Source organism: Leguminivora glycinivorella, chromosome 9 (assembly GCF_023078275.1).
Source record: "Leguminivora glycinivorella isolate SPB_JAAS2020 chromosome 9, LegGlyc_1.1, whole genome shotgun sequence".
Classification (NCBI taxonomy): domain Eukaryota; kingdom Metazoa; phylum Arthropoda; class Insecta; order Lepidoptera; family Tortricidae; genus Leguminivora; species Leguminivora glycinivorella.
This window is the reverse complement of record NC_062979.1, coordinates 14,768,343-15,028,422: the sequence shown is the minus strand read 5'-3', so window position 1 is coordinate 15,028,422 and position 260,080 is coordinate 14,768,343. Positions and strand designations below refer to the sequence as shown.

General features: G+C 38.3%; 12 protein-coding genes, 1 long non-coding RNA gene and 2 other non-coding genes across 21 annotated transcripts in view; 7 read left to right on the top strand and 8 right to left on the bottom strand.

Moving 5' to 3' along the window:
- Positions 1-11,614: 11,614 nt before the first annotated feature.
- Positions 11,615-56,700, bottom strand: LOC125229714 (hexokinase type 2). 4 transcript variants are annotated; one of them, XM_048134634.1, is made up of 9 exons: positions 56,430-56,700; positions 39,797-39,959; positions 39,539-39,720; positions 39,279-39,452; positions 38,224-38,323; positions 34,784-34,973; positions 34,499-34,704; positions 31,962-32,188; positions 11,615-14,537 (listed from the first exon to the last, which is right to left on the bottom strand). In XM_048134634.1, the coding sequence occupies exons 1-9, from the start codon at positions 56,454-56,456 to the stop codon at positions 14,448-14,450; spliced, it is 1,359 nt and encodes a 452-aa protein (XP_047990591.1). In that variant the 5' UTR covers positions 56,457-56,700; the 3' UTR covers positions 11,615-14,447. The 4 variants fall into 4 exon arrangements, with proteins under 4 accessions (XP_047990591.1, XP_047990592.1, XP_047990590.1 ...); XM_048134635.1 differs by lacking the exon at positions 56,430-56,700 and adding an exon at positions 46,350-46,585; XM_048134633.1 differs by lacking the exons at positions 38,224-38,323; positions 56,430-56,700 and adding exons at positions 38,893-38,992; positions 40,855-41,012.
- Positions 56,701-67,463: 10,763 nt separating this feature from the next.
- On the top strand, positions 67,464-123,888 carry LOC125229705 (proto-oncogene tyrosine-protein kinase ROS). Of its 2 annotated transcripts, XM_048134608.1 has the most exons (38): positions 67,464-67,854; positions 74,485-74,544; positions 93,302-93,361; positions 93,670-93,760; positions 94,364-94,584; positions 94,818-95,072; positions 96,144-96,291; positions 96,834-96,959; positions 97,502-97,817; positions 98,028-98,237; positions 98,601-98,996; positions 99,215-99,309; positions 99,421-99,559; positions 99,769-99,970; positions 100,858-101,047; positions 101,503-101,621; positions 102,776-102,971; positions 103,654-103,820; positions 104,546-104,742; positions 105,226-105,412; positions 106,092-106,358; positions 106,873-107,081; positions 107,219-108,045; positions 108,387-108,524; positions 108,907-109,141; positions 109,608-109,810; positions 110,666-110,810; positions 111,921-112,051; positions 112,423-112,638; positions 114,835-114,974; positions 116,694-116,858; positions 118,560-118,754; positions 119,471-119,690; positions 120,384-120,481; positions 120,668-120,777; positions 121,281-121,441; positions 122,782-122,835; positions 123,174-123,888. In XM_048134608.1, exons 1-38 carry the CDS (start codon positions 67,690-67,692, stop codon positions 123,530-123,532), a joined length of 7,413 nt encoding a protein of 2,470 aa, XP_047990565.1. In that variant the 5' UTR covers positions 67,464-67,689; the 3' UTR covers positions 123,533-123,888. The 2 variants fall into 2 exon arrangements, with proteins under 2 accessions (XP_047990565.1, XP_047990566.1); XM_048134609.1 differs by lacking the exon at positions 122,782-122,835 and having other exon boundaries at positions 67,466-67,854.
- On the bottom strand, positions 110,337-110,410 carry Trnat-ugu. Its single transcript has one exon. It is a non-coding gene; the product is annotated as a tRNA-Thr (tRNA).
- Positions 115,709-115,780, top strand: Trnae-cuc. Its single transcript has one exon. It is a non-coding gene; the product is annotated as a tRNA-Glu (tRNA).
- Positions 123,881-128,876, bottom strand: LOC125229863 (smad nuclear interacting protein 1-like). The gene is made up of 5 exons (XM_048134800.1): positions 128,838-128,876; positions 128,135-128,283; positions 126,931-127,125; positions 126,065-126,279; positions 123,881-125,623 (listed from the first exon to the last, which is right to left on the bottom strand). The coding sequence occupies exons 1-5, from the start codon at positions 128,874-128,876 to the stop codon at positions 125,385-125,387; spliced, it is 837 nt and encodes a 278-aa protein (XP_047990757.1). The 3' UTR covers positions 123,881-125,384.
- On the bottom strand, positions 128,213-139,310 carry LOC125229720 (uncharacterized protein DDB_G0283697-like). The gene is made up of 9 exons (XM_048134640.1): positions 138,807-139,310; positions 138,629-138,722; positions 138,328-138,456; positions 135,902-135,993; positions 135,708-135,786; positions 135,537-135,623; positions 133,965-135,326; positions 128,735-128,800; positions 128,213-128,283 (listed from the first exon to the last, which is right to left on the bottom strand). The coding sequence occupies exons 1-7, from the start codon at positions 139,192-139,194 to the stop codon at positions 135,221-135,223; spliced, it is 975 nt and encodes a 324-aa protein (XP_047990597.1). The 5' UTR covers positions 139,195-139,310; the 3' UTR covers positions 128,213-128,283; positions 128,735-128,800; positions 133,965-135,220.
- A 1,137-nt stretch (positions 139,311-140,447) lies between these two features.
- LOC125229708 (armadillo-like helical domain-containing protein 3) lies at positions 140,448-161,553 on the top strand. Its single transcript, XM_048134618.1, is given in 14 exon segments — positions 140,448-140,830; positions 140,832-140,917; positions 141,554-141,711; positions 143,439-143,606; positions 143,903-144,014; positions 156,552-156,719; positions 156,966-157,101; positions 157,416-157,495; positions 157,916-158,048; positions 158,498-158,582; positions 158,677-158,909; positions 159,759-159,885; positions 160,646-160,800; positions 160,940-161,553. Coding segments are annotated over 14 exon segments (2,046 nt in total). The 5' UTR covers positions 140,448-140,638; the 3' UTR covers positions 161,153-161,553.
- Positions 161,554-164,453: 2,900 nt separating this feature from the next.
- On the bottom strand, positions 164,454-172,155 carry LOC125229713 (coiled-coil domain-containing protein 149). 2 transcript variants are annotated; one of them, XM_048134629.1, is made up of 8 exons: positions 171,961-172,155; positions 168,574-168,760; positions 168,248-168,487; positions 167,945-168,124; positions 167,483-167,755; positions 166,848-166,926; positions 166,212-166,350; positions 164,454-164,997 (listed from the first exon to the last, which is right to left on the bottom strand). In XM_048134629.1, the coding sequence occupies exons 2-8, from the start codon at positions 168,640-168,642 to the stop codon at positions 164,595-164,597; spliced, it is 1,383 nt and encodes a 460-aa protein (XP_047990586.1). In that variant the 5' UTR covers positions 168,643-168,760; positions 171,961-172,155; the 3' UTR covers positions 164,454-164,594. The 2 variants fall into 2 exon arrangements, with proteins under 2 accessions (XP_047990586.1, XP_047990588.1); XM_048134631.1 differs by having other exon boundaries at positions 168,736-168,760; positions 171,961-172,154.
- Positions 172,156-172,165: 10 nt separating this feature from the next.
- On the top strand, positions 172,166-184,529 carry LOC125229707 (protein Daple). Its single transcript, XM_048134617.1, has 7 exons — positions 172,166-172,616; positions 174,572-174,988; positions 178,190-178,473; positions 178,960-179,130; positions 179,567-179,783; positions 180,077-182,681; positions 182,971-184,529. Exons 1-7 carry the CDS (start codon positions 172,560-172,562, stop codon positions 183,306-183,308), a joined length of 4,089 nt encoding a protein of 1,362 aa, XP_047990574.1. The 5' UTR covers positions 172,166-172,559; the 3' UTR covers positions 183,309-184,529.
- Positions 184,530-185,999: 1,470 nt separating this feature from the next.
- On the bottom strand, positions 186,000-187,756 carry LOC125229719 (threonine aspartase 1). Its single transcript, XM_048134639.1, has 4 exons — positions 187,540-187,756; positions 187,334-187,462; positions 186,440-187,254; positions 186,000-186,279 (listed from the first exon to the last, which is right to left on the bottom strand). The coding sequence occupies exons 1-4, from the start codon at positions 187,565-187,567 to the stop codon at positions 186,124-186,126; spliced, it is 1,128 nt and encodes a 375-aa protein (XP_047990596.1). The 5' UTR covers positions 187,568-187,756; the 3' UTR covers positions 186,000-186,123.
- Positions 187,757-202,010: 14,254 nt separating this feature from the next.
- LOC125229730 lies at positions 202,011-209,534 on the top strand. The gene is made up of 2 exons (XR_007177442.1): positions 202,011-203,011; positions 209,426-209,534. It is a non-coding gene; the product is annotated as an uncharacterized LOC125229730 (long non-coding RNA).
- A 1,373-nt stretch (positions 209,535-210,907) lies between these two features.
- LOC125229712 (beta-secretase 1-like) lies at positions 210,908-216,945 on the top strand. Of its 2 annotated transcripts, XM_048134627.1 has the most exons (9): positions 210,908-211,227; positions 211,341-211,460; positions 211,600-211,752; positions 212,111-212,285; positions 212,645-212,886; positions 213,086-213,157; positions 213,767-213,874; positions 214,757-214,873; positions 215,169-216,945. In XM_048134627.1, the coding sequence occupies exons 1-9, from the start codon at positions 211,066-211,068 to the stop codon at positions 215,472-215,474; spliced, it is 1,455 nt and encodes a 484-aa protein (XP_047990584.1). In that variant the 5' UTR covers positions 210,908-211,065; the 3' UTR covers positions 215,475-216,945. The 2 variants fall into 2 exon arrangements, with proteins under 2 accessions (XP_047990584.1, XP_047990585.1); XM_048134628.1 differs by lacking the exon at positions 211,341-211,460.
- Positions 216,946-217,790: 845 nt separating this feature from the next.
- On the bottom strand, positions 217,791-219,564 carry LOC125229861. Its single transcript, XM_048134799.1, has 3 exons — positions 219,469-219,564; positions 218,559-219,258; positions 217,791-217,807 (listed from the first exon to the last, which is right to left on the bottom strand). The coding sequence occupies exons 1-3, from the start codon at positions 219,562-219,564 to the stop codon at positions 217,791-217,793; spliced, it is 813 nt and encodes a 270-aa protein (XP_047990756.1).
- A 7,373-nt stretch (positions 219,565-226,937) lies between these two features.
- LOC125229724 (circadian clock-controlled protein daywake-like) lies at positions 226,938-240,166 on the bottom strand. The gene is made up of 5 exons (XM_048134648.1): positions 240,009-240,166; positions 238,106-238,340; positions 230,448-230,578; positions 227,750-227,899; positions 226,938-227,308 (listed from the first exon to the last, which is right to left on the bottom strand). The coding sequence occupies exons 1-5, from the start codon at positions 240,067-240,069 to the stop codon at positions 227,157-227,159; spliced, it is 729 nt and encodes a 242-aa protein (XP_047990605.1). The 5' UTR covers positions 240,070-240,166; the 3' UTR covers positions 226,938-227,156.
- An 18,260-nt stretch (positions 240,167-258,426) lies between these two features.
- LOC125229728 (circadian clock-controlled protein daywake-like) overlaps positions 258,427-260,080 on the top strand; it is an 8,609-nt gene continuing 6,955 nt past the window's right edge. The window contains exon 1 of the mRNA XM_048134653.1: positions 258,427-258,574. The gene's annotated coding sequence lies outside the window, so the exon portion shown is untranslated. The remainder of the gene's footprint in view (positions 258,575-260,080) is intronic.

Here is a 260,080-nt window from a genome sequence, read left to right as displayed (position 1 = left end):
CACATGAGATCTTTTCTTTTACTAATTCTATGTTCTTAGTATATGAGTCATTAGAATTAATTGATGAGACAAAAATTGTAATAGTTATACGAATGAAAAAATACTATGTATTATGCACATAACTGTAAATTAAGTACTCAATCAGAGATAAAGTGATACTTGCATCCAAGCACGTAAGTATATACGTCCCTGCTTGCACCTACCTAATTTTTTTTATACTTAGGAGTTGTGAGCCTAGAGTATTAAATGCAAGGTTGTTAAAACATTTTTACACTCAATCCTATGGCACTGGTCCCAGTGGTCCCACCGCGAGCTAGTAAACTAAGAGCTATTATCATAGTTACTCGCCCAGCGGTGAGCTATCAATATCGCCGTGTCTCTTTTATTTGCACGGGAGTGTTTATTTTTTGTTCGTTTTATAGCCGATAGCTCATTATCTTACTAGCTCGCGGTGGGACCAGTGCCTATAGTTTGTATCTTTAGGTATTTTAATAAATGTAAACAAAATCGCTTTGGTGTCATTCTACCTAAATTGCTTAATGCCTAATTCTCTAATTCGCCAAAATCATTAATGACTTTTTCCCCTCACTAGCTCGGAAACACGTGTTTTGTCCTTTAATACCAGCGGGTAAAAACGAATTTTATCCACTAGTGGGTAAAGTAATTTGACCTTGAATAAAGTCAAATTAACTGCTTTAAAATTGATAAAAGTAGGTGAATCTAGTAATAAAGATGATTTACCACCTGTGGGACTACTGGAAGCAGCGATAAACGCATTTTTTTGCGTTGTAGTTTCCTCGCTATAGTGAGGGGAAAAGTTTTGTGTTACACTCGGGTGCAAATGTATTTTACTTCTCGTGTGTTAAAAAACTCGCAAGTTCAGGATTCTATTCTCAAACCACTCGCTTCGCTCGTGGTTCAACTATAGAATCCTTTCACTTGCTCGTTTCTCAATTCCACACTCGGCGTTAAAATACAACCTTGCCCCCTTGTATAACAAATAACTATTTCGTAAAACCACAATTTCCCGAAATGCCTATAAATGCAAATAACGAATGAGATATTATCTAGGGCTAAATTTTAAAATAGCGTAAGTCTAGAACGAATACCGGAAAAGCAAAATGTCACGGTCTCAAAATGACTAATTTTTTTTCAATACTAGTGGATAGTATCATGATAAGCGATTACAGAGGTTTAAGGTCTGAGCGATGAAACTTTATGAATTATAGGTATTTTGGTACTTGGTTCTTTTGAAAATGGGGAGTTTAGAAATAACGGTAATGTGAAATTTCGTCATTATGTTACGTGGGCATATTAAAATTTCGCCATAATTAATAATAGGGTGTTTTAGGATTCAGGTAATTTGGCACCAAGTCGTTTTGAAACGTAGGCTTTTTAGTAACTGGGTAAATTGAAAATAGGGTCTAATGAAACAAACTCACAAAGTCTACCCTCAAGAGGTTCATTCTGTGGGTTCATTAAACCAGTTGGGGGTTAATGAAACCATAACACAACCAAATAAGGATGTTAAAAACTGATTGCTCAGTGACAGATCCGCTTGGTTTTGTATTTGGTTGGTTAACCAACAAATGTCACTACCCGCAAATGTACAAATTATTTGTTTACGTTTTTTTAGTATTACCTACAAGTACAGAGTATAGATCAGACTTAAGATACCAGCTTATTTGGGTCTATGTCAAGTCAAATATCCTAGGTACTGTATCGAATGCCATAAGGACGATATTTATTTGTTTCTTTATACAAATAATCATTTCAGACAAAGTAGAATTATTTCGGGCAAACGACGCACTTGCACTATATCTGATGAGATTTTGACATGTTCCGTCTCATAGATATATAAGTATTTAGATATACAACACTCCGTATATGTGACCTGAACCTTCTCTTTTTATGGAGTTTGTTAAACTTAAGAGTGTGTTCTTATTTTGGTCACAGAAAGATGCTTTATTTGCTGAATCTACCCTACACGGGTATACAAAATTACTTTTAAGCAAAAGCAACGCGTTAAATGCATATTTATTTGTATATGGACTGATATTTATATTTGATTAGTATGTGACGCGAGTTTGCACAGCTTTGCGAAATTTAATGTGAATTAATTTGTAAAATTAAAACATAATCTATTAAACCGACAGTAAAATGAAATGATTTGTTCATTAACTACATTATAAACTGCACTGTTTAGTTTAAATAAGATAATAAAGTATGATATATCATTGTATGTTGTGTTTGCTTGTAGTTTTAGAGAAATTTTCTCGTTACTTGATACAAATGCTTGGTATGATTAGTAGGTAAGTGTAGGTAGTTGGTTCCTACGGTATTTACCTTTGAAGTTTGTTAGATAGGTTACATTAAACGAAATGAGGATTGAGTATAATGTACGTATAATCGTACAATTTAAAATTAGAAATACGGATGGCGTGTTTTAAATAAATTTAAATGGACATCGGAATGTGGATTAGAATCGTATCGCAACCATACCTGTCGCGCCGAGCGCGATGTAAATTGGTAAGTGGTATTGAATAGGTTACTACTTTGTCATGTGGCAACACGGACAGCTCGAATGACAGCTCCAATGGCGGGACGGAAGCACATTGGCGCCATTGGAAGAAACGCAAGGTACGTGCACGTGGCGTGAGACGGCGCGGGGTGTATGAAATGAGGAGTACATGTAGCGCCTCCACGCCGTTACAGGAGCCTGCCCTGGTGAGTGTTTACACACATATTTATACTTGTATAATCGACAATACTAGCTACATGGGAGTGGAACAAAGGGTTAGCCAACGGCCTTTGGTTAACGTAGTTTCACTAAGTCGTAGTCCTGAGGTGTCTACCTAGACAAATAATACAAGGACATTGGACTGGGGAGCGTAGGGCTCCCCGGAGTGTGTACCGGAAGCACACAGGCAAAGCATGTAGTACGGTCGGTTATGAGTTGGAGTAAGGGTCGGGTCTAGTGGGGGCAGGCTTATGGAGGACCCCGTGGGGCAGCGCCCCCACGTCCAGGTGGTGTGTAGGACACCAGAGTACTATATGTTCAGCTAGTACTTAGTCTGGAGGCGAACCGATCGTACAGGGAGAGTCACTCTGGATAGGCCAGTAGACTTGACTCTCATTAACAGACGTGCGATGCCAACTCTGGAGTAAATATACATATAACAGTGTGGTCGAAAGCGACCCCTTCTCCTACTCTCATGTAGCATGGCGTTATATGTATTACTGATATGATGAACCCTTGTTGCCCACGCGGATCCATACCCAAGTCGGATTCAGGCATGTGTGTTACACAACGTCGGGTATAAAGGGGGCGACAAGAAATGGTGAAGATGATCTGGGATTTGTGATGACGGGAAGCCAAATCAGTTTTGGCTATTCCATCTGTAGATCATTTTAAAACAGGTCCTTGTTGCCAAGATACTCAAATTAATTTTTGAATTGGTTGAGCTCAAGGTACTTGGGTGACGTATTTTATTTCGAAAATATGTCCTATATTAATCATTGCTTATTTCACAGCTTGCGACGAGATCAATAAATAAATGGAAAAGGAGCAAGTTGTTTTAATTTAATAGCATGTTTATTTTAACCTATTTCATTTAGACGGTAAAAGGGTGCACCCTAGGCTAAGCTAGATTAAGTGTAGAATATAATAATTATTATGTAATTATTTTAACGAAACTTAATTATAAATTATTTTTTGTGATGTTGGCCATGTTGTATTTTATACAGTTGTTGCAGGATGGTTGTTTACTTGTGGTTTACTTACTTACTGTGATTTACTTATCTGTGATCTCAAGAGGACGTTCGGATTCGATCATTTATTTGCAGTGACAAATAAATCAACCAGGAAAATTATTTTTATAAGACAAACAACAATTAGTAATTCTTGTTAAGCAGATAATACACATAAATTGTAATAATACAGGTGTATTTCGCGTGTCGATTGGATTTACTATTTTGTGACAGTCAAGGAGTCTTGCGAACGCGATCAGGAATCGGAACGCACCATTGCACTGCTATGCTCTGTGGCGAGGAGTATCATACCAGCGAAGTAGAAAAGAAAAATTTCAGAACTTTCGCGGTATTCGAAGTTGTCGTAAAGCGAGTTTAGTGAGTAAAAGGCGTCTTATTTAGTATATTAAGAGATATCTCAACGCCGTGAGACTTGCGATTCCAGTTTGGCAAAGGGAATTATTCTCAAAGCGAGTTGCAGCAACATTTCAGGTACGGATAAACATGTAAGGTGCTTGGTTCAGCCGCCATAACGCACCCGGCGACCAAGTTTGGCTTTATTTTCTACAATTATTAGAGTTTTAAGTGTAATGAAGTAATTATGGTATTCTATGTACATTGCAGCTGCACCAAAGTAGGGAATATACCCGGCCAAATTGGAAATACTTAGTTCACGATTCGTGGGCATTCTCGGTCCGCCGCCCGGGACAAGGGAGTAAAAAGTTTACTCGTACAACAAAACGACTGACCGGGTGAGTTTGTTGCCGATGATCTATGTATTTTATCGAAAACATTTGACATAAAAACATCAAAGGATTGCGTCGAAGAAAGCAAATGGATGTACGGCAGTGCCTCCGCCAAGAAGTATAACTACCTACTTTTAAAATTTTATTGAAAATATAAACTTGATATAGACTAATAATTATTTATAAATGAAACTGTAGTGTAGTGCAATTAGCCAATTGTTTTAATTATTTTCAGCCGTCACCATGGCAAGCTTATACAGCCGAGTAAAGTTGCGCCATGAGCGACTAACAAAAGTTACTGCGGACTCCGAAGCCCTCTTGCAACAACTTCAGGCTAATGGAGCCGTTAGTGAAGACCAGTTCACAGGACTCCATATAAAATTACGACAGTGCTTGGACAGCTTCGAAAGAGAGATCTTTCAGTACCTAAGGGTTGTACCGGAGGCGGACATAGTTGGCATGACCGAGGACCAGCTCAAGGCCGAAGACATATTGACAGACCTAGAAACGGCATGCCAACTCAACAAAAGGCGAAATGAGTCAGTCAACAAGTCGAAGTTGCCAGAACTGAGCCTGCCTTCCTTCTCCGGTGACCACTTAAAGTGGTGCGAATTTTGGGACCGATTTGTTGCTAACGTGGATCAGAGAAATTTACAGGAATCTGAAAAGCTTATGTACCTCCTGAGCTGCCTGAAAGATTCAGCGTTAGAGACCGTATCCGGATTAGCTGCAACCAACGCAAACTATTCTGTTGCCGTTGAAACCCTAAAGAAACGGTACGGCTCAACACACACCCTCATTGATGCTCATTATTCAGCCCTTAACAGCCTCCGGAAGGCAGATTCTACTAGCGCGAGTTGCCGGAGCGTGCTGGATAATATAGAGCACAACATCCGTGTGTTAGAAAAGCTCGGAGAGCCGATTGGAGGGAACCATCTGAGATCCCTGGTATTATCAAAGTTTCCAGAGAAGGTCATCCACGAACATCATCTGATAGGAGGAGGTACTGATTTGTCAGCCATACGAAGTAGCTTAGACAGGATTATAACAGCTATGGAGAAATCCGCCTCTTCTGTGGGTGACACTGAGTTCATTGCCGTACCAGGTACTACGACTGAAGCACTGCAAGTCCATACTGAAGTCAGACCATCAAGTAGCCGTAAACGAAAACATCCAGGAAACACTGGTGCACAACCTCCGAAGAAGGCACTAAGATCATGCTTGTTCTGCCAGGGGAAAGGACATGCAAGCAGGGACTGCCGTAAATACACCACAGTAGAAGCCAGGCAAAAACAAGTGAAGGGAAGGTGCTTGCACTGCCTCCGACGCAATCATGCAGCATCATCCTGCAAACGCAAGATTGCTTGCTTCCGCTGTAAAGGAGATCACCTGATCTTATTCTGTCCCAACCCAGCTCCCGTTGGTGAGAAAAGTGACATTTTAGATGATGATGCTATTAAATCCTTGTGTGCCACATCTCATAAAAATACCTTTTTACAGACCGCAGTGGCAACCCTTCAAAACCCGCTAACTAGGAAGGCCCTCAGAGGAAGAGTCTTTTTGGATAGTGGAAGCCAACGTAGTTATATTACCCGAGCGACTGCAAAAAGGTTAAACCTGCCAACCAATGAAAAGGATCTTCTGCTCATTTTCACCTTTGGAGCCTCTGAACCTCAGCAGACGTCATCCCCTTCAACTACAGTCAGCATACAGACAAAACGTGATATCACCAAACAGTTTACTGTGAATGTAGTACCCAGAATAACAGACAGAGTACCAGTGACGTCGTTTGAGTATCCTGGTGTTGACATTGTTGCTGATGATGGTACAGTTGGAGAGGGGGTTGATGTACTCATCGGGAACGACTACTTTGGAGCGATCCTCACAGGAGAAAAAATACAGCTTTCAGAAGATTTTTGGTTATTGGATACTGATTTTGGGTGGGTGCCTTCAGGAAAACTTACTATCGAAGAGAAAAGCGAAGCCCTCTCGGTAGTCACATATTGTCAGTGTCATACCCCTAACTGCCCGTATTTCAATGAGCCAGACTTGCCCCTAAGAAACATAGATGTCAGATTCTTATGGTCGTTAGAGAACCTAGGGATTACGGACTCGCCTAAAGCTACGAGGCAAGAAGAAGCAGTCCGTCACTTCAATGAGACTGTCCAATATCAAGAAGGCCGGTACTTAGTCAAGTGGCCCTGGATCGAATACCCACCAGATCTGCCATCAAACTTTGGTTTGGCCTTGGGTCGATTGAAAGGTATCCTGAAAAGGCTGGACTTGCCATTGGTCAATGAGTATGATTCTATACTGAAAGGACAACTTGACCTAGGGATCATTGAGGTTGTAGCGAGAGGACCAGACCTGGACAGAGACCACCCAGTCCACTACCTCGCTCATCATATGGTCAAACAAGATGGCAAGGGTAGAATAGTGTATGACGCTAGTGCCAAAGTTACTGGACAGAAAAGCCTAAATGAGTGCCTTTACAGTGGACCTTCTATGTTGGAAGACCTTACTGCATTACTACTGAAGTTCCGAACAAAGAGGTATGGCATACTGGCTGATGTCGAGAAGGCGTTCCTACAAGTGGCACTTCAAGAGGATGATCGTGATGTTACAAGGTTCCTCTGGTTAAAGGACACAACCAAGGAAGCTACCGAAGATAACCTGCTATATCTGAGGTTCTGCAGGGTACCCTTTGGAGTCGTCGCGAGTCCGTTTTTGCTGACAGCCACGATCCGTCACTACATAAGCACGACAAATAAGGCTTTGCTGGAAAAGGTTGCTGACAAATGCTATGTAGACAATCTAGTGACGGGAGCTGATGACCTGCAGGAGGCTAAGCAGATCTATGAGCAAACTAGAACAACGTTTGAACAACTGTCTATGAATATGAGAGACTGGATCTCAAATAACCGGAGTTTCATGGACATGATACCAGAACATCATAGATCGGTGAAACATGGGCAGGTCAAAGTGCTTGGACTAATGTGGAATGTCAAAGAAGACACACTGAAACTCAATGTAACTGAAGACCATTTCAGCACAGATCCTCCGATAAACACAAAGAGGAAAGTTCTTCGGGCTCTAGCACGTGTGTATGACCCATGCGGTTTTGTATGCCCGCTCATGTTGTCAATGAAGCTGATCTTCCAGAATATCTGTGAAAGGAAATGTAAATGGGACACAGAACTGCCTACAGAGCTGACACAATCAGTGGAGAATGTCATGGAAAGCTTGAAGTCTATAGTGGTTACAGAGATACCTAGGTATGTGGGGACAGATGTCTCGAGGAATGGACTTAAGTACCACCTACACTGCTTCACAGATGCTTCCAAGGACGCGTATGCTGCGGTCATCTACCTCAGAGTGGTTGGCGATGGACAAGGAAAATCAGTCTCCCTTTTGATGGCTAAATCACACGTGTCACAGACCAAAGACAAGGATGAGTTGAAGATTCCCAAATTGGAATTACTAGGATTTCTGATTGGAAGTAGACTCCTGAAATATGTAAGGAACCATCTTGATCTTGACATTGAGAAAGAATATTTGTGGTCAGACAGTTTGGTCGTACTCAGCTGGATGAGGTCGAATAAATTGCTTCCACCCTTTGTTGCTAACAGAGTGAATGAAATAAAGCGTGACCACCCCAACACAGAGATGTTCTACGTCCACACAAAGCAAAACCCTGCTGACATTGCGACACGACCCGAACTGTTTGAAGAGAAAAGACAACTTTGGTTTAACGGACCAGAGTTTCTTGTCAAAGAAGAATCCTGCTGGCCCCAGAATAGACTCTATGAGTCACATCAAAACCTTCTTTCCGTTGGGGAGGTCCTGGGTGACTACCCAGGTGAACCGACACAGGAAGTATCCACTGGTGATAACATTGACCAACGTGAAGCCCTGGAGCAAGAAAGTCCCAGTGATCCCGACGAACCTATGGAGACTCAGGATTTGAACACACACATAGAGAATGGTGAATATCCTACTGATGGAACCATGGAACTTGACAATCCTGAGAATCAGAGTGAAGAGGGTATCCAGCAGCAGACCACTGTTAACAAAAGAGTGTCTGAGATAAAAGATCTACAAAAACGTCACTTTCAAGAAGAACTAAATGGTAAAAGAACACATTTAGCACGAAACTTAGATCTTTTTGTCGATGTAGACGGCCTTCTGAGGTGCCGTGGACGTATGGCGAATACCACTTGGAGCTATGACATGAAGTATCCGATACTACTGCCAAAAAACTCTGAGTTCACCGACAGAGTCATCAAGGAGACCCATGAGAGTAACTACCACGTCGGTGCTCCACACACATTGAGTATCATCAGAGAACGCTATTGGATACCACAGGGGAAAGCCCAGGTGATGAAAGTGTTAAAACGCTGCACCCAGTGTGTCAAACACGGAGGTGGTCCATACCGTTTACCAGCTACGCCGGCACTACCTCCAGAACGAGTGAATTATAACACACCTTTCACTTATACTGGTGTTGACTATCTAGGACCGCTGTTTGTGAGTACCCAGACTGGCAAAGAGAAGCGATGGATAGCTTTATTCACGTGTTTGACGGTAAGAGCCATACATCTTGAGCTTGTAAAGGATCTTTCAGCTGAAGAATGTCTCCTAGCCTTGCGACGGTTTATAGCTGCGAGAAACAAGCCGCAACGGATATACTCAGACAATGCGACTTGCTTCAAGTTAGTTGCTGAAATGGTACAACAGCCATTCTGCGTTAAGAATGACATCCAGTGGAAATTCATATGTCAACTAGCACCGTGGCACGGTGGATTTTATGAGCGGCTGATAGGCATGGTAAAACATTGCCTCAAAAGAACACTGGAAAAACACCTTCTTAACGATACCAGGCTACTAACAGTGGTGAAAGAGGTGGAAAATGTGCTTAATTCGAGACCACTGACAAGAGTCGGCACTGAAGTGGAACATGTTCTCTGTCCAGCAGATTTTTTAAGCCTAGGACAATGTTTAACTATGAGACCGTCCACCGTGGATTCACCGACTTGTAACACGGCTACAAAGAGCGACCTTGTTGAAAGCTGGAAGAGAGGGTATAGCATTCTGGAGGAATTTAAAAGAATGTTCATCCAACAGTATCTGGCTAGTCTCAGAGAGAGATACAACAACTCACCCAAGCAGCCTAGAGTGAAATCTCTTCGATCACCACAAGTAGGCGACCTCGTACAAGTGAAATCGGACCTCAAGAACAGGAACCTCTGGAAAGTGGGGAAGATCCACGAACTGATCAGAGGAAGCGATGGCGAATGTAGAGTAGCGAGGGTCAAGACTGACGATTCTACTTTAACACGTTCTGTTGGCCATCTGTACCCGCTGGAGGTGGAGGACGAGACACCTGACATAGAACCCATGGCGGCAGATTCTGTTGAGGTCGAGGAGGTCACTGGAGAGGTGGAGGTTCCAAGGAGTTTGAACCCTACACCTGCACTCGATGAACAACCCGACATCGAGATTGATTCTACGGGTGACTGTGGAGTATCCAGTCCTGATGAAGTCCCACCATCAGGGGAGCAGCCGGAGGAGAGAGGCGTTGGTCGGAGCAAGCGGAGCGCAGCGATTCGAGCCAGGGATAAGATCCTGGAGTGGACGCGGAGCTTGCTCGCCTTGCTGCAATAACCTTTTTTCGCTGTCGAGAGTGTCGCGCCGAGCGCGATGTAAATTGGTAAGTGGTATTGAATAGGTTACTACTTTGTCATGTGGCAACACGGACAGCTCGAATGACAGCTCCAATGGCGGGACGGAAGCACATTGGCGCCATTGGAAGAAACGCAAGGTACGTGCACGTGGCGTGAGACGGCGCGGGGTGTATGAAATGAGGAGTACATGTAGCGCCTCCACGCCGTTACAGGAGCCTGCCCTGGTGAGTGTTTACACACATATTTATACTTGTATAATCGACAATACTAGCTACATGGGAGTGGAACAAAGGGTTAGCCAACGGCCTTTGGTTAACGTAGTTTCACTAAGTCGTAGTCCTGAGGTGTCTACCTAGACAAATAATACAAGGACATTGGACTGGGGAGCGTAGGGCTCCCCGGAGTGTGTACCGGAAGCACACAGGCAAAGCATGTAGTACGGTCGGTTATGAGTTGGAGTAAGGGTCGGGTCTAGTGGGGGCAGGCTTATGGAGGACCCCGTGGGGGCAGCGCCCCCACGTCCAGGTGGTGTGTAGGACACCAGAGTACTATATGTTCAGCTAGTACTTAGTCTGGAGGCGAACCGATCGTACAGGGAGAGTCACTCTGGATAGGCCAGTAGACTTGACTCTCATTAACAGACGTGCGATGCCAACTCTGGAGTAAATATACATATAACAGTGTGGTCGAAAGCGACCCCTTCTCCTACTCTCATGTAGCATGGCGTTATATGTATTACTGATATGATGAACCCTTGTTGCCCACGCGGATCCATACCCAAGTCGGATTCAGGCATGTGTGTTACACAACGTCGGGTATAAAGGGGGCGACAATACCTACATCCAACCATATATACAATACAGCATGTAATTAAATTATCCGTAGCCCGTAGGTAGGTAGTAGGTACCTGCTTATAACATAACTACGCATCCTACGCTATGTTATTAGTGGTCTTACTCGTGCGACCTTGTCGGTAATTTAGATTCCGCTGGTCTATGGCGAAACGAGCTCTGACCCTCTAGCACAACCTGCCTTGTCGCGCGCGAGTCCATACTTCACACGCGACTTCAAGTATGGACTCGCGCGTGACAAGGCAGGTTATGCTAGAGGGGCCGGTGAAAATTGCGGGAGATTCGTTATTATGCTAAATTATAAAATTTACAATAATGTATGTACTACCTATGTTATGCATTGTTAAAGATTGGATTTTAGGGTTATTCCCAGTAGTTGTTTAGTTGTTACCATTGTTAGGTACTGGGAAATTTCCCACCTTCTAAAGTGGTACCAAACCAAGATTATGGCCAACAAAAAATATTGGTGTGAAACCACCACCAAACTTGTTGAATAACCTAAACTTTAATGGTGAACAGTCGGTAATTGTGTCCGTTTATTAGGTACTCAGAGTGGCGGGAATAAAATAAATCAAAGAAGCAGTAAATTTATATAAATTTATTCTTGAAATAAGTAACATTGCTCACAGCTCTCACACAAAAAAAAGAGCTATCTACATTCATTATCTCTTTCACATAAATTAATTCATGATATTTATTAATACATAGATATCTATTCATATTTATAATTTACATAATGTAATGAAGCAATAACCAAATCGGGCGCCAGGCCATACTAACAAAAACCTAAACCTATTTACATACAACTGATCATGATTATTGTCTCTTAATAACTGATGTGATATGTGTGTACATTTCTGCTGTTTGGGTTAGATTTTTAATGAATTCATACGACTATACTGAACCTAGGAGCATTAAAAGCCCTATGGAATGTAGAACTAGCCGTTTCACGCGGACACTTATGTACCACTTCAGTCGCCTTTAGATATTGATGCGGCCAAGTGCTCCCAAACATCGGAGTACACATATTACGTCAAGGCGTTTTCAGATTGCTCTGATCTTCTGATATTTGTGAGCACCTCAACTACCAATGCTATCTTGACGACTATTGAATGTAGTAGGCAGGTATACCTACATACTATGTACCGGGGTCTTTGTGCGGGAATGAATTCGTGTATTTATTACAAAATATTATATAAAAACTGTTAAAGTTTTTATGTATTTTTTGGTAAGACATTCTCGCCTTCAAAAACGCGGGGTACACTTATGTAGCGATATAACTCATTAAAATATACACAATACTGCTCAATTAGTCATGATTCAGATGAATCGAATGTATAAGATTACACCGGGTTATTTGTGCATTTCTAGGGTTCATACATTCATTTTTAAGGTGTAAATAAGAATTTAAAAACTTAAAACCGTTTTCTTGCTTGAGCTTTGAGCAAATCATATACATGATTAATTTTACAACTTAGCAATTTAAAGAGTGCAGGAATTTCACTCGTTTGAACTTAGTATTTATCATTTTTAGTCTGCTAAATAAGTAGCAGACTTTTACTCTTTATGTATTTATCATGCGCTGCATAGATACTAAATATCTTAAAAAAGAGTAGGTAGAACTTAATTCTAAATAATTTAAAATAAGAACTGTTTTACATATTAGCATGCAACAAATTTATACTGACAATACGCATACGTACTTAAAAATGCACCTATTGAAAACTAAGGAACTACTAATGATGATTATGGATTAAGAGGGCTTACGTGATCGTGAGAAATTAAGTAAATATTTACCAAATTTATATAAAAACAAAACTGACTCAATTTTGACATTTATAATCTTTTAACTATGCTATGTCAATGTGTTTGTAGATATTATTTATTAAGTAACTATGTCAAACATATCACCAAAAATTAAGACGTTTTAGATAACAAAGTCTAACAAAAATCTTTATATCTTTATAACATAATGTCTAGCTCTATCACAGTTAAATATCAATAAACTAAAGTTATATTAATGCAGTTTTTTCTACCTGGGATAAAGGATCATTTTATAAAATCTCCTGAATTTTAAATCAATAATTTACTGATTAATAAACAAATAAAATTGCAAACTACCTTGTGTTGTGATATACTTAGAACCTACCTATGTGGATGCCAGACGGTATACAAATGAAAGTGATTGCTGGTGGTCTCCTATACATGGAATGATCAAAACAATGGCACACTACACTTACAATATCCGCAGAGACGTAACTGAGATTCTCGTGTAATGTTACATACAATGTTATCTATAAAACTCTTCTAAATAATTTCTTATGGCATCACAATGCTTAAGTCTTGGACTTAGGGTAGCTTGTGCTAAATATTCGTTTGTTTTGTATAAAAATACTTAAATAAATAATGGTATCAACAGATAGTTTGCTTTTCGTATGTGATGTTGTGTATAAGACTAATATATTTAACAATATTTTCTTACTCAAACTTGAACAGCATTATAAAATACAAGAGCTTTCTCTCCGTTAAAGTACATTTTTTATCTACTTATTGCTAATAAAAGGAAACACATCGCTGATGATTGGGCCAGGGGCCAGGTCTCTGTATTTCTGGCTATAGAACTGCAATTTGGGAACGCAGAGCAGAGCATGATGCAGACCGACACTAAGATCAAATGTAAAACCAGGACAAGCAGATGGAGTGTTCAGTCTTTTACAAATACTTAACCTCAATGAAGTAAATGGTGAAAGGAAAAAAAAAAATAAGACTGAGGAAGATTTAACAACAGATAACTTAATCCTGGTTTGTGACTAGACTAATTACAAATATAAGTACAATAAAATCTTTTCAACATCGATATAAAACTTTTTAAGTTAGGATCTTAGTGTCCATCTAAAAAGTACTTTTAGGACATACGAATATAGTAGTACACACAAGCTGATGACTTCCCAGAATATCTTCGGAAGCGATCTTTCATCTACTGGCCCATATACATTATACATGTGCTTACATTAAAATGCTCGGACCGCTAGAGGCGATTTCCTAAGATATAATATATTTGAGACCAATAACATGTATTATATCTATCTAAACGTCGCCAGACCGGACAAGCGCAGTCGCGTCTTTGGTGCGCTACTTTAAGGCTATACTCTATATATTATCCTAATTATGTAACCCGAACGTATGGGAGTATAAAGCTGATTTAGGATCGTTACTTCCGTCCCACAAAAAAACTAAGATGTCCAGCATCTAGTCCGGACTGTTTCCATCTGATCGAAATAAATACTTTGGTCACTACTGTTAAAAAGGCCAACATCTTTGGGAAAGCCTCACTCGAGCTACGGCCTAACCTAGGAAACGTGAGATCCCAGCCACGCCGGTGGTGAAGGTACAGTGGGACGGAGAGGGTCAGCGGCTTACGCGGCCTTCTGGATCTCGCGGCACGCCACCGCCGCCACCAGTGCCGCCCCGCGCCCGCTGCCGTCCTCTGACAGCATAAGGTCAAACTGAAACCAAAACAAATCGTTATTGAATAACCGCTAATTAACAAAAATAATTGATATGATAACAATTAACTTTCGCACCGCTTAACTAGCAACTGCCACTTAAGTAGCAACAAATTAAGTAGATATGATAATTATGAGTTGCGCGCACCCCACGTGCACAGTGTAGCGCCAAGCAAATCTCACGAATTCAGCAGATGTCAGTGAGCGTCAGGACCCCTGGACCACTACAGATATTTGATGTTTAGTACATACTAAAATTTAGTACCTATTTGATACTATTTGGTACCTGAGTACATATATTTGGTACCTCCACTGATATCGAAAAATCGAGCGAATTAGGTGGCCAGACATTCTGACGTCAGGATGTCTGGATCATTTTTGGTTTACATAGTTCTAGACAACACTACTAATTGATATCTTAGCCAATATTTACTACCTATTTGGTACCTGTCAATATATTTTTTTCAAATTTTTTTGGCGTACCAGAAAAAAGTTATGACGCAATTTAAAGTTGTGAGCCCAGCCGTGCCGTTGAAGTATGTAGCGCCTGTCAAAAGTATAGAGGCAAATCCGCCTGCCCTCCTGCGCGCGTCAACTTAAATAGGAATTTAGTTTTAGGCACTCGCACATCATCTCTACTACTGACTAGTGGCATTAATATAGTCGAAATATAAAAGTAAGTAGTGTAATTACACTAGGGGATCATCCATAAATTACGTCACACGTTAAGGGGGAGGGAGGGGGTCGACGAAGTGTGACAATGTGTGACAAGGGGGACAGAGGGGTCCTAAATTTCGTGACGTCACATTTCAAAATCTATCATAATCTAAGGGTTAAAACACGAACTATAAACTTTCTTTATGAAAACCTCATAAACATATATATATATATATATATACAAATACAGAATGTTCGGTAACCGGATGAAAAGCCAAAAGTAGGTGATAGTCTAGGCTTATGTCTTGGACAAAATTTGATTCGTCGTTTTTAGAGTTTTTTTTAACTTCTCAGTGAAAACTCCAAAATTTCAGACTAAATCGATAAGCGTACTCTTGTTACTGTAGATAGTTGTTTTGGTTTTATTTCGTATTGTAAAATAGGTATGATGTAATTTATCGTAAAATTTCAACTGACCCCGTGTGGTGACGGGTTAAGAATTTCACCACCCCCTTTCTTCCCGTGGGTGTCGTAGAAGGCGACTGTGGGATATGGGTTAAATTGTGGCGTAGGCGAGAGGCTGGCAACCTGTCACTGCAATGTCACAATTTTCGTTTTCTTTCAACCCCTTTTTGCCAAGAGTGGCACTGAAACGTGAGTAGTTCATGTGCTCTGCCTACCCCTTTATGGGATACAGGCGTGATTGTATGTATGTATGTATGTAAAATGTCTATCGTATACCATAAAATAAATTAAACATATCTGTGTCTAAAGAAAATTAAACTACAGCAATTTGAAAATTGAATAACATAAAAAAATTATTTGAGCAATTACTTAGGTCGAAAAAAGAACTAAAATTTGTCTAAGGCATGTATAGCTAAAAATGTTGTAAATGGCCTAGAATATCACCTATTCTCGACTTTGCATCTGGTTATAAATATAAGATACCAATTGTTTTGTCGACCGATTCAGAATGTGGAATCTTGAGCGTTGCAGGGGTTTCAAGGCACGTAGGTTAAATAAATTTGTCACTCACACACCAACACGTGGAAAATATTAACTGCAAAACATCAAACAATGTAGTTTGATTCATTTTTTTTTTACATTTAAGAGTCAAAATCATCATTTAAACGTTTATTCTACCAGCCACAGCTAGTTGTGGACATCAAGTTAAAATTTCTATGAAATTACTTTGCACTCTTGTAGATAAAATGAAACTTTGTCATTCATTTTTGAAGTATCAAGAGAGCCTTTACCTGTTGGTGGAGTGAAGAATAATCTAAGTACATAAATGGAAATAAGATTGATTTCTACCCGCTGTTTTCATTCAATAATTTCTACGTGTAAATTTGCAAAATATGTGACGTCACACTAGGGAGGGGGGAGTCTAACAAATGTGACCAGCTGTGACAGGGAAGGGGGGAGGGGTCAAAAATCTCGATTTTTAGTGTGACGTAATTTATGGATGATCCCTAAGTTTTCCATTTTCATCCTGAGAGACCTAAACACGTGGCAACAGTTGGGCAAATTCTAGGGGGGAAATAGCATAAACTATTATAATTAACAGCGTCATTGGTAATATTGGTATATAGGATGTATTTTGATGATTGTGGACCAGTCTATGGTCCACGAGCTCCGTTATAGGGGTTTATCATATAAATAAACCACTGCTTTCGGTAACATTTGTTTTTTGCATCGATTAGTGTCAATTATGAATTAAGAATAAATACAAACATCAAATCAATCATCTACTATCAGTAGTCACAATGCCGCCAAATCTGCCATACAGCTCTACAGCTGCTGAACAGTCGCAAAAATGACCGGCTGTCAGGGGTAAACTGATTTACAAATTCGCCCCGAGCCCCCCCCCCCCTTACTTATAGTCTTACGGGTCGCAAGAAAACCCTAACCTAACTTATTTGAAATAGGTACTGAGTTTATCTTTTTGGCGGGGGCCTTCGCCCCCCGAACCCCCCTTTGTTTGTTCCTAAAGGTCGCAGGAAAACCCTAACCCAACTTATTAACCGTCGCCTCATATCTCTCAAGAAGGACGGCTATCAAGTCGTCTGTATGTTTTTTGTTTTATTTTTTTTTTAATGTTTGTTCCTCGATATCTCCGTCGTTACTGGACCGATTTTGAATTTTTTTTTTTTGATTGAAAGTATATGCATACAGATTGGTCCCATTTTTCTCAGAACCCAGTTCTGATGATGGGATCCTGGAGAAATCGAGGGAACTCCTCAAATCTGAAAGGCATACATATAGTGATTTTTGTATTTTTAAAGGAACAGCATGAATTTACGTACGGAACAGTGACATTTGGTGCAGTGGAAGTGCTGATGACGGTCAGAACGGAACTCCTCAAATCTGAACGGCACGCTTATAGTGACTTTGGTATTTTTATAAGAACAGCATGCCCTTACGTCCAGAACAGTGACATTTGGTGCAGTGGAACTCCTGATGATGGTCAGAACGGAACTCCTCAAATCTGAACGGCACGCTTATAGTGACTTTGGTATTTTTATAAGAACAGCATGCACTTACGTCCAGAACAGCGACATTTGGTGCAGTGGAAGTGCTGATGATGGTCAGAACCGAACTCCTCAAATCTAAACGGCACGTTTATAGTGACTTTGGTATTTTTATAAGAACAGCATGCACTTACGTCCAGAATGGTGACATTTGGTGCAGTGGAACTGTTGGTGATGGTCAGAAGTGTCAGAACCGAAATACGTAATCCAACATTCGCAAGTAGCTTTCACCAGAACCCCAAAGGCGGCGGTTTTTTTTTTCTTAAAAATTATTATTTTAAATACTACGTTGGTCTTTCTTTTTTGCGGAGAGCTCCCCTTTTTTACTCTTAAGAGTCACAAGAAAGCCCTAACCCAACTTATTTTAAATACTACGTTGCTCTTTCTTTTATGCGACTTTGATCTTTCTTTTTTACGGGGGGCTTTGCCCCCCGAGCCCCCCTTTATTTGCTGTTAATGGTCACAAAAAAAACCGTAACCCAACTTATTTTAAATACTACGTTTATCTTTATTTCTTGCGGGGCTTCGCCCCCGAGCCCCCTGTATTTGCTCTTAAGGGTCACAGGAAAACCCTAACCCGACATATTTTAAATACTACGTTGATCTTTTTTCTATGCGGGGGGCTTCGCCCCCCGAACCCCCCTCGTTTTTGCTATTAAGGGTCACAAAAAAACCCTAACCCAACTTATTTCAAATACTACTTTGATCTTTCTTTTTAACGGGGGGCTACGCCCCCCGAGCTCCCCTTTATTTGCTGTTAAGGGTCACAGGAAAACCCTAATCCGACTTATTTCAAATACTACTTTGATCTTTCTTTTTACGGGGGCTTCGCCCCCCGAGCCCCCCTGTATTTGCTCTTAAGGGTCACAGGAAAACCCTAACCCGACATATTTTAAATACTACGTTGATCTTTCTTTTATGCGGGGGGCTTGGCCCCCCGAACCCCCCTCGTTTTTGCTCTTAAAGGTCACAAAAAAACCCTAACCCAACTAATTTCAAATACTACTTTGATCTTTCTTTTTACGGGGGCTTCGCCCCCCGAGCCCCTCTTTATTTGCTGTTAAGGGTCACAAAAAAGCCTAACCCAACTTATACTACGTTTATCTTAATTTTTTGCAGGGGCTTCGCCCCCCAGCCCCCCTGTATTTGCTCTTAAAGGTCACAGGAAAACCCTAACCCAACTTATTTCAAATACTACTTTGATCTTTATTTCTTGCGGGGGGCTTTGCCCCCCGAGCCCCCCTGTATTTGCTCTTAAGGGTCACAGGAAAACCCTAACCCGACATATTTTAAATACTTCGTTGATCGTTTTATGCGGGGGGCCTCGCCCCCCGAACCCCCCTCGTTTTTGCTCTTAATGGTCACAAAAAAACCCTAACCCAATTTATTTCAAATACTACTTTGATCTTTCTTGTTACCCCCCTTTATTTGCTGTTAAGGGACACAAAAAAACCCTAGCCTAACTTATTTTAAACACTACGTTGATCTTTCTTTTTTTCGGGGGGCTTCGCCTTAAGAAACCCAAAAATAGGTATGATACGATGTTCCATAACGTAGTTCCAGTTCATATCTTCCGGCTTCATCATCAGACCTTGAAACCTAATCGTCGTCAAGTAGTAGGGTGTTTTTGGGTTTCTTAGAAAAGTCTTGTAATAAACTTCATCATGTAGTTCCAGTTCATATCTTCCGGCTCCATCATCAGACCTTGAAGCCTAATCGTGGTCAAAGTTCATTACAAGACTTTTCTAAGAAACCCAAAAACAGCTATGATACGATGTTGCATCAAGTAGTTCCAGTTCATATCTTCCTGCTCCATCATCAGACCTTGAAACCTAATCGTAGTCAAAGTTCATTACAAGACTTTTCTAAAAAACCCAAAAACAGCTATGATACTATGTTCCATCATGTAGTTCATCAGATCAGTTCAACTGTACCATATTATTGTATTGTCATCAGAACTACATACATCTGTCAATTTTCATTACGCTACGACTCTTGAAAGATGGTTAAATTAGCTGCCTTAGATTCCTTTACATAGTACATACACGACGACCTAATAAAAGCGTGTTAAAAACGCCAGCGTAGCGTGTGTGAAAAATGTTTGTTTGCACCAACGACGTTTGATAAATGTAAAATAACTAAGTCTTATAGACATCCCGCATTTTAGGAATTCATACTGAGAAAGGATGGGCAATTTCTAATATCCTCGCAATATTTTAATGCGAATTGAGACTCATGATTCTTTGTGAACAGTAATAAGCATTTATTTCAGTAGTAACAATAACGACATCTAGGATTTGAGGATTGATACATATCAGGTCATAATAAGTTGTATTAAGTAAAGACTATCAAAATGTCATAACTGAGGTTCTAAATGTTTTAGCCCACTGTCGAGAGATGGCAGTCAATCTTGACTGAAAAAAATTTATTGTATTTTCTAGAGCTCAAATAAATTAATTTATTTACTCAAAAATATCTATTTTTAATACATCTGATTTATTCCCTTACTTTTTGAAGACGTTTACTCATGTCAAAAATGATTCAACTCAAATAGTATGAAATTCAGGCGAACACATGAAAAAACATACCTACATTTTTTTAACCTAAAGGGGATCCGTCTTTTTCCTCTAGCTTAAAGATATGATATTAAAATTCAAAAACAAAAATACAAAAATCAAAAACATACAAAAAGTTATGACACCCAGGAAATTGGAACTCGGAATCTCGTGACTGCAAAGCAAAAGATTTACCACTGCGCCATAGCGAGTCATACGTAGGCTGGCGAAATTATAATACTTATTCTAACGAATAAATTTTACATATTTATATACCGTCTAAACTCGTGTTCCAAAAGGTCTGAATTTTTGAAAAAGGACTATCTACATGTATATAAAAGACAAAACTTTTTTGATATCAATTAGGCTATTAGTTAAGGCGCGAGGCAGCATGACTTTGTCATTTTAAGCAATTTCCAAAATCTGGGACGACAAAAAAAAATTATTGGCTCATAGAATCTGGTCACAATATTTCACGCGAATCAGTTCAAAATTGCGACCTGTAGAGCGAGACATCCGGACATACAAAAGCAAATTGCTCGAGTTAAAACGTAGACCTTGCTATCGCTGCGGTCAATTAGTAGTGTTGTCTAGAACTATGTAAACCAAAAATGGTCCAGACATCCTGACGTCAGAATGTCTGGCCACTTTATTCGCTCGATTTTTCGATATCAGTGGAGGTACCAAATATATGTACTCAGGTACCAAATAGTATCAAATAGGTACTAAATTTTAGTATGTACTAAACATCAAATATCTGTAGTGACACAGATGTCACGGTTTTTGCAACTGACAGCTTTATTTCGGCAGCCATGTAAGATTTAATTTTTGTATAGTTAGTACCTAAACGTATGGAGGACCAATATTAAATTTACGAACTGATAATAATACTTATGAAACTATAATACAGGAACTACAACAGGCAAAAAATAACCTAATCCAACTCAAGACAAAATATTATATATACGTTACATTGATCTTATCTAACCTAAAACCTAACAATATTCAATCTAACCTACATGCCACCAAAATTCTTCGAACTATGCGAAGCGATATGTTACTTGTTCTTGACATACTTAAGTTCGTTAGTGACATTGAAATAGTCTGAGCTGGTTTCGTTGCAAACTTTTAAAAGTACTTGATGTTATTAATAGTTTTCGCTCATTTCGTTTTTAGGAATTCGGTCATTCTCACATATTTGTTTGACTAGGCTGACTTGACCTATATAGTTGGTAGAATAGACTAGATCTAGGCTTAGTAAGTATAGGTAGATTTAATTTGATCCTATTTAGTTTATATAATTTATGTTCTTAGAGATAATATTGCCTTTACGTAATTATTACAGCCCTGAAATGGTTACGAAATCAGTTGAAATTACATACATACATATAATCACGCCTGTGTCCCATAAAGGGGTAAGCAAGCAGAGCTATTAAGTTACAGTGCCACTCTTGGCAAAAAGGGGTTGAAAGAAATCCAAAATTATGACATTGCAGTGACAGGTTGCCAGCCTCTCGCCTACGCCACAATTTAACCCTTATCCCACAGTCGACTTCTACGACACCCACAAGAAGAAAGGGGGTGGTGAAATTCTTAACCCGTCACCACACGGGGTCAGTTGAAATTTTACGATAAATTACATCATACCTATCCTTTAACATTTACCTTACATTTATTATGTAGTTATATAAGCGCGCGGTTGTTTTATGCGGAGATCGCAGCGTCACACGAATGCGATCAACGGATGCGTCTACCGCGTCTGCGTTCCAAAACAAGGCACCCTTTTCTTTACGGCAAACGCATGCGTTAAACGCTGCTGCGAGCACATTGTAATTTTTTTTACGTGGGAGCTACATAGTGCAATATTGTTTTATGCGTTTGACGCTCCGTTCGCAGCGGTATTTTAAAATTGTTTGCGATTACCGCAGCGATTACTTGAGAAGGTATATTTGGAATTTAGTTTTAAAGTGTATTTCAAGCAGGTGAACGTGTTAAGTTAAAAAACCCACCAGACTTCCCGATTATTTCGCCAATTTCCATCCACTTTCGGTTGCGATGTTGGATATTTTTGTAATGTTCGTGTGAAAGATCATAGAAAACCGGTCGATCTCTAATTAAATCAATCAGGAGTTCATAACCCTCCTTTGCAAATGGCATAATTTTACGTTTCTTTAAGTTTGCCATAGTGATGAAATTAATAATTAATTAATGTCACAATACTCACAATTAACCGAGTTGAGATGCAATGCTAATTGCTAAGTGATTTATTCTTCCTCCATCAAATGTGGGTAGACGCACAAAACAACACGAATATGCGCAAGCGCTAACCGCTTGCGTTGAACGGACACGTTTCACGCAATAAACAAGGATGCTCCTTACATACACTATGAAGATAAAATATTTTTATATGTGCGTTTGACGCATTGCGTCTCACGCTGCGCTTGCCGCTGCATCAACCGCGTAAAACAATGGTCTATAATTATATTACCTGACTTGAAATGATCTGCGTCTATCGCACTGCGTGTAACGTAGCGTTTATCGCACAAAACAACCGCGCGCTTGTTTACAAAGCGATTAACGCAGCGATAAACTCCATGAAGGAAATGCAATCAACAGAATTGCAAAAAATTACCTTCTAAATCAGGTAGGTATTGAACTGACCAATCTAATGACCATAAGGGTTGTTTGCACCAAACCGTCTGTCACCGTTAAAGCGTTCGTTAAATTTTATTGTATGGGAAGTTCCATAGTCGTCTGCTGCTGCGTGACGATGATGTGTTTGTCAAATGTGGTTGATGCAACTGGCCCTAAGTATACTGTTCTAAGCGCATAAACGCAGCGGCATTGCTTGATTGCTCGCGTTCAACGCTGCATTGATCGCGTAAAACAAACGATCGCTTTAGTTTTGCAGATTGGTACAATTTTTTTGGTGCTGGTTTGCTGGCACAATTATCCAAACAACTTGAAAAAGCGCGGCTTGTGGCTTGTGGCACTGTTTTTTTTCTACTGGGAACAACTGAGAAAATCAGTTGTTAACTTGTTACTATTGGTAACACTAACAACTTAACAAGTTGGTGGTAATACTGGCAACTAGTGGGAATGGCCCTAAATGTCACAGTAGCCACGACATCGCTCTTATCTAATAGGTATATTACTTAACTGTCGCCAAATGTTTCATGATAGTTGCCGCATCACGATGACGTATCTGACTGATTCATTTCAAATCATAAAAATTTACGTGGGTATATGATTACTTGCTTAGGTATGGACATATTGTAGGGGCACGGCGGTGACGCATGCATTAGAGTCAGCAAATATGAACTTATTACTTTGGAGCTTTAGCTAACAGTCAGTCAGTCACTGAGCGCGAGGCATACAGCGCGCACACAAACTAGTAGTCGTACCGCGGCACCGCCTGGCCCTCACATAGTTTTGTGTACTTATAATTGTAACCTTCTGATCATATAAAGTCGGATTAAATACAGAGTTAATATCGGACATTTAAAGTTTAATTTATCTCCAGTAAAGGTTACCCATAGACTCTTTAAAGTTCGCCACAGTGAATCATTATAGTAACTATTTAACGTTTGGCAATAAACGTTAAAGTGGTGACCCCGACGTGATCTAATTGGTACCCGACGTGATCTTTAAACCGGTGTGGTGAACATCATTTAAGTCAGAGGAGCCAGGCGGGCTGCGAAGTTGTGAGGACTTTTGTGAATGAAAGTGACATTCCGTGCAGTGACAAGTGCGTAAATGTGCGATCGAGGATCCCGACCAGTGGGCGTGCCAGTTCTAGCGGGCGTGCCAGTGCCAGTGACTGTGCAGGTACAGGTACCGCCAGAGCGTCCAGCATCCAGCGCCGAGAGGTTGGAACAGCAGACTACAGGGACAACTGAACAGAAAACAGCGACCATGGAGAGTGAACTAGCCGCGATTACAGTGTCAGCTAGGATATATCCTTTCTGGAAAGATATGCCTAAGCAATGGTTCAACCAGTTCGAGGCGATCGTGGGTCCCCAGAAGATGTCCAAAGAGGCAAAGTTCGACCTGGTAGTGGGCAAATTAGGCCGAGAAGAGCTGACCACGATAGGAGACATATTAGATAATACGGAAAGGAATTACGACACCCTGAAAGCTAGGCTCATCAAGGCGTTTCAGAAGCGCCGACCGGCAGTTTAACAAGCTAGTGAAAGAAATGGACTTAGGGGAACAGAAGCCGTCGCAGCTTTACAGAAGAATGGCTGAAGCGGCCAGAGACGCTAACGTCGCAGAAGAGACTGTCCGGAGGTTATGGTTGCAGAGACTCCCGACAGCATCGAGGGCGCTCCTCGCAATGGTACCAGAGAGCGCAAAGTTGGAGGAGCTGGCAGCGATGGCCGACAAGGTGCAGGAGTCCATGGGCTCGGGGGTGATAGCAGCTGTAGCAACCCCGGAGAGCCAGTTGACCACGGCGATAAATGCTGACCTGATAAGTGGGTTCCGAGATATGGCTTTGGAAATAAGGCAACTTAGGACTGAAGTGAACGAACTCAGGTCAAGGCCTCCGACGAGAGATTTCCGTCGGAACAGGAACCGGTCGCGTTCAAGGTCGCGCGGCACGGACAGGAATCCGAATTGGTTGTGTAGATACCACTTCAAGTTCCGAGAAAATGCACGGAGCTGTACCCAGCCGTGTGCCTGGGGCAGGCAGCAGCCGTCGGCAGGCGTAGCGCCGCCGACAGCATATACCTGGCAGCAGCAGTCGGCAGGCGCGGAGCCGCCGACCGCGTTCAGCTGGCAGCCACCGCAGGGAAACTAGACGCGGTGCACCCTGGAGCGGCTGGGGGGTGCGTGGAGCCGAGATCGGAAAGCCACCGCTTGTGTGTTTTAGACTTCAATAGTGGTATTAATTTTCTCGTAGACACCGGAGCAGACGTATCCATCGTACCAGCTAGTAGATTCAGTGCCACAGTGCGTCGCGAGTGTGGTTTAAAATTGTACGCAGCTAATAACACGGAAATTAAAACTTTCGGTACAGTGTCGCTAGAGCTCAATTTAGGACTGCGGAGAGCGTTTCGGTGGACATTTATATTGTGTGACGTGACTCGAGCCATCATCGGTGCAGATTTCTTAAGGACTCATAAGTTAATGGTAGATTTGGACAGTAGAATATTAGTTGATAAAGTGACAAACTTTAGATGCGTAGGGTCTATTGAGCATTGTGAACATGTGTCCATAAAATGTATTCGGGATGATAACCCATACCGTGACATCTTGATGCGTTACATGGACGTAGCAAACCCCGTATCGTTTAAAGAACCTGCTAAACACAGTGTAAAGCACTGCATAGAGACATCAGGTCCTCCGGTATATGCGCGAGCTAGGCCGTTACCGCGAGATAGATATGAGCAGGCAAAGCAGGAATTTCGTAACATGCAAGCTTTAGGTATTTGCAGGCCGAGTAAGAGTCCTTGGGCCAGCCCTCTACACATAGTTCCGAAGAAGGACGGGCAGATCAGACCGTGCGGAGACTATAGGAGGCTGAACGCTGTCACGAAGCCGGACAGGTACCCGATTCCCAGGTTACAAGACTTCACGTACGGATTATCGGGTAAGTCACTATTTTCCACTTTAGATATCAATCGAGCATATCATGCCATAGAAGTCGCACCTGAAGACATCGAGAAAACGGCAATAATTACGCCTTTCGGATTATTTGAGTTCCCAAGGTTATGTTTTGGATTACGTAACGCAGCACAAACGTTTCAGCGTTTCATGAACGCTGAATTACAGGACATCGAGGCGATCACTGATAACCTAGGCGCAAAGTCTTCATTATTTTGTTACATAGATGATATAATAGTAGCTTCAGAGAACGATAGTGTGCATAGGGAACATCTTGCAAAAATTTTTGAGCGTTTCGAAAAAGTCGGTTTAACGATTAATTTGAGTAAATGTCAGTTTGGATTATCGCAGGTAGATTTTTTAGGTTATACAGTTTCAGAAAACGGATTACGACCACGCGACGACAAAGTAAAGGCTATTATTAACTATCCGAGACCCGAGACCGTTGAGCAACTTAGGCGTTTCTTAGGAATGGTTAACTTTTATAGAGCACATCTAGGTAAAGCCGCGGAGATACAGAATCATTTAAATAAGTTTTTGCACAACTCGAAGAAAAAAGATCAGACGAAAATTGAGTGGGACGCCGAGGCAGAGACCGCGTTCGAGCAGTGTAAGGAAAGCCTTAAAAGCGCCGTTACATTGTCATTTCCGGTACCGGACGTTCCACTAGCTCTTATGACCGACGCGTCTGGAACTTGTGCAGGTGGCGTGCTACAGCAACGCACGAATAACGTTTGGAGACCCCTTGGGTATTTCTCAAAAGCATTTTCAGAGGCTCAGAAAAAGTACAGTACATATGATAGGGAATTGACTGCAATATACATGGCTATAGCACATTTTAGAAACATGGTAGAAGGCCGGAGGTTGATAGTGTATACGGACCATAAGCCCCTCACGGTAGCGTTAACAAAAGTAGGCTCAGCGAAAGAAACACCTAGGCGAGCGAGACAGCTAATGTTTATAAGCGAATTTACGAGCGAAATAGAACACATTAGCGGCTCTCAGAATATAGTTGCTGACGCGCTATCACGTGTAGAAACAATAGCGTGCCCTGTAGCAAGCGATTTCGAAGAAATTGCGCAAGCACAGGAAGCAGATAAGCAGTTCGCGGACCTGTTTACAACAGATAGAACAAAGTATAAATTGTTAGGCATGCCAAATTCAAACGTAAGGTTATATTGTGAAATATCAGGTGACGTGGCTCGACCGTATTTACCAGAACAATTCAGGAAGATAGCGTTCGAGTCAGTACATAATGTTAGTCATCCTGGGATTAGGACCACGCGTAAGATGGTAGCCCAAAGATATTTTTGGCCAGGCATGAATAAAGATGTAGGCACATGGGCAAGGGCGTGCGTACAGTGCCAAAGGGCAAAGGTAAATAGGCACACGATATCGAAGTTAGGTAAATTTCAGGACGCGGAAAGGTTTAAGCATATTCATGTGGACATCGTGGGACCTTTACCCACGACAGCTCAAGGTTTTAGGTACATAGTTACTATGATAGATCGTCGCACTAGATGGCCGGAAGCCATACCAATTGTTGACATGACAGCGGAAACAGTATCTAAAGTTATTTATGAAAATTGGATTTGTAGATTCGGTTGTCCAAGTTTAATTACAACGGATCAAGGTAGACAATTTGAAAGCGATCTATTTAGGGGTTTGATGAAATTTCTAGGCGTTCAGAAGGTACGTACAACGCCTTATCACCCTCAGAGCAACGGGATCGTCGAACGTTGGCATCGGGTAGCTAAAAGTGCTCTAACAGCCAGGTTAGCAGACAACGCATCCTGGACGGACGAGCTTCCAACGGTTCTACTAGGACTCCGAGCAGCGTGCAGGTCAGACAATGAGGTAAGTGCAGCTGAGATGCTATACGGTCATGTATTGAGATTACCGGGTGATTTTTACGTTCAATCACAAAAAGTTCCGACGACCCATTTTCATATGTAGAAAGACTTAGATCTGTAGTTGACAGTCTACGTCCCGCGTCACGAGCGAATAGCGATTCAAGAAAATTATTTGTGCATAAAGAGTTAGAGTCATGTTCTCATGTTTTTGTAAGGAATGATATGGTACGTAAACCGCTTACTCCTAATTATGACGGACCATATTTAGTTTTGAATAGAAGGCCTAAGACTTATAAAATTCAGTTACCTAACAGACAAGTAGAGATATCCATAGATAGGTTAAAACCAGCATTTTTGTTAAATGAACAGCCAGAAGTAGAAAGTTCCTCTGAAAAGACAGGTAATAGTAATACAGGTTTGAGCACAAATGAGCCTAAACAGCCTTTAGTGCAACAAACGCCGACACCTGTGACTCGTACCACGCGGAGCGGGCGAGTTATAAATAGGCCAGTTAGATTTTTGCTTGATGGATAGTTGTCACATACAGGTAGTACCACAGTCAATATATGGGAGTACAATGACTTTAAGAATATCTATGTCGAGAGCTGAGGAGTAAAGTTACTTGCGCGGAGGGTTTCCCGCAAGTGATCATTTCTTAATTCAGGTTTTCCTAAGTGCAGGAAACCCGGGTCCACTACATTTGTCTTTTAACTTAGTATCTCCTGGATGGAGACTGGACCCTGGGGATGGAAATCCCCTAAAGTAGGACGTTAGTCACTCCACCGGGTGGATGGCTACATTCAAACATAATTACTTATTGCTAAAGTTTTTCAGTTTCAAGTCGGGCTCTATATAAGAGTTCCGCAACTTAGTTTAGAGTTAAAGTACGGCAGGTCGCGTAGGTACTGTGACGATGTTTAATTGCTAAGTATGCGTATCAAGGTGGTACGTGATATGTCATAAGTAGTAATATACTGATTCATGATTGTTGTAGCATATTTAAACAGATGTTTTTCTAAATACATGTATTAAATCCAAATTCATCTCGAAACGTATTAGACGTTAGAGTATCACATAGTGTCAGAACATCTTGATTGTGTAACAATGGGATTATCTCAAGGAAAGCAGGACGATAGTAACTCTCACAGTGCTATAGCTATAGCAAAAGTAGAAAATTTGTCTAATCAAGTGGAGTCAAAACTAAATTATGTCGGAATTGGACTCATCGTTTTGGGAATAATTTTGTTTTTGGCAATGTGTTACATTGTAAGAACGAAATGTAAGCAATGTGCAAGATCGTGGGTACAGAGAACTGTGGAGAACATACCACCCACAGCGATCAAAGTTCATACTGTTCCTGCTAACCCACAACAAGTGTATTAACAATAAGTGTCATTATGTGAAGAAACATGTTTAGCTTGTGTTATTAAGTTTTAAGTTCTCAGAACTAGATGTATGTTATTATAAATGAAACAGTGTTTGTGTAATGTAATGTAATGTAACTAGAGCGGATATGATTTCGCAACTCTTGTTTACCATATGAACGTTAGCTTGGTAAGCGTTCCTTGAACCTTTAGCACTGTAAGGTTTGTGTTACATTGTTAGCAAATACTTGGCTATTATTAGCTTTGATTATTTTTTGTATGATGTTGTATTAATTTGGACCTTTTCTTTTCTTTTTGAAAAAAAGAAAAGGGGGGAATGATGTAGGGGCACGGCGGTGACGCATGCATTAGAGTCAGCAAATATGAACTTATTACTTTGGAGCTTTAGCTAACAGTCAGTCAGTCACTGAGCGCGAGGCATACAGCGCGCACACAAACTAGTAGTCGTACCGCGGCACCGCCTGGCCCTCACATAGTTTTGTGTACTTATAATTGTAACCTTCTGATCATATAAAGTCGGATTAAATACAGAGTTAATATCGGACATTTAAAGTTTAATTTATCTCCAGTAAAGGTTACCCATAGACTCTTTAAAGTTCGCCACAGTGAATCATTATAGTAACTATTTAACGTTTGGCAATAAACGTTAAACTAATTGATAACATAATCCAACATTTGAAAGTATTTATCACCAGAACCCCAAAGGAAGGCGGTTTTTTTTTCTTAAAAATTATTAATTCAAAAGTGTAACATTGCTCATAGCTCTCGACGAAATTTCTATCAAGAGAATCACTCGAATGTAACATTACTTAGGCTACTTGCCTCCTAATCCTGGTCAAATCAGCTTCTTTTTAAGAACTGTCAAAACGAATTTCAACGTCTTGCTAATATGGAATTAATATGAAATCGAATTGAGTGACGTCACGGCCAACTTAGTTACTTTATATGTTTCTACCTGCCTTATTAAATAGAAATTGAATTTAAAAATAACTTCTATCCATGTTTTTCTTATATTTATCTGATGCTGTATTTCGTGCATGGTATAAAATATTTGAAGTACAGTCAAGTTCCCTATTTATTATGCGCCTCTCAAAATCTTATTTTGTTAAAATTACATTTGATTAATCCAGCGTTAGTTTTTGGATTTTGTAGAAATAATATTCGGATATATCGTATAGTCTCTGCGGAAAGAGAACGGACATGTAAGTCATGTAATGTATTCCGCGATTCTTCTCTTTTCTAATCAATTTCAAACAGACTTAGGGCCGGTTGCATCAAACCGTCTGTCACCGTTAAAGCGTTCGTTAAATTTTATTGTATGGGAAGTTCCATAGAAGTCTGCTACGTGACGATGATGTATCTGTCAAATGTGGTTGATGCAACTGGCCCTTAAACTTTAAAGTTTGAAATTTCGTCAGCTCACTTCGCGTCACAGAGGTCGAGCGGTCAAAGCAACGCCTTCTTTTGCCGATAAAAAATGTTTGCGATATAGCCACTATTTGTCGGCCATAGTCCGCCTTCAGAACGGGTTTATCGTAATTCGATAAACTTGTTATTGACGAGGGGGCTCGTCTTGGGCACTTCGGACAAGTGATATCGAGGAGGGTACAAAGGCCGGCGTCGTGTGATTGCGCGGATTTATTCGTTCTAATGCGTGGGTGGTATAGATTGCGGATTGCGTTGTGTTTACTAATGGGATAACGCAATTAAATACATACTTATATATTGATTTAAACTAACACGATCTTCACTCATATTATTAAATTAAAACGGGACTTAAGTCCCGTTTTAATTTAATAATACATACTTATACTTGTGAAATACGTATAATGAAGCTGCATAAAAAATTACTTCGTTCCTGATTACTAAGCTACGAAGGATAAAATTTACTTCCGTCATCCGTATTCTCCGATGACTCTTGATCAATTCAGTTTGAGTTTCTCTAGGACGTGGGTTTTAGTTACCGTCTCTTTCAATTAAACGTGACTAGAATTAATTAATGCTCAAATAGTGATGTTAAATAAGTAGTTAAATATACTAGATTCCACTGGATCAATATTTTTGTAAGAATCGGTTTTTTCCACGCTATGTTGTTATTTTCTTGATATACATATTACCTACTACTAGCTTTATATTACGCATTGGCACATACAACCGATTATAGGGTTGCTTCTAAGGTTATCGATTAATTGGCCCATTGGTTTATCATTTGCAGATATCTTCATTATATTTTAAACTGATATTACATAGAAGGCTAAGGAATGTTATTGTTATGATTTGATAGCTGTACGAAGGGCGCGATTGAAACGACAACTCTTAGCAAATAATCGTAATTACACATAAATACTCGTATATCATACTTGTGTAAAGGCCGATAGGGAAAGTACACAGATAGTAAAGTAGGTAACGGCAGGATTGTACTATTAGTACGAGCACGAAATGTCGTCACCGAACAGGCCGCGTCGCTACGCTTCTTAGCGAAGGAAACTCAACTGTCATCGTCACACTAAGTACAATGTAAGAGTGATAGAGAAACACAAAGCCATTCGCTCTCGTAGTGCAAGCGATTGCCGGTAGCTTGGCCTAGCTAAGACAGGAAATGTTTCGTGACACTTCCAAGGCAACCGCGTGAAAAATAAAACCAGACCGCAGAGTACGGGCTGACAGAGGCTGACCAAGACTTCGGTCGAATGGAGCTCACTTATAAAAGGTTGTCGCGTAGTGGCAAATGAGAATTCTAAAGGCCTTGAGGTCAGCAGAGATTTTCAACCACGCCTGTCACGTTCGAGCCATGCTGATTCCGCAGGGTAAACTAACAGTAATGATAGGTTCTCACCTGTAACCCGGGCCGGACGAGCTGAGCGATCTTCTCGCACATGAGCGCGTGGAAGTGCGGGTGGAACCTGTAGACGGAGCCGTCGATGCCGACGGTGACGCGGGGCTCTCCCATCTTGTTGATGAGGACCGCGAGCCCGGCCGACACGAGGTGGGCCGCCCGCCGCGAGACGCACTCGCACACATGTCGCACTGCCGCCATGTCGGCCTCTGTCGCATGGGACAAGCCTGGAAGTAGGCCACATGACGTTAAAGTACAGGGTTTTTTTATCATATGACGTGTAATTAGAACCGTCAGGTCAGAAGACCGTAGAGAAAAATACTTCCTACAAAACTGAACGGTTTAATAAACCAATGCTGTCTGGTCTTGGATCGATGAAAGAATCGCACACTGCACAAGTGCACAGAATACGGTTTTCCTATTTGAAAGGAGCTCACATCTCACGATGAATTTTTAGATTCGTCAATCAATTAAAATAGTTATTTGTTTTACAAGGGGCAAAGTGGTTGTTTAACCACACGTGTCAATATTGATACCCGAGCAAGCGAAAGATTCCAATATTGAACCGCGAGCGCAGCGAGTGGTTCAAAAAGTGGAATCTTGAGCGTTGCGAGGGTTTCAAGGCACGAAGGTTAAACAAACTTTGCCACCGAGTGAAACACAAAATTTTTCACCACACCAACACGAACAAAATACTGACTCTTAAACATCAAATTAAATCAAATTCATCAATTTATTAGATTTTTATGATTCAAAATCATCATTTATAGGTAAATTCTACAAGTCAGCTTAAGACATCAAGTTAAAATTTGTATGCAATTACTTTGCACTCTTGTGAATAAAATGCAATTTTGCTATCTGTTTTCGAATAGCAAAGTAAGCCTTTATTAGTTGGTGTGGTGAAAAATAATTAATTATGATATTTTTTAATACCTACACATTTAATGATAAGTGATGATGATGAATTTATGATGATTGAAGATAAGTAATACAAGTATGATATCACTGATAAGACTGATGATATCAATGAATTACTGCGACAGTTTCAAAAACAAGACAGGGGTATCGATATCGATCAATACATTATTGTAGGTGGTACTGGAAGTCTAGACAATATAAATTGTATACCCGTTTCAATTAGGTTCCCTTTAAAAAAACTCCAGTCTTTACTGTCATCATCATACAAACTTAAAACAATGGAGAGCGGTTTTGTAGTTTTGGTTTGGTTACTTGAAAAATATAAAGTCTATTTTTATGCACAAACAGTCTTAGTTTATAAGAGCACAAATACTTTTTTGCGATTAACTGAGGTATATATTAAGTATAATAAAAATTAATTGCGTGCGATTTTATCAACTTATTAACTGCCTACAGTTATTATGAGTAGGCAATAAAGATTCGTTGTTTTAGAGAGATAAGCGCTGGTTATTTTATTATCAGCCATAGTGTCATCGGTCAGCGGAGTTTTAATTAACCCCAAACTCAATTATTTGATTTTTTAAACAAGCTTTATTTCTTTTAAAACCTATAACTTTTAACCTAAATCTTCCACATGACGCTTATATATTTTATAGTTTGCCATAAAATAGTAAAATAATTATACATTTTATTCGTATACATTCAAAAAGTTTGCGCGTCGTGTTTTATCCGCCGGGTTTAACTTTTACTGAAATATTATTATAAAAAGGCAAAGGCAAGACTTGTTGTTGTTTATGTTCTACATCCATATTGATTTTGTCGAGTCACTTTCACTGAATGATATGGTACGTAATAGTCCAATGCGAAGTCAACCAATAGGCAGACCGGTTATCACGAAGTTTTTGTTCGTAGATACTGTAAACGAATTTTGTAAAAAAAAAACTATTGACGTCACTGAGTACGGGGACAATAACCTTTACTTTAGCTGTTATCGTGGAATATTTTAGTTAAAACATTTTTTTCTGTGCTTTATAGTATACTTAATATTCGCGTGTTTCGTTCGTTTTATGTATTGCCTTCGGTCTTACTATAATGTGATGCAACGCATAGTCCCCAGCTTGCGCGCAATATTCATTAGACAGATCATTAAATCAATATATTTCATTAGACAGCTTATGTAACCCTACAACATGTGTACTATGCCTAGCAATTTTTATCTTCTATCGTTTCAACACTATAAAAAGACCGGTCATCCATCACAACCACTTGCCGCTGACTATCTGACGATACAAAATGATTCGCCATAAAATAAATCAAAGACAATGATATGATATTAAGTTCCTTGTGTTGTAATTTTTCTAGCCTGTATAAATATACGACCGAACTCAAGTGCCTCATATTAATAGCGGCTATTAAACGAAAACAGATCAATTGTATCGAGATTGGCTCTGATAGATGTGATGTCGTAGTATGTATCATTGGACTATCGGTAAAATTAGTCAAGTATGAGTCGTTTAGTATGTATGTAATTATGGTTTACTTTCAATACTTTCATTTTAATTTGTGACAACATTTCAATTCAAGTCCTTTTGCAAAAGTTTCAGTTGGTCATAACTTACCCAATTCCTCAAGCACCTCCATACAGCTTGTGAAGTCTCCGGGTTTGTCAGACTCAATTTCCGAAACGTATTTAGTGTAGAAACTGCCTCGTTGGAAGAAAAGATCCGACCCACGACCGCCAAAGAGTAGACCCATCCGCGTGAACTTCACGAGCGCAAGACGAACTAATTCTCCGAGATACATGCCAGATATCATTTTCTCCTGACTGAAACGAAACATTTGATAAATCAGTAAACAAAACAGGGATGGGTTTTTGTTTAAAACTATTTGTGTTACCGACTCACATTTGTTTGCCTGGGTTAACGGAATGTTGGTCAATTTCGCGGTCGAACTCTGTGCGTAGGAACTCAAGTGCTCCATCATCTCCAAATGCTCCCCACTCTGTGTTTACAACCATGTCTTGTTTGCTCAATCCTCCTTCAAATGTTTCACAGGCTTCCGTCTTCTCAACATAACACGCGTTGCTGCCGGTTCCTAATTAATTTATTTTAGACATTATAACATTTGAATACGAGTGAGATTATCCATTAATAAAAAGCGTTAATAACACAGTGGCAAACATATATCGTCTAAAAAAATGCAAAATCATGCCAGTCTGATGTACTTTGATCGTTGTTAAGTCTTACAAATAACATAGACCCATTTTACCGCACACATGTCATTAGTGTCATTACCTCATTATCACTAAAGAACTGATGTTTAAATAGGTACACTTACAGTAAGTAGTATTATTTCAGTTATGAAAATACTGGCCTGTTTTACGCTCGATTATGAACTCACTGCCATTCATAATTTTATTATATTGCTCACTGGCCTTATATTTAGAATTAGTTTTAATTTAACATGCTCAGTTATTCCTTATAGGCCAGGCTATTAGCTGGGACGCTATTGCACAACACCCTGCATTTTATGATTAAGCACTGAGACTTAGCACAGGTTGTTCCTTGGGTGGCCCTGAGTAGATAAAGATCGGGAGGCATCGAGAGCCCCCCTTAATTTAGGAGGGAGGAGGGGGGGAAGGCTAACGCCTCCGCGCTTCCTTTGAAACCATATTTCTCTAAAACTATACAAAATAGGGCATGCGATATATCATTTTCGGATAAATGAAGGACGAGGAATTCATTTTTGGAACAAAACAAATGTACTTTAGAACAAAAATACAAAAAAAATGGAAAAATCTTAAAACGACATTTTTTTTTAATACATATTATTGCACGTTTTATAAAAACCGTAATAGTTATTTTAAAATAAAAAATACTTTTTAATAGCTACATTTATTTAGTTTTAGAAAATGTATAATTTGTTATAGAAATATATTATAGGACGAGTGATAAAAATTAATTTACATCGCCCGATAGGGTGATTTGAATGCTCATTTCAATAAGTTTTGTCAATGATTTCAGGTATGATCACTATTTTTAACACACGAAAGCCGTAATCATTATAGTTTATGGCTATTTTAGTGATTAAAAAAATAAAAATAAAAATTAATGTACTTAAAATTAAAAAAAATACAAAAATTAAAAAAAATATTAAAAATGTGATTTTTTTTTTAACATTATCCTATTTTGTTCTTTCTACACAATATATATCTAAAAGCAATAAATATCAATAAAAAGCCACATTTATGCAGTTTATAAAAATATATAGTTTTATATTTATATATAATACAAAACGCGAGATAAAAAATAATGAAAATGAAAATTTTAATGTACGGGTAAGCTTGCATTATTCGATGAGGTGAGGTAAAGGTACTACCCGCTGTGCAGTGGAGTTCGTCTAGTAATACAGAAATATACTTATTCTAATAACGTTTACACATGTAGGTATATCACGACCCAGTACAGAAAATTGTAAAAGTCCTATGATATAGTTTATTTTGATTGTAAAATAAAATTGCATGTGACTTATAATGTAAAAGAAAAATTGTCTTAATCACGTTCTCCTCTCCTAAAGCAGTTCTGCATGCATAGGCTTGAAGATTTTTTAGTTAACTAGCAGAACTTAGTTACTTCCTTTGGGCCCCTTAAATCGGTTTTACCCATCCATAAAAGATAAAATAAAAATCGTCATATTCTTCCTTTCAGTATCAATGATAGTTAGTTATTGCGCAATAGTGCCATAAAAAATAAACTAGATTCGTATTAGCATTAAACATTAATGATTTTTGAACTAAGACATTGCTTTTGTACAAAGGAGAACCTCAAAAAATGGTCTAACTAGACGAAAACATGTGTATCGGGGCTAGTACTCAAGGCTCTCAAAAAGTGTAGCTATTTTGAGTTATTCAAATAAAACAACATGAATAGTCTGAATTTAATTATGTATATATCACAACACCCACTGCATAAGCACATCAGCTCCGAACATTTAATTTAAAACGTCTTTTCTCGCACATGCAATGAAATATTGTCTTTACGTTCCTTAAAATGGGCTGGGAAGTATCGCTTTTTGGGCGCAACAACTCGAGAGGACTGTAAAGGGATTTCATATTATTTTTCAGGCCTAGACCTGCAAAGTAACTTTTTTTTATAAAATATTGTCCTTTAGAGCATTTTTTTTTTATTTCATTGTATGTTTGAGAAAAGCACTATACATGCCTCGGCGTGAAAACGGATTCCCGGCCTCGTATCCCTATCCGGCCTCGCTCGTTCACTTTCATTATTTTTTATCTCGCGTTTCGTAATATATTTATATAACATACTATATATTTTTATAAACTGCATAAATGTAGCTTTTTATTGATATTTATTGCTTTTAGATATATATTGTGTAGAAAGAACAAAATAGGATAATGTTAAAAAAAATTATCACATTTTTAATATTTTTTTAAATTTTTGTATTTTTTTTAATTTTAAGTACATTAATCACTAAAATAGCCATAAACTACAATGATTACGGCTTTCGTGTGTTAAAAATAGTGATTATACCTGAAATCATTGACAAAACTTATTGAAATGAGCATTCAAATCACCCTATCGGGCGATGTAAATTATTTTTTATCACTCGTCCTATAATATATTTCTATAACAAATTATACATTTTCTAAAACTAGATAAATGTAGCTATTAAATAATATTTTTTATTTAAAAAAAACCATTACAGTTTTCATAAAGTGTGCAATTATATGTATAAAAAAAAATCTCGTTTTTAAATTTTCCCATTTTATTTTGTATTTTTGTTCTAAAATACATTTTTTTTGTTCCAAACATGAATTCCTCGTCCTTAATTTATCCGAAAATGATATATCGCATGCCCTATTTTGTATAGTTTTAGAGAAATATGGTTTCAAAGGAAGCGCGGAGGCGCCAGCCTTCCCCCCCTCCTCCCTCCTAAATTAAGGGGGGCTCTCGATGCCTCCCGATCTTTATCTACTCAGGGCCACCCAATGAACAACTGTGCCAAGTCTCAGTGCTTAATCATAAAATGCAGGGTTCCCATACAAGCCATAGCAATAGCGTCCCCAGTATATGTGCATGCTTTTAAAATATTAATAATGTCATGTAAGTTATGAGAGTTAGTTTGAAGTATGTAGATACTTAGATAGCTATAAGAATCTTAACTAAACACACGTCGTCAGTTGATTATGATTGAACATGACGGTGAACTGACGTCAGTCTCTTGATTATTCCCGCCGTGTGTAAAGTTGTAGACTCAAGCTCATCAGACACATAAAACAACAGGAAAGCACACCACCACACGCCAATAAACAAGGTAAACCTACCAACGATGAGTCCTATTTTGCAGTTGTGGTTTTTCCACGCGCAAGACATCAATGTACCCGTGGTGTCATTCAGAATAGCGCATATGTCAATCTGTACGTCCTACAAGAGTGAGAATTCATGCGTTTAGGAATAGATATGAAAAATTATTCCAGTTTGTGTTGAGTTGGATGCAGAGTTGTGGATCGACCTCATGTTGAAGATGATTTTAGAGGCTTTCAAGTTTGTTTATAGCAACTCAGTCGTCAGTTCGATCACTAAAGGACAGTTTATTAATTGTATCTTTAATATTCTTTTATAAGGTGATTCCAACAATTAACTAAGTGACATTTATTTATTATTTGGACTTCAACAATTGGTGAAACCGAATATATAAAAAGCTGCAATCTAATTGGAACAAAAGAAGCTGTGTGTATGAAACTAAAACGGTAAAATTACACGGTAAGGAGGATCTCTTCTGTAATATCAAGAAAAGGTCGAACAAATATCTTGTTTTTCTTATGTGCAGTCCTTCGATAATATTTAACTACAGCATTAAACAGAAACAAATGATCGACCATAGATACTGAGTTGTCATAAGTTGTCTAGAAAGCCTCTACAGGGCTCTCATTTCGATTGCCATATTCATGCGTTACATCGAAGATAGAGAGCTGGTATCATCGTCAACTCACCGATTATTAAGCCTATCTTGCAATGGCGTTCCTTATGTGCACATGACAAAAGAGTGCCGGTAGCATCGTTAAGGATGCCCATCACAGATAATGAAAGGTCCTGTAAAATTACTTCTTATATACATTTCATCGCAACGATATGTGCTAGGAAAATTGCAATTTGGAAGACCATGTCAAGTTACTAAAACAGCCTCTGAAGGTTTTTTTGGAGGGCACAGAAAACTTTAAAATTTCTGAAGAAAAAGGTCATTCATCATTCAGTATGTCATGCCATTGCATCAATTAGAAAAACTGCACGGGATTGTTTCTCATACTGAGGGTTTTTTCTATTCATTTACACTAAAAGGAGTGATATCAGTGATATGATTTAGATAAATGACACTTACCCCACGTCTCGCGATGGCGTCTTTTAATCCCTGGACGACATCTGTGCCGACAACGCCAGAGCAAGAGAATCCTTTGGTCCAACGTTGTAAAATGCCTTTCGTGAGACCAAGTTGTTTTAGCGGAAAACTAAATGTGAATCCGAGCGCCAAACGTTCTTCATACACTCCATGTTCCTAGCAACAAAACAGCATTTAAATTAGGAAATGTTTTTTAACTGCACAATAAATTTGTATGTCTATGGAAATGTGTTATGTTATACCTTCATAAAATTGGCTAAGCACTCAGCTATGTGATCGAACAGAGCTATTCCAGTACCAGTCATGATGTTTTGAGGTATGGCATAAATTTTGGACTGCATGTCGAAGTGATTATCACCTAAATTTATTATTAATACTCTGAAGTTGGTTCCGCCCAAATCTAACGCCAAAAATTTACCGCGTTCTGAAAATAAAGAAATATAAGTCGGTTGTCTTCGGGCCTGAGAAAATACGATTATTTTAATCGGAAGTAAGTTTACCTTTTCCATTGGGCAAGTCTTGTATGTAAGTGATCCAGCACTTTACGATGGATGATTCATGAGTGTCTCTGCCGAGACCATTCTCAATGGCGCCATGGAGGCGCACCATGACCTCCCGTAGCTGCTTGTCGGACCACTGGAATATCTCGCATTCCTCGCGGATCTGCAAAGAAGAGAAAATCTTGTTAGGAACTTGCACAGGTCCCTGGGATGATAAATACACCCCATATTGACTAGATATCTGTGGAATACCCCAGTTGGTTCAGAGCTGTTTGGCGTTAAACTTAGTTACAATTCCTAAGTGATCTGTATGATGTTATCTCTTCAGTGGAAAGTTTAATTAAATCCTGAAAAGTTATTGGTCGTAAGTTATAATGTATAAGACAGACTTAATCACGACCTCCGATTTTGAAAGTCAATCACAGTATAAATATTTACAATGTTGAAATATCATGTGGAGAACGTAACATGAACTTGGACTTGAGATTGCCGCGTTTAATACGCCCTAAGCGGCTGCACGTGCAATTTGCACGATCGAGCTGGAGCTCGAGTAGTACACACTATTACTTATTTTTTATGATAATAAATTCAGCCATCGCATTCTTATGTTAATGGTTATGTCGGTAATAGTTATCATGTAAAAGTATTATGATTTTTCTTTAGTACGAAAAGGAAAAAAGTAATTTCCTTGTTTTTTATGCAACAGTCAAAAGCACTCACGCGTCTGTAGATTAGGTAACGAGTTGGTAATTGTTCATGAAAATATAATACGTTAAAGCACAATATGTTTTTAAGTTTCACTGAAAATATTCATAACTTTATTTGCTTGCGATATTGTAGAGATTTGTTTAGTTTTACATAATCCTTCGCTGGATTTCATTACGCGCGGATGCAAAACGAACGAGCAAGATAGGAGACTCGTTCTTTATCGTGAACAAGTTCCACAAGGTCAAAGCGGTCATTACAACTACTGTTACTTTCCAATTCAAACCAAAGTTGTCGGCTAGTAAAATTAATTCTAAAATCAATATACATATTATAAAACAAAGGCCACTCACCTGGGGTAGATTATTGATAGCCATACCCATTTTGATTAGTTATGTAGTATTTCTATTCTTATATTAAATACACTGCGAGTGTTTGTGTTCTGTATATAAGCTGGCACAACACACACTGCGCACGACACGTCCGACTACGCGCGCAAAGAATTGAGGAATACGGCTGGTGGCCGTCGAACGCGATCTATTCAATAGCGCGCTCTTTTCATTCATACGTAAGTCATGACGAATTACTGTGTTCTCACTCTACTATGCCAAAACTGCGCGCAAATGAGCAGCTCAACCTGATTTTACAAACTATGCCGGCGAATCCAATTCAAATTGAAATGATTTTAGATGATTTTGCGACCAGCACTTGTCTTTCAGAGACGATGTGACTATACTTTTATCAGAATTTGCATTTTTATTTTTTGTGTAACGGATATGTTTATCGTATGAACCCAGACGAGCCTCCCTGTGTTTGTTTCTGATTGGTCGGCGCGTGGGCTCGCTCAGGACGTCATACACATTCCTCGACCTCTATTTATAATTGCGTTAGTATGGGTGCAGTTATCGCTAAAACTTCAACATGCGAGCCCGTTGTAGTCGATGGTATACAGTTCTTTTATAGTTTTGCAATTTGTATATTATCGGAATGTCGAATTACTACTTGTATAATGGTTTACATCAGAAGTGGCAGGTCTTTTATGTGCTCGAGTGTCTAAGATTTTAAATTGAATTCATTAGCATACGAAGCAAATCGAGTTTTGCGTGAAGAAACACGTTAATTTACATTTTGGCTGTCGGTTTTGCATCTATATTTATTTAAGCTTCCATTTAAAGTTAAACTGTTATTGTAAGCAGAATATTGAATGACATTCTAACTGGATCTTTCAAATTCTTATAGTGTAAATAAAATTAACTTTCACCAACCGAATTAAATACTCCCTTCTGCACATCAATCAGGCCAAACAAACGACAAGAATATAAATTCCTCATTGCATCAATAGAGACTGCTAATAGCGTACCTAAATGATTGTTAAAAATAATGGAATAAGGTGAATAAACTATAATTTTAAAAGGTCGAAGAACAATACCTATTTGGCGTGTTTCTAATGGAGAAAAATCTAATAATAAACGTATGTTTGCTTTGCTCGGACGTCAGGATGAACGCACGCTGAACCGTTTCTTGGCATAGTCCGTTGTTTATTTTAGATACCCTCGTGACGACGCCGCCCTTTTGACAATGCATGCAACTGAATACACACTCAATGGTAGCATATAATGGTCAGCCATTAGTTACGTCTTATTCAATTTTATGCTATCAGTGAAACTGTAATTACTCGTTTATGCTCAAGATGAACGCAATGTACCTGCTTAATTTATCATTTAGCTCGTTGATGAGATGTTAACAAAAAGAGAAGCAATACAGTAAACTTTTTAGGTCATATTGTTAAAAAAAGTTGCGCATTTCAGGGGGTAAACACGTTAACAGTGTTAATTAACACCTTCTTTTTACAAACTAGTTACATAATTAATGGATTTAAAAACAAAACGAAATGAAATGATGTAAAGTGAATATGAATAACTGTCTAGCTAGGATAAGCCTAGTTGTATCTGCCCGTTAACGTTATTGGGCCCTTGACACGCAATGTGACGTAATATTTCAAGAGTCAATACAATGCTGAAACTACAATAACTAGGGATGTACCGACTAGTCGCCGACTAGTCGGGAAAGCCAACTATCCGGCCAATTTTGTAGTCGGCGATTAGTCGGCGACTAGTCGGCAAAAAAGGCCGATTAGTCGGCACATTATAAGTGATAGAAAAACAGTACAAACATAAATTAACAGCTGATATTGTTGTATTATGAACCTATTTGTTATATTGTTAGTCAAAAGAAAAGACTGCGGTAATCACAGAAAGAAATGTCCTACCAAGGACTATCGGTTTCATAGGCAGGATTCCTACCAACTTAAGCCAAACCGTTTGTTAAAAATGGAAATTGTATATCAATATTCTCATTGACCTTTGAACCTTTAAAAAATAATGAAAAGTGCCAACAAAGGACCAATGTAATTCAAAAACTTTGATAAATCACTCGAAAATTATGGTCTGGCCGACTAGTCGGCCGACTAATCGGCCACCCAAGCGCCGACTAGTCGGTAGTCGGCCTAGTCGGCCAAATCAATAGTCGGTACATCCCTAACAATAACCTTTTCATTCGTTTGAAAATACTTGTATGTACAAGACATTTTCCTCCAGTGAGTCGATCGCTATAAGCCGACATTCTGGGCTATATCTAAAACATTGTTATTAAAACAAAAACGAGATATCTAAAAGTTGGGGACATTCATAAAATACTAGTCGACAATTCGACATTAAAGAAATCATTAATTCGCCAGGAAATAAAACTACGCTGTCTTATTTGGAATGTGGTTCTTAAAGGCTCATTCATAATTACTAAAAAAATATGTATGTATGGCTATAGTTTGATATACAATACCTGGCGAATTATGAAATCATTTATATTTTGTGCATCAACTGATAATAAATTAAGCTGTATAGAACTAAAGACGGGTGTCGTTTTGAGCAGCCGCGAATTGATAATCGATGTTTGCGAATCGATAGCGCTATTGAGTATTGACGCTAAACAAAAGAACATAATTATTAATAATGATCTTTACAATTTGAACCTTAAAAAAGTAGACACAAACGTTGTTTTTCTATTGTTTGGTTTTACGTATTAACGCATTAAATTTTTGCACAGGATTAGTTCAGCATCAGCACTAGCGCTTAGTCATGGTACTGGAGTTGGTTTAATCACTGATATAGCTCAATCATGTAGGTTTTGAGATAGTATTAATAGCGATTCATGTTGGTTATAAAATGATGATAATATTATCTGTAGATAGAGAAATCTGGACTTTTTAAACAACTTTCTGAATAAAGTACACATGACACAGATACCCAGTGGCGTTCTCCTTTTTTAACCCCCACGCTGTCACGCAAATGGATAAGAGTTATTAACTTATTATTTAACATTTGCGTGTCTACTTTAATATCTAATTCATAGTCATGTATTTCATCAGATTTCCCAATGGACTACGAGTGGGGATGATTGTCAATTTAGGTTTTCTCAGTTTGAAATAGTAGAAATATTTGGATGAAAAATGTACTTATAATTTAAAAATCAGGCATATTTGGTGTTTCATTTGTGATTGCTATGATTTTTTCCTATATTTTCCAATCTGTTTAATAATCTAGTCTATTTTCCAAATTTTGAACCGAAGCCTAGACATTGCAGGTAAATTATTTCCCAAGTACCAAGTGACCTCTATTTAGAATGTTTAATTAACCGCTATTGAGTATATTGAAGAAAATAAAAGTCTATATTGAAATTGACATTCAATTGAAACGCTGGTCAGACAATGCTTGCTACTTTATTGATCTTATTGACTTGTGTGATTTGTAGAGACAAACTAATAGGAACCACGCAACACTCAGGATTCGTCTAGATTTGCTATATGATGTCATAATTTATCTTTAAAATAGATCTACTATTAAGGATATACTGTACCTCTACCTTTTAGATTCTTCGCTGTTCCAAAACCCTCGCTGTTCTAATTTGTCGATTGATTTGAACTAAATTGTTTGTTATCGAGTTCTTCTTTTGACCAATTCAAACTTTTTCGCGTTTACGGTTCAAACCTTTCGAAATATTGTGTTCTGGTTTTTATATGGGACAATTGTCCCTTCATTAGTTTTACTACGAGTATTTTGGGTTTTTGAAAATTTTACGACTATGTATCTTAAGTTAGTGGGGCAAATTTATCCTTACTGGATTAGCTACAATTATTTTATTAAGTCCAATAATCCGTAAAGTTGCATTAGTTTATAAATGGATTACGATAACATTACCATTATCAGGGGAAAAACTACAGTAAAAGCAAAGAGCTCGTATTCATAGCTGTATTAGAAGAAATGGCTATAGATTATTATGAAGAACCGCCAATTAATTGAGTTGCGACTGATAGCAATTACGATAGAATTGTTTAAACAAACATTTCTCAGAAGTAGACGATAAGACGAGCAGGAGATAATGAAAACCGGTTATATCCCCCTAACTGCCTTGCTAATATGATGCTAATTAGAAACACACTGCTGAAGTCACGACACATGAGCACGAAAATTATCACATTGGAATCCTTAAAAAGACTAATATTTTTATGCTTGACAGTAAAAATATATGTTCATAATCCCATAGTGTATCGCGTTCAGTTACATCTACACCATTACACGAAGAAGAATATCTGAACTGGACACACTTTTATATTATAACAGCATCAGTGTCGTGTTCAGATATTTTCGCTCTCGTAACTGTGTAGATGTAACTGGACGCGACTGTAAAGGCAACGCCCATGTCTTATCAGTTAACGGCACACGCAAGTGTTGATGTTCTTTTGAAATTGCCCGAGTCGTTATAGTCTGCTTTTATGACGCTTTAAAGAACCTATACCACTGTTCAGTTAAATGTAAGTCAATTTTTACCATCTACCTTTTTGTGTAATTGGGGTCATTGGGGTTTCACAGCCTAAACTTTAGGAAACACTGTTTACACATTGCGTATACATTTTTATGGTAATAGATTAAGGGCTCTAAACTATTTTTTCAAATCCCGAAAGAGCTCAATAGCTATTTTGAATTATTTTAGTCAAGTTATTAGGTTGTTAAAGTTGTCACATTGATATTGATTGACTCAGGTTCTCAGATTGTTCAGCATTGTTCAGTATGTTTCTATGTATGTACATGTCTACATGATACTCATATTTACAATCCTGACATCAAGTAGAAATTGTAATTATGTGTGAACGTCAATTCTTGAAATATAGTTTCAATCCTTAAAACACAAATTCAGCTTTATTGAAACGTATTATGATGGATTAAGAGCGATTACTTAGGGATAAAAGTGGAAAAGCCCTTAGAGGTTTTCCCTTCCGGCCGCTAGGTACTAACCGCGGCTGACGCGTCCCTAATGTGACCTTGGGTCATGACCTTTACTTATCTTCCGATTATGTTATAACATTTAGTAATCATAATTATTTGTTATCAACGTTAATCGTTTGCAGGTAATTATTAAGACGTCGGAATTGATACCTACATTACATATGAAGTGTAACTAGACTGACATTCATTTTGCATTTAATGTTTATAACCTCAAAGTGGTCAGCGCTAATATGAAAGCTAATCCGCTTTTCCTTTTTTTTATTTAAGTAATAGAATGACAGGTACAAATATGTCGAACTTGTTTGACTTATTCAGATGCCATATAACGGCTATATCTAATAGCCGGTGAAGCTAACCTAACCTAAAATATTCAAAATGTATTTTTTTTCTTTAAAACCTGACCTTCTTTAACCGGAAGGAACTATCTTCGCTAAAGGTTTATTATAGTCACCGGAATTTTTCAAATTAACGTAAACATTTAACGTAATTAACAAGACAAGCATACTCACTATATCTCGCGCTTGACGCATATCGATTTGTCTTGTCAGACGCGACGACTGCGATAAGAGGTGATGGATAAGAAGCGTTGAGGTCCACAGGGTGAAGCCTTTACTTGCACTTGGTCACAAAAAATCGCGAATCGCGAGACTGGAGACGTTCGGAATGGCTGAGCGAAGTGAAAGGAGTATAAGCGCTGCAATCGCGGAAACTTGTGTGTGGCCGGCGCGACGTTAGGGTCACCTTGAACGGCGGCGCATGTGCCGAGGCACACCCTCGGGCTGCCCGCGCCCCGCGCCGTGACGTCACGAGACGAGGGCCCGCGCGCGACTGCGAATCCCTGTTGGGGCGGCCTTGTCTATTTATTTAGCAGCGAAAGTGACTAGATATTGTATTTATTAGCCTTTCACTACAGGTACATACAATGAACTTAAGTTTGAAGACTTTGAAGTACATCAAAGTGATGTCTATCAGGACATGATTGTCACATGCATTTCGCGTATGTATTTATTTACATTTAGTAGCTTGAACTAAATGCGTGGGAAACTAACGTCATTTAGACATTATGTTGACGTCATAATCAAAGTTTTGAATTGTTCTTGTCTTTTCACCTCCTAAGTCAGCCACTTGGCCTGGCTGTTATTCCTTGAAATCATTTCTAACCAAATCAGCCCTAAATTGCATGCGTTTGTCGTGACTATATGAGCGGGAGAATGAAGAATATATATGATCCACTTGTACTAAAATGTACTCTGGATTCTGTAGTTCAATTTATTTATTGGTAAAATTTTCTGTAAATAGTAGTTTTCAGAGCTCGCCTTACGGTTCATTTCAAATTAGGAAATAAATCGGAGTTTGTGTTTTGACTGTAAGTAAATAGTAGAAGGATGTTGACATTGAAAGTAACGCGGTCCCTAACGATTAAGGAAATTAGATTACCATCATGAACCATGAAGCGACTTATTACATAACGTACAAACAAGATAACGCGATACGTCGCATAACCACCAGAAAACCGAAAACTATTTTCATAGCTTTTGATTAATAATAATTAATTAATTATCTCACAAATCAAACTACCTATACCTACCAAATTACCTGTACCTACTTGAAAGTCAAAACTCCACTTAACATAAATATGTAATACAAAAATAAACGTTTACGAAGCTCTAAAATCCTCTTTGCGATCGCGATAAGGATTTGATATTACGCAGCCAGCCACCTTGTGTCACGTGACTCCCTTCACGCAATACGTCGGCGTATATCGCAACAGATAGGAAATAACGCCTTGCCAACTCAACCATAAACAAATAATAAACTGCAAAATTCCGCTTTTAGACATATGCGTCCGATTTATAGGTACTGTGACGTCAGCGGTCAGCGACTAACAGATTTAGTCCTGTAAGTACCTCACTGACCGGTCTATGTATACACTTTATAGTCCGCAACCTTGAATATTTTAAAGTTTGAATGTAAATTCATCGTTATATTTTTAGTGGTTTTCCTCAGCTGGAGTTTTCAGGCGTTTGTACCACTGTGCATTTCTAATTTATTGCCTACGTTGCGTCATCGCATTGGATACGTCATGTTAATAAATAGCGACGAGTTTTTACACTTTTTACTTATTTCCTTTAGTGGTGTGTACTCTAAATACACGTGAGGTTTCTTAGTTTATAAACTTGAATTAGATACATGCTATGCAGCCAGGTGTATGTAAATGCAATCTCCGATAGCAATACCTAGTCAAGCAAGTTGGTTGAGTTCAAGGTGTTACATAATACGTGTAAACCTGAAAATCATCTTTGTTTATTTATTAAGTGAGCTCGTGACCGATATTCAAAATGAATTTATCCAAAGTTTCCTTGCTTGCATTATTATGTAGGTTTTATTAAAGTTATGTTTCCTGTTGTGTGTATACGAGTATGTAATGTATAGTGTAGATTTTTTATTAAAAATTAATCAGTGGAAGTACAATGGTTGCGAAATAAGAGTAAGCTAACGCAAGGTGAGGTCCTTCTTGCTACCATTATTGCGTGCAACTTGTGCAAACATACGTACACTCAACGTACACTACCTACACATCATTTCATACAACGTCCTTCATATTTTATCGTTTTAGTCCGAGTAATCATAATCAGACAAGCCTTTTTTCCTTCCTCAATATTACAACTTTTTGCGTCAGCCGCCAGAGGTCCTACCGCGAACAACCAAGTTCAAAAATTGGTGGCATCTTTCTCTCTTCAATTATGGCGTAATAAGAGGAACGGAGAGAGATTTCTGCAATTTGTGTTGTTCGCGGTACGCGTCGTCATTCGCGTCACACGAAACAAAAAGTATTGTCCTTTAATAAAGACAAATATTTACAAAGCAAAGTCCACCGATATCTAAACTTCAAGCTCAATAAAATATGTAAATTGTATTTGTCAATAAAACCGTCTAGATTAACGTATTAGCATGTATAAGATCATCCAGATCAAAGTCCGTCGCATGACCTTTAAGCTAAAGGGCATAAGAGCCAGTCGGACCGGTGCAACTGACCGGTCAGTGTAGTGAAAGGATGGGTGTGGCGACGTGCCTCCGGACCGGACGCGTGCGCCCGCGCACGATGCGTAACAGGCTCCATCCATGCCCTACCAGGCCCAGAAGGACTTAACTCACTGGGGGATCCTAATGGGATGATATTGTTTGTTTTCATTTTAGTATACTCTGTATACTGAAGCCAATTTAAACATTTTTATACCACTTCGCTGGTAAGCTTACGAGCCGCCCTTTCAATAATGTCAATTCCTATATTCCGATGTCTATTGTGACATCAATTAGCACGTTAAAATGTCTACAAACTATGGCAATGCGACCTTGGTGCGGTGCGATAGTCTGTTTATCTGTTATGGCTATCATATCGCTCATTAAAGAGACAAATATTTTTTGTACGGCTGGGTCAGAGGCTTATAGGAGGCAAAACAACAGTATCCAAATCCGTTCCGCCTTTTTTGCATGATTGAGCAACAAAAATATCAACTTCCCAGCACACACACTTTCTCAATTGGACGTGGGATCAAAGCGGTATGACTCATCAGACAAAACTGAATTGGCAACCTTATTTTATGAAGATAAGGTATCTTTCACCAATTACATATAAATATAGGTGGGTAAAGTATTACCTACGTGACAAAGGGCATGTGTGTGTTTCGGTTCCAAATCTGCATGGGGTAATCCCTATTTTAAAATCTGTAGCTTAGGTACTACTCAACTCACAGAATTTCCGTAGTATGATTTTTTTGTCTCTGGTCTGGTCCTACCCTACCGCATGTTTGTAGGTAATACAAGAAATAAATTAAGAAAGTACCTCGTATATGTGAATTAGTAATCAACGTTGTTCAATCTAGTTTTTACTGGAAACAATGATAAATTTGTAGGACACTATATCAAAGTCCCTTTTAAGTCTGATAAGTCAAAATATAAAGTCTGAATCGATAACTTATAGATAAACAAGAAGTTATTATTTGTGTCGAAGCATAACCAAAGGTCCCATTTTGTCGCTTATTTTAGTGCACTATTCTGTCAGTATGAAAAACCAGACTGCAACGGGGAGATCCCTAGGTTGCATTGCAATTGTAGACGCAAAGAACTTACAGCACTAGATCACAATATTGTAGTCATCTCTGCTATTCATTCTGTTTATTGTTGCCTACCATTTTAGACGTTTTTGCTTTATTTCCAAGTATTTAACGTGTCCACAGTTTGCCCGCGTAGGAGATATAGTTTTATGGTCTCAGTAATTTCTATTTTTCTTCCTGTTGGTTAGATTTCCCAAAATATCTTAAGGTTTATAAAGCTATATTTTACACCACTCGCGTCATTTTATATGCGATTATTATATTATATTGCGATAGTGCGATGTAGGTTTAGAACTGTCACCCCTTTAAGTAGGTATGTACTAGATTTTAATTCTCTTCTATAGTCAAAATCATTCGTTATTTTTTCGGCTTTGAAAAATACCAGTTTTAACCCCTACAGTGGTAATTACCCCAAGACTAGGAATAGTAGGAATCGCTAACTAAGAAGAACTGGAACTGTCAATTAGGATCATCATTCGATTTGTCAGACTTAATATAAGCGAACGAGTAAGCAAGTTCTTTCACTCGTCTCGTCTTCACACGGTTGGCTAGGGGTTAGGGTTTTTTTGACCTAAACTATGCGAGGAATTTAGGAAATATTTTTATGATTTGGTTACCTGCGTGACAGGCACTGCCTAGAGTAGGAGCCAAAGCTAAACGATTGTGATGTATACTTATGTTTAAATAAATAAACTGTAACTGAAACTGAATTTAGGTCATTAACTTATAAGTAAATAGGCTCGATCAAGGGTTCAAGGAGTTACGAAGCGAGAATAGTATTTTATGCAATTGGTGGTTAAAAGAGGTCAAAAAAGGTGAGTGGCGTGGGTAACAATTTGAGGCGAAGCCGAAAATTTGTTAATAAAGACGCCACGAGCATTTTTTGACTCAGTTAAACACCGTTGCATACAATACTTTTTCTACGACCAAGCACTTATTTTGAAAGAAAATTATAAATTCAACAAATACCTTCAGTAATCTTAGGTATCTAGTGGACCGTCTACCATTTTGAATATGCAGTTTGAGTGCAAACATGAAAATAAAACTGTCTATGGTATGGTTCTTTGAAGCCTGGCCACTAAGACGAATCGAGCCGAGTTGAATCGAGTTCTCATACATTTGAATGCGATTCGACGCGTCGCCAATGAACGCAGCAGAAAACGAAGGAGTCTCGACTCTGCGAATTGGTTTGTTAAGTTGGTTATGTATTTACTGAACTTTAACAGCTAAATCGTGCTACTGCTACTAAATGTTTTCAGGGTATAGACTAGATAGACTTGTCCTGACATATTTTATGTAGGGTTTTAAAGTTCTATGCACGACCTTGTAACTCACGAATAACAGTACGGGAGTAGAAAAAACACTATAATAGAAGGCACCATAGCTAATTTGCTATTTGGCCAACTCCTTTAAGAAAAGACATAGTGTACGTACCTAATAACTACGTGCACTGTTGTATGGTCAATTATTGTGGTGGGTAAATACGGGGAAAACTGGACGCATATAATTGACCACCGAGGCATCACTGGTCTGATTGAGTTTGTAATTGGCAAGGCAATCAAAACCAGACGATGAAACAGTTCGGGCTGAACTACTACTAATAAGAATAAAAACGTTATAAAGACATCAAACCATTATAGAGTACACATTTGTTAGTCGTACATAGGTGTGTATAAACATGAACTGATGTATTCATTTACTGCAGCTATTCAGTGTTCAGGTGTATACGATGCAACGTGCTGTTAGTGACGCCATATCAAATGACATTGCGGTGACTTTGACTTATAGGAGTGGCCGATAGTCTTTATCTTGAGTACCTAAGTAGGCATATGTCTTTATTTACTAGATATGGGTTCTTTTGAAATTCAAGTGTCTACCACAAAAATGCAGTGTCTTTAGCTGCCTCTTTATTGCTCTTACAATATTTGATATTCGAAGTAGGCCTCACTATTATAACTAAACCTTGAAAGAATAATCTTTGTGATATTCTTTAAATGCTGGGAAGCCTCGCATTAACCCCTAAGGGGTTACAATACTCACAATATTTAGTGTTTTAAGTCCTAGCATCCACTATTGGCTCCGACGCGTTCCATAGGCATGCATGATATTCTTAATTGTGACTTTTTGATAGTACAATTTACGGTTAGTGGGCTGTCATCTGTCAAATTCCATATAAAATGGTGGGTTAACCCTCCATTTTCGTTGGTCCAAATGGCCCTTAAAGAATAGTTATTTGTTATACAAGGGGCAAAGTTGTATTTTAACGCCGAGTGTGGAATTGAAAAACGAGCAAGTGAAAGGATTCTATAGTTGAACCACGAGCGAAGCGAGTGGTTCGAGAATAGAATCCTGAACTTGCGAGTTTTTTTAACACACGAGAAGTAAAATACATTTGCACCCGAGTGTAACACAAAACTTTTCCTCTCACTATAGCGAGGAAACTACAACGCAAAAAATGCATTTATCACTGCTTCCAGTAGTTCCACAGGTGGTAAATCATCTTTATTACTAGATTCACCTACTTTTATAAATTTTAAAGCAGTTAATTTGACTTTATTCAAGGTCAAATTACTTTACCCACTAGTGGATAAAATGCGTTTTTACCCGCTGGTATTAAAGGACAAAACACGTGTTTCCGAGCTAGTGAGGGGAAAAAATCCTTAAATCATATAGCGGAAAATAACATAGCAATTGCTAAGACTCGGATTAAGTTTATGACTGTTGCTGAAACGATGACTGTCTTTAAAGGGGGATTACCGAGAATCGTACTAACAACACTTACTTGTATGTAATTGTATGTACTATGTACCATAACTACTGTTGAAATGTACCTCGGTCTGTCTGTACGTGATGAATGTGTTATTTGTTTGAGTCATTCATTGACAAACACAATCACAGTAATACTATTTAATAACTTTAGGTATACGGAAAATGCAATTATTCTTGATGTTTATGTAGGTATTGGCATGGGCTAAGTCGATTTCAAAGACTATGAAACCGTTAGATGGGTACTCGATTTAGCTGAACTTCAGTTTTTACTGTTTTCAGCTATGTATGATTTTAGGCATTTTTTAATTTTCCAGTGCAATGTTTAGTGATTGGAATAGCTATATAAAATATGACACATATTTTTTTCAATAACTATGAAGTAAGTATGTGTCTGATTAAACATGTTTATGTATTTAAGTGTGTTTTTGAACATAGTAGTTCTACAATGACGTATTGAACAACTGATAGTTTTATTAATGTGGTACTGTAATGAATCTCTGGCTAATAAATTTTATTGTGTTATGATAATTAACCATAGATATATTTTATTGTATCGTTTTCCATTGTATTTATTTCATACATGAGTATATTGTTTACAACTAAAGCCACTTCACGTGCAAGTTAACTTAAATAAAAAATAGTTAGTACTAATACCCAGAGAAACTAATAAATTATAGTTCGTAACAAGTTACATTTTCTGCAGTCAGTATCAGAGTTCAGATATTAACATATACTCTGTCATATTTTATTAGTAATAATCGCTAACTTGAACCAAAAGCCAAACTATAAAGCTTTATGAAAACTTTAGATCAGATTTCTTTCAGAAATTTTCAGAAAAGCGAGTACCTACTCTATACCTACAAATCCATTTTATGAGTATAGTTTTTATTAAAAACTTTTTAGGCTCAAAACACGTCATTAACGTATGTAACGTTGAATAATTTCAGCTTCATCTTGAATTCACTTTTTCATTCAATTTTAACTTGCAAGATTTGACCCGTATATATGTAGTAACTAACACGCGGTAAGATATTAATCCATCCATACTTCCATACTATCCATACTATCCATACTAAGTAACTCTGTCTGTCTGTCTGTCTGTCTGTCTGTCTGTCTGTCTGTCTGTTACGCTTTACCGCTTAAACCACGCAACCGATTTTGATGAAATTTGGAACAGACAATCTTTAGACCCTGAGACAGAACATAGGCTACTTTTTATTTCGAAAAAAAGGGATGAAGGGGTTGAAAAAGAGGTTGAAAGTTTGTATGGGATTTCTTAATTTTAAAAGATAAAACCATGAAACTTTATATTTTAGCACTTGATAAGAAATCATTAAACATCTTGATAAGGTCGAACGCGATTAATTAACATTATTTTTACCTTTTTTCTTTTTTTTTTGTGTGTCGTGCGGTGGGAAATAAACATTAACTAAAAGCGGGTAGATTATATTTATTTGTCTACCCCGAACATTTATATATATTAATATCGGGTAGTTTTGTGTTGTTTACATCTCCGGTGACATTTTACTGGGACGTCAGTCTTCCGCGACCACGGCCAGTGCAACCTGGCCGAAACGTTGGGAAAAAAGGTAAAAATAATGTTAATTAATCGCGTTCAGCCTGTATGTGACTTTAAATATGTGTACAAAGCGCGAGAACTTAAAGTGTTATCTTGATAAGGGATAGGGATAGGGATAGCGATAGGGATAGCGATAGCGATAGGGATAGCGATAGGGATAGCGATAGCGATAGCGTTAGCGATAGCGATAGCGATAGGGATACGGATACGGATACGGATAATATGGGTATCGTTAGAGGGATACGGATAATCGCTCGGCGGTCTCTTACAATCAATGTGCTCTAAGACGATCGTTGTTTGCTTGCTTGAAGATTACGTTTGCGATTGGTTTGCGATAAGTATAATCAAAATGTAAAAAATTGTAAGGGATAATAGAAAAAAGTACTTTTTACCCACCGATCATAGTGTCGAAATACGGGCTATTACGGATGTTTATAAAGGTTTCCCCAGCGTATATAGAATTACCTACGCTGTGGTCGATGTGTAATATTTCTACAATCATTGCAAGCAAAAGTATTATGTGCAATCGAAATAATCGCAGATAAATATACCTACAGAGAAACCTACGGATCCAAATGAAAATCTTAATGAATACTTTTATTACGCGGGCGAAGCCGCGGGTAAAAGCTAGTACATTTATAATTGAGAAAAAGTTTTTAGATATTTCTACATATGGTGGCTTTAAGTGTTTATCTTATACTTTTAAACGAGCAATTCTTGTATATTTATTTATTTATTTATTTATATACACCGACGATCTCGGAAACCGCTCTAACGATTTCGCTGAAATTTGTTATGTGGGGGTTTTCGGGGGTGAAAAGTCGATCTAACTTGTCCTTAGGTCTCGGAAAACGCGAATTTTCGCGTTTTCATGAGTTTTTCTTCGCGCGCCATCTCGTGTGGAGTAGTTGCATTATTAAGACAGAATTCTTTCGCTCGATGTAGGTACTATTTATTGCAAAAACTAGATGGCGACACAGGTATCTTGCCATTAAACGTAACAGTTTGGCAAGTTAATTCATGTACAAAATTAGTTTAAGTTGTTTTTTTTCAAAATAAATAAAAAAAAAAAAAAAAAAGGTCAAGGCCCCGTATACGAAGCAACAAACATTGAGTAACTTATGAATCGCGGGCGAGGTGTAATAATTTTTTCAAGTCATTTCATATTACTGAAAAAAAATACTTACCACGAATAGAAAATTACACAATTTTTTTGAATGACATTTTTTGTGGCGGAAGCGCGCCATCTCGTGTGGAGTAGTTGTATTGTTAAGACTGAGAATTCTTTCGATCGATGTAGGTACTATTTATTATCAAACTAGATGGCGACACAGGTCAAGGATACGAAACAACAAACATTGACTAACTTATGATTCGCGGATGACAAAACTTGCGTATTCATTAAGTGCTTTAATTATTATTACGAATTTTAAGCTTCTTCCGTTATCTCAGTAGTATTTTTAAAATAAAATACTTCAAACAGAAGTGCATTCTAGAATTATCCGGAAATAATAGGCACATACCGCCATCTGTTAATTGTAATCCGTACTAGCAAGTACTGTTATTTTAGAACTATGAACAAGTAAAAACGAGCAATTCTTGTATATTCCTTTATTTATTTATATAGACGTTTGCGGAAATCGCTCTAACGATTTCGCTGAAATTTGTTATGTGGGGGTTTTTGGGGGTGAAAAATCGATCTAGCGAAGCCTTATCGCCATCTGTGTGGAGTAGTTGTATTGTTAAGAGAGAATTCTCGGGCGGCGAAATTAACGACCATATAGCTGCGCTTAGCTCAGCGATGAGGTCGATCTAATAATGTTCACAGACAGATCGCATGTGTCAGGGCAGGGTTTCGAATTTCGGCCAGAAATTAAGTTTTTGTTTTTATTTTTTTTACAACAGTTTTTTTTATATAAAGACGTGATATAATAAAATAGAACCGAGCGAAGCTCGGTCACCCAGATATTTATATTTATACTAGGTAATTTGGATCTTCAAAACCATCCTCAGATCTAAACATGCATTCCAATAAATTTTAGGTATTTTGGAAAATTTATAACTGAATTATAACTAATAAGCATCTATGTGATCGCTATTTATAACTCAAATGTTTTGTTACTGACCTTAAAATTCACAAAGTCGTTGGACATGTTTGTTCTTCTTTAAACACAATTCTTGAATGAGTCTCCGCTGCACTGCTGCACAGAGTGGTGAACTGTTAAAGTGACACTCTTACAGCAAATACGCGAAAAACTCCAACAACACCTCCTTTTCTACACACAACAATAAAATCCTTTATCTTTACGGCTAACAGTATAATCTTTATCTTAATAAGACCCCATATAATAACTATTTGATGACAGCGGAGTTATTATAGAATTATCTGCTATGAAGAAGTTTTTCTGAACAATAAGCGGCGTTGTTTGATAATTTTATTGTTCTAGCGGTGGTCTACAACGAACTATACGTTTGCGAATGTGGTTACGTAAAGCGTACTTTGGCACTCCGAATCGGGAAACTTGGATGGTAACCAAAGAAAAATACACTCGACGCGACTTTTGAGACTCGGTTTACACTTTGACAGCTCAAACGTAAATGGATGTGGAAATCAATGTTTTCACGATTTTATTGCAAGTTATGAGCCATACCGTTTTAGGTTTACACGCTTATCTATAATAGTATCTACGGTTTAACTGAAAAGCAATGCTCTGAAACTGGCGCGCGATTCGTGTTATATCGCAAGATTGTGCGTTGAATTATAAATTAATCATTTAATGGCCAATAAAGGAAAGAGATGGATATTAGCCATCAATTCATCATCGGTATTTATCAGATGATAACTATTATAAATTATACCTACTTATTTTTCTCATCTTGTAATCAGCCAACTTGTAACCAGACAACCACATCTGCGCTCCATCTCGTCACTCGAATATATGTGGGAAGAAAAATACTATTTATGAAATACGTGCGATAGGCATTGGGATCCTTGTTTTTAATTAATTTAATTAAGTATACACCGTGTTTCACTTATCACTAAAAACCTGAAAACCGTTTGTTCAGAATCGAGAGTAGAATCGATTGAGCTATATCTTGATGGGGGTAATATTTTTATTTAAATTAGTATTATTAGTTATTTTGTATGTGCCTATTTATTCTATTGTATTCGTAATACAACATTGTGTATATCGCATTGCTAGAGGTTGTTTACCTTTTTCAGTATTTGGGGGTATAAAACTATAAATACTGGCTGGTTACTTGGACGATTATTTTTTCCGCTACGAGTTTGACGTTGTTTGTCAGTTTAATCTTAATGTTTATGATAAGTCATAACAAATTGAACTCGTACCTAATTACAACCTTGTCATTTTGAAAATTGGGTTTAAATTTGCTTACTGCGATTACCTGTATTAGTATGTTTATGTAAGTCTATTTATATTCTCTTATATGTGTATGTTTATTCAATTTGTGTGTTGGACATTAGAATAATTATGATTTTTTTATTTCGAAGCACCTACTCTTTTTGATTATGTTTGTTATTTCCGCTACCCAAAGGTTGTCTGGTAGAGATCGCTCTTTAGCGATAAGACCGCCTGTTGTCTGCCTCTATTTATAATCATTTGTTTTGTCTCCACTGTATCTTTTGCTGAGGTGTGCCAATAAAGAGTATTCTATCTATCTATCTACCTGTCCAATTTGAAGTTTACTGTGACAAAGCTTTAAAGTGTTTTACAGTGACATCTTAGCTGTCTATTGGTAAACCTTATGTCGTTGCAGTAACGTACACAAAGAAATAGTTTTATGGGTTTATGATGCTAGTTAGCAATTATTTTATTGAGTGTAGAGCTAAAAGTCAAGTAAAGCTGTACAGAAAATTAAAAATTCAATTTAAAAAAAAGTAACCATCAGATTAAAAGATGAATACTCTAGATGAGTTTAAAAAAATAAAAATCAGTTGGGGTGTCTGAGGTTTTGAGTGATACCGGAAACACGTTGTATAATTTAGTATAATATATTACATACTTTATTTAAATGCCTAGTAGTGGAGATATTTTTGAACGAAATATACTAAATCGAGCGGTCACATCACAATTCTAGAATCGCCGTAGTTACATATTTGATTGTGAAATGGAAAAGTAAGTCGTTTAATTAATTTTCATGTGTTTCTAATTAAAAATAAAATTTTATAAGTAGGTGATTTGCCAGAAAAATTGCGGTTCCGTCGTAGGTTCAGACAGAGGTGATTTTGAATTGTCTAGCCGTTGCTGTTTTTTAGATCAAAATACAATACAGCTGCCAAAAATGTAATGAGGAATGTTGAGTCTTCTTTATGATCAGAAAATACTTGTTATCATATCTTATGGTATAGGTACTTAAAATACTTGGGGAGTCCTGATAACAGTAACATTAGCTTATTATAAACGAATCATAATATTAATAAGTAAAAAGTTTTCACCACCTGCTAATAAAATTGTTATTGTTAATAAATTGTTAATAAAAGTCCATCCATTATATGCTTACTATTTGTTCATGTATACAAGGTGTTTTTTAATCTTCAATACCTTGTACTTGACGGGGTATAGTGTTATTTAATTTAGGATATACATACATAAAACAGCCAATTGTAAATCATTGCGGTGGCTAAATAAATATGCCGTATGTTTCTGTAGATACTTAAAGTTATATTTCGGTATTTGTAAATAATAAAATATCTGAAAATTCAGAAATAAACTAAAAACTGTAGGTTACTTACGAGTACTTTGGTTTTTTGTTTTTTGTGATGCCTAAACTATACTCTACATAATTACATACTTAAATTGGAAATTATGTAAACACATTTTTTGTTCTGAGTTTCCTTGGAACTAAAACATGACACTTAGGGTCGGTTGCATCAAACCGTCTGTCGCCGTTAAAGCGTTCGTTAAATTTTATTGTATGGGAAGTTCCATAGACGTCTGCTGCTTGACGATGATGTGTCTGTCAAATGTGGTTGATGCAACTGGCCCTTATACTTACACTGGCAGATGTTATGTTTTAGTTCCGAGGAATCTCTTATAGGCACGAGTAGGGTAGTCCCTGGTTTTATGATGACGGGTAAAAAAACCTAGTGTATTCACACTTCCACAAAATTCTAAATTGTAAGTAATAATTTAGAAGAGATAAAATTAAGGACGATATATATTTTGTATCGCCAACGTCATCTACCGTCACTACCGTGTAACTGAAATGTATAAGCTAGGGCTGCTGATTCAGAATCATAACATAGCATAGAAGCCAAGATAAAGCATATATTAATATTACGCTCGTTTCAGAGATGGCGTGGTTATCTATGTGAGAAATTGGTCATTTTTATTTGTTACTGATGATTGTTGGAATTGTTGTCTAGATTAAGGTTTGTTAAGATCATTAAATAGATTTATTTTATATTTGAATTTTTGTTTTCAGGTTTCCAGTTCATCGTTTCCCATGGATTATATCTAAAATTTCTCTTATATTCTTTGAAAGATAATAAATAAATTCTGACAGTTATAAATTGAATCTTATATTATAAATAATACTGTGGCTATCAATATCAGTAGTTAGCTTTGTAAATATAAGGGGCGATAAATAACGGTCAAAATTTACTTCTTAACTTACATTGAATATATATCGAGGTACAAAAAAAGATATATAATTCTAATTGATTGCTAAAGTCTATCAGATACAGACAGACTGCAACCCAAATGCAATTTGTATGGATGGATACTGCACGCCAATTGAAATTTGTATGGGAACTGTACGCCGAGTTCCCATACAAATTTCAATTGGATTGCAGACTATCTATATCGGCCCGAAGCCCTTATCTTCGGTTGACGCCGTACGCCGCCGTCTAGATCGTGCGTAGACATAACATCACGTTGCATTAAATAACATTGGTCAAGTAATTTGTGAGGTCTGGCCCCGTAGCCGAATGGCATTTCTCCGACGCCAAACGAAAACGAAACGGCTCTGTCGCGCCAATATGCAAGAGCGATAGGGATAGATATCTACTAGCGCTTCGTTTCGTGAGCGTTTCGTGAGCGTTTGTGCCATTCGGCTACGCACCCTGAAGAGATTGCAGTGACAAGAAAAAGAAGAAGGACTATTCAAGTTCCGTTTTGGTCTATTAATAGCTCTTCCAACGCTCTTCGCTGTGAGTAAAAACTTTATTATATACTTACTTAGAATTCTTTGAAGCAAAGCCATTGCTATAAGCTCTAAACATGAAGTAATCAGTAATCAGAATTTCATGTTTTTGCAGGATTGAATAAATATTGCTCTAGAAGATCATTTTGCGTTGTGCTTTTCATCAGGCGTTTGAATCGATAGTTGAATGTTTTCTTGCCGCTGGAAATTTTGTTGGAATAACATAAATAGGAAAAGCCTTGTTTAGTTATGAGGCGAGCGAAAACCAAGTTTATTAAGAATATTAAAAAAATATTGTCATCATAATTTATTTTGATATTTTTATAACAATTGGTCCTTCGAAATGGATTTCAAAGGTGCCTACCTACATCTGTTCTTGCTTTCTTTTACTTATAGGTCTATATATATTCATATGATTTTCCATTCTTGGTTCTGAGGATTTTAAAAATATTTTTTGATTAATTATTATTAATTTTCTTATTGGTTACGGTGACCACTTTCCATCAGGCGGACCTTATGCTTGGTTGCCACCGATGTAGTAAGATGCATTGGGGTAATTTCGAAAGGGGAATCTTGGTATGATATGATACATAGTGTGGTCACCCTACATGATACATTTGTATGAGAAAAGTTATGTCTGAATATCTTTAAAACCAGATAACGAATAGAAAATATTAGATGGTGGATATTTAGTAAAATTTTTTACTAAATGTTGAAGTACTTTCGAGTGTCTGTGGTGCTACAAATCTTAAGATATTTACATTTTTAACTTTCTCAAAACGTGTGGACTGAGTGAGCAATTACAAAAATTTATTATAAAAAAACCTGACACGTTAGTGGTTCGGTTTGTATTTTACAAATTCCCATTTCACTTTTACTAAACTATACACATATAATAGCGGTCTAAATCTTATGTTTTTCATCAAAATTCGGCTTTCCAAAAGTGTGAGGATTGAGTGAGCATAAGAAACTATTTGTAAAAAATTAAATACGTAACTATAGCTTGACCACAACCGCTGTGCCGCTCCTTAGGTATGCGAGCGGCGAGACGGGGGGGCAGAGCAGCCACTGCGCTCTGTCATTCCGCCGTCGTCGCTCGTGGCGGCGTGTAGTGTTATCTGTTGCGGGCTGTCTATGTCAGACGCACATGAGATAGAATATCCAAAGATGGGTCGTGCTTTATCTCGAGATGTTAAAGCTGTCATTTTCAAAGTGGCGGAATATTTTAGGAAAAGAAAAGCAGACAAAGATAGTTTCGAACATAAAAGTGACGCAAATATCGCCAAACTTGTGGCCGAAGCTACTGGGTACTGCCAAAGAACCGTAATAAATGTAATATCTGTAGGAAATTCATCAATTGAAAATGAGGGCCAACCGAAATTTAATTCGCCCAAAAAACCGAAAGTTATAAAGAAAAATATGTAATTGATGATTTTGACTTGGGAGTGATCAGGAGAAAGATTCATCAGTTTTATGAGATCGAAAAAACAGTGCCAAGTATTCGTAAGTTACTGTCAAGTTTGAGACAAGATGGTGTTTTGAATTGTGGACGAGAATATTTGAGAAAACTTTTACACACAATGGGTTACCGGTTCAAAAAATGTAGATCGAAAAGACATCTTCTTATAGAGCAGCCTAATATTACAGAGTGGCGGAGGAAATATTTGACAGAAATAAAAAAATATAGAAGTGAAAACCGCAACATATATTTCCTAGATGAGACATATATTAACGCCAGTCACAATGTTAGCAAATGTTGGCAATCATCGTCGGAACTTGGAATTCACACTGACATCGGGAAAGGACGACGCTTGGTAATCGTTCACGCTGGAAGTCGAAATGGCTTGGTCGAAGGTGCATTGACTATATTTAAATCCGATGCTAAGACTGGCGACTACCATGGAGACATGAACGGGCCTACTTTTTATAAGTGGGTGGATGAAAAGTTGAAAGATAAACTGCTGCCGAATTCTGTCATTGTGATGGACAACGCGTCTTACCACAGCGTTCAAGTTGATAAGAAACCGACCATGACAAACCTCAAAAGTGAAATGCAGAACTGGCTGCGGCGTCACAATGTTGAATTTCCGGAAAAAATTAAAAAGATCAACTGCAAATTCTTATAAATGCCACTCAAAAAGAGCCTGTTTACAGAATCGATGACCTCTTAAAAGCTCATGGGCACACAGTCCTGCGTTTACCTCCATACCATCCAGATCTGAACCCCATCGAATTGGTATGGGCTGATGTTAAAAACAATATAGCGCAAAACCATATTCATTCTTCTCTAGATGAAAAGATAAACGCACTGAATTTATTATTTTCGGAGTTCACGGCAGAAAAATGGCAGAGGTGTGATGACCATGTCCAAAAAATGAAAACGATTACTGGGATCGCGACAACCGTTTCGACAATATTATTGACCCCATAATAATAAATTTGCAGGATGACAATGATTCAAGTTCCGGTAGCGAAATGGAAGATGAAGATAAAAGTGAATCTATGTCAGAATAGTCACTGTATTCATTAACTAGAAGCTTATGTTTTTTTGTTTTTCGAACTGATTCTGTTTTAACTCTCGAAACTATTAATTTTTCCGATAATTACACATTAATTTGACTTATATTGGTTTTTTTATTTGTGCTTACCTAAAAATCGTATTGTACCATAATAAAAATTGGATATAATAAGTATGTACCTATACAGAGCCAAAATATTGTACTTCGGTATCTTCAGATCTATCCGACACGACGACAGACTCTTGTGTGTCCGTGATCTTTCCTGCCCGCACCCCGCCTCCCCGCGCATACCTAAGGAGCGGCACAGCGGTTGTGGTCAAGCTATAGGTGATCTAAAATTTATAGAGGTAGGTTGGCATATTTTTTACTAAATGTTAAATGTTAGTATATAAATATTATATGTTAAATGAATACATTCACTGTTTTCGTTGGTAGTTTGTGAGAACTGAGTGAGCACATGTTAATGACTGTATCTTTTGATTTATCTTTTTACAAATTCAGAGATTCGTTTTACAATTGTTTTAGAACTTTTACTAAATGATCAGCATATTTTATTTTTATTTTCGGAAGGTGCTCACTCAATCCACACGCACACTACTTTATTTGCTACCCTCTTGACCCTCTATAAGAATGGTCATTCGAACATGGGTTGCATTAGTTGCATTGCATATATGTAACTAATGCAACTAACTTGCTCTTGCTTTAGGGTCACAAGTCTAAGTTTCCAGTTACTAAGTGATAAAACATTAAATACATATTTTATTTCTTCAATACAATTAATGATTCCACGGCCGATACGGCCACGGCGACTGCTTTCAAGTCCGTTGCTGTCTCAGATGTGCTCGCCAATGGCTGACGTAGCCGATCTTGTTGGCAAATGTTCGTGGACACTGCGGACACGTGAGCACACCATTAATTTAATATAGTTATATTGTATTGCCGCAGGTGGTCGGGCTTTTATTTCATCGCGCTTGGAATCTAGCTCTGAGCGCCGTTGATGTTCGAAGTCCATTACCGTAGTATTTATTTTACTCCGCCATTCAGTGCGTACGGCTGCCTGCTGTTCCCATCGCGAGGGCTCTATACGACACTTTTTCATGTGCCGTTTAAGCACATCCTTGTACCTGAGGAATTGGCCGCCCTGTTTCCGCTTGCCTTCCTCAAGCTCAGAGTAAAAGATGCGCTTAGCCACACGCTGGTTGTTCATTCGCGAAACGTGACCGCCCCACCGAAGCTGACGGCGCATGAGGTATACCTCAATTCCACCCACATTTGCTCTACGCAGAACTTCGGTATTCCGGACGCGATCAGACCATCGGATCTTCAGTATCTTGCGTAGGCATCTGAGATGGAATCGATCCAACATGCGAATATGCCGGCGATAAACAGTCCACGTTTCAGCAGAGTAAAGAAGGTTAGGCAGCACGACAGCCATATACACGGATATCTTTGTAGCCAGTTTTAAATCATGTGAACTAAGGACCTTGTGGTCTAACTTGCCGAAAGCAGCAGCTGCAGCCCCAATTCTGCTATTAATTTCGGCATCAAGGTCACACTTAGCTGTTAATGTGCTCCCCAGGTAACGGAACTTGTCCACTTGCTTCAGCTGGTCCTCACCGAGCTTGACGACCAGTGCCTATGGACTGAGAACGTCTAACGACATCACCTCAGTCTTCTTGACACTGATCTTGAGCCCAAATCTGCAACAAGACTCGTCGAAACTGGACATAAGCTTTTGCATGCCTTCCGGGGACTCAGTCACAAAGCACAAATCATCTGCATACATAATCTCTGTGATTACGGTGTATGAGACTTTTGTGTGTGCTTTAAATCTGGCCAGGTTAAAAATGTTGCCATCGACGCGATAGCGGACGCGAACACCTTCGAGGCATGTTTGTAAGACTTCTCGTACTACGACTGAAAAATATAGTGCGAATAGAGTGGGTGCTAGGACGCAACCTTGCTTCACCCCGCATGAGACGGGGAAGAAGCCCGATTCTTCGTTATCTACAGCAACGCAGCACTCCATGTCGTCATGCAGGAGTCTGATCAGTCTTACGAACTTCTCCGTACATCCGAGCTTTCTCAGAACTACCCAGAGGGCCTCACGAGGCACGCTGTTAAAAGCCTTCTCTAGGTCAACAAAGCAGAGGAACAATTGACGACCCTGTTCTCTGCTTTTCTCCTGCAGTTGACGAACCGAGAATATAGCTTCACAGGTGCCTCTGTCAGGTCGGAAGCCAAACTGGGTTTCTGGGAGCAGCTTTTCGGATAAGTCCAATAGGCGGTTAAGCAAAACTCAATACAATTAATTTAAAACTAAGTCACTCACTTCTTCGTGTATTACTTTTTTAGACTAATAACTTCAGAGTTCAGATTTTAGGTCCATGTATTTCATATTTGTGTATTGTATCCCTTTTCTCAGTTAATGCTTACACGGTCCCTTTGTCTTGCCTTATAAAATGTATACCTCTTTGAAAGGCAGGACCTGGACTTGATAAAAACATAAAACTTTACTTTCTTAGCTCGCCCGTTAACCCCAATGAACCTAATTTGAAAGTTTATAACGCCGTATATCAAAGCATCAACAAGGCCGGCGCTCGTTCAATTAAACTAACCGTGGTCTATCCAATCGTAGGTCATCCCACGCTTTAACGACATTCCGCGACTGTATAGTCCATATCATGTGTAAGGCGTCATCCATATATTACGTCACAGTGTAAGGGGGAGGGGGGGGTCATACTAAATGTGACAAGCCCTGTTAAAGGGATACAAAAAAGCGTGACATAGGGGGGGGGAGGGGTCCAAAAACCTGAAATTTGGTGTGACGTAATATGTGGATGATCCCTAATGCGGCTAACAAATAGATCCGCACTTCGCTCCGTTGTATGCGAGACAGTGGTACGTACGTACATGGCGATGTCCCGCTCACACACTGGAGCGGCTTGCGGATCCGCAATTCTAAAGCTTGCCTGATTCGCGCATGGTTCCCACCAAATGGCCAGGGCGTAATAACACCATAACTCATTTTATTGTAGGCGTACGCAAAGCCGGAGTTGGAGAAACTACTAATTAAAAAAATGTTGTAGACAAAACTACACAATTAGGTTGCATTACTTGCATTGCTTTACCACTGATTTCCTATGGCCAGTGTGAAAACGTTTGTTTCCATAATCAAATCAGCTCGATGGTACCATTATACCATAATATTGCATTATTACTCGACTTACATGTTAATAAAACCTATAGAACCGGGAAGTGCGTGAGATTTAAGAGATACAGACAGTGTAAATAAACCAATAAATAAATGTATAGGATACTAGCTTTTGCCCGTTGCTTCGTTCGCGTTAGAAAGAGACAAAAAGTAGCCTATGTCACTCTCCATCCCTTGAACTATCTCCACTTAAAAAAATCACGTCAATTCGTCACTCCGTTTAGCCGTGAAAGACGGACAAACAAATAGACACACACACTTTCCCATTTATAATATTAGTATGGATTTGCTACACAGATTGACTAGGTAAGTTTAATTTCATTAACATGATGACGTGTACGTGTACTTTTTCAATTTGACAGAGTTGAAGTTAAGATGGCAAATTTCTAAAACCGGTCGTCAGGAGTCTCTAAACTTCTCGTATACAAGGCGTAAATCAATTATTACTTTTATTAGGAGGTACATTGGCGCGATTTGCCGCGCTATTTCTATTTGAACGAGCCCACGCCACAAATAATTCTAACCGTTGAGTTCATCGTGGTACCAAGGGAACAGAAATGACCAAGTGTAACGGTCACATAAGGTTCAATTTCTTTACTTCCCTTGCCCTTGTAGAGTCTTGGTATTTACTCATGGTAGAGAAGAAATGGGTGTGTTTGTGCTTTGTTTTCACTAGATTCGACTGCCAAAAGAAACTATACTAGAAATTACTATAGTAATTCATAGTGTATCAAATATTAGGAATATTGTTTGACTTTGTTAGCAGGCGTTCTCAATCTACTATGCCTTGGTATAGATGGGGTATGCTGGGAGGGGACATCCCTCAGGTGTTCTCAGGCTTACCGTTGTCTAGCTTAGATCTCAGACACGCTAATGAGTAATGACGCAACGGCATTCCCAGAATACCTCTGCATTTATTTGCTTAGTTAATTGAAATTCGAGCCAACTTTTATTGTTATTTGAAAGAAGAAAAAACAAACACTGAACAAGTGAACACTTTTTAATTCATAATTTACAAATTATTTTTGTGTTATTGATATCTAGGTGCATATGAGAGGTAATATTTAAAAACAGCAAGGTTTCAGTTTCCGCTACCGCTTTTGTTGTTTGTACCTACTTTAATTGTTAGTTTACAATAGAAATATAATACTCTCAAATCCACAAATGTATGTATAAAACACATAAATCATCTAAGTAATTATAGCAAGATAATTGTAGCAGGTAGCATAATAGTAGCGTCCAACCGTAACAACACTAACAACAGAATACATAGTCGTAACCGTAGTTTCGTAGCGCGCGGCTTCAGTCCGCAAGTAGCTTTCGCGGCGCGCGCGCACCCGCCTACGCAACCGTTCCTTTCAAACCCGCGCGACATGCCTCGCAGTCGATCGAAGGACCAACTTCGTCCCTTCTATTGATCCCGAAAAAGTGTTTGACTGACGTTCAGGACTATGTTGTGATGTGATTGTGAGGATATGCCGAGTGATGGTGTCCACAATGAGTGCGCCGCAGAATTGGCACAAATGGCTAGTGCTCGCGCTGCTCGGATTGGCTTTGTCCGCTCAGCCAATTGGTTGCGATTACACTGCCATCGTCGAGAAATTTGGAGCGGAAGCTGTGGATCGGTGCAATGAAAAATGCCCATTCCAGGTTTGTTTTGCGAAAATAATACCCGTTCCCGTTTACTCAATGTAAACAACAACAATTTTCAATTATACCTCCCATATCAAGATATTCGTATCCTGTCAAAAAAAACTTACTCTATAGTTTGTTTGTTGATAATTTCATTCTGTGTACGAAAGACATCTATAATTATATTATCTAGGGGTAGGTACATACTTAGGTGGATTGCGTAATATGTCAAGCGTATTTTATTAATGTAAACAAAGATTGTTTTATTTTGATATAACAAGACTGTTCCGGTAAACAGACGTCTTTAAATAATTAAAATATAAAAAAAAATCGATTGTATCTACTACGGTTTCTATCTTAAGCTGTAATTTGGTGTTAACTTCTACCTTATTACCTTTAAAAACAACACAAACAACAAAATATTTAAGAATAAAACTTGCTCAGAGGCTAAATAATACATATATTATGTAAATGTTTATATATTATGTAAATGCCACTAAGTAGATTATAGCAAGTACACTTGAATGAGACAACGGTTCATTCAACAAGTTGATGCCGCACTTGCCAGTTGGTCCGGCCCAAGTAACAATTTCTGGTCCTATAGTGGTCGAGAGCACCAAATTAAATCACATTAAATGGTCCTATAAATAGTCTATATTGGTACTGTAGAGCCGATTTGGCGCAATTATGCAGCCATTTAGTGATATAATAGGGCTATAGCAGTATCATCCGTGACGTTTAAGGTCTATAATGGTGATGTGATGATGACTATTGTGCTAATTTGTTGACATAGAGGACACAGTAACGCTATTATAGTATCAATTTATGCTATAGTAGCATTTGAGATTCCGTTATACAGGTTTTTTGTTCTGTAATAGCAGTTGCCGTCCCTTTTAATGCGAATGAATGAAATTTCTAAAATAATTTAATGTGTGTAATATTTAACAAAAACTGTTCTAAACGAGGAACTTTATGAAAAGTGACGTGTGAACTTGTGAAGTTTAGTGTCAATCAAAATAATTTGGATTTCATATAATTCCATCATTACTGCAAAAAGGTATGCGATGGAAATTTTACCGTTAAAAGAATATTAGTTTAATGGTGTATTTCAAGTGCGCCCTCGATTTATACCTGTTTTGAATAAAATAAATAAATATAATTTAATACAATAAAATTATTGGCACCATAGTTTCTACTATGGATCCAAGAAGTAAAACATACGCTTTTATAGTTCGACTATGTCACTTATCATACGCATTCACTGCCATAAGCCCGCCATTGTGGATTCAATTAGGGTTGCATGAGACTTTAACTATGATCCAGTTTAACTTATAAGTTCTTTATATAGAAAACAATACTTGTTTTCAATGTTTTACTATAGAAAGATCTTCTAAACAGTTTTTTTATTTATAAAACATATAGTAAACTCAGCTATAACGCTATTGTGTTTTAAAAGAGATACCGAAACCATTATTCCACAGTTCTGTGATATAAAAGAGTCATTGTGACGTAAACGGCGATGAGATATAAAAGGCATTAGAAAACGACTATTAACGCTTTTCAAAGCTATATAAACGTATCCTGAAAACTTCATTATACAGCAAAATAGCTCTATAATGGTATTCATATCACTACTACAGTGTTAAATACTGTAGCAGTGTTTTCCAAAGCCACTATATCCCAAAATAGTGGTATAGTTAGGTTTTAATTTCTGTTAAAATACGACTACTAAAAATACTATAAGCGGCTTGTTGGGAACCTTAATAGCGCAAATTGATAGCATAACAGTGATTCCTAACACTATTATACAATAATATTGTTCTTTAGTAGGTTATTTGATCCTGTTATAACCCAGGCCTATAGCGGCTCTATAAAATGGTGATATAAACGTTTACATCACTTCCTAATAACACCTTTTAGCTGTATAACACAACAACTATAGCGGCTTGTCGGGAACCTTAATAGCGCAAATTGATTGCATAACAGTGATTTCTAACACCATTATATAATAATATTGTTCTATAGTAGTAATATTTGATCCTGTTATACACCAGGCCTATAGCGGCTCTAGAAAATGGTGATATAAACGTTTACATCACTTCCTAATAACACCTTTTAGCTGTATAACGCAACAACTATAGCGGCTTGTCGGGAACCTTAATAGCGCAAATTGATTGCATAACAGTGATTTCTAACACCATTATATAATAATATTGTTCTATAGTAGTCATATTTGATCCAGTTATAGACCAGGCCTATAGCGGCTCTATAAAATGGTGATATAAACGTTTACATCACTTCCTAATAACACCTTTTAGCTGTATAACGCAACAACTATAGCGGCTTGTCGGGAACCTCAATAGCGCAAATTGATTGCATAACAGTGATTTCTAACACCATTATATAATAATATAGTTCTATAGTAGTCATATTTGATCCTTTTATAGACCAGGCCTATAGCGGCTCTATAAAATGGTGATATAAACGTTTACATCACTTCCTAATAACACCTTTTAACTGTATAACGCAACAACTATAGCGGCTTGTCGGGAACCTTAATAGCGCAAATTGATTGCATAGCAGTGATTCCTAACACTATTATACAATAATATAGATCTATAGTAGTCATATTTGATCCTGTTATAGACCAGGCCTATAGCGGCTCTATAAAATGGTGATATAAACGTTTACATCACTTCCTAATAACACCTTTTAGCGGTATAAGCTTATAGAGCTAAAAGGTGTTACTGGATGCTTTTATACGACAGGCGGTCACGCCGAAAACCTTTATACGACATCTATAGTAGCTTTTGGCGTCGAAAACCAAAATTATAGCACTAAAATGTTACTTGGGGGTGTATGGCCAAAATTGATAATAGACCCGAGAGCCGACCACTAACCTACTTAACAATTTGTTCAAGGATAAAACGTTAAACCGGCTACATTCTTTTAGATCTTTGCTTTGGATATATTTTTAAAGAGTTATAAAAACGTACCACGGACTGAACGATGCTAATTAAGCGGGTGTATGTTTTATGAAGTAGGTAATATAATGACTATTGGACATATTTCAAGCCGTATTTGTTAAAATGGCCATGGCAATTTAAGCAAAAACCGCCAACCTCCGTCAAAGAGGCCTTAGTTGGAAACCCGCTTTCATCTTCATTATCGGCATTATGGCTAAAGTTCAAAGAAAACGATTGATTGCAAATTAACAACAAGGTTCCTGAAGCCCCAATGGGGTTATTAATTACTTCAAGGAGAAAAATAGTGAGTAGAGTACAAAATTTGCGGCAAGTTAGATCCCAAATATTAAGTAGTTCTCATGCTTGATAACAATTTCGAATTTGAAATAATTAACATTATACAAAACACTGCTTTAGTGTAAGGAAGCGCGCAAGAATGATTAAATTCCACTCTAATTCCACTTTGCCGACCGACCCCTCTTTGATCCCATGGAATCCACCCCCGCCTATGCAAACCGCGTCTGACAATTTGCCGACGCCAGCGCAGGTTCAACGCACAACTAATTGTCACAATTAGCGATCCGCTATAATCAACGCATTCTTGCTAAATATAGCTGTGTTGTGTGTTGTTGCTCTATCTTTTGTTTACTTCCAGACTGTCCTTGATCCTTTAGAGATAATATACAGTAAGTGACTGAATCTTTCAATATGGGGAAGTCTTAGTTCAGTTCTAATTAGTGTGATCATCACTCAGAATCATCTATATTTAATGTTGCCAATTGCGTGAAAATTAGTTGCACCGGTCTATTCGCTTTTCGTAGTCGCGTAGCCGTGCTACGAAGTATGAAAAGTAATTCTTAAGCTAAGCGCTTCGGTAATTAAATTTCGTTAATTTTTATCAAGGTGATATATGGTAGTGTCCTTGGCAAGGTATACACTACCATATGGCCTGCTTGGTAAGTGGTGGCTGTTCACATAAAATTCAAAATACTTTGCTTATAGAGGCTATACGTATGTTGGGATTAGAAAATTGTCCAACAAAACGTTTTTTTAAGACAAAACTATTCCCACGTCATCTAAATTGAAGCTAATATCCCAGTGAACGTTATGGGACAGAGGCTAACCAATAAATCTCATACGATAAAACCGCAGGTGTAAAGTTTCGGCGAGAAGCCCGCGAGGTGCTGCCGAACGGGTTCCGGTCTCACGCTGGTTGTTTTGCAAGGACCGACGGGCTTACTGTTGGTCGAGGGATGGTATATCATACCAAGTTAATATTACTACAATTTATTCGTCCGGGTTTTTCGTGATCATGATTCATGTAACTGCGTGATCATGATGCATGTAACTGCGTCGCAATATCGGGAGCTCCACAAAAATCAAAAAGGTACCACGGTCTACTATATCCCGGTGAATAGAAGTCTAATGAAACTAACTGTGATATGTGCATAAATGTGATGATAATAAAGCCTGTAGCCATTTTTGAAAGTCATTTAATTTTACGAGTAAATATGGCTGATATAATTATAAACAAGCATGTACTTATATAGTTTCGTTGTGATTTAAAGCACGACCCTTGTAATAAATGCGTGAAGAAAAGACAAGCTTTTTCTTTTAGCTTGAGTTGGCACCCTGACGCTTGCGGTGATTTAACCCCCGACGCATCGAATACGATATTGTGCTGTGCATTTGATACATTAAGAATGGAAGGCTATTTAATTTTTATTTGTCATGTATTTGTTTGTTATAAATAGTTTTTGCTCCAAAACCGAGTCCAAAACAAATGTTCCTATTTGATTTGTATTGATAGTTTTATAGCGCACCCGCAGCGATTGTTTTTTATTTTAGAACTTTTCGACCGTTAAATCAGTCTTATCTGTTTCGAATATTCGTAAATAGTAACGCCGTGTCTGGCGACCGTCGCCGTCGCGTCTCATACTTCCATATCGATAAGGTTTGATTTCGTATGCGCCGCATCGCCGTCGCGCTACCGTCGCCCACGCAAGCCACGGCGTGGGTACTTAAATGTCTTCTTACTAAAACATATGTATGAACCATGTTATGATAAACCAAGACAAGTTTCCTTTTTAAAATCCAGTATTCTTGCACATAAACAGACCTATTAAAAAAAACTTAAAAAATTCTATAATCAAGGTAATTTCACCTGTAACCGTTGGAAACTCATCAATTAGGACAGGCACAGGTACAGCACGGTCCGCTGCGCGTGCGCGGCCGGAAGGAATCGCTACTGTATCTCCGGTGGACAATATCTAAAAAAAATGTGGGCTTTAATTAAAAAATGTCGTGTCGTGTGCATGGGTGTGTGCCGACATTTTGAGGAACTTAGTATCCGTTGGGGCTTAAAAAGGCGATAAAAAATTATGTAAGTATCTAAGTATTTAGCAGTGACAGTGACCTTGCAATTGCAAATTTCTTCAATAAATGCATGTGAATTATAACTATTATAAGTTAAAACCAAGTGTTCAGAATACATGACTTTATTGTCAGTTGAATTGACTCAAGTAAAATAAAACTTACTGTGAAAAGGTTATTTTTAAATCTTAATTTGTACGGCCGTGACACTTTCTGTCTGTACTGTACAGCTACACGAGGGGCGTTCAATAAGTAATGATAATGAGTATTAAAACATAAGAATGTAAGTATCCTTATATTTTTATAATTAAAAGTAACTCTTTTGTGATTTATTTACATATTTAATGTTTTCAATTTTTTTTTTTGCCCCCTTTAAAAATTTAAATCTTAACGATAGTCTAAATACCATGTCAGTAAGCACTTCACTTCATTATATTTCAGAGTAGCGATTATTTTACAATTTTATTTAAAGGTCTGGTATAAAATATTAATGATCCTTATATTACCTTCAATATTATAAGTAGGTATGTCACTTGTAGCTTTAAATACACTAACTTTAGCAGCACCCTCGGCAATTTGAGGGTTCGGCCCTGTCGACTGTCATTTTGAAGGCCAAAAACATTATTATTTGTTTGTTTAAAATGTTCTTATTGTAACTAATCATTTTTTTAATATTAAAATGATTGTATGTTCTTCTTTAATACTAACGTAATTTTATTTCCAATCTATATTCTCAATTTTCGTGATAATCTGTAAAAATCGTGAACATGACCCCAAAACAGCACCTAGAGTTTTTTTGGATACCATACCGTTTGAATACGAACTTTTTTTATTGATGTTACTAACAAAGGATAAACCCAGCTTTAATTTAAAGTATGATTATTTTTGATATTCATGTCAGAAATGAACTCACGACATGTCAAATATTCATAAAAACATGCTCTTATTTTACTGAAAATTTTCATCCCCCACCTTGTGTCAATTATTTACATATCAAAGAAAAACAAATGAAAGTAGTAAAAATTTGAATTATGAAATTTCAGTTTAATGAGTACTGCTACATGGACAAGTTAAGAAAAATTAAATCAAGATACAGGAACATATCCATTCTCATTACTTTTTGAACGTCCCTCGTAATGTTAACGTTAGACGTTAACTATTTACAACGAATCTTATCGACAAAACACTACCTATTATCCCTCTCCACCATTTAAACCCTTAAATATTTTTTTTGACGTTAACATGACTATAATCTCTGACTAAATAAACATCAGAATACTTTGTTACATAATGTTATGCCTTTTTTCAGAACCGTACTGGAGATGGCCGCTTCGACGTCAACTGTGGTGCTGAATGCAGCGTCCAGCAGGTAAGAAATGTTATAAGCTCATATGTTATTTTTCCCCTCACTAGCTCGGGAACACGTGTTTTGTCCTTTAGGCACTGGTTCCACCTCGAGCTAGTAAGCTATGAGCTATCGGCTATAAAAACGAACAAAAGATAATCACTCCCGTGCGAATAAAAGAGACACGGCGCGCGGCGATGTTTATAGTTACTCGCCCAGCGGTGAGCTATCAAAATCGCTTACTAGCTCGCGGTGGGACTAGTGCCTTAATACCAGCGGGTAAAAACGCATTTTATCCACTAGTGGGTAAAGTAATTTAACCTTGAATAAAGTCAAATTAACTGCTTTAAAATTGATAAAAGTAGATGAATCTAGTAATAAAGATGATTTACCACCTGTGGAACTACTGGAAGCAGTGATAAACGCATTTTTTGCGTTGTAGTTTCCTCGCTATAGTGAGGGGAAAAGTTTTGTGTTACACTCGGGTGCAAATGTATTTTACTTCTCGTGTGTTAAAAAACTCGCAAGTTCAGGATTCTATTCTCGAACCACTCGCTTCGCTCGTGGTTCAACTATAGAATCCTTTCACTTCCTCATTTTTAGGGTTCCGTAGTCAACTGGGAACCCTTATAGTTTCGCCATGTCTGTCTGTCCGTCTGTCCGTCTGTCCGTCCGTCCGTCCGTCCGTCCGTCCGTCCGCGGATAATCTCAGTAACCGTTAGCACTAGAAAGCTGAAATTTGGTACCAATATGTATATCAATCACGCCAAAAAAGTGCAAAAATAAAAAATGGAAAAAAATGTTTTATTAGGGTACCCCCCCTACATGTCAAGTGGGGGCTGATATTTTTTTTCATTCCAACCCCAACGTGTGATATATTGTTGGATAGGTATTTAAAAATTAATAAGGGTTTACTAAGACCGTTTTTTGATAATATTAATATTTTTGTAAATAATCGCTCCTAAAGGAAAAAAAAGTGCGTCCCCCCCTCTAACTTTTGAACCATATGTTTAAAAAATATGAAAAAAATCACAAAAGTAGAACTTTATAAAGACTTTCTAGGAAAATTGTTTTGAACTTGATAGGTTCAGTAATTTTTGAGAAAAATACGGAAAACTACGGAACCCTACACTGAGCGTGGCCCGACACGCTCTTGGCCGGTTTTTCAATTCCACACTCGGCGTTAAAATACAACTTTGCCCCCTTGTATAACAAATAACTATTGCGACGTAGCGATTTCTCGTAAGAAATTAAGAATGTCGTACCCAAACCAAACCTATCTTGATTGTGGTGTGTAAGATAAGATTAACCATTCTTTGTGTAAATCCCAACAAAAGGAATGTATATATGTACTCATGAGAGCCTGGGATCTGCATTGTCAACTAATCCCAGGATTTAATAAGTAATACAAGCGTTTGAATTATTTAATCGAACATTCTGGACTTAGTACTTTTTCATAACTAATTATATTTTTACAATCAGATAGAAAATCATTGCGTTTGTTTACATGAGAAATATGAACACGTTTTTGTTATTTACTCTAGATATTACAACTTTGTTATTGTTATACAAGACAGTATCATTGCAAGTCACGCATTCGCTCGTAAAGCGTAACTTCGATAAGCCGAATTTACTGCAGAATTTTATATATTTTCTAAGAGCATTTTACTATTGGGTAAACTACACATTTTTAATGGTTAACGGAAACTGTCCCGGCAAGCTATTTCGTGTAATAATAATGCCATACCAATTTTTGTGTTTTTGATAATGTTGATTTTGATGTTGATGCATCGAACCTTTTCGTCACAGGATCAATCTTTATCTATGTATTGATAACTCTTGTTTCACGGACGAGTTATAAGTTATAATTTAAAGACTTATGAACATAATCGTAAGTAGGTATTGCATTCCTCAAATCAATTATAAACAATTACAAAAAGAGTCGGCTTATCAGGTGTTATTCTCGTTTCCACATTAAGTGGCGACGTGCTGTTTGTGGAAACTATGTTGCTATACAAAAATAATTACTTTTTCTGAAATGTGTGATGTGTGCCCAAGGATCACGTAGCAGTATCATAATGACCGGGCAATGTGATAAAAAATGGCGTTTAGACAAACTTGTTAAAACTTATTATCAAAGTGCCCAGCGATCACGTAGCAGTATCATAATGACCGGGCAATGTAATAAAAAACCGGCCAAGTGCGAGTCGGGCTCGCGCACAAAGGGTTCCGTAGCAGCAAATATTTAACCAAAATTACAGTTAAATCAACCTATCTCAAAAACTATAAGAGATACTTTGATCAAACCAAAAATCGTTGAAAGAGTTAATTAGCATGCATCACCTCTATTTTTTTTAGAATTTTATACCCCGTAGTTATAAAAATAGAGGGGGGGGGACATACTTTTTACGACTTTGAGAGCTGATATCTCAAAAACCGTTCACTTTAAGAAAAATGTTTTTTAGAAAACTTTATATCATTTTAAAAGACCTTTCCATTGATACCCCACACGGGTATGTACATCGAAAAAAAATTTTCATCCCTCAGTTACATGTATGGGGGCCCCACCCCCAATTCTTTTTTTACTATTTAGTGTCATAATTTTGTAGCGGTTCATACAACACATATTCCCATCAAATTTCATCACTGTAGTACTTATAGTTTCCGAGTAAATCGGCTGTGACAGACGGACAGACGGACAGACGGACAGACGGACAGACGGACATGACGAAACTATAAGGGTTCCGTTTTTGCCATTTTGGCTACGGAACCCTAAAAATGGCGTCTACACAATGATTAATCACTTTGCCCAATACAGCTAGGCATTATTCATAATGTCCAGGCATTATACATAATGCCCTTATTAATCACTTGGTCCATAACATATACAAAAGTAACTCAATATAGTTGCCACATGCAAAATGGTCCACAACTCCACATAGACGATGGCGTCCCTATTATTTCTTACTCTGCCAGGATGTATGTGAAAACGCGATGCCTGCTTATTCGTATAAGTATATTATTAAATCGGTGATAAATATTTCATGTAAAATTTCTGAATAAGGTCTCTTAGGCAACATTCGTACCGTTCATATCAGACTGAGATTAAACCCAGACATCTATATCTCATTAAACCTAATTAAAACGGTCTTGGTAACATTGCGGAAATCATCTACATACTACTTATACACATATACAGCGTGGCTTGTTATTTGATCATTTAAGCGATTCGTTTGTTTTCAGATTTGAAACCATGAAGTGTTTTTAATTTACTCTTATCAATTAGGGATTAGTATTATATTAAATATAAAGTAATGTATGTTGTAAAAGGTTTTGCTTACGATTCATAGGTACGAATATTACGAATTATCCAAATTAGAATATTATGTTTGAGAATGTTATTACAGGAATCTACCTTGAATGTTTAGGTCAATAGAACTCAGTTGGGCCTTATTTGTCACACTCTGCCGTGAACTTCCTAAGGGAATATGTCAACACATAACTAGCTCTAGAGACAATCCGAGAAAATAATATTGACACGGTATTTTACGTATTAACACAATAAAATTTGTTGAAATTTGGTATACAAATATTTTGTTGAAATAGGTAGAGATAAAATTAACGTCAAAAATTTGTTTTATTTACGGGAAGTATCTACTCCAAATCACATCGATACAAACAAATCATTCATTTTAACTGCTCTGTTATCCTATCCATCACTGGAGTACACAAAAACTGACATAAAACGGGCCGTTCCTGCCTAAATCCTGCCAAACCGTGACAGGCGGCTACTGGTTAATGTCGAAATTATCAGCAGGGTCCAATTTACGCCCCTACGCAAAAAAAGTTTGAAGTGGCGAGACCTCAGGGCGAGACGCGTGGCGTTGTTGCTACCGCTTACTGGGTTTGGGAGACCTATACTTCATAAAACCAGTGTAACAGAAAAGTGCCAATTCTTATCATTTTACTCGGAAAATGGATGTTTGTGATACCACGCCGTTTACAAAAAATCTTACTGCTGCTCTTTACTACGTGTGTGTCTGGTAGTTTTATTGTTATTTAGAATACTGCTCTGATTGATTAGGAATATTTTTTTAACTTGTAGGTACTAGAATCACAACCCGATACTGAACATTTATAGGCATATACTAGTAAAATTCAGATTCGGGTCTCCGCTTTTTTTTATAATAGGTAAAAAATCACTTTCTCTTAAAAATAAGTTTTTTTTTGTGTTTGTGTAAATTATGTCATAGTGTGACACTGTTTTCCTGTTTACTGTTTATAGGGTGGGGTACGCCTAATCATTCAAAAACTTTCTTGGTCTGCAATGGGAATACTATGCGCATACGCACCCCTCTGCATTCATTCCAGTCAATTGGCTTGTTTCCAATTTCATATTTTATTATTGCTTTTACGGCTTTGTAATGGTCAACTTTATGCCTTTGTTTTTGTGAATTTTGGTCAAATCTTAAAATAAGTTAGTAGTTATGTATGTACTGTAAGTACTGTACCTACCTATCGTTGAAAATCAATAAAATTATTTGTAACGTGAAAAAATAGACCGATATAAATAAAATACAATTTTATATAGCAAACATAAAATTCAAATTAGAAATGATTACTACAAAACGTATGGTCTTATATTTCGTGGGACACGGCACGGCCCTTGACCTTAACCAAAAACACTCCGGTAGTTGAAAATCCAGACATCGTTGGCATTGGTAACGTCACTCGACACGGCGGTGTAGGTGAGCATGAGAGAAACAAAATGCATAATACACATCAGTGCACTGCTTCAGACATCAGTAACAACCTCATGAGTGTTTACTTTACCGATGCCAGAGACGCATGAAAATAAAGAATACTTGTTTTGTTAAACTAGTCTCTCCAACAAAAAATGTAGAAAGTACTTTTATCGAAAAAAATTAAACTTTTCAATGGGGTAATCACGATAATATAGATTTACTAGTTGAAAAATAGAGCTCGTAAATTATTGTCAGTTTGGTAATGTATACGAGTATGCATACGTATACCATATATATATGCATTCCTGTTCTTCTATTCTTCTTCTATATGCATTCATTTTGTGTGGACCGTCAAAAAACTGTCAAATTAATTATATTAAACAGTACAAATAATATACGAGTATAATTTGATTACTCAGCACTCTCAGCAGTACCGTAACATTCGATTCAGTAAAACTCCGTAAAAGTACAGGAAATGTGACGGAGACTTTGCTTCGAGAGTAACACCATCTAATCTAACTCTTTATATTCGTAGAGGATTGACTATGGGTATATTGGGAATCTTTATAATTTATTAGCTCGTGGAGGAAGCCAAAACTAATTTCGGGTTATCGCGCCAGCCAAGTAAGTATAATTTATTGGTCTTTGTTACTGGCCGACTTAAGAGGTTCTGAAGCACGTCGTTAAGACTTAACATGTTAATACTTTCTCAGAATTTCACCCCTTTGATATCAAAACGATGGATTATTAGAATAGCTTGTTATGCTCTACTCTAAATACTTCATACGTTCTTGGAATGCTACAATTATAAATATCCTTTCTCTTGGGTTAAACTTAAAACTAATAAGGTATTTTAATATTACATCAAAGTTCCTGAATCCACACTACTAATTGCTTGAAAAGACATTTGGAGGTTAGTAAGTCATTTCTGAAAAAACACAATTTGTTAAAGTAAATAAAAAAATATTCTGTAAAAATCAGAAAGGGCTGAAAAATTCCAATTTCAAATTCTGTTTCCAGCAATAACTAAAACTATAACACTCGGATTAAAGCTCTCTCGAAATGGAATGCTTAATGTGTACTTCGTAAAATACATACGTACTTGAAATAAACCAAGGGTTCTCAATTAAGCGTCCCTCGGAGCATTGTTCACTTGTATACGCCGTGGTTATGTGTCGGTTAAATTTGCAATGGCAATTAAAAGCTCCAGTATGGTTTGGACTGCTTCGTCATTGAATTGAATATGTACATTTGTATAGGCAATGTTGCGATGTTATTTTAAAAAAAAAACCGCCTTCCTTTGATAAATCTGGTGATAAATACTTTCAAATGTTGGATTATGTTATCAATTCGTCTGTATATTTTTTAATGTTTGTTATTCGATATCTCCGTCATTTCTGAACCAATTTTGAAATTTGGATGATTCTGAAGTACTTACAGATGAGAATGGTTATCAGAACGGAACTCTAACCAGGGGCGGCTCACTCTTCATCAGCAGTTCCACTGCACCAAATGTCACTGTTCTGGACGTAAGTGCATGCTGTTCTTATAAAAATACCAAAGTCACTATAAGTGTGCCGTTCAGATTTGAGGAGTTCCATTCTGACCATCATCAGGAGTTCCACTGCACCAAATGTCACTGTTCCGTACGTAAATGCATGCTGTTCCTTTAAAAACACAAAAATCACCATATGTATGCCTTTCAGATTTAAGGAGTTCCCTCGATTTCTCCAGGATCCCATCATGAGAACTGGGTTCTGAGAAAAATGGGACCAATCTGTATGCATATACATTCAATAAAAAAAAAAATTTTCAAAATCGGTCCAGTAACGAGGGAGATATCGAGGAACAAACATTAAAAAAAATAAAAAAAAAACATACAGACGAATTGAGAACCCCTTCCCTTGAGATTTGGAAGGCGGTTAAAAAAGAAGTAAGGTCGTAGAAAGCTATATTTGTTATATTGATTAAATTTGGTTTTCTTTAATAGTACATAAAAATAAAAGCATACCCATGGTAAAACAACATAGGTAATATGGACATTTACATGCAATAAACTTGCTCTAAAATTACTTTGACTTATATAACACGATAAAAACAATAAGCTAATAGTAAGCATATTAACCAATTACCGATATCGACGCATTGAAACACTCATGATGAATTTAGCCATTTTGTGATCAAAGTGTTAGAAGGTTAGAACATGTTTTCAGCCGCCCCAAAACCTTACTGGAAAATTCCAAACTTTATTGGAACTGAAATGAAATGGTTATTGACCATGCCATAGGCCATGGTGCGAGGGGCGCGTGAGAGCCACCGCCGGATGCGCGCGCAGGAAGGAAGCTGCTAGTTGCTCCCCCTCGGATCTATTTTAGAGTTCAACTCTGTAGCTCTCCTGGTTCTTGCTGCGCCCAGGATGTTAGGGCTGGCTTGTTAGCTTCAAGAGTTGCTTAAGTGGTACAAATCGAAAAAGAAATTGAATATGTTGGGACCATGATTAGACTGATAAGGCTGTTTACCGACACATAGAGTGGCAGTGTCGCTCAGATTGTTCAAGCACTTGTTGATTTAATATTTTCTTATTGTTATTATGTCTATTACTCTTACTCAATGCCACTCGTCTACGTGTATCACACGTTTCATGAATCATGTGGTCACTTTTTAATTTCTCTTTTTTGTCAGTTGTGTTTATTTTTGGCTTAGTGGTTGATTTCAATTCAAGATTAACAATTTAATTTTCCCCTCACTAGCTCGGAAACACGTGTTTTGTCCTTTAATACCAGCGGGTAAAAACGCATTTTATCCACTAGTGGGCAAAGTAATTTGACTTTGAATAAAGTCAAATTAACTGCTTTAAAATTTATAAAAGTAGGTGAATCTAGTAATAAAGATGATTTACCACCTGTGGAACTACTGGAAACAGTGATAAACACATTTTTTGCGTTGTAGTTTCCTCGCCATAGTGAGGGGAAAGTTTTGTGTTACACTCGGGTGCAAATGTATTTTACTTCTCGTGTGTTAAAAAACTCACAAGTTCAGGATTCTATTCTCGAACCACTCGCTTCGCTCGTGGTTCAACTATAGAATCCTATCACTTGCTCGTTTTTCAATTCCACACTCGGCGTTAAAATACAACTTTGCCCCCTTGTATAACAAATAACTATTAACGCCGTACTACTGAAGTCGTTTAGTTATTAATTGCTATTTTTGCTGTGGCCATATATTTCAACGTTAGAATTGATGCATAGAATAGAATGCCCATCACCCTATTTCACAATCAAAACCATCCCAAATGTGCTCAACCGAAGCATAACATTTTATCATGCATAAAATTCCCTGTGTTAGAACACATCGCCGGCCGTATCTATTGGAATTCAATCCATATCCACTCACGCTCCGGTGCCTTGTTCGGAAGTGAACAATCACCATAGGAAGTAATGACCGGTCGAAGGTTAACCTGTGAAATTTATGTGTGAAATGACATTTAATTGTACAGCGGAAAAAGCAACTGTGGGGTCGGTATGTCACGTGCAAGGCAATCTCTGTAACAAGACCTGACAGAATAATTTTGCATTAATGATTTATGGGGAACCTTAATAAAATTAAGTAAACGTATGTTTGAAATATCTCCACAAAAATGACGAACCCGATACGTCACAATACGCGAATACTTTATTATGTCTGGGAGGCTGGAAAAGAAAAGAAAATTTTAATAGCTTATACGTAGCATAGTACCTCTATTAGTAGTAGTTGGCATTTGACATTTACGCTACCCCTGACTATAATTGGACTTCATGTGTAACGTAAACGACGACTAATAGTGAAATATCACGTCATGTGTGGCTATGAGTTCAGAAATGTGAAACTTCACGGAAAATGTTATACATGTGTAGTTGGTCATGGCGGCATTTGGTGGATCTGCTTCAACTCCACGTCAGTAACTGGCAGGAAGCTGAGCAGGATTGGGATTGGTGGCACGCTCCCGTTTCGGAGGGCAAGATTCAATTTGGATTATTGTGCCAAGTTAATTAATAATCATTTTGGCTTTGGTTGTTTGGGGGCCCAGTACATGTTCTTTGACGTTCTCACTATCAAATTATCAAGTAACGTGAGTGACGAATTCTGATTTCATGGTAGCTACAACAGTTTGTCACATTACCTAAGCGCCACGTGTAACGAAGTTGTCAAATTGTCTTCAAATCAAATGATTTCCTTACGTTTTTAGTGACGTGTTATTCACTTTGGACCTACCTATACGAGTATTAACTACTGGAATTTATTGGACTTTAATTAAAACCTAAAACATGCATATTCAAGTAATGCATGATTATTTCAATCATTAAATGTTAACGTGGGAAACTCGCCCAGCTAGCAGTCAGTGCATATTTGAATAAAATATTCAAAGAGCCAGTAGAGCAAAACCATCAAAACAATGATTTCTATGGTATTGTGGTGGAACTAAAACGAGGACGGACATTGACTGGCGTCAGGTGCATGCATGAATATTCAGAATTTTAATGATCTAACTGAACTTTGTGACCACTAAATAAATTAGACATTTTAAAGTTGTAGAGAAATGAGACTATGATAGGTTCTACCTACAAGGAGTAGTAAACCACAGGACGTATTTCGGTGAATTCTATTAAATATTTTATTTTTAATTACTGTTTATGGTAAATTGACCTTACAGCGACACAAAGAGGAGCATTTCCGTTGCACTAATAAATGGAATCTAACTACACAGTATACAGTACAGTACAGTATACAGTAGTTGTATACAGTGTTCTCAGAAAACAAAAGAGGGTTCTTTTGTTTTAGCGAATTACATTTAGCAATTATTTCAGAAATATAAAATGATGATCTGTCACTTGTTGGCTGGCACGAGCCCTATTGTTTTTCGGCTACATTTCATTCATATTTTCAAAGGCAACCTTTCATTGGAGTGACCTACTTACATCAATCAGACCCTTTTGTTCAGAGTTGTCCGAAGTAGTTTGTCATAATTTCGTCATATCTTTCTCACGAGAACTTTCACCAATGAAGCTTGTAATGTGCGTATGACAATTAGCTGCAGCGAAGCATCAAGCATGCAGACGAAAATGCCCCTTCCTTTTCTATTAGCTAATCAACTCTGATTACAACGTTTATTTTTAGTTCTCGCCTAGATTACAGTGTCAGACAGCCCTACTAATTGCAATGATTCAACTAGCTTAATGCAGTGGCCAATGTGACCGTAACTTTGTAATAAAATCAATCTGACCTAAGGCTCGTCTCCTGGCAATTGTCAATTGTCTGGAGTTTTATCTTATTTTTTTTTTATAAAGGCTAAGTATTTTTGTGACTCAAAACTGATTGCATATAAGAAAAATGTAACTTCCTAAGCTAAGGTATAAAAGAAAACCATATAAAAGAAAGAAAGAAAACTTGCCACTAAAATTTTATCTTACAGTCCAGAATATAGTTTTTATTTACCTAAACAAATTTAGTAATTTCTTACAAGAAAGAGATAAGCAATTAAAAAGAATTCTTAACTTGAAACTTTCCTGACTGATGCCATGTGGCAGTCTCCAGCAGCTCACTTTCTTCAAGGAGATTATTCGGAACTCGATATCAAATCAAAGAACAGCGTGAAAATATTCTTACATCTTTAGTCCGTCTTGCTCCTGCTATATTTAGCCCACGTTCAATTGCTTAATCTTCACAATGGGCCTATTTCATCTTCCCAAATAATCTTAACGTCAATTAGGATCTAGACGGCTACATAGCATAGACGCACCCAAACAAACAGCTCAACCTTCCTAGAACGTGGGTTACTTAGGCATTTCCTGGTAGTTATTGGCTAGATGTGGCCTATCAGGAACTTAATTCGCCTTGCCATCGTAGGTTAACTTAGTAACTAAACTTTTGTTTATCGATACTATATAGGTAGTATTCAAATGGAACAGCTGGCTTTTATTGTTCGTTCGTTCAGTGTTAATACATATGGATCGATAGAGCATAACAGTTATTTTAGGTACATCGCATGCCTTCGTCCTCGTAGCTATTTACCTACTCGTAGGTCTCATGACTCGTTACCGTGTCTCACTGTCATTATAACTTCATCAATGTCAATTTCTATAGAGCATGATTAAATTACCCGAGTTTCCAGCAAAGTAAGGTTAGAAGCGGCGTTATGTGACCGTTCTTTATGATAAGTGCAGTCGGCAACGCCCGCTAATTCCTATTTCCTCATTAGGCGACCACCGCTCGCGCCCGCGCTGCGCGCGCGCTTCTGCGCCCATTCACGACCCTCCGCACCCCGCACCCCTCAGCCTATTATCCTCAGGATCTGCCCACTCCCAGACTCTGCTGAGCGAATTGTCGCGCTGCACTCAACGTGAAGTGTTTTGATTTATTGTCCATTTATTAGACGCTCAACGGCTGCAATGTAGCAAAAATAGAATAACTCTCTTTCCGGTTGTCATCAGCTCTGTAATAAGGCATTATTTATTAAAGTTTCGTTTCCGCTAAAACGTTTATGTAAAGTTATTGAAATTATGAATCAACTCAAGATCTAAAATTAGCTGTCACTGCCTGCAAATACCTGTAGGGTGTAGGTAGATCCTCTTTATCCACTTATTGAAAAACTTATACATATTAACATTTAACAGTTGACACTTGAGTTACAATAAACTCTCCAGCAGTGGAATGGAAGTCTGTTAGAAACAAGCCAAAGTCAACGTGAACATATGCTCATTTTTGGTCGTCGTTGATCGCTAAACGGCCACGCGTTGTACAAGTGGTACAAGTGGGTTGGCGACCAGAAGGCCAGCAGACTGCATGTTTAGGCGAGAGCCCTCGAGCGAAGAGCTCGGATGTGCTCGGGCCCCAATTTGTGCCAACATTATCCAATTGTCACGCTCAAGTGGTTGGCGTGGGCCTGCGCGTGACCTGCGGCGTATTTTTTGGGTCTGGCCTGTTCTGATCCTGCAGAATGTAAATTTTCACTTGTTCCTGATTCTAATACCTACTATAAAATGTTAAAGAATCTCGTGTGACTTGTTTGATATAAATGATATAATAGGTACCTACATCTCTCTTTTCACTAATGTCAGATAGTTGCAGTTGTACAAGGCAAAAAAACTAAGAATACGGCTATTGCTGAACCAAAGATTTTCTTTGGTAGGATTGGTCCTTAGGGCCCAAGGATGGGTTTTAGAAGTGGGGCCACCGAGATTTTTGTTATTAGTTTTTTGAGGTTTTGGTAGCTTCTGCTCTGGAGGAAAATAGGGTCTCAATCTATATAGAGGCATTCATTATGCTACTATTCCAAGTTTGGTACCTAAAATCCTATGTATTATATCGTCTGCCTAATAACCTATACCTATGTATTATATCGTCTGGAGAATTATCAATTACGAAATCTTTGTAAATAAGATAACCGTCAAACTTCGTACAAGTGTAGCAGAACATACAGTGCTGACTTTTTTGCCCCAACTTAAGTAGCAGTAAGTCAATTTTTTTTGTACCTACTTGAATTGAAACAACTTTATCTTGTTGTGTATGGAATTATGGATGGTTCATGTTGGATGAGTAATTTATTACCACATTAGGATAGTTCATTTAGGATAGACTAGGTGAATCATTGCTAATTGACTCAACCTATCTCCGATTTAACCTCTGTCTGCCGAAGACATGTGTTTCTCACATTAATATTAACTAGATGATACTCTTATGTAATGCTAATATCTAAGTCAATAAACAATTTTATGTGAATGCACGCAATCTTAGGGTTTATCTCAGGTCAGTAACGTCCATGAGTTAGAAAAACGTCGATACAGCGGTTTCGCAACTGGCGCCTCAATATGACGCTATTCCAGTTGCTAACCCAACTGAGCCAGTATAAAATGCTCCCTCTGTTTTCGTATTAAACAAGCGTACGGCGAGAAAGACTTCGCCTTCCTTACCGTTCTCTTCGCTGTGGGTCAATCGACTCCTAGTCTTTAAGACTTACTTTCTTCCTTCCGACTCGTGAACGTGATACTAGTTTGAAAATGCATTCAATTGTACTCATCCTCTCATTATCCTGAGAGTGATTCTTATGCGTGCCAACTGGGCTGGAGTAGGTTTACTTTTCGGGGTGTAATAAGTTAATACTATTGTAACTAAGAATTTCATGTTTAACTTCTAACTAAAAGTAATACGATCTCCTACTCAGAGGCATGATTGAACCGTTGATTCGCCTAAGTTCGCTTAGCAATTAGAAGATACGACCAGATAAGTGAATGGTGCCAATCAATTAATTTAAACAAAACTTAATATTAATAACGTATACAGTTTACCTAATATTTATCTTTAAATCGCATCACGACAGCAATAAGTGTACTAACTGCCGGGCCAGGTCAGAGGTTAGCCTGTGATGTGAGGATCCAAAATATTTCTGTTTCAATTTCGTTGATAAAGTTTAGCTCTGGAATGCTAAGAATCAATTAATGTCGCAGATTTATAATGTAAATGATATTGCACTACATTTAATAGAGCCGCATCAAGCTACCTCTGCAAGGCATTTTGGTACGACATCGACAGTGTGGCATTATCAATGATTCCGTTTCCGTTTTCTATGAAATTATATACATTCACGACAGCTTTCTCTTTAGCGGTTATTTATTCAGTGATAATGATGATTAGATCCTACTGTCCCTCATCAGGGGGCTCTTATGAAGTATTTCCACTATTCCCGGTCCGACGCGGCCTCCTCCAGATGCGCATAGCCGAGGCCCACCGAAGCGGCCTCCTTTTCAACCATCCGTCGCCAGGTAGTTGCTGGGCGCCCTCTCCCCCTTGATCCGGGAATATTCCAAGTCAGCCCTTGCTTGGACAGGTAATTGTTATTTACTCAGTACGTCTATTAAAATAGATTTTAGGAACTACTACGCGAAATATACTTAGATATGTTTTTATTTACTCTGCGGACTTGTCACATGACTGGTGGTTAAGAATATCCTCTGCACAATAGACTCTTCCGGCAACCAGAGTCGAATATAATTAATAAGCAAAACTGTATGTACAGCAATTAACAAACAAATTATATATATGAGTGCTTTCACATCGCTGGCATCCGGCGTCTGGTCCCAATTGGACTTCCGACTGGGTTTCCGAACGCACCACGTTAATGACTGAAGGGCCTAGCTATTGTTTTGTTATTATTAAGCCACTAGACTGGATGGAGGATGCTGTAATTAGGATAATTTACTCTATTGTTTTATTAGTTTTACATGAATGTTTGGAGAGCGGCGCGTGCCCGCTTAACGCCCGTGTCTAATGCACATTAAGATAATTCTATTATTTAGGAGCCACGCGTGGTGTTCTCAGATTTTATATGATCTTTCTTTCACTTTTTCCTTTTTACACTACTTTTATTACTAACATAATTTATGTACTCATCCCTTTTCTCTGTGCTGTGCAGTATGCACAGTTGTTCGTTTCTCTTTTCTATATTACCAGATTCTCATTAATGTTACATCTTCTGGTCGTAAGACTTGTATTCATTTTATAGGTATTTTAACTCCGATATAAAATTGTAAACAAAACGTCTATAAATTATCAATCACAATAAAAACAAACAGTTAAATCGTTTCACTTAACGTCAATGCGTTATCTTTAATACTGGTTATTGGTCGTTTTATAAATTCTGTCGCTGGGCAGATTGACAGGTTCGTAAATACAGAGACCAGTAACAACAAAGACTTCGCATTTCAGAAATTTTGATCTTCTATTTACTAAGGATCTTCTTACTAGAAATATTTTCGGGTTCGTTGTTACCTTGCTATTATTCGCTATTTCGTAGATAACTTGAAAACAATTTGAAACGTCATTGCATGAATCAACTGTAAAAGATGCAGTGACCACTGATGATTATACCCACCTCGATATGTGACATTTTCAAATAAAACGAAACGAACGAATAGGTAAATTTGGTCGTTTACCAAAAGGACGATATTTCCCCGTACGAAGTCGTTTATCCTTTGGTAGAACTGGTAAAAATATGTAAATTCTTACGAAATTATACATTTCATCACAGTTTTGTACTAAGACACACAGTTTACTATGTGTCTCTGGCGATGGGATGTCGAATGAGCCCGTCCGTTGGGCATCAATAAATTGACGGAGGGTGTCTGGGCGGCGTGTTGTGACAGCCATGGCGGAAGGGACCTGTTAACGGCACAGGCCAAGCGCGCCAACCGCACTCGCAACCTCATAGATAACTTTAAAAATATTTGAAAACTATTTCAAAGATTCAGACTTCAGAGACAGTTGATGATGATACCTCGATGATACATTGATGATGATAAATTTGAAACTAAGTAAAAAAGTTCAGCGCTTAACATAATTGCGACTGCTTTCTGGAGACTCCCTCTTTTGTTTCGTAGCACAGTGTGAGGTGTGAGACATTCAAAGAGACAAATCATAACATAGTGATGTGTAAATTGTGTAATTTTGTAATTTAAAATATTCCATTTTCAAATACAAAAAGTGGCAATAGGTACCAAATATGACGTTTAGAACAACGGCTCGCCCGATGGTCAAAGTAAATGGCACTCAGTTCAAAACAACGCTACGAGTCCTCTAGGCAATATTTTTCCAAAAACAAAAGGAAATTCCGAAAGTGGTGAGGAAGCGACGAATGGGTGTGCGGCTGTGCGCCCGCGCATCCGGCCTTTTTGGCTTCCCACTTCACTGATGAGAATGCGCGGAGCCAGGAGTCTCTAAAGCAATATTTTGACTACTTATACCAAAAAGGTAACCGTTCACAAGTGGTGACCAACATTTAACTTAGCGGCCTGCGTTCAAAGGCGGAGATAAGCGAACCAAAAACTTCGAATGAGGTTTCTTCATATACGTGAAACCGAAAGCACAAACCAAAAGGTAACCGTTGCCAAGTGGTGACGAATAATATGCGCTAATCCCGCGTTCTCTGATTGGCGTCCCACTTCGCTGATGAGAGTGCGCGGGGCCGCGACCCGCAATTATGCCCAAACGCAGACCGATCTGTGTGCGCGCTTTAATTGTCTTTAGTTGACATTACTCATTACGCTACATGGAAATTGGTTTATTTGGACATGATGATAGTTATAACGAATGTTATGACTCCAATTTTGAACATATTTTTGAGATTAAGTGCCAAAATTCACTTTTGGTCCCTATTAGAGCATAGCATAGCCAAGTCTCTTTCTGCCTACTGGCGTGAGTATTTTTCTGTCAATTTAACACTCACATTTAGCTACCGAAAATATTTTTATTATTTTGGAATTTTTGGATGGATCTCACATAACTTTAAAACCTAGCATATTGACAAGAGTGATCAGACATTTAGGTACCTACATATATCGATGTTTGTTATTGCATCTTTTCGGGTTATTCAACTTTGTCACTGATTTAATTTAATCTTGCTAGTCTGATTTACTTATACATAATTTATTGCCACAATTTTACGACTGTGTTTATATTATAACGTACCCAAGTCAATAATTAGTGCGTATTCAATTATTACCAGCGACACGCATGTATTAAAATAATCTACAATTTAGCGTTTTTATCTAGGGATTGTGAAATTGAATAATTGCCCAATGACATTTGATGATAACATAATTATAAGAGCCACCCACTGAGATGCTAATTGATTTATCTTTACATTTCAACATCTCACACTAACCTAATTTAGGGCGACCCCTAGGCCACCGTGGAACTAATATATATTTCCATTATGTCTGCTGATCTGACCAATTAGGAAAAATCTCAAGGCAATTATACTGTCTGGTCTTTACTTTGTTTAAACAAATAATGTGAGAACTTCTACTAAGAGGTAAATTAAGTAAAATATAACAGAGGAAGTACCATTCTAAAAAAAAAATCATCTATAGGTAAACACAGTCAGTGGGCAGGTGGTGTATCTACTAAGTTTTTTTTTTATAAAAAACCATTTGATACATGTTATTTAAGAGTATTAAAAATTGATAAACTATTTACTGAGTAACGGTAACATCTCCTAAGTCGAAATTAACCTTAATGCTAGGGTTAAAGATTGTCACATCTGTAAGGATGCATCCATAACTGTTACGGAACCCTTGACTCAGTCAGGTGCATATAATAATAGGCTCCAAAATTCCGATAGTGAACCTGCGTCCGGTGCCACAAGGACGCAACCCGACCGTGAAAATCCGTTACAAACTTCTTTTATTATTACGTCTTACTTTCACGCTCGAGAGACGTGAGAAATAGGAACTTAAGAAATAAGTAAACTTCAACAAGCTCAGCTAATATAAGCAAAAAAAACTACCCCTTGTCAATGTAATTTGTCTGCAGAACTGATAAGAATTTACTTTAAAATGAAGATAGCGTGTCTCTGGTAGCGATAGTAAAGGGTATGGACTTATTTAAGTTTTTCGGCGCATACGCACTGCCTCTAGCGGAACATAAAACATACTTCATACTTGTTACATCTTCAAGCCAATTAACTAAAGACTAAAAGGAGGATAGTGTCATTCACGAAGACGCATGCATTGACTTGTAAAGCCATATCTTTAAAGGGGAGATTTGAAAATCTGCGCGTCATTCTGGATGTTTTGGGAATTAGCTAAGCACTTGAGTCTGGGCCCGTTGTTTAACAGACGCACGAACACGTGTGAGACGTAAACACGCGAAATCAGAACAAATCACATGAAAGCAATGCGTAAATATAAACAATCAAACATGTAAGTTCGTGATCTTTTGATAGTTTCTTTTGAGCGTTTTAATTTGACAGAATTCTGAGAATTAATTAACTTAAATAGGTCAGAATAAAAAACGTTTTACCTATTTAACAGACCGAAGACAAATTAGTAGGGAAAGCTGCAAGGTATGGGATACCCTGTAGGTTTGTCTATATTGAGACTGCTCTGCTTATCATTCCACAATCAAACTATGCTTTTGAAGGCCCCCAAGCTTATTCAGCCCTATATCCATATCTTTCTACCAGTAGTCACCAAGCATACCACACTGAACTCGCATCGTAATTAACACAAATAATTTCATCTGGTCCATGGTACATGACATCAGAAAATATAGGAACCATGATGGTACTTACCTGATTAGTTGAACATTTTTGATACTTATAGCAATATTCGTAGAATAATGAACATTGGTGAGCGGTGCATAATTGTGTGAGCCACACGTGAGCCCGTACCATTAGCAGCTAATTGGTGTAAACTACACATTGTCCATTTTTATCTTCTCTCGAAATTGACGCTAATTTTATTAAAACTACTTACATGACAATCAACTATTATGTTGGTTAGGTAACTTTAAAATAGTAAACAAGGTTAGACAGTTTGTTTAGAAATGTTTATCTATGATGTATATGTATGTGAAGATACGGTGATTTTTGTTATTGATAGATTAATAATTTAAGTCAACAAAAATGGACATATTATGTATACATTAAATACAAAAACTGGAAATGAAAAAAAAACTAAAATTAATTATTATTAATTTTGACGTTTAGAGCCCATCTTCATAAGTTGCTTGAAACTTTTTAACGTAACAGGTCGAATCTATTTTAGTTACGGTTGTTGCCTGTTTGCCTTCCTTCGTTTGGACAACCCTTATTACACGCACTATTAAACCATGACATTTATTAAGGCTCGTTTAAATATTAGTTGTGCTCCACGATTTTGGAAGACTTTACTTATGTAGGAACTTCTTTAGAAGATGGAAAAGAAGCTTAAACCTTACGGTCAATCGGTAACTCGCGATGAATTGTCAGGGGTTGTAAGAATATGGTATAGGATGGATACCTTACAATATGAAACGGTCTCAGTCGCCAGCATATGGTTCGTTAGAAACATTTCTTATATGCGGTTGGTAGGCACTCTTCCCTTTCTCTAGTACCTACCTGCGTGATAACAGTAACAAATTCAAATGTACCTACTGTAGTGGTGATAGGTATGAATATAAAAGGATCTAGATGAGTCCCTGTCCTTATTTGTTGCTTATGCTGGATTGTCCTATTTTTGTTTCAGTGTACGCTGGGCTGCAGTTTGTGGAGGCAAGGATTGGAGCTTTCTTGTCAAACAATATGCGTGAGTTTTATTTATTTATTTATTTAAACTTTATTGCACAACTAAAGAAACATGTACAAATGGCGGACTTAATGCCAAAAGGCATTTTCTACCAGTCAACCATTGGGTTAAACAGAGACATATATGTTGGCGCAGGAGAAATAATAGCTAACAGAGATTTGTACCTATTAGAATTTTATATCCACATAGGCCCCATTTCTTTTTTAAAGCATCATGTACTTTATTTCTGTATTAGTCTTTTAAATTAATATCTAATTATACTTAAATTGTAGTAGAACTGCTGTTTTAATAAATATTTGCTTTTACAGAATGTTACTTCCGAAACGGTAGTCTCCCGTGAGCTCTATTGTGTCATGGGATGCATTGAAGCTCTTAACACGTACTTCCAAAAGCTAAGAGGTCAGTCCACATGTTTTAGTAATACAAAGTTCCTATTACTAATTTCAACCAAGAATTTGTAAAAAAATAGGCACCTAAATTGTCTTCCACTCAAAGTGATTAGGGTGAAAACTTAAGGTCTCCCTCAGCAATTCCCGTCAACTTTGTACAATGCCACGTCAGCAAATTTTAATTGATCCTATTTTGTTACCAACATTTAGTAATATAATTCGACTTTCGTAAGATATATACAGGATAATTGTTATAATTAAGAAAATATAGATACTAGAGAACCTTAATGACGAAATAAAACTTAATAAAATCTCAATTCATCAACAAAATCTTGGTAACAAAATAGGAATTAATAAAAACAAATTTAACTTTTCCCTTAATTTTTGTACAAAGTTGACGGGAATTGCTGCCCTACATTACAAAGAAGACAAACAACAAGTAAAAATTCTGCAAAAAAAACAGTACTTAGCCTCGTTGGACACCCTCGAGCGACGGCGAGCAAGGTGTAGGTACTGAAATAAATCTTATGTCTGAGTACAAGCTATAAAATTTTCCTGATGGCGTATAATATCATGGTTGTTTAGCTTATTTAGGTATGTATAAAAATTTCAGACTTAATCGGCACTCCTCCTGCACCGGCGCTAGTCGCGGACAGTTTGACCGCAACCTCCCTCTCCTTGGTATGGGAGGCGCCCACCCTCGGCAACCTGAGCTACTTGGTGCAGTGGCGATATGAAGAGCTACCTGGGACCTGGCAATACTATTCCAATTCTAGTCATTCCGACCGCTCCATCATTCATGTGGAGAATTTACGGCCATACACTAAATATAGGGTAAGTGACGCTTTAGATCCTGTGCGACCAATATTTGAAAATGCTAAAAGTTTCTAAGGCTCTTTACACAATCCAGGAAATGTACCAAGACTTACTCAGCGCTGTCTTTTCGCAAATGTATCGGAGAAGTTGTATGGCTGTGCAAAAGAGCCATTTCCTAGTAATTGCTTGACGCTCGTATTACTCGTCAAATTTCGCAGTATTGAAAAGCATGAATCAACTTTTCTTCTCAGTTTCGAGTGGCTATCTTCCTTTCGAGCCGCAGCGGCGCCAGTGAGCCAGTCTACTCCGCACCGTCAGTCGTCATCTCAACCCTTTCGAGTGGCAAGCCGAGTTCCACGCCGTCTGCCTTACGCGCTGCTGCCCCAGATTCAAGCAGGATAGCCATTTCATGGGAACCGGGTGCGTTCCCAAATGGGCCGCTCATTTCGTACGTGCTGCGGCTTTCGGATCTCAACTCTAGTCTGCCCAACACTCTCTATGTGGAGGTAACTACTAAGTACACCCTTTTGGATTTTAGTTGTCATCTCAACTCTCAACTCGCTCGAGTGGCAAGCCAAGCTCCGCCCCTTTTGCTTTGCGAACTGCCGCCCCGGACTAAACCAGCATAAGTTAGCTATTTCATGGTAGCCCGGCGCGTTCCTCAAAGTATAATCTAGTAAATTTTGTGGAATTTATTTGAGGTAGCAAAGTTTGTTTAAAAAACCTTCGTGCCTTGAAACCCTCGCAACGCTCAAGATACCACTTTTTGAACCACACGCTACGCTCGCGGTTTAATATTGGAATCTTTCGCTTGCTCGGGTATCAATATTGGCACGTGCGGTTAAACAACTACTTTGCCCCCTTGTAAAACAAATAACTATTAGCGTTTATAAATTTGTCGTTTTTTAGAGTTCTTACCCCTGCCAATTTATATTATTTCATTTCTAACAATCTGTACCTAATGTTTTATCTTCAGATCTCCACATGTTTCCCTTACATATGCCTACAGCTTAGAAAGGGGTCACAACTTCAGCGGACATATGACCTATAATACTCGCAATCACATTATCGAACTGAAATCGCCTCGTGTACATAGTTCCGGTTAGCTCGCTGACATAACTACTATTCTTCAATTAATTACTCTGTTTTAACGGCGTCTTAATTACCATGTAGTTACAATAACAGACAAAAGGTTAATTTTACCATTACGATTATGTGACGCCGTCCCAGTTGCTAAATGCCTATGTTTTTCGTGTGTTTTACAATACATAATAGATATTCATAACAAAATAAATCTCAGAAGCCCTTCGCGATCTGTATATTTACTTCCAAAATCTAAAAAATACAATCTTCATTAATTTCATACCTAGGGAAGATTTTCTAAGATCGTTTTTGCGTAGTAGCAGCACGGGATCTGGTAGCTGCCCTCACTGACCTATTATCAAAATACATCCTAGCTATAGCTTGGTGTTCTTGTGGATTATGAGATGAGGGACAGTTAATGAATGATACGTCGCATTTTCTAACAAAATAGAGTTTAATAAGGAATAATCAGGATAAAACATGTTAATCAACAGGACATGCCAGCCTCCAACTATACATTGTTCTACATGTTCCAAAACCTGGCGGCGGGGCGTATGTACGAGGTTTCAGTGGCCATGGCCAACGCAGAGGGCGAGGGACCGCCGGCTTTCGTCAATGTCTCCACACCTGCTCAACCCTCATGTAAGTACATAAAAACGTACAATCATAAACACATACAAAAAATCTATGAGGTCAATACGGGTAAGTGTGTCATAATCATAAGTGCCCTTCATATTTGACCCTTTTACTCATAGTCACAGGTGTTTTTGCGAGTTCTTGCTTTTGTTCACGGTTAGTGGTAAACGTATGAATTCTCAATAAACACTGATCATTGGTTTGAATAGGCCAAATGTGAAGGCCAGACACACTCCCCCTTATGACACACTTACCCGTATTGACCTTACCTAACTATTAGGGGATCACCACTTGGTCAATTGGTAACCTTACACTAAATTGATTTGGTTGAATTCAGTACCACAATTAAAGACATTCAGCCGATGGCAAGGGCTTCAGAGAGTGGAACTGGCGAGCTATCCATCGTTTGCAAGAATTGATACTCTTACTATATACCACTGGCACTTGAGTCAAGCTCAACTCAAGCTCAATCCACTCTTACGGTGGTCGTCAAGACTCCGCTTTGATTAAATTCAGTTTGTTTATTCATACGTATTATTTTATTTCAGCGGTGACTAGTCAACAACCTATATTGATATTGGGTGGAGAGCAGAACATCTTAGCCGCGCCGGCCAACGATATGCTCTCCGACCCAGTGGAACTCTTTAGTACAACCTCTAACCATACTATAACGGGTAAGACTAAGTATTACTCTAATATAATTTTAACCTTCGTAATAAAAGGGAAAATTATTTCTGTACTTTCTTAAGACATCTTCATGGTGATGTAAGGAATTACTGGAATTAGTATGAATAGGTACTTACAATACCAACTTACCAACATAGTATTATTTAAAACTATGGGTTTTTTGTTCCTATATAGTGTTTATAGACTTTAAAGTATAGGTAAACAAGGTGTACCTAAGTCATGTGAAACTACCGATATCGTGATGTACCTAACTCCACGTACCTAGCTGGTTTTGTAACGTTTCACATTACCAATAAGCAGTATAGGCATGTCTAAATTTAGGTACAATGATAAGATTATTAAAGTTCTTTAGGTCAGAGTGCTTAACACAATTTTTAACAATAAATAAAATAGTCTTATTTATATTAAATCTCTTTTATCTCCTCCTTAATTGCCATTAACCTTTGCCACCGAACCATGACGGCCTTTCTAAATACCCAATTCATTATTATTCATTTATAACACGTATTAAAAGTTAACATCATTTCAGGTGTCGGCCTAGACGTATCAAGCGACTACCTTTTCGTCTCCGTATCCAACGGCTTCGTCTACCGAAGCTCCCTTACCAACAAAACTATCCCAAAAGCCATTCTCACACCCGACACGACAGCCTACCAACCGCTAGACTTGTCGGTCGACTGGTTGAACAGGCACCTGTACGTGCTAGGGAAGGTTCGCCATGGGAAGGAGGACTGGTTGGAACACTGGGAGATTTTGAGATGCGATTTTGAAGGGAAGAACCAGCTGGTTGCGTTGTCTGGCTTCACTTCTCCGCCGATTCATTTTGAGGTGGATGCCTACAACGGGTAAGAAACATTTTGACTTGTTTCGCTAAGTAGTTTAGGTACTGAGATTTGCTAATTATTGATTTTTCTGTCACTTTATCATGTTTCAACATTTATATGGTAGAATTAATTAACGCAAGACCAAAAATTATATGAAAGATGAAAGTGCATGTTATTTCAGATTGCATTGCCAACCATAAGTAGGCTACATTTATTCATTTGTTTTTGCAGTTACCTTTTCTGGGCTCTCCGAGGCGTAGAGCGCGGCGGTCTATACCGACTGGACCTTGCAGACATATCAAACGGAGTCCGACATGAATCTCCTCCCGAGCGTATAGTACCGGACGCGCACCTGGGAGGCTTTACTGTGGACCACAAGGACTTTAGGCTGCTGGTAGCTCATCTTAGACAAAACACCGTGTTGGCTGTGTCACTCGACGGGTAAGTCACTTTCTTTAGTTTCTGTACAAATACTAGATCCTCGCAGGCTGAACGGATAGTGCCAGACGCACGTCTGGGAGGCTTTACTGTGAACCACAAAGACTTAAGACTGCTAGTAGCTCATCGCAGACAAAACGCCGCGCTGGCCGTGTCACACGACGGATAAGTTAAGTTTGTTTACATAGACTGAACTTCGCAGACATATCGAACGGGGTCCGACAAGGACACTCTCTCACACTTAAGACTTAAGGCTACTAGTAGCTTATCAAAATGACCTCGAACGACAGATCCATCCACTCAATTGAATTACGTTAAGGTCCACCTGCAACAAAGATACACTAAGTAATTTTGACTCATTTACAGACGAGAAATCTCAGACTTTCGGCACAATATGCAAAAACCAATGTTCATGTCAACGCGCTCCATAGCGTACGTCAACGGCCTCTTCTACTGGACCAACGGCAAAGAAATGCTCACAGAAGAATACCACAAGATCAGCGACAACTATTTCCACAACGAATACCCATTGTTCTTTAACAATAAGAAGATAGCGACTCGACAAGTGCTCGTGGCTTGTTGTCAGCCGATACCAGTGCCAGTGAATCCACCAATAGGAGTTCAGAGCGTTATGGGCATAACTCGCGCGAAGGTGTCTTGGTCTCCGCCGCATTTGCTGGGACACCAGGGCAGTGGCGCGTGGCAACAGTGGGCCTTTCATTTGCAGTTGCAACATGTGGACAGTGGGGAGATTATAGACAGGTTCGTACCTACTTTATTGTTGGAGTAAGTACTCATTCTGTCATTTGTAATCATCCTTTGCCAAAGGCGCCAAAGCAAGCATGACTTGTGGAGAAAACCGGTTTATTGATCTGCGTTCTATCGCTGCTTAATAAACATACCTACGCAACTCCTCGAGATTCTGTGCGAAGTGCACCTTCTAAAACTAATTAGTCACAAAAATGCTTATTATATTTCAGAAAAAACATAAACGGATCTATGTATGTTGTGGAAGATTTAAAGCAAGATGCCAACTATACTATTAAAGTTGCAGCTGTTACAAAATCGGGCACAGGTAAATTCATCAACCAAACTCCCAAATGTTTAAGTATGAACTGAAATTCCTTCAGAAATGGTATTATCTCACGAAACACAATGTAAAGATTTTTATAAATTATGTTTATAGGTCCTTGGTCATCAGTGTTCTTTGGCAAAACCTTAGCGTCATCCCCTACAACGTTAAACAGCACGTTAGTGTGGTCCGGCCCGGATGGTCTACTCCAAACGGACTTGACTGGTGACAACCTACAAACATTGATACACAGGTAAATGCCATCTGTATCTTAAGCCGAGTCCACACATAGCGAGCAACGTCGCGAAGCAATACCTTGTGGGGCAAACGGCCAATGTAGACTTGCCTCCGCCAAGGCAGCGCGAGTTTTACTGATTACGCTGTTTGCTCTATGTGGACCCTATACTCAGTTACCACAGATACAAAAATGACGTGCCTTTTAACTCTTTTATATTTACCCAGGGAACATCTAAAGAAGATCCACATAATTGATATATCCTGGTACCGAGACATGCTGTACCTAGTGACGAATGTGTCGACCGTGATGTGGTACAACACCACGTCTCACGAGAAGGGATTCATGAATAATATGGAGAACGTGGGCAGTCTGGCCGTGGATTGGGTCGGAAAGAGGATTTACTGGTCCAATCCTAAGCAGCAGTTGGTAAGTAATTTTTTTATTAATCTAATAATAAATCTGGCTCATTTAAATGTATCTAACCCAATTGCCGAGTGGTTTAGACATATGTCCGGTAAACGGAGGACGCTGGTTCAATTCCAGCTCGGGAAACTTGGATGCCTTGGTCACTTTTTTAGGGTTCCGTACCTCAAAAAGGAAAAACGGAACCCTTATAGGATCACTCGTGTGTCTGTCTGTCCGTCTGTCACAGCAATTTTCTCCGAAACTACCAAACCGATTAACTTGAAATTTGGCACACATATGTAAACCTGTGACCCAAAGACGGACATGTAATTTAAATTAAGAAAATTCAATTATAGGGGCCACTTTTGGGGGGTAAAAGTGAAAATTAAAAATCAAAGTTTCTAGAACTATATTGTGTTACATATCAAATGAAAGAGCTTTTTATAAGTATTTCAAAAATATTTTTTTTTTATAATTTTTAGTAAATTAGTTGTCAAGTAATTTAAGAAAATAAGCAAAAAATGACCCCCCCCCCTCTCCGAAACTACTAAGTGTAAAATTTTCAATTTTCAAAAAAATACACGAGATGCGATGCGACAAACAGGGTGATAAATTCTTTCTAGGCCCGCAGAGTCGAAACCATTATAATTGCAAAATTTCTTATCTAGTCTACAATTTTAACCCCTTAATTTAGACAAAAGCTGGTGGGTACAAATTGATAATCCATACTAATATTATAAATGGGAAAGTGTGTGTGTCTGTTTGTTTGTCCATCTTTCACGGCGAAACGGAGAGACGAATTGTCTTGATTTTTTAAGTGGATATAGTTGAAGGGATGGAGAGTAACATAGGCTAACTTTTCTCTTTCTAGTCGCTAATAAATGTCTCATATTTGACTTCTCCCCTAGATCACCCGAGGAAACCTAGACGGCAGTAATCGAGAACCAGTCCCCATAGTCACCGTAGCCAAAGAGCTGACCATCGACTCACTGGGAGCGTACATTTATTGGAATACTGGGCACGCCGTGGAAGCGGCGCGGCTCAATGGCGAGAAGCGGATGGTGTACTACCCGGCTCAGTTATTTAGTGGGAAGCAGGGTAAGAATATGGTCTTTGTTGCGTTTCCCCTTCTAGGTCAGGTTGAAGTAAAACCTTGTCTATGATAACTAAAGGAACTCGTGCAGTCTAAAAGTAATCAACCCCTTTTTTTGACGGAGTGGGAATGCAGTTACGCACGATGTGTGGAACTCGCCGTTTCTTTCCCCTCCCCTAGCGAGAGGGGGGAAACTTGGCCCTACCCACTAAACCCACTCCGGCGTTTCATCCTCTTTGCCGTTCGTGAAGGCGCGCTGGGATCGATGTATGTCATTCACCACGGAAGTAATCAACCCCTGCAACCAATGACACCAATTGGCCAAAGATCAATTCAAAAATTGCGTGGAGTGATGTGTTTTTGAAAACCACGTTATAATAACCTCTGCGTAGCTGGCTGGATTCAACATACATTATATAAGCAATCTTTGATCGGTATGTTTTGTTTTGTTTTGTTTTAGTGATGGGCCTCACAGCTGACTTGGAACAGAAGTGGTTGTACTGGCTGGTGCGAAGCTACGACGGTTCGGAACTACATCGCGCAAGAACTGCGGACCAAATCTCACAGAGTGTGAATGAGGCTAGTGTAGTTTTTGATTACTTGAGTTTGTAACTACTTTAGCCATGTTCCTCGATTTCTCGAAGATGCGGGCCGATTTTTGAGTCTCACGAGTTCGAATTCAGAATTGAATTGTCACTGAAAATAATGGGCAAGTCACCGTTTTCAACCGGTATTTTAGTGACAAAATCCCGTATGCGAGATTCAAAAATCGCCGTCATGGTTGGGACAAATGGTTAGTTCCTTTTCCCCTCACTAGCTCGGAAACCCGTGTTTTGTCCTTTAATACCAGCGGGTAAAAACGCATTTTATCCACTAGTGGGTAAAGTAATTTGACCTTGAATAAAGTCAAATTAACTGCTTTAAAATTGATAAAAGTAGGTGAATCTAGTAATAAAGATGATTTACTACCTGATGAACCACTGAAAGCAGTGATAACGGCATTTTTTGCGTTGTAGTTTCCTCGCTACAGTGAGGGGAAAAGTTTTGTGTTACACTCGAGTGCAAATGTATTTTACTTCTCGTGTGTTAAAAAACTCGCAAGTTCAGGATTCTATCTTCGAACCACTCGCTTCGCTCGTGGCTTGCTCGTTTTTCAATTCCACACTCGGCGTTAAAATACAACTTTGCCCCCTTGTATAACAAATAACTATTTCTGGTCAGGATTTTGAGGACCATTGAGAAATCGAGGGAATACGTCAAATATTTACACATTTATAGGATTACTTAGGTGTCAAAAAGTGTAGCTCCGTAAAGAGCAAGCGAGTCTGTCTTATAATTTTGTAGTTGGTAACTTGAGCATTTGCTCTTGGAAAGTGACATTTGGTCAAGTTTGGCTCCTTGAAATGCCAGCACACATAGCATGCTGGGTTACCTATTTATTTTTATTTTATCAAGGCTCTGTGAAACTACAAAATACAAAACATGATACAAACTGAAGATAAATACAAAAATATATCACATATTAAACATTAGATTTGGCTGACAACGTAACAGCTTGGCTCCGTTGCGTCGTCTAACTCGGTGTGGTTGCCCCGGAACCGCCGAAATACCACACCACACCCTTCGGCTAGAAGTCCGCACTGGCGACGGCGTCCTGCAGCGTCCGTGGCACGCGCACCACAAATGAAGAGGTGTTATATTTATGTTAAAGGGATTCTTTCTGTTTTTATCAGGTTTCGGGTTCGCTGGTGTCTCGTCTCGACGGCACGGCCACGCGGGGCTCGCTGTGCTACTACAGCGGGCGGCTGGTGTGGGTGGCGGACGCGTCGCGCGCGGTAGTGTCCGACCTCGAGGGCCGCAACACGGCCGAGCTGGTGGCGCGCGTGCACGTCATCGCCGTGCGCGACCCCACGCCTCACGTGCACAGCGGTCAGTGCCCACACACCACACTACAAGATGATCCACTAACACTACTCTCACACACATTACCACGTGTATCGTGTCAGACTTCGAGGGCCGCAACACGGCGGAGCATACAACACACACACAAACAAACATCGCCTGACGAACAGAATATCTACGTCGTTCTACGTCCACCAAACACATCATAACACATATATACGTACAGACAGAAAAATGTGAACTAGTGTCCGACCTCACAGGGTTAAGGGTACTGCTCCATGTAAGGGGCCTGCGCCCGATCCTACAGATTCAAGAATCCTACAGATGTAAGAATTTCGGGCTACTCCTGACCCTAATACAGTGTCAAGTCAAAGGCACTGCTGCATGTAAAAGGTTGGGCTGCGCCTGACCCTACTGGGTCAAGTGCACTGCTGACAGCGCGCGTTCAGTGTGTGCATGGACTGCATTTCACTTCGTTCTCTGCACAGATACGATACCGAGGTTAAATAGAATGTATCACAGACAACGTTAGAAATATTACCATCGATGAATTGGGGAATTCCTTGTCAGAATGCACGAAAGTTGAAATCGGGCTGTACCTAGTGGTGTCGTTGACGTCTTTAGCGGTCAAAGAATTAAGTCACTGTATTCGAAGCTAAAAAGCAATCTCCCTGAAAAACTATTTTAACATTAATGTTTCTGTCCACAGAATCCCTGATAGCCATTCCGGACACCATCAACGCTTCCTCCATCGATGTGTCGGGCGTATGGGACCGCTTCAACGTGACTTGGAACCCGGCCGCTGAAGTCAATGTCAACAACAGTCGCGTCTACTATGATGTCGGTCTTAACTTCTCAGGGATACTTAAGATTGAGGTAAATATCTTGCCAGCCTCTGAAAACATCCAGGATGTTAATATGGAGTTACTTATGAGACTATTAAGTATCCTTCTTGGCTGTGTATTAAAGTGTGGGGTCGTTTTAACGAGCCCTGGAACCCTGCCGCTGAAGTCAATGTCAACAACAGTCGTGTCTACTATGACGTCGGTCTTAACTTCTCAGGGCTACTGAAGATTGAGGTAACATACATAAACTCGCGCCTGTATTCCTAAAAGGGGGTAGGTCGATCGTATAAGGCTTGTCAGGCAAATTGATCCTACTTTTATCTCATTATATAGCAGTTCCCGAATACTTTGTACATAGCCACGTCAGCAAATTTTAATTGATCCTACTTTGTTACCAACATTTAGTGATATAAGTCGACTTTCGTAAGATATATACAGGATAATTATTATAATTAAAGAAATATATATAGATACCAGAGAACCTTAATGATCAAATAAAACTTACTAAAAACTCAATTCATGAAATAAATCTTGGTAACAAAAAAGGAATAATAAAACAAATTTAACTTTTTCCTTAATTTTTGTACAAACTTTTCGAGAACTGCTGTATAATGCGGGATATTTGTGATGAGCGATGCCTACCTTCTTCTGCAGTAAAGACTAATTACTCTTTGAATTTAAAACAACATCGTCCTTATTGCACTAGGGACTCTCTCGCGATTGAATCATATTTATTAAATTAATTTTCTTTTCTAGAAAACCATCGATGTGCCATGGCTGGAAGTGCAATCAAACAAGACGCACAACATCCCGCCATACAGCGCAGTGGAGGTGACCGTTAGGGCGCACACGCACTGGGGCGGCAGCGCGTCGGCGCGCGCGCGGCGGCATTCCCCGCAGGCTGCGCCGTCGCCGCCGCGGCAGCCGCGCGTTTACACGCAGTGGACTAGCAGGTACCTTATAGCCTTGGGATGTACACCTTCATGGACAGTTGAAAGATAGGTCTCATAGGACTGGTAGAGGGATCTTCACTCCACATTATCGTTCTAGTCTGAGAAAAATACTGGATCTTCCGCTTCACACTAGGTGGTCAACCTGTTCTGGGTATGTAAAGGGAATCCAACTAATGAGAACATTGAGAACATTTCCATTATATACGCGATTTAATCCGTTTCCATAGTTTTATTTAATGAGTAACTATCGCGGTAACCGAAGACAATATAATGAGAACAAGTTGAACAATCCACCGTACAACGCAAAGGACGTGACGGTTTACTTACGGACGCAATGTCAGCGCGCGCGCCAATATGGCCACGTTAAGATACATAAATAGATACCTAGCTAGTACCTACATATGGTCCTTTAAGTTATTTGTCATAGGCGTATAAAGTTCTGATTAAAGTTTACTGAATATCTTATATGGTTTATTTCCACAGTGGAGGCGCTTTATCAGCAATATTCCGCTGGGAGCCACCCGCGCACGCGAACGGAGTCGTGCGCGGGTACGAAGCGCGCTGCTGGACGGCGCCGCCCGTAGCCGCACCCGCGTGCGGGAACCGACTCGCGCCTTCTCACACGCAGCTCGTTGTCCCTCTTACCGCTGGAGCCACTTATTACTTCCAGGTATACATATGATCCTCCTTGCTTATTATTTATTTATTATTTATTATTATTTATTAGTAAAAACATGTTTACATGACATTACAGTAAAACCAATGCGTCACGAAACTTAGATAACATAAGAGAAAAAAACAGTATGTAAGAACATGAAAAAAAAAACAAACAATAAAGTTTAAAACTAAACAATTGATTTGGCGATGACGTAACTGCGTGGCTCCGTTGCGTCGTTTGGCCCGGTGTAGGTGTTGGCTTAGGTTTCTTCAGTGCTTAATGTCGTAAGCTCTTACGACGAAATGATTCTGGATGGGAAATTTTTCCATGCCTTTCTATCCCTTGCAACTTCCCAGGCAACATGAATCATCACGGAAAGCGAATTCCAAACTTAAATGTATGGATGTAGTAGCTAAGTGTAACTAACTTAACGTCATAATATGTCTTATCGCTCACTGGAACAGCTCTTCCGCATGTTGCCGCCCGCGGCCGATTTTACCCCAACTGGCAAAAATGGATGAATTAATGAAAGAAAGCTCTGACTGTAGGTATTCTGATAGGTATCACTCACAAAAGGAAAATTTCGTTCATTCTATTAGCCAGCTTTCGGTTAACAATCACCAAATAACAAATTACTCGTACGGACCATCTTCAAACTCAGTACCAAAATTACCATGTTTTACCTTCCCAGGTCCGAGCATTCACCGACGCAGGTTTCGGCAACTACTCAACCATCGCAACAGCCACCAACCACGTCAGCCCCATCCCCAAAGTCATGATATCCTCCCAAGAGTTCCTCAAAATCGTTGACTTGGACTCTGGAGAGAGCGAAACGATTCCGAAAAGTACTGGGACACCTGTCGACTTCGCTGTGTCTATTGAAGAGAATGTGGTGTACTGGGCGAATAATTTGGATGAGATATTCTCGTCGAAGATCAACGCTAGTGGACATTTTAAGGTAAAACTTCGGAAATTATTTTTGGTATTTGATAGCTCAGCTTCCACAAACTATGTGAGTAGGGCATGCTCTCGGTATTTCCCGATTCTCGAATTCCCAGGAAATCCTGGTAGTTTTATGGTGGCTAAGGAAAGTAGACTAAAATTTAGGAACCGGCGCTGAAATGGAATTCTTGGAACCGCCTCCGGTTCTGCATGCCCTATATGTGAGTCCCATGCCCAAAGTGTTGATATCCTCCCAAGAGTTTCTCAAAATCATTGATCTGGATTCTGATGCGAGTGAAATATAAACCATTTCAAGGTAAATACTTCTGAAATTATGCTTCTGGTATATTAGCGCAACCTACGTCATGCCTAAAGTCTTCATATCCTCCCAAGAGCTTCTCAAAATCTTCGATCTACTTAAATTCTGTTGAGCGAAATACAAACCTATACAAATCCCTCGCCTCGATAAGCGTCATTCTCGTACTTAGCAGCAACAGCTCCAATCGATACATATGTATATTCTCTTCCAGTTGGCTTCAATAAACGGGACAGCGACCAGCATCTGCACAGACTGGGTGAGCCGCTCGGTGTACCACGCGCAGTCAGAAATCACCTCAGTATCAGAGAGCTATGTGGTGTACCGTGCCGACTTGGCCGTGATAAACACAAGGCCTAGGCTCCGCTGGCTGTTCGCTAGCAAGAACCCTGTCTACAGTCTACAAGTCGTCCCTTCGCAGAGGTAAGAGACCCTAAGAAACTTTGGAGTTCGGACCTCGTAGGGTAGCCTCTATTTAATCAGCTTCTACCTTGCTAAGTCCAAGGTTGAGGTTTTATATGCTAGCCAAAATTTTGACCTATTTACTTTTCTATTTTTAGGTCACTGTACTGGTACGAAGAAAGCAACTATCCAGGTTTAGGAACATTAATGACGTCCACGACAGACGGAAAGAATATCACAAAGTTCTTCAATCTAACTGAAGAAACAAAATTGAAGGACGGTTGCGACTGCCCGGAAAGCCCTCAAGTAGCCAGGACTTTCGTTCTGGACACAACTGGTGACAAACACGAGCTGTACTGGGTCGACCCCTGGGTGCCTCGCATCATGGCCGCCGATCTAAGAGGCTGCCGTTGCAGAGCCGTCGTCGATGCCACAGACAAGAAAAAATACGGTTTCATCCCCATGTCAATTACGGTCGATAGCAAATACATCTACTGGTTCAATTCCACAGAGAAAATAATTTATTACACGAACAAACATAAAAGAAATAAGATTGAGCAAGTCAAAACCTCGCACGGTTACAAGATCATGGCATTAGATTCGGGGACTCAGCAGTATCCTCAAAATAAGTGTTTATTCGCTGCGGCAGAACCTCGAACTTTAGTACCTCAAGTAATATCAACTACAGCGAGTAGTTTAACTCTACGTTTACCTCCTGTAAGAAGACCAAGAAGCTGCCCTGATACGTATAACATGCCCTCAACAGAGTACACAGTGCACTATCGCTTGCCTACTATAAACGAAGGGGCTTGTAACAAAGAGCTATGTCCTATTCTAACGACAACTAAAACGGACTTAACCATACCGAATTTGAAGCCGTTTACAATGTACATGGTGACGGTGGAAGCGACCAACTATTACGAGAAGCTGTACGAGGTCAAACCTATCACAGGGTGGCCAGTTGTATTTCAAACCGCTGCAGAAGGTGAGAATTATGGTTATTTTCAAATCTTACGAAGTATCCATACTAATATTATAAATGGGAAAGTGTGTGTGTCTGTTTGTTTGCCTGTCTTTTGGGGCAAAACGAAGCGACAAATTGAAGATGATTTTTAAGTAGAGCTGGTTGAAGGGATGGATAGTGTACCACATACATACACTTACACACATAGACATAGGTTACTTTTTGCCTCTTTCTAAACCCCACTTCACTAAAGTGGGGGGGTGGAAGTTTGGATGGAGCTCCGTAATTTAGGTTAATATACCTAGTTGTACCTGTACTTGTACGTAACTTCCTAAGAACTAAAACCATTTGAAACCTTCTAGCTCCCACGGCCCCAAAAGGAGTGACATTCAAAGTGCTAAGTCCGGTGCTGGCGCGAGTAGAGTGGAAGCCCGACCCTGGCTTCTGGTACGAGCTGCACTGGAGGACCGAAGACGCCTCCGAACAACACAAGTTCAAGGGTATAATTAATGCATATTTAATTACTTAACGAACATTAACAACAATTTTATTAGAATTTGCAATTTACAAGGCAGGCTGTGCAAGTGTGCAATAGGCAAAACCTTTCATTTCTTTCCAAGACAGAATATAGTACTGTGTGTTTTAATTAGGTTACATGATTTGCCAATTATATTGGGACATCTGTTATCTTTTTGGCCCTCTAAACAAGCTAACCTTTTTATCCTTATCGTAACGTTTTGGTAAATCCTGTTTTATTTTGGCAAATGACGATCCAAATAGGTAATTAGGTATATAACGGTAGCGTGTCAAATACAAGTCCACCTCCAACTGAATTCTATATCAGATATATATTTTCTACTTACTTAACTCTTCTCTTTCTAGAACACAACACATTCGAGGTGTCAAAAGGTGGCAGCGCGAACATGACACGGCTAACGCCTTCAACATTATACACCGTCTGGGTCCGCGCGCTCTCCAACCACAGTTCACAATCTACGGATTCCTCGCCGCTGCAACTAAGGACCTACCCTCTGCCGGCACCCGTCGCCCTCAAGACCGCTGAAGCTTATAAACTACTGGTTTTGTGGCCACCGCCTACGTCGTATAAATTGCATAAGTAAGAACTCTGATATTGGTACCACGTTTCTAATAATCACAGAAGAAGGTGGTGGATGCACCACAGTTCAGGCAATTGTATTTTCTCTGCTGCAACTGAGGACCAACCTTCTGCCTGCGCTCATCGCGCTGAAAATCGCTGAAGCTTATAAATTGCTGGTTTTGTGGCCACCGCCTACGTCGTATAAATTGAACTTTTTCTTAACACAAAAAGCACTATTTTTTACCACATGCTCGTACTGTTCTAGCCAGTTCTAGTTCTACATTGCGGTATTTGATGGCTGTGAAAATGATATGTAACCTCAACAGCCCGCAATGAAACTAAAATCGCATGCGAGTTCACACACCGTCTAAATCAGGCCTTATTGCTTTGTTAATAAAATCTTAGCCACTTTCTGCACCAAAATCACATAGCCTACATAAACCAAACGGTTACCTTATATGATTTTGTTTTATAATTTATCCAGGTATGCAGTGGAATATTCAGAAATGAACCAATCAGGTGGCAACGCATGGCACGACGCGATTTCGGTGGACCGCAACGGTCTGTGGGCGGCCAGCCCGCTCCGCCCCGGCGCCCGCTACCGCTTCCGCCTCCGCCTGCAGTACGTGCCCGGCGGCCCGCCGTACCACTGGCCACACGACGAACGGTTCAGCTTTGAAACTATTGGTAAGTTTCAGTTGGGCGATGGATTTCTTATGTGTCAGGTCCTGGTATTGCTATTTTGAACTTAAATAGGTCTTCGTTGTATCTTATAATATTTATCTTTGCACCGGTGACGAGATACTTAAATAAAAATAAAAAATTCATTTATTTCAGATAAAAAAATCCATAATATTATCATTATTATCACACATTTTAACATATAAACAAACATTTAAACATAAAAAAATATTTAAAATTATTATTTTTATCATTTCAACATTAAAAATTAAATAACAATTATTACATTTAGAATAAATATTAATATTAAATACAAGTCACATCATTACAAACATTTCAATTACAAATAAATAATACTACAAATGGCGTAGGGATGTGACGACCCCATCGCCCATTGGTTTTACCAGTGCAATCAGTCAACGCAGGGCAGCTTGTGGCGAGCTGTTGGGGAACAGCGACCCCACGTACCCGAGTGCTCCTGGGGAGTTCTGTTAGTACCATACACTAAAGAAAAAGCGATCAAGCCCACTGGTGGCGAAGCCGGGAATCGAACCCGGGTCTTCAGCTAACACGGCTGACGTGATAAACCGCTACACCACCCCGACCGCCGAGGTACCCGTCGAAATTTCTCTAGTGTATGTTATCTCTGAAGGCTAGGCGCCTTTGACCAACTCTAAGGGCGAGCAACTTGTGCTTGCATCTCCTATATGAATCCTTTTGCAGGATTACGATATAGCGAGAGAGATGGTGCTGCCATCTATAGATTTCAGTTTATAATTTATATATAGTAGTGTTACTACTTAAAAAAAACAAAAAAAAATATTTTAACGTATTTTCTTACCCTATGAACTTATGTGACAGGTGACGTGCCAGCGGCTGTGGGCGCGCTACACGTTGACGTGGTGGACGCGCTGGGCTCACGCGTGCCGCGCGCGTGGTGGGCCGAGCCCGACCCGCGCGGCGCCGCCGTCGACCACTATCGCGTGTGGGGCCGCCCGCACCACAGGTAACAAACATACATACATACATACAATCACGCCTGTTTCCCAGAGGGGTAGGTAGAGATCACGGATTTCCATTTACTACGATCCTGACAAACCACTTTCGCTTCACACACTTTCATAACGTTTCTCATACACGCACGTCGGTTTCGAGTACTTCTGACCTGTGGCCCGTTTCTCGAAAGGTACAAGCCTTGTATTACAAGTGTGTTTTCATGACAATCCATACGATTTGACAGTTCGCACACTTGTAATACAAGACTTGTACCTTTCGAGAAACAGGCCCCTGGCCTTTTTGCAATATTTCCCCGATTTGATCAAGAAAAGTTCGTCTAGGTTTTCCACTCTTTTTTCATATACTTTCTTCGTTAATCTCCTCTCATACATCCTCTCTACATGCCCGAACCACCTTAACGTACCCATCTTAATCTTTGTCACCACATTTACATCCACTCCACACTTCTCTCTCATCACGCTATTTCTGATCCTAACACTCAACTTCACACCAGCCATGCTTCTTAACGCTCTCATTTCCACGTCATTTACTTGACTTTGATGTCTTAGACCACAGGTAACAAACTACTAATACAAGATTATTAGGCAAACGTCGAACAATGGCGATCAAGTATATGAAAGAAGTGCGTTCCTACGAGGTGAACGCGTACCATGCTTGTGTAAGTGAGATAAGACTTCATAGCGAGGTAACTGTGAGGTAACCTAGAGCGGATGGGCGGCACTTTCAACGCGAAGCAGGGAGTGGCCATATTGGCCACATACTGTACAGTCACCAGCCATCAGTCCAGTGTCTACGCTAAATCTTGGAATTAGTTGTCAAAGCGGACCCGAGGCTCCCATGAGCCGTGGCAAATGCCGGGATAACGCAAGGAGGATGATGACTGTACAGTCACCAGCATAAATAAGTGTTGATTTCTATACTTTGTCACATTAACGTCTTGTTTGAAATTTGATTCGAAGTTGTCAAACGATTAAAAGCGGCAAGGTACAGAAATCATCACTTATGACGGCGACTGTACGTACTCTTTATTATACTGTGACTTAGGAGTACACTAGAACGCGAGCAATATGTAACTAGTAAAAATATTGTGCATTTTTAGGTCATACCAGGCCAACGAAAGCTTGACGAAGGATGTATCGGAGCTGCTAAAGGACCTGCCGAGTGACCTGGACGATGATTTGAAGACTCGTATAGTGCGAGAAGGCCTGGAACTGTTGCACAACGGGACAGGTTAGTACAAACAGGTTTAAATTGAGTAGGTGTATAGACACAGTGTGGTCATGTGGTGCCCTTTTAAGTGCAAAGGACTGCTTGACGCTCGTCTATAGTTTGTATCTTTGGGTATTTAAAAAAATGAAAACATAATCTCAAAGAACTTATGCCAGTTGAGGGTAATTTTTTTTTTTAATTTATATTTTTTTTAATTAATATTTTTTTTAATTAATTTAAACCATATAAAACTTTAAGTTCTCGCGCTTGGACACACATTTTAATTAATTACTATTTTACCAGACTCTTGTGTGTGACTTTAAATATGTGTAAAAAGTCGTATGCTATGCCAACACTGCCAAATACAAGAAGTTTTTTTTTTATGTTATTAGATACATACTGGATAATCGGTGCCGGCAAGGTATCCGAAGGCTACTCCGCCATGGTCCAAGCGCACAACCGCTACGGCTGGGGCGCCTTGTCGCCGGCCGCTGAGCTGGACGCCGCGCCGCTCGCGCCCGCCATGCGGCCCCACCCGGTGGCGCTCGCTATCGCTGTGGCCGCACTGGCCGCGCTCGCTCTCGCTGTAGCTGCCTGTGTGTTCTACAGTAAGTAGTAGACATGTCACAGTAAGCTCGACGCCGCGCCGCTCGCGCCCGCCATGCGGCCCCACCCGGTGGCGCTCGCTGTCGCTGTGGCCGCACTGGCCGTGGCCGCCTGTGTGTTCTTAAGTAATAGACATGTCACAGTAAAAGGGTGAATTTACGACCTTCGGACTCCTCAGACATTTTTTTTAATGGATTTTTTACTTATCCGAAGTCAAAATGTTTTTATTTTCAGATTAGGTACCGTAGTAGAAAAAGTTTCGCCCGTCGAGTTGCTCACCCCGTACTCAATTCCATTTCATTTATTTCTTGAAAAATAGACTTGCACCAACATAAAATGGAGGGTTAACCAACCATTTTATATGGAATTTGACAGTTGACAGCCCTTTTTTTTTTTTTTTTTTTTTTGACCCAGGGGGAATCCGTTATGGATCCCACTGGCCCGGGAGAAGCCAGTGGGTATGTCGGACTCTCACCGACTAAACCCCCTGGGGTGTTCCGCCGCTCGCTTTTTGGACGGGGTTTCGGGCACTTGTTTTCAGGCCTCCGATACCCCGTCAGCGTTGCCCTTGCAGGCCCATCGCTTTGACTCTTTTAAGAGTCTTCTCCGCTGAAGGCCCTCGGAACACTAGAGGGCCTTCCAGCCCGAACCTCTTCAGGCGGGTGATGGGGCTCCCGACCCATCACCCACAGGTTCCCGCTATGGCGGCAGGAAACGAGCCACGTAGGCTCTTCGCCGCCTAGCTGGTCTGCGTCGGCGCTGAGGGAGCGAATTTATATCGTCCTCGCGCGTTCGCTCCGCGGCCTCCTTCTGCGTCAGTACAGTGACGCTGAAGGTGGCCACTGCCGCCAAGCCTCCTCACTGCGAATCATGCGGCGTACTAACGCCGGCAGTGAGAGGTCTCCGCCCACCACCGTGGACATGGCAGCGCGAGGCTCCGCCCACGCAGGGCACTCTTCGCGCGTATGTTTGGCCGTGTCCACGGCTCCCCTGTCACAGTGGTGACACTCTGGGGTCGGCTCTCGTCCAACCCTCTCACACAGGTACCATCCGAAGCAGCCGTGCCCCGTCAGGAGCTGTGTGAGGTGGAAGGAGGGTGCGCCATGTTTGCGTTCGACCCATTCCTTCAGAACGGGCCGAACAGCGGTCACCAGGTCCCGGCTAGCTCCCGGGATCTCCAGACGCTCTAACCATTGCTGGTATAGGTCGTCCCGCGCCTCCTCACGCCACTGGCGGACCTCCCGAGGGCAGGCCAGTTTCCCTCCTTTCGCGCCGTGAGCAACCGCCAATAGACCGCGGACTGGGCCCTGGCTTCGAGGTCCCATGGCGGGCTCCCGGCTAGCAGACAGGCTGCTACATGCGAGTTGTCGCGGTACGCTCGAGCCACCCTGAGAGCTATGACCCGCTGCGGTCGACGCAATAGGGCCGCACTCCGAGGTCTCAGGGTGTCTGCCCAAATAGGAGCCCCGTAAAGCGCCATCGAGCGCACCACACCTACATAGAGCCGCCTGCAGGCCCCTCCTGGCCCGCCTAGGTTTGGGAGGATTCGACCCAGCGCTCCAGCTGCAGCTATTAATTTGGGAGCCAGGCGCTTGAAGTGCTCCTCAAACTTCCATCGACCGTCGAGGACAAGTCCCAGGTACTTCATCGTCGACCCGACGGCGATGGAAGTTCCTCCCACAATGATCTGTGCCCCGTCCGGTGGCTTGTTTCGAGGTCCGTGGAACACCAGGACCTCTGACTTATGAAGAGCCACCTCGAGGCCTATCGCTCTTATCCTGTGGACAGCATATGCCACCCCTGCTGTGGCGAGATGGGCCGCCTCCCTATGGGTCCTGCCACGGGCCGACACGAGGGTGTCATCAGCGTAGCACGTGACGCTGATCCCCGGCATAATGGCCCCGCGTAGGACCCAGTCATATCCGATGTTCCACAGGAGCGGCCCCAACACCGAGCCCTGTGGAACACCGCACGACATTTGCCTTCGCCCCCAGCCATCTTTCGTGGGGAACACCGACAGTTGACAGCCCTGCACTAACCCTGAGTTAAGTGGTTGGTGCAAGTGGCCCTAAACGAATAAATTGGCGTTATGCATAAGGTTCCCAAACTACAGAATCACACAAAATTAAATACCATAATTTTCCTAGTCTGAGAACACGTTCTTTAAAGAGGGAAGTAATAAAATTATATCATTACAGCCTACAACAAACGGAACGAGAAGAAAACTGCTTTAGAAAATCAGATGCTGAACACAGTACCGAGACGGGGTCCGGATGTAGAACTGGCTACGCTGAGGCAGCTGCCCATACGGCACTCCACCAATATACTGTACAATCAGGTGAGCTAGCTGTCCAAAGCTGTTTGAAACTTTGTCATTGTGTTAGTGTAAGTCTGCATTTCATTGTTACCCGTTAGCCTCAAGTTGACCGTTACCTACACCTGGGCCATTTTTTTCAAAGTTGTCCCACTTTTTTTGGGTTTGAAAATTTTTGTGGTTTCCACTCAGAATCGCGAGCTCTTTCAATCCTAATAGGAGAACAAATCTTTCAATCCTAACAGGTTTTAGTCCGTCATTTGGCCGTTAATATTTGTTGCTGTCTGTACGTGACCTGCCTGACGTTTCAGCGTTCAGTCACAGAATACATATTAGTAGTACAGTTCAGTTCAGTGTTCTAAGAGTTAAAAATAATAGTTAGACGTATTTTTTGTTAAAAGTCGCTGATATTTTTAGTGTTTTTAACTTTTTACCCAACCACGCCACGGGAACACAAAAGTTATGATTGAACAATATATTTGACACTAAATCATCATTGCTGCGTTCTATTCTAAGGATGCTGATAGTTAATAATTACTTTTTACAAGTTTTACAAAAACATTTTAAATAAAATTCCACATAGATACACAGCATAAACTGCTCATATCGTTTATTTACAGTCTAAACTGTTAACAAAGAAAAGATAGCTAAAAATAGTTTGTGTAAAATAATACAAACTCCGCACAAGAAAACTTATTTTTATCTTACAGCGGTTATCTCTCCGAGCACGACGGCAAATTTCGCACGTCTTACCAACATCCGATATGGTCTAGTGGCTAGGATACCTGGCTCTCACCCAGGAGGCTCGGGTTCGATTCCCGGTATCGGAATACTCTTTTTAACTTTTTATTTTTTAGGCACGTTATACTATCATAACTAGGTAGTTTTTTTTTTCATATTTAAATACCTAATAAGTAGGGGAACAAAACTTTACAGTTGGCCCCATACGTAGAAAATTTTGTAATAGGTACAGGCAAAACATAAAACAGCAATTCCCGTCAACTTTGTACAATGCCACGTCAGCAAATTTTAATTGATCCTATTTTGTTAGTTAATTTCCTATTGATCCTATTTAGTAATATAATTCGACTTTCGTAAGATATATACAGGATAATTGTTATAATTAAGAAAATATAGATACTAGAGAACCTTAATGACGAAATAAAACTTAATAAAATCTCAATTCATCAACAAAATCTTGGTAACAAAATAGGAATTAATAAAAACAAATTTAACTTTTCCCTTAATTTTTGTACAAAGTTGACGGGAATTGCTGAATTATGAATATACCTACCATATATTATGTATTAATGTAAATTGCCAGTTACCTAACGGGCCTCGTTCCAATAACTGGCCAGTTTGTACTAAAATGAACTTTGAATATTAGTGAACAGAATCCATTTTAGCATAATATGGCCGGTTATTGAGTGGTGGCCAGTAATAGAAAAACGAACTCTGTTTATAGGTAAACTGAATTCATTTTTAGTAGGTATAGGGTGGCCACTTATTGGCGATTTACCCTAATATCTACGAGTTTATACCAAATAGCATCCATACTATACTATACTATATATTAATATTATAAATGGGAAAGTGTGTGTGTCTGTTTGTTTGTCCGTCTTTCACGGCAAAACGGAGCAACGAATTGATGTGATATTTTAAGTGGAGATAGTTGAAGGGATGGAGAGTGACATAGGCTACTTTTTGTCTCTTCCTAACGCGAGCGAATTTACTATCTCGCAGGGCGTCCACTGTCCGTCAGACGCGGAGCTTGCCAGTCTACCCCACATCCGACGTGAACAGATCACTCTGACGAAGTTCTTAGGATCCGGCGCCTTTGGAGAAGTGTTTGAGGGCGTAGCGCGGCATATTGATGGAAACAACTCGGACACTAAAGTCGCTGTTAAGGTACGTGTTAGATTAGTTGGCATTCAACATTCTACAGGTCCTTCGTCGTGTATGAGACGCAGAAATAGGCGTTCTACCCCATATTCGTCATGCACAGATCACACTGACGAAATTCTTGGGATCGGGTGTCTTTGGAGAAGTGTTTGAGGGCGTAGCGCTGCATATTGATGGAAACAACTCGGACACTAAAGTCGCTGTTAAGGTACGTGTTAGATTAGTTGGCATTCAACATTCTACAGGTCCTTCGCCGTGTATGAGAATCATAGGCATTCTACGCCACATTCGTCATGCACAGATCACACTGTTTGACATGATGTTTTAATTTTATTTTTAGTTTTACGTACTTATAGTATGTCATGTTATCGTTTAACAGTGTATTAGTCCTAACTGTAATGCTGTGTAAATAGTAAATAAAGAAATGAAATGAAATAAAGAAAGAAATGAAATGATGCCAACGGCCACTTTTCATCATCGCACCGCTCGCCACCGACAGGGCGCTCATCCACACACCTTGCAACCTAAATGGTCGCGCACCGTGCGGTTTCAGAGGAATTGCCTCTCATGAACGCTCCGGCTGTGGAATAAGTTCCCTGCCGAGGTATTCCCGATGATCCCGGTTCTTCAAAAAACGAGTGAACAAATTTCTAATGTGTCGGCAACGCGCATGTGACACCCCTTGAGTTGAAGGCGTCCATAGGTTACGGTGACCGCTTTCCGTCAGGCGGGCCGTATACCTGTTTGCCACCGACGTGGTATAAAAAAACACTGATGAAATTCTTGGGATCGGGTGTCTTTGGAGAAGTGTTTGAGGACGTAGCGCGACATATTGATGGAAACAACTCGGACACTAAAGGTGCGTGTCGATTTTTTATTTAGAGACCTTACAGGATGCCTAATCTCAAATATAGATGGTGCCCGTCTGCAGATGTAAGTTTGTACGCGAGCACGCGATCAGTTTACGCTGATCAAGTTGTGTAGACATCTATTAATCGGACTAGTTTGGGAAGATGTTGGAGTCAACTATTCAAATACCAACGAATCCACCAAATTCGTTAATTGGTTATCCTATAAGCTCTCGACTACTTGAAATGCTGTTGTAAAACCTAATTACTGAGCTTACTGTAGACGTTAGTCATCATTCTCTTGCCCTGTTCCCATTATTTGGGGTCGGCGCAGCAGATTTCCCTCCTCCATTCCTCTCTATCATTCATTATATGGGTTAAATTGTGGCGTAGGCGAGGGGCTGGCAACCTGTCACTGCAATGTCACAATTTCGTTTTATTTCAACCCCTTTTTGCCAACAGTGGCACTGAAACTTGAGTATATAGTTCATGTGCTCTGCCTACCCCTTTATGGGATACAGGCGTGATTGTATGTATGTATGTATTCCTCTCTATCAGCCGTCATTTCCATACTACTTAACACTTTTCACTCTCATATCATTGTGCACACAATCCATCCATCTTGTCTTATGGCTTTCCACTACCGTTGTCGCCATCCACCTTCATCTTTACCACTCGTTTTATAACATTGCTTTCATCCCTCCGCATTACATGCCCATACCATGCTAATCTGCTTCGTCTCACCTTATGTGTCACTGGACTCACTGGCGCTACTCTCAGGCTTCCCCTTATATATTCATTCCGAATCCTATCGGGAATTGCTGTAGTATTAGTACTTATCTAATATTTATACCTACAGACGCTGCGTAAAGGAGCGACGGAGCAAGAAAAAAACGAGTTCCTAAAGGAAGCTGCGCTGATGTCGAACTTCAAGCACGAGCACATCTTGAGGCTACTCGGCGTGTGTCTCGACAACGACCCGCATTACATCATCATGGAGTTGATGGAAGCTGGGGACCTGTTGAGCTATCTACGAGCCAAGCGGGCTTCACTGGTAATTATTCGTATTAATCTACACACTACACTAGTTCCGACTTCCGAAAATTCTAGAAGAGCTTTCTCTCTTTATACATTCTCGTATATGTCATTCGCCTGCTTTCTTCATTTGAAAAACTGACACCTAAAAACTCGCTTGCTACGAGAAGGAGCTTTCATCGAAAATTCGACAGGCGTTTAAACCCCTGGAACGCCGTCAAAAATTTGCTACTGAATTAATAACTTTCCAACTGTCAATTACAGTTTAAATTGCCTGGGACAGATCTGGAACAAGGCGCTTGAGGGGTTGATAGAATGACATCATTGCTGATTTAGTTACATATTAACATTTTTGTAAAGAAGCCCAATCATTTCCGCGACTGTACCTAGCGAGGGAATAATCACTCCTAGTGATGTGCAAGTTGCGGGAACTTTCCAGAAACAATTTAAATTTCTTGAAAAATTCACGAAACTTTCACGAAAAATAAAGGGAATTTAAATTTATCAAATGGAAAGTTTCCATCCATACAAAGTATGGAAAGTTTCCGAAGTTTTCCTATGTGAAAATTTCAGAATTTTGGAAACTTTCCGTCGGCACATCAGTAATCACTCTTTTTCATCGTACATAAAAATCTTAGTTTTTCAGCACAAGTTGATATCCTGTCTGTCCTGTGCAAAAAAATGTAATCATCCCGATTTCCAAACTTTTAACAATAATATCTTTTGTCTCCGCAGTACACACCGGAATCGCTAACGCTCTTGGACCTGCTAAACATGTGCGTGGACGTGACCAAAGGCTGCCGCTACCTCGAAGAGATGCACTTTGTGCACCGCGACTTGGCTTGTCGTAACTGTTTGGTTGCTACGCGGGCGAATGGTCGAGTTGTGAAGATCGGAGACTTTGGACTCGCGAGGGACATTTATAAGAATGACTATTATAGGAAGGAGGGTGAAGGTGAGCAAGTATAGCTATCAAAGAACATCTTTATGTTCTCTGCGAGCCGAGTAAATGCACTTCGTGCACTTGTTTGATCGCTACTCGGGCCAATGGCCGCCTGGTGCAGATTAGCGGCTTTGACAAACAAACAAATAATATTTTATTTACAGAAAAAGGGTATAAATTACGTGACAATGTAAAAGACAAATTGTATCACCTTTTTCGACTGTTTTAAACAGTATACAAAATACAATTATAAAATTTGACTTGTGTGCGACAGCTTACATTATACAATATATATAGGTATATTATATTAGACATTTAACTATTTGTCATTCTGTTTTCTGTATAACTCATAAACTCATGTACGGTATAGAAACTACGATCATGAAGCCAATTTTAAGTTTTTGAGTAAATTCCTTACCCTCAAGTGCTTTAATTTGAGCAGGTAATTTATTGAATATAACAATACTCGCCTAGTCCTAGCAAGTAATAAACTTTTAATAAAAAGAAGACTGAGTAGAAAATCTTTCCAATGTTTTTTCATTGAGTCATTGTGGTAGGTACTTATTAAAGAATTACAACGAGTAGGAAGTGGCTGACAAGCCGCCATTGCTACCTATACCCCAACCTGCCGGAATGTTTGAAGTCATTCGAGAACCGGTTAATTCCTTGAACGAATGCCTTTTAACACGATTGTCGTTTGTCCAGGATTGCTGCCAGTGCGATGGATGGCGGTGGAGTGCCTCGTGGATGGCGTGTTCTCTTGCCAGTCCGATGTGTGGGCGTGGGGCGTGCTTTGCTGGGAGGTAACTACTTATTCTTCTAACATTTACCCTAAAGGAAGCATCGAATCGCATAGCATACGATGCGAATCGGTGAACGCGCTTGTTTGACTTTCTTCTTCATGAGCTCATGTTGTTGGAGACCATAACTCATTTTGGGCCAACGCGCCAGCCAAGAAGTTAATCCTAATCTGTCGGATGTGATTACAGGTCCTGTCGTTGGGTCAACAGCCTTACCCAGCTCGCACCAACCGAGAAGTGCTAGGCTACATCCGCGCGGGCGGTACGCCGGATCGCCCGCCGAACTGTCCTTCACTTTTGTAAGTATATACACGTAGAACGTAGACATGTCGTACGAGTGAATCAGTGAGGGACAAAACATATGCGCAGAAATTAAAAACACGTTTGAACATTTCTGATAACATACCAAAAAAACCTACGTAATTTAATCGGATTAAGTGTTGTCAACCAAAAATTATATATATATCTATCCTATAGTATCTATCCATACTAATATTATAAATGGGAAAGTGTGTGTGTCTGTTTGTTTGTCCGTCTTTCACGGCAAAACGGAGCGACGAATTGACGTGATTTTTTAAGTGCAGATAGTTGAAGGGTTGGAGAGTGACATAGGCTACTTTTTGTCTCTTTCTAACCCCCCCCCCCCTCCCTCCCTAAAATGGCGGTGGATAAGTATGGAGCATCCGCAATTTTCGAATTTAACGCGAGCGAAGCCGCGGGCAAAAGCTAGTAATCTATATTTTAAAATGATTAACAGGTTATACTATCCTAGCATTCATTGAATGGTTTTGTTTCAATACAGCTACGAGCTCCTGCAGAAGTGCTGGAGCTACAACGCGGAGGCGCGGCCGTCGTTCCGGCAGTGCCTGGAGCTGGTGACGACGCTGCGCGACGCCACGCCGCCGCGCGTCGCGCTCGCCGCCACGCCCGCGCCGCCGCACTACCTCACGCTGCTGGCCGACGGTGAGACACCACTTGTCCTTATGTCACAGTATAATAAAGAGTACTATCGTACAGTATGGCCACTCCCGCTCCCCGCTGAAAGTGCCGCCCACCCCCTCTCGGTTACCTCACAGTTACCGCCTGTCAAAAAAGCGAAGTCGACCTGTCATATGTCACTAATACAAGCATAGTACGCGTTCACCTACAAGAGCTTAGAATGTGTGCTAGAAACGCTACTCTTTCATATATTTGATCGCCAGTGTCCGAGGTGTGTTTATGTACTCAAGGGGACTCTGTATAGCTACTATGGAAAATGGCAGCACAGTTGTACAAACGTTGCGAAGAGTAGCTGTCTATAGTTGGGCATTTTCGCGAAAGAAGATTCAAAAACTTTTTTTTTTCTAAAATAGGTAAATTATTGTTGATGATTGTTCTCACGAAAATGCCCCGTTACGCTACGCTAGACAGTGTAGGGTGTCTTTAAGGCTCGTATTTGATGCACATCATGGAGGTATCACGTGGTGCGTGCGTGCATCAGACAGAAAACGTTCGAATTTAGCCAAGGCCAAGGGGGCGCCAAATTCGTCAATTTCGGCGCTGCCAAGAACTACCTAAATGATTTCAAAAAAATGTTGGTCTCCACGACCTTATTGTTATTATCCTAAAGACTCGGCGGTACCATTACATCGCCAATGTACAAATAATTCACATATTCTATGGGAATTATTTGTATAGCATTTATCACGCATGTGCATGATTCTCATCGATAAGCTATTCAATAAAACTACTGTTAGGTATTTTTATTTTTCATAAAACAGTACACCTTACTGGCATATTATGTAGATAATTAAATTTTAATTAGAGAATACGTTCACACTTGTGTCTGATGATGTGCAAGTTGCGGAAACTTTCCAAAAATATCTTAAATTTCTTGAAAAATTCACGTGACTTTCACGAAAAACAAAGGGAATTTAAATTTATGAAATGGAAAGTTTTCATCCATACAATTGTCCATCCAAAGCTTGGAAAGTTTCCGAAGTTTTCCTGTGTAAAAATTTCAGAATTTTGGAAACTTTCCGTCGGCACATCAGTACTTGTGTCATCATAGTCGTAATAAAAATGTTTTATTTAAAATTGTTCGATACTACCACATTCACTGCCAGGCAAAAAATAGCACTCTGAAACCGATTGTTATAACCGCTTGTATAGCGACCACCCGCCTAACGGGGTGTCCGGCATCTGAGTAACGTTCACAAGTGCCCACCAGGCGGGTTCTGGTAGTGAATGTGTTAATCTCATTAATATATGTTGTAACTCATTCATCAACTAACATTCCGTTGTTGCATGGCATGTTCGTTCAGACGCCGTCGACAACCGCACCTACCTGCTGGATGAGAATGACAACGCTTTCTTAGGTTCGTTACCATTGCATTCATATTTTCATTATTAATAAGTCTTGGCTAGCTGTCTTATCGGTGGCGAGAAAGCGAATTTTATTTCCACGTAAGTACGCTATTTCGCTATATGATCCGCCAGAAGTTTTTATATGAAATACTTCGCATAGTTTGCATATTGCCGCCGGCCGGACAACTACCTTACCCACTGAATAAGTACAGATTATAAGTAACCTTATTACCGCTATTGCTAACATTGTGCATAAATTCAATCACTCATTGATTCCCATATTATTTCTCTATCAATCATTTTATGCGATACATAATTTCGTGCTAATAACACCTGACTCGTTCAACAGATGAGGATGCTGACCACCAAATGGAGCCATCGCGTTTACTCCCCGAACGCGCCCCGAAGTACCTCGAGCTCATGTACGACAGCGACTCCGCCGGCGTGTGCGACGGCTACGAAATACCGAGGACACCTTTCCCCAACATCCCCTCAACTCGACACAGCATCATAGGCGTCGCGCCCAACAGACTGATAAAGCCACCGATATACCGGACGCATTCCCTGCGAGCCAACACTAGGCCTCCAAACGCAACTATAATTCCGCTGCGGAACGGTCTGGTCAAACGAGCTTCGCTGTGCGACGCGCTAACTCGCGAGAGGCCGGACGCGATAGACTCTAACGATCATTTCAAGACTTCTTTTTGAACTGTGATATTAGGACATTTTATTTTTGTGTACAGTCAGCAAATGTAATCTTTGTAAACTATGAGAAATTGCATGCAGTAAATAAATTAGTTTTGCTTACTGTACATTATTCCACCGATCTGAACGCTTTAGTGGTAGTATTTAATGTTATTTATTTATTTAGTTAAGCTGTAAATAGTCTATTCGTTGTACATATTAATTTAAGACAACGTTTATTTAAGCATGGGACTCATGTGGTGTTTAGAATGTAATATGCATTTATGATAAGTTTCCAAGCCATTCCTAACTATTGAATGCGTCGAAATGTCAAAGTTTTCTTTGTACACCGTAATGAAAATAAAACAGTAATTCGTCTAGACGTTTATTTTATTTAAAATTTACTTATGATGATTACGATAAATATAACGACAATAGAGCCTAAAGTTGGCCACGGTATAGTAGTTATACATAATAAATATGTACATCAAATACCAGTAGGTAAATAACAATATAATGGAACTAATTGAAATGTCACAGGCTCCTAGACATAACAGGAGCGGCGTACTGTTACAGCACCGCCTATGATTTTCTTAAATCTAACTAGTGGGTACTATTGCGCCGGACCGTAGAGCCTTCCATTGAGATATTACCAGTTAGGCTTTATCCTAAGAGAACGTCATGGAATACTCTAACAATATCCAGTTATATAGCTACAAAGAATATCTTTATTTATCACGGACATTCTCTAATTAAAAAATATAATCATAAAATTTCAGCAATGAGAAAAATATATCTACCTGTTGTTATTCCGTGAGAAATAAAGTATGTACACTACTTTCCGAAATAGTATTCTTTTTATGAAAGTTGTTTTAGTTACATTTATGCCTTGCACAATCATATTAAGTATGCTACTTGAACACTTTCTGCTCGATAAAAGGTATCCGAACTGCAGTGAAGCTGCATAACATTAAATTCCACGAAGTCAGTCGATTTTTTTTTAATTTCTGGCTTTGTGGTATTGAAGAATCATTAATATTAGATTATATGCACATTTATATAAGTTATATAACAGAGAAATAGGTTTGTCAAATTCAATTCATTTGAAAGTATAATTATTTTCTTTTCTGGGGAAACAATAGATGTCCCTGGTTTATGATAATCAACATTAATTCACTCGCACTATTGTCATGACACTAAACTTCAAACGTTATGCTTATAAGATGTGAAACCCTTAGCAAAGGCAATATGTATTTTCTTTCAAAACCAATTGTACGCCTCTTCATTCTAATTTACCTATAGTAAACATTTTGGAAAAACGCATATAATTATGGTTTCAAAGAAATTTTGCGAAAAAATAAGAATTAGGGTAGTAAAACTATTTGATAGCAATCTTAAACATTTTGACAAATGAAACACGTCAAATTAGATTTAGGACATAAATTCCGCGTTTCACATTTCTCGTTAGATTCACATCTTAGCTAATGTAGCCGTACTAAGTTTCATTTTACGTGTATGGTAGTAACAATAAACATAATCTAATCTTATTCTGCGTCCTGAACCATCTCCTATAGTGGTGACTTTCGCGGGCTCCCGGTTATCGTCTCGCGCGTCATTTTTACTGTATTCTTGGGGTAGCATGTACTATTCACTATATTGTGTAAGAGAGACAGTAATATAAATCATAACCTTGTTCTCCATCCGCGACCACCTCCTGCTTGACGCGTTTCTCTCTCTTGATCTGGTCAGTAGTGATGACTGCCACAGGCTCCTGGTTATCGTCATCTTGCGCGTCATCTCTGTTATTTTCGTGGTGTAGCATGTACTTTTCATTGTATTGTGTATAATATGACAGGCACTAACATAAAACATAACCTTATTCCCCGTCCTCGACCACTTCTTGCTTGACGCGTTTCTCCCTCTTGATCTGGTCAGTAGTGGTGACTCCCGCGGGCTCCTGGTTGTCGTCATCTTGGGCATCGTCCTTGCTGTTCTCGTGGAGTAGAACGTACTCGCGTGCAGAGAAACCGAACTTGACCACGTCGCGTTCTAGGAGCTCGATGTAGCGACGCGGTTCGATCTTCTTGTTGTTCACGAATGTGCCGTTTGCGGACTCTGGGGGAATAATTTTAGAAATGAATGGTGTGGGTAATTAAAAAAAAAAAAAAAAAAAAAAAAAAAGTGTATTCACAGTCGTGGTCAATTATATCTACATGGTTAGACGAACAAAAAATTTGTATGTAATCATAGTATTAGAGCCGTGATCAGGTATTTGTTCACACTTTGTTACACAGTTGTGTAGATGTAATTGAAAGCGCCTGCACGAAGCCGAGCAGCCGAAAATCGGAAACGGTGGCGTGAAATTGGGGAGGCCTATGTCCAGCAGTGGACTGCCGGGACTGCGATAGGCTGATGATGATGATGCACGAAGCCTTAACAGTAAAGAAGAAAGAAATGCGACTCCACGAAACAGATTCAGGTATTTTGAAAGTAGTTATTACACTGCTTCAAGAGATATAATAGTTCAAATGTTGTTGTTATAGAGTTGTAACGTACCCAGGTCTATGACGTAGGGCCTCACGCGGCGGCCCTGCGAGCCGTCGGCGCGCGTGAAGGGCGTGCAGCGGTACTGCAGCGCGGCGTGCTGCTTGCTGATGGAGGGGTGCTCCAGCGCGATGTCTACTACTTTCTTGTCGCGCCCGATCAGGAAGGCCGACTGCCGGTGGATGTATAGGATCGGGAGAGCCTTGTCGCCTTTGAAGGGATAGAATCTGGAATAAATTGATACAGATAGGTTATGTCACAAAATCCGTACTAATAATATGAATATGAGAGTGTGTCTATCTGTCTGTTACGTTTTCACACCACCTACGCTCTCACACAATTTATAGAAATACATCATCATTATAACCCACATAGCACATGACATGACCACTCTGTCCGCCCTCACGCCTTAGAATCTAGAAGTTTTTAGAGTTTCTTCCTGCGAACTTGCTACTTCGACCTCTTTAGTCGGCATAGAAACACACTTCAAAATTATAGCCCACATACCATACTTTATGTGCGAAATGTCATTTGATATTTGCCAGTCGCTTTTCGGTAAAGGAAGGAAAACATCGTGAGGAAACCGGACTAATTGCAATAAGGTCTAGTTTACCCTTCGGGTTGGAAGGTCAGATGGCAGTCGCTTTCGTAAAAACTAGTGCCTACGCCAAATCTTGGGATTACTTAAAGCGGACCCCAGGTTCCCATGAGCCGTGCCGGGATAACGCAAGGAGGATGATGATACCATGTGACCACACCGTACGCTGTCGGTAAAGCTGTCCCGCTTCTCGCAGACATTCCGATTGTGGAATGTCACTGCAGAGGTTTCCTCAAGGGATTACAGTATAGTCTCGAGCATAAAATTATGAGGAGCTCACCTCCACCGCCTCTTTGGCTGCTTGGCGTCATCAGGCTCGGAGTACTTGATGACGACCCCGTTGACGGTGTTGGCCTCGGCCGTGAGTTTGCCCGACAGACCGAAGTTCGGTTTCTCCTTGTCTCCGGGCGCGGCCGCTTCCTTGCCCGCTTCTGTTTTGCCCCAGCTGTAATCCTTTTCGTCGACGTTTGTGAATCTGCAAGTAGAATTATTGATATTAATCGTCTGTTTCGCACTACTGAATACTTATGTTATGAATGTATGTATGTATGTATAAGCTTTATTGTACATAAAGGAAACAAAAGAGACACAGTTACAGAGTCAGTAATATACAATGTAGGCGTATATGTAGTTATTTCAAGGCCTGACAATACAGTCAGCTGCTGAATCGGAAGTAGGAATAAAATGAGTATATTTTAGATAGGTCGTAAACAAAAGATAATTACAATGCTTTGATATGTTACTAAGTGCATTTTTTAATTATATTTTGAATTACTTGTCATAAAAAATAACATAAAAGTATGTAAATGTAAAGTAATAAATTCTTATCGAAGTATGAAAATTACATTGACCGCGGTACCGCCATAACACTTATCTATAAGCGATCTTGGCGCTATGTGCTGAATTCAAGGTATTGCAATGGTAAAAATAACTTTTATGCCACTAACAAAAGAAGGCATGAAATCCCGAGCACCATACTGGGCGTAACACACTTACCTTTAGGGTGGCCTTATGATAATCTCAATAGTACAGCTATAATATGAACGTGCACTCAGGCCTTACACTTAGGCTTCGGGATCTCTGCTCGCTGATTGGCTGAAAAGATGTAATACCTACTATTCCTATCGCTGGGTGGTTTGGAGTCGGCGGGTCGCTCGCGCGGACGTTCCTCTCTGTCCTCACGTTGCCCACACTTAGCTTCTAGCACTTGTCTTCAGGCAGCTGGCGCTTTTGGCTCTCTTGTGATGAGACTTCTTGCTGCTGTTTTGGGGGTCTTGAGAGCTATAAACACTTTGGTACCTGGTCTTCCTATCCCTGGGGGTTTGGAGTCGGCGGGTCGCTCGCGCGGACGTTCCTCTCTGTCCTCACGTTGCCCACACTTAGCTTCTAGCACTTGTCTTCAGGCAGCTGGCGCTTTTGGCTCTCTTGTGATGAGACTTCTTGCTGCTGTTTTGGGGTCTTGAGAGCTATAAACACTTTGGTACCTGGTCTTCCTATCCCTGGGGGGTTTGGAGTCGGCGGGCGCTCGCGCGGGCGCTCCTCCCGGTCCTCGCGGGGCCCGGACTTGCTGCGCTCCTCGAGCCGGCGCCGCTCTTGGCTCTTGTAACGCGGGTCTGGGCTTCTTGACTGCTCCCTATTGGACAAAAGTATATAAGTTTGGAAAGTAGAAAATAAAAAAGGCAGGAGGGTTCTAAGTGCCCTGGTAGGTCCGGTATAAAAGTGTAAGAGTTTGATGTTTATCGGCTTAGATCTTAATTGAATTATAAAGCGGTACTTTGATTTTTTTTGCGGCTTTAAAAAGTGGTGGTAAACCAATTCCTGCTAACAAGAACAAATTTCAAGTTCATCTAATTCGCCTAGGTTCTTAACAAAGTATAGAAAAGGAATATTTTGTTTCGCCTTAACTAACCGATCTCCTGCTGTTGTCTTAATAAACAATTTCAACCAACCACTAAACTCAGGGTTACTGGGCTGTCATCTGTCAAATTCCATAACCCTCGGGTTAACACTCCATTTTCGTTGGTGCAAGTTGCCCTTCAGTGTATCTATCTGTTAAAGTAGATAATTTAGCTGTTGGAACATACCTGTGGTGCGGCGGGAAGGGCTTCTGCTCAGGCCGGAACGGTCGGTCGCGGCGTCCGTCGCGCGGCCTGCGGTCAAACGGACTCATGAGACTACTGCTCTCACCATCGCGATGAGACAACACAACATACAGGGGTGTAACATATCTCGGTGACTTGTGTGTCGCAAAACTGTGAAGACTTTCAGTTCTGGGGGTTTTCTATACTATTTTTCAAAGACCTATGAGAAGTATAGGAAAGGCGACATGCCACAATCCTCATTTTGTCTGTAATAATACCTATAAGTACTATTCATATAGGTATATCATAAGGCAGGAGGCTTAAAAAATTCTGAATATGTAAATAAGTTATTAGACACATCCATAATATATCTTCAAGGATCATACAATTTAGTCATAGGGCTTACGGCGAAATTATGGTCAAAAGCTGCACTTTATGCAGAAAGCAAGCCACTTTGCACAGTGATACTAGGGACCAATACAAATGATTTCATCCGAGGAAACACGATTTTCATCCACTAGAATTCAAAATGGCGGACACTTTCCAAAATGGCGGCCGCATATTTTTAAAAATTTTTAGAATCATAACGGCTGCACTGATTTTGATAGTTGGGGTGTCTATCAGTTCGTATTGAAGAGTTTATTAATATAAAAAATTAAAATCATTAATAAAATTAAGATGGCGGCCTAATAATAGGGAAAATATGAAATTTTCAAACTTCATCATTCTCGTGAAATTTACCAATAAATTTTCTATGACATGGCCGCATTTTTATGTATTTAAATTAAACCTGATGATATTATCTACATAATAAAGTAAAACTCATGAAAATCCGTTGAGTAGTTTTTGAACTATACCCATTTCAAATGGAGCGCGCGGATTTGAAAGACGTTTTTGCACGTGATGTAAAAAAAATTGGAATCATAACGGCTGCACCGATTTTAATGGTTGGGGTGACTATCAGTTTGTATTAAAATATTTATTCATATAAAATTTAAAATCATTTAAAAAATTAAAGATGGCGGCCGAATAATAAGAAAAATATGAAATTTTCAATTTTATTTTTATTCTCACGAAATTTACGAATAGTTTTTCTACGATGTGGTCACATTTTTATTTATTGAAATAAAATCTGATAATATCATCTGCAAAATAAAACAAAAAAACATTAAAATCCGTTCAGTAGTTTTTGAACTATACGCATTGCAAATGAAGCGCGCGGGTTTGAAAGACGTCTTTGCACTTGATGTGATTATGCATCGTATCGTTTGGTACCGCTATACACGCAAGACTATTTATTGTGGTCACAATTTACTATATTACTATTCAGAATCAATGTTTTTAGTATTTATATACATTATTAGTTTTTTATTCCGAGTTTAGGTATATTTAGATAACCCCCGTAAACTTTGATGTCATAATTTTTATTTTAATACGTAAAAGAACTTAAATAGGTACACATAACATTTGTATCACTTCGAATACTTCGATAATCTCCGCCAACTTCTGTAGGGGGCTACGGAAACATATATTAATACAAAACTTATTTTTAGCTTCTCGTCTAGCTTATACTGAAAGATAAAAGTTATACAAAATAATAAATAATAATTAATAATATCATTTTTGCAAAATACTTTTTATTTCGGCAGCTGCCTTTGCAAATGTTACATTGCGCAGGGTAGAGCGACAACACGTACAGCGTATTGTTTCGCAGCCTTTTTCACAACCGCAATTGACCAAGTTATACCCATTCATACCATATCTCCCTGTTTTCAGACCACTGCAGTACCCAACTAATCATTGTACGTCTTCCAACCCCAGGATGATGGCATAAGCACAGAAGTAATATCCAGAATATGGGGCGTTGTTACGACACGGAGCGCAAGTGCCGATGTTGGTTACTAATTTATTTTTGGTGGTAAACAGTTTCTTGCTCACCAAGTTCAGGTGAACTTTTCAAGCATGGCGATTATTCCTCCAGGAAGACTTTGTAGTTACTGCGATGTTTCTATCAAAGCTGGTATAACTTCAGGGCGTGCAAACAATGTTTTAGAACATGATTTTTTCCTTTTGTATTGAAAAAAGAAGTGGTGTCAGACGTAAAGGCGTAAAAACCACGAAGAGCAGTCGGTCTTCCAGGATCCAAAGTGTTGGCTATTTTATAACTTATACTCTGGCAGGTTATTCTCATTTGAAATATTAAGAAAATATACTAGACAAGACTTGGAAATTTCCCAATATAATTATTATAGCTCCATAGATCCCATGCTTAAATGCCAAATTGGGACCGTTCTTAACACATATTTTAGTGAGCAAGCGTGGAGTTTACCACCCTGAACTCACTCGAGGCCTCTCCATGAGGCCAAGACCTTTCGAGGCTCTAAGCTAGGTCCAAACCCTAATCTGGTCACTGACTTTACGTCTATCCTTCACCCGTACTTCAGATTTCAATAGTTTTTATTTAAATACCAAGACATCTGTATCGGAAGATCTGATCCAAAGTGTTGGCTATTTTATAACTTATACTCTGGCAGGTTATTCTCATTTGAAATATTAAGAAAATATACTAGACAAGACTTGGAAATTTCCCAATATAATTATTATAGCTCCATAGATCCCATGCTTAAATGCCAAATTGGGACCGTTCTTAACACATATTTTAGTGAGCAAGCGTGGAGTTTACCACCCTGAACTCACTCGAGGCCTCTCCATGAGGTCAAGACCTTTCGAGGCTCTAAGCTAGGTCCAAACCCTAATCTGGTCACTGACTTTACGTCTATCCTTCACCCGTACTTCAGATTTCAATAGTTTTTATTTAAATACCAAGACATCTGTATCGGAAGATCTGATGATACGCGTGAGTCCCTGTTCCGCCATATCTTTTGCGCGAGGTACAATGAGGCTATCGGCTTCTTCCGGTTATGTTCCTATGGTTTACCCTGAAATAGCAGAGCAAATGTTCTCTGAGGAAGAAAATTGTTTAGAAAAAAAATTCACCACACTAATAACATCAACAGGCTACAGTTTCTGGAAAAAGCCTTGTTGGTTGTCAGTGTCTTCCTGGAGGAATAATGGCCAAGCTTGAAAAGTTCACCTGCGGCCTATATATGATCCGTAGACTCCACATTTATCGGTGAACTTGGTGCGCAACTTGCGCAAGGCACTGTTTCTAACCAAAATTAATAACCAGCATCCCACCAACATCGTCAGCACTACAAAAACATTCGCTCCTTGTCGTATAACAAGCAGACCATCTTGAAACGTAGATTAAGTAGACGAGAAGCAGAAAATAAGTTATTTTATACATAGATATTTCTGTAGCCCCCTACAGAAGTTGTCGAAAATTATCTCTGGAGTCCTCGGAAAGGACAATTGCTATTAATACAAATGTTATGTTATGTGCATTTAAGTTCTTTTAGGTATTAAAATAAAAATTATGACCATCAAAATTTACGGCGGTTATCTAAATATACCTAAACTCGGAATAAAAAACTAATAATGTATATAAATACTAAAAACATTGATTCTGAATAGTAATATAGTAAGTTGTGATCACAATAAATAATCAGTCTTGCGTGTATAGCGGTACCAAACGATACGATGCATCACATCAAGTGCAAAGACGTCTTTCAAACCCGCGCGCTTCATTTGCAATGCGTATAGTTCAAAAACTACTGAACGGATTTTAATGTTTTTTGTTTTATTTTGCAGATGATACTATCAGATTTTATTTTAATAAATAAAAATGTGACCATATCGTAGAAAAACTATTCGTAAAAATCGTGGGAATAAAAAAAATTGAAAATTTCATTTTTTTCTTATTATTCGGCCGCCATCTTTAACTTTTTTAATGATTTTTCATTTTTGTATGAATAAATGTTTTAATACAAACTGATAGCCACTCCAACCATTTAAATCGCTGCAGCCGTTATGATTCCAAATTTTTTTACATCACGTGCAAAAACGTCATTTAAATCCGCGCGCTCCATTTGAAATAGGTATAGTTCAAAAACTACTCAACGGATTTTCATGATTTTTATTTTATAACGTAGATACTATTATCAGGTTTAATTTAAATACATAAAAATGCAGCCATGTCATATAAAATTTATTGGTAAATTTCACGAGAATGAAAAAAAAAAGTTTGAAAATTTCATATTTTTCTTATTATTCGGCCGCCATCTTAATTGTATTTGTGACTTTAATTTTTTATATTAATAAACTCTTCAATACAAACTGATAGACACCACAACCATCAAAATCGGTGCAGCCGTTATGATTCTATAAATTTTTAAAAATATGCGGCCGCCATTTTGGAAAATGTCCGCCATTTTGAATTCTAGTGGATGAAAATCGTGTTTCCTCGGATGAAATCATTTGTATTGGTCCCTAGTATCACTGTGCAAAGTGGCTTGCTTTCTGCATAAAATGCAGTTTTTTTCCGTAAGCCCTATGACTAATTATTTCTGAAGGTTTCTTAACTATGCCATGTGAGACTGGAATAATTAACTAATATCAGTATAATTACAAAATAACCATCCACAATGTATGCAAAAACGAATATCCAGACGATTTTCCGGTATTACTAGTAATTAAAGTGTAGATTTTTAGTATTCTCCTATATCAAAGACTTACAAATGCAAGGAATCCAAAATGCTGAATAAAGGTTGCAAGGCAGTTCACTCATTAAAATAATAGCTCAGTACCTAATTATAACCAAATCATTTATAAATGACTTCGGGTATATCCAGACATATTGTAACCAAGAATCAAAGTGATCTTTGATTTAACACTTTTTCAGGCCATAACAATCTACAACATTTTCCCAAAGTTGCAAAAAATACTCCAAATCAATCGAGGTTTGATGTTTGAAAATAGGTAATTTTTGAGAGTACAAAGTACAATCTAATGTGAATTTTAAATAGGATTGCTAGTTATGGGTACATATATGGTGCATTAATTGTATTATGGCTGGAAAAAAAGAGTTAAAAGTAGGAATATTCTGATAAACACGAGTATGTTATGTTTTTCACTAAATATTAGATCATCTTAATTTTTGGTAAGGGGTATAAGTAAAACTCTTTATAAACTATGAATTATGGTTATTTGGGAATCAAGAGCCCAGACTTCAAATTATTCTCAGTAACAAGTCAGCATTATCTTATATTGTCCGTAACATAAAGAACAAAAATTCACCAACTCCAAGAAGCAATAGGCACTCCTATAGACTTACCGTGACTCCCAATAACAATCCCGATTTGACGATGATATACCTACTCTGGTGATCCTGTCTTGGATTTTCAGCTATTGAGAAATCACTCATAATCTGAGTTAATCCACTATTTCTCTATTTTGTTTTTTTCTCAACATCCCGCTAGCATCCTCAGCTAATGCTTGGGAGCCCAGGGTCTTCTATATTTATACTGTCATTCCAAACATATCCAATATAAGTCAGAGTTGTCTTTAATCAATCAGCAGCTTTTCAATTATTCCATTCTGCATTGAGGAGATATATTAGTTAATATATATTTATAAAGGCTTCTTATATTTAAAAATTATTATCTATTTTTCTTTTTCTAAATACTCAGTCTTTCTTGTTTTATGCTCACTGGTTTTATTTATATTTTGGCTATATCTTACAATAATTCTTCCCACTATAAATAGATTAATATAAATCAATTTTTAAATTTGTTTCCAGATAAAATAGTGTGCAGCTGTAATCAGCAATATCATATTCGGGTTTGAACAGTTTCAGTGGCATTTAACCATTTCTTTCTTGAACTTCAAAAATATCCATCCTCCGTTACATTGTTTAGAGCTGCTGTATTAAATTGTATCACTCCTGGGTCTTGCGATCAATGCTATCTTTGTTTAAACATCCTTGATAATATTTCGTGCTTGTAATCATGCACTTTATTTTATTCCTTAAATACGCATCCTGAGTAATAAAGTCTAGATTATTTTTTTTTTCAATAAAGTTCTCTTCTAAAACCATACAGAGTTCATGGTTTAGTTATTAAGTTTTACACTTTGTGTATTCTGAAAATTGTTATGTGGATGTATAAATCTTTATACTGTCTAAACTTCTGTAAAACTTGACACAAAGTGTTTTCAAACAATTTACATTGCAGCTTTCATCAGATGTTATTTAATTTTCTGTTTCATAATTCTTGCATGACGAAATAAATGGTTTCATTTGAAAATCCATCCAAAATTCTTCGTATTTCGTTGTTATTACATATGTTATATACAAAAGAGAGTATTGAGCTATACTGACGAGTCCTCGAGGTATATTATATACTCCAAAGTAAATGGAAGACTTAGACATGGTGATAGATAAACGCAACTAGTTATCATATCTAGTTGAACCGCGCATTTAAGTCGTAATCAGACTTCGTCTCCAGAATATCTAAGGGTTTGAAAAATCTGTTCCAATCCGTCTTGGTCCAAGAGCATATCAAATATGCGTCAACAAATCTATAAACAACCTCACACATGCCTAGAGTATGTATCGTGTAATGTGCAAATATTAAAATATCTTTGCAACACCAACATGTTCTGATTTAATTCATTATAATTTTCTGTAGAGATGTCACTGTAAAAACAAATATAGTAATTTAACTTCGCGAATACACACTGACCAGAAAGTTCGTACTCATGCTGTGCTTTAAACGGCACAATTTTAAAACATGAACTCAATACATCGATTAATTAAATTTTGTTTTTGTATTTTTAACCATATGCGATATAATAATGAGTAATAATTCCGAGATAGACAGTTTTGTGGTAAATAATAAACACATACCTTTCAGAGCCGTAACCCTCTTCTCTGAACCTGTCTCTCTTGTCCGGATATTCTCTCTCGCGGTAGCGCTCTTCGGGGGGCGGTCTCCTGAGAACATCATACATTAAATACATTACTGAACGAAAAGTATATTAAGAACAACATAAAAATAAACAGCATATTATATTGTACCTTTCTCTGTATTCCCTGCCATTGTCATAGTCGGGTCGCTTAGGCCTTCTGTCCTCATATTGATTGTAACGGTTGAATCCTAAAAAGACAAGAAAAAAAAAATGTAATAAATTTTATTATGCTTTACATCAATTATCTACTTGATGTTCAATTTAATAATATTAAAATTTTTTTTAGTATTTACTTAATATTACCTCTAGGATCCTCCCTGGAATGGTAATTATCCTCTCTGGGGCGTTTGTGGTATTCTTCTACTGGAGACCTATGCTCTTCATACCTTTGGTTCCTAAAACATTTTAATGGGTAAAGTCTGTCGGCTCTGTAATAGCTACAGTTATCCTAATAGTTTAGATCACAGAATTCTTGAACCAATGGTATCTTTACACAGGAAAGACTATTTGTATCAACATGCTATTAGATTATATTTCTTTATTTCATGATAAAAATTACACTATAAATTTGCTACATGTCAAAATTATGTTGTATCTTCTCATCATGATCGTCAAAAATTACATAATAGATTCCAAATAAAAATAATTGTGTCTCCCAATAAGGATCGTCATTTACAAAGAAAGAAAATACACATGCCAAGCTAAATAAAATTAATAAATTAAGTTACAATATTATGAAATTATCACGAAGCAAGAAAATATTATAAACAGAGAAATATAGGTATAATTAATATCATTGGTCATCAAAAATTCAAATCCATGTACTCATTTACAGAGTACAGGGGGTTATCTAACAAAAGGTTTCTCAATTTGCGCTTAAATGCTTCGTCACATGGCTCATTTCTCAGATCGGCAGGCAAGTGCTCATAGTAAGTAGGGCCGAAGACTCGAGGGTTGTTTCTTGAAAGTGCCATGCGACGGGGGACTGTTCTCAGACGGCCTGTAGATCGAAGCTGTTTGCCCGGAAAGTCAATGCGTGCAAATTGGGATATATTATGTCTAACATACAGCAGTACGTCGAACAAGAAGATTATAAATTATACTTCAATTTAAATTTGTATTTACAGACAATCTTGCACAACCTGCTCAAAACATTTAATATTAAATAGCTGGGCTACACGAGGCATCTAACATTGAACATTTTCCGCGCGAACACATTGCCTCGCGAAGTGCCTTGCCTTGTGTGGACTTGGCTAATGAGGTAGTTTATTGACACTATTCCTGGACTATCAGGCTAGTCAATGGAATAGAGTCTGTTCGGAATGAGAAGAGTCATGGAATGTATTAGACCCCATAGATTTCACAAGTCTTTTCTTTCAAAACAGACTCTACCAACCTGTAACTACAGGTTTAACAGGTTACATACATCTCACAAATATAGAGAGAAATACAATTAAGTACATAACATTTATAAGATAGATAATGTGGTAGTTTGAAACAAATAGCAAATGAAATAAAAAAAAACTTGAAATGCACTCCTCCAGAGAACTTGTGTTCTTTAGCTCATTTTTTGTACCTAAAAGATCTACTCAATGCAGTGGATGCCAAAGTACTAAAGAACATTTATACTTTACAACACAGAATATTTGGTATAGTCAAAGTACCTTTTATATTCATCATAATGTCTCTGCCTTTGACTGTATTCCTCCTCATTGGAAAAACTGTGGTCATATATCTCATTATTTTTATATTTGTCATATTGGAATCTGCAATGAGTTTACAAATAAACTCTCGATGTTTGACATTGTGAATGAGCTAATTGATAGTTGAAAATAAACATTTTGTTTTGACAATTGAATGTAAGCAAACATTTGAATGGGTTAAAAAAATAAAAACATTTTATGGTGTACTTAATCTGATATAACTGTACTAAAGGTGATGTCACATTTTTATGCTAACTTATATTTTGTGAAATCCTCCTTTTTATTGAAATGTTGTGTACTTCAAGGTAACAGTACCATTAAGTATTATGTTAGTTTTATTGAAATTAATATACCCACTACAATACAAGCCAACTATAACTTTGCAAGAAAAATTGGCACTAAAAGTTTGAATTAATGAGTTTTCATATGATTTCTAGGGATGAAAACTACACCAAATAGAATTACCTTAGAAAATCCGTAGGTAACATTAGTTCTATGGTAGTTTAAGACACCACTATTGGGCCCAATATACCTAATGTAGCTAATTTAGATGATAGATGTAGATAATTTTGAACAGAAAACCCTCAAAAAACCCATGAACATTTTCAAAATGAAATATGGTTTTCACAATGATTATGGTAGAAATTGATAAAGCGTTGTGACTCCCTAGTAAGTATTACTTGCATAACTTACAACTTAAACCCACATAAATGGATAAATAAATAAAAAAATATGATAAGAAATAAAATGCATCAATATAATTAATAATAACACAATGTTTACCGAATGCCAGTGTCATTATACTTTTAGCAAAATGAGAACCAACACAAAGATGAAAATATCTATATGTGCTATAAAGATTAAAACTAATAAATAAATAGTTACCTCTGGAAATATAATTAAATGACCTCTTTCACTAAAAAGGCAGAACAGGATAAGTTACAGGATACTCAGATATGGAAAATTATCAGCAGAAAGCACACTAATGAAATGAGGATGACAGTTTGTGAATATCCCTAGATCTACCTGTCATTGCGGTCATGGGGATAGCGGTAGTGCTCCTGGTATCTGCGCTCCTTGCTGGAGCCCCGATAAAACCGCTGGACTTCCCGATCCCTTTCAACACTTTCTGCTGTTGATTGATGATAGTCTCGCCTACAAGAGGTTTCAGTTTTGTTATAAACCCATAAAGATAAGAAAACCCTAATCTATGAAACTGATAACATCAATATGTTTTTAGCTCAAGACTATTACATTAATCTAAACTTCCAGAGTAACATAATATATTATGTGTCTAAGTATGATAGAAAGTTAGAAATTAACTTACGGATAATAGGTATGAGGCTGCCCGCGTTCTTCAGACGATTCACGACGCTCCTTAACGACGCTATGCAGGCGTCGTTCCGTTGGTTCTTCTTCTTCTGTGACAGTCAGATATTACAATATGTTAATAAATTGTTAGATATCTATTTTCAATTAAACAAATATCGTATAAGTTTACTTACCGATTATAACACTAGCCGAGGAGCTGCGCGCTCGCTTAGAATGCTTATGCTTGTGCTTATGTTTTCTCTTTTTTTTAGGAGAGATTTCACCTTCGCTGACCGAAGAAACTTCTTCAACTGATTGACTTTCCTCGGGAGATTCAGAACGCCTCTTCTTTTTGCCATGTTTCTTCTTCTTTTTCTTATGTTTCCGCTTCTTGGAACGCCGCTGGTCGTCCGAATCACTGTCTGAATCTGAGGAGTCAGCACGTTTTCTTTTTTTCTTGTGCCGGTGTTCCGACGCAGAGGATTCTTCACTATCGCTCTCAGACGAACTCTTTGATTCCACACTAGCCTCGGATTCTTCTGAATCTTCTGATGATGATTGGTGTCGCTTTTTAGACTTCATAATGTGTGAATCAGGTATGGATCGTAAAATACAAAACGACAAATGCAATCAAACAAATCACAAAATCCACCACGCAAAATAGCCAGCCATTACAGACACAGATAAGAAAGTGAATGAAATATAGGAATGAAAGAACTAAAAAAAGACAGTCGGACCGGAAGACCTAGGGAAGGGATAAGAATGAATGAAAGAAGTGTAAAGGGCTCTACAAACCTGGCGACAAAAGACATACGATTTTATATAATTGTTATTTTATGCCTGATTTGATGAAATTTGAAATGAGATTGCAATATGTATATTGAATTTAATTTAGCTTTAATTTTTGTAATTAAATTTAAATTTAATTTTATAATTGAAATCAAATGTAATTTTATAAATTTTAATTTTATTTTATTTATTGCTGACATTTCTGACATTTTTATACATTGACTTATAATTATAATATATTTATTTGAATTTTAAATAGCCTAGGACTATATGTAATTCTAATTTAATCTGTGAGTTTTTATGATTTTATCTTTTAAAATGCTATAATATAAACAGAAAAAAAAATGTCAGTATTGTCGCAAGTATAATTTTAATTTTTGAAATTACTGGTAAATTATGTATTTTTATTTTGAACTGTGATTTATTTATTTTAATTGTACTGTTATTTTAATTGGACCATATGTTGTCTGAAATAAACGGATTTATTATTATTATTATTATAATATGGCTAGTTCCCTATACGTGTTACTGCTTGGCAAATACTATATAAACTCTAGAGTTAATACGTGCAGCTTCTGACGTTTCCCATACAATTGAGCGGCAACAATTTTACTAGCGCCACCTAGCGGTTCGAGTTGATCAAAGTAGTTGTTCAGACTTTTATTTTAGTAAATTAAAATAGAAAATGCTATTACTTGATCTACTTTAACATTTTTAGACGGAATAAAACAAAAAAATAAGAATTTGTAATTTTTTAAAATTTTATGCTGTATGAAACTAAACTATTTTGATCAACTCATGCCGCTAGGAGCGCTAGTGTGCACGTTGCCAACTTTGGCACCGAGCTGCACGTATTAACTTGTAGAGTTTACATAGTATTTGTGCTTGGTTACTTGTTGGTTACTAAGCCGTTGAGTCACGCATGAAAACTAAGCTTTACAGTGTTGACGATGAAAATACAAGGAAAATACTGTTGACAACTGTCAATGTCATGCCATGTCACACATATGTCACTATGTCAGTGTCACTTCAAAATATTTTCTCTGGGTAGCGTTTTATGCCGCAGATATGTAAATTTGTATAAATGTTCACTAATTGCAGCTCATGTAAACAACGCATAAGTATTTTTAGAACATAAACATTGTAAATAATATCGTAAACATCATATACAAACTTAAAGGTATAAACTTGTTTAAAACTCGTACTTGTCAACTTATCAATTATTACAAGCTGTACAATGGCTATGGCTATGAGGAAACGTAGCGGTTCCGGCTCTAAACGGCACCTGAAGGAGAAGGTGGTCCAGATATATGAATCGTTCTTCAGAGGAGAAGACCTGACGAGCGATAGTCCAACTTTTTGGGATGAGTTCTTCCTTTTGAAGCCGAAAATTCCGCAGTTGGAAGGAGAGATAAACAAACTGTCTGTTAAAGGAGCAGCTGCTCAATATGAAAGACAACATGAACCTGCTTGTGGCTCAATGTATTGAAATGTTGGGCCAAGAGCACCATATCAGGTAAATGCACTTTACAGCACTAACCTAATTATCAAACCTATTTAGTTTATGAGCATAGAATACTAGAACATAGCCCATTAGGTTCCGCAGGTTCCTACAAAACTATGATGTAGAAAAATACGTGTATAATAGGAAAGAATGGGTGTGAAAATTTAAACAAAAACTTTAGGGCAGCTGAAATATTTCTTGAATAACTGACTGTCTCTTTATTTATAATAAGCACAGGCACACACAAATAAAATTAAAAGGTAATACAGATCTAAGGCCCCTCAGAAAAAGCACTAGACTTAACAGTTTGCTGTTTTTAGATAATTCAACATTTATTTTATATGCTTTCTTAGTATTTTTTTAGGGTTCCATACAAAAATGGTATTAAAGGAACCCCTATGGTCCTGTCCGTCCATCTCGTCTGTCCATCTGTCTGTCTGTCCGTCTGTTACATTACTATTTTTATTATATTGGGTCGTAATTTGAATTTCAAATTGTTAGCATTGTCTACCACATTTTTATTACTCTTATAAACTTATTGAAATGAACATTGTACTATGTCTCTATTTAAATCTCTTGTTTTTTTAAAAATCTAAATCAATTATAAGGCATGTCTATGGTTCTTAATCACCTTTTCTTCATCTTCAGATTAGTGTATGCACTTCAGACACTAAGTGCTCTGTTGATGACCATGTATCAGCGGCTGGGCGCAGAGCCAAACAATCTGAAAACTATTCTTATTGGGTCAGAGAATGCAGATGCCAAGATGCAGAAGCTGCTGGAACATTGCAGTTCAACTTTGTCAGGTAAATTATCATTTACAGTTTTAAAATGACTAACATCCTCTCACTTGACTTACAAATATCACTTGAGGTGTATTTTGAAGAGTATTGTATTGTATCACTGGCAGTGAATTGCATCACTGCTAGTGATTGAGTGAGTGATCATTTGGGCATTTTCAGAAATTGGGACCTAAAATTAGTGGCAGTTGTTAACAAAAATTAACTCAATGTCAGTTTTGTGACGGCAATTAAGAATAAAATTTGTGTGTGTTCTAAATGTAGATTATTGCTTATAGTTTATGTAATTAACACAAAGGCAATATGTTTATTGAAATTTCATGCTTAATTGTCGTCACAAAACTGACATCGAGTTAATTTTTGTTAACAACTTTCACTAATTTTGGGTCTCAATTTTTGAAAATGCCCATTTGGATATAAGTAAATATTAGAGTGAATGGTAATTACGTATTTGTTTTTAGGTAGTTAGGTAGGATTCTGACAAAGAAATATGGATATGAAGGAGCTCATGTGAACTTTTGTCTAGGGCATGATAAATAGCAATTCTAAATCCTCCTTGTAGTTGTGAGTAGTAATGGTAGAATGTGTATTTGCTACATAATTAAAGGTCTTGAAATATGAGTCTTGAGGTTGTGAAAGGAATAAGTTTCATAATAGAATCACATGAGTATTATTAACCTATAAGGTTTTTTATGGCTTCAGTCAGCTATTAAGCTGTAACAATCAGTGTGTGTAGTATGTGTACTACTTCATAGACTTAGCATAAAATAATCAATACTTGTTATCAGATTTATCACTGACATACTTTGAGGCTTATCGAAAGGTAAATTCACTGCACTACTGCAATCATACGACTGTATAGGTAAGCAAGTTAAGATAAGAAGTTACTGTCCATACTGGATTGATATTCATAGTTTCGTAGGAGTCATAATGTAATTGAGTAATTTTAAATTTAATTTTCGGGGTTTTATAACCTTACCCCTACAACCAATTTACATCAATTATGGGGTGCAACAGGATAGGGCAAGGGCTTTTTTGGACATTAACGATATTTCCTGTAATATCATAGCAGTTCATATTCTATTTTTAAAGTACATGGTTGTAAAAGTTCACTTCCAGAGGTTGTGGCCTAGGTAAAAATATGTATGATGAATATGTGTTGCTGGCGGTGAATTAAAGTCTGGCCAGAAATATGATGATGATGATGATGCTGTCATGGCCGATTTCGGCCACAGCGACTGCGTGTTCTGGAACAGACAATTTCAAGAAAGAGAGTGTAGCTGTTCCACTCTCTGGTGTGCCTTTACGTGGCTATGACTATTTCAGCAAAATACATACCCTATCTACAATATTTAAGATACTTTCCTTTCATGACTGCATGACCCATAGTCTTGGGACTCTTGGGTAGTGATGTCCAAGTTGCGGAAACTTTCCAAAAAAATCTTAAATTTCTTGAAAAATTCACGAAAAATAAAGGGAATTTAAATTTATGAAATGGAAAGTTTCCATCCATACAATTGTTCATTCAAAGTGTGGAAAGTTTCCGAAGTTTTCCTATGTGAAAATTTCAGAATTTTGTAAACTTTCCGTCGGCACATCAGTACTCTTGGAGTTGGGACACCCTGTATAATAATACCATGACAAAACATCTTTGTGAAAAAATGGTCTATATACAGTACAGTGGAGATAAGAGAATTACAAACATGTGTGATTACTGATTAATTCTGTTTTAGGTGATGTCCCGGAAAGCTTGAAGTCTATGGTTCTAAAGCTTCTGCTCATAATCGCGACAGGCATAGACAACATAGATGACAATCCTCTTGTAGAGTATGTGATGATAAACTCATTATTCGAGCCTCTGATGCAGTTGCTGTGCACTTCTACAGAGAGGCAACAACATGGTAAGTTCTACATTTTAACAAATACAACATACAAATTAAAATTAAATAAATTAAATTAATAGAAATATTAACAACCTCCTCTTAAACTAAAGACGCCGTCATTTTTTTCTTTAATATATGACATCTTATTTCGATTTTTAACTTCTTCTTTATTCTTGTTCATTATTGATAATTCAGGGTAACGAACCACAGCTCTTAGGTACTTTAGTTTTTCACATCACAGCTCGTGAACCGATATACAATACTACAAATTGGTTATTATTCAGGTTAATGTTCAAATATCTTCTTTTTTATAGGATACGATGTGGTAATGCTGCTCATGTTTCTGGTGAGCTACAAAAAGCAGGAGTCTACTAATCCCTACGTAGTCAAGCTGTCTATACTTGATGATGAACTGGCATTGAATGGGTAAGATAGATAGATAGATAGATAAATTCTTTATTCAACCACAAACTTACATGCTTTGCAACACAGAACAAAATAAAGAAAAGACGAAATACTAAAAAGACTTAACATAACATTATACAATAATTATCACACTTATTATTTTAACTGAAGTATTGGTTGTGGAATGTGAGTTGTGGTATGGAATAGGCGCTGACTCAGCATACATGCTACGGAAGCCGCAGCGCTGATCTTCCGTCAGAACCTTACAAACTTAATACTAAGGGAACGACCTAGTGCAGCGCAAGTCAATATATATTATATTTATAGAGTGTACGAGTAGATAATAAATAAGCAAAATATTATCACAAGTATATAATGTTCATCAAACGCAATAAGAGTAAAGTAGGTATGTGAACAGAATAGGAATGATATTACAATGTACAATGATTAGTTATCGGTAACAGAATTATAATCATGATGTGGAAATATAAAGGACAAATGGTGAGTGAGATGGGGTTACACTTTAAGAACTTCTTTTCTGAGTTTCTAATAAGTGTTGTCGTAACTTTGTTTTAAAATGAACTTTATTCTTTAGTATTCGTAGTGGTGGAGGTATGTTATTCCAACATTTTGTAGCGGAGTACTTAAAACTTCCCCTAAAGGCAGCGGTACGGTATTTTTGAGGCTGAGTGACAGCTTCTATTTGTTAACCAAACTAGTTTTTCGTGTAGGTACCTTGGGGTCTGAGAGTTTATTACATCAAACAGTAAGCATGCCAACATTAATTCCTGACGTGGTAGCATTTTTAGACAATTGCCCTTATTTAAGAACGGAGTGACATGAGTCCGCGGAGGAATATTGTAGCAGAACCTGGCACATGCATTTTGGACCCTCTGAATGCAACGCTGCGAGCGGGACAAGAGGCAAGGTCCGTATACGGTGATGCAGTAATTTAATTTCGATAGAATAAGAGCCTCGCATAATCTCGCAGATCGACACTCAGAAATTCCCGCACGTTGTATAAAACTTTTAAGCGGTACATACAATACTGAAATGTTTCAGTTATGTGATTTTCGAAGCGTAGGTTGCTATCCATTAAAAGCCCGAGGTTCCTCGCCTCGGCAACTCGAACCACATTCATACCATTCATTTCTAGTACAGGATTGAAGGCTGTAATGAGATTTGTCTGATGCGCTGAACCTAGAATCATATATTTTGACTTAAGGGGGTTTAGAACCAGGCAGTTTTCTGTAGCCCATTCTGAAATGCGTTTTAAATCAGAGTTAATTTTAGTGACTACTGAGTCAGTGTCCTGGGGAGAGAAAGAAAAATAAATTTGCAGGTCGTCAGCATATAGTTGGTATTTACAATGATGAATGCATTTGACGATGTCGGTACTATATAATATAAAGAGCAAGGGCCCCAAAATAGAACCTTGCGGAACGCCTCTTGACACAGATATTGGCTCTGAAGATGTGGAGCTACCGTCACTGCGAGTTAGTTTTACCAGCTGTTTCCTGTTCTTGAAGTAACTCTCAAACCATCTGATAGTGCGGGGTTCAAAACCATAATAATGAAGCTTTGCCAAGAGTAGTTGAACATTGATGCAGTCAAAGGCTCTCGAGAAATCAAGAAGCACCAAAACAGTTCCTTTAGTCAAGGTACTCGTATTGATGTAACCCCAGTTAATAAGGGCAACATCTTTATCAAACTTATTAATATCTATATTTTTTAATGATCGATTCATAATGATTTTAGGTTTTAAGCATTTTACTGTTAACTCGACAAACACTAACGCGTGACCTCCTAATTCCACTACATGGTCAATCTCAGAATTATGTATACTAGCATTTGTACATATGAGATCAATAAGAGTGGCACTGTTTTCTCTAAAGTGAGTTGCCCCTTTTATATGGTTTTGTATGTTATTCAAGGACAAAAACTTAGAAACTGACTTGGTCTTAGGGCAATTTTCATTCAGAAGATCTATATTAAAATCCCCACATAGTATTATTTGGTCATAATTTGCAAACGAAGCAATAGTATCACTTAAGGCCTCCAAAAATAAGTTAGTGTCAAGCCATGGCGGACGGTATGCGGTCCCTATAAGAAAACGTACAGAGTTTATTTTAGTCTTCATCCACATTTGCTCCACGTCAGGAAAACTTACATGTTCGCATATCTGCACTCTCAGACCACTTTTGATGTAGAAACCCACACCACCACCAGCCTTACGAGTACCGAGCGTGCGCGGCACGTGGCGCAGCCTATAGCCGCGCACGGCCGGCGCGCGCGCCGCCTCGCCCGCCCGCAGCCACGTCTCATTTATAGCAATCACATCAGGTTGATGACGTTCCATAGCTGCAATTAGCTCATTATGTTTTTGACCATTACATAAGGAGTAAGAGTTACTATTTGACTGTAGACTTTTTTTTTTTTTTTTTTTACATTTATTGGTAAAAAGTAATACATTTTTACATGTCAATTAGTTATAAATAATTAATAATAAAATATAATCAATATTATTATAATAAGACAATTAATATTATTAAATTACATTTTGTTTGCTACTATGAGTGGGGCAATGAAATCCGTTCAAAGTATTCATCGACTGTATAACACGTCATGTTCAGCAAGATGGTTTTTAGTTTATTTTTAAAGACTGCATCACTAGGCGCATTTATCGTGTCAGCTGGAAGGCAGTTGTACAATTTAGGGCCGAGTACACCGAGTGACCCTCGAACCTTAGCCAGTCTCCGCGCCGGCACGACCAGCAGGTGCTGGCCGCGCGTGCTCCTGCCCGGGGCGTGGTGCTGCGCGCGAGTCGGGTACGACCCGAGGTTGTGACGGACATGCAGGCAAGCTTCGAGAATGAATACGCTAGGTAATGTGAGTATTCTCAATTCTTTGAATAGGCTGCGAGCGGGATGATCATGAGGTTTGTTACACATTATCCGAACGGCGCGCTTTTGAATTTTAAATGCCTTATCGCGATCAGCTGCAGTGGCCCATAGGTCGACACCATAGATCAGGATGGAGTGGAAGTAGCCATAATATGCCTTCTTCATGTTATCAGCTGATAAGGTAGGAGCCAGTCTCAATAGGGCATAAGAAGCGGAGCTTAGCTTATTACAGACGGCATCTATATGGGGCGACCACGTGAGACCAGCATCGATAACAAATCCTAGGTATTTTACCTGTTCCGCCTGAGGCACGAGCACGTTGTTTGATCGTATATTAAGATTTTCCTTTATGGTGTTACGCAGCTGAAAGTGCATGATGTGCGTCTTTTCGGCATTCAGAAGCATCCCATTTGCTTTAAACCATGACGATATGTTATCAATTGCCTCTTTCACTTTGTTTCTTAAGTTGGATACAGTATCGGCATTTACTATTATACACGTATCGTCGGCAAACATTACATACTCCAGGTCAGTATTGGCTGCTGTGATGTCATTAACTAATAGCAAAAATAGGTAATTTCCCATTGTCGATCCTTGAGGGACGGCGCACCCGGGCAGAGATTCTATGCCAGATTTGGAATTAAGTACATACGTCCTCTGCATTCGGTTATGTAGAAATGATTCTATTGTTTGGAGAAAACTCCCTTCAAAGCCATAGCGCGCCAACTTTCTTACTAGTAGTGAGTGGTCCACCATTTCAAATGCACGCGACAAGTCGCAGAATATCGCTGCAACTTGTCGCCTGCTTTCGAGGTGCGTTAGCACTCGCGTGATCACGTCGCGCGCCGCATGTACCGTGGAGCGCCCCGGCTGATATGCATACTGTCGTTCATTCAATACGTTATTACTCGTGAGATGGCCCATTATCTTCTTACTCAGTAGGCGCTCAAATACCTTTGAGACAATCGGTATCAAGGCTATAGGTCTATAACACTTAGGTAGATTCATCTCACCTTTACCCTTATAGACAGGTTGCACTCTAACGGTTTTTAAGGCGTCCGGATAGGCTCCCGTTTCGACACATCTATTAAATACCATTAATAATAGGGAGACGAGAACCGGTGGTAGATAGGTCAGAATGTGAGTGGTCATATCGTTTATGTCCTTCGATTCCTTTAATTTTACACACTGTATGGTTTTTATAATTTCATCGAGAGTGAAATGTTCGAACTGAAATGTAAGCGACTTACCTGACAGATATTGTTCCAAGTAAGAGAGCGCAATGACAACAGATGGGCCGGCGCTGTTATCAGTAGCCGTTACGTAATACCGGTTCAGCTGATCGGCGGTGGCGGCGGCGCGCGCGGCGGGGCAGTCTCCAGGTGCCCGGCTCACGAGTACATCGAGCGCGGTGCTCCCCGTGTTGCTGTTGCGACATGTTTCCGACGTCACAACACGCCACACACCACGACACATGTCGTCCGTATTTGCAATAACATTGTTTATATACTGACTTCTCGTTTTTTTTATAGCACATGCAAAGCGCGCCTCGAGGTGTAGCAAGTTCGAGAATGACTCAGGGCCTATCGAACCTCTAGATATCTTTATTTTAGAAGAACGTATTTGTTGGCGCAATTGGCGAACGTTATCATTGACCCACACATTTACAGGTTTTCTGACAGGGCATTTTTTAAGTGGAAAATATATATTAAAGAAATGTTTAATTACATTTATGATTGCCTCAAGTTGTTGACAAGGTAAATGCCATTTAGCTAACAATTTATTCCAGTCATAGTTATTAAGACTAAGAGTGAAGTTATGTACGTTTATTTTTGAAAATATTCGTTTAGTAATGCAAGTATTTTTGGGATTCCCTTTGCTAATGCTACAAACCAAGGTTACACTTAAATGATCAGATATGTTCAAGTCGTGACATAGTACACTTTTTATTTCTGATTTAGACAAGTTAGTGTACACATGATCGATACATGATTCAGTTATATGTGTAATTCTTGTTGGGGTTTTAACTAATTGTTTCAACCCGAACTGTTTTAAAATATTAATTAATGTTTTAGTATTATTATCTTTGGAAAGAAGGTCGATGTTTATATCACCTACAATAACAACTTTATATCTCTGTAAGGATTGCAAATTACACAGTGTGTTCATTTTAGAAAAAAATAAGGGTACGTCACCGCACGGAGGCCTGTAGATGCACACTACAATTAAATCCAAACCGACACATTCAATTCCACATACTTCAAAATGTGATTCCACAGCTAAGTCTAAAATTTCCTGTCGCTCGATGGTTATAACGTCTTGTCTCACATATATGCAGGCCCCTCCGCCCTGGCGCAAGGATCTCGAGTATTGTGCACGCAGGTTGTAGTTCATAATGTTTACAGCGGTAATTTGTGTTGACTGCAGCCAGTGTTCAGTAAGGCATAGAATGTTTACAGGTGATCGCGTTTGCAGTTCACACTCAAGTTTGAATGTTTTGTTTTGAAGCCTGTTTATGTTTTGATGGAGTACAGTTATTTGCGTGTGTTCTACTACGGGTTCAACCGCGGTCGGGGCCGGGAGACCTGGTCTCCCTGGGTCTGAGAAACGGCTGCCATGGTGATACGCTGACATTTAGTGGCCAGACAGATGTGCACAGAAATTCCTCATATATTGAGATTGGAATTCCAATTTTAAATGATGTATATGTTTCTCGCTTCGACGTTATTTTATCTACTGTGTAGTTATATCCACCCCTAATGCTCTTTAAGTGACTAATCAGGCTTTCAGGTGTCGTTTCTTTTTTAAAATAACAACCGTGCAGGTACTTTAGGATTTCTACTCCACCAATTGTTGTGTTGGTTGCAGTTCCCTTTATTGCTGTGTGTTTATCACTTCGCCGGCGGCGACCATGTTTTTGTTTCGGAAATTTCCAACCATCATCATCGGGTGCTTTCTCTCCCTGCGTCGAGTTTACCGTTAAATTATTGCTTGTTTCGCATTCGTCTGATTTTAGTGTAGTACAGTCGTTAGTTATTGGGGTGCGGCTACAGCTAGTCATCGAGTCATTCGTTTCTAAGTCATTTGTTGAGGTTAGTTTAGGCGAGGGGTCTTGTTTCGCTGGAGGTTTCATCGGCTCGGTTCGTCGGGCTTGCTTTTTAGCGGCCGCCATTTTCTCCTTCGCGCGTGCGGCGGTAGCTCGCTGCGCGCGCAGAGGCTCGTGAGTGGGAGCGGGACGGCTGGTCGGCGTTGACGTTCTGGGCGCTTGTTGATTACACGAAGCAACTATTGCACTTGCTAAGCCAGTCGTCGGGATTTGCACCTTTGTTGGTCCCTCACATTTTGTAACGGTAACAGCGGTTTTAATTTCACGTAAATCACTATGTAATTCGTCAATTCTTTTATATATATCACTTATTTTACGTTCAATTGGTTGCAATAAACTAGTGAGAAGTGTTTTGAGTTGTTTACTGTCACTAGGCGACATTCTCGATTAAGTTATAGGAGCTACCGTAGTTAGCGCTTGGCCGACCGCGCACGACGCGCACGACTGCGGATATATACTGTATATTACAGTATAACTATAAATCCTGTTTTTTTTTGTACTTTTGCCACATTTCGGCCTACTAATACAAGTAGAAAAATACAAACTCAAGAGATTTTAACACCCAATCTGTATATAATATTTTACAATAGCAGTCGGACCAAGTTGGAAAATATTTTTCGAATTTGACTTGGTTCTGTTAGCAATGTATCCTAAAGTACGTAAAAAAAAAAATTAAAAGCGATCTACATAATAATAAATTAATTGTTTAAAAAACACTATAAAACACGCTTTTATAAATGCACGTAAAAGCCAAAAATAAATTATGGATCGTTCAAGTTGTCTCTATTTGTGAGCTGAAGTTTAAAAACTATGTGCTTTTAATTATAATATTTGATTGTAAAAGCGTGGGGCGCTGGAACAGGAACTTTTTTTTCATGCGGGGGGCTTCACCCCCCGAGCCCCACTTTGTTTTGCTCTTAAAGGTCACAAGAAAACGCTAAACCATTTTATTCTAAATACTACGTTGATCTTTCTTTCATGCAGGGGGCTTCGCTCCCCGAGCCCCCCTTTGTTTGCTCTTAAAGGTCACAAGAAAACGCTAACCCAACTTATCTTAAATACTACGTTGATCTTTCTTTCATGCGGGGGGCTTCGCCCCCCGAGCCCCCCTTTGTTTGCTCTTAAAGGTCACAAGAAAACGCTAAACTAATTTATTCTAAATACTATGTTGATCTTTCTTTCATGCGGGGGATTCGCCCCCCGAGCCCCCCTTTGTTTGCTCTTAAAGGTCACAAGAAAACGCTAACCCAACTTATTTTAAATACAACGTTGATCTTTCTTTCATGCGAGGGCTTCGCCCCCGAGCCCCCTTTGTTTGCTCTTAAAGGTCACAAGAAAACCTTAACCCAACTTATTTTAAATACAACGTTGATCTTTCTTTTATGCAGGGGGCTTCGCCCCCCGAGCCCCCCTTTGTTTGCTCTGTAATGTCACATGAAAACGCTAACCCTACTTATTTTAAATACTACGTTAATCTTTCTTTCATGCGGGGGGCTTCGCCCCCCGAGCCCCCCTTTGTTTGCTCTTAAAGGTCACAAGAAAACGCTAACCCAACTGATCTTAAATACTACGTTGATCTTTCTTTCATGCGGGGGCTTCGCCCCCCGAGCCCCCCTTTGTTTGCTCTTAAAGGTCACAAGAAAACGCTAACCCAACTTATTTTAAATACAACGTTGATCTGTCTTTTATGCGGGGGGCTTCGCCCCCCGAGCCCCCCTTTGTTTACTCTGAAAGACCACAAGAAAACGCTTACCTAACTTATTTTAAATACTACGTTAATCTTTCTTTTATATGGGGGGCTTGGCCCCCCGAGCCCCCCTTTGTTTGCTCTTAAAGGTCACAAGAAAACGCTAACCCAACTTATCTTAAATACAACGTCGATCTTTCTTTTATGCAGGGGGCTTCGCTCCCCGAGCCCCCCTTAGTTTGCTCTGAAATGTCACAAGAAAACGCTAACCAAACTTATTTTAAATACTACGTTAATCTTTATTTTATGCGGGGGGCTTCGCACCCCGAGCCCCCCTTTGTTTGCTCTTAAAGGTCACAAGAAAACGCTAACCCAACTTATTCTAAATACTTCGTTGATCTTTCTTTCATGCGAGGGGCTTCGCCCCCCGAGGCCCCCTTTTCTTTACTCTTAAGGATCACAAGAAAACTTAACCCAACTTATTTTAAATACAACGTTGATCTTTATCTTATGCGGGGGGCCTTGCCCCCCGAGACCCCTTTGTTTGCTCTGAAAGGTCACAAGAAAACGCTATCCCAACTTATTTTAAATACTACGTTAATCTTTATTTTATGCGGGGGGCTTCGCCCCCCGAGCCCCCCTTTGTTTGCTCTTAAAGGTCACAAGAAAACGCTAAACTAATTTATTCTAAATACTATGTTGATCTTTCTTTCATGCGAGGGACTCGCCCCCCGAGCCCCCCTTTGTTTGCTCTTAAAGGTCACAAGAAAACGCTAACCCAACTTATTTTAAATACAACGTTGATCTTTCTTTCATGCGGGGGCTTCGCCCCCCGAGCCCCCCTTTGTTTGCTCTTAAAGGTCACAAGAAAACGCTAACCCAACTTATTTTAAATACAACGTTGATCTTTCTTTCATGCGAGGGGCTTCGCCCCCCGAGCCCCCCTTTGTTTGCTCTTAAAGGTCACAAGAAAACCTTAACCCAACTTATTTTAAATACAACGTTGATCTTTCTTTTATGCAGGGAGCTTCGCCCCCCGAGCCCCCCTTTGTTTGCTCTGTAATGTCACATGAAAACGCTAACCCTACTTATTTTAAATACTACGTTAATCTATCTTTTATGCGGGGGCTTCGCCCCCCGAGCCCCCCTTTGTTTGCTCTTAAAGGTCACAAGAAAACGCTAACCCAACTGATCTTAAATACTACGTTGATCTTTCTTTCATGCGGGGGGCTTCGCCCCCCGAGCCCCCCTTTGTTTGCTCTTAAAGGTCACAAGAAAACGCTAACCCAACTTATTTTAAATACAACGTTGATCTGTCTTTTATGCGGGGGGCTTCGCCCCCGAGCCCCCTTTGTTTACTCTGAAAGACCACAAGAAAACGCTTACCTAACTTATTTTAAATACTACGTTAATCTTTCTTTTATACGGGGGGCTTGGCCCCCCGAGCCCCCCTTTGTTTGCTCTTAAAGGTCACAAGAAAACGCTAACCCAACTTATCTTAAATACAACGTCGATCTTTCTTTTATGCAGGGGGCTTCGCTCCCCGAGCCCCCCTTTGTTTGCTCTGAAATGTCACAAGAAAACGCTAACCAAACTTATTTTAAATACTACGTTAATCTTTATTTTATGCGGGGGGCTTCGCACCCCGAGCCCCCCTTTGTTTGCTCTTAAAGGTCACAAGAAAACGCTAACCCAACTTATTCTAAATACTTCGTTGATCTTTCTTTCATGCGAGGGGCTTCGCCCCCCGAGGCCCCCTTTTCTTTACTCTTAAGGATCACAAGAAAACTTAACCCAACTTATTTTAAATACAACGTTGATCTTTATCTTATGCGGGGGGCCTCGCCCCCCGAGACCCCTTTGTTTGCTCTGAAAGGTCACAAGAAAACGCTATCCCAACTTATTTTAAATACTACGTTAATCTTTCTTTTATGCGGGGGGCTTCGCCCCCCGAGCCCCCCTTTGTTTGCTCTTAAAGGTCACAAGAAAACGCTAAACTAATTTATTCTAAATACTATGTTGATCTTTCTTTCATGCGGGGGACTCGCCCCCCGAGCCCCCCTTTGTTTGCTCTTAAAGGTCACAAGAAAACGCTAACCCAACTTATTTTAAATACAACGTTGATCTTTCTTTCATGCGGGGGGCTTCGCCCCCGAGCCCCCCTTTGTTTGCTCTTAAAGGTCACAAGAAAACCTTAACCCAACTTATTTTAAATACAACGTTGATCTTTCTTTTATGCGGGGGCTTCGCCCCCCGAGCCCCCCTTTGTTTGCTCTGTAATGTCACAAGAAAACGCTAACCCTACTTATTTTAAATACTACGTTAATCTTTCTTTTATGCGGGGGGGCTTCGCTCCCCGAGCCCCCCTTTGTTTGCTCTTAAAGGTCACAAGAAAACGCTAACCCAACTGATCTTAAATACTACGTTGATCTTTCTTTCATGCGGGGGCTTCGCCCCCGAGCCCCCTTTGTTTGCTCTTAAAGGTCACAAGAAAACGCTAACCCAACTTATTTTAAATACAACGTTGATCTGTCTTTTATGCGGGGGGCTTCGCCCCCCGAGCCCCCCTTTGTTTACTCTGAAAGACCACAAGAAAACGCTTACCTAACTTATTTTAAATACTACGTTAATCTTTCTTTTATACGGGGGGCTTGGCCCCCCGAGCCCCCCTTTGTTTGCTCTTAAAGGTCACAAGAAAACGCTAACCCAACTTATCTTAAATACAACGTCGATTTTTCTTTTATGCAGGGGGCTTCGCTCCCCGAGCCCCCCTTTGTTTGCTCTGAAATGTCACAAGAAAACGCTAACCAAACTTATTTTAAATACTACGTTAATCTTTATTTTATGCGGGGGGCTTCGCACCCCGAGCCCCCCTTTGTTTGCTCTTAAAGGTCACAAGAAAACGCTAACCCAACTGATCTTAAATACTACGTTGATCTTTCTTTCATGCGGGGGCTTCGCCCCCGAGCCCCCTTTGTTTGCTCTTAAAGGTCACAAGAAAACGCTAACCCAACTTATTCTAAATACTTCGTTGATCTTTCTTTCATGCGAGGGGCTTCGCCCCCGAGGCCCCTTTTTCTTTACTCTTAAGGATCACAAGAAAACTTAACCCAACTTATTTTAAATACAACGTTGATCTTTCTCTTATGCGGGGGGCCTCGCCCCCCGAGACCCCTTTGTTTGCTCTGAAAGGTCACAAGAAAACGCTATCCCAACTTATTTTAAATACTACGTTAATCTTTCTTTTATGCGGGGGCTTCGCCCCCGAGCCCCCTTTGTTTGCTCTTAAAGGTCACAAGAAAACGCTAACCCAACTTATCTTAAATACTACGTTGATCTTTCTTTCATGCGGTGGGCTTCGCCCCCCGAGCCCCCTTTGTTTGCTCTGAAAGGTCACAAGAAAACGCTATCCCAACTTATTTTAAATACTACGTTAATCTTTCTTTTATGCGGGGGCTTCGCCCCCGAGCCCCCCTTCTTTTGCTCTTAAAGGTCACAAGAAAACGCTAACCCAACTTATCTTAAATACTACTTTGATCTTTCTTTCATGCGGGGGGCTTCTCCCCCCGAGCCCCCCTTTGTTTGTTCTCAAAGGTCACAAGAAAACGCTATCCCAACTTATTTTAAATACTACGTTAATCTTTCTTTTATGCGGGGGGCTTCGCCCCCCGAGCCCCCCTTTGTTTGCTCTTAAAGGTCACAAGAAAACGCTAACCCAACTTATCTTAAATACTACGTTGATCTTTCTTTCGTGCGGGGGCTTCGCCCCCCGAGCCCCCCTTTGTTTGCTCTGAAAGGTCACAAGAAAACGCTATCCCTACTTACTCTAAATACTACGTTGATCTTTCTTTCATGCTTCCCCCTTCCCCCCCTTTTTCTGTTCTTATCTTCCGGCACCATCATCAGGCCTTGAAACCTAATCGTAGTCATAGTTCATTACAAGACTTTTCTAAGAAGCCCAAAAACAGCTATGATACGATGTTCCATCATGTAGTTCCAGTTCATATCTTCCGGCTCCATCATCAGACCTTGAAACTTAATTGTAGTCAAAGTCCATTACAAGACTTTTCTAAGAAGCCCAAAAACAGCTATGATACGATGTTCCATCATGTAGTTCCAGTTCATATATTCCGGCTCCATCATCAGACCTTGAAACCTAATCGTAGTCAAAGTTCATTACAAGACTTTTCTAAGAAGCCCAAAAACAGCTATGACACGATGTTCCATCATGTAGTTCCAGCTCATATCTTCCGGCTCCATCATCAGACCTTGAAACCTAATTGTAGTCAAAGTTCATTACAAGACTTTCCTAAGAAGCCCAAAAACAGCTATGATACGATGTTCCATCATGTAGTTCCAGTTCATATCTTCCGGCTTCATCATCAGACCTTGAAACCTAATCGTAGTCAAAGTTCATTACAAGACTTTTCTAAGAAACCCAAAAACAGCTATGATACGATGTTCCATCATGTAGTTCCAGTTCATATCTTTCGGCTTCATCATCAGACCTTGAAACCTAATTGTAGTCAAAGATCATTACAAGACTTTTCTAAGAAACCCAAAAACGGCTATGATACGATGTTCCATCATGTAGTTCCAGTTCATATCTTCCGACTCCATCATCAGATCAGCTCAACAGTACCATATTATTGTATTGTCATCGGAACTACATATAGCTGCCAATTTTCATTACGCTACGATCCTTGGAAGATGGTTAAATTAGCCTCCGCAGATTCCATTACATAGTTAGTTACATACACGACGACCTAATAAAAGCGTGTTAAAAAGGACTCTTAAATTGCAAAATTGTCTTTAATTCACGATCTTTTACTTACTAAAATATCCAATATTTTATGTTGCAGCTACGGCCAAGTGATAACGGCAGCGCTGAACGATTTCGTAATGTCTGTGTTCGGAGGCATGCAAGGGAATACAGGGGGCGGGTGGCTTTCCTCCCTCACTAGTATGGTGGGCGGGATATTCCTCACTAGTGACGACACTCAGCCGGTCGTGAGGGGACAGAGGAACAGGTATGGCTTGACTCAGTTTTATCACATATTGCATGTTTCAGTCCAGCTACGTAGGTACGTCCAAGTGACAACGGCAGGGCTGAACGATTTCGTAATGTCTGTGTTTGGAAGCATGCAAGGAATACAGGCAGCGGGTGGCTATCCCACTCACTAGTATGGTGAGCAGGATGGTCTTCAGAACTCACAGAGTGAATTTGTGTATGAATATCTCGCTTTTTAATTACAAATGTATTTGATTTACCACAGCGGTGGCGAGGAAGGCATGCTGCTAGCTCTCTACGAGGCGGCGCACCTCAACCGCAACTTCATGACGACGCTCGCGCACTCCTCCGCCGCCGCCTCCGCGCCGCCCTCGCCCCCCGCCACTCTTCCCCCTCAACAGGTAAAACTAACCTAAATAACTGACTACCAATATAGGTGGGTACATGTTCCAGGCATGGTTGAGAGATGTGACAGTGATATGGTCGGTCCTTTTTGGTATGGTATGTGTACGTAGTACTTTGATAGTAGCAATCAAGCAGGAAAGAATTACACCTCAAACCATTCTTAGAGCGCCGGCGACCAGTCAATTATATGGCTGCTAACTTGACGTAACTTGAATTTACATTGGATTAACAACACAGTGACACTATTTTGCCGCGTGAGATCCACAGGGTTTTCCCTATTTTTTTCTAATTTAAAAATGTTTATTTCCAGACTCCACCTAATCCAGCACAGATCCAAGCTTTAGACAACGAACAGCCTACTAACCTGCTCGTGACTTTCTTCCAATACTGGTATGTAAAAATGCAATTATTGGCCAACCCTAGAATAAATCCTATATTATGTTTGAAACATGTTAATACAAATGACGTAATTATTTATTACTCAATAGCCTGTGATTACCTTTTTTATTTTGCTTTTTTTGCATAAATCTTGCTCTGTCACTAGCAAAATAACGCTGTTGCTATATGTTCTAATTCTGAAAGAGAAGAGTCGTGAAATGTATGGGGTCCTATCTGTGACTCTTCACAGTCTGACCAAAAAGAGCAGAAATTAAAAAGGGGCAATATCTTAGACTTTTTGGTCAAACTGTATTTCCGCACACAGTTTAAACGTCAAGACGTGTCAACTGTTGTACCCACAGGACACTGGGCTCATGGGTATGAGTTAATTTAAATTAAAAATGTATATAGGATTTTAATTTTTTTGTATAGTTCAATAGTGATGGCGGACACGAAGACTGAGAGCAGCGTTAACAAATGCAGCCTTTGCTTCATCACGCTCACTTGCATCGTCGAGGAGCAGTTCGCCAACTCCATCATGCACGACCAGAATCTTACTTTTAAGGTAATTGTGCTATAAGACTAGATATGAATGACTTGGTAACATGATTCTTCGAAAAAACTTGCAAATGACAACTTTGTTTATTCCTAAACCCTTTTGGCACAAGCCTCATCGCCACAAGGCGTCAAGGGTCAAATATTTACCCCCTTATTCGTAAACTTTCACTGAAGTTATCAAGCCGATAAAGTTCGTTTGTCCCTTTCCGATGTATTGGTGTGATAGAAAGGGACAAACGAACTATCGGCTTGATAACTTTATTGAACGTTTATGGATATGGGGGATAATATCTCCTTTCATATACTGCCAAATATTCAACAACTTTAAATACGGATCCTTTTTTGCTCTAAACGTTATCTGTATCGTGGTTTTATGTCTATTCAAAAAATGAAAATCGTGGCTCGGATTAAGGGATTTAAAAATTAACTACTTTTTAGAATGAAACATATTTTCAGGTACAATTATATAGACTGCCAATGCGGCACAGGAAAATAGTTCCTGAGGAGCCACCGTCCCAACCACTAGCATCTACTTTAATAGGTAAGTTATTGTCTTTTCAACCGTTTAAATTCTTTAAATAATCCTTTTTCGTTTTCTTATATTAAGCACTAAAGCTCAAAAATTAATTTTCCAGATCTCCTAGTAGAATTCATGATGTGCCACCTATTGAAGAAGTTCCCCGGTGAACTGTACGAGCTTTGCGTGGGTGTACTACTCCGCCTACTTAGCTACCAGAAACGCTGTCGAGTACGCTTAGCAAGAGACTGGAGACCGCTTTGGGCGGCCCTTATAGCACTGTTAAAGTTTTTAGTGACCAATGAGAGTACACTCCTTAGGAGACACAATATCTTCATTATGGCGCAGCAAGTAAGTTGAAGTGGCGTTATAGTGACTACTTAGCTACTAGAAAACATGTCGAGTACGCTTAGCGCGAGACTGGAGATCGCTTTGGGCGGCCCTTATAGCGCTTTTGAAGTTTCTAGTGACCAATGAAAGTACACTCCTTAGGAGACACAATATCTTCATTATGGCGCAGCAAGTAAGTAGAAGTGGCGTTATAGTGACTACTTAGCTACTAGAAAACATGTCGAGTACGCTTAGCGCGAGACTGGAGACCGCTTTGGGTGGCCCTTATGGCGCTTTTGAAGTTTCTAGTGACCAATGAAAGTACACTCCTTAGGAGACACAATATCTTCATTATGGCGCAGCAAGTAAGTAGAAGTGGCGTTATAGTGACTATTTAGCTACTAGAAAACGTGTCGAGTACGCTTAGCGCGAGACTGGAGACCGCTTTGGGCGGCCCTTATAGCGCTTTTGAAGTTTCTAGTGACCAATGGAAGCACGTTGCTTAGGAGACATAATATTTTCGTCATGGTTCAGCAAGTACGTAGAATTACAATGGTATAGTGACTACGTAAGATGTCGCGTCTGCAGGAGAGCTGGGAGACCCTATCAGGGCGACCCTGCCGGCCCTTATAGTGGTATAGGGGAGGAGTTTAACCATTTCTCAGCAGCTGGAAACAAATGTTTGACATTCTTACCCTTTTGAACGCCATCTGCACTGCAAGACATGCACACGCCAACATCTGACGTAGGTCCTATAGTTACAAGAGCTACATAAACGTCATTTGGCGTTAGCTTAGAAATCTGTATAATTTAAACCAATAATCAATCAATAATAGAACTGCTAATAGGTACGTGTACTGTTTATTGCAGGTGGTAAACATCTTCAACCTGTTCATCACGTTCGGAGACACATTCCTGCCAACACCCGCGTCCTACGATCAGCTGTATTACGAGCTTATAAGGATGCACCAAGTTTTCGACAATTTGTTTTTCATGGGTAAGTCAGCTACATTGCACTTACTCGTAGTCCTTATTTACTACAGGTCACGGCACGAATGAGTGAATTAAAATATCTATGTGTGTGACAGATTAACCAAAAAGGGCCAATTGCATCAACCACATTTGACAGACACATCATCGTCACACAGCAGACGTCTATGGAACTTCACATACAATAAAATTTAACGAAGGCTTTAACGGTGACATACTATTTTATGCAACCGGCCCTAAACCAGTAACCGTTACAGCACGGGAAGCATGGTCGCGCGATAGACGATAAAATATCAGGCCGTCCCTATCGCACTTTCAAATAGTGCGATAGGGACGGCCTGCTATTTTATCGTCTATCGCGTGACCATGCTTCTCGTGCAGGTGTCACTCAAAGAATCAAAGTTATGTTCGTTCGTTTCGTTTTGTCGTTCGGTGAAACGACCTATAAGGTCCTAGGACCTACAGAAAAAAGTTATGATTGGTTTGATAGGTACCCTATTAAATATAAGTATACAATAATCAAAGGATATTTATAGGTATATAACCTACATATGAAAATCAACCTGATGGTAGAATTCTTCATATCTGCCCTTTTAACGATTTGAATGCAAATAAGAATGAACATATTTACTATGTGTTTTTTTTATAAGCAGATTTATTTTCCACTGTGACATGAACTTTATTAAGACGTGACAGATTGCGATTTTGCATAATGTGTGGCATTACGAGGAAATAAACAGTACATTTAACTGGTTTCGGTATTTCAGCACTTCGCTACTCCACCGGCGATGGTGAATTCAAAGCAGAAGCTCTACGGCTAGCCAACTGCTTAGTAAACGTGCGTGCCATCATACAACACTTCTCGCCCAAGATCGAGTCCTGGCTCAACTCGCAGAGCCTGTCCACACCCACCGAAGATCAGGTAAACGACACCTTAGAAAATGTACCAAGGAAATTCAATTTAAATATGTCTACCTCTACGCAGCTGCTATTCTCTATGACAATGTTTTGTTTCTTTTTTCACAGCTTGATATTTTATTTAGGTATTCCGTTTTTCCCAGATTCTAGAGGTAGTCCGCAAGAACTACGACAGCCTGATCCTGAAACTGCAGGAGGGTTTGGAGTGCTACACGCGGTATTGCGAGCGGTCGCACCGCGCGTTGCTCGCTCGTATGCTGCCTGTGGCCGCCGCGCACGCGCGACACACTAGCGACGCGGCGCAACTGCATCGACACACTGCTGCGGCTTTGGTGCATTACACCGCTATACAGTGAAACTTACCCATACTTTAGTAAAACTACGAGCAGGAAAGTTGTTGCCCGCGTGTTTTTGTTTGTGTCGGACGCACACACGCGACACACCAGCGACGCGGCGCAACTGCATCGACACACTGCTGCGGCTCTGGTGCATTACACCGCTATACAGTGAGACGTACCTATACTTACTATAGTAAAACTACGAGCAGGAAAGTTGTTACCCGCGTGTTTTTTGTTTGTGGCGGACGCACACGCGCGACATACTAGCGACGCGGCGCAACTACACCGACATATGCTGAGGCTCTGGTGCATTACACCGCTATTCAGTGAAATTTAGTTGTTACTATTGTAATACTGTGAGCTGGCAACGTGTTGCTCGCGCGTATTTTGTTTTGGCGGGCACACGCGTGACACACTAGTGTGCAATTGTGCATTACATCGCTATACAGAAACGTACCTATAATTACTATCGTACTACTGCGAGGACGCAGTGTTGCTCGCTCGTATGTTGCCTGTCGACGCTGCACTTGCGCGACACAGTAACGACGCGGCGCAACTACACAGACATACTTCATTACACCACTAGTACTAGAAGAGAGACCTATGCTCAGCAGTGGGCGATAAAGGGCTGATATGATGATGACTATCTTACGACTTTGTTGCTAGCGCGTCTTCTGCTCGTCGCGCAACATACCAGTTACAGAAACTTACCTACATATCGTCACTACTTTGAAAAAATCTCGTACCTCACGCTGTTCTTCAAAGTTAAAACGCAGTAAGTCTATATGCATTCCATACATACTTACTACAATTTTCTTTTCATTGACAAACGAAGATACAATTTTTTTTTAAAGTAGTGACGATATAGGACTTTCATCATAATAGAACACTACGAATCAAGACAATCTAATGAATTTTAGTGAGACATTACAATGGCGGTCGAGTCTAATAATTTCTGTAATGAGCTAACATCTCGAAAAACGTGCGTTTTGTATACTCCCTATTATTTTAAATGTATGCTGACAGTTTTTATCCGAAATTGCGCTAGGATAAGCATATAAATTGTATCTATAATCAGTCTCTTACGAAAACATTCACATCCTAACAATTTCGATTTCATAACTGAAGGCAATAAGTAAAGAGATTAAACCAAAGTGTTATCTTGTTTAAATATCCAGAGTTTATTGTATACTAGACTAGGTAAATGTATTCAAAGGAAATATTTTTATAATTATCTTCATTCATAATTTCTTTATGTAATTTTGCAACTTACTACTACGTACTAATTTTGTGATAGTGTTTAGGAAAACGTTCCTCTTTGTCGCTAACCATAAAGACGAGACTTGCTTTTATCTTTATATGAATAAACTGACACAGCGGCTTTATAGCAATCGACAAAGTGGGCCGTTTTACTTAACTCGCTCACATTTGATTCCCGAAACAGTTTCAATGCGTCTTCTATGTAATCTATATACATGTATAATGTATGGGACTTTGCATGGGTTAATATTAACTTAATATTATTATGAATTACACTACCAATAGTCCATAATGGTCAAAATAACCTATATGAGTGAATTTATTCGTTATGCAAATTATAATTAAGACTGAACGTATTATGCTAAAGTATGAAATATTGTATGCGTCACTAATGATTAATATTTTATTCCTTACTTTTCTATTATCATATTTTCGTGTAGTATGGAATATGTTGGGCTTGAACCTACAAACCCAGTTTACTCTTATTTATGCACCTATCGTGTCAAAAATATACAAGGGGACAAATACCCAAAAAATATAATGGCGATACTGATGTACCGACGGAAAGTCTCCAAAATTCTGAAATTTTCACATAGGAAAACTTCGGAAACTTTTCATACTTTGTATGGATGGAAACTTTCCATTTGATAAATTTAAATTCCCTTTATTTTTCGTGAATTTTTCAAGAAAATTAAGACTTTTTGGAAAGTTTCCGTAACTTGCACATCATTTATCGGCGACATCAAGCGATTTTGCTTGAGGGCTGTTGTCGCGGGCTGTTGCCAAGCCGAGAAGTTTGGCAACGTCACATGGGTCGCCACTGACGCAGACATTTGTCTCCTTGTGTTTTCCCTGGCTTAAGATCCCTATTAGCCTATTACTGACAAGTTACCTTATCCAAGGGTATCTTAAATGTTTCATTATTTGATAGGTTGTACTAATAACAATTATTATTATACATAATAAATTATTTTACCTAACAGGCGTTTTATTGAAACAAAAGTGATGCCCATTTGAATATTATTTATTGCACTAAAATTATAATGAAATAAACAATTCTTATACTAGAGATTGGACTAGATAATAGGAATGTTAACGATATAATAGAATTTATTAACAAAAATAAAATATATAAATCTTTGGCATTTCGTAAAGGCTCATATTATTATAGAATATGACTAGATTTAATTCGTCATAACGTACTCTTGTGATGTTTGTTTAACCCTTTGAAACAAACGCGTCACTCACACGCAAGCGAGCTGTACCTTAGGTACTTGAAAATATTAACTTTGGATTAACAGTGTATGTCATAACACTTATAAAGTTGCCCACTGTATGGTGGGCACATGAAGTATACCACAGATTTCGGGAGATAGGTCATGCCGGGCGATTTGTATAGAATACGCCTGTCGCAAGGTCTGCGCAACCCACACAAAGCACCAGTAATTGTAAAGATAATGCACGCACACACCTAATCCACACACACTTGTAGCTGGACGCTCCTATTGCGCAATACACGCGCATCATTTCAATGGTTGTGTACATGCGAACGATAAGTGAGCGCGATCGCGCACGCACACAACGATAAATAGCGGGAACGCCTCGCCTCGTTTCCGAGAAAAATATCTCACTGAGTGAATCGTTTTGTACACCGTTCATTGCGGCGCAAAACACTACACTGTTTACAATATGTTCCTTGTGTAGCCGCAATGTATAATTAACGTTTTAAAGCACAAGCAAACGTAAGGTTACATGGTACAACTCGGAGTATTACGTTGAATTCGTGTTTTATGTGAAATAAAAGGAAATAAATAGTATTTACCTATGAAATGTTATCCTATCGGCTTGGAAATTATTCAGGTCACTGCGATGTTTGCAAGTTATTATTGCACACTTCGGCATTTTGGATAAAACTCGTTTTTCGTCGGTGAACAGCGCGCGTGTACACTCGATGACAGCGGACGGCGAACTGGCGGCGGTGTAGGCCCAATGGGCCTACATCTGCGACCAGGCCGCGCGCGGCTTGTCCTCTCTATAGAATTTTTTCCTCTGAGAAGTATACCATAATTAGGTATTATCATCACATTAGCCGGGTCTCGCATTGGGTGGACCCGACTATTGAACGGTTCCAAGGTTTCTCTTGATTATGCATACTTCGATCCATTCTCCTAAAAATCATTTAAGCAAGTAATCCAGACGATTATGACAGAGCTGGAATTTCCGCAATATTATCATTATTACTAGCTTTAATTTCAGCCAACGCTTCTTTAACTAGCTCTTCCAACTCTAATGGCAAAACAGTTTTCGAATTCAACTTTCTATCTTCACCATCATCATTAAACTCATAATTACTCCCCGCGTCATCGGAAGAACTATCAGTACTTTTAACATCATTGTCACTGTCCGAAACTTTATTCTCCATGTCTCCATTATCTTCCTCGTTTTTGTATTGATCTTTAGAGTCGTGCGATTTTACGGACGCGGTGTCATCTGCGCAGAATTCGTCCAGTAACATCTGTGACGGGAATATGGGTATGTACTTTTGTCCGTCGCACCAATTTTCTAATGTCTTTTCAAGTTCCGTAATCCGATTTGCTAGTATCCTGGAAAAGAGGAAATAGTATATTTTATTATAAGACAATTTTATATAGGTAGGCCTTATATAACGGCGATCGAATGTTTTTTTTTTATGGGATAGGAGGCAAACGGGCAGACAGTGTTACAAATATGTGAGCATCTTGTTGCTTGTTGCATTGCTTGCTAGATATAGTTAATTTAGGGGAGTCCCGCCTTGACCCGAGTAAAACGTATTAGGACGTAGGTATGTAGAATTGCTAACACTTATTTTCTTAGGCAGAGTTGTGGCAATTGTAGAACTTCGTCGGTAGGTATTAGGTCTGAAAAGTCCTCGACTAACCGACTAAAGGTCGTCGACTACAAGTTTGAAGTTACATCATATACAGATGTAGTGCGAAAAGCGTTTCCTTCGTATTTTTACGGAAACGTACGACTACGAACGTGTCATGTCATGCTATTTCACTCAGTCTCAATACATGACGTACTGGCACTGTCTGAACTACCATGACAAATACGAATGTAGGGTGACGGCTGACTCTTGATGTCAGGATACTTCTTTTATTTTTTGATATGGCAACTCTGCGTGCTCGGTGATTTCTTTCTTACCCTATTAGGTAAACAGGTTGCCCATGTTATAAATTTAAATAGATATCATACACGAAAGAAAAAACGACAGCGCCCACTGGTGGCCGAGCCGGGAATCGAACCCGGGTCTTCAGCTTACGCGGCTAACGTCCTCACCACTAGACCACCCGCCCGCCGTGGTACCCGACGAAATTTCTTTAGTGTATGTTATCTCTGATAAGGCTAGGCGCCTTTGACCAACTCTAAGGGCGAGCAATTAGTGCTTGCACCTCCTATACGAATCCTTTGCAGGATTACGATATAGCGAGAGAGATGGTGCTGCCATCTATACAACTAGGGAACAAATCAAATTGTTTTATTGAATATTTTTCGATTTGTTCTTTTTTCAAGTAGTCACACTACTATATATAAATTATAAATTTAAATAGATATCACACACGAAAGAAAAAACGACAGGGCCCACTGGTGGCCGAGCCGGGATTCGTGTATGATATCTATTTAAATTTATAATTTATATATAGTAGTGTGACTACTTGAAAAAATAACAAATCGAAAAATATTCAATAAAATAATTTGATTTGTTCCCTAGTTGTAGGTTTCCCATGATTTATCGAATATAATCATCGAAATTGTACTTAATTTTTTTTTCACTTACTGATTAGTTTTCCTCTGATGCTGTAGAGCAATGGACTTATCGTTGAGAGCCTCGAATAGTCCGAGACAAATAGACTTCAGCTCTCCCGCGGAAGTTCTTTTGAGGCCAGTTTTTGAATTCACTTCTAAATATTCTCGAACTGTAAATACATAATTGTCTTCGGTTGCCGCAATAGTTACTCATGAAATAAAACTATGGAAAAGGATTATATGAAGGGATGAATCAAGGTATGGATTTTCAATTCATTATACGCGATATAATCCGTTACCATATTTTTTATTTCATGTAGAAAATATGTTATGCTGATAATGCGTTTCAGCTTAATCCACACAGAGCGAGGCACGTCGCGAGGCAATGAGCTCGCGCAGCAATCGTTTAATGTAAACGTGCCTCGGCAGAGGCCGCACGCACTAAACAAACATAAAAACGCACATACTGCCTCGGCCTAGGGCCTAGGCACATCTACATAGGATTCATATTTGACAATAGGCTCAAAAATTTCATGATCTGGCAGATACTTATTATTTACAATCGATTCATAACAGAATATACAGCAGCATGTACACAGTAAACACAATATTTTTATTGAATTTAAATTTTATAATATACTTCTGCTAAAAAATGAGTATACCATACCTTCTTTCTGAGTCATGACATCCGCGAATCCTTTTGATAAGCTGAATGTATTACTGTTATTTCTGTTTTCAAGCAATGTCTGTAAACAAAATGATAACATGAAATCCAATATTAGCTTCATTACATCCTGCCTGCAGATAAAACAAGTTGGCCACTTTATACCTTAATGAAATTTTGAAATTAAAATAAAATTGTGTAAATAAGATTGATATTTTATTAGTGTCATAATTATTAACAATCATTCTAATAGGTACTCCCTTCTGATGTTTTCCCATAACGATTTATTGGAAGTCGCATTATCCCATTATCCGACAGTGCAATCAAATTTGACCCTTAAATATAAATGGTAAAGTTTGTCTTTGTCAGTTTCTAAGTTATGTTTGTAAATGCACCATCAGGAATAACTTTTCTAGCCAGCTGGCTTCGGTAAGCTACATGGATTTGGGCATTTTCATGAGAATCACCAAAAATTTTTTATTGGCGAAATTTGCTTGATGTTATATAATATTTTATCTTTATATTGGTTTCCCCATGTTACACCCTGTCCTTTGACCTTTAACTAAAGCTAAAGTTGAAATTTTAATGGCGTATAATCACGTCAATAAGTCAGGGAAGGCCAATGTTATCATATTTACCTTATATTTTGTAAGTGTCCTCTTAATAATTTCCTTCTCAACTTGCAGCTGAGTTATTCGCTCATGGAGATACTTGTTTTCCATCACAAGGGCATCTAAGTCCACCACTGGTTTTGGTGCGCTGTTATCTTGCTGAGCCTTGACTCTATTGGCTAGAATGAAGCTGATTTGATGGTTCAATCTTTGCACTTTGTTTTTGTAGTAGTCTCTGTCAGCAACTAGCTCTTCTTTTTCGTCTAAGGTGGCCCGATAGTCGAGGTGGATTTGTTGATACTGTTTTAATAAATGATTTCGATTTATGTTAGTAATCCAAACAAAATATTTTATTAGAGTGGAAAGTAATGAGTGCGGATTCAAAGTTTTTAGTTGAAATTTGTTGAAACAAGCTTTAGAAATAATATTAATTGATAAGTTAGCAAAAGAGAAGTTTGCAAGCATTGCAGTTTTGTAAAAAATATTTACCTTTTTCTGAATTTTCTCCAGATCTTGGACTAGCTGTTCATAATCGTCCGGTGTGTATGAAACTGCAGTAGATTGTTTTCTATTACCTAGACTCTCACTAGAATCTGTCTTTTGCAATTGTTTCCTTAATGCAACTATATCCCCTGAGGCTTCTTCCAATTTACTTCTGAGAGTTTCCACCTGAAATTAAATATAATGAATGAACTTGTGTGTTTTGGAGAAACGCTAAACTTTAAACAGGTGCTCATGAAGAAGTATTTAGTTAGTTATTTTCAAAAAAGTATTACATGCAAGGTATATTACCTCAAGTTTGAGCATGTCATTGAGATCTCGTGTCTTGGCCAGTAACTCGCCACCACTGATTGTGTATGTAGGGGTGAGCCTGCACATATTGCTGCTTTGCTGGTGCGGCGTCCGTACGCATTTCAACTGCTCTACCAACACCTTGTATTTATCCCTCTCCATACTGCATTTGTCCAACTCCTTACCCATTATGGAAAGTGCATCGATTTTACTTTGCAATTTGCTTTTCAGTACAGAATTCTGAAATTAGTCATGAAGTTTTGACGAATACAAAAACATATTTCTACCATTTGCATTGTTATATGAAAGGCACCAATAAATTATACCTCCAAGATGTAATCATCCAGTTGTTGGTCTTGGAACTTAACTTTTGAATTCGCTGCTTTAGTAAACATGTTTATTTAATTTTGATGGAAAGCCTGACGTACACAAAATCAATAGTGGGTTCGAGTACTTAATTCTCTCACAATTACTTTAAACTGACTCACATTCTATTATATTATAAGATTATATCGTCCCATTAATGCAAATACCGACTAAGTGACTTTTTGACGAAATCGAGTTTTTAGCACATATAGAATAAGGTTTTCAAGGGCTACAATATGTTAAAACCCATGTATTGATACGATGCTGCATTCAAAAGATAGCTGTCGCATAAAGTTACTTAATGGTCAATTTTTTGCATTATAAACTGCCAGAATGTGATATGAATATTTAATATAAACTTTTATGCTTTATCCGCCAAGTAGAACATTTTAATGGTGTATAGTGTTTTTTTGCATTTAAACATTTTGTTAAAGTAGCCATCTTATGTTCTACAAAAAAGTTTAATGTGTACATATTTGATTTTTGCAAATAAAAATATCAACAAAATTATTTATTTTAAGCCAGGCTAAATACACCAAATGTCTTTAAGATGTTTTTCCAGAAGATGTTTGTTTACAAACATCAGCAATGTCATACTACCAAAAAGTTGTATAGGGACTATAATTGGTTTTGTATGTGATGTGACGAAGGAAAGGATAACGGTCTATGGCTCCCCACAGACAGTCTTAAAAATTCATAATCTTAAAAAAAACTTGTATGCAATCTGACAGTTCAAACTGACACTGACAAGACACTGACAGATCTGAACTGTCAGATTGCATACAAGTTTTTTTTAAGATTATGAATTTTTAAGACTGTCTGTGGGGAGCCTATTACTGCAAATACCGACTATGTGTAAATAGGCGATTTTGTGATAATGCGGTTTTAAAGTTTGAAGGCACGTTTTATATGAAAACATGAAAAAATGTACGTTATGTGTATGGCGTTTTAAAACCTATATTTTTTTGTTTATTACTTTGTCGTATATATATTCAGAATGTATTTAGTTGACGATCAAATACGATTTAATGAAACAGTCGAATACCTACTTAGTTGGTTTTTCCTGTAGAAATAAATGTTTGCATATTTCTCTTCTTTATACATATAACCCATTGTTTGTCTTAAATTAAGCTTCGTTTTTCATATGATGTTTTCGTGATTAGCAAAAAGTGCGTTGAGAACCTCCTCCGTTTTTTTTAAATCGGTTAAAAATACACTAACACAAACGGTTTAAGCTGAAGGAATCGAATTTAGTGTAATTTTATGTTTCATAACTTCGATGACCGTTACTAATTACAGTGTTACATTTAAATCAAATCTTTTTTGCCACTTCACCGACTGGTAAATGCTCTCTTAGTTCTTCGAAAACGGACGAGAGAGTTGCATTTTATCGATAAAATCTTGTGGTTTGCATTGGTGCAAGGTTATTTCATACTAATTTTAATTTGGTAACCTAAGCTGGTTGGCAAATAACCTTAAATTAACCTTTGAATTACGATAAATAATACAAATCGGTTCAGACGTCTGTGAGTAATCGCATAACATGTATCGTTGTTTTAACAACTCGAAGTGGAATTGGCCTACGAAACTAAATTCACTGCGCCAAAGTCACTGTATTGTAGACGTAGGTAGATGATATTCTTATTATTAATAAAATAGTGATAAAGTTATTAAACGTCATCTTCATCGCTGTTGATTCCCATACAGTGACATCTAGCATCTATTTTTAACGCCTTATCAAGTGAGCGTCGAATCGAGCCCTGCATACATTTACAATGAACGGTGAATCCGATTCGACGCGTCGCTAATGGACGTAGTTTTATAAGAAATTCAGAAGGCGGTTAAGTTCATGTCGAGATCTGGATGTAGCACAAGGCAAGGAAATCAATGCCACAAATTGAACTCCAGTTCAGTAGAACCACCTCAAACCTCGTAACGTATCATACCATATTTCTATCTCAGTCTAAAGCTCGATAAATAACTAGCTATCTCTGCGTTCAAGAAAATGGACTTATGCAGACGTTTTGACAAAGGTATCATAACTAAATAGTACCATGAGTGCTTCCAATCACTTAATACCTAGTTAGTCTAGCATTGTCAGCCGTGTTACGGATGTGTTTGTATCGAATTCCACCAGCGATGAAGATGTTGTTTAATAACTTTTTATCACTCTTGCGCAGTAAGTGTGCAATCGCACGCAGGCGTATCAGGAGTAAAAGAAAAACTTTTTCCCAAGGGAGTGTTTAAATTTGTATTTTGGACTACCATAAATACTTTTTTATCTTTTTATTGCAAGTGTGATGAAAAACACTGCGTGTAACTGGGGGCGTAAGAATATTGCAAACATGATTGCTTTAAATCGCCCCAGAAACCTATGTAATTACCGTTACACATTACTTTTTCTTACTTATTACTTCATCTACGCCTACATTTTAGTGACTTTGGCGTAAATGGTTACTAGAAAATAAACTATTACTTCAGGTTATTGCGCGTACAAAAATTATTAACGTATATTAAATGTAACAGTGTAGATAGTGAAATTTTGAACATAAATTATGGCGGACTTCGGATTGCTGAGACAGTGAACTAGTATGTAGTAAGTACCTATGCATATTATGCTATTACCCAAAAACGCATTAACCGATTTGTAAAATTCTTTTTGTGATTTCAAGAGAATGCTATTGCGTTACTTCTTGTTAAATTTTACTGAAATCGGTTAAAGTATTTTGTGAAAAATCTCCTAAAACCGGTTGAAGAGGATTTTTTTCAAAAATTTTTTTTTGAGAATAATCCTTCAAAACCTCAAATAAAGTATTATTAATGGTTAGTAATGTTAAAAAACTTTTTATTACAAATGTACCACTTTAATTAACAATGATAAGTGAAGTTTTGTAACATAAAATTAGAGCAGCTATACTTCCTGCAGCTAAAACCGCCTATGTCATTGAGAATATTTAATATATTTTGAAATAAGTTCAAAACTTTTGTATATTTTTTCTTTTTTTGCAAATCATTAGTAAAGTGTATGAAAAGCAAAGCTTAATCAAAGGGAAACACTGCTTTATATGTATTAATAAAAGAAATATACACATTTTTATTTCTACAGGAAAAACCAACTAAGTTTGCTACTATTTTTTTTTAATCGTAGTTTTATCGGCAATCAAACACAGCCTGGATAATTTTTACGATTAAGTATTAAACAAGACAATACGGGCTGTAGAATGCTGTATAAAAATAGTATTTTTTTTCATGTTTTCATAAGAAATCGTACCTTCAAACATTAAAATCGCATTATCTCAAAATCACTTTTTTGCACATAGTCGGTATTTGCAGTAAGGGGACGATATGCTACAGTTAATCTTACACAACCGTGTGTATTTTCACGTATTGCGATCAATCTATTAGAAACTTCCACGCGAAACGAATTACATTTTTCAAGTTCGCGGTCGGCTTGCGTTTCATTCAACCAAAGATTGACTTTGGATTGGGATTCAAACGTCAGCGCAGCTTGTCAAGTGGTTACGTTCGAAAACAATTAGTAAAGGAGGAATTGTTGCTATATCCGCGAATGTTTCAATGATAACTCATTAATAGAGTTTGAAATAATTATTTTCTCTTTATAGGATGGTTCATATCAATCAGATATACTTCCTAGTTAGTGAACTCGATTTATACATAAATCTCTACAATATGTGCTTGAAGCTAATTTGCACTGGCAACAAATTATGGTTGGCATGAAGTGTCAGTCAACTCAATGAAACGAGACAAGACGTACTCGCGTAAATTTGTTTGCTTGCGGTGTAGGTACTCTCGGTCGTTTCTTTGTATTCCTTAGCAGATGTTGAGCAAATTTCTGGCTCGTGTGAATTGTGAGGAATATTTTGATGCCATGCGCTTGGGACACTTTCAAAGGAGTCGGCTCCGTTCATCATAACGCTTGGCGAGAATGGCCGCTTCTGCTACTGAGATCGAAGAATTCTTGAGCGGCCCCCTTGTTTCTTGGGTAAGTGATACCTTTGGTTTTGTTTCTTTGAGTGTTATAATGAGCCGTGAGACAAAATCACACAGCCGTTCCGCCTGATCGAACTCGCGTTTTTACTTATGTTGTAGTAATGGTAATTTAATGTCTTTGTAAGTATAGGGACACAAAAATTGTTTCATTCTGCTAATCGTTATACTTCAGTGAACAGAGGTATTTCGTAATAGATATTATTGCCCATTTTTCGACTTTTTCAGTTAGGATTAATTTGAATTGTGTTGATTCAGTAAAGTTTTCTCATATTTCATTTTATATGTTTATAATGTTCAATTTATGACCATGAACATGGTGTCTTATCATAACAAGACTGGTAATAATACAAGAACTTTTTATATGTAATTTATGGTCATATTGGCATGTGATAATTTGATAATAATTCATAAACATGTAATTAGGTCAAATTTATACTCTTGAGATATCAATTCAAGGATACCAAATTTATTTCACAAGTTATGTATTTTTACTTGATGTTAAAGTAAACTACATTTTATCACAAGTTAAGAATTTTAAATCCAACAACTAGATACATTACTAACTTAACTACCTACTGTTTTAAATCATTGGCAGATTGACTATTACTAGAAAAACTGCAATAAGATTTATTATTATTATTCAATTATAGGCGAGCAGCTATTCAGCTGATGAGCCTATGTCACACAGTGTCTCATGATTTATAGTTAGCAAAGTCATGTCACTATCTTATTATTTAAAAGCCACTTGTCTAGTCTGTTTTTAAACACATTCACTGAGGGAGCAGTAACAACACTATCCGGTAAACTGTTCCAAGCCGCTACAACACGATTGGATAGGGAATGATATGCAGCTTTAGTAGTAGTAGGAGTGCGAATCAGTTTTAGGCTGTGACCTCGGGTCTCGCGGCTGGTACTTCTCATAGCGACTACTTTGTGAATGTCGGGGAGGTTGTAACAGTGGGTAACAATCTTGAAACATTCGATAAGGTCTCCTCTCGCTCTCCTGTCCTTAAGCGTGGGCAGCTTCAGTATACTTAGCCTTTGCTCGTAAGGTAGGCGTCTCAGCTGGAAAGGCATCTTGGTGGCTCTTCGTTGCACACTCTCTAAAAGGTCAATGTCTTTGACAAAGTATGGATTCCAAACTTGGAATGCATACTCAAGCAAGGGTCGTACATATGTTTTGTATATTTTCCTAAAAACTTCCACAGATATGCATTGAAAGGACCTTTTTATAACATTTGCTAAACAATTCTGGTTATCAGATCACTGTAATCCTTCTTGAATTGTTTGAAAATAATTTTTTAAGATTGTTTAAGTGTTGTTCAGTCATGGAAATAAAGGCTATGTTATGTTAATTTAATTAATTAATTTAATAGCATACTCGGAGTCCGCAGAACCGATCGGGTTAGGAACACGAAACTGCGCTCCAAAACTGGTATTGTAGATGTGGGTGTTAAGTCTGCAAGGCTCAAGTGGGATTGGGCAGGACATGTCTGCCGAATGCATCCAGATCGGTGGGCCAAATTGGCTACCGACTGGACACCACAGATTAGCCGAGGCAGAGGTAGGCCAAAGAAAAGATGGCAGGATGACCTCGACGCATTTTGCGGCGACTGGCCGGAGCAGGCGGCAAATCGGGATGAGTGGCGGAAGAAAGGGGAGGCCTTTGCCCAGCAGTGGGACACAACACAATTATAGGCTAGAAAAAAAAAATACTAATTTAATTTATTAAAAACAAAGATTACAGTTATACAGTTTCTAGTTTTTTCGCCAAACTTACGTTTAACGGCGAAATGAAGCACTCATTTTCAAAGTTAGTACCTTAAATTATATCAAAAGACTTATTCTAGTGTATAAAATGAGTTAGTTAAAAATCACATTTAGTTACAAAAACAAAGAGTTTTAGTTATAAGGATGCTATCATAATTACTACCTTGTCCTTTTCAGTTAAAATCATGTCTCCCAAGTCCAGAATGCATAAAAGAGTACTCAGCTCTCTTCAGTGGAGAGCTCCTTCAGCAAGTTTACCTCCTGATAGACCCCGAGCCTTCCTTCCATATCACAAAACTAGCCGGTTTAGAAGACCAGGCATTAATATTAGGCAGAGTGAAGAACTTTGATGCTATTATCAAAAATGTAAAGGGGTTGTATGAAGAAGAACTTGGGATGACACTCCTGGTAGTACCAGAATGTATCTGTTTGGGGAAAACGCCGGAATCCAGGGAAGGGTTGGAGAATATGAAATTGCTGATATTGCTGTTGCTGGGGGCTGCTGTTCAGTGTCCCAATAAGGAGACATTCATCACCAGGATTAAAGAATTGGATGTGGAACTGCAACACAACATTGTGGAATGTATCAAACAGGTATGTGATTTTGATAACATAGCATAATATTGGCATACTTAATGTTGCAATGACAAAATAAAGTACTGGAAGGTACTTAATGGGCACTAATTTAAGCAATGAGATAGCAAATTTGTATGATATGTGATATGTTATGTGGGATTTTTATGGAAATCCTGATATTAAGAGTCAATCTGCTTCATTTAAATTTGAATAAAACTTACTTTTGACTATGGTTAACCAAAACTGGTAATCTCAATATTTATCAAATATAAGGTGCAAAATACTGACCAATAACTTCCTACCTTGGTAGACACTAGACAGATGGGTGCGTTTTTTTTAAGTTTGGGGATCAGTCTCTGAATAATATTGCTATGGCATATGGAAAAACCAATGGATGGACGGACAAAAAAAAATATCACAGGAAATGTACAATGTAAAAGGAAACCACAAGTCTTCATTTTATGAAAAAATTGTAAAGTGCTAAGAATATACCATGAAATTATTCCGAAAATTCTCAAGAGTACAGAGTTAGGCTGTCCTTCATAAATCATAATCAACCTTGACATAAAGACTTCAATTTGTACTGTTTTGCCACGCCTCGGATGACTTACATCCTCAGAACATCCCCAACGTGGAAATTTGTTAACGAGGCTAAGGAAATCGATCGTGAGCTCAGGGTGACTTTGGAGATGGTGTTGAACGTGGAACTGAGCAACACCCAGTGGGTTCAGGCTGCTCTTCCCATAAGATATGGGGGTCTAGGGATACGCGCGGTTGAGGGGTTGGGACTAGTTGCATTTCTTGCATCAGCTCACGGGGCTGCGGATCTTGTCGCTCGCATTTACCCTGAATATGGCGGCAATTTTCCAGTCTCGTACGTTTCTGATGCACTTGCACAGTGGTCGGACACAATCCCCTGCGGTAAGCGGCCTGACAACCCTGTTATCCAAAAACAGTGGGATGACATATTGAGCAAGCGGGTATATGATTCGCTGGTGAGTGGTGCATCGGGCGTTGATCTGGCGCGCCTTAAAGCCCTCGAACGGGCTGAATCTGGGGCGTGGTTACATGCCTTGCCTTCGCCTCAGCTTGGTACGCTGTTAGATAATGATTCGTTACGAATTTCAGCGGCTCTTAGGCTGGGGGCAAGGGTGTGTGAGGCTCACCGTTGCCGCTGTGGAGTGATGGTTGAGGAAGATGGGCACCACGGCCTTAGTTGCCAAAGGTGTGCTGGGCGGTTCCCGAGGCATCACTCAATTAACGAGATCGTGCGTCGCGCGTTGGTCTCTGCCAATGTGCCTTGCGTCTTGGAGCCACCGGGGTTGAGTCGCACAGACGGCAAACGGCCAGACGGACTGACCTTGGTGCCGTGGCGAAGGGGGCGCTGTCTCGTGTGGGATGCAACTTGTGTCAGCACTTACGCTGCATCCCATTTGAGGCAGACTACAAGTTGTGCTGGCTCAGCGGCGGAGTCCGCGGCAAAGTCTAAGCACACAAAGTACTCCGCGTTGGAAACCGCTTATGACTTTGTGCCGGTGGCAATTGAGACAGCAGGGCCTTGGGGTTCAGAGGCTCGCTCCTTTTTCAGGGAATTAGGGCGTCGTTTGCGGGAGAGGGGCTGCGATCCTCGTTCTGGGTCGTATCTGGTCCAACAGGTCTCCATTGCAGTTCAGCGGGGAAATGCGGCGGGTATAATGGGGACGTTTGAGCCAGGTACGATCCAGGGAGGGTTATTTTAGATTTAGGTGTATGTTGTGTTCCTTTTTATATATATATATATATATATGTTAATAACCTACTTGACATGACATAGATACTATATTTGACGAAGCCTGTGCTGTGGATTTTTGTTTGTACTTATTATTTACTTTATTTGCTTATTTATTCAATAAAAATGTATCATTTTATTTGTACTTAAGTGTCACTTTTCGCGAGTAGCGTTGCGCAACGGCCGATGTTTGCTTGGACGAATATTTGTTGGTGCACCCATGTTTGTATAAAGAGTTTAAGTATTAAACACTTGGGCTGCTTTGTTCAAATATAAACAAATACCTAGAAAGAATCATAGTATCTCGTTAAGACCATACTTAGAAGCTCCTAAATTAAAGCTTGTTTACACATTTTAATGGAACTTGAGGTTTTGGGGATTCCAGCCATATGCATGTGACATCCATTCAGTAATAGCACAAATTAAGAGGATACGGTACCGAAAATACTAAAATGGAAAGGAGCCCCCCCTTTCAACTTGGGAATTTTAGTTAAATATACAAGTGTATATTTCAAAAAAATCTTTAAAATCGAGGTTCCGCTCTCGACTCTTTCCTCCTTCAAAACTTAATCAATCGGAATGAAATTTGAAAATCTGAATAACAATGAAATAATCTATGTCGAACCGTTTAGCTTTTTTGGTTAATTGTTACCAATCTTGAGTATCACACATTTTTTTGCGCCACAATGAAAAAGGCCGTTTTTGGAAATTTTTGATTGGCTCTAGAGTCTTTAAAAAGCAGAATATCAAAAAAAAAAAACAAAATGGTCCGACACAGATAAAAATAATAACAATGTGTGTTGAAAAAATCGTTGCTCTATCTTCAAAAACCAGGGAGGAAATAGTCGAGAGCGTTTGTATGGAGAATTGACCCCTATCGTATGGTCTTAATACATGCTGGCTACTAACATGTATTATTGTCGTGAGTCACGCTATAGTGTTCTGCAACCGTAGTAGGTGTAGTAGGTACCTACTCGTGATCCTGGCTATCGTGCCCATAAAATAAAGTTGCTACCCATCTATACAAGTTAAACAGTTACTCATGCAGGTAGATACAGATACCCCAGTTAACCTTAAGTATATGCGGGCTCAGCCCACAGCAGCTAGTCTAGGGGTAAATGGAGCATCTCTTTAGGTTTCCTCCAATGTCCAATTCAATTGATTGCTTTCCCACAGTCCAATGTTAATGTGGTCCGGCAAGAATTAATACATATACATACTAGCTTTTGCCCGCGGCTTCTCACGCGTTAGAAAGAGACAAAAAATAGCCTATGTCACTTTCCATCCCATCAGTTGAGTTCAGTAGTTACCTCCACTTAAAAAATCACGTCAATTCGTCGCTCCGTTTTGCCGTGAATGACGGACAAACAAACAGACACACACACTTTCCCATTTATAATATTAGTATGGATAAATACAATAAATTTGCCATCACACTTTTTTTCTTCTAGGTCACTGATATGCAAACAGTTGTATTGACGCCAGACGCAGTAGACCTCTTTCAGTCACCCGCTATGTTCAACCACATGCGAAGACTAGCCAAAGAAAGAGACCATTATCTACAAAACTGGGCCACAGTGATGCTGAACGAGGGGTTGTATGAAACAGAGAATGAGAATAAGAATGGAACAGCTAGATCTACACAAAACGTTAGTCAGAGTAACGGGGAGAGCCAGCATTTGGCGGTGGAGCTAGCGGATTGGAAGGCACGGTTGAGAAAGCAGAGACAAGAATTGTAAGTAGCTTTAAATACTTTAAAAAGATATGTCGTGGACTGAAAATTAATTGATAACAGGGAACCATTGGATGTGAGTTACGTTAGTATTGATATGTGCCGCCGTAAAGTTTTCTAATTTGTAACATTTACACTTGGATTTTGGAAACTTCTCATGATGCAAAATTTCGATTAGGTTTCATGAGACTGAAATTCCGGAGCTTTTTCTAACTTTTTGGATACTTTCTTTACATTCAATCTGAGCACCGTAAGCTGCACATTACCGATAACTGTGAACAGCAGAGCTGGACAGCCTTAAAGGAGGCCAAATCTTCCTACATAATTGTGTAGACTTTTCTTAGAATGCTTTATTGCAAGCTTTATTTTTAGTAGTTTCATACTTTGAGTCATGTGTATTTATTTAGTCCCAATCTCCAACACGGACGCATATCTTATATTTCACCTTGATGGTAATACAAAAATTACAAAAATAAAACAATTTTACAGGGAAGAAAAATCGGAACAACTATCAGAATGCCGCGAAGAGTTAGAGCACACAAAACTAGTTCTCGCGAAATTACGGACGGACAGCCAGGAGTGGTTTAATGAAGCCAGGAAAGCTGTGGGGTACAGGGATGAAGTCGATGCTTTGAGGGAGAAGGCGGAGCGATGTGATAGGTAAGTACTTTACTAATGAAGATTGTTTGATTTTATTAGATAAGATGTCAATAGTCTATGAAATGTGCATGTGTAATTTGTAGAAGGTACTGAATGTGTTACCAGAAACATTGCATCGTCGTACAGCGCTATCAAGTTCAGCTGTTAAATCCAAAACTGGCAATTTGCTTTATTAATGATATCAAATGACTCGATTTCAGCGTTAGCTATAGGGTTAATTAATTGCTCACATTTGCCCAAATATGCCGAATACATATTTGTATTACATGAAATGCATTAACTTACCTATTTCTGAAAATATGTAACACCTAAAAGACGTGCAATACGGATCATTTTATTGCAATTTAAGAATAAAAAACCTTATTACTCTTCAATCTCAAGGGTCACCCTTAAGGTACGAAAATCCAGTCATTGTTATATGTTTATTTTCGTTTAGGCTAGAACAAGACATCCAAAGGTACCGCGATCGCCTCGCCGACGCTGAGTACTACAAGACCAGGGTAGCAGAGTTGCGAGAAGATAACAAGGCGCTGATGGAAACCAGGGATGCCTTAGAAGAACAGCTACAGAGGGCCAGGAAGCGGGCCGAGCAATGTTTGACGTTGGAGGCCGCTATGATTAAGTTGAAGAGAGAAGCCAATGACATCGCTCTGGTGAGAATAACATCTGAAAACATCTTATGAGGCTTGTTTTGAATGCAAGAGCGATTTTTTAATATCAGTATTTTTACATTTACAGCATTTGCGAAGTTTTGTTGGTTTTTTGAAGTCAGTTAACCGAAATTTATCAAGGATAATGGTCTATTTTTCTCACATGATCATATTCAATGTAACATCTTATACTTTAATGGTATTTTGTGGTTGCTGAAAGTACATTCTACTGCAACAGGATCTGGTCATTAGTGTGATTGTCACATTTATTATTATTTACCTATTACTATTTTCAGGAAAGAGATGCTGACCAACAAAAGATCCAAGAATTGATAGAAGAAAATAATCATCTACAATATATAACGAAATCTGTACTGAGTGAAAGTAATAATAGTAATTTAGACACAGACAACGAATGCGAAAGTACCTTAGAATCTGGTGAAAATAGTTTATCAGAGCAATTAACAAGCAATGCACAAGCGAGAGCTTTAAAACTAGAACTAGAAAATAAAAGACTTCTCTCTACAATTGATAGCCTGAGAGAGCAATCATTACTAGAAAGTAGTGATAAAGTTTTAGATCTAGAAAAAGAGAAGAAAAGGTTAACACTGAAATGTGAACAATTACAAGAAAACTGCAATAGGGTAATGCAACAGAATTCGGAACTTGAAGACGTTTTCAAAAATGCATTGGAAGAAAACCGAAAGTTGCAAGATTCATTAGACTGCCAAAAGTCCCTTATAGATCGACAGTCAATAGATCGTGAATCTGAGAAAAATAAACTTCAAGATTTTGAAAAGCACTTGGAATCTTTGACAAAGGACAAACAACGCATTCAAATGCTTTGTGATTCAATTCAGAGGAGAGCTGATGATTTAGAGAAAACTTTGGATGCGAAAACAAAAGAATTAAATATGCTAAAACCAGAAGCAGACAAAGTTACTGGGCTAATAATACAGACGGAGGAACTTAAAACAAGGCTGACATACAGTGAAAAAGAAGCACATAATCTACAGAGAGAAGTTGGCAAACTAAGAGAGGCAGTTGAGGAAAAAGATGTTTCACTAGACAAGCTTACTACAGAGATAGAATTAAAGAAGAAAGAAATTGAAAGGTTAACTCGCGAAGTTGAAGTCAGTCAAACCATGTTGCATAAGCTACAAGATCTGGAACAGAAAACACAAGAATTGAAGTCACAGAAGAAAGTAGACAGTGAGACTATCCAGACTTTACAAAAAGACTTGATAACAGAAAAAGTAAACTTCGATAAAGTCAGAAATTGTATTGAAAAACTAGGCATTCACGTTTCTGAAATTATATCTAAGGATGTAAATGTGGAGTACATGTTGGAAAAAATAATGACAAATTCAGATCATGAAGCAATGATATCAGACATAGCGGCAAAAATAAATCTTACAAAGTTAGTTCCATGCGACTGCATTGTGACAGAAAAGAAGGAACCTGAAGAGGATGTTATTAATCCTCAAATAGAACAGTTGACTGCAGACCTTGCAGTGATGCAAGCTTCTCTCGAAAGCTGTCAAGCCGCTAATGCCAAATTACAAGTAAATATAGCAACACTCAACTCACAAAATGGTTCCCTAATTTCACAGCAAATGACATTACAACTGGCGAATAGCCAGCTGGCTGCTGAAAAAGAAGAGATATTAAAGCAACTAGAAGTGCTTAAAGATAAACAAGATAATTTGTTGAGAGACCAAGTAGCTTTACAAACTCTTCATGAGCAATTGAATACAGAATACGAGATGCTGCTCAGTGAAAGAGAGCCAGTCAAAGTCTCATTGAGAGATCTTAAGATTGAGAATAGGGAATTGAAAGAAAAATTGGCGAACTGCGAAAAGAAAGTTGCTGAGTATGACATGGAAAAAGAAAACTTAAAGATAGAATCTAGAAACTTAGTCAATCTAAGAGCAGAACATTCTAAATTGAAAGACGATTTCAGAAATCTATTTACAGCTAGTGACAGGCTAAAGAATGAATATAGAAATATGCAAGAAGAATACAGAAGTCTTAGAAGTGAAGTGACACAACTAAAACTAAGAAATACTGAGATGTCAGGAGAAATAAACACAAAAGTTGAAGTGATTACAAGTATGGAGTTAGAGATAAACAAAACTAATCAGCATTGTGAAATGCTCGTCCAAATGAATAAGAGCTTGGACGCTGATCGACGATCCTTAATGGATCATGTATCACAGCTCCTTACACAATATCACGAACTTTTAGCACATTCTTTGAAAGACAAGCAACATTATCATGAAGAAGAAAAAATGTTTGCTGACAAAGTGAATGCCTTGTGCCGGCAGAAAGAGAAATTAGAAGAGAAAATAATGGAGCATTATAAAAAACTCGATAACTGCACAACGAAACGACGAGGTTTTGGGGCGTCATTTGTTAAAAGAGTGAGAAAAGCTGGTACAGATTTGATCAATAAAGTTCCCTCCAGAAATACAAAGCGAATCGAAGACGCCAGCCGCTCCAAGTCTCAGTTGACACTGGCCGGTTCAGAATCGGGCGAATCAGATCCAGGAAGCCAAGATATGGAGAAGATGTCAAAAAGCTCAGAACAAGATCAAGGCTCATCTAATCCTAGTGGAGAATCGCCAAGAAACAGCGCAGATTTTTCCTTCGGCAGGAGATTTGACGATAAATTTCTAAAGAAGCCAGACTTTGATACATCTGGGTCTATACCCAGTTTGGACTCCACTAGGTTAAGTGAGGGGAATTTTGTGAGGAGGTTGTCGACGACATCGATACATAGCGGCGGAGGGGACGACGCTCTGATTCGAGCTTCGTTGAGGAGGCGGCCACATAAAGCTGTGCCGCCGTCTCACAGGAACAGCTATCAGGGAATTGAAGGGGACACAGGATTGCCAGCAGGTAACTTGATATTTGTCTAAAATGTCTTACCACTAAAATATTGTATAGTAGTCATATTTTTGTTCTGTCGTTGCATTTGTTGGTGAATCTATATTCATATATGTCTTTCTTGACCCTTTTTTATGCATAAAGCATAAGCATATCATTGCTTATCTCTTGCCTTATATCTATAGTATTTTATGATTTCGGTCTAACAATATCGCTTTCAAGCGCATAAGAGCACTGTATTAACCCCCCCAAATACACTGTTTAAAATGTTTCTTTCTATAACATCCCATGTATGTTTCAGTATCAACGCCATCTCCAGTATTCGGGACAGCCGGGTCGCGGCGCACGGTGTACGTGGCGGACGACAACCCTGAGGTAACCCTCAACACCAGACCGCAAAGCACGCCCCTGAAAGAAAACCCCACTTACCTGGTATACAACCGAATATCCACAGTCATCGGGGACAACGCGTGTCAAAGCATGGACAGGTCGAGCGACCTCCAACGGTCCATGAACGAACAGATACCTGAGAATAATCTAGAAAAGGAGGAGCCGAGACATGACAGAAGACCGAGTCGCAACGAGAAACCGGAAAACTCTAAGGAGTCTGCGATTTGGTATGAATATGGATGTGTGTGAGTGTCTTAATGAGTGGTTGAGAAAGAGACTGATGAGATGCCTTGTAATTCGTCCTTTTATCCTTTTAAATGTTTTGTGATTGGCAGCTTACGACCAGTGATAATATAACAAATCACACGAATTTGTTTTACAGTATTATTCAGCATTTAATTTTTATATATTTGTTTATACTCATTTGAACTAAAATGTGATTGGTGTGAACGACAGACAATAGTTGGTACGATAAAATAAGAGGCTAGGGGTTTTTGATAATGCAATCATTATTGCAGGTTACAAAATGTTTGTAAGCCTAAATTACCTATATAAGGCGACTTTTCTCTTAAAAAATTCATAATAATAATTATGTTGTTCATTTAGATAACAAACCTTGCCAGAATTTCTGTGAATTTTATTTAGAAGTTATAAACTTTCACTGGAAACCAGCCTAATCCGTAATTATCTAATCAATATTAAGCATATTTTTTGATAATTTGTGTTAATTTAGCTTTAGGTATGTGATATTTTACATGAATTAATATTTCTTAGTTGATATTATTTATGATATTGTAAATCCTGTACTGTTTCAATTTGCGTAGCAAAACATTGTGGCAATGGGTGTTTTACCTATTGTGGTACCTAAAGGATAGTAATGTAATAGCATATATGTATTTTATTACGTATACTTGACTGCTTCCTTCTTAGGATCTTCCTATCACCATTAGAATAACAATAAATTAAGTTCAGTGCCTCATATGCAACTGCCAAAGTATGTCACTTTTTATATGTTCTTTATACATTATAATAACTTGATTATAATGAGTACTTCGGTAGTCCAAAGAGGAAACAGAAACACAAAAAAACTACATATTTATATGAGTGAAAAACTATCAATTAAATAATTATTTATGGTGTAAATTGAACACTTCCATAACAATGCAATGAAATAATAATTTACCTTACTTCAGTACAAAGTTTGATTTATGTGGTGACAATGACAATGTAAATTGACGTAATAATAGATTAAGTTATTCTAATATAATTTGTAGGTTTTATCTTTAGTATAATATATTTCTTAGGACACCAGTAAAATAATTGTTTTAACAGCTACTTGCACTGATAGCTCTTTATAAGTGGGGTACCTGTTTAAAATAAAAGGCACCACTTTATCGTTCGCGGTTATCACCCTTCTGGAATCATAAAAATACTGCCACATTATTATATCAATTTCATATAAATTATACTAAATTTAATTAATTGAAATACGGTTGTACTCACGTTATTATATCGCTATTGCTGCGACATGTTTCGGGCCAATTCGGAGGCCCCTCTTCAGGCGTATAGGAGTTCACGCGACGGCTAGACTCCGCAAACTGAACGCGCCGCTCGCCGCTCCGCCCGCTGCGCGCGCGCTGATAGGACGGGGGAGGGGGGCGCAGAGCAGTCTGCTGCTGTAGTTGTTGTGTAGAGTAATTAATTATTTGAATATGTCTCACGGAAGTTTAACGTATACTAAATTTCTGTAATTTCTTAGATAATAAAGTTTCTTTAAACCGAAATTCGATATCATTAAAATATTTGGCCAGAATAACGTAACTTGTGGTGATTTACAAAATATCAATTGAAGTTACATATAATTAACTAAGTATACACAAACACATTGTATTTTATATTGAATTAAAATTGGTACTATTCAGATAAAAAATGGTGCTTTAAGAAGGTCATAATGGTCACTTGGTGCCGCATAATTTAAAGACTTGTGTCACAAGCTGACTTTTGTAAGACATTAGGAGACCAATGGCCTGGACAACTCGAAGTTGTCACTAAATTTAAGCTTATTCATGACATTCATGTCATATTATGCACATGCATTATGTTGTATGATGATAGACTTAGGAATGCATCTGTAATATTCTGCACAATTTTGTGCGTTCCTTTGTCTATTGTCAGAAGGTACAATGAGCATAATATTACTGTTATTTGATAATGTACAATGTGATAATTGAAATTATTCCAGTGACAATATCAATTATTTAAATTGGCATTCAATTTCTAATTAAAATTATGTAATTGGCAAATTGATATTACTATTATTTCTATATACAATAGAATTGTATTTTACTAAATATAGCACTACTTTTATATTTTTTGTTTTGAGCACATTTTTATTGTACTTAATCGCCTCTCACCGAATTTATTATTTACAGTCACCAATAAAGCCTTTTTATTAATTCAATCAGAATTTTTATTGATCCCCAGTTATGAATCTTCTTCCACTGATTTAAGGAATATTTTAATTATGGTTATAATGATTACATGGGACCACAGAATATATAATAGTACCAGTACAGAAGGCTCACTCCTTTGATGTTCACGAAATGCCGCCATCCCAAATTCTTACCTACATTAACAAACTGACCGCACGCGAACAGCCGACATTGAATTCTATTGCGCCGCGCGAAGGTAGTCACCAGTGAACGGGCCGCGAGCTCGCGGCCGCCGGCATGTACTTGTAGCGCGGCGATAGAATCGCGGAGTGAGCCGCCCCTGATGGGACTCTTACAGTCTATGAGCAAATAAACTGATATCTATTAAACTAGAGGATTTCTTTTTAGGGATTTGTGACCATTGGGGTGAAAATATTGACTCCAGTCAAATTTCTGAAGTTATGAACTCATACTATGATCATCTCTACTTAGCATAAATAAAAAATAATTTGTCCTGTTGGTAACTATTTATTTTTCTCACACTTCATGCTACACAGTAATCTAGTATTTTAATATACCTTTTCAATAATGGAAGCATAATACTTAGTTTATCAGAGGAACTATACTGCTTGTCAAAGAGATCCATTGTGATTAGTTTCAAGCAGGGGGTCAGTTTTGATCTCCCACTGCACCACAGGGTTGGGTTGGACTGGCACTGTGAAAGGATGGCCGGAGACCACTGCTTTTTGCCCAGGTGCCACTTTTTGTGGAAGATAGGAAAACACACACTGTAAAGGAAAATATATGAAAACATTTTGCAACAAGACATTTTTATGACTAAAAAGTAGTCAAATAAATACAAAAGACTTTTTGGAAAGAAAGTTTTTCGGAATATCTTTTACTTGTTACTTTAATTATCCTAAAAGTAGTTGCTCTAATTTTCTTTACCTTTGGCCTTTCACTCTCAGTGGACATGAATCCTACACACATTGTCTTAGTTGTGTGTCCCCAAATGACCTCTCCTTCTCCAGCTTGGGGGTCAAATCGTAAAGCCAAAGTCCCTCCCAATCTCTGCCCCACATCCCACAAGTAGGGTGATTCTAAAAACTTTTCTTTCAGACATTTATCTAAGCCTATTACTGGTGATGGTTCTAGTAAACTCTCAGCTGTGTTCTTTGCTAGTTGGGTTCTTATCAAATGTTCTCCACATCCAGAAGTGCATGATGCTATTGATTGCTGGATTCCATCTCTACTTGTGACTGCCCATACTCCACTTGCAAATGAAGCTGCTTGTCCAACTCTGCCCTCATGTTTCAAGGAGACTCCTCCTGAACTAGCTCCAGCTGCCACTAAACCATTGGAATCAATGCAAATAGCTCCTACAGTATCTAGGGGACTGAATTTGATATCATTCTGCTGAGAATACCTCTTAAGTTTTCTTTTACAATGCTTGTAGCTTCTGTAAGCTCTAGCTGAGATCATTTTACGGTCATCAACAATTTCTAATCCCATTCTCTTTGCCCAGAGTTTGGCACCTTTACCAGTGAGGATGCAAGGAGGCACTCGGCCTAATGAAAGGCTGTCACACTGTTTCACACAGAGTTGTTTAGCCAATGTAATTGGGTTCCAGACATTGGAAACTGCACCACATGCTCCAAAATGTAATGTCTGGCCATTCATGATTGATGCATCACATTCCACTGCTCCATCCCAACTCAGATTTGAACCATAACCAGCATTGGTCAGTGGACTGTTTTCTAGTTCTGGAACATTAAAACTTACATCATACAAAATACTTTACTATACATATACATACGATATGATATTTAGAACATTTCTCACCTATTATTGCTTTTTCAATGGCATCAACAGCATTGCCTCCCTGCTTGAGTGATTCACCTGCTTTCCTACATGCTACATGGCACAGTTTCTGATATTCCTTCTTTAAATTATCACTGTGGTAACCGGCACCTGAATGGATATCATTTACGTTAAAATAAGATTTATAAAAACAAAACTAATCATGCTAGAGTTTTCAATTTACTTACCGCAGTGAACGGCTATGAACCCGTTCATTTTAGATGCAAATCCTAAGCTAATACAAGTATAACAATATGAGGGTCGGCCAAATCGCTACTAGATGTAACATACTACACTTCTATGGATATTATAACGAAAAATGTCGACCCCTATTTTTCATGAGACAAGCGCTTTTTACACCGAAGTTTTTATTATTTTCTAACCTGCAGGAGAAGGGGGAGGAGGGGTAAACTTTTTTTTCTACAAATACCATTTGCCTTTTTTTACTAATGTTGTTTTGTTTTAAATTCTAGGTATTTAGGTCGTTATTTTTGTAACAAAAAATTGGTTGTCTGTAAAGTCGGTTTACGGACGGTAGTTTAACGTGATAACGTCAAACATTAATCATCATCATCAGGGGCGGTCAGAGTATAGCAAAAGGGGCCCGATTCTGGGACTTTTTTCACGTTTTTTTATTTATTTATTAAAAATACCAAAAGTTAACAGTATTTCACCGTATTTACCTTCAGTATTTGACATAAATAAAAGCAAACACACTTAAAAGTTAAACTATGGTTATTACATTAATCACATAAGGAGTGTAGAGTCTATGAACCTTAAGAGTTTTCTCACAAAACACACCAACACTATCAGCAAATATGTCAATATCGTCTGTCTCCAACATGATGCGGTTAAGAGCAGCTCGGGCTCGAGCGGTGCGCCGGCCGCCGCGAACAGGCGCCGCCGCCGCCGCGCCGGCACCGCGCCCGGCATGCCAACCACCACATTCGCTCTTGGCACTTGCAGCCCCATTCTCTCAAGCACGGATGCGTCATCTACTCTATGGTGAAACAGTTGGCGGTAATGCATAATATGCAGCAGTTTCCGTCTGGTTTCTAGAGTTTGAAGACCAACCATTCCTGTTAGTCCTGTTACGAATAGAGATGGATACATATATGGGTAATATCCGTACAGTCGTTTGTAAATGTGCCTACAGAACTTCCTCTGCACTCTTTCTAGCATAGTGTTTTGTTCTTATTAGAAAGAATGCATTAAAATAAGCATCTTTTATATTTTAAAGTTTTTTTTAAAACCTACTAATTTAGGAGTTAGAGTGGTGCAAAGTTGCAAAATTTTCCCGTAGCATTGCTAAGGCGCCAGAGACAGAAAGCGATATCGACGGAGCTCCGCTTATTACAGAAACTGCACAGAATAGGAGCCTTCGGCCGTTTGAAGATACCTAACGAACCTAACCTATACCTATATAAAAGTCGTCATTTTGTATCCTAGACCGTTTGCGAGACACGCGTTAATTTTATTAAAGTGCTAGTGCCATTTACTAATCTTAGAACCCTAATATCTCAGTAAATATTAATGGAGAAGAAAAAGTTTATTTAACAAAACATCCTTATTTAAACGTGTTCTATATGATTTATCAATATTAACATAGGTTATATTGGTAAAAAAAATCATCGTAAATTTATTGTCTCTGGCGCCTTAGTAAATACCAAGAATCTTATATACATACTGGATGTTGCACGCCGAACATTACTTTGAAGCCAGAAAATTTGACCTTGAATTACGTCACGCCGGTCTTGCATCTCTTTCTTTAGGGTGTCCATGATTAAGCATACATTAGGGATATCCCGCGGAATTTGACGTATTACATCTCTCGACACAGGCTTAAAACCTTTGAACCTCCGTTTTGACAATATTCTCAGCTTGATATGATATTGATATGTGTTAAAATGTCAAATATTAATATTAGCGCCATCTATCTGAGCGTACCTACCCCAAAGGTGTATCGCCATCTAGCTCACCATACCTTTTTCGGTATGGTTTTGAGGTACGTTTTTTTTCTTAGACTTTATCTGTCTATACGGAGTTACATAAGTATTTGTCTTTTACTAACTGACACCTGTGTTTATTAAAGCATGCAATGAATATATATTTTAGTGTTTTGGTCACTTTAAACCATCACAATAATATTTTGGTAGTAACTACTGGGAAAACTAATCCCAGTAGCTATCAACCCCCGGTGTGGTAATTAACAATGTGGGGGAAATCCCAGTAGTTAGGACAGGTAAAAACTTGGTGGTAACTAGTGGGAATAGCCACAAAAATATAAGGGAAGTATTTGTCAATGGGGAAATAATGAAATACTAGGACGTTTTAAAACAGTATCTTTATTTTTAAGCGCCGCCCCAAATCTCAAGGAAGGTGGTTCTCAATTCGTACGTATTTCAATTCTCTTCGCATGTATATATGTATCTCAATTTAATGTTTATGCCACGATATATCCGTCGTTACTAGACTAATTTTTAAAATTTCTTTCTGTGTCATAATCTTCAGGCTTAAAGTGCAAATCTGCAAATTGTCGAACACTCTGAAACATTTCCTTTTATCGGTACAATCGACAGCCAACAGCCAATGCTGCCTCCTTCCTTCATGTTCCAAACTCTGGGGAATAAGTTTGGAACAAAAAGAATTAAAACAATTGCCTGAATTCATCTCCAAAGGTTTATCACTATAACTGCTATCATTATAACTCAATCTGTACAAACGTCAGTCAAGCAAAGGAATGATTCATACCTTTGGTTAGCAGTGGCTACACTGCATGTATGGAATGACTGTTAGAGCCTTTCTCTAACCGCTGTCCTCGTTGCTTCCACACTGGTCAGCATGACTGGCATCTCAAGATCTGTATTAAAAAGGGGTAACTATGACTTACAAAGTCACTAAATTATCTCTATATAATATCACACATTTAGTTCTATGCAAGTATTATTACAAGGTTAATTTCATGTTATATTCTTTCCATTATAGGTTCTCAAATCTCACTGAAATCATTAATTCCAAGTTGCTTATTAAAGTTATCACAGTTCCAACTATTTCATCATCATCATCATTATCATTATCATGACCATTATCATTATCATGACCATTATCATTATCATGACCATTATCATTATCATGACCATTATCATTATCATGACCATTATCATGTTAGTTCCCTTTGAACTACATAAATGTAGTACTTAAATACATATGTAAAGTATCTCAAAGATACTTTCCAGTCACCATTATGGTGCATCAATATTCATACCAAAGTACTACACAAATAATGCAGTAAATCAGTAAACAAAGTCAATTTCTAACAACATTTGTCTTTCATTATAGTTGCTATTATCTCAACTAATGTATTGAGATATATCAACTTAATTCAGCATATTCAGGATACAAAATTCCATATATAATAGCCAAACTCAATATGAAAGCTTTGTAACCATTCTCTTACAAAGTACACTTCTCAAACATGTCTCTCATAAACACAACTAAGGCAAGTACATTAACACCACACATAGATCAACACATTACAGATTATTAGAGATATTTCATAAACAACAGAACACCTCTGTCGTACACATATTATCAAAGCCACTTATAGTTACATCATAGATGTTTCATAAGCCACAGAACCTCTCTGTGGTAACCACATTATCAAAGCCACTTTTAGGTAAATCATAGGTGTTTCATAAACCACATTATCATATCAGTAATTACTTTCATAAACATGAATTTAACCAACACATGAAAAACCCATAGGGAAATCAGGTAGTTCTTTCATCTGGCACATTACCAAATCCATCTTTATCAAATCATACATTTTCTTAGACACAATATACAAACTTAAAGCTATACATTTACATGGTATGTCACAACGCTCCACACTAGTGGCCAACGCCTGACAAATATCATTATTAGACCCAAAATGTGTATGAAGGTTCGTCAACCCTCTCAGAGTAGCGCTAGTCTGTACACATGCCCGAGGGCCCTTACAGTGATCACCATCTTGGGGGTCCTCCCAGAGGATGCGTGAACCCATGGCCTTCAGGTGTCAGCGGCCAGGTCTCACAAACTCACTGGCGTTTACCAAGGCCTGGGGCGCGACTCCAACCCCAGCCTAACTCATAACTTTCCTCATATTAAATAGATAGCACAATTACTAAGGCTGGACCGCACCCCAGCCCCCGGTGGCGGTCATACCAGCATCAGGGCTACCCGATGCCTGGTCCCAAACTCGTTGGGGCCGCGCTGACTTACAGCCACGTTGGCTCTTTCCCGCATTCAACATGCGCCATTTTGTGATGCAATCATGTTAACTACATGATCTTTATATGCATAAACGTGTAACAACTCCCTGCCACACTCATTTCAATATATCATCCATAACGGAAACACCATCATCGTAAACTTTGTAATAATGCATAGCAATAATATTCAATCATGAAAAGTTAGTTTTAGGTTAAATATACGAGAACGTTTTGGGAGAATAACTCCTCTTTTATCAAGAGATAAAAAACACCACTTAGCTTTCCCTGATGACTCAGCCTTCGATGAGCACTGACTCGAATATTAATTTACATAATTAAATTCAACACGCCATAAAGTGACAAACAGGTTTTTACTGGTTTGAATGGAGGTTGTTTCGTTCAGTTGGTAGTGTTGCCAGGTAACTCGCGAAACGTCGCGACACACCCGACGACGAAAGTTTAATGAAAAGGAGTTAGTGTAAGCAACAAGTGGCGGGACCACTCTTTGATCTTCTCCAATTGCTTGGACCGCTGTTGCTCTCTTTTGTCTCTCATCTCTAGGCGTCACTGACTCTATGCCATCTTGTGCAAATCACTCTGACATATTTTCAGAGGTATACATGATTTCTGTTTCATTGATGCCTTCTACTTAAGCCTATATCCACTTTATTTTATCTCTGAGTACTTAGTATGTTATTATCCACTATCTCTTCCTTTGATCTATTTTCCATTATGTTTCACATCTTCTCTTTGAACCGGTATAACTACTTCTATATCAAGATCCATCACTTCTTCCTCATAGGATGTTTATCATTTAATATATCCTTTGCAGGATCCACAGACACCATTGATTCTCCTATCTCAAGGACACAAATGTGCTATATATCCTATAAATATAGTATTACCTAATTTGCTTTGGCCACTCTACATTGCCCATTTATTTCTGTAATTAATTTTGATATACGATCAACTTTCTGAGTCTCTCTGTTCTCTTGATTTTTTCTTAATTTGTACATACTATGTCACCAACACAACACGTGGTGCCACCTTAACTTGAACTCTCACTTGTTTATTCTTAACCTCTCACAATTCGAGAGACCCTCCCGCGCCAGAAAAAGTGTTGTCAATCATCTGATTGCTCAGACATTTAGACGGGCTATATAACAAGAACTTCGGGACAATTTAAGTAGCCAAAATGTAATTTTCTGTCATTTAACGGTCCTTTTGCTACATCAGCCGGATTCAATTTGGAGGATACATAACGTAGATCTAAGTTTTTGTTCTTTTACATTTTTTCTATCCCTTTTGTTACAAATAGTACAAGTAACTTGTTTGACTGCCACCTATAACAATCTGACTGTCACACTCTAATGTTTGCTTAGTCACCTTTTATTGGGAGATATATTTTTCCATATTATATTAATCTATTTTCTATTGAGGTGCCTCATAGTTCTAAACGGACATTTTTAAATCATCCTTGATTTCTTATGAGAGTCAGTCTATTTCAGTTAATACCTTTGCTGTATATATTATAGTTAGTATCTCTATGCACTATAGCAGAATATGCATTGACTAATGCGTCTGTGAAACCATATATTTGACAAGTTTCTTCCCTGGATATATTTCTAGGTAAGTATACCTACATATTTCTTTTACTGCCTCTACACAGTTATATAGTTTTTCAGTATGTTACAATTTCTTTTAATAAGGTAGAGTTTCATCTAATATTTTTTATTTATGAAGATTGTAAGAGCAATTTAGCTGGTAAAACGATAGGCGCTGCAAGCCCACACGGATAATAGATGTAAGCTATGGTATTTAGTATTTCTCTTTTGGTAAAAGTATTTTTGTTAGATTTGTTCTTAATTTAAGTATCTTTGCACATATCACAAACCAAACCTAAGGTTTTTACTGTGCCTTTATTGTTTATTTCTGGAATTTTCCAGATCCATAGGATTCGTATCCATAGAATCCGTTTTGTTAATGTTCTATAGCCATAAAATCTAGTCACATCTCTTATCCTTTTCATTTAGTCCGATTTATAAGAAAGCTTTTTCTATATCAGCTATTTGTTATTCTATGACATCTGAACTTGACCACGAGTTGGAGGAGATCTTTTAGCATCAGAGGGCCATGATAATTATAGACTCAATCAAGCTTTTACCTTCTCTACCCTCTGCTGAAACGTTGTACAGTTCTCATGGCCTTTCCACTCAAGGAAATTCCATGGTGGGCCAAATTAATCTACCTGGCTGTGATTAGGGACAAACTCTATAATCTCTTTATTCAATCGGTCTCATGGGATTTTTTCATAAATGAGCAGTGCGACTCTCTATTGCAGGTAGACCCGTAGGGTACTCATTACACAGCTAGCCAACCGTATAGCGGTTGTTAATAATAGTAGTGGTCTCGTTAATTATTAATAGTTTCTTCGTCTCTATCCGTGCTAGAAGTATCTGTGATAATAATGGATTCTAGTTCTCACACAACTTTTACATTTCCTACATCTAAAGTAGGGTCAGGTTTTGTCAATTTATTCTCATACAGAGTCTGAAAGTAAGTTAAAACCATCAGGTCATTTTGTCTTTATGATCAGGTTTTCCTGATAAGATTTAGCCTAATATAGATTTTCTGAAAATTCTGTTTCTCAGTATTCATAAAGAATAATAATAATAATAAATGAGCGGGCTCGAAAGACCCGAGAATTTGAAACGGAGATGCAAATAATAATAATAATCTCTTCCTATAAGTATGTCAATACGATCTGACAAAGGGTTATCATCTACTAAATTTATCCTTTTATTGTAATTGCTCACATATGTAAGCAGATCTTCTCTGGGACATGATACACTTGGTGTAATTGCTGGTACCATATTGGTAAACAATAATCTTAATACCTATATTTTCAAGCAAATTCTAATCAGTTTACTTTTAATTTCCTTTTGTTGCTCAGTTTCAAATATGAAAATAAATAGGCCAATTTTCTGTTCTGTGCTTAAATATAATTTATTTTCAATTCTTTGTGTCATATAACTTCTTTGAGAACTACTGTCCCTCAATAAGTGACATTTATTTCTTGACAATTCCATTCCTTTTTATAGCAGACAATGCAGCTGTTTGTAAAACAGTGGTTCCTTCTCTGTGTATGTGTAAGGTGTTGACAGGTTTTATTTACTATTTGAAAATCATAGCTTCGGACACAAGGCCTTGTTAATTTTCCCTGTATATTGCAATAAACGCATTTGAGATTTTGATTATATTCTTTTCTTTATGTCTTCCTTTAAACAAATATAGCAGCTGTTTGTTAATTTCTTATACGGTTTTTTATGACCTCATAGATAAGGCAAAATCACTGTAATAATACATACATACATACAATCACGCCTGTATCCCATAAAGGGGTAGGCAGAGCACACGAAACCACTAAAGCTTCAGGGCCACTCCCGGCAATAAGGGGTTAAAAGAAAATAAAACCGTGGCATTGCAGCGACAGGCCGCCAACCTCTCGCCCACACCACAATTCAACCCACATCCCACAGTCGCCCTCCACGACACCCACGGGAAGAAAGGGGGCGGTGAAATTCTCAACCCGTCACCACACAGGCAGGCTGTAATAATTGTTTTCACAATTTTCTAGCTTTCCATTTAAGTTGATATTTTATATTTTCACTTTTGGTGTCATAAGGCCTCTTTAAAAAAGGAGAGCCTAAATTTTAATAGGTGATGAAGTATAGATAACCAACCTTAGTTATCAGATTGCTGTCGATATACTCAAAAATAGGTATGAAAACCCAAGCAAGTGGTTAATATCCATTATGCCACTCTATACAGAGTGAAAGGTTTGAAGATTGGCGCAAGACCATAAATGAGATCCAATAACATCTCATATTCTTAACAGTCATTAGGGAAATATTGATCATCATCACTTGAGGTTCATACTCCTAGAAAAGTTTCCAGAATATATAATATATGAAGTGAAACTAAGTAAGTTTAAATCTACTCAAGAACTTAGAAAACAACTTGATATTGTTATAATGGCAAGAGAATCCTCTCTCTCTCCTTTCGAGGTCACATGAAAATTAACAAAACTGAAGAAGTTCAATTTAGTACTGAGGTCCTCCATACCTCCTTTAGGTATATTAATTTATCAACATCACATCAGTCCCACTGACTTATACAAGAATGAAACTGGTCCCATCAAGGGGTACCAGTCCAATACATTTCCCTTAAACTTGTGGAGTATAAACTCAGATAATTTGCTTCGCTTATTAACCCGTAGTTTACTTAATTGTATGTTAGACACCTTTATATTAAATTGTAGAATTAAGGCATTTTCAAATTCAGCTAGTACTTCTTCACTTCCGAGCTGTGAGGTAGGTAGTCACTTTAGAAATTTCATTGGTACTTGTTTGTTTACAATTTTAAAATACTGATAAAGTTCAGTATTTAACCGGTTTATTATAGTGTGTAATTTTTGATGAAATGATGACGCTTTGTTCTGATTTGTTTTTAACTCATGGTATTAGTGCACTTGGTGTCAGTGGTTAACTTCTCTATATTACTAACAAATGTGGATACTTGGTCAAGCAGGCTTTGTTAATATGGGCATAAAATGGTTGATTCCAATAAGAAGTATTTTAAATGACGTCAATTATGCGGTTGTTTCGTAGTTAATCTTCAGAGTATGGGTTTCTACTAAGAAACGATAAAGAGAATTTTTATGTGATTAAATTGCAAATGATGAATCATCAATATTTCAATTTTATGTGACGTCAAACAGCGCGATTCACAATAACACAAATATAATGATGAGTACCTATACTCAATGCGTAAAGATATTTTTAGATGAACACATTCGTACAACACAAATTTGCGTGGAATTTCATTATTTATCATTTGCCAAAAGATGCAAAACTGAACATGTACAAAACGCCTTTATCATTCATATCCCCTGACTTTAAAGTAGTTAAAAGCTTTTACAACACTCACCGAGTCTTTCAACATTTTGCCCCAAGGGCGTTCATATCGCCACAAGGGCGTCCTTGCTAGGGATTAAACCCCAAACCTCTTTGCTGTGCCTGCTTCCCAATGAGCCATAAAACCGAATGTCTGCATTGGGACCACAGTGGCTAGAATTAGCGTAGATTTATCCTGGTACTACCTCCCTGTGTAGAAACGGACTCCCCGTCATATTTTCAGGTAATCAGCAAGTAATTTCACTACCTTTGTTTATATAAACACATATTTTGCCGGTCACAATATTTACATTTACAATCCTTTAATGTCATATGTCAAAGACAGACGTTCGGAAATCGACTGTTTTTTATGCGTGTTTATCGATCACATCGATTTTTCATTTATGTTTTAAGAACCAATAATTACAGAAAGCAATTATTTGTCCTTTTATTTGTGTATTAATTTTGTTAATGTTTAACATATTTATTAATTTATAATAAGCATTTGAAAATAAAATGTTGTAAGTACTAACAAACCTCGTAAACTTGAGCTCTACAAACTTCGTAAACTTGTACTTATCAAACTTCGTAAACTTGCACCAATTGTCAACCTCACTTTGTCGAACAACAAACAAACATTCTTTATCAATATTTCTACACATAATTGGTATGAAGGGAAATCACAATAAAATAAGTATACAATTCGTACATTCATGCTTAAATAAAAGAGCAATATATCTTTATTATAACACACATAACGTAAATGCTATGCTGCCAATTTCTGTGTCCATCTCGTGGCTATCACTTCTACTCGACGCTAGATGACATTAATAATTTCAAATCAGCTTCTTCTAGTACCTGTTAAACCTATTTTTCGTTAAATTGATGAATGTAGAACACAAATAAATAATTTTAAATGATATGAATCACACATCCCATGAACTGACGTCTTTATGCAATTTCTCAGATACCATAATAGAATTTTAACAAATGAAATGTGCTTTTAACTTTATTCTTTCTGTGATTTTAGCAGCGTCTCCCCAGCCACTACCAAATATCCCAGACTAACTCAACCAATTTTGTTCCAAACTCTGGGGAATAAGTTTGGAACAAAAAGAATTAAAACAATTGCCTGAATTCATCTCCAAAGGTTTATCACTATAACTGCTATCATTATAACTCAATCTGTACAAACGTCAGTCAAGCAAAGGAATGATTCATACCTTTGGTTAGCAGTGGCTACACTGCATGTATGGAATGACTGTTAGAGCCTTTCTCTAACCGCTGTCCTCGTTGCTTCCACACTGGTCAGCATGACTGGCATCTCAAGATCTGTATTAAAAAGGGGTAACTATGACTTACAAAGTCACTAAATTATCTCTATATAATATCACACATTTAGTTCTATGCAAGTATTATTACAAGGTTAATTTCATGTTATATTCTTTCCATTATAGGTTCTCAAATCTCACTGAAATCATTAATTCCAAGTTGCTTATTAAAGTTATCACAGTTCCAACTATTTCATCATCATCATCATTATCATTATCATGACCATTATCATTATCATGACCATTATCATTATCATGACCATTATCATTATCATGACCATTATCATTATCATGACCATTATCATGTTAGTTCCCTTTGAACTACATAAATGTAGTACTTAAATACATATGTAAAGTATCTCAAAGATACTTTCCAGTCACCATTATGGTGCATCAATATTCATACCAAAGTACTACACAAATAATGCAGTAAATCAGTAAACAAAGTCAATTTCTAACAACATTTGTCTTTCATTATAGTTGCTATTATCTCAACTAATGTATTGAGATATATCAACTTAATTCAGCATATTCAGGATACAAAATTCCATATATAATAGCCAAACTCAATATGAAAGCTTTGTAACCATTCTCTTACAAAGTACACTTCTCAAACATGTCTCTCATAAACACAACTAAGGCAAGTACATTAACACCACACATAGATCAACACATTACAGATTATTAGAGATATTTCATAAACAACAGAACACCTCTGTCGTACACATATTATCAAAGCCACTTATAGTTACATCATAGATGTTTCATAAGCCACAGAACCTCTCTGTGGTAACCACATTATCAAAGCCACTTTTAGGTAAATCATAGGTGTTTCATAAACCACATTATCATATCAGTAATTACTTTCATAAACATGAATTTAACCAACACATGAAAAACCCATAGGGAAATCAGGTAGTTCTTTCATCTGGCACATTACCAAATCCATCTTTATCAAATCATACATTTTCTTAGACACAATATACAAACTTAAAGCTATACATTTACATGGTATGTCACAACGCTCCACACTAGTGGCCAACGCCTGACAAATATCATTATTAGACCCAAAATGTGTATGAAGGTTCGTCAACCCTCTCAGAGTAGCGCTAGTCTGTACACATGCCCGAGGGCCCTTACAGTGATCACCATCTTGGGGGGTCCTCCCAGAGGATGCGTGAACCCATGGCCTTCAGGTGTCAGCGGCCAGGTCTCACAAACTCACTGGCGTTTACCAAGGCCTGGGGCGCGACTCCAACCCCAGCCTAACTCATAACTTTCCTCATATTAAATAGATAGCACAATTACTAAGGCTGGACCGCACCCCCAGCCCCCGGTGGCGGTCATACCAGCATCAGGGCTACCCGATGCCTGGTCCCAAACTCGTTGGGGCCGCGCTGACTTACAGCCACGTTGGCTCTTTCCCGCATTCAACATGCGCCATTTTGTGATGCAATCATGTTAACTACATGATCTTTATATGCATAAACGTGTAACAACTCCCTGCCACACTCATTTCAATATATCATCCATAACGGAAACACCATCATCGTAAACTTTGTAATAATGCATAGCAATAATATTCAATCATGAAAAGTTAGTTTTAGGTTAAATATACGAGAACGTTTTGGGAGAATAACTCCTCTTTTATCAAGAGATAAAAAACACCACTTAGCTTTCCCTGATGACTCAGCCTTCGATGAGCACTGACTCGAATATTAATTTACATAATTAAATTCAACACGCCATAAAGTGACAAACAGGTTTTTACTGGTTTGAATGGAGGTTGTTTCGTTCAGTTGGTAGTGTTGCCAGGTAACTCGCGAAACGTCGCGACACTTCATCTTTTGGAACACTGGAAAGTTTAATATTATTCATGTTAATTGTAAAGACATAAATTATATAAAGTTGGTATTATTATACTGTGATATGAACTATGAACATAGAAACCGTACCAAGTTGATAGATTTAGCTCCATTCAATAAGTGTCGCGACGTTTCGCGAGTTACCTGGCAACACTACCAACTGAACGAAACAACCTCCATTCAAACCAGTAAAAACCTGTTTGTCACTTTATGGCGTGTTGAATTTAATTATGTAAATTAATATTCGAATCAGTGCTCATCAAGGGGAGCTGAGTCACCAAAGAAAGCTAAGTGGTGTTTTTTATCTCTTGATAAAAGAGGAGTTATTCTCCCAAAACGTTCTCGTATATTTAACCTAAAACTAACTTTTCATGATTGAATATTATTGCTATGCATTATTACAAAGTTTACGATGATGGTGTTTCCGTTATGGATGATATATTGAAATGAGTGTGGCAGGGAGTTGTTACACGTTTATGCATATAAAGATCATGTAGTTAACATGATTGCATCACAAAATGGCGCATGTTGAATGCGGGAAAGAGCCAACGTGGCTGTAAGTCAGCGCGGCCCCAACGAGTTTGGGACCAGGCATCGGGTAGCCCTGATGCTGGTATGACCGCCACCGGGGGCTGGGGGTGCGGTCCAGCCTTAGTAATTGTGCTATCTATTTAATATGAGGAAAGTTATGAGTTTGGCTGGGGTTGGAGTCGCGCCCCAGGCCTTGGTAAACGCCAGTGAGTTTGTGAGACCTGGCCGCTGACACCTGAAGGCCATGGGTTCACGCATCCTCTGGGAGGACCCCCAAGATGGTGATCACTGTAAGGGCCCTCGGGCATGTGTACAGACTAGCGCTACTCTGAGAGGGTTGACGAACCTTCATACACATTTTGGGTCTAATAATGATATTTGTCAGGCGTTGGCCACTAGTGTGGAGCGTTGTGACATACCATGTAAATGTATAGCTTTAAGTTTGTATATTGTGTCTAAGAAAATGTATGATTTGATAAAGATGGATTTGGTAATGTGCCAGATGAAAGAACTACCTGATTTCCTATGGGTTTTTCATGTGTTGGTTAAATTCATGTTTATGAAAGTAATTACTGATATGATAATGTGGTTTATGAAACACCTATGATTTACCTAAAAGTGGCTTTGATAATGTGGTTACCACAGAGAGGTTCTGTGGCTTATGAAACATCTATGATGTAACTATAAGTGGCTTTGATAATATGTGTACGACAGAGGTGTTCTGTTGTTTATGAAATATCTCTAATAATCTGTAATGTGTTGATCTATGTGTGGTGTTAATGTACTTGCCTTAGTTGTGTTTATGAGAGACATGTTTGAGAAGTGTACTTTGTAAGAGAATGGTTACAAAGCTTTCATATTGAGTTTGGCTATTATATATGGAATTTTGTATCCTGAATATGCTGAATTAAGTTGATATATCTCAATACATTAGTTGAGATAATAGCAACTATAATGAAAGACAAATGTTGTTAGAAATTGACTTTGTTTACTGATTTACTGCATTATTTGTGTAGTACTTTGGTATGAATATTGATGCACCATAATGGTGACTGGAAAGTATCTTTGAGATACTTTACATATGTATTTAAGTACTACATTTATGTAGTTCAAAGGGAACTAACATGATAATGGTCATGATAATGATAATGGTCATGATAATGATAATGGTCATGATAATGATAATGGTCATGATAATGATAATGGTCATGATAATGATAATGATGATGATGATGAAATAGTTGGAACTGTGATAACTTTAATAAGCAACTTGGAATTAATGATTTCAGTGAGATTTGAGAACCTATAATGGAAAGAATATAACATGAAATTAACCTTGTAATAATACTTGCATAGAACTAAATGTGTGATATTATATAGAGATAATTTAGTGACTTTGTAAGTCATAGTTACCCCTTTTTAATACAGATCTTGAGATGCCAGTCATGCTGACCAGTGTGGAGGCAACGAGGACAGCGGTTAGAGAAAGGCTCTAACAGTCATTCCATACATGCAGTGTAGCCACTGCTAACCAAAGGTATGAATCATTCCTTTGCTTGACTGACGTTTGTACAGATTGAGTTATAATGATAGCAGTTATAGTGATAAATCTTTGGAGATGAATTCAGGCAATTGTTTTAATTCTTTTTGTTCCAAACTTATTCCCCAGAGTTTGGAACAAAATTGGTTGAGTTAGTCTGGGATATTTGGTAGTGGCTGGGAGACGCTGCCAAAATCACAGAAAGAATAAAGTTAAAAGTACATTTCATTTGTTAAAATTCTATTATGGTATCTGAGAAATTGCATAAAGACGTCAGTTCATGGGATGTGTGATTCATATCATTTAAAATTATTTATTTGTGTTCTACATTCATCAATTTAACGAAAAATAGGTTTAACAGGTACTAGAAGAAGCTGATTTGAAATTATTAATGTCATCTAGCGTCGAGTAGAAGTGATAGCCACGAGATGGACACAGAAATTGGCAGCATAGCATTTACGTTATGTGTGTTATAATAAAGATATATTGCTCTTTTATTTAAGCATGAATGTACGAATTGTATACTTATTTTATTGTGATTTCCCTTCATACCAATTATGTGTAGAAATATTGATAAAGAATGTTTGTTTGTTGTTCGACAAAGTGAGGTTGACAATTGGTGCAAGTTTACGAAGTTTGATAAGTACAAGTTTACGAAGTTTGTAGAGCTCAAGTTTACGAGGTTTGTTAGTACTTACAACATTTTATTTTCAAATGCTTATTATAAATTAATAAATATGTTAAACATTAACAAAATTAATACACAAATAAAAGGACAAATAATTGCTTTCTGTAATTATTGGTTCTTAAAACATAAATGAAAAATCGATGTGATCGATAAACACGCATAAAAAACAGTCGATTTCCGAACGTCTGTCTTTGACATATGACATTAAAGGATTGTAAATGTAAATATTGTGACCGGCAAAATATGTGTTTATATAAACAAAGGTAGTGAAATTACTTGCTGATTACCTGAAAATATGACGGGGAGTCCGTTTCTACACAGGGAGGTAGTACCAGGATAAATCTACGCTAATTCTAGCCACTGTGGTCCCAATGCAGACATTCGGTTTTATGGCTCATTGGGAAGCAGGCACAGCAAAGAGGTTTGGGGTTTAATCCCTAGCAAGGACGCCCTTGTGGCGATATGAACGCCCTTGGGGCAAAATGTTGAAAGACTCGGTGAGTGTTGTAAAAGCTTTTAACTACTTTAAAGTCAGGGGATATGAATGATAAAGGCGTTTTGTACATGTTCAGTTTTGCATCTTTTGGCAAATGATAAATGAAATTCCACGCGAATTTGTATTGTACGAGTGTGTTCATCTCAAAATATCTTTACGCACTGAGTATACTCATCATTATAGTGTTATTGTGAATCGCGCTGTTTGACGTCACATAAAATTGAAATATTGATGATTCATCATTTGCAATTTAATCACATAAAAATTCTCTTTATCGTTTCTTAGTAGAAACCCATACTCTGAAGATTAACTACGAAACAACCGCATAATTGACGTCATTTAAAATACTTCTTATTGGAATCAACCATTTTATGCCCATATTAACAAAGCCTGCTTGACCAAGTATCCACATTTGTTAGTAATATAGAGAAGTTAACCACTGACACCAAGTGCACTAATACCATGAGTTAAAAACAAATCAGAACAAAGCGTCATCATTTCATCAAAAATTACACACTATAATAAACCGGTTAAATACTGAACTTTATCAGTATTTTAAAATTGTAAACAAACAAGTACCAATGAAATTTCTAAAGTGACTACCTACCTCACAGCTCGGAAGTGAAGAAGTACTAGCTGAATTTGAAAATGCCTTAATTCTACAATTTAATATAAAGGTGTCTAACATACAATTAAGTAAACTACGGGTTAATAAGCGAAGCAAATTATCTGAGTTTATACTCCACAAGTTTAAGGGAAATGTATTGGACTGGTACCCCTTGATGGGACCAGTTTCATTCTTGTATAAGTCAGTGGGACTGATGTGATGTTGATAAATTAATATACCTAAAGGAGGTATGGAGGACCTCAGTACTAAATTGAACTTCTTCAGTTTTGTTAATTTTCATGTGACCTCGAAAGGAGAGAGAGAGATTCTCTTGCCATTATAACAATATCAAGTTGTTTTCTAAGTTCTTGAGTAGATTTAAACTTACTTAGTTTCACTTCATATATTATATATTCTGGAAACTTTTCTAGGAGTATGAACCTCAAGTGATGATGATCAATATTTCCCTAATGACTGTTAAGAATATGAGATGTTATTGGATCTCATTTATGGTCTTGCGCCAATCTTCAAACCTTTCACTCTGTATAGAGTGGCATAATGGATATTAACCACTTGCTTGGGTTTTCATACCTATTTTTGAGTATATCGACAGCAATCTGATAACTAAGGTTGGTTATCTATACTTCATCACCTATTAAAATTTAGGCTCTCCTTTTTTAAAGAGGCCTTATGACACCAAAAGTGAAAATATAAAATATCAACTTAAATGGAAAGCTAGAAAATTGTGAAAACAATTATTACAGCCTGCCTGTGTGGTGACGGGTTGAGAATTTCACCGCCCCCTTTCTTCCCGTGGGTGTCGTGGAGGGCGACTGTGGGATGTGGGTTGAATTGTGGTGTGGGCGAGAGGTTGGCGGCCTGTCGCTGCAATGCCACGGTTTTATTTTCTTTTAACCCCTTATTGCCGGGAGTGGCCCTGAAGCTTTAGTGGTTTCGTGTGCTCTGCCTACCCCTTTATGGGATACAGGCGTGATTGTATGTATGTATGTATTATTACAGTGATTTTGCCTTATCTATGAGGTCATAAAAAACCGTATAAGAAATTAACAAACAGCTGCTATATTTGTGTTAAAGGAAGACATAGAGAAAAGAATATAATCAAAATCTCAAATGCGTTTATTGCAATACCTTGCAAGGCCTTGTGTCCGAAGCTATGATTTTCAAATAGTAAATAAAACCTGTCAACACCTTACACATACACAGAGAAGGAACCACTGTTTTACAAACAGCTGCATTGTCTGCTATAAAAAGGAATGGAATTGTCAAGAAATAAATGTCACTTATTGAGGGACAGTAGTTCTCAAAGAAGTTATATGACACAAAGAATTGAAAATAAATTATATTTAAGCACAGAACAGAAAATTGGCCTATTTATTTTCATATTTGAAACTGAGCAACAAAAGGAAATTAAAAGTAAACTGATTAGAATTTGCTTGAAAATATAGGTATTAAGATTATTGTTTACCAATATGGTACCAGCAATTACACCAAGTGTATCATGTCCCAGAGAAGATCTGCTTACATATGTGAGCAATTACAATAAAAGGATAAATTTAGTAGATGATAACCCTTTGTCAGATCGTATTGACATACTTATAAGAAGAGATTATTATTCCTCTTTATTTCTTTCTTTCATTATTATTATTATTTGCATCTCCGTTTAAAATTCTCGGGTCTTTCGAGCCCGGTCATTTATTATTATTATTCTTTATGAATACTGAGAAACAGAATTTTCAGAAAATCTATATTAGGCTAGATCTTATCAGGAAAACCTGATCATAAAGACAAAATGACCTGATGGTTTTAACTTACTTTCAGACTCTGTATGAGAATAAATTAACAAAACCTGACCCTACTTTAGATGTTAGGAAATGTAAAAGTACTAGAACTAGAAAAGAACTAGAATCCATTAGTATCACAGATACTTCTAGCACGGATAGAGACGAAGAAACTATTAATAATTAACGAGACCACTACTATTATTAACAACCGCTATACGGTTGGCTAGTTGTGTAATGAGTACCCTACGGGTCTACCTGCAATAGAGAGTCGCACTGCTCATTTATGAAAAAATCCCATGAGACCGATTGAATAAAGAGATTATAGAGTTTGTCCCTAATCACAGCCAGGTAGATTAATTTGGCCCACCATGGAATTTCCTTGAGTGGAAAGGCCATGAGAACTGTACAACGTTTCAGCAGAGGGTAGAGAAGGTAAAAGCTTGATTGAGTCTATAATTATCATGGCCCTCTGATGCTAAAAGATCTCCTCCAACTCGTGGTCAAGTTCAGATGTCATAGAATAACAAATAGCTGATATAGAAAAGGCTTTCTTATAAATCGGACGAAATGAAAAGGATAAGAGATGTGACTAGATTTTATGGCTATAGAACATTAACAAAACGGATTCTATGGATACGAATCCTATGGATCTGGAAAATTCCAGAAATAAACAATAAAGGCACAGTAAAAACCTTAGGTTTGGTTTGTGATATGTGCAAAGATACTTAAATTAAGAACAAATCTAACAAAAATACTTTTACCAAAAGAGAAATACTAAATACCATAGCTTACATCTATGATCCGTGTGGGCTTGCAGCGCCTATCTTTTAACCAGCTAAATTGCTCTTACAATCTTTATGGGTAAATAAAAAATATTAGATGGAACTCTACCTTATTAAAAGAAATTGTAACATACTGGAAAACTATATAACTGTGTAGAGGTAGTAAAAGAAATATGTAGGTATACTTACCTAGAAATATATCCAGGGAAGAAACTTGTCAAATATATGGTTTCACAGACGCATTAGTCAATGCATATTCTGCTATAGTGCATAGAGATACTAACTATAATATATACAGCAAAGGTATTAACTGAAATAGACTGACTCTCATAAGAAATCAAGGATGATTTAAAAATGTCCGTTTAGAACTATGAGGCACCTCAATAGAAAATAGATTAATATAATATGTAAAAAGATATCTCCCAATAAAAAGTGACTAAGTAAACATTTATTAGAGTATAACAGTCAGATTGTTATAGGTGGCAGTCAAACAAGTTACTTGTACTATTTGTAACAAAAGGGATAGAAGAAATGTAAAAGAACAGAAACTTGGATCTGCGTTAATATACCCTCCAAATTGAATCCGGCTGATGTGGCAAAAGGACCGTTAAGTGACATAGAAAAGTTACATTTTTGGCTACTTAAATTGTCCGGAAGTTCTTGTTATATAGCCCATCTAAATGTCTGAGCAATCAGATGATTGACAATTCTTTTTCTGGCGCGGGAGGGTCTCTCGAATTGTGAGAGGTTAAGAATAAACAAGTGAGAGTTCAAGTTAAGGTGGCACCACGTGTTGTGTTGGTGACATAGTATGTACAAATTAAGAAAAAATCAAGAGAACAGAGAGACTCAGAAAGTTGATCGTATATCAAAATTAATTACAGAAATAAATGGGCAATGTAGAGTGGCCAAAGCAAATTAGGTAATACTATATTTATAGGATATATAGCACATTTGTGTCCTTGAGATAGGAGAATCAATGGTGTCTGTGGATCCTGCAAAGGATATATTAAATGATAAACATTCTATGAGGAAGAAGTGATGGATCTTGATATAGAAGTAGATATACCGGTTCAAAGAGAAGATGTGAAACATAATGGAAAATAGATCAAAGGAAGAGATAGTGGATAATAACATACTAAGTACTCAGAGATAAAATAAGGTGGATATAGGCTTAAGTAGAAGGCATCAATGAAACAGAAATCATGTATACCTCTGAAAATATGTCAGAGTGATTTGCACAAGATGGCATAGAGTCAGTGACGCCTAGAGATGAGAGACAAAAGAGAGCAACAGCGGTCCAAGCAATTGGAGAAGATCAAAGAGTGGTCCCGCCACTTGTTGCTCACACTAACTCCTTTTCATTAAACTTTCGTCGTCGGGTGTGTCGCGACGTTTCGCGAGTTACCTGGCAACACTACCAACTGAACGAAACAACCTCCATTCAAACCAGTAAAAACCTGTTTGTCACTTTATGGCGTGTTGAATTTAATTATGTAAATTAATATTCGAATCAGTGCTCATCAAGGGGAGCTGAGTCACCAAAGAAAGCTAAGTGGTGTTTTTTATCTCTTGATAAAAGAGGAGTTATTCTCCCAAAACGTTCTCGTATATTTAACCTAAAACTAACTTTTCATGATTGAATATTATTGCTATGCATTATTACAAAGTTTACGATGATGGTGTTTCCGTTATGGATGATATATTGAAATGAGTGTGGCAGGGAGTTGTTACACGTTTATGCATATAAAGATCATGTAGTTAACATGATTGCATCACAAAATGGCGCATGTTGAATGCGGGAAAGAGCCAACGTGGCTGTAAGTCAGCGCGGCCCCAACGAGTTTGGGACCAGGCATCGGGTAGCCCTGATGCTGGTATGACCGCCACCGGGGGCTGGGGGTGCGGTCCAGCCTTAGTAATTGTGCTATCTATTTAATATGAGGAAAGTTATGAGTTTGGCTGGGGTTGGAGTCGCGCCCCAGGCCTTGGTAAACGCCAGTGAGTTTGTGAGACCTGGCCGCTGACACCTGAAGGCCATGGGTTCACGCATCCTCTGGGAGGACCCCCAAGATGGTGATCACTGTAAGGGCCCTCGGGCATGTGTACAGACTAGCGCTACTCTGAGAGGGTTGACGAACCTTCATACACATTTTGGGTCTAATAATGATATTTGTCAGGCGTTGGCCACTAGTGTGGAGCGTTGTGACATACCATGTAAATGTATAGCTTTAAGTTTGTATATTGTGTCTAAGAAAATGTATGATTTGATAAAGATGGATTTGGTAATGTGCCAGATGAAAGAACTACCTGATTTCCCTATGGGTTTTTCATGTGTTGGTTAAATTCATGTTTATGAAAGTAATTACTGATATGATAATGTGGTTTATGAAACACCTATGATTTACCTAAAAGTGGCTTTGATAATGTGGTTACCACAGAGAGGTTCTGTGGCTTATGAAACATCTATGATGTAACTATAAGTGGCTTTGATAATATGTGTACGACAGAGGTGTTCTGTTGTTTATGAAATATCTCTAATAATCTGTAATGTGTTGATCTATGTGTGGTGTTAATGTACTTGCCTTAGTTGTGTTTATGAGAGACATGTTTGAGAAGTGTACTTTGTAAGAGAATGGTTACAAAGCTTTCATATTGAGTTTGGCTATTATATATGGAATTTTGTATCCTGAATATGCTGAATTAAGTTGATATATCTCAATACATTAGTTGAGATAATAGCAACTATAATGAAAGACAAATGTTGTTAGAAATTGACTTTGTTTACTGATTTACTGCATTATTTGTGTAGTACTTTGGTATGAATATTGATGCACCATAATGGTGACTGGAAAGTATCTTTGAGATACTTTACATATGTATTTAAGTACTACATTTATGTAGTTCAAAGGGAACTAACATGATAATGGTCATGATAATGATAATGGTCATGATAATGATAATGGTCATGATAATGATAATGGTCATGATAATGATAATGGTCATGATAATGATAATGATGATGATGATGAAATAGTTGGAACTGTGATAACTTTAATAAGCAACTTGGAATTAATGATTTCAGTGAGATTTGAGAACCTATAATGGAAAGAATATAACATGAAATTAACCTTGTAATAATACTTGCATAGAACTAAATGTGTGATATTATATAGAGATAATTTAGTGACTTTGTAAGTCATAGTTACCCCTTTTTAATACAGATCTTGAGATGCCAGTCATGCTGACCAGTGTGGAGGCAACGAGGACAGCGGTTAGAGAAAGGCTCTAACAGTCATTCCATACATGCAGTGTAGCCACTGCTAACCAAAGGTATGAATCATTCCTTTGCTTGACTGACGTTTGTACAGATTGAGTTATAATGATAGCAGTTATAGTGATAAATCTTTGGAGATGAATTCAGGCAATTGTTTTAATTCTTTTTGTTCCAAACTTATTCCCCAGAGTTTGGAACAATAAGAGTAAATACCATGCAAGAAAAAAGATTGGTCACCCTAGTCGTAAAACCACACATAGCATTATTTTTCTTTAAAGGTCATATTTATCGTTCTAAACCTATTCGTGGGAATTTTGATATAATTTGAGACAATGAAAACAATATAATGATAAGAACTAACCAAGATTACAAGCAAAATAGAAGAAAATTTATTGCCAGTGAGGTTTATGAACATTTTGGTAAAATAAGTACTTACTTGTGAAATTTTACGTCGGATTTCGGTTTCCATTTACTTCCACAATGGTTCACTATGCAATACATAGCTCAGAACTTAAGTAAATCGTCGAAAAACGTTTATTTTGCAAAATAAATCTCTGAATCGGTGAATGAATTTTGACAATTCTGACATATCGGGCATATTTTTTTATTATTAGTGTTCCCATAGTACGCAGGAGGTAAATACCGGAGAAATAAGGTTTTTGATTGAGTTTTTTTTTGTATAATACAAAGAAAAGTAAGTCAATTTGATTGAAGAATGTTTTATACGTTTTTTTTTATTAACTTATCTGGCAATACATCACAGTGTTGGAATGAGATAGAACATAGGAGTAAAGGTGAATGAACCTGGCTTCAACTCATTGGTCGGCACGCACTATCCAGAGATATATATAAAATTCTTGGTAAATACTATGGGAAAATTCGCAACTTCGTACTGCTCTAACTCCTAAATAAGTAGGTTTTTCAAACAACTTCATTCTATAAAAGATGCTTATTTTAATGCAATCTTTCATGTTTTTAAATTACAAACACTCAAAAATAATAAACACGGGCGCGCCATCTGTCGCAGCTGTGGTGCTTTACTCAGGCCACACGCTACAACCATACCGAGCGCATCGATCAGCCGCTTAGTTCCGACGCGCGCCAATAGATGGCGCTTAAGCTATATTGGGAAACGGGACAATGGCGTCATCTTTTTCGTGCATGCTGCCCGTAGTAACGAGTTATTAGACGTTATCACGTCAAAAAAACTATGAGTTGTGACTCGGACAAATCGAATGCGAAATTCAATACATTGTCGTCAACTGAGTTAAAAAGACTGCATTAAATTGATCATATTTATGTAAATGTAATTTAAAATCACTTTGTTATTGTCACAAGGTCTATGGAGCCCAATGACTGTAAGACTAATGTTGCCATAAATCAATTTTGAAACTACAAGCTAAACGTCAACTGTCAAAACACTTAGGGAGTTTGGTTTGGCACAGGGATTTGTGCTATAATTTCTATAAATAAACAAAGTCCACGGTGATTTTGGGTCTTTGTTAGCGTTTAATATGGTGTACAAATTAATTAAATTATGCTCTATAACTTAAGAAGAGGGGACTGAGACCTCTCATTCGATATTTCATGAGATTATGTTCAATTAGTGCAAAGATGATGCGAAATACAGTTTACGGTTTTCTGGTGCTCGTTTCTTTGAGTTATACACTTGGTGAAGAGTTCAATCTCTTCGGAGACGCAGGTCAAGCATATTCTGTAGAAGTCAACTTAGGTCATCCACCACAAAAGGTAAATAAAATGAAGTAAAGCTAAAGCTGTATTTGTATTTGAACTGTATAAAAAATAAGTGTTATTGAATTGAAAATGTAAAATCACAGTACAATTATGTCATGTCCTTTCAGTTTAATTTACTAGTCGATACAGGCAGCACTACATTGGCTATAGCATCGCAAGTTCGTCAAGGGGGCAAGTCATTCTTCAAGGCAAATGAGTCTACTACTATTTGGGACAGTGGCAAACAAGTATGGTTTTATATGTTATTACTATTTATATAAATGTATTCTTTTTAAAGTATGGGTGCTAAGACTGAGCAAGGAAGTGAGTTGTCATATTAGCAATAAGGTTTCACAAAGTTCCACTATTTTTTGTTTAATATTACAGGTACAGGCTAAATACTCCCAAGGGATGTGGGTTGGGCACCTGGCTTCAGATTGGGTGCAGTTCCCATCACTGTCTAACATCCCCGAAGTGAGAACAGACTTGGCGCTTATTACCGAAAGCCATAAATTCTTCATGAATGGGTCTGGGTGGCAGGTATATCTTAGATAATAAATGATATTTTGATACTAATTACTTAACTTTGTTTGTAAAACATCTAAAATCATCATTTTAACTCTTGAAGTTTTAGATATAAAAACTATTGTTAATTGTTGAAAAATTACAAAGTTTTAAGAATGAAGGAACTGTTTATTGGTAAAATACAACATCAAAGCACAGCAGATACTTTATCGTAATTTCTATACCTACTAAAAAGAATATCTGCAAAATGTTTTGTCGAAAAATGAACGTAATTTTTTTTTTAATGAAATTTTTACAATTTTTGGCCTCTGTTTTTTAATTCTTTTTAGTTATCTATTAATAAGTAGTAATGTAATTTAAGATTTGTGTGTAGGGTCTTCTAGGCCTGGCATACCTACCTGTGGGAGCTTGGGGTGAGAATGTTGTGGTCGAGTCCTGGTTAGACTCCGTGGACCGCACTCTCAAGAAACCTATTTCCTTCCAACTCAAGCTGTGTGGGGTTCTAAATGCTACTAATGCAACTCATTATGGGAATTTCAAAATGCTTGGTAAGTTAAGATTGGAAATCTGCCTTGCATTAGTTGGGTTTTCTTAATGTTTTATAAAAAGAAGGCTGTCTTAAATGTCAACAAAAGTAGAATTTTGGTGCTTAGACAAAATGCCAATTGTTTGCACTGTATCACACGAGTCTCTGTCCACAAATATGGAAGAGTGATCGAAATATATAAATTGAAATTGAAATTTTGAAATTGAAATTTCTTTATTGCCACAGAAACAAATTAACAATCTAATAACATATCATTTAATAGCCACGGTACAAACATTTGGCATTCTGTCTCGGCCCTATGCTCGAGATTTTTGATCTTTCTCTAATATTTTTATGATGTAACATTTTTGTTCTTTTTAGATGATGCCACAGAAAACAAAAATACCAACCAATCATACCAAACACCTGTTCTCCGTCAGCGCTGGTACGAAGTGGGCGTGTTGTCTGTACGAGTCATCAATACTAATAATAATAACTCGGCTCCTACACAAAGTACTGGGACAGATATCGATAATGAGATATGCTTGAAACTTAATGAAGAGAAGAGCATAGTGGATAGCGGCACTACGAACATTCGGTTGCCTGACACTGTTTTTAGAGAGGTATGGTATGCTTGATTTAAGTCAAGTTAAAATTACTAAAGATTATCATAATATAGAAGAAGATATCAAGCTTACAAGCAAATTATTTAAAACTGGTGCCAAAACCACTGGAGTATACCTACTTTGTCTTATTCCACCTATTTATAATTTTGAATATTTGTTGAATTATTAAGTGGAGAATGTATTTATATTTTTACAGATTGTTGGCCAAATAAGGAATGCAGTTTCTAAGATAAATGTGATTTCAGACGAATTTTGGTACCATGGTGAGGTAAGATAATTCTCATTACTCTTATAAAACCATTCATGGAGCAATTAGTTTCACAAAGCGGAATATATTTGGGATACTGGATAAGAACGCATGCGAGCGTACGGTCACGGACTTTAATTGTTGATCCACTTCTAGCTCACTTTATACTGGACAATTTTATTAATAGTTAAGCTATGACGTTCCAGTGTTTACCGTGTGTCCCTGAGGGCAGCAGATATTAAAATTAAAAATAGTGATTAGAATTAAAATAAATATGTAATGTTAATTTTAAGTCACTAATATAGCTTAAGTGTTATATATATATTATATGTTACTACTAATATTATACGGGCTCTGCCTGAAATAAACAAATTTTATTATTTTTTAAAGTGGTAACTGTAACTGAAATATTTACTAAATATTTAACATGGATATACTTGGACAGGTACAGTCACTTCATCAGATATGCAATTATGCATATCGGAGATACCAATGTTCTCAAAACTTAACTTTGGAACAATTATTACTTAACGTATTGACAATAGAAGCGTGGTTCGGTATTTGGCAGCTCCGATATATTTGATGGCGACTGTAATATGGAAAATATGTATATATTTAAAACGTTTTCAGGCGGGTTGCTGGCCGCAGCCGCAGGAGTGGTCGCTCCCGTGGATCGCGATCGACTTGCTTAGCGTCGACGCGGACAACCAGTATTTCACACTCGAAATACCGCCGCAGGTAACTTTACCTACCTAATGTTTCAAATTATTGGACCCTGTGCGAGATCCAAACCTTAATCATGTGTCTATCTAGCAGCAGCGGCTGATCCATACAAGCCGATTCCCACAGACTTGCCTAAAATTGATTACTAGTAAAGTACCTAATGTAAAGAAAGGTTTGTTTTTGCTCAGTTTTACTTAGCAGAAATTTTCACCAGCCGCCACTGCTATCTAGGCTAGGTTTGGGCCTATTAGGTAAATACCTAGGTACTTGTTTTGAATTTGGTTGCTGAACTGTTCAGGACGAAATTTTGTATAAAAGGAACAGCAACATCTGAGGTAGAGTTGTGCCTGCTCGTTCACTGAAAAGATCGTTACCAACTAGTACGATCTCCGAAGTGTACTTGTTCGTTCTTTTAAGACATTTAGTACACCGACAGAGCGAGAGACAAATTGTGCATACGGCGTACAGTAACGCTCGCTCGTACTAGTCGAGAGCTGATTGGCCGTTTTCGCGCGCTCTCGGTCCGAGTCAGTCGGTTGTAGTTCGGTTGCGGTCGGGTCACACGGATCGCTTTGCTGTCATTGTCACTTCTCGGCTCTTCGCTCCTTTTCCTCCCATTCTGTTGTGTGAGTGTACTAAATGTATTAGAGAGCAGAATCATTTGGGAGTAGTTCGGTCTAGTACAGTGCAGGGAATCGTGTCTTGTACTATTAGTATATGTATCACAAGCCTTATATCAGGCGCAATAAGGTTTTAAGTTTTAATTAATTTCGAAGGAAATTGAGGCCCATAATGACTTTGATCTACGTTTATAGTTGTCTTGTGTAAGTTGTAAAATATATAGTCCAGTTTAACTACGGTTTTCAAAATATTACCTATACATTTCTGTTTTATTAGACATATATGCGAGTGGTGTCGACGGGCGAAGCAGGGACGGACTTTGTGTGCTACAAGCTGGGGCTCGAGGCGGGCCCCGAGACCGTGCTGGGATACACCGCCATGGAGGGACTGCAGGTAACTCAAACTAGACATTTAGAACGGAGCTTAAGTGCCTAATAAGAATACAACAAGGACTACGAGTCAATATATTGGCCGGCGGAAACCAGATTTTGACTCTCTAAATGAAAGCTTTCGTTTTTACTCTAGAAAACCGGTAGACTACCTACTATCGAAAACAATACGAGTTTTGATTTGACTAGCCCGAAAAGTCGTTGGTATTAAAATTCAATTTTTTGGTATTGAAAGCCCTTTCATCTGAAACTCTATACTTCGGCCGGCCACTAACAAAAATGTATCTTATCGATTTCAGGTACTATTCAATAGATCAGCCGGCTGGATCGGCTGGCAAACTTCAAACTGCGGCTCCAACGCTCGCATCACCGGCCCTTACAACGCGTCGACATCCCTCATAGACTCGTGCCAACTACGTCGCCCGGTCTCCGAGACCGCGGTCTCTATTCGCGCGGCGCAGTGGGCCCTGTGCGCGATCTCTATAATAGCTGCTGGGGTGTTAGTGTACCTACTAGCCCCGTGTGTCAAAGCGGTCTGTAGGAAGCCGCTGAGAACGCAACAGATCTCGCTTTCGACGGCGGCTTTGGTGGAACAAGAGACGTGATGGTAACTAAAAAAAAACATGGTCACAAAGTGGTTGTTTAAGTGTGTGATATAGTGTGTTTAAATTATTGTGGCGTTTATCCTCGTGAGATCCGTAGATAAGATTAATGACTTCAATGGAATTTAAATTATTTTTAAGGGAAATAATGTTAAATTTCTTTTGTTTTGTTCGATTTCGGAACAGTAGAAATTCAACCACATTTTTCAGATAGGTACCTACTTAGGTATTATATTTAAAATTCAACCGATCCTCAGGAGATTTTAAGTCACACTACTTTTTACAATTTTAGGTCCTATTTTATGAATATAAACTTAGAGATTAAGTTTACACAATTCAGTCAATGGTGCTTTGTCACCGGCGAGGGCATTACGACGATATTTTTCGTACTAACAACGAGAATTGCTTTCTTTGTCACACGTGTTCAGTAAAATAGTACTGACTGTGAGTAGTATTTATTAATTAGCTAAAATTCTTCCTATTTCTTTATTTATTATTGTAAATGGCCTCATATTAGTCGAAAATCGTTACTTAAATTTTGTTTAAAAATTACGAACCGCGTTTTGAGCGTGTGTTTAAAAGTTATTGTGTGGTTACTGTAAGTAATTTGATTGTGTGACTAAAAGCATGATAGACAAAGAAATATCTAATACGCACAATATGGGGCAATCGAAATGAATTAAGGCAAAGAAATTTATAAAAGTAGTTCGCTGTCCTTTGTTTAACATTGTACTAGTAACAACATTTACTTTTTAATTTTATCACTGCATGCAATTCTGAATACTTAAAATGTAGATGGCGCTGTACCAGGACAAAACATTTAGTTGCGGTATTGAACACGGATTTGGTGCCAAAAATATGTATCGCTGTCTTAATGAAGATATGGTCAAGAAGGAGGTTTACACAAATTTTTGAAACGTCTACCCTGCATTTTTACACGACGGCCCAAAAAAAGAGTGTATTTCTATTTTCCAATGTTTTTTTGTAGAAAGCTATTATTACTATTATTTCTTTGTCTATGATGGTAAAGCAGCTCTAAAAGAGCGCATTTTACTTATAAGTCTGATAATATTAGCTAGTCCTTAGGTAATTGAATTTTAGCACGATCACATTTTAATTCTGTGAATTAAGACCATAACAGTGAGAGTAGTTTTAATTTAAAAAATGTACATTTTCACGATATCTCGATTTTTATGGCACCTAAATGAATTGGTAATATTCCGACCTCCAACAATTTTATTGAAACATTGTAGTTCTAAATATAAAAGACGGAGATACCGTCAAGTGGGGTCATTGGAGACAGGTGGGGTGGGGTAACTATAAGGTAAAGGGGACAAGACTGGTAATTCCTCCTCCTCCTTGCGTTACCCCAAGATTTGGCGTAGGCACTAGTTTTACGAAAGCGACTGCCATCTGACCTTCCAACTCAAAGGGTAACAAGGCTGATGTTTTCCTTCACCGAAAAGCGACTGGCAAATATCAAATGACATTTCGCACATAAGTTCCGAAAGGCTCATTGGTACGAGCCGGGGTTCAAACCTCCGGTTCAAAGGTCGCGACCTCCGGATTCAAAGTCGCACGCTCTTACCACTAGGCCACCAGCGCTTATTCAAGACTGGTAACTATGATTCAAATATTGTAATGAGTACACTTCTATCAGTCAGACTTAATTTTTCCTGTGATTACGTAATTTTACTGACCACTCTTGACCCTGGGGTCAAGTCAAGTCATTACCACGTTTTAGGTTCTAGGTAGAAGGAGGATTTTAGAAGTCGAATTAATGATTGAATATCAACTGAATGTTATGTCGAAGAAAAACTTAAAAAACAATAATTGATTATCCTACTCTTAGTTAGTTAATTTAATAAGTAATGACGCTTTTAGAATTACTTAATTTATACTCGTAGTAGCGATTTCTTAGAATAAGTATTTTGTGAAATTGACCAATTTGTGAAAGGGTAAAAATGTTAACAATAAATCGATTTTTGATTTCAAAATTGTTCATTTCCAATATTTTTAAATGAAAAATAATATTAGGTCCTCGAATCGTTGTACCTAGCCAACGCCACAAACCGATAATATCGATATCGTAGCGATATCTCTCTGTCGCGCCAATTAGGAAGAGCGATAGAGAGACAGCTAGAAATTCGAATCTTTCTCGAAATGTTGAATTACCATTTTTTCAAAAATATACTTTAATTGTAGACCTTGCTGAATTAAAACAAGGTTCGCGTAAACCAATCGCTTCAAAATTACATTTTCAATAGGTAAACATGGTGCTACTTTATCGAAGTGGTGCTTTGTGATTATGTCAAAAGTTCAAATGGCCATATGTACTGAAACACGTCATACAATACACGTGCGAAAGGGAAATTCGTAACCCGTGTCGATTTAGAACACGACCGAATTTCGAACTCCCTCTTTTCCGCACTTGTATCGTCACATTTTGCTTAGTAACTTCGATGGCCGCGTCAGTTAGTTGACTAATTAGCTTCCTCTTGAATTAACTTCTATTATTAGTTCCAAGTTTAGTTGGCGTCTCTAGGACGGAGTGACTAAGAAGCCATTCGTGAATATCACGTTCGATCATAGTATTTACGATGCACATTGAATGAATGAATGAATGAATAAGTACTTACTTGGGAGGATAGTTCACATGTATGGTTACATTCATCATCATCAGGCCTTGTACATCTTTACAGATGATTCAAGCAGCGTCTCAGATCTAGGGACAGCGGCGCTTGTGGCTATATAACCCGATTCGTGATCGGCACAACCTACCACATCTGTCACAAATAAAACTAGAATTAGTCCCTATCTCTACACGAGCGCGATCCTCGTTATGCCTTATTGCCCGTTTTCGGGCTAAGTTTTGAAACCAGGACCTGTCATGGGTTTCAAGACCTCTTAAAAGGCTGGCCCTCCACTCGACGCGGTTTGCTGCTAGGTCTTCCCACGAGTTAAAATCTATGTTAAAGGCTACCATATCGCGCTTTACACAGTCCTTAAAGCGGAGGAGTGGGCGTCCTACATTGCGCTTGCCTGATGCGAGTTGGCACAGCATAGTCCGTCTGGGCAAACGAGTACTGTCCATACGCTGCACATGGCCCAGCCACCGCAAGCGTCTCTGCTTTAGGAGCGCGGTAATACTAGGCAGCTGAGCGATGTCCAGCACACTTTCGTTGGTGACCCTATCTTTCCATGTTATGTCGAGTATACTCCGAAGACAGCGCATGTGGAAGGTGTTCAGTCTTCGTTCCTGATTAGCGTACGACGTCCAAGTTTCGGCCCCGTACAAGAGCACGCTTAAGACACAAGTTTGGTAGACAGTCATCTTGGTCTTCGTCGTAAGGTGTTTGTTGTTCCATACTCTTGCACGCAGCCTACCGAACGTCGTGGCCGCCTTGCCGATGCGAATATTGACCTCTGCATCAAGCGAAAGGTTGCTCGACACGGTCGACCCTAAGTAGCAGAACTTATCGACTACATCCAAGGGTACGCCTTCCAGCGAGATGGACGGCTGGAATGTGTAACCCTGCGCTAGAATTACTGTCTTCTTCGTATTTATGGACATGGAAAATAAGCCACAAGCGTAGGCAAATTTGTCCAGCAGGACTTGGAGCTCATGAGGTGTTTCGGCAACAAATGCTGCGTCATCGGCAAAAAGCATGCTATCAAGAAATAAATCTTCGCGGTTACGTCGAGCTTTCAGAAGTTGAGCATTCAGCAACTTACCGTCTGCTCTAGTATGAAGGTGGATTCCCTGCAGAGTGTCACCAAAGGCAATCTTTAGTAACAGGGAAAAGAATATGCCGAATAACGTTGGCGCTAAAACGCAGCCCTGCCGAACCCCTCTTCGCATCTCAAATGTGTCCGACTGCAGTCCGCTAAAGACAATGGAACCTTTCATACCATCGTGAAAGGCTTTTACAAGACTCAACAGCTTTGGGGGACATCCTATTTTCTCTAGTGCCATATACAGACCCTCCCTGCTTACCGTGTCGAAGGCCTTGTTCAGGTCGACGAACGCGATCATCAGGGGAGTGTTCTGCTCGCGGCACTTCTCTTGAAGTTGCCGGAGGGTAAAAATCATGTCCGTAGTTGAACGCTGGGAACGAAAACCACACTGCGCTTCAGGATATACGCGCTCAGCGAGTTTTTGCAATTTGGTAAGGACTACTCTTGCAAAAAGTTTGCCGACGATGCTTAATAGGGAGATACCCCGGTAGCAGTTACAATCGCCGCGGTCACCTTTCCCTTTGTACAAGGTCACGATATTTGCATCACGCATATCCTGAGGCAGAACCTCCTCCCCCCAGCATTTTCCCAGGAAATTATGCAGTATGGGCAATGTGCACTTGAGTTTTAGTATTTCGGTGAGAACACCATCCATCCCAGGACTCTTGCCCGACTTAAGCCTCAACGCGGCCTCACGAAGATCTCCTACTGTGGGAAGACTATCGAGCTCGGTCAGTACAGGTAGATTCGGAATTAAATCCACTGCTACAGGACTGATTTCGACTGGTCGTGAATAAAGCTCAGTGTAGTGCTCAACCCATCGATTGAGTTGGCGACTATTATCGGTGATAACAGTGCCATCAATCTCTTTAAGAGGAGCTGTCTTCTTTTGTACAGGGCCTAGGGCCGTCTTAATCCCAACATAAACACCACGGAAGTTGCCTATGGATGCGCAGTCTTGGATACTTTTGCACAGATTTGTCCAGTAGGCATTAGCGATCTGGCGACATGTTCGCTGCAGTGATGATTTGGCTGAGCAGAACGCAGCACGAGTTGTATCGTTGGGGTTAAGACGATATTGAAGCGCAGATTGGCGTTTTGAGTCAATTAACGGCTGGAGTGTTTGTAAATTATCGGAAAACCAGTCCGGTACTTTTTTCTTAGACAATCCGAAAACCTCACTAGCTCTGTCAGTGAGGATGGCTTTAATGGACTCCCATTCCACTTCCACGGTTGCATCCACATCCCATGCCGCTACCTCGTCTTTTATCAGTGAACTAAAAGCTTCCACTAGTTCAGGGTCTTTAATTTTGGTGACATCTAACTTATTCTTTCCTGGAGTTTTTGACGAGTGAATTTTCTTGGCGGATAAGTTAACCTTGCAGACAACTAAGGAGTGGTCAGTGTCGCATTGTGCACTGTGAAAGGACCTTGTGTGAATAATTTCCTTAAGGTTGCTCTTTTTGGTCAGAATCAAGTCCAGTTGGTGCCAGTGACCAGACCGGGGATGTTTCCATGAGACTTTACGCACCGCTTTGCCTTTAAAATAGGTATTGGTAACACACAGGAAGTAGTTTGTACAGAATTCCAACAGTCTTGGACCGTTTTCGTTCTGTTTTCCCACTCCGTGACTGCCGAGACAAGCGGGCCAAGCGGTGTTGTCTTGCCCAACACGGGCATTAAAGTCACCCAGAAGATAAAGTCGATCCCCTGCCGGCACGCTGCGCACTACAGAGCTCAGATCATCATAGAAGGCGTCTTTAGACTCTGTCGTCGAGGTGAGTGTCGGAGCATAGGCGGAAATGAGGGTAATAAAACCACTTTTTGTGTGAAGTCGTAAGACCATAATGCGTTCCGAAACACCTCGAGGTGATTCAATAGACTTGATGAGACTATTGTGAACGGCAAAGCCCACACCGTGCTCGCGACGTTCACTGGAGCTCTTGCCTTTCCAGAAGAAGGTGTAATTGAGTTCCCGCAGAGAGCCCTCGTCAGGAAGCCTGGTTTCTTGTAACGCACAGATGGATATTTTAAGACGCGCTAGTTCCAGATCCACAACAGCTGTTTTACGCAGTTCTTGTGCGAACTCAGAAATCTCCAAGTTCTCCAGGAGACCTGTCCTTAATGTTCGGACATTCCATGAACTAAAGCGCATGGAGTTGCAAGGTTTAGTGTTTCTTCTATTATGCTGTTTTATCGCGGGTGTAATAATAACACAGCATCGATTTCAGGGCTAGCCCTGTGCTCCCAACACCCTAGAGGAACAGCGACGCCGGGACGGACCAGTACCTTATTGCCTGGGGGCTGCCCAGGTTAAGCGGGCGGTAACAGGTCAGTGGGCCTACGATGGACCCTCCCACTGTCGGGAGTGACCCCTGGCACCCTCGCTCACGTCCATATGCGCGGGCTTATAACCGGTCACTGCCACTCCCCGTGTTGTTTTCCTCGCCGCATAGCGGCGGGGGTGAAGTGTCCTCTTCACAGACGCTGCATCGCCTGGGACGCTATAAGATGGCGCAGGGTTGCCCAAGACCTACGCCACCCTCTCGACCTCGCTGGCTGTATCCGCAGGAAAGGCAAGCCGATACGTGCGGAACCAGGTCGGTTGCAGGTGACTGCCGCATATTTCAGGCTAGACCCTACTTGCGCCTGACGGAGACACCAGTTCCGGGTTTAATTTTGGAGTTTTCCTTCTCCTAGACGGTTGCAAGCCAATGCTAGGAGGCCGTCTCCCCCGCTGCTTGGTTGGGAGCTGCTTATTTAATTCGCAGCTAATCTCTATATCTAGAGGCTATCCACTATTCACCACCTGTGACCCCGTCGGTAGCTTGCAGCACAGCCTCGACATGTCGATGGTTACATTATTCACGACATAATTATATTGAATGAAATAATTAATAAGTGGGAGAATAATTCAGACCGTGTATGATCAGTTGATCACATTATTCATGATGTTTGAATTTGATTGAATGAATGAATAAGTAGTGCGAGCACTAAATGGGAGTTTTCAGAAAAAAATATGAAAAAGTATTTTTTGTCAGTCATTATGTGCGTACAAATTACAATTTCAATACAATTTTATTCATCAACCAAGACAAAATGTCAGGATTTGTGAGTATTAGAATTAGGTCTTCAGCTTCTATTTTAGTAAAAACCCGAGTAATTCACCGTAGGTTTGCGTTTCCTTTAAGGCGACTGGGCAGAAATTGCTGAAGGTATTCATCCATTCTAGTCTACATGATCTAGATAAGTGGGTACCTAGCCCGATCCGCTATGATTGCGACTGTCGACTTGCGGAGAGGTACTTAGACGAGACGAGATGCAATTTTAATTCTGCATTTTCTCAAGTATTTTAATACATAAGTACACGGTGAAATAAAAAGGAGCGTTCACACTTTACATAGTGACTTGAGGTCATATTTAATGAACAAGATTTATTGTGGCACCAATGCTGAAATCGCAAAAAATATTTTGTCTGTTTCTTACATTTCGACTGTCATGATGCCGATCATTTCTATGGAACAGCCAATTTTTTTTTACGATTTCCATTGGTCCCATAATACTGTTGTTCATTATTATGTCCTCAAAAGTCACTTTGCAAAGTTTGAACGGGATTTTTTATTTCACCCTGTATAGTGAAAGCACACCTCGGACACTGGCGATCAAATATATGAAAGAGGCGCGTTCCTAGCACAGTCTAAGCTCGTGTAGGTGAACGCGTACTATGCTTCTATGTGTGAAATATGACAGGTCGACTGTTCGCGTTTTTGACAGGCGGTAACTGTGGGGTAACTAACACTTTCAGCGGGGGAGTGGTCACACTGTACGATAGTACTCTTTATTATACTGTGGTGAAAGTGGATTTGATATAATTAGGTATATTTCATTAGTAGCCCACTTTTTAACGCAAGCTTCTGAGTTTGGTCAAAATAAATAAGTTGGTACATAATTACATAATGACGTATTGGCGACCATATTCAGATTTAAAAATTTGTTAGGATTTTGTGCTGGTTTTGATATGCCTTTTAATGATCACCCACATTGATGCACGCAATGCTTAATAAGTAAAAGTTGTGGTGTCCATGGTATATCCGCGTTACAGGAGTTATATACTTCAATTAAATGGCCTGTATGACTTATGTGGCAATTGATACCTACTTGACCTGATTACCTATCAGAGTTATTTATCTACCTAAATAAATAAAAAGGTGAGAGAGAAAGTATGTATGAAGCCTTCTTGAGCTTACCGTGGGCCTCAGTCAATCTGTGTAAGAATGTCCTATAATATTTATTTATTTATGTATAAAATTTAAGAAATTTCGGAGACTAAATTATAGAGGTAGATTTTAGATAACGTTTTTGCACATACGTCTTTAATAGTTATTTGTTTTACAAGGGCGCAAAGTTGTTGTTTAAGAGGATACGGTAGCGAAAATGCTAAAATGTAAAGGAGCCCCCCTTTCAACTTGGGAATTTTAGTTAAATATACAAGTGTTATTAACTAGATTTATCGAAAAAAAATTGTCCATTAAGAACAACTCAGTCAAAAAATATTTCAAAAAAATCTTTAAAATCGAGGTTCCGCTCTCGACTCTTTCCTCCTTCAAAACTTAATCAATCGGAACGAAATTTGAGAATCTGAATAACAATGAAATAATCTATGTCGGACCGTTTCGCTTTTTTGGTTAATTGTTACCAATCTTGAGTATCACACCTTTTTTTGCGCCACAATGAAAAAGGCCGTTTTTGGAATTTTTTGATTGGCTCTAGAATCTTTAAAAAGCAGAATATCAAAAAAATCAAAACGGTCCGACACAGATAAAAATAATAACAATCTGTATTGAAAAAATCATTGCTCTATCTTCAAAAACCAGGGAGGAAATAGTCGAGAGCGTTTGTATGAAAAATTGACCCCTACCGTATCGTCTTAACCGCACGTGCCAATATTGAAGCCCAAGCAAGCGAAAGATTCCAATATTGTGACAAAAAGTGGAATCTTGAGCGTTGCGAGGGTTTCAAGGCACGAAGGTTAAACAAACTTTGCCACCGAGTGAAACACAAAATTTTTCACCACACCAACACGAACAAAATACTGACTATAAAACATCAAACTAAATCAAATCTATCAATTTATTCAATATTTATAATTCAAAATCATCATTTATAGGTAATTTCTACCAGTCAGCTCAAGATGTCAAGGTAAAATTTGTATGAAATTACTTTGCACTCTTGTGGATAAAATGCAATTTTGCTATCTGTTTTCGAATAGCAACGTAAGCCTTTATCAGTTGGTGTGGTGAAAAATACTTAACTTCGAAAAATGTAGTCTTCGAATGCAGTCTCAAGTTGTCCTCAGAGTTCAAATGCAATACAAATTTAATCTCCGGAAGATGGAGCGATTTCCCCTAAGATAACCGTAAGCACACCTCTTCTCGATTAATCTGTGGACCGGATATTACAATGCGAACGGCTTCCCGTCCCGAGTTATGAATTTCAATCAAACTCTTATTGACTTCATAGTAAAGTTAACCTAAAAAGGGAAAGATGGAAATCTTGAAAAGTTGAGGTCCCCGTAAGATAGTAGGTACCGTACCTACATAGGGTGTTTGGAAATGGCAGAGAATTGGTTATTTATTAAAGGGTTGTTGGTTTTGATCAGTCTAGCAATAGGTAAGGAAACAAGTAAGATTGAAGGTTTTGCTTGCTGCATGGGTAGCTAGGAAGCCGTCGTAGTGTTTCTTTATACGGAGCATTTTTCATTTTATCCCTCAAGAAAATAGTTATTTGTTATACAAGGGGGCAAAGTTGTATTTTAACGCCGAGTGTGGAATTGAAAAACGAGCAAGTGAAAGGATTCTATAGTTGAACCACGAGCGAAGCGAGTGATTCGAAAATAGAATCCTGAACTTGCGAGTTTTTTAACACACGAGAAGTAAAATACATTTGCACCCGAGTGTAACACAAAACTTTTCCCCTCACTACAGCGAGGAAACTACAACGCAAAAAATGCGTTTATCACTGCTTCCAGTAGTTCCACAGGTGGTAAATCATCGTCATCACTAGATTAACCCACTTTTATCAATTTCAAAGCAGGAAATTTGCCTATATTGAAGGTCAAATTACTTTACCCACTAGTGGATAAAATGCGTTTTTACCCGCTGGTATTAAAGGACAAAACACGTGTTTCCGAGCTAGTGAGGGGAAAAAGTCTTCAATCTTATGCACTACTCGAACCCATTGGATTTTGACTCATATAATTAGGAGATTAAAATTGTAAAAGACTGATCAGTGTCCTCGTCTATCCGAATATTCATCAAAGGTTAAGGCGATCTTAACGGAAGAGTTATACATATGTGATGTTAATGCTCATGTATAGTAGGTAGGTATAATATATTTTTACCACACCAACACGAATAAAATATCCAGCAATCTATTCAATATTTATGATTAAAAATAATTATTTGTAGGTAAATTCTAACAGCCAGCTCAAGGCATCAAGTTAAAATTCTTATGAAATTACTTTGCACTCTTGTGGATAAAATGCAATTTTGCTATCCGTTTTCGAATAGCAAAATTGATCTTTACCAGTTGGTGTGGTGAAATATATTTTGTTGTTTTCCATAAGCTTCCGTGCACTGTCTGTAAAATTATGAATACGGTTGCACTCGAAACTTCATTTAGCCCAAATTGCGAACTGCTGTGGTGTGCAAACGAGTTTCGTAATTTCAACTTGCGCGGACATGGAAACGCAGGCTGTTTAAATGAGATTTCCCTATGCATTACTGTTTCAAATTATTGTTTATTATCATTGTTTAAGATACCTGCACGCTGCCTGATTTTGCTCTCTTAATGACAAGGGAAAAACTGTCCGTCTATAAAATTAGGCAAAGGAATTTACGTCTAATCGGTACCTTTAAATACCTAAATAGGTATTTTGTGGAATATAGACATTTGTCATGAGTGAGTGATCTAAGTAATATACCTGCGAACCTTTAAGGGTTATTTAAGAAAAAACTGATTTGAAGAGAAAGATGTTGACTATACCTACGACACTCCTATACCTATAGATTACGACAACCGCTTACCGTACGACATCCTGTGTACTTGTACATTAGTACCTTATATGCCCCCGATTTGGCATTAAAAAGCCCTGCCTCTTTTCCAAATCCTCCCAAAAAAAGTATAATAAGTAGATAGGCATTCGGATTCTGAGCAATCGATTAAATTATTCAGCAGTTACGAGCGTTTTGTACCGATTTGCATAGAAACGAGATCAGCCAGGACAGAAGTCACAAGTCGCGACTGAGCCGAGATCCCGGTTATGCCGAGATTGGTACGAGCCTGCCTAATGCCCTGAAGAGAGAAATTTAATTTTCTACACGATGGAACTTTTCATTACAGTCGGCTAGGTGCAAGTGGTTTGAATTGCCGGGCCGAGGCACAGATCCAGTATTGTTATGCAGCTCTTATTCGTTTAAGTATAATTTATTCGGACGGAGAAGCGCCGAGATCGAGATTGAAAGGAAGCGGCGTGTTGTGTATGAAAAAACTTAGGTATATTAACCGTAGTGGGACTGGGATGTTTTCTGCCTTCCACCTGAGAAACGGGAGCTATACCTACCTACCTGTTTCAATTTGAAGAAATGATTTTTTTGTTTTTTCTTCATATGTTCAACCTAAGTTTTTTTTATAAAATTTCATAGGAATTATGAAATGAAACTGTAAAAATATTACTTAGGTAATTTTATTTACAAAATACTTAGAAACTAGATAAATCACAATTTAAATATTAACTGCTAGTGTCACACACGAAACATTATCACAGTTTCAAATGTATAAAATATTTTTATAGATAGATGTCCGCAGCGTACTGCAGTGTTCGCGGCAGGCCTTCTGGATGCACCTTAATGCTAATAACAGTAATAACTTAACAAGTACCTAATAAACTTATGGCGCGAAGAGTTGGTCAAAAGGCACATTAGAATAAAGCTTGTTTATGACCTCGTGGACCTTGCTGGCTACTGCCTGCGTGTATGGAGGACCCAGCTGCTTGATTAGGTCTTTCCAGTTGTCATTCATCACCTGGTTTATCGTTTTTCCTGTAAACAAAAGAAATATGTAAGTACCTATTGTTATTTATAATCATTCAGTATGTATAAATCACTCAAGTACCTATGTAATTAGCTGTTGCATTAATAATGTAGTACTACACCTATATATAAAGATAGTAAATACCTATAAATAAGTTTTATTTTATCGTCTAACTAAACCTAGCTACGTGCTATCTTCTAGGTTTTCAAAATCTGTATGATGGAAGCAAAGCAATATAGTACATACGTACATAGAAGAGTGTATGCGCAGCTCCTGGGAATATAATAATGTTCCAATGCTCTTATTTAAAGGTGCTAGTAACTAATGAATAAAATTCAAATAATTTGCGCCGTAGCTAACGAAACATAGCGATTTCGCCCGATCGGATGTTTATCCGTTGGAGTCCTTTACTTTTTTATATTAAAGGAACTTTACTTTATCGCACTTACCGATAGTTTCACCACCCGGTAAGTTGGTAAGATGGAAAATCACACGCCCGTACTGCTCAGTTTGCTTGGTGTCGTATGTCTCGAGATGTTCCACTCCGTTGGCGTCCTTTACTTTTCGGAGCTTGTACTTGATCACGACGTTGGTATCCACTGGAACAAAATTTAATAAGGAGGTAACAATTTGAGGCGAAGCCGAAAATTGTTATTAAGATGCCACGAGTATTTTTTGACTCAGTTAAACACCGTTGCATACAATAGTTTTTCTACGATCATGCACTTAGTTTTTAATAGTTTTCTTGAATAACTTTCGTGAAATTCACACTGTTTCCTGTATTTTGACGCAAAGGTTTGCACTGTCAGCTCATCTGCCCAAAGCCATCCCGCGCACGTGCGCAGTATCGTTATAACAATGCGTTGTCATGGTTACAGAGCCAAACAATGCGTTTTTAGTTTTTTCGATACTGCGCGCGTGCGCGGAAAGCTGGCGACGACCCTGTAAATGACTAATAACAGTTCGAGAGTAGAAAAACTATTTTTGTCAAACATGCAATGAAAATATTTTCATCACGTTTTAGGCGGAGCTACGCGAAAGAATTATAAAGGGCTAAAGGGATTTCAAATAAAAATTGAGCGTCGAGCCGGATTTTTTTACAGACAAAAGCGACATCTAGGTATTTAATAGTCATAAAAATAACTATAAGGGCTGATACAGACGGGGTGCAATGCAACCCGAATGCAAATTGTATATGTATAATACAGAGCCTAAGCAATAAATACGTTAGATAGATATATAGAATACTCTTTATTTGCACACCTTAGCAAAAGGTACAGAAAAAATATATAGTGGAGACAAAACAAATGATTGATTGGTGGACACGTTTGGTGGGGTGGATAAGTTTTTGTGGGTTTTGACATTTCAATTGATTTTTTCTTTATTTGTTTTCTATTGAGATAAGAACTACCATTTTATGTATTTACGCCACGAATTCATATATGATTCAGAATAATGATTTGCACGATTACTAATTTCTTTAAAATCAAGTACTTAGATAATTATTTGTCTTTGAAATTTTTTGTGCAGGGAAAATAAATAAAAACTGAAAAATAGAAATGACAACCAAAAGTATAAATTTTATACCATTGGTTGCCATTTGCTTTTATACTATAAAAGCAAATTTAAAAGGAGAATGGTAATTAAAATATGCACGACTATTAGATTTAATAAAAAAGTACCCATACAACTTAATAATAAGTTTTATTTACGGGCTTGGCACGAACGTCGGAGGCCGATTGCTGTTGGCATTAAACCTAACTAAAGTGTCTCTTTGCGCTTTAGGCAGATTCATGCTAATAAGTATTCATCTTTTTTTAGGAATGTGGGTCAAGAAAATGTAGACTGAATATTAGTATTACATTGCAACTAGCCGTAAAACCTGTTTCATGGTAATCTCAAGATTTTTAGTGTTAGGAATTTATTATTTATTTAATACCCTTGAATTGCCTACAAACGTTTCATTTGTTTATTAAATAAGTCCAACAGTTTGATAAAAACACTTAAATAAAAATTCCATACAATAAATATCATAACTAGGCAATTAAAAAGAAAACTAAAAATCTAAGTCTAAAGAGGCCCCTGAGGCATAGTGCCCAAGATGCTGGCAGCATTTCCTCGCTGAATTGCAATACTTATACGTTGAGCGAGGAAGCCGCCAGCTCTTTTGTCCCCCGTAGAATCAGTCAGCCGCTTCGCCAAGTCCTTGTATAAAATCTGGGCGCCCGGGCCCCACGGACCGAGGGCCTCGACGCCAAAAGCAACAAAGTTGTAATTGGCGTCGAGACCTCCGTATTTGCGTCTTTTATGTGTCTCCGCACCCTCTGCAGCCGCGCCCGCTTTCTTTGTGGTACCGTGAAGATGAGACGGGGCCAGTGTGTCCACACAGGTTGCATCCTACACCAGCACTCGTCCCATCCTCCACGGTATCAGCGACATTCCGTCGGGTCTCTTACCATTATACCGCGCTATACCGACTGGCTCTAATATTGCGGGCACGTTTACAGAGGTAAGAGACCGTCGGATAATGTCGTTGAGCGCGGCGTGACGCGATAAACGCCCCGCACTTCGCTGGCAAGAAAGGCCGTGCGTGGCGCCCCAGTCTCCACGTCGCTCCCGCAGTGGCATTTATGCGATGCACAAATTACAGCCCCTACCTGCAGCCCGACCGCCACTTATTTAATTAGGTTATAAGACTTATAAGTTGGTGGCAAACCCTTTTTGCCCTAGTGTGGTCAGTCATGTGGAAAGTCAAACCACTATAAGTGTGCAACAATTTTGACAGCCTCACTGGTGCAACTGTTGACGTTTACTTAACCCTTACAGAGGCAGGGCTATCAAAATTGATGCAAACTTATTGTGGGTGGGCTTTAGATAGGTATTATTATGCAAAAGTACCTACGCACCTAACCTTTTTTTTAATCTAGGTCATTAAGGCCGATAGTCCACTATCATATGTTTATCATAGAAATTTAGGTCTGTATGCCTCCCTTTTTCTCTAGCGTGAAGAAAAAAGACGGCATGTAGCCTATGATCATATTTCTATGATAAATATATGATAGTGAACTATCGGCCTAAGTGTCAATAGTGTCAGTACCGGCTGGCTGAATGCGCCAGGAGCGCCATAGAAAAAGTGTCAGTACTTACAGCATTTCACAGATATTTTCCCATTTCCTTTGACAGGTATGAGGACGATAGCACCATCCGTCTCGTAGTCACCCACGAAAGTCATGTTGCCAAACAGCTTCATGGATCCGGTGTTTTTCTCCAAGTTGAATCTGCAAAGAGAAACAACCTTTTTATGTCTTGTAAGGGTATCGCTTTAATTTTCAACAACAGCCGGGCTAGCACATGAGAGGCTTGCCAATATATCGTAAGATAGACTAAACGTACCTCATTAGCTCACAAATAAAGTTAGCATAAGATGGGTTAGGTACAGTCAACAACACAGCTGTGTATACAGACAAAGTGCCAAAAATATGTATACAGAACTTTATTGCCTGTACATAAAGGTGTGTATTGTAAGAGAGTCGGCCTATCAGTGGAGAGCATCCAAACATTTAAACAACGCTTTGAATCAATATTTTTTTATATTTTAGGAGCTAAGTACAACCGTTCACTCTCAATCGCTGCTTCTATATGAATGACCCATTGAAGTGTCTGTTTTCCTTGACGTTCTTATACTGTTCCAATTTTAAATCAGGGACTGCCAGTCAGCGACCATGACTGCTGTAAAAGGTTTCATTCTGAATGCGAAACCTCTTACATATCCCTCCCCCTTATGTTAGAAGCAGCCATTGTTCACAATACTACACCCTATCCTATCCTATTCTACCCTAACTACCGGTTGGCCCTACCTAAGCCAGGCCCCCCTACACACAAAAAAAAAAAAAAAAAAAAAAAAAAAAAATCTCCTAACACCCAATAGTGACAGCCTCATTCAAGGTAGCCAACATCTAACGCTCTTTGCGTGGTTGCCTAGTCCACGGTTGAGACCGCCATAATTTGGATAGTTGGACTATAGCCAAGGTCCTCGCAAATTAGTCAGATATGGACTATGGTTAGGAAAACCAATGGCAAAAACCTAACCCCTGCCCATCGACTAAACCCTTTTATTTTGAACTTTCTGACAGCTAATTGTCTGTGGCCATGACTAGATGACATTGACATGACAGCTGTTAGCAAATTCACCTAACTTCAAGTAAAAAAACAAGGCAAAACGTTTATTTCACATGAAAAAACATAATAAATTTTGAAGATGCCGATTCTTGTTGGCGGTGGCGTTGAAGTGGGGGCTTCTCATGGCCGCCAATCTTCCCGCCGCGCCGGTTGCGAAGTGAAGTGGAGCCCGATCGGCTCATGAAGATTGCTGCAGCTGCAGTGCGCTGCACGTTGGTGATGACGACGAAGTGGGGGTTGCATATGACCGCCAGCCATCTCGCCACACCGTGAACAGCTGGATCAACTGGTCATCTAGTCGGCCTTGTCTTGATACATGTAAAAGAAATGTGTATGAACATTGTTCTTTGTAGTCAGGAAATTATAAGGGTGTTGTGACGTATTACTCTATAACTTTAAACAATTATATCTATTTATTAAATATTTACAGTTTGGGGTGTGTTTTATTCCACAGTTTACATGTTTTTATATAACTTAACCTTACTGGTAGCTATAGGAAAACATTATGGAATAAATTTGAGCAATCAGTTATCAATAATTGTATAATAAATTAATAAATAAATTTCCCAAACCATGTACTGCACTCCACTATTCAAAATGCACTCTGAGCATTGGCTACTATGTACAAAATTAACCTTTTCAACACCATATGCAATTGCAAATTTTCTGTCAATTGTTATTTTACTTTATTATTTTAGCTTATTATTTTTTTATTTCTAATTCAATGTATGCGGTTGAAAAGACTAAAATTAACTTACGATGGATTACTAATGACCTATAACCTAAACCTAACCTATGGACCTAGGATAGAATTTCTTAAGTTTATCTATATGTACAATTTCTTTTCTAGCCTTTCCTTTTGACGATAGACGCTGAATGATATAGTTAACTTCAGTTAGCTTTTGGATTATTCTATAAGGGCCTTTGTACAGTCTACAAAGTTTAAGACTTCGTCCTGTTATACGTCTAGGTTTTAATACCATAACCAGGTCATTTTGGGCAAATTGCGTAAATTTAGTTTTTTTATCGTAGTATATCTTTTGCTTCGCTTGAACTTTAGCGATTCTTGCCGCTGCCAACTTCTGTAAGTCTTTTATATGGTTCGCTTTGTCTTCTAAGGTATGAGTTTCTCCCTCCTTAATATTGAGCTCCATATCCATGCTTAAGCATGGTTCTCTGCCATAAACTATGTTATACGGTGACAGTCCTGTCGATGATTGTACCGAAGCATTGTAAGAAAATATGATTTTTGGCAGATACACTGACCAATCCTTTTGATTGTCTTGGACATATTTTGACAAAGATATATTCAGAGTCTTAAAAAGCCTCTCAATTAACCCATTCGCTTTTGGATTAAATGCAGTCGTATGGCGAAGCTTAGCACCATAATCTTCTACTGTTCTTTGCACTACTTTTGATGTAAACACCGAGCCTTGATCTGTAAGAATAGATTTAACTCCGCCTAGATTGCAGAAAATGTATTCAATAAGGAACTGGGATATAACATCAGCTGTTACTCTAGGAACGGCTTTGCATATTGCATATTTACTGAGGTATTCTATTGCTCCAATTACATAACGATGGCCTTCATTGGATTTGCAGAATGGGCCTAATATATCTAATGCCACCTGTTGGCCAAAATTATTCACCTTCACATTCACGAGTGGAGCTTTTGTATGTTTCATATTTTTCTCTTGGCATTTTATGCATGATTTAATATAGTTGTCTATTTTCTTCTCCGCGTTTTCAATGTAGTAGCGTAGTTTGAATTTCTTCAGTGTTTTGAATAAGCCAAAATGTGCACCGCCCCATGCGTTGTCATGCAACTCCTGCATACAATCTGAAAATAAATTCTCAGGTAGTACTACAACATCACGTAGAGTGTTGTCGACCCATGTTTTCTTACATAATAATCCATTTTTTACATGATAGGTCTTGTAATGTCTTTCACCGTTCATTTTCTTTAAAATATTTTTACAAAACATATCTTCTTGTTGTTTTTGTTCTATGTCGCTTTTTCGAAAACTATATAGGCACAAGCCGTCTGGTTGCTCTGTGGGCTTTTCCTGCGTGTCATCATAAAGTGGATTCCGACTAAGGAAATCTGCATGAATATTATCTTTGCCCTTGCAATATACAATTTTGAAGTTCCATGGTTGTATAGCTAATGCCCATCTTGCTAAACGTCCATTCATGTCTCTGCGGGTGCGAAGCCATACCAATGCTTTGTGGTCTGTTACCACTTCAAACTCTAAGCCCCATAAATATTGTTTAAAGTATGTTATTGCCCATATTAAGCCGAGGCATTCTTTTTCAGTAATGGCATATCGTTTCTCTGCTTCACTAAGCTTTCTTGATGCAAATGCTACTGGTCTTAGTTGAGATGTTCCTTGCATGAGGCAGCATCCTAATGCTTGATCTGATGCATCAACATATAGTCTGGTAATTATGTCGTCGTCTGATGAAAAATAACTTAATATAGGAGCTTGACATATTCTTTTCTTCATTTCTTCGAACGCAGTTTGTGCCTCGGCTGTCCATACAAACTTTTTGTTTTTCTTTGTTAGTTCCGTAAGTGGTAACGTCACTTGGGCAAATCCTGATATAAATTTCCTATAGTATGAAAACAGTCCCAATGTCGATCTCAGTTCTTTCAAGTTTCTTGGTGGTTTTGCTTCTCGCATTGCTTTGACCCTTTCCTCTACCGGTTCAATTCCTTGTGCAGATACAGTATGTCCGAGGATTGTTAATTTCGTATAGCCGATCTTGCATTTTGTTGGCTTCAGTGTAAGATTTGCCTTTTGAAACTTCCTTAGCACTTGTTCTAAGGCCAATAGGAATTCTTTGAAGGTTTTTGCATACACTATTATGTTGTCTACATAAACCAGTACTGATTTGTATTTTAGCTCTGCTAGTACTGTATCCATAGCTCGCTGAAATACCGCCTGCGACGTCTTCAGGCCGAAAGGAAGAGTTTTGAAGGAATATAACCCTGACTGAGTAATAAAACTTGTTTTTTCTTTTCCTTTTCCAAGTCTTAATTGCCAATAACCAGAATTGAGGTCTAATTCTGCGAAATATCTTGCTCCTTCTAGGCATGCAAGTAGTTCCTCAATCTTTGGTATTGGGTAAGCATCGGCTTTTATTTTCTTATTTAACGCCCTGAAATCGATGCAAAAACGTGGTTTTCCATCCGATTTTTCTACAATCACGACTGGTGAAGAATACGGACTTTGTGATCGTTCAATAATGTCATTTTTTAACATTTCTTGCACTTGTTCTTCAATTAATTCTCTTTGTTTCGCTGAAGTCCTGTAAGGTGGTCTGTGGACCGGGATTTCATCTGTAGTCTCAATGTCGATTAAATAACCATTGTAGGCTCCTAGATTTGATGCACAGTAAGCAAATCTATCTTCATAATTGTGTAGCAAGCTCTTGAGTTGTTGGATTTGGGTATGTGTTAAATTTTCATTTACCTTTATGGAGTTGATGTCTTCCGTAATACTAAATAATTCTCTGTGTTGGTTTAATTGAAGATCGCCATCCTTGATTATGGGTATGTCCCCTGATTTCTGGATGATGACAGCGTTTACTGAAGTATCCTTTGTTGGCGATTCGTTATTTGTTTGAGAAAGCCATATTTCGATTTCTTGACGGCGTAATAGTGGTGAAGCAAACTTATTTAGTAATATTGCTTGTCCCGTTTCGTAATTAATATCTGCCTTGTAATCTTCTGCGAAGTCAGTACCCAAAATGAACTGGTCACGTGGTAAGTTCAATACCTGAAATGTATATGTAAAAACTGCGCTTCCAAAAACGATATTTAGCCTTATAGTTCCTAATGGTTGAAGGAGCGCGTTATTTACTAATGTTAATAACGTATTACTTTCGTTATTATATTTTAAGTTTAATTTATTAATTATTGATAAACTTATGCATGAAGCCTCGGCTCCGGTATCCATTAGCGCTAAATAATTCCTGCTATAAAATGATATTAACGTATAACCAGTTAGTCTGGATTTGCCTGTATGTATGTCGGAGCGTAGGGCATTCAACGGCGCGGTGCTCCGTTGCCACGTCGCTGGTCGTCGTTTGGGTTTTCGTTTCTTGACTGCCGCGGTGTGAATCCACCTCTCGGAGATTGCCCCTGTGGCTGGTATCGGCCCCTGCCGCCGTAGTATTGGCTGCGATATTGTGGTTGACGTAAGGTTGAGTCTCTGAAATTATAACGAGTTTGGGTACCACGCATTGGCGTTATGTGTGGGTCGGGAATCTGACTTTCATTTGCGTTGCTTGCTGACGTTGTTGTTGGTGGAATTGGCGATGGTATTGGTGTATGATATGATGGAGCTGACGTTGACGCAATTGGCGTTGACGCCCCTGTTATTGTATAGGAGCTACATAGTGTTTCCTTATCAGGTATTGTGGTTGGCAATGAAATTGAAACACTTTCAGTGAGTGGTATATTTAACTGAGGGGATTTGTCGGCTTCAAAAATGTCTACGTATTGCCAAACTGCTTTCCGCAAATCCTCTTTTGTTTGTGCCTGTATTGTCGCAAAATACATTTTGTATTTCTCACTGGTATTTCTCTGGAAGTGTTTTATAAATGTCTCATTGTTTATGCCCGTCGCTTTGGTGGCTAAAGCATCCAGAGCATAGTAATAGTCTAACGGCGACTCATGAGGTGCTTGTGTTCTATAATAAAATGCCTGTGCATAATTGACGCGTGATGGAAATTCCTTTTTGAGCTTGTCATATATGTCATCAAGGGATGCAAAGTTGTTGAAATTTGCTTTGTAAAATTGCAAAGCTGGTCCGCTTAAATATGCCGCAATTGCATACTTATTTTGTTCCTCCTTATATTTTTTTACTTGAGAAACAATTTTGTACTGGATGATGAAATCTTCAACGTCCGTTGTTCCGTTGAATTTTTCCAATTCCATGTTAATGTCTATTTTGCACAGCTATGTTCTAACTACTGAATGGGTGACACTGAATATTAGATAATAAGAAATATATCACCCGGAATAGCTCTTCGTATCGGCGACGATGGTCACTTTGTTTTCCTTCTTCTTAAAGCGCGTTTGTCTTATCGCTTGGCATGCGCTTCCTCGCGCTGTGAGGTCGGGGTTCGTTGTCTGAAAACTCTGAAACCGAAACTAGGGGAAACTTTCAGACGTTAGTGCCTCCACCATGTAAGAGAGTCGGCCTATCAGTGGAGAGCATCCAAACATTTAAACAACGCTTTGAATCAATATTTTTTTATATTTTAGGAGCTAAGTACAACCGTTCACTCTCAATCGCTGCTTCTATATGAATGACCCATTGAAGTGTCTGTTTTCCTTGACGTTCTTATACTGTTCCAATTTTAAATCAGGGACTGCCAGTCAGCGACCATGACTGCTGTAAAAGGTTTCATTCTGAATGCGAAACCTCTTACAGTATACATATTTTTGGCACTTTGTCTGTATACACAGCTGTGTTGTTGACTGTACTACGGGTAGACTTATGTTGGCCACAGAATAGATAACAGTACCTACTGCGGAAGACTCACTGTATTTACACCTATTACCTCCCTACTTCAAAAACCTTGAAGACGCGTCTCTCCTGTGCTAGATCCACGGATATTATTTGTGGTTCACTATCTTAGTCCCCGTTGAAGAAGATATACAACTTTTAAACAAGAAAGATAAACAAAGTATGACGCACACCGTGGATACTGGTTTATATTAGTGATACAGAAAAGTCCACTAAAAAATAGGCTGTCGTCAAGAATCTGTCTACAAAACTTGTTTGCTATAAAATAAAATATCTATTAAAACATTCAACGACATTCGAACTCTGCTGATGTGTTTGGAAGAAAGGTTGGAAGGAAGGAAGGAAGGAGGAAGGAAGAAGGAAGGAGGAAGAAAGGAAATATTGTGGTAAATATTTAAAAGAAAACTGTTCAACTGTCTTGTTTTCAAAAATAAATAATATAATGGTCCCATGGACCGTAATTTGAAACTCCAACCAACTCGCTTAGGTTAATAAAGTTGTATATTATATAAACCAACATTTTTATCGAATGCTCTGATGTGTCAATAAATGGAGTGTTATTACTACTCATTACAAATAACCGGATTGCCTTGCACGGCGACCATATACGTACATTTGCATTTCATGGTTTATTTACGAGGCGGCCTTTGGAATATTTTGACCAAAGTGTTGCACATCCGACTTACAAGGACTTTTTGTTAGCAAATGTAACTTAAGTATTTGGATTAATTATCTACCTCTACTTGCATATAATAATGATAAGATAATTAGATATTTATATTTCCAGACCCGACTCGAACTTTAATATCTTTCAAATATTAGATCTAGGTACGATATGCACCTGATCATGATGATAGTAAGGACATTTTTGTTTGAAGAAACGTCACTATTGATACGGACAGATAATATCACAATGACGTCTTATTCATCCTAGTATTAAAGCAGACTAACATTAGTGCGTAAAATACATGGTGTTAATTGATAGTGGCAATAGATATTAAAGCTATGAATAGATACGAATTGTTGTTAGTTTAGTAAAAGCTGAAACCCATTAATTATAATTAATATTTCTTTAAAAACACATACTTGACTTCACGAATCTCCATTTTCTTGAGCCCCTTCAAAACTAAGTTTTTGCTCGTAATGATGAAAGTTCCCGCATTGGCCTTAATGTCATTGAGTGGTAGAGGGTCGATGGGCTCCAGATCGAACTCCGGGATGCCCTTTCCGAACTCTGATTGGATCCTTCTAGCCTCCGCCGTGACGCAATCCGTCAGCTCGTTGGTGGGCAGGCTTCGCGAGCATGGTGTAATGTAAGATGCTGTAACAAAATGTTTGTTAAAAAAACTAGGTTTTATTACATTTGCTGACTACCTATCTAATCCAAACATATTCTAGTATTAAAGGTCTCATTTGTAATGTACAAAAGTACACAACGAATGTGAAATTAAAGTCTCAACTTAACGAAGCTTTCTTAAGCGAAATTATTGGATTATAGTTCTGCAGCTGACTGTACTATTGTCGGCCAAACGACTGCCGTTGAAAGGTTCTGTCGGAGAATCATGCGTCGGTCAAAAGTTTTTTCGGAGAGTAGTTACTCCGATGAAAAAGTCAGTCGTCAAACGTCTATCATTCGCAGTTGAAAAGTTATGTCGACGAAACGCTCATATAATAGTTATGTCGATGATCAATCCAGCGACGAAAACGCTGTAGGAGATAGATTGTAGAATCGTTGTTGAGACTACACCTCAGAAGCGTTACTTTGGTCGACATAACCATTTAATGAATTGTATAGTATTGCGGTTACGATATTTTATCAAGAAATGCATAGCATCTTTGCATACAAGCTTCGAGCAGTCAACATTCTATACCTTTTCTCCGCAGTGAACTGTACCCAATTTAGAAATGAGAGAGCCTAACCATATGTAGTCCCTTCACTCAATATTGGATTGCTAAGCGCGGCATTAAGTGAGCAATACCTATTTAGGCGCCCACGAGTCTTAGGCTGCAATCGGGTCGACAAGGGTCACCGGATTAATTTATTTCCACGCTACAAGGAAGTGCTCTGTTAGCTTCCCTCTTTGTTTCTGACCGACAAAGTGATTCCTAAATTGGAAGAGATAATAGCTCCCAAGGAAGACAGCCCTTCTGAAGTTAACGCCCTATACAAAGGAAATGACACAGCCGAAGGCGGATGGCTGAAACTTTTCTTAACCTTTTAGGATAAAGGGGCCGAGAACCTATTGAAAACGATGCTTAGGGAATACCGATAACATCATACTTATTGGCTTTTAGATGCGACAAGAGATAAATTAATAGTTACAATGTTAATGTCGTTACAAAACTGGAATTTTGCATTAAAATATAGGTATAGTTTTATGTTCTGTGGTTGTAGCTCTTGTTTCATGTTTATATGAAATCTTTTATTACAGACTTCTTAGTTATATATATTTCTTTCAAATATAATACATACAAGTGTACACACAACATTTCCGTTCAATCGCACATCGTGAAATTGGTCGTGAGATTTGATTACTGAAAGACGAGGCGGCGAACGGAAATAAAATAAATAATCGTAGATGCGGGTACTCGTATTATGCAAGGAAGACTATATACCGTACAAAATATTGCCCTATATTTTTGTATAAAAACCCGGTTAAGAAATAAACATAAAAAAATATTTTCTATAAAAAAACATGCGTCGACGAAGTACAGTTTAGATTGATATAAGAAAAAAGCTTAACGACTTACCTATTATATATTTCCAAATACTAATAATGCTACGATATATATTCGGTATCTAATACCTTCACGAAAGACCCACTAAGAGATTAATTGTATAAAAAGCTCTTTTTATCTTAAGCATACGTATATTCTAATGCACACAGTATTTTGTTGTTTATTTATGTCTGACATTGAACTAGTTGTACTATTGTGTAGTCAACGTAAAGGATCATATAACTATCATAAATTTAAAAATATCACTTACGTAAATTAGCTGCTCTTGAGCCAATTATGCAGATTACACAAAAAAATAACACCAACTTCATTTTAAACGTGTTACCCTCGCGAAAAGTTCTTGCACAATGCGTCAAAATATCACTGTTCCCCTCTTTTATGTCGACAAATCAACCGCTTATTATAAACAAATTGTGACGCCTCCTATGACGTAAATAAACAAGATTAATATTTCTCCTATTCTATAAAGAATATTCTATAATGTGTATGTTGGTTGTTATATAAAGTTCAGATCGGGCAAAAAATAGGAAAATTCTGCGAACAATTAATATAAGTTCTAAGTATTGACGTTTATACATTGAACGATATTAATAACCTCATTTAATTATGTCTCTGGCGAAAATAAGACGCAAAGCAAAAAAAAAAACAGATTAGGTACTTTATACTTACGGAAAATTTCACAAGTACCTGCATAAATATTTATATGAATTAATTACTTTAGTAGGTACCTGTTAGGATCGTAGGTAAATATTTACTTAAAGGTTAGAACTGTAATAAATAATCAACAAAAATCAATCAGAATACCGCGATGTGAGTTAATACACATGAATTAGATTCAAAATTACTCATTTACAGTCCTACTTGAATTTACAAACAAACGTTTTAGGCAAGTTCTACACAGAATTTCACGTTTAACATCCCTACTTATCGTTACCCGCCATTCACCATTTTAGATACACTTTTAACAACGGGTCGATGTACGGTTATGCAGGTAAGTACTGAATTTAGAATGCCGGTGTCGGACTTGCGTGCACAACATTGCATCTCGATGTCCCGTTGAAAGTTGTTTGGAAAGGGTCAGGGTTGACGGGTATACGTGGCTATGCTTTTGTTTACAAGTCCTCGGATTTTCAGGTTGACTGCTTGATAATTTATGGCACCAGTCACGTGTGGCAAATGAGTCAACTTCATGGAAAATGATTTAAAAGACTTTCAATGTACGGAGAAAGTGAACGGCGTTCCCTAACTCTTAGGTAATTACTTTACCAAAAATAAAAAGTACCTTCATAGTAATAAAAAATGTCTTGTATTATGAAACGTTTTTTTTTCAAGGTGTCTAAACGCATCAAAATCAAATATTGCTTAGGCCTTGTACAAGTCCGAGTCGGCACGTCTGTAAAGGCCCTCACAGTTTTTTTTTATTGCTAAAATACCTAGATGTTATGACACAAATATCTAATGCAACTTTAAAAAAAAATACATCCCGGCCTGTAACGTGTTTTCACATTATCCGATCCGATATCGGATGTAGGACCGATACCCCATACATTTATACATTTAAGCCGCAATCTTTGATTTTCGGTTTAAAGAGTATTTATTGTCTAAAGAAATTACAAAATTTCACTTATAAGACAACAATTTACTATATTATACACCGTGTTTCACTTAACACTAAAAACCTGAAAACCGTTTGTTCAGAATCGAGAGTAGAATCGATTGAGCTATATCTTGATGGGGGTAATATTTTTATTTAAATTAGTATGATTACTTATTTTTTACGTGCCTATTCTATTGTATTAGTAATACAACATTGTGTATATCGCATTGCTAGAGGTTGTTTACCTTTTTCAGTATTTAGGGGTATTAATACTGGCTGGTTACTTGGGCGATTATTTTTTCCGCTACGAGTTTGACGTTGTTTGTCAGTTTAATCTTAATGTTTATCATAAGTCATAACAAATTGAACTCGTACCTAATTACAACCTTGTCATTCTGAATATTGGGTTTAAATTTGCTTACTGCGATTACCTGTCCAATTTGAAGTTTACTGTGACAAAGCTTTAAAGTGTTTTACAATGACATCTTAGCTGTCTATTGGTAAACCTTATGTCGTTGCAGTAACGTACACAAATAAATAGTTTTATGGTTTATGATGGTAGTTAGCAATTATCTTATTGAGTGTAGAGCTAAAAGTCAAGTAGAGCTGTACAGAAATCTAAAAATTCAATTTCAAAAAAAGTAACCATCAGATTAAACGATGAATACTCTAGATGAGTTTAAAAAAATAAAAATCTGTTGGGGTGTCTGAGGTTTTGAGTGATACCGGAAACACGTTGTATATGATAAGTATGTTAGCAGTAGCAAGCATGCGTACTTATTTTATAGGTTAGTTAAATTTTGCCTTTGAAATCCTTCCGACATCCTATATCGGATCGAATAATGTGAAAACGCACTTACTTTGAAGTCTAATTTCATACCATGTTTGAGAAAATGCATTTTTCATGACATTTACGCTATCTCTATAGGTAACCTAGCAGTATCACACGCCAAAATATACATGTAGGTACAGTGAGCTGCGAAATTGCATGGAGAAATTATGAATGAATTCATTTATAAATTCGCCATGCACTTTTGCAATTCACTGTACATGATATGACACTGGTTATAACATTATTATGTAGCACACTCAATGAAGCCTATCTCACGGGAATAATTCGTGTATAGGCGAATTTTGGCATAATTGTAGGGAATGGTGTTCTAATCCACATACTCAAAGTACTGATGGGTAGGGGAGGAGCTAACGGGTGGAGGGGGGTGTAAAGGTCCCTATTTTTAGTTTTTCGCGAATAACTCTTAAATTGTGGCACATAGCAAAAAGTGTTCTGAAACACAAGTAATCTTCATAAAATTCTCTACAAAAACGTCTTATACACTTTTTATCTGGGACCAATAAATAGTTCATGAGATGTGGAAGGGAAAATATGGACAATAAAGGAATAAACTCACTTGTTTATGAACAATACGTTTATTCTTATAGAGACGCGGTAGCGTGTCAAGCCAGGTTCAAGTAACAAAAGTAGCAAGCAGCACCGTGTGTAATATTACACGAACCATTTGGAGCCACATTTGACCCCCTTCTAACTCAAAAACTATTTCACATAAACGTGTTATAATGCAACGTAAAAAGAAACCAACGCGCGTAGTAATAATAATATGAGCTATAAGCGCTCCTCAATGAGCCCGGTACTAGCAGCCCGCCCTAGTGCGTTTTCACATTATCCGATCCGATATCGGATATGGGAAGGATTTCAAAGGCAAAAATCCAAGACGGCGCCTTAAGTGTACGGGATATCGGTCCTACTTCCGATATCGGATCGGATAATGTGAAAACCTGTGAAAACGCACTTATCCCGCACGCGCGCAGCCCTTTATAAGCCACCGCGCGGCCGGCGCTCTCTCATCCCAGTCGTCCTCAAAACGTCGTCGTAAGACCGCCTCACAAGGATGGGGCGCTACCAGATACAGCCCTCAAAGCGCCAAGCGCGGAAGGGGCTACTCACACCCCAGCAGGGGTGTTGAACGACATCACAGCAGCGCTCGCTCAGTATAAATATTTTGTATTTAACGTACAATTTATTTACCACCTACTGAATGGGGATGAACTAAAAGAGACGATGGCATATTAAAGCCAGTGACAACCAACGACCCAGTGGCACCTGACTCCATTCTCAAAACTATATTTTGCCTATGCAAGACTGGGTGTGGGGTGCGATGCGGCTGCCGAAAAGCAGGAATTGCCTGCTCCAGTGTCTGTGGTGTGTGCTCGGGAGCATGCACTAACGGAGCTCCCATCGAAGTAGAGACGGAAGATGGGAATTTTATTTATCCCCTCAAAGCAATACTGGGCGGTCGCGATGCTTTGCTCGTCAAGTCAGCTACAATGTGGTCGGATCGCTGCGCGAGACATACTGAGCGAGCGCTGCTGTGATGTCGTTCAACACCCCTGCTGGGGTTTGAGTAGCCCCTTCCACGCTGGGTGCTGTGAGGGCTGTATCTGGTCGCGCCCCATCCATGTGGGGCGGTCTTATGACGAGGTTTTGAGGACGACTGGGATGAGCGAGCGCCGGCCGCGCAGTGGCTTATAAAGGGCTGCGCGCGTGCGGGATAAGTGCGTTTTCACAGGTTTTCACATTATCCGATCCGATATCGGAAGTAGGACCGATATCCCGTACACTTAAGGCGCCGTCTTGGATTTTTGCCTTTGAAATCCTTCCATCCGATTTCGGATCGGATAATGTGAAAACGCACTAAGGCGGGCTGCTAGTACCGGGCTCATTGAGGAGCGCTTATACTTAGCTCATATTTTTACTACGCGCGTTGGTTTCTTTTTACGTTGCATTATAACACGTTTATGTGAAATATTTTTTGAGTTAGAAGGGGGTCAAATGTGGCTCCAAACTACACACGGTGCTGCTTGATACTTTTGTTACTTGAACCTGGCTTGACACGCTACCGCATCTCTATAAGAATAAACGTATTGTTCATAAACAAGTGAGTTTATTCCTTTTTTCCCTTCCATACCTCATGAACGATTGGTCCCAGATAAAAAGTGTTTAAGACTTTTTTGTAGAGAATTTTATGAAGATTACTTGTGTTTCAGAACATTTTTTGCTATGTGCCACAATTTAAGAGTTATTCGCGAAAAACTAAAAAAAGGACATTTATACCCCCCTCCACCCGTTAGCTCCTCCTCTACCCATCAGTACTTTGAGTACGTGGATTAGAACACCATTCCCTACAACTGTGCAAAAATTCGCCTATACACGAATTATTTCCGCTGACGGACAGTTAAAAGTCTTCGTTAGGCGTGCTAATGCACGTGTAATACGATGTGTACCTAAAATATGAATATTTAATCAAAGTTGTATTCATTTAAGACACGATTATTATTTTTTTGATCCATATTTTGCACTATGGACTTTAGGATGAAACATAGACAGGTTCGCTTAGAAAAAACCCGTCCGTCGTGTTTTTGTCCGTTGTTGGGCCTTGCGTCGTCAACATTTCCAGGGTAAGTAGCCGAATGGCTCAAACGCTCACGATTCACGAAACGAAACGATCGCATATATCTATCTCTATTGCTCTTGCGTATTGGCGCGACAGAGCCAGACTACCTTTCGCGGCGTTTCGTTTTTGTTTCGCGTCACAGAAATGCCATTCGGCTACGGCACCAGAGGATGCCTCGTGGAGAGGCGAAACACGTGTCAAGTTTTGTATTTTTGGTGATGGTTTGATATATTTATTTTTGCGGTGAGCCCTCCCACCATGGAACATTCATTGCATGTAATAACACGCAAGTTAGTATAACGGGTCAGTACAAATTGACTCGCAGACTAGTACGTCATACATATAACATTAGATTTCCGCAAAGCAACGCCTGATTCCATCGATTATGTTTGCTTAGGCCCACTTGCACCAACCACTTAACTCAGGGTTAGTGGGATGTCATCTGTCAAATTCCATATAAAACGGTGAGTTAACCCTTGGGTTAACCCTCCATTTTCGTTGGTGCAAGTGGCCCTTAGAGGTGAACGAATGGCGAGTTAAAAATTGGTCGATTTACTAAATATATTTTTAAAAATTTACAAAATATCAAGAATGTATGTTTTACGGAAAAATATTATAAATTAGTTTTCAAAAATATTTTTCCAACATAGTATGCGTAATTCGAAATATTTACAAGTGTCACAGAACTCATGACTATAACATTTTATTTGTCGGACTATAATATTCATTTATTTATGGCAATGTTATTTAAAATAATCAATAGAATGCATGTTATATTATTACACAAATATGTATTGCCTGTGTGGTGACGGGTTAAGAATTTCACCACCCCCTTTCTTCCCGTGGGTGTCGTAGAAGGCGACTATGGGATATGGGTTAAATTGTGGTGTAGGCGAGAGGCTGGCAACCTGTCACTGCAATGCCACAGTTTCGTTTTCTTTTAACCCCTTATTTGCCAAGAGTGGCCCTGAAGCTTTAGTAGTTTCATGTGCTCTGCCTACCCCTTTATGGGATACAGGCGTGATTGTATGTATGTATGTATATGTATTACACTATAAACATTATGCATATGCGCGAAGGAGAACAAATTCACTTGTGCTGCACTCAACAGATGCTGGTGCAGCATGCGTTTTATAATTAACTTGCTTGGGGATTGTCTTATATTAAGCGGAAGTGCATTCCAGAGACGAATAACTTGTACACAGCTTGTACAGTTACGGATAGCGACTTAGCGATACATATAAAAGTTTGTCTCAATAAACAATTTTAATTTATGTAAAACACGAAAAGCGAAAAATCACATTTTTATTTGCCGTAATTTGTGTTGAAGTTTATGGGAGAGTAGATAAAATCAAAGGTGGCGGCTTCAATGTATGGGATATCGGCCCTACATCCGATATCGGATCGGATAATGTGAAAACGCACTTATGCTTAGGCCCACTTGCACCAACCACTTAACTCAGGGTTAGTGGGCTGTCATCTGTCAAATTCCATATAAAATGGTGGGTTGACCCTCCATTTTCGTTGGTGCAAGTGGCCCTTACAGGAGCAGGATTTAGAAATGTTATTCAGAATGTCAGTACTTTGATGCGCTGCTGTTTCATCCGCTACTATTGACGCTATTGCTGACTGTACCTACGTAACAGACAACGCTAAGTATAATAAAAATTAATAAATTTCCTTTTGCTTAACATGTTTATGTTAGATCACGTACTAGTCGTAAAAAGGACGTTGTAAATTTTTGTATTGGTCTGTTTCATACATTTTAGCTTATTTCCGTAACGGTACTGTTTTTTAACTTTATGACATGATAATCATATGCACAGTCAATAAAGAGTCATTGATGTTTTTATTCTAAATATCTTCAACACGTCGGTGACTACCATCATCGCATGTTTACCGGAATTAAGTCCACGTATCACTATGAATTTTAAACTAAACTTTTAATGACCTCTTTAAATAACTTCTTAGATCTTTATAGCAAAACAGCCATATAACGTATAACGGAACCCATGCACGGTCATCAAACCTATGACGAAATCATTTAAAAATTTAGTTTCAAAGTCAATGCCAAAAGTTGTAGCGCTGCTTACGAAACTTTTTAAATATTTTGGGTTTCGCAGTGGTATGAGTTTTTGCTAAAAATAGCATCAAGATTAATATTTGCGAATAAATGTTTGCTGGAATGCTTCGTCCAGAAATATTATTTCCGTACTTCGTTCAACTTGAAAAAATATAAGTGCGTAAAAACAGAAAAATATGATTCCTGTTTTCAAAAAATATATTGTATTAAAAAGGAATACATTAGGTAATACCAAAGATATATATAACTCCGTATAAGTCTAAGAAAAAAACGTACCTCAGTACCATACAGAAAAAGGTACGGTGGCCTAGACGGCATTACACCTTTGGGGTACGCTCAGCTAGATGGCGCTAATATTAATATTTGACATTTTAACACTTAAGAATATGGGGCCAAATGGTCAAAATTGAGGTCTAAAAGTTTTAAGCTTCTGCCCAGAGATGGCAGTCTATGCTCTGTGATTAAATATTTTACTTTGACAGTAACTCTCTGTTATACTCGATCCTCCTTGGTATACTTAAATAAATCATGTTGGTAAATTCTAAGGAGTCATACTTTCTCAGCCTACTTGACGATAAGTTAAGACTGCTTGACTTTCATACATACCATACCAGTAGACTATACCTATTTGAATCTTAAGTCATCGTCAATACATGGCGTGAGAAGAGTGCACCTAATCTGTTGGGAATGAGCGTGTCGAGCACTGGTACTTTTACATTACAGACTAAGCTTAATCGTTCATCGGATTAGTCGTTTCCTTACGATCTTATAAGATCTAAAAAAAAAATTGGGGGACACCTTACACAGATCAACCTAGCTCCAAACTAAACAAAGCTTGTACTATGGGTGCTGGGCGACGATATACTACTTATACATACTTATATACTTACATAGAAAACATCCTTGACTCAGGAACAAATATCTGTGCTCATCAGTCATCACACAAATAAATGCCCTTACCGGGATTCGAACCCGGGACCGCGGCTTAGCAGGCAGGGTCACTAAGCGCTAGGCCAGACCGGTCGTCAAAAAAAAATGCTATGAGTGATGGGCATCACTCGTCATCCGCATCGGGCGTGAATCCGCGACCCGCGGATGGGAATTCGAACGCTCTAAATGACGTAAATAAATTGGCAAATTTATTTTGTCCTTGGATTCTGAGGGTAAACATGTATTCTAAATTTTCCGTCCAATAAGTTAATTATATCGACCACGTTGAGTCACTATAGGTATCATAATCATAACAAACATACAAAACTAAATTTGCATATTTCATTCCTGTCTGATTCAATATAAGGATTCAACATACAGTCTTTATTGCTTTGCAGAAAGAAACTTGCATAGAGGTGTTTTTATGAAATAGGCAGCAAACTAGCAGACGAGCCGCCTGATTGGAAGCAGTTATCGCCGCTTATGGACATAAGCAACATCGGGAGAACCACTTACGCGTTGCAGACCTTTGAGAACCCTAAATACCTGCTTCTTGAAGAACCCCATATCATAACGTAAGGGAAACACTTCAAAAGGTAGCTCATTCCACAACTTGCACGTTCTGGGCAAAAACGAGCGAGAGGCCCATTTGTTCTTGGTTTGCCACGTGCTAACGTGCGTGGTTTGTCGTAGCGTTTGATGCTTGGTATACCTATTTAATTATTTATCGTATGCTCTCTCTATGCTCTCTATCTGTCAAATTAATAAAATAAATATTGAGGGGCACAACCGGTGTCTCTATATAGTTACGTATAAAACAAAAATTGAAATAGGCAAATAATTTCATAGGGTTAACTACAAAATTAGGACTAAATCAAAAACTCTCTACGCTCAGGATTCTATTTTTGAACTACTCGCTTCGCTCAGGATTCTATTTTCGAACCACTCGCTTCGCTCGTGGTTCAACCATAGAATCCATTCGCTAGCTCATAGTTCAACCCTAGAATCCATTCGCTAGTTCGTGTTGCAATTCCACACTCGGTTAAAATACAACTTTGCTCCCTTGTATAACAAATAACTATTTAAGACACCAAAAGTTTTTTTGTGCCTGTATGTTTTTTTTTATTTATCTAGATGCCAAATATAGGTATGTAGGTACATACTTATAATTTTTGTGTATTTTCCTTATTTTTTTTTCATTAAAAGTGATGACGAGGATACCCTCGTCATCACTACTACTCGGAATACTACTTATACAAGTAGTAGTGTATGATACGATTTTCGTAGCCACTCGAGTGCTTCTCACTTTCCACCTAATATGTCACTTATAAATACCTACATACTTATATTTTTTGACCATAGAGGTGATAATAGAATGTCATTTAATAACATTTATTTTATTGAGTATTTGGACCGGTGCTAGGACGTTTACCTTATCGATGATAATGAAGTACTAATCAATATATATGATGTTAACTTTCAAAATCTGTTGTTGGCAGTTGTTGCAATTCGATGTTTACCCTAGGTATTTGCACTATTTGTGTAAGGTTATGGCAGATTCATCCACAAAAATAATACTGACTTCAAAATTAATATTAAACTCTCAAATTATCCTTACCCCGATAAGTTGCAGTCAACAAACAAAAGTATAGACCTAGCTTAAAAGGAAACGCCTATGAGAAATATTCCGTCTTCTCATTTACGCACATTTGGTGCGAGCATTTGGGTAGGCTGTTAGAGAATTTATTTACGTAATATTATTTACAGTGCAGATGGCGCTTTTTGTCCCCACTATTTAGTGCGCAAAGTGGTTAATTCCTTGTCAGGTTAAAACTTCAAACGGCCATCTGTACTGAAAAACATATACACGTGCGAAAAGGAAACGATTTAAAAATACGACCGGTGAAGGAAGGCGCTTTCGTAGACAAATGTACTTTACTCCTGTTCCTAGGATTAATTGCCAAGCCGGGGCTTCCATGAACTGTAGAAGAAAGGGATAACCCAAGACAGATAATCGAATGTTCTTTTTGATAATAAAAGCGTACTCTAAGATAGTATAAAACTTAAAACCTACCTTAGGTTTTAAGGCATTTTAGCTCCAGTTTCAATACATATTTCTTCTTGTATAGTACTGCTTCATTTGCAAAAAAATATTCGTATGAATTAACGACCCTCTCCTTTTGAAGTTGGTTAAAAAGGTAAACATTGCTCACCTCGATCCACGATAATCAACTATTCACACTATTGCACTGACAGCATACCATTCAAAAACGAAACATCGTACAGATGATTAAATTATGATTGATATCGACAGCTGTATTTCTACACACGGAGACGCGATTACACATCATTTATTTTAAGTTTGAGACATGCTGCCGCTACTGTTGTGGATTACTAAACTACGAAAATTACTGTGCTGTATTTTTACCTAATGCCTATTTGGCTGTGTAATTAGAAAACATCGCAAATCCTTTATTTATTTATTAGTAGAATAGTCACAATAACATTTTTCTATCTAAACTTAAATAAAACTATTTATTGATTAATTTAATCCATATTGTACAAAGAAAATAAAACTGTGCACAAGGCGGACTTAATGCTATAGCATTAAGCATTGACATGAGGCATTCCCTACCATTCAACTTTCGGGCAAATCAGAGTAGGCAGTGCTAATATTAAATTTTAATAGTATTCAAAACAAAATAATTATCTAATTTAATTTCACAATTTATAAAACAAATATTATATATAAGAATAAACTTTTTAACGTCGTCTCACAAAGATCCTGCATAAGAAAATAAAATTATTGATAAAAGATGGAAGAACTGCGTTTGGAGTCCCTGGACTATATTTAATTTCAAACAATAATTATTAAAATTGAAGGTCACCATGTAACGCGCTGTTAATTAATAAAGTCGAATTTGGCCCTACTAGTGCAATAAAAACAAATATTATTTTCGATGCATTTAGTAACCGCTGTCGACCTTGACACAGACAACCGGTTGGATCATAAAGGTCTGTACATAAGTGTGAAAATTCGCACGGATTTTTTTGTGCTCCGTATTAAAAAAAATCTAGGATGACTTATGAGATGAATGGGATAATAAACTATTTTTTTTTACTTGGAGATGGATTTAGAAACTTAAAATGTTGTGGCCCCATTTATTTGGGGTATGAAAACATGTTCATTTAGCTTGGACTTTTACGAGTAAAACTTGATTTAGAAGTTTTTAAAACAACGTGCGATACTCGAAAAGTCATTAAAAATTTAAAATGTTAAATTCAGGTTAGTCCGTTTTCACATTTTCCGATCCGATATCTGATGTCGGAAGGATTTCAATAGAAAAAAATCCAAGATGGCGCCTGCAATGTATGAGATATTGGTCCGACATCCAATATCGGATCGGATAATGTGAAAACGCAATCAGGAAAATAAATTATGACTTACTAACATAGTTATATTATACCGCTTCTAAAATAAAGTTGTAAATATTTATTATTATTTAGTTTTTGATAAAAACTAATACCTAGGTATTTCAACACAAAAGTGTCGTTGAAAAAGCACAACATACAAGACACGTGCTTGCAGGTTGAGTTACCATTACGTAAAATGCACATTTTTTAAAAGTTCATGCAACTGAGAGCACTAGGTATATTTCATCTTTTTATATCTATTATATTTATAATATGTTTATATTGTATTTATTATATCTATTATATTTATAATGTGATTTTTTTGTATCGGAAATAGTTCGAGTCAGTGTGGACAGACCTCAACTCAATAGGTTGACGGACTGGCGCCGCTGAGCGTCTTTATTTGGCCACACGCTGTTTGAACGCAACCGTCATTGTAACCTTATGTGCAACTTCATTCAAGTACTGCCGGTTTCGACGAGCTTAATCAACATGTGTAGTAAAATTTGTAATGCTTTCTTAACTGTTACGGGGACCTAATCTAACACTTTAAGTTTAAGTACCCACTTTTGCGGGTTGAAAAGTAAATCTGATGATGCATATACAATTTGGTTCCAATTCAAGCAATGTTCGAAAAGTTTTATATACCTACCTATATGACTTTACTTTTATAATTATACAATGCATGCATTTCCACACTCGACACAGTCGAGTGTCGTGTCGAGTTCGGACACTGGCGATCAAATATATACTTAGGTATATGAAAGAGGCGCGTTCCTGGCACACATTCTAAGCTCATGTAGGTGAACGCGTGCCATGCTTGTATGAGTGAGATATGACTGTTAAATGATTCCTATGTATATGTTTTTTCTAAGTATTTGTATATTATATTAAGCCTTCTTGAGCTTACCGTGGGGCTCAGTCAATCTGTGTAAGAAAGTCCTATAATATTTATATATTTATTTATCTATTTTATTCCTACTGAACTATCACAAAACCATTGGAATTGAAATTGAAATTTCTTTGTTGCCATTGAAATCTAATTAACAAATTAACAAGAACAGAAAACTTTTTTAAGTTAAAATAACTAATCGAAATACTTAAGTAAATTTTGATTAACACGTCACCGCTAATTCTATTTTTCGAAGATTAGTCGTACGGCATTTTTGTTTATCGCACGATCGTATATAATTTCAAGTTCAAAGTCGCGCACTCGTATTGTGTGGGCGATTCTGACATAACAAATTGATGAAATTTTCATATCATTTTGATACGACTTTGAAAATGTGAAATCCGAATCGGACTGCACAGGCACAATCATTTCTGCCGGTGTAAATTTTTCTTTTAATATAAAAATTAGTAGTAATTTTTTTCGTACCACGGCGGTGGCAAACAGGTATACGGTCCGCCTGATGGAAAACGGTCACCGTAACCTATGGACGTCTGCAACTCAAGGGGTGTCATATGCGCGTTGCCCATTAGAAACTTGTACACTCCTTTTTTGAAGAACCCCATACTGTAGTTCATCGGAAATGCCTCGGCATGAGCTAATAATTATTTACTACAAGTTTCTTAAAGACGAGCATAGTAAAGTAGGCTGGTCAAGTTGTCAGGTAACTCTTTCAAACCAGTTACTTACTTACTTCTTTTAAATATTATGTAATCATTTGGTTGTCATTGTTGCTAAAATTTAAAGGTCACTTAAAATAAGAGCTAATTTACAAGACTAAAAGCAAATTGACGACCAGTCTAGCTCAGTCGGTAGTGACCCTGGCTGCTGAGCCGCGGTCCTGGGTTCGAATCTCGGTAAGGGCATCTATTTGTGTGATGAGCACAGATATTTGTACCTGAGTCATGGATGTTTTCTATGTATATAAGTATGTATTTATCTATTTAAGTATGTATATCGTCGATTAGAACCAATAGTACAAGCTTTGCTTAGTTTGAGGCTAAGTTGATCTGTGTAAGGTGTCCCAAATATTTATTTATTTATTTAAATGATTTTTTTTATTCGCATATTCATTAAATTCAAAAAGCGCTTGTAAATAAATAAGTATCCTAGGTGGGACATTTTTTTCAAAGTTGTCCACCTCACTTTTTTTTGTAACATGGGTATTTTTTACGCGATTCATACTCAGAATCGCGAGGTCTTTCTTGATAGGAGAAATAAAATGCCCCAAGATTTCCGTACATTTTTCAAACCTTTCATTTCGTTACCGCCATACAAAATGTAGGTATGAAAAAGTGGTAACGGATTGGGAAAAACCTTAGGACACTTTTTTCTCCTATTAGGCTTGAAAGAGCTCGCGATTCTGAGTGGAAACCACATAGTCAATTAGTCATATCCAAAAAAAGTGGGGTGGACAACTTTGAAAAAAATTACCCACTTTACTCGTAGGTGTAGGTATTATGATTATGAAAGCGTCTACTTCATTTAGAAGTATAATTTATTAAAAATATACTTTCATACACGTATCTAAAGTCGAATAAAATCAACAAACACATCATTAGATAGTTTTATGAAAATAACACTCTACTGAAACGGTTTGATTAAGTATTTATGGGTAACCTAACCTGATACACCTTACATCACAAATATTACTCAGGTTATCCACGCACACTTGAGGACTTACCGCGAACACCCAAGTTTCTTCGATTACCTTTTATTTCAATGAAGGCGTGATAAGAGTGACTAAGACAATTTTATGTACTTCGTTGTTCGCGGTAAGCCCTCAGTATTTACGCGGGGAGACGCGATAAGTGTATAAACCGCCTAATTTTAGTCCATTAGGAAAGCGGCTGGAATGGCAATCGACCTCCATGGCCGTTTCAATGGTGACCGCATTTGCATTCATCCAGCGTATTGAACGAAGATCATTTGGCCGATCCAATGGCAAGGTTTGTTTGTTTACATCATCGTGTGTATTGTTTTTCTGCGATCGCAAAGTTTGTCTAAAACTATTCACTTGACATGTCTTAGGATTGTTTGCTAGAAATATGTTACTCGTATGTATTCGTATGCCTTGATTTTAGTGAACACTGTGAACACCACGTCAAAACAAATTTCCCGTTACACAATGGAATTTCAATAAAATTACATCAAATATCTCAATATTATAGAAGTTCTTAAAATAGGCGAAGGTAACATATTTAAGCACCGAAGACGCCGCCTGTTACACTTTAATATAAAACCAAATGCGCATTTTCAACAAAAAAGGTGTTCTTGCTTCACGAGCAGATAAAATATTACTTATTGAAAATTCTAAACAGGAGCAATATTAAGAGCTTTGAATGATTCACGGTTATTTTCATTAGACTTATATTGATCATGATGCATGCAACTGCGTCGAAATATCGGGAGCTCGACGAAAATCAAACAAGTAATCACGGTCTATATCCCCGTCAATATAAGTCTAAGGAGCAATATTAGGTATATGCACATTGCACAATATCGAAATGGCGCTTTTTAACTACGAATCCGGAAAGTACAAAGTTCTGACTTTTGTAAGTTAAAGCCTTTCGCGGAGTTTCGCTCGGATCCAGGCAACAGCAAACGGTGGAAGTTGAATTTTATTTAGAACGATAGCGTGTATAGTAACTTCATTGATCAGTTATCGCTATTGTACAAGTACATCGATAAAATATATAAATAAATATTATAGGACATTATTACACAGATTGACTGACTCCCACGGTAAGCCCAAGAAGGCTTGTCTTATGGGTACTCAGACAACGATATATTTTCCCCCTTATTCATAAACGTTGTCTAAAGTTATCAAGCCGATAAAGTTCGTTTGTCCCTTTCCGACGTATTGGTGTGATAGAAAGGGACAAACGAACTTTATCGGCTTGATAACTTTAGTGAACGTTTATGAATATGGGGGATATAATATACAAATACTTATATACCTACATAGAAAACATCCATGACTCAGGAACAAATATCTGTGCTCATAACACAAATAAATGCCCTTACCAGGATTCGAACCCGCCCGGGACCACGGCAGCAGGCAGGGTCACGACGCTCTAGGCCAGAACGGTCGTCCAAAATATACATAAATAAATATTTAGTGCGATATTATAGGTAAGTAAGTACATACAATGCTTACAATTGGAACGAGGTAAACATTTTACGGACATTTGGTAGACATGCGCAGAGCCGAAGCTAAAAGAGCATTTTGAAGAAATATAATAAGGGCTGCACTGCACCTAGCAGATGCTACTTTTGCCCGTGTCATGGGACGCACGCAGAGGCAATGCCCGTTAGTGCGTTTTTACACTGTTTGATCCGATATCGGATGTCGGACGGATTTCAAAGGCAAATCAAAGATGGCGGCTTAAATGTATGGGATATCGGTCCAACATCCGATATCGGTTCGGATAATGTGAATACGCAGGGAGTACAAGGACTAAGTACTTGAAAGATGGTGGGCTCTAAAATAAACTGGGCTATTAAGTAGATGAAAGTGATGGACTACATACTGGGCTACGGAATTAAATCGAGTTTCATTATTTTGATTTTATTTTTCCATTGATTTGTTGTCGGAGGACGTGGTCAACAATGACTACGCATAAGTATCTTCTGATTAATTAAAACATTTTTTAAGCGATATACAATGTAGAATGAAATATCAGTGTGCAAAACATTTTAATAAAAAAAGACAGCCAGGTTCGAATCAGATTCGGGTCGGTGAATCCGTACAAGTTATGTTTTTTTTTAAGATTTCGAGGTTTTTGAATTTTTTGCACGTGTAGATAAGACAATAATTAATTATTTGCCGAATCTAATAAGTAGTTCTATGTTAACGTTAAAGTACCCCATTTATTGATTTCAGTGTAGAAATATTAGTTTTTGTGGCATATAATTACGCATTAACATTAACGAATTGTTTTTTGCGCTGACGAAAACTGGACTGTAACCTACGAGTAATAATTATGGTTTTAAATTTCACGCATTCCCGGGACAAAAGGTTTTGACAAACGGACCCCAAACCGATCCTAATATAAGGGTTTCATTTTTTCCTTTTGAAATACGGAACCCTAAAAACTAGTAAAAATAATAGCTCCAGGAAATATGGCCGTTTTAAGAAAAAACATGTTATGTAGGTACCTACCTCACATATTTTCATATTAACTAGTTTATATGCTTACTATCTTGAAGCAGAAGACATTTTGTAAAAAACAGTCTGTCATCCATTTACGCAAACGTTTTTTGTGCCAACCTAATAATAGTAACTAGCAAAGCGAAGGATCTTAGTATAATGAGTCAAGGTTCCGCCGCTGTTTTTGACTGATGTCCATTTAAAAAAAAAAACATCTAAGAGCGAACGGACCATCCTTCGTGTAGGGACCCGTAGTGGATATAAATCCTGTAGGTAATAGTTTATATAAGTACTCAATTCAATTCAATTCCGTAGTGAGAGTGGCAACATCGTAGTGTCGTCCCGTTTTCTCACACGTATTGATTTGAAAGGGATGACACTCCACTTTTAAATTTCTACTCTTTTTGGACTAATTCCAATAAGGCCTAGTTACCCTTTGGGTTGGAAGGTCAGATGGCAGTCGCTTTCGTAAAACTAGTGCCTACGCCAAATCTTGGGATTAGTTGTCACAGCGGACCCCAGGCTCCCATGAGCCGTACGCACGCACGAACACAAGGAGGATGATTACTCTTTTTGGTCAGACTTATTTCATGGTTATGTTCCTATTAACACAATTGAAATAGTAGAAATATGAAATAATTCATTACTAATCAATATATGGTGACAGTCATCCTCCTTGCGTTATCCCGGCATTTGCCACTGCTCACGGGAGCCTGGGGATCGCTTTGACAATATGGTGACAGTAATTATGAATATTAAATACTTAGTGACATTTTCTTACACTATGTCGGTGGCAAACATGCATACGGTCCGCCTGATGGAAAGCGGTCACCGTAACCTGCAACTCAAGGAGTGTCACATGCGACATTATTTTCCAATAGTATTTTCGATGTCGACAAGACACGTGTCCGTATTTAAATGTCGACTATAATCTCCCTTGCATTGTCTCGGCTTCTTGCTGTAGCCACGTTCGCTTGACAACTACCGTAAGTATTTTCGTAGGCACCAGTTTTTACCAAAGCGAGTACCACTGCCACCTGACCTTCCAAGTAGGTCTTATTGGAGTAAGTCTTGACTTCTTTTCCACAGGAAGTTTTCCTTCACCGAAAAGCGACTGGTAAATGTCAAATGTTATGGACGAATAAAATTGCTACTATTGTTCACAATGCTATAAAATTAAATCCCTTTATTTTATACGCAAACTCCGACCAGCATTAGAACTTTATGAATTTAATTCTAATATTAGTGCATTTTCCTCGCTTAGGAGTATTTACATTATGTGAGAAGATGTTTAACCTTAAAGGTTTAAGCTAGATTACAATTATTAAAACACAAATGTTCAAAAGTCGTTGACAAATAGTTTCCGCAGTAAAACGTACGATAAAAAATCAACACAATATAAATCTTATGTGTATGTCACGCTGTGTCAAGTTCCGGGGTTTTTTTAACAAACGTGATCATGCGCAAAGACGCCGGGGATAATACAGTAACACATATATTATGTATTATCCTTTCCAAACAATATTCTCGACTTTGTTTTATAATGCAGATATTGCAGATACGTCTGCAAGCGATATTATTTTTTCGTATCCGTATTTTTTATAGGTACATTCTTTGCAATTGGAACCCTTACTCTAATATGTGCTACTTACGCACTACCCCCAGAAGTATTCAACTTAATAAATTAAATGTTAGCATGTGTATTTAAAAAATAAACCAATATGCCTACTCGAGTTGAGAGTTGTTCTATGAATTGGATAAGACATTTTATGCAAAACACTGGATATGAATGATCTATTATGCATTTAATGGATTTGCATTCCAATATGTGTACGAAAGTGACGAATTATTTACATTAATAAGCTACTACCGTTAATCGCACGTTTCCGTCGAGCGAAACAGTTTAACACAACCTTGACTTGATACTAATTTGATTATACTGGATGCGTGCGGGCGAGACGCACTGCGGATAATCAAATCAAGATCAGATTTGCGAAGTTTGAATGTCAATCCTGGCTGTGAACAGCTTTGCTTATTAATTTACCTTGACACACGCAATGATCGGCCGAGTTTATATATATCAGTTATAAACGACGCTCTGCATTGGACATTGAGCAAGCTTTGAGTTTGGTGCGGGATTAAAAAAAAAAATTTAAAAAATGGGTGCCATATTTTACTCCCTTGTGGTTTTGATGCAAGTGACCGCGTTGCTGTCTACGTGTAAGTGATTTTATGAAATAAATAAAAAAAAAAAATATGTCTAAATATGTGTGCGTCCTATTTTATGAACAAAGTTTCTAGACTTCCTAATTAAACCATTAGAAAAAATATTCAGATTAAATATTCATTACATTTAATCAGATAGTTAAATCTCATAGGTATAGGAAGCCAAAAAAATGTTAACGCAAAAGATCATATAAATACTGTCACATAATATGAATATTGTGTACTATTTTATGTCATGGTTTACAACCGGTGTTAAAAATGTATGTAAGTATTTATCTATGTATATTGACCTTAGTCACATCTACATATAATGTTTGTTTTAATTTATGTAGGGTCATTTTGCGTCTATTTACTTTAGTTTTCGTGCACATACCGAAAAATATATTTTTTTATGTAGGTAGATACATAAATAGTATGTAGAAAAATAGGATTGTAAAAAGTGCAGCAAACAAGGTTTCATATTTAAATTGTTACGTCAAATGGACGAAAACTAGCAATGGACACCAACTATTTAACTGGAAACAGTAATGTATTTTTAAACTATTGAAAACATATCGGGACCTATGTTTTATTATTGGAAAATATCTCAGTTCATTAAAAAGGTCCATAAAATGATCGTCATGAATTAAGTTACAAGTTATACTGCATCTACAATTAATATTTATAATTATGTATTTTTTATACATGTACCTACTTTCAATTCTTTTATTTTGACTTAACGATTATATAGGTATCGGTATATATTATTATAGGTATTGAGACCAACCTTAAATTGGGATAAGGATACTATGTAAATTAGAGATTTTTGTTTGTAATTACCTAAATAAATAAATAATAATAAAAAATAGTATTTACATACATAACTTCATACCATACCTAGTCGTAATTATTTATATCAATGATCTTTTTATAGTTGTACATTGGACCTATCATGCCAGAAATGCGGTATGCTAATTACCTATAACAAATAGTGCAGTAGGAACAAATGCCGGTATAAAATATCAATTTAACTACAAATGTCTGTCTAGTTAATTTTATAAGTTTTTGCCCATAGCTGTCAGATACTACCAAGAACGATATAATGTTGGACTGACAAAGCCCATACAAAAAAGCGTACCCCTGAAATATGTGGGCTTTTTAGGCTTAAAACTAGATGGCGCTGTTTCGCAGCCTGGAAGTGGCAAAAATCATATTTTCCCCAAATATTTTTGCGTGATTTTATTTTTTTTTAAACAAACGACCTACGTCCTTTTTACGTAAATTGTAATAAATAATTATGAATATTATGTCACCTGTGTTAATAAACGCAGCAATTATTCTTGTAAGAAAGCGAGCAGTGATTTGTTACTAATTAGGTACGATAGCAATACTTAGGTACTTACTAAGATTGCCGTGGGTGTCGTAGAAGTCGATTGTGGAATATGGGTTCAATAGCGTTGTGGGCGGTGGGTTAGCAGCATGTCACTGTAATATCACAATTTAGTTTTCTTTAACCCCTTA

Bases quoted from the DNA above. Each gene is read 5' to 3' on its own strand.
- LOC125229714 (XM_048134633.1), bottom strand. From the start codon at position 40,884: ATGGGTATGGCTATCAATAATCTACCCCAG. The intron at 38,993-39,278 runs GTAAGTGTCATT...GTAATTTTACAG, and splicing joins ACGCCATCGCGAGACGTGGG to GACCTTTCATTATCTGTGAT. The intron at 32,189-34,498 runs GTAAGTTATGAC...GCCTACTTCCAG, and splicing joins GGAGGTGCTTGAGGAATTGG to GCTTGTCCCATGCGACAGAG.
- LOC125229705 (XM_048134608.1), top strand. From the start codon at position 67,690: ATGGTGTCCACAATGAGTGCGCCGCAGAATTGGCACAAATGGCTAGTG. The intron at 94,585-94,817 runs GTAAGTGACGCT...TTTTCTTCTCAG, and splicing joins GGCCATACACTAAATATAGG to TTTCGAGTGGCTATCTTCCT. The intron at 99,971-100,857 runs GTAAGTAATTTT...CTTCTCCCCTAG, and splicing joins CCAATCCTAAGCAGCAGTTG to ATCACCCGAGGAAACCTAGA.
- LOC125229863 (XM_048134800.1), bottom strand. From the start codon at position 128,876: ATGTTACACCCCTGTATGTTGTGTTGTCTCATCGCGATG. The intron at 128,284-128,837 runs GTGAGAGCAGTA...TTTGTCCAATAG, and splicing joins TGTGTTGTCTCATCGCGATG to GGAGCAGTCAAGAAGCCCAG. The intron at 125,624-126,064 runs GTACGTTACAAC...TTATTCCCCCAG, and splicing joins GCCCTACGTCATAGACCTGG to AGTCCGCAAACGGCACATTC.
- LOC125229720 (XM_048134640.1), bottom strand. From the start codon at position 139,194: ATGAAGTCTAAAAAGCGACACCAATCATCATCAGAAGATTCAGAAGAA. The intron at 138,723-138,806 runs GTAAGTAAACTT...TGACTGTCACAG, and splicing joins CTCGGCTAGTGTTATAATCG to AAGAAGAAGAACCAACGGAA. The intron at 138,457-138,628 runs GTAAGTTAATTT...AACCTCTTGTAG, and splicing joins CAGCCTCATACCTATTATCC to GCGAGACTATCATCAATCAA.
- LOC125229713 (XM_048134629.1), bottom strand. From the start codon at position 168,642: ATGTTTACTAAAGCAGCGAATTCAAAAGTTAAGTTCCAAGACCAACAA. The intron at 167,756-167,944 runs GTAAATATTTTT...TTATTAAAACAG, and splicing joins TGGAGAAAATTCAGAAAAAG to TATCAACAAATCCACCTCGA. The intron at 166,351-166,847 runs GTATGGTATACT...ATGTATTTACAG, and splicing joins TGTCATGACTCAGAAAGAAG to TTCGAGAATATTTAGAAGTG.
- LOC125229707 (XM_048134617.1), top strand. From the start codon at position 172,560: ATGGCCGCTTCTGCTACTGAGATCGAAGAATTCTTGAGCGGCCCCCTT. The intron at 178,474-178,959 runs GTAAGTAGCTTT...ACAATTTTACAG, and splicing joins AGAAAGCAGAGACAAGAATT to GGAAGAAAAATCGGAACAAC. The intron at 182,682-182,970 runs GTAACTTGATAT...TGTATGTTTCAG, and splicing joins GGACACAGGATTGCCAGCAG to TATCAACGCCATCTCCAGTA.
- LOC125229719 (XM_048134639.1), bottom strand. From the start codon at position 187,567: ATGAACGGGTTCATAGCCGTTCACTGCG. The intron at 187,463-187,539 runs GTAAGTAAATTG...ATATCCATTCAG, and splicing joins GTTCATAGCCGTTCACTGCG to GTGCCGGTTACCACAGTGAT. The intron at 187,255-187,333 runs GTGAGAAATGTT...TTAATGTTCCAG, and splicing joins CATTGAAAAAGCAATAATAG to AACTAGAAAACAGTCCACTG.
- LOC125229712 (XM_048134627.1), top strand. From the start codon at position 211,066: ATGAGATTATGTTCAATTAGTGCAAAGATGATGCGAAATACAGTTTAC. The intron at 211,753-212,110 runs GTATATCTTAGA...ATTTGTGTGTAG, and splicing joins TGAATGGGTCTGGGTGGCAG to GGTCTTCTAGGCCTGGCATA. The intron at 213,875-214,756 runs GTAACTTTACCT...CTGTTTTATTAG, and splicing joins CACTCGAAATACCGCCGCAG to ACATATATGCGAGTGGTGTC.
- LOC125229861 (XM_048134799.1), bottom strand. From the start codon at position 219,564: ATGATTTTTACCCTCCGGCAACTTCAAGAGAAGTGCCGCGAGCAGAAC. The intron at 219,259-219,468 runs GTAAGCAGGGAG...CTGTTACTAAAG, and splicing joins TGAACAAGGCCTTCGACACG to ATTGCCTTTGGTGACACTCT.
- LOC125229724 (XM_048134648.1), bottom strand. From the start codon at position 240,069: ATGAAGTTGGTGTTATTTTTTTGTGTAATCTGCATAATTGGCTCAAGA. The intron at 230,579-238,105 runs GTATGTGTTTTT...TTCTCTTTGCAG, and splicing joins ATGGAGATTCGTGAAGTCAA to ATTCAACTTGGAGAAAAACA. The intron at 227,309-227,749 runs GTAAGTGCGATA...TTTTGTTTACAG, and splicing joins ACCGGGTGGTGAAACTATCG to GAAAAACGATAAACCAGGTG.